Genomic DNA, 243,793 nt, shown 5'->3' on the forward strand with positions numbered 1-243,793 from the left:
TACCACTCTCTGGAGACTCTGCCGTTCTGCTTCAGTGCAGTGGGAAAACCACACTGTGATGCCATAGGACAGAATGCTCTCAATGGTTGAGCGGTAGAACGTTACCAGCAGCTCCTGGCTGACGTCGTTCCTCCTAAGTTTTCTCAGGAAGTGCAGGCGTTGCTGGGCCTTCCTGATGACAGTCATGGTGTTGTTAGACCATGTGAGGTCAGCAGAGATGGTGGTGCCCAGGAGGGTGAAGCTGTGGACCCTCTCCACACAGTTTCCATCGATGTAGAGTGGGGGTGGATCTGTTCTGTTTTTTCTGAAGTCCAGGATGATCTCCTTGGTCTTGGTGGTGTTCAGGATGAGGTTATTAGCCTGACACCACCTTGAGAGTTTCAGGACTTCGTCTCTGTAGGCCGTCTCGTCGTCCCCAGAGATCAGCCCCACCACAGTAGTGTCGTCTGCAAACTTCACCACGGTGTTGCTGGTGTGGGCTGGTCTGCAGTCTGCTGTGTACAGTGTATACAGCAGAGGACTCAGCACACATCCCTGTGTGGAGCCTGTGCTCAGCGTCCGGGTGGAGGAGAGGTGGGGGTCAAGTTTGACTGTCTGTGGTCTGTTTGTCAGGAAGTCCTTGATCCACGAGCAGGTGAGTGGGTGGAGTCCTAGTTCAGACAGTTTGTTGACCAGAATGTCAGGAATGATTGTGTTAAAGGCTGAGCTATAGTCCACAAAGAGCATCCTGGCGTAGGTGTCTCTGTGTTCCAGGTGGCTCAGCGCAGTGTGGAGGGTGATGGAAATGGCATCATCCGTTGATCTGTTTGCTTTGTAAGCAAACTGGTGGGGGACGAAGATTGGAGGGAGGGAGTCTTTGATGTGTCCCAGGAGCAGCCGCTCCAGACACTTTGTGATGACAGCAGTGAGTGCAACTGGGCGGAAGTCCGTGAGGAAGGCTGTGGATGAGGACTTTTTGGGTATCGGGATGATAGTGGATGACTTCAGGCAAGCAGGGATGAAAGCCTGAGCTAGCGACAGGTTGAAGATTTTTGTGAAGACCTGGGAGAGTTGATCGGCGCAGGCCCGCAGAACCTTTCCGGGAACTCCATCAGGTCCCGCCGCTTTCCTGGGGTTTACCCTGCTGAACATCCGTGCCATCCGTGCCACGTCCATAAAGGCATTGTTTTTATATTTAGAGCTCTAAGCAACCAAACAGTTGTCTATATAAAAGAGCTTTTACAATTGTGCACTTTTAGCAGGCTGAAAAAATTATCTTTTTAAAATTGCCATTTCAAATTTGGGTTTTAAATTTTGTGTTCCATTTTTCTGTGCTTGTATTGGAAGGATTTGTTATTATTTTGTTTAAAAGTGCTACATATTGTATATACACATAATTTATTTAGAGAAATTTGCTATACGTTGTGTTTTTTGGTTTTGTAGTTTAGTTTCATTGGATTTATATTAAGGAAAAGAAGTTGCAGCATTGATTAAAAAAGGATAAAAGAGACATTTACTGTCTAAGTCTTATGTTACATCTGTAGAACTGTACTGAGAGTTGGGTTTTGTTTTGGAGCACATTCATATGTTTTGTTTGTAAAAAAAAAAGATAAAATATTAGGTTAATTGCATTTTACATGACTAGAAAAGCAATGATTATTCATAAAAATCTATGAAAGACATACAAAACAAATGAAAAAGCAGTCTGCCCTCCCTCTTGTGTCTAAACTCTTGTCACCTCACTTCTGGGTTAGTTAGCATATGAACTGGCAGCTGGTGTGTGTGTGTGTGTGGGGGGGGGGGGGGGGGTGAAATTTGACTCCAGCAACAGGGATGATTGAGGAGCAGGCTGCAGCATGAGGAAAAGACTTAAGCATGTAAGAGGAAATGACATCCTACAGTTGACCAGTTCATTTTATATCTGTAAAGAATATTCAAGAAGCATTTAGACATGTTCAGCTATATGCGTGTGAAACTTGGTGTGGATATTTGAAGCATAAGTAATTTTAAAACACACTTGTTTGGAGTCCAGACGGAAAAAGCACAGGTTTTGGGATGAATCAGGATTTTTTTAAAATCATCTGTTTCACCTGGACTTCTGAAAAAAATATGGAAGGCAGCAAACACAGATCCCTACATTTAAAAAAATAAATGGTGTTGATATATGATGATTAAGTTATGAAAAAAAATAGGTGTTTGTAGTTTTGCCTAAAAAGACGTTTTCGGACCTTTTTGGATGTAATGCTCTCTAAGATGTCACCTGTAACTTCAATAATTCTGAATTTTTTTAGGAAGCAGTAGCACATAAATGCCTATGAAAGTTGAATTCTTGGTGCTGATAACCTAAACAGAATTTATGCTAAAAATCTTTGTTCAGTCCAAAATTTCATTAAAAAAATCAAGTGATGAAGTTTCTCGTAGACCCTATAGTGTTACATATCAAAGCTGGAGGTTATTAAAGGCATCTAATTCTGAAATCTCAGCTTCCTGAGACAAACGGCTGATTTATAATAAATTTCTATTATTTGGGTGCACATAATCGACCACTTCCTGTTACGCAGGCACCGTCAGGTGTACACCCATGAAACTTTACATGATGAGAGAGGACCCTTCTGAGTATCTCCAGTTTTAATTTCATGCACATCGGACAAAGCAAAGAGAAAATACAGGGCAGAATGTGCCCAATGCAATAACTAGGTGGCGCTATAGAGCTCGTCCAAGATTGTCATATCCATGGGTTCAGAATAGAAGCTTCATCATATCCATTGAATTTCAGTGAGATTGGACAAGGAATGTGCACGTGAGAGCAACTTTTGTGTGCATAGCGAGATGCCCAACTTTGCCGCTCTGTCACGACCACACCCCCGCATTGAAAGTTATGGTTTTTTGTCAGAGTAAACTTCAATGGCTTTTCAACAGGTGGACGTCATTTTCAGGTGTGTCGGCTCATCCTACTCGGAGTAGTGATGCTCCAAGTAAAACATGTCATTTCCTCTTGCCAGCAGGTGGCGCTACACTTTTTCCAGATTTTTTCACTGCAGATGTGTTCAGAGTCAGACTACAATCATGCACATCAATTTTGGATCAGATTGGATTATGCATGGCTGAGTAATGGCCATTTTTCTTTTCATGGCGTGTTTTCGAAACGACCTCCAATTTTGACGCGCCGCCATGGTCACAAACATCCATAAAAACTTAAAAGCTTTGCAATTTAACATCGGACATGTGTCTAGTTTACAAAACCAAAGTTTGGAGTCAGTACTCTCAAATCTCTAGGAGGAGTTCGTTCTAGAGCGAGGCCTGCAAATGACCAAAATACAGCAAAAATGACATATTGTCATCAAAATATCAGACTTCCTGTGCGACTGACAGCTTGGTCCCAAGAGACTTTTTTGTAGGTTTCTATCCGATGAACATGCCCTGTTAAAATCAGGTTTGTACTATAAAGCATATGGAGGTGCTCGCGAAAACAAATTTTGCAGGTGGCGCTATCGAGCCATTTTTGTTTACCTATGCCGTTCTCCTATAAAATATGAAATTTTTCGCGACTCCTGATTTGTATACAAAATTTGGTGAGTTTTGGGGTATGTTAAAGGCCTCAAAAAGGCGACGGAAAAGTCGGAAGAATAATAATAATAATAATTAAAGCTACAAGTAGCATTTAGCGGGCCCGAGCACGTGCGACCGCTTGGCACGAGCGACCGCCCCGTGAGCAACGCCCTGCTCGAGCCATTCTCGTCGTTTTTTCTTGTCCATTCTGGAGCTCCAAGCTATTGTTAATACGACAGCAGCCTGGGGGGGGGGGGGGGGGGGGGGGCTGTAATCTGTTGCCTTAAGGGACAAAGACTTTTGCATATAGCATGAAAAAAATTCAAGCAATGATGATAATTGCTATCACTGTCCCTAAGGATGAGAACAATAGAACTCATTCAATTTCCACTACAATGTCTAGATGAGTGTCAGCTATGTCTGATAACTTGGCCAATTAGCTGGACCGGGATCTTGCAAAGTGCAGGTGGTTAACGTCCAGTGTAATGAGTCTGTGGACGGCAACAGTACAGCATAGCTTTTGGTTTCCACAAGAGAAGAACTCCTGACACATCTGCCCTAACAGACAACTACAAGAGGAGTTGAAATGTATAACACGGTGAAGGAGTTTTTGTGCAGAAAAAGGTACAATTAGAAAAGCTGGTAGCAGTGACTGCAGATGGGACTCCTGCTATGATCAATAGACAAACAGGTTTCATCACTCACTGTAAAGCTGACCCAGACTTTCCAAAATGTCTGCATTACTGCTGCGTCATTCACCAGCAGGCCTTATGTGCAGAAGTGATTGGCTCTGGACATATAATGACTCTTATTCTGAAAATCGTAAACAACCTCAGCTGCAAAGCAAAACAGCACAGGATTTTTAAGGTGCTATTGGAGGAGATGTCTGTTGAATATGGTGAATATGAACATTGTGAATCTGAACTTGCATTCTTGACTGACATTACTGGAAAACTAAACCACTTGATCTGCGAGCTGCAAGACAATGGCAAAACTATTTTTTTTTGACCAGCCTGCCTGAGCCAGTGTTTTTCTTGTGGGGATCTTTTCTGCCAGGGCTTGTCAGCTTGGTCAGTGGATGTTGCTGCAGTTGTCTCCCTTGCTGGGACAGCTGGAGTTAAACACAGCAGCTCACGGCTCTGAAGTGGACCCCGTTGCTGTCCCAGTCTGGATGGGCACTGTGGCGATGTTCCAATGGCCAGGCTGGCTCCTGGTATAAAGAGATTCCCAAATACCATTTCCTAACCGCAGAGCCAAGGATGTGTTTACATGTTTAGGTCAAAAATGTGATGAACAGCTTCATGTTGTCTAAACATGCCACCCTGTTATTAATCCAGTTGATATGGTTCTCCATCTGTGTCTAGGTGATAGAAAAGCATTTTTTTTTATATTTACAGCTCTAAGCAAACAAACAGTTGTCTATATAAAAGAGCTTTTACAATTGTGCACTTTTAGCAGGTCTCTGAGTTCATGTGACCAATGTATGGTGGATTTTCACAGACCTTGTTTAAAACTGAAGGTGAGAGAGACTTAGAGAAATGGCTTCATTGTTCTGGAGTTCTTTGTTTCATCCACAGAAGAGTAGAATTGGTGATTGATTTTGAAAAGCTGCTGAAAAAAGTATCTTTTCAAATTGCAATTTCTAACTTGGGTTTTACATTTTGTTTTCCATTTTTTGTGCTTTATTTGGGAAGCATTTGTTATTTGTTTGGTGTTTTTAAGGTTCTGCAAATATACACATCATTTTTTAGAGACATTTGTTATCAGTTGTGTTTGTTGATTTGTAGTTTAATTTCATTGGATGTATAGATGTCGTGTGGGGGGGAGGCTCGACAGCAGGTAGGACCCAGGCGCAGAGACGGGAGGCAAACGGGTTCAGGGCAAGTGGGTTTATTTAACTAACAAAAAGCGCTGCAGAGCAGGATGACAAAACTAAAAACAAAAACTTACTGTGGCATGGCAAGGGACATGGACGCCAGACAAGAAGACGTGATCAACATGAGCAGAAGTTAATGGACCAGCACAGGAGGAAGGCAGAGACAAGACTTATATACAGACAGGGCAGACAAGACACAGGTGAACACGATTAGGGCAGATGGGGACCAAAGGAAGTAAAACTCAAAAACATGACAAGACAGGAAACCTTTCAAAATAAAACAGGAAACAGAACCAAACAAGACAGAACAAGAACTAAAGCGGAAAAAAAGACAACAAACTGAAACCATGACAATAGAAAGGAAAAGAAGTTCAAACATTGATTATAAAAAAGGATATAAGAGATAAAAAAAAAGAAAAAGGAAAAGAAAAAAGATAAAATATTGATTTAATTGCATTTTGAATGAATAAAAAACAATGATTAATAGAATCAGAAATCAGAAAAAGTTTTATTGCCAGGTTCAGTAGAGCGCACTTTACAAAACGAGGAATTTGACTTGGTGTATAGTGCAATTAAGAATAAGTTAAAAATTAAGTTAACAACAACAACACACTATATACAGTAGAGTAAGGTGAATTAAAGTGGGAGCACAGATGGGCTGGGATGGTGGGGCCTGTAAGTGGCACCGACAGTCCTTTGGTGGGCGGGGGGGGGGGGGGAGGGGGGGTCACCTGGGGGAGTTGGGGTACTGTTCAGCAGGCTGACTGCAGTGGGGAAGAAGCTGTTCTTGTGGCGCGAGGTCCTGGTCCTGATGGACCGGAGCCTCTTGCCAGAAGGGAGGGGCCGAAAGAGATTATGTCCTGGATGAGAGGGGTTGGCTACAATCCTGGCTGCCCGCCTCCAGGTCCTGGAGATTTGCAGCTCCTGGAGAGACGGGAGGTGGCAGCCGATCACCTTCTCTGCTGAGTGGATGACGCGTTGCAGCTTGGCCTTGTCTCTGGCCGTGGCCGCAGCGAACCAGACTGTGATGGAGGACGTGAGGGTGGATTCGATGATGGCGGTGTAAAAGTCTACCAGCATCTTTTCAGGGAGGTGAAACTTCTTCAGCTGCCTCAGGAAGTACATCCTCTGCTGGACCTTCTTAGTGATGGAGCTGATGTTCTGCTCCCACTTGAGGTCCTGGCTGATGATGGTTCCCAGGAAGCAGAAGGACTCCACAGAGGTCACCGGGGAGTCACAGAGGATGACAGGGGGGAGGGGGGCTGGGGCCTTCCTGAAGTCCACTGTCATCTCCACTGTCTTCAGAGCATTAAGCTCCAGGTTGTTAGCGCTGCACTATGACACCAGCCTGGCTATTTCACTCCTGTAGGCCGACTCATCTCCGTCAGAGATGAGGCCGATGAGTGTGGTGTCGTCAGCAAACTTCAGGAGTTTGACAGACAGGTGACCAGCTGTGCAGCTGTTTGTGTACAGGGAGAGTAACAGGGGTGAAAGGACACAGCCCTGGGGGGATCCGGTGCTTGTGGTCCGAGTATCTGAGACGAGCTTCCCCAGCCTCACATACTGCTGTCTGTCCGTCAGGAAGTCTGTGATCCACCTGCAGGTGGAGTCAGGCACATTCATCTTGGAGAGTTTTTAATACTAAGTCTAGACAGATTTAACACAGGTTTTTGGATGAAAAAGGATTTTTTATAAATCATCTGTTACACTTTTAAGTCTGAAAAAAATATGGAAGGCAGCAAACACAGATCTCTACCGTTTTTAATTTTTTTGTGCTGATATTTGAAAGATAAGTTATGCAAAAAAATAGGTGTTTGCAGTTTTGCCTAAAAAGACGTTTTCGGACCTTTTTGGATCAAATGTTGTCTAAAAGTTCACCTGTAACTTCAATCATTCTGAATTTTTTTAGGAAAACTAAACCACTTCAACTGTGATCTGCAAGGCAATGGTAAAACTATATTTTTTATGGAACAGCCTGCAGTGTTTCTTGTGGGGATCTTTTCTGCCAGGGCTTGCCGGCTTGGTCGGTGGTTGTTGCTGTTACCAATCCAGTTGATATGGTTCTCCATCTGTGTCTAAGTGATATAATCAGAATCAGAATCGTTTATTGTCATTGTACATGGGGATACAATGAAATTGCAGCAGCCTTGGAGTGAAGGAGTTACATAAAATAAAAATAAAAATAGAATAGAAAAAGAAATACTGTATTTACAACTCTTAACAAAAAATGAACAATATGGACAGAAACTGTTAAATATTAAATATTTGTGAATAAAATAGAAAGGAATTACATGAGTTGCTGTGAGCACAGCTTAATAAATATCAAGTTATTGCACAGTGACCTGGTTAGACAGTCAGGATATTGCACGCATTGTAGTAAAATTAGAGTGAGGTGTGGTTGGTGGACGTATGTGCATTCCGTATGATAATTGCCTATGGAAAAAAGCTGTTTCTTAGTCTGTTTGTCCTGGTTCTGATGGACCTGTACCTCCTTCCAGAGGGCAGCAGTTCAAACAGAGGGAAAGCAGAATGGGTGGAGTTAGTGGTGATGCTAGTCACTCTGCTGAGGCAGCGAGACTGGTAAATGTCCTTCAGTGAGGGGAGGGGGCAGCCGATGATCCTCTGCGCTGTCTTTACCACTCTCTGGAGACTCTGCCGTTCTGCTTCAGTGCAGTGGGAAAACCACACTGTGATGCCATAGGACAGAATGCTCTCAATGGTTGAGCGGTAGAACGTTACCAGCAGCTCCTGGCTGACGTCGTTCCTCCTAAGTTTTCTCAGGAAGTGCAGGCGTTGCTGGGCCTTCCTGATGACAGTCATGGTGTTGTTAGACCATGTGAGGTCAGCAGAGATGGTGGTGCCCAGGAGGGTGAAGCTGTGGACCCTCTCCACACAGTTTCCATCGATGTAGAGTGGGGGTGGATCTGTTCTGTTCTGCAAACTGGTGGGGGACGAAGATTGGAGGGAGGGAGTCTTTGATGTGTCCCAGGAGCAGCCGCTCCAGACACTTTGTGATTACAGCAGTGAGTGCAACTGGGCGGAAGTCCGTGAGGAAGGCTGTGGATGAGGACTTTTTGAGTATCGGGATGATAGTGGATGACTTCAGGCAAGCAGGGATGAAAGCCTGAGCTAGCGACAGGTTGAAGATTTTTGTGAAGACCTGGGAGAGTTGATCGGCGCAGGCCCGCAGAACCTTTCCGGGAACTCCATCAGGTCCCGCCGCTTTCCTGGGGTTTACCCTGCTGAACATCCGTGCCATCCGTGCCACGTCCATAAAGGCATTGTTTTTATATTTAGAGCTCTAAGCAACCAAACAGTTGTCTATATAAAAGAGCTTTTACAATTGTGCACTTTTAGCAGGCTGAAAAAATTATCTTTTTAAAATTGCCATTTCAAATTTGGGTTTTAAACTTTGTGTTCCATTTTTCTGTGCTTGTATTGGAAGGATTTGTTATTATTTTGTTTAAAAGTGCTACATATTGTATATACACATAATTTATTTAGAGAAATTTGCTATAGGTTGTGTTTTTTGGTTTTGTAGTTTAATTTCATTGGATTTATATTAAGGAAAAGAAGTTGCAGCATTGATTAAAAAAGGATAAAAGAGACATTTACTGTCTAAGTCTTATGTTACATCTGTAGAACTGTACTGAGAGTTGGGTTTTGTTTTGGAGCACATTCATATGTTTTGTTTGTAAAAAAAAAAAGATAAAATATTAAGTTAATTGCATTTTACATGACTAGAAAAGCAATGATTATTCATAAAAATCTATGAAAGACATACAAAACAAATGAAAAAGCAGTCTGCCCTCCCTCTTGTGTCTAAACTATTGTCACCTCACTTCTGGGTTAGTTAGCATATAAACAGGCAGCTGGTGTGTGTGTGTGTGTGTGGGGGGGGGGGGGGGGGGGGGGGGGTTGAAATTTGACTCCAGCAACAGGAAAGATTGAGGAGCAGGCTGCAGCATGAGGAAAAGACTGAACCATGTAAGAGGAAATGACATCCTACAGTTGACCAGTTCATTTTATATCTGTAAAGAATATTCAAGAAGCATTTAGACATGTTCAGCTATATGCGTGTTAAACTTGGTGTGGATATTTGAAGCATAAGTAATTTTAAAACACACTTGTTTGGAGTCCAGACGTAAAAAGCACATGTTTTGGGATGAAAAAGGATTTTTTTTAAATCATCTGTTTCACCTGGACTTCTGAAAAAAATATGGAAGGCAGCAAACACAGATCCCTACATTTAAAAAAATAAATGGTGTTGATATATGATGATTAAGTTATGAAAAAAAATAGGTGTTTGTAGTTTTGCCTAAAAAGACGTTTTCGGACCTTTTTGGATGAAATGTTCTCTAAAAGTTCACCTGTAACTTCAATCATTCTGAATTTTTTTAGGAAGCAGTAGCACATAAATGCCTATGAAAGTTGAATTCTTGGTGCTGATAACCTAAACAGAATTTATGCTAAAAATCTTTGTTCAGTCCAAAATTTCATTAAAAAAATCAAGTGATGAAGTTTCTCGTAGACCCTATAGTGTTACATATCAAAGCTGGAGGTTATTAAAGGCATCTAATTCTGAAATCTCAGCTTCCTGAGACAAACGGCTGATTTATAATAAATTTCTATTATTTGGGTGCACATAATCGACCACTTCCTGTTACGCAGGCACCGTCAGGTGTACACCCATGAAACTTTACATGATGAGAGAGGACCCTTCTGAGTATCTCCAGTTTTAATTTCATGCACATCGGACAAAGCAAAGAGAAAATACAGGGCAGAATGTGCCCAATGCAATAACTAGGTGGCGCTATAGAGCTCGTCCAAGATTGTCATATCCATGGGTTCAGAATAGAAGCTTCATCATATCCATTGAATTTCAGTGAGATTGGACAAGGAATGTGCACGTGAGAGCAACTTTTGTGTGCATAGCGAGATGCCCAACTTTGCCGCTCTGTCACGACCACACCCCCGCATTGAAAGTTATGGTTTTTTGTCAGAGTAAACTTCAATGGCTTTTCAACAGGTGGACGTCATTTTCAGGTGTGTCGGCTCATCCTACTCGGAGTAGTGATGCTCCAAGTAAAACATGTCATTTCCTCTTGCCAGCAGGTGGCGCTACACTTTTTCCAGATTCTTTCACTGCAGATGTGTTCAGAGTCAGACTACAATCATGCACATCAATTTTGGATCAGATTGGATTATGCATGGCTGAGTAATGGCCATTTTTCTTTTCATGGCGTGTTTTCGAAACGACCTCCAATTTTGACGCGCCGCCATGGTCACAAACATCCATAAAAACTTAAAAGCTTTGCAATTTAACATCGGACATGTGTATAGTTTACAAAACCAAAGTTTGGAGTCATTACTCTCAAATCTCTAGGAGGAGTTCGTTCTAGAGCGAGGCCTGCGAATGACCAAAATACAGCAAAAATGACATATTGTCATCAAAATATCAGACTTCCTGTGCGACTGACAGCTTGGTCCCAAGAGACTTTTTTGTAGGTTTCTATCCGATGAACATGCCCTGTTAAAATCAGGTTTGTACTATAAAGCATATGGAGGTGCTCGCGAAAACAAATTTTGCAGGTGGCGCTATCGAGCCATTTTTGTTTACCTATGCCGTTCTCCTATAAAATATGAAATTTTTCGCGACTCCTGATGTGTATACAAAATTTGGTGAGTTTTGGGGTATGTTAAAGGCCTCAAAAAGGCGACGGAAAAGTCGGAAGAATAATAATAATAATAATAATAATAATAATAAACCTAACAGATACAATAGGGTCCTTGCACTCCGTGCTCGGGCCCTAATAATAATAAACCTAACAGATACAATAGGGTCCTTGCACTCCGTGCTCGGGCCCTAATAATTAAAGCTACAAGTAGCATTTAGCGGGCCCGAGCACGTGCCACCGCCTGGCACGAGCGACCGCCCCGTGAGCAACGCCCTGCTCGAGCCATTCTCGTCGTTTTTTCTTGTCCATTCTGGAGCTCCAAGCTAATGTTAATATGACAGCAGCCTGTGGGGGGGGGGGGGGGGGGGACTATAATCTGTTGCCTTAAGGGACAAAGACTTATGCATATAGCATTAAAAAAAAATTCTTAAATCTAAGCCTCGTTTAGACCTGCTCATTTTCTCATCAAGTAGAAGAAGGTTTTTATCAGATTAAGAAACAAGCAATGATGATAATTGCTATCACTGTCCCTAAGGATGAGAACAATAGAACTCATTCAATTTTCACTACAATGTCTAGATGAGTGTCAGCTATGTCTGATAACTTGGCGAATTAGCTGGACCGGGATCTTACAAAGTGAAGGTGGTTTAACGTCCAGTGTGATGAGTCTGTGGACGGCAACAGTACAGCATAGCTTTTGGTTTCCACAAGAGAAGAATTCCTGACACATCTGCCCTAACAGACAACAACAAGAGGAGTTGAAATGTATAACACGGTGAAGGAGTTTTTGTGCAGAAAAAGGTACCATTAGAAAAGCTGGTAGCCATACCTGCAGACGGGGCTCCTGCTATGATTGACCGACAAACAGGTTTCATCACTCACTGTAAAGCTGACCAAAACTTTCCAAAATGTCTGCATTACTGCTGCTTCTTTCACCAGTAGGCCTTATGTGCAGAAGTGATTGGCTCTGGACATATAATGACTCCTATTGTGAAAATCATAAAAAACCTCAGCTGCAAAGCAAAACAGAACAGGATTTTTAAGGTGCTATTGGTGGAGATATCTGCTGAATATGGTGAATATGAACATTGTGAATCTGAACTTGTATTCTTGACTGACATTACTGGAAAACGAAACCACTTGATCTGCGAGCTGCAAGACATTGGCAAAACTATATTTTTTTATTGACCAGCCTGCCTGAGCCAGTGTTTTTCTTGTGGGGATCTTTTCTGCCAGGGCTTGCCAGCTTGGTCAGTGGATGTTGCTGCAGTTGTCTCCCTTGCTGGGACAGCTGGAGTTAAACACAGCAGCTCACGGCTGTGAAGTGGACCCCGTTGCTGTCCCAGTCTGGATGGGCACTGTGGTGATGTTCCAATGTTCAGGCTGGCTCCTGGTATGAAGAGATTCCCAAGTACCATTTCCTAACCGCAGAGCCAAGGATGTGTTTACATGTTTAGGTCAAAAATGTGATGAACAGCTTCATGTTGTCTATTGATGTAAGTTTAAACCTAAACATGTTACCCTGTTACTAATCCAGTTGATATGGTTCTCCATCTGTGTCTAGGTGATAGAAAAGCATTTTTTTATATTTAGAGCTCCAAGCAAACAAACAGTTGTCTATATAAGAGCTTTTACAATTGTGGACTTTTAGCAGGTCTCTGAATACATGTGACCAATGTATGGTGGATTTTCACAGACTTTGTTTAAAACTGAAGGTGACAGAGACTTTGGAGAAGTGGCTACATTGCTCTGGACTTCTTTGTTTCATCCACAGAAGAGTAAAATATGTGATTGATTTTGAAAAGCTGCTGAAAAATGTATCTTTTTAAAATTGCAATTTCTAATTTGGGTTTTACATTTTGTGTTCCATTTTTTGTGATTGTATTAGAAAGATTTGTTATTTATTTGGTGTTTAAAGGTGGTACATATTGTATATACACAATCTTCTTAGAGACATTTGCTATATGTTGTGTTTGTTGTCGTTGTAGTTTAATTTCTTTGGATGTATTGAAAGGAAATGAAAAGAAGTTGCAGCATTGATTAAAAAAGCATAAAAGAGACATTTACTGTCTGATGTTACATCTGTAGGAGTGTACTGAGGCTGGGTTTTGTTTTGGAGCACATTCATATATTTTGTTTGTAAAAAAAAAAAAGATAAAATATAAAGTTAATTGTATTTTGGATGAATAAAAAAGCAATGATTAGTGCTAAGGATGTATAAAAGACAAACAAAACAAAGGAAATTGCTGTAATTTAGTGTTGAACTAGGCTTTCTAACTGTTCTACTTTCTGTCTGCCACTCCTGGCTAATTTACATGTGAGCACACAGCCGGGAGTTGGGGGGGGGGGGGGGGGGGGGCTAACTCCACTACTGCAGCAGGGGAGACTGATGAAAAGCTTGAGGATGTAAGATTGAATAAATAAAATCCTAGAGTTGACCAGTTCATTTTATAAATGTAAATATTTTTTATTTTGGTGCTGATAAACTAAACAGGAGTTATGATAAAAATATTTGCTTGAGTCAAAATGTCCAAAAATTTGCTTTCAGCACAATAGGGTGATTAAGGTGGTTAAATGTTTCTCGTACGTATAGTGCTGCTTTTCAAACGTGGAGCTTTGTAAGACGCATCTAATTCTGAAATCTCAGCTTCCTGAGACAAACGGCTGATTTCCTATGAAGCTTGATTATATGATCATGCTTCATGATCATTTATGAACATATATAGCTCGTCCAAAATTGTCATATCCATGGGTTCAGAATGGAAGTTTCATCAAATCTATTTAATTTCAGTGAGATCAGACAAGGAATGTGAACGTGAGAGCAACATTTGTGCATGGCGAGATACCCAACTTCGCCGCTCTGTCACGACCACACCCCCGCGTTGAAAGATTTGTTTTTCATCAGAGTAAACTTCAATGGTTTTTCAACAGGTGGACGTCATTTTGAGGTGTGTTTGCTCATCCTACTTGGAGCAGTGATGCTCCAAGTAAAACATGTCATTTCCTGTTGCCAACAGGTGGCGCTACACCTGTTTCGGATTTTTCCACTGGAGATGTGTTCAAAGTCAGACTACAATCATGCACAACAAATTTGGATCAGATTAGATTATTTATGGCTGAGTAATGGCCATTTTTCTTTTCATGGCGTGATTTCGAAACGACCTCAAATTTTGACGCGCCGCCACGGTCACAAACATCCGTAAAAACTTAAAAGCTTCGCAATTTAAGATCGGACATGTGTTTAGTTTACAAAACCAAAGTTTGGAGTCATTGTTCAAAAATCTCTAGGAGGAGTTCGTTCTAGAACGAGGCCTGCAAATGACCAAAATACAGCAAAAATGACATATTGACACCAATATAGCAGACTTCCTGTGCGACTGACAGCTTGGTCCCAAGAGACTTTTTTGTAGGTTTCTATCTGATGAACATGTCCTGTAAAAATCAAGCTTGTATGTTAAAGAACATGCCGGGGCTCTCAAAAACAAACATGGTAGGTGGCGCTATTAAGCCGTTTTTTGTTCACCCTTGCAAGTGCTGTGTATCTAAGTTGGAGATATGTAAGAGGCCTCTCATCCTGAAATCTCAGCCTCGTGATACAAACGGCTGATTTTTTATGAATTTTTAATTATCTGACTGCAACGCAATCAACCACTTCCTGTTTGGCACTGGCTTGCGCAGGCACCGTCAGGTGTACACCCATGAAACTTTAGACGATGAGAGAAGACCCTTATGAGTATCTCCTGTTGTAATTTTATGAATGTCGGACAAAGCACAGAGAAAAGATAGGTCAGAATGTGACATAAAATGTATTTGTTAATATCTAGGTGGCGCTATGGAGCTCGTCCAAAATTGTCATATCCATTGGTTCAGAATGGAAGCCTCATCACCTCTATTGAATTTCAGTGAGATTGGACAAGGAATGTGCACGTGAGAGCAACTTTTGTGTGCATGGCGAGACGCCCAACTTCGCCGCTCTGTCACGACCACACCCCCGCATTGAAAGTTATGGCTTTTTATCAGAGTAAACATCAATGGCTTTTCAACAGGTGGACATCATTTTGAGGTGTGTCGGCTCATCCTACTTGGAGCAGTGATGCTCCAAGTAAAACATGTCATTTCCTTTTACCAGCAGGTGGCGCTACACCTGTTCTGGATTTTTCCACTTCTGATGTGGTCAGGGTCAGACTACAATCATGCATATCAATTTTGGATCAGATTAGATTTTGCATGGCTGAGTAATGGCCATTTTTCTTTTCATGGCGTGTTTTCAAAATGACTTCCATTTTCGACGCGCCGCCACGGTCACAAACATCCGTAAAAACTTAAAAGCTTCGCAATTTAACATCGGACATGTGTTTAGTTTACAAAACCAAAGTTTGGAGTCATTATTCACAAATCTCTAGGAGGAGTTCGTTCTAGAGCGAGGCCTGCAAATGTCCAAAATGGAGCAAAAATGACATATTGACCTCAATATATCAGACTTCCTGTGCGAGTGACAGGTGGGTCCTTTCAGACTTTTTTGTGGGTCTCCATCTGAAGAACATGCCCTGTAAAAATCAAGCTTGTACGTTAAAGCGTATGCGGGGCGTCGGGACAAAAGTCACTGTAGGTGGCGCTATCGAGCCATTTTTCTGCGCCCATGCCAATCTCCTATAAAATACGAAATTTTTCGCGACTCCTGATGTGTGTGCCAAATTTGGTGAGTTTTGGGGTATGTTAAAGGCCTCAAAAAGGCGACTCTTCCGGTAGAATAATAATAATAATAATAATAATTAAAGCTACAAGTAGCATTTAGCGGGTCCGAGCACGTGCGACCGCACGGCACGAGCGACCGCCCCGTGAGCAACGCCCTACTCGAGCCATTCTCGTCGTTTTTTCTTGTCCATTCTGGAGCTCCAAGCTATTGTTAATACGACAGCAGCCTGGGGGGGGGGGGGGGGCGGGGGCTGTAATCTGTTGCCTTAAGGGACAAAGACTTTTGCATATAGCATGAAAAAAATTCAAGCAATGATGATAATTGCTATCACTGTCCCTAAGGATGAGAACAATAGAACTCATTCAATTTCCACTACAATGTCTAGATGAGTGTCAGCTATGTCTGATAACTTGGCCAATTAGCTGGACCGGGATCTTGCAAAGTGCAGGTGGTTAACGTCCAGTGTGATGAGTCTGTGGACGGCAACAGTACAGCATAGCTTTTGGTTTCCACAAGAGAAGAACTCCTGACACATCTGCCCTAACAGACAACTACAAGAGGAGTTGAAATGTATAACACGGTGAAGGAGTTTTTGTGCAGAAAAAGGTACAATTAGAAAAGCTGGTAGCAGTGACTGCAGATGGGACTCCTGCTATGATCAATAGACAAACAGGTTTCATCACTCACTGTAAAGCTGACCCAGACTTTCCAAAATGTCTGCATTACTGCTGCGTCATTCACCAGCAGGCCTTATGTGCAGAAGTGATTGGCTCTGGACATATAATGACTCTTATTCTGAAAATCGTAAACAACCTCAGCTGCAAAGCAAAACAGCACAGGATTTTTAAGGTGCTATTGGAGGAGATGTCTGTTGAATATGGTGAATATGAACATTGTGAATCTGAACTTGCATTCTTGACTGACATTACTGGAAAACTAAACCACTTGATCTGCGAGCTGCAAGACAATGGCAAAACTATTTTTTTTTTGACCAGCCTGCCTTAGCCAGTGTTTTTCTTGTGGGGATCTTTTCTGCCAGGGCTTGTCAGCTTGGTCAGTGGATGTTGCTGCAGTTGTCTCCCTTGCTGGGACAGCTGGAGTTAAACACAGCAGCTCACGGCTCTGAAGTGGACCCCGTTGCTGTCCCAGTCTGGATGGGCACTGTGGCGATGTTCCAATGGCCAGGCTGGCTCCTGGTATAAAGAGATTCCCAAATACCATTTCCTAACCGCAGAGCCAAGGATGTGTTTACATGTTTAGGTCAAAAATGTGATGGACAGCTTCATGTTGTCTAAACATGCCACCCTGTTATTAATCCAGTTGATATGGTTCTCCATCTGTGTCTAGGTGATAGAAAAGCATTTTTTTTATATTTAGAGCTCTAAGCAAACAAACAGTTGTCTATATAAAAGAGCTTTTACAATTGTGCACTTTTAGCAGGTCTCTGAGTTCATGTGACCAATGTATGGTGGATTTTCACAGACCTTGTTTAAAACTGAAGGTGAGAGAGACTTAGAGAAATGGCTTCATTGTTCTGGAGTTCTTTGTTTCATCCACAGAAGAGTAGAATTGGTGATTGATTTTGAAAAGCTGCTGAAAAAAGTATCTTTTTCAAATTGCAATTTCTAACTTGGGTTTTACATTTTGTGTTCCATTTTTTGTGCTTTAATTGGGAAGCATTTGTTATTTGTTTGGTGTTTTTAAGGTTCTGCAAATATACACATCATTTTTTAGAGACATTTGTTATCAGTTGTGTTTGTTGATTTGTAGTTTAATTTCATTGGATGTATAGATGTCGTGTGGGGGGGAGGCTCGAGAGCAGGTAGGACCCAGGCGCAGAGACGGGAGGCAAACGGGTTCAGGGCAAGTGGGTTTATTTAACTAACAAAAAGTGCTGCAGAGCAGGATGACAAAACTAAAAACAAAAACTTACTGTGGCATGGCAAGGGACATGGACGCCAGACAAGAAGACGTGATCAACATGAGCAGAAGTTAATGGACCAGCACAGGAGGAAGGCAGAGACAAGACTTATATACAGACAGGGCAGACAAGACACAGGTGAACACGATTAGGGCAGATGGGGACCAAAGGAAGTAAAACTCAAGAAACATGACAAGACAGGAAACCTTTCAAAATAAAACAGGAAACAGAACCAAACAAGACAGAACAAGAACTAAAGCGAAAAAAAAAGACAACAAACTGAAACCATGACAATAGAAAGGAAAAGAAGTTCAAACATTGATTATAAAAAAGGATATAAGAGATAAAAAAAAAGAAAAAGGAAAAGAAAAAAGATAAAATATTGATTTAATTGCATTTTGAATGAATAAAAAACAATGATTAATAGAATCAGAAATCAGAAAAAGTTTTATTGCCAGGTTCAGTAGAGCGCACTTTACAAAACGAGGAATTTGACTTGGTGTATAGTGCAATTAAGAATAAGTTAAAAATTAAGTTAACAACAACACACTATATACAGTAGAGTAAGGTGAATTAAAGTGGGAGCACAGATGGGCTGGGATGGTGGGGCCTGTAAGTGGCACCGACAGTCCTTTGGTGGGCGGGGTGGGGTGGGGGAGGGGGGGGTCACCTGGGGGAGTTGGGGTACTGTTCAGCAGGCTGACTGCAGTGGGGAAGAAGCTGTTCTTGTGGCGCGAGGTCCTGGTCCTGATGGACCGGAGCCTCTTGCCAGGAGGGAGGGGCCGAAAGAGATTATGTCCTGGATGAGAGGGGTTGGCTACAATCCTGGCTGCCCGCCTCCAGGTCCTGGAGATGTGCAGCTCCTGGAGAGACGGGAGGTGGCAGCCGATCACCTTCTCTGCTGAGTGGATGACGCGTTGCAGCTTGGCCTTGTCTCTGGCCGTGGCCGCAGCGAACCAGACTGTGATGGAGGACGTGAGGGTGGATTCGATGATGGCGGTGTAAAAGTCTACCAACATCTTTTCAGGGAGGTGAAACTTCTTCAGCTGCCTCAGGAAGTACATCCTCTGCTGGACCTTCTTAGTGATGGAGCTGATGTTCTGCTCCCACTTGAGGTCCTGGCTGATGATGGTTCCCAGGAAGCAGAAGGACTCCACAGAGGTCACCGGGGAGTCACAGAGGATGACAGGGGGGAGGGGGGCTGGGGCCTTCCTGAAGTCCACTGTCATCTCCACTGTCTTCAGAGCATTAAGCTCCAGGTTGTTAGCGCTGCACTATGACACCAGCCTGGCTATTTCACTCCTGTAGGCCGACTCATCTCCGTCAGAGATGAGGCCGATGAGTGTGGTGTCGTCAGCAAACTTCAGGAGTTTGACAGACAGGTGACCAGCTGTGCAGCTGTTTGTGTACAGGGAGAGTAACAGGGGTGAAAGGACACAGCCCTGGGGGGATCCGGTGCTTGTGGTCCGAGTATCTGAGACGAGCTTCCCCAGCCTCACATACTGCTGTCTGTCCGTCAGGAAGTCTGTGATCCACCTGCAGGTGGAGTCAGGCACATTCATCTTGGAGAGTTTTTAATACTAAGTCTAGACAGATTTAACACAGGTTTTTGGATGAAAAAGGATTTTTTATAAATCATCTGTTACACTTTTAAGTCTGAAAAAAATATGGAAGGCAGCAAACACAGATCCCTACCGTTTTTAATTTTTTTGTGCTGATATTTGAAAGATAAGTTATGCAAAAAAATAGGTGTTTGCAGTTTTGCCTAAAAAGACGTTTTCGGACCTTTTTGGATCAAATGTTGTCTAAAAGTTCACCTGTAACTTCAATCATTCTGAATTTTTTTAGGAAAACTAAACCACTTCAACTGTGATCTGCAAGGCAATGGTAAAACTATATTTTTTATGGAACAGCCTGCAGTGTTTCTTGTGGGGATCTTTTCTGCCAGGGCTTGCCGGCTTGGTCGGTGGTTGTTGCTGTTACCAATCCAGTTGATATGGTTCTCCATCTGTGTCTAAGTGATATAATCAGAATCAGAATCGTTTATTGTCATTGTACATGGGGATACAATGAAATTGCAGCAGCCTTGGAGTGAAGGAGTTACATAAAATAAAAATAAAAATAGAATAGAAAAAGAAATACTGTATTTACAACTCTTAACAAAAAATGAACAATATGGACAGAAACTGTTAAATATTAAATATTTGTGAATAAAATAGAATGGAATTACATGAGTTGCTGTGAGCACAGCTTAATAAATATCAAGTTATTGCACAGTGACCCGGTTAGACAGTCAGGATATTGCACGCATTGTAGTAAAATTAGAGTGAGGTGTGGTTGGTGGACGTATGTGCATTCCGTATGATAATTGCCTGTGGAAAAAAGCTGTTTCTTAGTCTGTTTGTCCTGGTTCTGATGGACCTGTACCTCCTTCCAGAGGGCAGCAGTTCAAACAGAGGGAAAGCAGAATGGGTGGAGTTAGTGGTGATGCTAGTCACTCTGCTGAGGCAGCGAGACTGGTAAATGTCCTTCAGTGAGGGGAGGGGGCAGCCGATGATCCTCTGCGCTGTCTTTACCACTCTCTGGAGACTCTGCCGTTCTGCTTCAGTGCAGTGGGAAAACCACACTGTGATGCCATAGGACAGAATGCTCTCAATGGTTGAGCGGTAGAACGTTACCAGCAGCTCCTGGCTGACGTCGTTCCTCCTAAGTTTTCTCAGGAAGTGCAGGCGTTGCTGGGCCTTCCTGATGACAGTCATGGTGTTGTTAGACCATGTGAGGTCAGCAGAGATGGTGGTGCCCAGGAGGGTGAAGCTGTGGACCCTCTCCACACAGTTTCCATCGATGTAGAGTGGGGGTGGATCTGTTCTGTTTTTTCTGAAGTCCAGGATGATCTCCTTGGTCTTGGTGGTGTTCAGGATGAGGTTATTAGCCTGACACCACCTTGAGAGTTTCAGGACTTCGTCTCTGTAGGCCGTCTCGTCGTCCCCAGAGATCAGCCCCACCACAGTAGTGTCGTCTGCAAACTTCACCACGGTGTTGCTGGTGTGGGCTGGTCTGCAGTCTGCTGTGTACAGTGTATACAGCAGAGGACTCAGCACACATCCCTGTGTGGAGCCTGTGCTCAGCGTCCGGGTGGAGGAGAGGTGGGGGTCAAGTTTGACTGTCTGTGGTCTGTTTGTCAGGAAGTCCTTGATCCACGAGCAGGTGAGTGGGTGGAGTCCTAGTTCAGACAGTTTGTTGACCAGAATGTCAGGAATGATTGTGTTAAAGGCTGAGCTATAGTCCACAAAGAGCATCCTGGCGTAGGTGTCTCTGTGTTCCAGGTGGCTCAGCGCAGTGTGGAGGGTGATGGAAATGGCATCATCCGTTGATCTGTTTGCTTTGTAAGCAAACTGGTGGGGGACGAAGATTGGAGGGAGGGAGTCTTTGATGTGTCCCAGGAGCAGCCGCTCCAGACACTTTGTGATGACAGCAGTGAGTGCAACTGGGCGGAAGTCCGTGAGGAAGGCTGTGGATGAGGACTTTTTGGGTATCGGGATGATAGTGGATGACTTCAGGCAAGCAGGGATGAAAGCCTGAGCTAGCGACAGGTTGAAGATTTTTGTGAAGACCTGGGAGAGTTGATCGGCGCAGGCCCGCAGAACCTTTCCGGGAACTCCATCAGGTCCCGCCGCTTTCCTGGGGTTTACCCTGCTGAACATCCGTGCCATCCGTGCCACGTCCATAAAGGCATTGTTTTTATATTTAGAGCTCTAAGCAACCAAACAGTTGTCTATATAAAACAGCTTTTACAATTGTGCACTTTTAGCAGGCTGAAAAAATTATCTTTTTAAAATTGCCATTTCAAATTTGGGGTTTAAATTTTGTGTTCCATTTTTCTGTGCTTGTATTGGAAGGATTTGTTATTATTTTGTTTAAAAGTGCTACATATTGTATATACACATAATTTATTTAGAGAAATTTGCTATACGTTGTGTTTTTTGGTTTTGTAGTTTAATTTCATTGGATTTATATTAAGGAAAAGAAGTTGCAGCATTGATTAAAAAAGGATAAAAGAGACATTTACTGTCTAAGTCTTATGTTACATCTGTAGAACTGTACTGAGAGTTGGGTTTTGTTTTGGAGCACATTCATATGTTTTGTTTGTAAAAAAAAAAGATAAAATATTAGGTTAATTGCATTTTACATGACTAGAAAAGCAATGATTATTCATAAAAATCTATGAAAGACATACAAAACAAATGAAAAAGCAGTCTGCCCTCCCTCTTGTGTCTAAACTCTTGTCACCTCACTTCTGGGTTAGTTAGCATATGAACTGGCAGCTGGTGTGTGTGTGTGGGGGGGGGGGGGGGGGGGTGAAATTTGACTCCAGCAACAGGGATGATTGAGGAGCAGGCTGCAGCATGAGGAAAAGACTTAAGCATGTAAGAGGAAATGACATCCTACAGTTGACCAGTTCATTTTATATCTGTAAAGAATATTCAAGAAGCATTTAGACATGTTCAGCTATATGCGTGTGAAACTTGGTGTGGATATTTGAAGCATAAGTAATTTTAAAACACACTTGTTTGGAGTCCAGACGGAAAAAGCACAGGTTTTGGGATGAATCAGGATTTTTTTAAAATCATCTGTTTCACCTGGACTTCTGAAAAAAATATGGAAGGCAGCAAACACAGATCCCTACATTTAAAAAAATAAATGGTGTTGATATATGATGATTAAGTTATGAAAAAAAATAGGTGTTTGTAGTTTTGCCTAAAAAGACGTTTTCGGACCTTTTTGGATGTAATGCTCTCTAAGATGTCACCTGTAACTTCAATCATTCTGAATTTTTTTAGGAAGCAGTAGCACATAAATGCCTATGAAAGTTGAATTCTTGGTGCTGATAACCTAAACAGAATTTATGCTAAAAATCTTTGTTCAGTCCAAAATTTCATTAAAAAAATCAAGTGATGAAGTTTCTCGTAGACCCTATAGTGTTACATATCAAAGCTGGAGGTTATTAAAGGCATCTAATTCTGAAATCTCAGCTTCCTGAGACAAACGGCTGATTTATAATAAATTTCTATTATTTGGGTGCACATAATCGACCACTTCCTGTTACGCAGGCACCGTCAGGTGTACACCCATGAAACTTTACATGATGAGAGAGGACCCTTCTGAGTATCTCCAGTTTTAATTTCATGCACATCGGACAAAGCAAAGAGAAAATACAGGGCAGAATGTGCCCAATGCAATAACTAGGTGGCGCTATAGAGCTCGTCCAAGATTGTCATATCCATGGGTTCAGAATAGAAGCTTCATCATATCCATTGAATTTCAGTGAGATTGGACAAGGAATGTGCACGTGAGAGCAACTTTTGTGTGCATAGCGAGATGCCCAACTTTGCCGCTCTGTCACGACCACACCCCCGCATTGAAAGTTATGGTTTTTTGTCAGAGTAAACTTCAATGGCTTTTCAACAGGTGGACGTCATTTTCAGGTGTGTCGGCTCATCCTACTCGGAGTAGTGATGCTCCAAGTAAAACATGTCATTTCCTCTTGCCAGCAGGTGGCGCTACACTTTTTCCAGATTTTTTCACTGCAGATGTGTTCAGAGTCAGACTACAATCATGCACATCAATTTTGGATCAGATTGGATTATGCATGGCTGAGTAATGGCCATTTTTCTTTTCATGGCGTGTTTTCGAAACGACCTCCAATTTTGACGCGCCGCCATGGTCACAAACATCCATAAAAACTTAAAAGCTTTGCAATTTAACATCGGACATGTGTCTAGTTTACAAAACCAAAGTTTGGAGTCATTACTCTCAAATCTCTAGGAGGAGTTCGTTCTAGAGCGAGGCCTGCAAATGACCAAAATACAGCAAAAATGACATATTGTCATCAAAATATCAGACTTCCTGTGCGACTGACAGCTTGGTCCCAAGAGACTTTTTTGTAGGTTTCTATCCGATGAACATGCCCTGTTAAAATCAGGTTTGTACTATAAAGCATATGGAGGTGCTCGCGAAAACAAATTTTGCAGGTGGTGCTATCGAGCCATTTTTGTTTACCTATGCCGTTCTCCTATAAAATATGAAATTTTTCGCGACTCCTGATGTGTATACAAAATTTGGTGAGTTTTGGGGTATGTTAAAGGCCTCAAAAAGGCGACGGAAAAGTCGGAAGAATAATAATAATAATTAAAGCTACAAGTAGCATTTAGCGGGCCCGAGCACGTGCGACCGCTTGGCACGAGCGACCGCCCCGTGAGCAACGCCCTGCTCGAGCCATTCTCGTCGTTTTTTCTTGTCCATTCTGGAGCTCCAAGCTATTGTTAATACGACAGCAGCCTGGGGGGGGGGGGGGGGGGGGGGCTGTAATCTGTTGCCTTAAGGGACAAAGACTTTTGCATATAGCATGAAAAAAATTCAAGCAATGATGATAATTGCTATCACTGTCCCTAAGGATGAGAACAATAGAACTCATTCAATTTCCACTACAATGTCTAGATGAGTGTCAGCTATGTCTGATAACTTGGCCAATTAGCTGGACCGGGATCTTGCAAAGTGCAGGTGGTTAACGTCCAGTGTAATGAGTCTGTGGACGGCAACAGTACAGCATAGCTTTTGGTTTCCACAAGAGAAGAACTCCTGACACATCTGCCCTAACAGACAACTACAAGAGGAGTTGAAATGTATAACACGGTGAAGGAGTTTTTGTGCAGAAAAAGGTACAATTAGAAAAGCTGGTAGCAGTGACTGCAGATGGGACTCCTGCTATGATCAATAGACAAACAGGTTTCATCACTCACTGTAAAGCTGACCCAGACTTTCCAAAATGTCTGCATTACTGCTGCGTCATTCACCAGCAGGCCTTATGTGCAGAAGTGATTGGCTCTGGACATATAATGACTCTTATTCTGAAAATCGTAAACAACCTCAGCTGCAAAGCAAAACAGCACAGGATTTTTAAGGTGCTATTGGAGGAGATGTCTGTTGAATATGGTGAATATGAACATTGTGAATCTGAACTTGCATTCTTGACTGACATTACTGGAAAACTAAACCACTTGATCTGCGAGCTGCAAGACAATGGCAAAACTATTTTTTTTTGACCAGCCTGCCTGAGCCAGTGTTTTTCTTGTGGGGATCTTTTCTGCCAGGGCTTGTCAGCTTGGTCAGTGGATGTTGCTGCAGTTGTCTCCCTTGCTGGGACAGCTGGAGTTAAACACAGCAGCTCACGGCTCTGAAGTGGACCCCGTTGCTGTCCCAGTCTGGATGGGCACTGTGGCGATGTTCCAATGGCCAGGCTGGCTCCTGGTATAAAGAGATTCCCAAATACCATTTCCTAACCGCAGAGCCAAGGATGTGTTTACATGTTTAGGTCAAAAATGTGATGAACAGCTTCATGTTGTCTAAACATGCCACCCTGTTATTAATCCAGTTGATATGGTTCTCCATCTGTGTCTAGGTGATAGAAAAGCATTTTTTTTTATATTTACAGCTCTAAGCAAACAAACAGTTGTCTATATAAAAGAGCTTTTACAATTGTGCACTTTTAGCAGGTCTCTGAGTTCATGTGACCAATGTATGGTGGATTTTCACAGACCTTGTTTAAAACTGAAGGTGAGAGAGACTTAGAGAAATGGCTTCATTGTTCTGGAGTTCTTTGTTTCATCCACAGAAGAGTAGAATTGGTGATTGATTTTGAAAAGCTGCTGAAAAAAGTATCTTTTCAAATTGCAATTTCTAACTTGGGTTTTACATTTTGTTTTCCATTTTTTGTGCTTTATTTGGGAAGCATTTGTTATTTGTTTGGTGTTTTTAAGGTTCTGCAAATATACACATCATTTTTTAGAGACATTTGTTATCAGTTGTGTTTGTTGATTTGTAGTTTAATTTCATTGGATGTATAGATGTCGTGTGGGGGGGAGGCTCGACAGCAGGTAGGACCCAGGCGCAGAGACGGGAGGCAAACGGGTTCAGGGCAAGTGGGTTTATTTAACTAACAAAAAGCGCTGCAGAGCAGGATGACAAAACTAAAAACAAAAACTTACTGTGGCATGGCAAGGGACATGGACGCCAGACAAGAAGACGTGATCAACATGAGCAGAAGTTAATGGACCAGCACAGGAGGAAGGCAGAGACAAGACTTATATACAGACAGGGCAGACAAGACACAGGTGAACACGATTAGGGCAGATGGGGACCAAAGGAAGTAAAACTCAAAAACATGACAAGACAGGAAACCTTTCAAAATAAAACAGGAAACAGAACCAAACAAGACAGAACAAGAACTAAAGCGGAAAAAAAGACAACAAACTGAAACCATGACAATAGAAAGGAAAAGAAGTTCAAACATTGATTATAAAAAAGGATATAAGAGATAAAAAAAAAGAAAAAGGAAAAGAAAAAAGATAAAATATTGATTTAATTGCATTTTGAATGAATAAAAAACAATGATTAATAGAATCAGAAATCAGAAAAAGTTTTATTGCCAGGTTCAGTAGAGCGCACTTTACAAAACGAGGAATTTGACTTGGTGTATAGTGCAATTAAGAATAAGTTAAAAATTAAGTTAACAACAACAACACACTATATACAGTAGAGTAAGGTGAATTAAAGTGGGAGCACAGATGGGCTGGGATGGTGGGGCCTGTAAGTGGCACCGACAGTCCTTTGGTGGGCGGGGGGGGGGGGGAGGGGGGGTCACCTGGGGGAGTTGGGGTACTGTTCAGCAGGCTGACTGCAGTGGGGAAGAAGCTGTTCTTGTGGCGCGAGGTCCTGGTCCTGATGGACCGGAGCCTCTTGCCAGAAGGGAGGGGCCGAAAGAGATTATGTCCTGGATGAGAGGGGTTGGCTACAATCCTGGCTGCCCGCCTCCAGGTCCTGGAGATTTGCAGCTCCTGGAGAGACGGGAGGTGGCAGCCGATCACCTTCTCTGCTGAGTGGATGACGCGTTGCAGCTTGGCCTTGTCTCTGGCCGTGGCCGCAGCGAACCAGACTGTGATGGAGGACGTGAGGGTGGATTCGATGATGGCGGTGTAAAAGTCTACCAGCATCTTTTCAGGGAGGTGAAACTTCTTCAGCTGCCTCAGGAAGTACATCCTCTGCTGGACCTTCTTAGTGATGGAGCTGATGTTCTGCTCCCACTTGAGGTCCTGGCTGATGATGGTTCCCAGGAAGCAGAAGGACTCCACAGAGGTCACCGGGGAGTCACAGAGGATGACAGGGGGGAGGGGGGCTGGGGCCTTCCTGAAGTCCACTGTCATCTCCACTGTCTTCAGAGCATTAAGCTCCAGGTTGTTAGCGCTGCACTATGACACCAGCCTGGCTATTTCACTCCTGTAGGCCGACTCATCTCCGTCAGAGATGAGGCCGATGAGTGTGGTGTCGTCAGCAAACTTCAGGAGTTTGACAGACAGGTGACCAGCTGTGCAGCTGTTTGTGTACAGGGAGAGTAACAGGGGTGAAAGGACACAGCCCTGGGGGGATCCGGTGCTTGTGGTCCGAGTATCTGAGACGAGCTTCCCCAGCCTCACATACTGCTGTCTGTCCGTCAGGAAGTCTGTGATCCACCTGCAGGTGGAGTCAGGCACATTCATCTTGGAGAGTTTTTAATACTAAGTCTAGACAGATTTAACACAGGTTTTTGGATGAAAAAGGATTTTTTATAAATCATCTGTTACACTTTTAAGTCTGAAAAAAATATGGAAGGCAGCAAACACAGATCTCTACCGTTTTTAATTTTTTTGTGCTGATATTTGAAAGATAAGTTATGCAAAAAAATAGGTGTTTGCAGTTTTGCCTAAAAAGACGTTTTCGGACCTTTTTGGATCAAATGTTGTCTAAAAGTTCACCTGTAACTTCAATCATTCTGAATTTTTTTAGGAAAACTAAACCACTTCAACTGTGATCTGCAAGGCAATGGTAAAACTATATTTTTTATGGAACAGCCTGCAGTGTTTCTTGTGGGGATCTTTTCTGCCAGGGCTTGCCGGCTTGGTCGGTGGTTGTTGCTGTTACCAATCCAGTTGATATGGTTCTCCATCTGTGTCTAAGTGATATAATCAGAATCAGAATCGTTTATTGTCATTGTACATGGGGATACAATGAAATTGCAGCAGCCTTGGAGTGAAGGAGTTACATAAAATAAAAATAAAAATAGAATAGAAAAAGAAATACTGTATTTACAACTCTTAACAAAAAATGAACAATATGGACAGAAACTGTTAAATATTAAATATTTGTGAATAAAATAGAAAGGAATTACATGAGTTGCTGTGAGCACAGCTTAATAAATATCAAGTTATTGCACAGTGACCTGGTTAGACAGTCAGGATATTGCACGCATTGTAGTAAAATTAGAGTGAGGTGTGGTTGGTGGACGTATGTGCATTCCGTATGATAATTGCCTATGGAAAAAAGCTGTTTCTTAGTCTGTTTGTCCTGGTTCTGATGGACCTGTACCTCCTTCCAGAGGGCAGCAGTTCAAACAGAGGGAAAGCAGAATGGGTGGAGTTAGTGGTGATGCTAGTCACTCTGCTGAGGCAGCGAGACTGGTAAATGTCCTTCAGTGAGGGGAGGGGGCAGCCGATGATCCTCTGCGCTGTCTTTACCACTCTCTGGAGACTCTGCCGTTCTGCTTCAGTGCAGTGGGAAAACCACACTGTGATGCCATAGGACAGAATGCTCTCAATGGTTGAGCGGTAGAACGTTACCAGCAGCTCCTGGCTGACGTCGTTCCTCCTAAGTTTTCTCAGGAAGTGCAGGCGTTGCTGGGCCTTCCTGATGACAGTCATGGTGTTGTTAGACCATGTGAGGTCAGCAGAGATGGTGGTGCCCAGGAGGGTGAAGCTGTGGACCCTCTCCACACAGTTTCCATCGATGTAGAGTGGGGGTGGATCTGTTCTGTTCTGCAAACTGGTGGGGGACGAAGATTGGAGGGAGGGAGTCTTTGATGTGTCCCAGGAGCAGCCGCTCCAGACACTTTGTGATTACAGCAGTGAGTGCAACTGGGCGGAAGTCCGTGAGGAAGGCTGTGGATGAGGACTTTTTGAGTATCGGGATGATAGTGGATGACTTCAGGCAAGCAGGGATGAAAGCCTGAGCTAGCGACAGGTTGAAGATTTTTGTGAAGACCTGGGAGAGTTGATCGGCGCAGGCCCGCAGAACCTTTCCGGGAACTCCATCAGGTCCCGCCGCTTTCCTGGGGTTTACCCTGCTGAACATCCGTGCCATCCGTGCCACGTCCATAAAGGCATTGTTTTTATATTTAGAGCTCTAAGCAACCAAACAGTTGTCTATATAAAAGAGCTTTTACAATTGTGCACTTTTAGCAGGCTGAAAAAATTATCTTTTTAAAATTGCCATTTCAAATTTGGGTTTTAAATTTTGTGTTCCATTTTTCTGTGCTTGTATTGGAAGGATTTGTTATTATTTTGTTTAAAAGTGCTACATATTGTATATACACATAATTTATTTAGAGAAATTTGCTATAGGTTGTGTTTTTTGGTTTTGTAGTTTAATTTCATTGGATTTATATTAAGGAAAAGAAGTTGCAGCATTGATTAAAAAAGGATAAAAGAGACATTTACTGTCTAAGTCTTATGTTACATCTGTAGAACTGTACTGAGAGTTGGGTTTTGTTTTGGAGCACATTCATATGTTTTGTTTGTAAAAAAAAAAAGATAAAATATTAAGTTAATTGCATTTTACATGACTAGAAAAGCAATGATTATTCATAAAAATCTATGAAAGACATACAAAACAAATGAAAAAGCAGTCTGCCCTCCCTCTTGTGTCTAAACTATTGTCACCTCACTTCTGGGTTAGTTAGCATATAAACAGGCAGCTGGTGTGTGTGTGTGGGGGGGGGGGGGGGGGGGGGGTGAAATTTGACTCCAGCAACAGGAAAGATTGAGGAGCAGGCTGCAGCATGAGGAAAAGACTGAACCATGTAAGAGGAAATGACATCCTACAGTTGACCAGTTCATTTTATATCTGTAAAGAATATTCAAGAAGCATTTAGACATGTTCAGCTATATGCGTGTTAAACTTGGTGTGGATATTTGAAGCATAAGTAATTTTAAAACACACTTGTTTGGAGTCCAGACGTAAAAAGCACATGTTTTGGGATGAAAAAGGATTTTTTTTAAATCATCTGTTTCACCTGGACTTCTGAAAAAAATATGGAAGGCAGCAAACACAGATCCCTACATTTAAAAAAATAAATGGTGTTGATATATGATGATTAAGTTATGAAAAAAAATAGGTGTTTGTAGTTTTGCCTAAAAAGACGTTTTCGGACCTTTTTGGATGAAATGTTCTCTAAAAGTTCACCTGTAACTTCAATCATTCTGAATTTTTTTAGGAAGCAGTAGCACATAAATGCCTATGAAAGTTGAATTCTTGGTGCTGATAACCTAAACAGAATTTATGCTAAAAATCTTTGTTCAGTCCAAAATTTCATTAAAAAAATCAAGTGATGAAGTTTCTCGTAGACCCTATAGTGTTACATATCAAAGCTGGAGGTTATTAAAGGCATCTAATTCTGAAATCTCAGCTTCCTGAGACAAACGGCTGATTTATAATAAATTTCTATTATTTGGGTGCACATAATCGACCACTTCCTGTTACGCAGGCACCGTCAGGTGTACACCCATGAAACTTTACATGATGAGAGAGGACCCTTCTGAGTATCTCCAGTTTTAATTTCATGCACATCGGACAAAGCAAAGAGAAAATACAGGGCAGAATGTGCCCAATGCAATAACTAGGTGGCGCTATAGAGCTCGTCCAAGATTGTCATATCCATGGGTTCAGAATAGAAGCTTCATCATATCCATTGAATTTCAGTGAGATTGGACAAGGAATGTGCACGTGAGAGCAACTTTTGTGTGCATAGCGAGATGCCCAACTTTGCCGCTCTGTCACGACCACACCCCCGCATTGAAAGTTATGGTTTTTTGTCAGAGTAAACTTCAATGGCTTTTCAACAGGTGGACGTCATTTTCAGGTGTGTCGGCTCATCCTACTCGGAGTAGTGATGCTCCAAGTAAAACATGTCATTTCCTCTTGCCAGCAGGTGGCGCTACACTTTTTCCAGATTCTTTCACTGCAGATGTGTTCAGAGTCAGACTACAATCATGCACATCAATTTTGGATCAGATTGGATTATGCATGGCTGAGTAATGGCCATTTTTCTTTTCATGGCGTGTTTTCGAAACGACCTCCAATTTTGACGCGCCGCCATGGTCACAAACATCCATAAAAACTTAAAAGCTTTGCAATTTAACATCGGACATGTGTATAGTTTACAAAACCAAAGTTTGGAGTCATTACTCTCAAATCTCTAGGAGGAGTTCGTTCTAGAGCGAGGCCTGCGAATGACCAAAATACAGCAAAAATGACATATTGTCATCAAAATATCAGACTTCCTGTGCGACTGACAGCTTGGTCCCAAGAGACTTTTTTGTAGGTTTCTATCCGATGAACATGCCCTGTTAAAATCAGGTTTGTACTATAAAGCATATGGAGGTGCTCGCGAAAACAAATTTTGCAGGTGGCGCTATCGAGCCATTTTTGTTTACCTATGCCGTTCTCCTATAAAATATGAAATTTTTCGCGACTCCTGATGTGTATACAAAATTTGGTGAGTTTTGGGGTATGTTAAAGGCCTCAAAAAGGCGACGGAAAAGTCGGAAGAATAATAATAATAATAATAATAATAATAATAAACCTAACAGATACAATAGGGTCCTTGCACTCCGTGCTCGGGCCCTAATAATAATAAACCTAACAGATACAATAGGGTCCTTGCACTCCGTGCTCGGGCCCTAATTAAAGCTACAAGTAGCATTTAGCGGGCCCGAGCACGTGCGACCGCATGGCACGAGCGACCGCCCCGTGAGCAACGCCCTGCTCGAGCCATTCTCGTCGTTTTTTCTTGTCCATTCTGGAGCTCCAAGCTATTGTTAACACGACAGCAGCCTGGGGGGGGGGGGGGGGGGGGGGGGCTGTAATCTGTTGCCTTAAGGGACAAAGACTTTTGCATATAGCATGAAAAAAATTCAAGCAATGATGATAATTGCTATCACTGTCCCTAAGGATGAGAACAATAGAACTCATTCAATTTCCACTACAATGTCTAGATGAGTGTCAGCTATGTCTGATAACTTGACCAATTAGCTGGACCGGGATCTTGCAAAGTGCAGGTGGTTAACGTCCAGTGTGATGAGTCTGTGGACGGCAACAGTACAGCATAGCTTTTGGTTTCCACAAGAGAAGAACTCCTGACACATCTGCCCTAACAGACAACTACAAGAGGAGTTGAAATGTATAACACGGTGAAGGAGTTTTTGTGCAGAAAAAGGTACAATTAGAAAAGCTGGTAGCAGTGGCTGCAGATGGGACTCCTGCTATGATCAATAGACAAACAGGTTTCATCACTCACTGTAAAGCTGACCCAGACTTTCCAAAATGTCTGCATTACTGCTGCGTCATTCACCAGCAGGCCTTATGTGCAGAAGTGATTGGCTCTGGACATATAATGACTCTTATTCTGAAAATCGTAAACAACCTCAGCTGCAAAGCAAAACAGCACAGGATTTTTAAGGTGCTATTGGAGGAGATGTCTGTTGAATATGGTGAATATGAACATTGTGAATCTGAACTTGCATTCTTGACTGACATTACTGGAAAACTAAACCACTTGATCTGCGAGCTGCAACACAATGGCAAAACTATTTTTTTTTGACCAGCCTGCCTGAGCCAGTGTTTTTCTTGTGGGGATCTTTTCTGCCAGGGCTTGTCAGCTTGGTCAGTGGATGTTGCTGCAGTTGTCTCCCTTGCTGGGACAGCTGGAGTTAAACACAGCAGCTCACGGCTCTGAAGTGGACCCCGTTGCTGTCCCAGTCTGGATGGGCACTGTGGCGATGTTCCAATGGCCAGGCTGGCTCCTGGTATAAAGAGATTCCCAAATACCATTTCCTAACCGCAGAGCCAAGGATGTGTTTACATGTTTAGGTCAAAAATGTGATGGACAGCTTCATGTTGTCTAAACATGCCACCCTGTTATTAATCCAGTTGATATGGTTCTCCATCTGTGTCTAGGTGATAGAAAAGCATTTTTTTTATATTTAGAGCTCTAAGCAAACAAACAGTTGTCTATATAAAAGAGCTTTTACAATTGTGCACTTTTAGCAGGTCTCTGAGTTCATGTGACCAATGTATGGTGGATTTTCACAGACCTTGTTTAAAACTGAAGGTGAGAGAGACTTAGAGAAATGGCTTCATTGTTCTGGAGTTCTTTGTTTCATCCACAGAAGAGTAGAATTGGTGATTGATTTTGAAAAGCTGCTGAAAAAAGTATCTTTTTCAAATTGCAATTTCTAACTTGGGTTTTACATTTTGTGTTCCATTTTTTGTGCTTTAATTGGGAAGCATTTGTTATTTGTTTGGTGTTTTTAAGGTTCTGCAAATATACACATCATTTTTTAGAGACATTTGTTATCAGTTGTGTTTGTTGATTTGTAGTTTAATTTCATTGGATGTATAGATGTCGTGTGGGGGGGAGGCTCGAGAGCAGGTAGGACCCAGGCGCAGAGACGGGAGGCAAACGGGTTCAGGGCAAGTGGGTTTATTTAACTAACAAAAAGCGCTGCAGAGCAGGATGACAAAACTAAAAACAAAAACTTACTGTGGCATGGCAAGGGACATGGACGCCAGACAAGAAGACGTGATCAACATGAGCAGAAGTTAATGGACCAGCACAGGAGGAAGGCAGAGACAAGACTTATATACAGACAGGGCAGACAAGACACAGGTGAACACGATTAGGGCAGATGGGGACCAAAGGAAGTAAAACTCAAGAAACATGACAAGACAGGAAACCTTTCAAAATAAAACAGGAAACAGAACCAAACAAGACAGAACAAGAACTAAAGCGAAAAAAAAGACAACAAACTGAAACCATGACAATAGAAAGGAAAAGAAGTTCAAACATTGATTATAAAAAAGGATATAAGAGATAAAAAAAAAAGAAAAAGGAAAAGAAAAAAGATAAAATATTGATTTAATTGCATTTTGAATGAATAAAAAACAATGATTAATAGAATCAGAATCAGAATCAGGAATCAGAAAAAGTTTTATTGCCAGGTTCAGTAGAGCGCACTTTACAAAACGAGGAATTTGACTTGGTGTATAGTGCAATTAAGAATAAGTTAAAAATTAAGTTAACAACAACAACACACTATATACAGTAGAGTAAGGTGAATTAAAGTGGGAGCACAGATGGGCTGGGATGGTGGGGCCTGTAAGTGGCACCGACAGTCCTTTGGTGGGCGGGGGGGGGAGGGGGGGTCACCTGGGGGAGTTGGGGTTCTGTTCAGCAGGCTGGCTGCAGTGGGGAAGAAGCTGTTCTTGTGGCGCTAGGTCCTGGTCCTGATGGACCGGAGCCTCTTGCCAGAAGGGAGGGGCCGAAAGAGATTATGTCCTGGATGAGAGGGGTTGGCTACAATCCTGGCTGCCCGCCTCCAGGTCCTGGAGATGTGCAGCTCCTGGAGAGACGGGAGGTGGCAGCCGATCACCTTCTCTGCTGAGTGGATGACGCGTTGTAGCTTGGCCTTGTCTCTGGCCGTGGCCGCAGCGAACCAGACTGTGATGGAGGACGTGAGGGTGGATTCGATGATGGCGGTGTAAAAGTCTACCAGCATCTTTTCAGGGAGGTGAAACTTCTTCAGCTGCCTCAGGAAGTACATCCTCTGCTGGACCTTCTTAGTGATGGAGCTGATGTTCTGCTCCCACTTGAGGTCCTGGCTGATGATGGTTCCCAGGAAGCAGAAGGACTCCACAGAGGTCACCGGGGAGTCACAGAGGATGACAGGGGGGAGGGGGGCTGGGGCCTTCCTGAAGTCCACTGTCATCTCCACTGTCTTCAGAGCATTAAGCTCCAGGTTGTTAGCGCTGCACTATGACACCAGCCTGGCTATTTCACTCCTGTAGGCCGACTCATCTCCGTCAGAGATGAGGCCGATGAGTGTGGTGTCGTCAGCAAACTTCAGGAGTTTGACAGACAGGTGACCAGCTGTGCAGCTGTTTGTGTACAGGGAGAGTAACAGGGGTGAAAGGACACAGCCCTGGGGGGATCCGGTGCTTGTGGTCCGAGTATCTGAGACGAGCTTCCCCAGCCTCACATACTGCTGTCTGTCCGTCAGGAAGTCTGTGATCCACCTGCAGGTGGAGTCAGGCACATTCATCTTGGAGAGTTTTTAATACTAAAGATGTATGAAAGACATACCGAAAAAATATGTCTTTCAGTGTTTAACTGGCTGTCTTTGGATTATGCATGCCTGAATAATGGTCATTCTTACTCCTCATCTCTCTGTTCACTGCTTGCTAATTTACATATCAGGGGTCCCAGCAGGAGGGGGCGGGGTTGTAACACGACTCCTTCAGCAGAGCCAGGCTGAGAGAGGCTTTGACATGTAAGATGTTAGATGTTAGAATGCCAGATGTTAGAATGACCAGTTCATTTTATATCTATGAAAATATTCAGGTAGCTATGGGACATGTTCAGCTATAGGTGTGTGAAAATTGGTGTCGATTGTTGAAACATAAGTTACCATAAAAAAATGTTTGTTTGGAGTCTAGACAGATTTAAGACAGGTTTTTGGATGAAAAATGATTTTTTATAAATCATCTGTTACACTTTTAAGTCTGAAAAAAATATGGAAGGCAGCAAACACAGATCCCTACCGTTTTTAATTTTTTTGTGCTGATATTTGAAAGATAAGTTATGCAAAAAAATAGGTGTTTGCAGTTTTGCCTAAAAAGACGTTTTCGGACCTTTTTGGATCAAATGTTGTCTAAAAGTTCACCTGTAACTTCAATCATTCTGAATTTTTTTAGGAAAACTAAACCACTTCAACTGTGATCTGCAAGGCAATGGTAAAACTATATTTTTTATGGAACAGCCTGCAGGGTTTCTTGTGGGGATCTTTTCTGCCAGGGCTTGCCGGCTTGGTCGGTGGTTGTTGCTGTTACCAATCCAGTTGATATGGTTCTCCATCTGTGTCTAAGTGATATAATCAGAATCAGAATCGTTTATTGTCATTGTACATGGGGATACAATGAAATTGCAGCAGCCTTGGAGTGAAGGAGTTACATAAAATAAAAATAAAAATAGAATAGAAAAAGAAATACTGTATTTACAACTCTTAACAGAAAATGAACAATATGGACAGAAACTGTTAAATATTAAATATTTGTGAATAAAATAGAAAGGAATTACATGAGTTGCTGTGAGCACAGCTTAATAAATATCAAGTTATTGCACAGTGACCCGGTTAGACAGTCAGGATATTGCACGCATTGTAGTAAAATTAGAGTGAGGTGTGGTTGGTGGACGTATGTGCATTCCGTATGATAATTGCCTATGGAAAAAAGCTGTTTCTTAGTCTGTTTGTCCTGGTTCTGATGGACCTGTACCTCCTTCCAGAGGGCAGCAGTTCAAACAGAGGGAAAGCAGAATGGGTGGAGTTAGTGGTGATGCTAGTCACTCTGCTGAGGCAGCGAGACTGGTAAATGTCCTTCAGTGAGGGGAGGGGGCAGCCGATGATCCTCTGCGCTGTCTTTACCACTCTCTGGAGACTCTGCCGTTCTGCTTCAGTGCAGTGGGAAAACCACACTGTGATGCCATAGGACAGAATGCTCTCAATGGTTGAGCGGTAGAACGTTACGAGCAGCTCCTGGCTGACGTCGTTCCTCCTAAGTTTTCTCAGGAAGTGCAGGCGTTGCTGGGCCTTCCTGATGACAGTCATGGTGTTGTTAGACCATGTGAGGTCAGCAGAGATGGTGGTGCCCAGGAGGGTGAAGCTGTGGACCCTCTCCACACAGTTTCCATCGATGTAGAGTGGGGGTGGATCTGTTCTGTTTTTTCTGAAGTCCAGGATGATCTCCTTGGTCTTGGTGGTGTTCAGGATGAGGTTATTAGCCTGACACCACCTTGAGAGTTTCAGGACTTCGTCTCTGTAGGCCGTCTCGTCGTCCCCAGAGATCAGCCCCACCACAGTAGTGTCGTCTGCAAACTTCACCACGGTGTTGCTGGTGTGGGCTGGTCTGCAGTCTGCTGTGTACAGTGTGTACAGCAGAGGACTCAGCACACATCCCTGTGTGGAGCCTGTGCTCAGCGTCCGGGTGGAGGAGAGGTGGGGGTCAAGTTTGACTGTCTGTGGTCTGTTTGTCAGGAAGTCCTTGATCCACGAGCAGGTGAGTGGGTGGAGTCCTAGTTCAGACAGTTTGTTGACCAGAATGTCAGGAATGATTGTGTTAAAGGCTGAGCTATAGTCCACAAAGAGCATCCTGGCGTAGGTGTCTCTGTGTTCCAGGTGGCTCAGCGCAGTGTGGAGGGTGATGGAAATGGCATCATCCGTTGATCTGTTTGCTTTGTAAGCAAACTGGTGGGGGACGAAGATTGGAGGGAGGGAGTCTTTGATGTGTCCCAGGAGCAGCCGCTCCAGACACTTTGTGATGACAGCAGTGAGTGCAACTGGGCGGAAGTCCGTGAGGAAGGCTGTGGATGAGGACTTTTTGGGTATCGGGATGATAGTGGATGACTTCAGGCAAGCAGGGATGAAAGCCTGAGCTAGCGACAGGTTGAAGATTTTTGTGAAGACCTGGGAGAGTTGATCGGCGCAGGCCCGCAGAACCTTTCCGGGAACTCCATCAGGTCCCGCCGCTTTCCTGGGGTTTACCCTGCTGAACATCCGTGCCATCCGTGCCACGTCCATAAAGGCATTGTTTTTATATTTAGAGCTCTAAGCAACCAAACAGTTGTCTATATAAAAGAGCTTTTACAATTGTGCACTTTTAGCAGGCTGAAAAAATTATCTTTTTAAAATTGCCATTTCAAATTTGGGTTTTAAATTTTGTGTTCCATTTTTCTGTGCTTGTATTGGAAGGATTTGTTATTATTTTGTTTAAAAGTGCTACATATTGTATATACACATAATTTATTTAGAGAAATTTGCTATAGGTTGTGTTTTTTGGTTTTGTAGTTTAATTTCATTGGATTTATATTAAGGAAAAGAAGTTGCAGCATTGATTAAAAAAGGATAAAAGAGACATTTACTGTCTAAGTCTTATGTTACATCTGTAGAACTGTACTGAGAGTTGGGTTTTGTTTTGGAGCACATTCATATGTTTTGTTTGTAAAAAAAAAAAGATAAAATATTAAGTTAATTGCATTTTACATGACTAGAAAAGCAATGATTATTCATAAAAATCTATGAAAGACATACAAAACAAATGAAAAAGCAGTCTGCCCTCCCTCTTGTGTCTAAACTCTTGTCACCTCACTTCTGGGTTAGTTAGCATATAAACAGGCAGCTGGTGTGTGTGTGTGTGGGGGGGGGGGGGGGGGGGGTGAAATTTGACTCCAGCAACAGGGCGGATTGAGGAGCAGGCTGCAGCATGAGGAAAAGACTGAAACATGTAAGAGGAAATGACATCCTACAGTTGACCAGTTCATTTTATATCTGTAAAGAATATTCAAGAAGCATTTAGACATGTTCAGCTATATGCGTGTGAAACTTGGTGTGGATATTTGAAGCATAAGTAATTTTAAAACACACTTGTTTGGAGTCCAGACGGAAAAAGCACAGGTTTTGGGATGAATCAGGATTTTTTTAAAATCATCTGTTTCACCTGGACTTCTGAAAAAAATATGGAAGGCAGCAAACACAGATCCCTACATTTAAAAAAATAAATGGTGTTGATATATGATGATTAAGTTATGAAAAAAAATAGGTGTTTGTAGTTTTGCCTAAAAAGACGTTTTCAGACCTTTTTGGATGAAATGTTGAATAAAAGTTCACCTGTAACTTCAATCATTCTGAATTTTTTTAGGAAGCAGTAGCACATAAATGCCTATGAAAGTTGAATTCTTGGTGCTGATAACCTAAACAGAATTTATGCTAAAAATCTTTGTTCAGTCCAAAATTTCATTAAAAAAATCAAGTGATGAAGTTTCTCGTAGACCCTATAGTGTTACATATCAAAGCTGGAGGTTATTAAAGGCATCTAATTCTGAAATCTCAGCTTCCTGAGACAAACGGCTGATTTATAATAAATTTCTATTATTTGGGTGCACATAATCGACCACTTCCTGTTACGCAGGCACCGTCAGGTGTACACCCATGAAACTTTACATGATGAGAGAGGACCCTTCTGAGTATCTCCAGTTTTAATTTCATGCACATCGGACAAAGCAAAGAGAAAATACAGGGCAGAATGTGCCCAATGCAATAACTAGGTGGCGCTATAGAGCTCGTCCAAGATTGTCATATCCATGGGTTCAGAATAGAAGCTTCATCATATCCATTGAATTTCAGTGAGATTGGACAAGGAATGTGCACGTGAGAGCAACTTTTGTGTGCATAGCGAGATGCCCAACTTTGCCGCTCTGTCACGACCACACCCCCGCATTGAAAGTTATGGTTTTTTGTCAGAGTAAACTTCAATGGCTTTTCAACAGGTGGACGTCATTTTCAGGTGTGTCGGCTCATCCTACTCAGAGCAGTGATGCTCCAAGTAAAACATGTCATTTCATCTTGCCAGCAGGTGGCGCTACACTTTTTCCAGATTTTTTCACTGCAGATGTGTTCAGAGTCAGACTACAATCATGCACAACAATTTTGGATCAGATTGGATTATGCATGGCTGAGTAATGGCCATTTTTCTTTTCATGGCGTGTTTTCGAAACGACCTCCAATTTTGACGCGCCGCCATGGTCACAAACATCCATAAAAACTTAAAAGCTTTGCAATTTAACATCGGACATGTGTCTAGTTTACAAAATCAAAGTTTGGAGTCATTACTCTCAAATCTCTAGGAGGAGTTCGTTCTAGAGCGAGGCCTGCAAATGACCAAAATACAGCAAAAATGACATATTGTCATCAAAATATCAGACTTCCTGTGCGACTGACAGCTTGGTCCCAAGAGACTTTTTTGTAGGTTTCTATCCGATGAACATGCCCTGTTAAAATCAGGTTTGTACTATAAAGCATATGGAGGTGCTCGCGAAAACAAATTTTGCAGGTGGCGCTATCAAGCCATTTTTGTTTACCTATGCCGTTCTCCTATAAAATATGAAATTTTTCGCGACTCCTGATGTGTATACAAAATTTGGTGAGTTTTGGGGTATGTTAAAGGCCTCAAAAAGGCGACGGAAAAGTCGGAAGAATAATAATAATAATTAAAGCTACAAGTAGCATTTAGCGGGCCCGAGCACGTGCGACCGCATGGCACGAGCGACCGCCCCGTGAGCAACGCCCTGCTCGAGCCATTCTCGTCGTTTTTTCTTGTCCATTCTGGAGCTCCAAGTTATTGTTAATACGACAGCAGCCTGGGGGGGGGGGGGGGGGGGGGCTGTAATCTGCTGCCTTAAGGGACAAAGACTTTTGCATATAGCATGAAAAAAATTCAAGCAATGATGATAATTGCTATCACTGTCCCTAAGGATGAGAACAATAGAACTCATTCAATTTCCACTACAATGTCTAGATGAGTGTCAGCTATGTCTGATAACTTGGCCAATTAGCTGGACCGGGATCTTGCAAAGTGCAGGTGGTTAACGTCCAGTGTAACGAGTCTGTGGACGGCAACAGTACAGCATAGCTTTTGGTTTCCACAAGAGAAGAACTCCTGACACATCTGCCCTAACAGACAACTACAAGAGGAGTTGAAATGTATAACACGGTGAAGGAGTTTTTGTGCAGAAAAAGGTACAATTAGAAAAGCTGGTAGCAGTGACTGCAGATGGGACTCCTGCTATGATCAATAGACAAACAGGTTTCATCACTCACTGTAAAGCTGACCCAGACTTTCCAAAATGTCTGCATTACTGCTGCGTCATTCACCAGCAGGCCTTATGTGCAGAAGTGATTGGCTCTGGACATATAATGACTCTTATTCTGAAAATCGTAAACAACCTCAGCTGCAAAGCAAAACAGCACAGGATTTTTAAGGTGCTATTGGAGGAGATGTCTGTTGAATATGGTGAATATGAACATTGTGAATCTGAACTTGCATTCTTGACTGACATTACTGGAAAACTAAACCACTTGATCTGCGAGCTGCAAGACAATGGCAAAACTATTTTTTTTTGACCAGCCTGCCTGAGCCAGTGTTTTTCTTGTGGGGATCTTTTCTGCCAGGGCTTGTCAGCTTGGTCAGTGGATGTTGCTGCAGTTGTCTCCCTTGCTGGGACAGCTGGAGTTAAACACAGCAGCTCACGGCTCTGAAGTGGACCCCGTTGCTGTCCCAGTCTGGATGGGCACTGTGGCGATGTTCCAATGGCCAGGCTGGCTCCTGGTATAAAGAGATTCCCAAATACCATTTCCTAACCGCAGAGCCAAGGATGTGTTTACATGTTTAGGTCAAAAATGTGATGGACAGCTTCATGTTGTCTAAACATGCCACCCTGTTATTAATCCAGTTGATATGGTTCTCCATCTGTGTCTAGGTGATAGAAAAGCATTTTTTTTATATTTACAGCTCTAAGCAAACAAACAGTTGTCTATATAAAAGAGCTTTTACAATTGTGCACTTTTAGCAGGTCTCTGAGTTCATGTGACCAATGTATGGTGGATTTTCACAGACCTTGTTTAAAACTGAAGGTGAGAGAGACTTAGAGAAATGGCTTCATTGTTCTGGAGTTCTTTGTTTCATCCACAGAAGAGTAGAATTGGTGATTGATTTTGAAAAGCTGCTGAAAAAAGTATCTTTTCAAATTGCAATTTCTAACTTGGGTTTTACATTTTGTGTTCCATTTTTTGTGCTTTATTTGGGAAGCATTTGTTATTTGTTTGGTGTTTTTAAGGTTCTGCAAATATACACATCATTTTTTAGAGACATTTGTTATCAGTTGTGTTTGTTGATTTGTAGTTTAATTTCATTGGATGTATAGATGTCGTGTGGGGGGGGAGGCTCGAGAGCAGGTAGGACCCAGGCGCAGAGACGGGAGGCAAACGGGTTCAGGGCAAGTGGGTTTATTTAACTAACAAAAAGCGCTGCAGAGCAGGATGACAAAACTAAAAACAAAAACTTACTGTGGCATGGCAAGGGACATGGACGCCAGACAAGAAGACGTGATCAACATGAGCAGAAGTTAATGGACCAGCACAGGAGGAAGGCAGAGACAAGACTTATATACAGACAGGGCAGACAAGACACAGGTGAACACGATTAGGGCAGATGGGGACCAAAGGAAGTAAAACTCAAAAACATGACAAGACAGGAAACCTTTCAAAATAAAACAGGAAACAGAACCAAACAAGACAGAACAAGAACTAAAGCGAAAAAAAAGACAACAAACTGAAACCATGACAATAGAAAGGAAAAGAAGTTCAAACATTGATTATAAAAAAGGATATAAGAGATAAAAAAAAAGAAAAAGGAAAAGAAAAAAGATAAAATATTGATTTAATTGCATTTTGAATGAATAAAAAACAATGATTAATAGAATCAGAAATCAGAAAAAGTTTTATTGCCAGGTTCAGTAGAGCGCACTTTACAAAACGAGGAATTTGACTTGGTGTATAGTGCAATTAAGAATAAGTTAAAAATTAAGTTAACAACAACAACACACTATATACAGTAGAGTAATGTGAATTAAAGTGGGAGCACAGATGGGCTGGGATGGTGGGGCCTGTAAGTGGCACCGACAGTCCTTTGGTGGGCGGGGGGGGGGAGGGGGGGTCACCTGGGGGAGTTGGGGTACTGTTCAGCAGGTTGACTGCAGTGGGGAAGAAGCTGTTCTTGTGGCGCGAGGTCCTGGTCCTGATGGACCGGAGCCTCTTGCCAGAAGGGAGGGGCCGAAAGAGATTATGTCCTGGATGAGAGGGGTTGGCTACAATCCTGGCTGCCCGCCTCCAGGTCCTGGAGATGTGCAGCTCCTGGAGAGACGGGAGGTGGCAGCCGATCACCTTCTCTGCTGAGTGGATGACGCGTTGCAGCTTGGCCTTGTCTCTGGCCGTGGCCGCAGCGAACCAGACTGTGATGGAGGACGTGAGGGTGGATTCGATGATGGCGGTGTAAAAGTCTACCAGCATCTTTTCAGGGAGGTGAAACTTCTTCAGCTGCCTCAGGAAGTACATCCTCTGCTGGACCTTCTTAGTGATGGAGCTGATGTTCTGCTCCCACTTGAGGTCCTGGCTGATGATGGTTCCCAGGAAGCAGAAGGACTCCACAGAGGTCACCGGGGAGTCACAGAGGATGACAGGGGGGAGGGGGGCTGGGGCCTTCCTGAAGTCCACTGTCATCTCCACTGTCTTCAGAGCATTAAGCTCCAGGTTGTTAGCGCTGCACTATGACACCAGCCTGGCTATTTCACTCCTGTAGGCCGACTCATCTCCGTCAGAGATGAGGCCGATGAGTGTGGTGTCGTCAGCAAACTTCAGGAGTTTGACAGACAGGTGACCAGCTGTGCAGCTGTTTGTGTACAGGGAGAGTAACAGGGGTGAAAGGACACAGCCCTGGGGGGATCCGGTGCTTGTGGTCCGAGTATCTGAGACGAGCTTCCCCAGCCTCACATACTGCTGTCTGTCCGTCAGGAAGTCTGTGATCCACCTGCAGGTGGAGTCAGGCACATTCATCTTGGAGAGTTTTTAATACTAAGTCTAGACAGATTTAACACAGGTTTTTGGATGAAAAAGGATTTTTTATAAATCATCTGTTACACTTTTAAGTCTGAAAAAAATATGGAAGGCAGCAAACACAGATCCCTACCGTTTTTAATTTTTTTGTGCTGATATTTGAAAGATAAGTTATGCAAAAAAATAGGTGTTTGCAGTTTTGCCTAAAAAGACGTTTTCGGACCTTTTTGGATCAAATGTTGTCTAAAAGTTCACCTGTAACTTCAATCATTCTGAATTTTTTTAGGAAAACTAAACCACTTCAACTGTGATCTGCAAGGCAATGGTAAAACTATATTTTTTATGGAACAGCCTGCAGTGTTTCTTGTGGGGATCTTTTCTGCCAGGGCTTGCCGGCTTGGTCGGTGGTTGTTGCTGTTACCAATCCAGTTGATATGGTTCTCCATCTGTGTCTAAGTGATATAATCAGAATCAGAATCGTTTATTGTCATTGTACATGGGGATACAATGAAATTGCAGCAGCCTTGGAGTGAAGGAGTTACATAAAATAAAAATAAAAATAGAATAGAAAAAGAAATACTGTATTTACAACTCTTAACAAAAAATGAACAATATGGACAGAAACTGTTAAATATTAAATATTTGTGAATAAAATAGAATGGAATTACATGAGTTGCTGTGAGCACAGCTTAATAAATATCAAGTTATTGCACAGTGACCCGGTTAGACAGTCAGGATATTGCACGCATTGTAGTAAAATTAGAGTGAGGTGTGGTTGGTGGACGTATGTGCATTCCGTATGATAATTGCCTGTGGAAAAAAGCTGTTTCTTAGTCTGTTTGTCCTGGTTCAGATGGACCTGTACCTCCTTCCAGAGGGCAGCAGTTCAAACAGAGGGAAAGCAGAATGGGTGGAGTTAGTGGTGATGCTAGTCACTCTGCTGAGGCAGCGAGACTGGTAAATGTCCTTCAGTGAGGGGAGGGGGCAGCCGATGATCCTCTGCGCTGTCTTTACCACTCTCTGGAGACTCTGCCGTTCTGCTTCAGTGCAGTGGGAAAACCACACTGTGATGCCATAGGACAGAATGCTCTCAATGGTTGAGCGGTAGAACGTTACCAGCAGCTCCTGGCTGACGTCGTTCCTCCTAAGTTTTCTCAGGAAGTGCAGGCGTTGCTGGGCCTTCCTGATGACAGTCATGGTGTTGTTAGACCATGTGAGGTCAGCAGAGATGGTGGTGCCCAGGAGGGTGAAGCTGTGGACCCTCTCCACACAGTTTCCATCGATGTAGAGTGGGGGTGGATCTGTTCTGTTTTTTCTGAAGTCCAGGATGATCTCCTTGGTCTTGGTGGTGTTCAGGATGAGGTTATTAGCCTGACACCACCTTGAGAGTTTCAGGACTTCGTCTCTGTAGGCCGTCTCGTCGTCCCCAGAGATCAGCCCCACCACAGTAGTGTCGTCTGCAAACTTCACCACGGTGTTGCTGGTGTGGGCTGGTCTGCAGTCTGCTGTGTACAGTGTATACAGCAGAGGACTCAGCACACATCCCTGTGTGGAGCCTGTGCTCAGCGTCCGGGTGGAGGAGAGGTGGGGGTCAAGTTTGACTGTCTGTGGTCTGTTTGTCAGGAAGTCCTTGATCCACGAGCAGGTGAGTGGGTGGAGTCCTAGTTCAGACAGTTTGTTGACCAGAATGTCAGGAATGATTGTGTTAAAGGCTGAGCTATAGTCCACAAAGAGCATCCTGGCGTAGGTGTCTCTGTGTTCCAGGTGGCTCAGCGCAGTGTGGAGGGTGATGGAAATGGCATCATCCGTTGATCTGTTTGCTTTGTAAGCAAACTGGTGGGGGACGAAGATTGGAGGGAGGGAGTCTTTGATGTGTCCCAGGAGCAGCCGCTCCAGACACTTTGTGATGACAGCAGTGAGTGCAACTGGGCGGAAGTCCGTGAGGAAGGCTGTGGATGAGGACTTTTTGGGTATCGGGATGATAGTGGATGACTTCAGGCAAGCAGGGATGAAAGCCTGAGCTAGCGACAGGTTGAAGATTTTTGTGAAGACCTGGGAGAGTTGATCGGCGCAGGCCCGCAGAACCTTTCCGGGAACTCCATCAGGTCCCGCCGCTTTCCTGGGGTTTACCCTGCTGAACATCCGTGCCATCCGTGCCACGTCCATAAAGGCATTGTTTTTATATTTAGAGCTCTAAGCAACCAAACAGTTGTCTATATAAAAGAGCTTTTACAATTGTGCACTTTTAGCAGGCTGAAAAAATTATCTTTTTAAAATTGCCATTTCAAATTTGGGTTTTAAATTTTGTGTTCCATTTTTCTGTGCTTGTATTGGAAGGATTTGTTATTATTTTGTTTAAAAGTGCTACATATTGTATATACACATAATTTATTTAGAGAAATTTGCTATACGTTGTGTTTTTTGGTTTTGTAGTTTAGTTTCATTGGATTTATATTAAGGAAAAGAAGTTGCAGCATTGATTAAAAAAGGATAAAAGAGACATTTACTGTCTAAGTCTTATGTTACATCTGTAGAACTGTACTGAGAGTTGGGTTTTGTTTTGGAGCACATTCATATGTTTTGTTTGTAAAAAAAAAAGATAAAATATTAGGTTAATTGCATTTTACATGACTAGAAAAGCAATGATTATTCATAAAAATCTATGAAAGACATACAAAACAAATGAAAAAGCAGTCTGCCCTCCCTCTTGTGTCTAAACTCTTGTCACCTCACTTCTGGGTTAGTTAGCATATGAACTGGCAGCTGGTGTGTGTGTGTGTGGGGGGGGGGGGGGGAGGGGGGGAAATTTGACTCCAGCAACAGGGATGATTGAGGAGCAGGCTGCAGCATGAGGAAAAGACTTAAGCATGTAAGAGGAAATGACATCCTACAGTTGACCAGTTCATTTTATATCTGTAAAGAATATTCAAGAAGCATTTAGACATGTTCCGCTATATACGTGTGAAACTTGGTGTGGATATTTGAAGCATAAGTAATTTTAAAACACACTTGTTTGGAGTCCAGACGGAAAAAGCACAGGTTTTGGGATGAATCAGGATTTTTTTAAAATCATCTGTTTCACCTGGACTTCTGAAAAAAATATGGAAGGCAGCAAACACAGATCCCTACATTTAAAAAAATAAATGGTGTTGATATATGATGATTAAGTTATGAAAAAAAATAGGTGTTTGTAGTTTTGCCTAAAAAGACGTTTTCGGACCTTTTTGGATGTAATGCTCTCTAAGATGTCACCTGTAACTTCAATAATTCTGAATTTTTTTAGGAAGCAGTAGCACATAAATGCCTATGAAAGTTGAATTCTTGGTGCTGATAACCTAAACAGAATTTATGCTAAAAATCTTTGTTCAGTCCAAAATTTCATTAAAAAAATCAAGTGATGAAGTTTCTCGTAGACCCTATAGTGTTACATATCAAAGCTGGAGGTTATTAAAGGCATCTAATTCTGAAATCTCAGCTTCCTGAGACAAACGGCTGATTTATAATAAATTTCTATTATTTGGGTGCACATAATCGACCACTTCCTGTTACGCAGGCACCGTCAGGTGTACACCCATGAAACTTTACATGATGAGAGAGGACCCTTCTGAGTATCTCCAGTTTTAATTTCATGCACATCGGACAAAGCAAAGAGAAAATACAGGGCAGAATGTGCCCAATGCAATAACTAGGTGGCGCTATAGAGCTCGTCCAAGATTGTCATATCCATGGGTTCAGAATAGAAGCTTCATCATATCCATTGAATTTCAGTGAGATTGGACAAGGAATGTGCACGTGAGAGCAACTTTTGTGTGCATAGCGAGATGCCCAACTTTGCCGCTCTGTCACGACCACACCCCCGCATTGAAAGTTATGGTTTTTTGTCAGAGTAAACTTCAATGGCTTTTCAACAGGTGGACGTCATTTTCAGGTGTGTCGGCTCATCCTACTCGGAGTAGTGATGCTCCAAGTAAAACATGTCATTTCCTCTTGCCAGCAGGTGGCGCTACACTTTTTCCAGATTTTTTCACTGCAGATGTGTTCAGAGTCAGACTACAATCATGCACATCAATTTTGGATCAGATTGGATTATGCATGGCTGAGTAATGGCCATTTTTCTTTTCATGGCGTGTTTTCGAAACGACCTCCAATTTTGACGCGCCGCCATGGTCACAAACATCCATAAAAACTTAAAAGCTTTGCAATTTAACATCGGACATGTGTCTAGTTTACAAAACCAAAGTTTGGAGTCAGTACTCTCAAATCTCTAGGAGGAGTTCGTTCTAGAGCGAGGCCTGCAAATGACCAAAATACAGCAAAAATGACATATTGTCATCAAAATATCAGACTTCCTGTGCGACTGACAGCTTGGTCCCAAGAGACTTTTTTGTAGGTTTCTATCCGATGAACATGCCCTGTTAAAATCAGGTTTGTACTATAAAGCATATGGAGGTGCTCGCGAAAACAAATTTTGCAGGTGGCGCTATCGAGCCATTTTTGTTTACCTATGCCGTTCTCCTATAAAATATGAAATTTTTCGCGACTCCTGATTTGTATACAAAATTTGGTGAGTTTTGGGGTATGTTAAAGGCCTCAAAAAGGCGACGGAAAAGTCGGAAGAATAATAATAATAATAATTAAAGCTACAAGTAGCATTTAGCGGGCCCGAGCACGTGCGACCGCATGGCACGAGCGACCGCCCCGTGAGCAACGCCCTGCTCGAGCCATTCTCGTCGTTTTTTCTTGTCCATTCTGGAGCTCCAAGCTATTGTTAATACGACAGCAGCCTGGGGGGGGGGGGGGGGGGGCTGTAATCTGTTGCCTTAAGGGACAAAGACTTTTGCATATAGCATGAAAAAAATTCAAGCAATGATGATAATTGCTATCACTGTCCCTAAGGATGAGAACAATATAACTCATTCAATTTCCACTACAATGTCTAGATGAGTGTCAGCTATGTCTGATAACTTGGCCAATTAGCTGGACCGGGATCTTGCAAAGTGCAGGTGGTTAACGTCCAGTGTGATGAGTCTGTGGACGGCAACAGTACAGCATAGCTTTTGGTTTCCACAAGAGAAGAACTCCTGACACATCTGCCCTAACAGACAACTACAAGAGGAGTTGAAATGTATAACACGGTGAAGGAGTTTTTGTGCAGAAAAAGGTACAATTAGAAAAGCTGGTAGCAGTGACTGCAGATGGGACTCCTGCTATGATCAATAGACAAACAGGTTTCATCACTCACTGTAAAGCTGACCCAGACTTTCCAAAATGTCTGCATTACTGCTGCGTCATTCACCAGCAGGCCTTATGTGCAGAAGTGATTGGCTCTGGACATATAATGACTCTTATTCTGAAAATCGTAAAAGACCTCAGCTGCAAAGCAAAACAGCACAGGATTTTTAAGGTGCTATTGGAGGAGATGTCTGTTGAATATGGTGAATATGAACATTGTGAATCTGAACTTGCATTCTTGACTGACATTACTGGAAAACTAAACCACTTGATCTGCGAGCTGCAAGACAATGGCAAAACTATTTTTTTTTGACCAGCCTGCCTGAGCCAGTGTTTTTCTTGTGGGGATCTTTTCTGCCAGGGCTTGTCAGCTTGGTCAGTGGATGTTGCTGCAGTTGTCTCCCTTGCTGGGACAGCTGGAGTTAAACACAGCAGCTCACGGCTCTGAAGTGGACCCCGTTGCTGTCCCAGTCTGGATGGGCACTGTGGCGATGTTCCAATGGCCAGGCTGGCTCCTGGTATAAAGAGATTCCCAAATACCATTTCCTAACCGCAGAGCCAAGGATGTGTTTACATGTTTAGGTCAAAAATGTGATGGACAGCTTCATGTTGTCTAAACATGCCACCCTGTTATTAATCCAGTTGATATGGTTCTCCATCTGTGTCTAGGTGATAGAAAAGCATTTTTTTTTTATATTTAGAGCTCTAAGCAAACAAACAGTTGTCTATATAAAAGAGCTTTTACAATTGTGCACTTTTAGCAGGTCTCTGAGTTCATGTGACCAATGTATGGTGGATTTTCAAGGACCTTGTTTAAAACTGAAGGTGAGAGAGACTTAGAGAAATGGCTTCATTGTTCTGGAGTTCTTTGTTTCATCCACAGAAGAGTAGAATTGGTGATTGATTTTGAAAAGCTGCTGAAAAAAGTATCTTTTTCAAATTGCAATTTCTAACTTGGGTTTTACATTTTGTGTTCCATTTTTTGTGCTTTAATTGGGAAGCATTTATTTGTTTGGTGTTTTTAAGGTTCTGCAAATATACACATCATTTTTTAGAGACATTTGTTATCAGTTGTGTTTGTTGATTTGTAGTTTAATTTCATTGGATGTATAGATGTCGTGTGGGGGGGAGGCTCGAGAGCAGGTAGGACCCAGGCGCAGAGACGGGAGGCAAACGGGTTCAGGGCAAGTGGGTTTATTTAACTAACAAAAAGCGCTGCAGAGCAGGATGACAAAACTAAAAACAAAAACTTACTGTGGCATGGCAAGGGACATGGACGCTAGACAAGAAGACGTGATCAACATGAGCAGAAGTTAATGGACCAGCACAGGAGGAAGGCAGAGACAAGACTTATATACAGACAGGGCAGACAAGACACAGGTGAACACGATTAGGGCAGATGGGGACCAAAGGAAGTAAAACTCAAGAAACATGACAAGACAGGAAACCTTTCAAAATAAAACAGGAAACAGAACCAAACAAGACAGAACAAGAACTAAAGCGAAAAAAAAGACAACAAACTGAAACCATGACAATAGAAAGGAAAAGAAGTTCAAACATTGATTATAAAAAGGATATAAGAGATAAAAAAAAGAGAAAAAGGAAAAGAAAAAAGATAAAATATTGATTTAATTGCATTTTGAATGAATAAAAAACAATGATTAATAGAATCAGAATCAGAAATCAGAAAAAGTTTTATTGCCAGGTTCAGTAGAGCGCACTTTACAAAACGAGGAATTTGACTTGGTGTATAGTGCAATTAAGAATAAGTTAAAAATTAAGTTAACAACAACAACACACTATATACAGTAGAGTAAGGTGAATTAAAGTGGGAGCACAGATGGGCTGGGATGGTGGGGCCTGTAAGTGGCACCGACAGTCCTTTGGTGGGCGGGGGGGGGAGGGGGGGTCACCTGGGGGAGTTGGGGTACTGTTCAGCAGGCTGACTGCAGTGGGGAAGAAGCTGTTCTTGTGGCGCGAGGTCCTGGTCCTGATGGACCGGAGCCTCTTGCCAGAAGGGAGGGGCCGAAAGAGATTATGTCCTGGATGAGAGGGGTTGGCTACAATCCTGGCTGCCCACCTCCAGGTCCTGGAGATGTGCAGCTCCTGGAGAGACGGGAGGTGGCAGCCGATCACCTTCTCTGCTGAGTGGATGACGCGTTGCAGCTTGGCCTTGTCTCTGGCCGTAGCCGCAGCGAACCAGACTGTGATGGAGAACGTGAGGGTGGATTCGATGATGGCGGTGTAAAAGTCTACCAGCATCTTTTCAGGGAGGTGAAACTTCTTCAGCTGCCTCAGGAAGTACATCCTCTGCTGGACCTTCTTAGTGATGGAGTTGATGTTCTGCTCCCACTTGAGGTCCTGGCTGATGATGGTTCCCAGGAAGCAGAAGGACTCCACAGAGGTCACCGGGGAGTCACAGAGGATGACAGGGGGGAGGGGGGCTGGGGCCTTCCTGAAGTCCACTGTCATCTCCACTGCCTTCAGAGCATTAAGCTCCAGGTTGTTAGCGCTGCACTATGACACCAGCCTGGCTATTTCACTCCTGTAGGCCGACTCATCTCCGTCAGAGATGAGGCCGATGAGTGTGGTGTCGTCAGCAAACTTCAGGAGTTTGACAGACAGGTGACCAGCTGTGCAGCTGTTTGTGTACAGGGAGAGTAACAGGGGTGAAAGGACACAGCCCTGGGGGGATCCGGTGCTTGTGGTCCGAGTATCTGAGACGAGCTTCCCCAGCCTCACATACTGCTGTCTGTCCGTCAGGAAGTCTGTGATCCACCTGCAGGTGGAGTAAAATTAGAGTGAGGTGTGGTTGGTGGACGTATGTGCATTCCGTATGATAATTGCCTGTGGAAAAAAGCTGTTTCATAGTCTGTTTGTCCTGGTTCTGATGGACCTGTACCTCCTTCCAGAGGGCAGCAGTTCAAACAGATGGAAAGCAGAATGGGTGGAGTTAGTGGTGATGCTAGTCACTCTGCTGAGGCAGCGAGACTGGTAAATGTCCTTCAGTGAGGGGAGGGGGCAGCCGATGATCCTCTGCGCTGTCTTTACCACTCTCTGGAGACTCTGCCGTTCTGCTTCAGTGCAGTGGGAAAACCACACTGTGATGCCATAGGACAGAATGCTCTCAATGGTTGAGCGGTAGAACGTTACCAGCAGCTCCTGGCTGACGTCGTTCCTCCTAAGTTTTCTCAGGAAGTGCAGGCGTTGCTGGGCCTTCCTGATGACAGTCATGGTGTTGTTAGACCATGTGAGGTCAGCAGAGATGGTGGTGCCCAGGAGGGTGAAGCTGTGGACCCTCTCCACACAGTTTCCATCGATGTAGAGTGGGGGTGGATCTGTTCTGTTTTTTCTGAAGTCCAGGATGATCTCCTTGGTCTTGGTGGTGTTCAGGATGAGGTTTTTAGCCTGACACCACCTTGAGAGTTTCAGGACTTCGTCTCTGTAGGCCGTCTCGTCGTCCCCAGAGATCAGCCCCACCACAGTAGTGTCGTCTGCAAACTTCACCACGGTGTTGCTGGTGTGGGCTGGTCTGCAGTCTGCTGTGTACAGTGTGTACAGCAGAGGACTCAGCACACATCCCTGTGTGGAGCCTGTGCTCAGCGTCCGGGTGGAGGAGAGGTGGGGGTCAAGTTTGACTGTCTGTGGTCTGTTTGTCAGGAAGTCCTTGATCCACGAGCAGGTGAGTGGGTGGAGTCCTAGTTCAGACAGTTTGTTGACCAGAATGTCAGGAATGATTGTGTTAAAGGCTGAGCTATAGTCCACAAAGAGCATCCTGGCGTAGGTGTCTCTGTGTTCCAGGTGGCTCAGCGCAGTGTGGAGGGTGATGGAAATGGCATCATCCGTTGATCTGTTTGCTTTGTAAGCAAACTGGTGGGGGACGAAGATTGGAGGGAGGGAGTCTTTGATGTGTCCCAGGAGCAGCCGCTCCAGACACTTTGTGATGACAGCAGTGAGTGCAACTGGGCGGAAGTCCGTGAGGAAGGCTGTGGATGAGGACTTTTTGGGTATCGGGATGATAGTGGATGACTTCAGGCAAGCAGGGATGAAAGCCTGAGCTAGCGACAGGTTGAAGATTTTTGTGAAGACCTGGGAGAGTTGATCGGCGCAGGCCCGCAGAACCTTTCCGGGAACTCCATCAGGTCCCGCCGCTTTCCTGGGGTTTACCCTGCTGAACATCCGTGCCATCCGTGCCACGTCCATAAAGGCATTGTTTTTATATTTAGAGCTCTAAGCAACCAAACAGTTGTCTATATAAAAGAGCTTTTACAATTGTGCACTTTTAGCAGGCTGAAAAAATTATCTTTTTAAAATTGCCATTTCAAATTTGGGTTTTAAATTTTGTGTTCCATTTTTCTGTGCTTGTATTGGAAGGATTTGTTATTATTTTGTTTAAAAGTGCTACATATTGTATATACACATAATTTATTTAGAGAAATTTGCTATAGGTTGTGTTTTTTGGTTTTGTAGTTTAATTTCATTGGATTTATATTAAGGAAAAGAAGTTGCAGCATTGATTAAAAAAGGATAAAAGAGACATTTACTGTCTAAGTCTTATGTTACATCTGTAGAACTGTACTGAGAGTTGGGTTTTGTTTTGGAGCACATTCATATGTTTTGTTTGTAAAAAAAAAAGATAAAATATTAAGTCAATTGCATTTTACATGACTAGAAAAGCAATGATTATTCATAAAAATCTATGAAAGACATACAAAACAAATGAAAAAGCAGTCTGCCCTCCCTCTTGTGTCTAAACTATTGTCACCTCACTTCTGGGTTAGTTAGCATATGAATAGGCAGCTGGTGTGTGTGTGGGGGGGGGGGGGGGTGAAATTTGACTCCAGCAACAGGGCAGATTGAGGAGCAGGCTGCAGCATGAGGAAAAGACTAAAGCATGTAAGAGGAAATGACATCCTACAGTTGACCAGTTCATTTTATATCTGTAAAGAATATTCAAGAAGCATTTAAACATGTTCAGCTATATGCGTGTGAAACTTGGTGTGGATATTTGAAGCATAAGTAATTTTAAAACACACTTGTTTGGAGTCCAGACGGAAAAAGCACAGGTTTTGGGATGAATCAGGATTTTTTAAAAATCATCTGTTTCACCTGGACTTCTGAAAAAAATATCAAAAGGCAGCAAACACAGATCCCTACATTTAAAAAAATAAATGGTGTTGATATATGATGATTAAGTTATGAAAAATGATAGGTGTTTGTAGTTTTGCCTAAAAAGACGTTTTCGGACCTTTTTGGATGAAATGTTGAATAAAAGTTCACCTGTAACTTCAATCATTCTGAATTTTTTTAGGAAGCAGTAGCACATAAATGCCTATTAAAGTGTAGTCTTTGGTGCTGATAACCTAAACAGAATTTATGCTAAAAATCTTTGTTCAGTCCAAAATTGCATAGGAAAAAAAGAGGTATGAAGTTTCTCATAGACCCTATTGTGTTACATATCAAAGCTGGAGGTTATTAAAGGCATCTAATTCTGAAATCTCAGCTTCCTGAGACAAACGGCTGATTTATAATAAATTTTTATTATTTGGGTGCACATAATCGACCACTTCCTGTTACGCAGGCACCGTCAGGTGTACACCCATGAAACTTCAGATTATGAGAGAGGACCCTTCTGAGTATCTCCAGTTTTAATTTCATGCACATCGGACAAAGCAAAGAGAAAATACAGGGCAGAATGTGCCCAATGCAATAACTAGGTGGCGCTATAGAGCTCGTCCAAGATTGTCATATCCATGGGTTCAGAATAGAAGCTTCATCATATCCATTGAATTTCAGTGAGATTGGACAAGGAATGTGCACGTGAGAGCAACTTTTGTGTGCATGGCGAGATGCCCAACTTTGCCGCTCTGTTACGACCACACCCCCGCATTGAAAGTTATGGTTTTTTGTCAGAGTAAACTTCAATGGCTTTTCAACAGGTGGATGTCATTTTCAGGTGTGTCGGCTCATCCTACTCAGAGCAGTGATGCTCCAAGTAAAACATGTCATTTCATCTTGCCAGCAGGTGGCGCTACACTTTTTCCGGATTCTTTCACTGCAGATGTGTTCAGAGTCAGACTACAATCATGCATATCAATTTTGGATCAGATTGGAATATGCATGGCTGAGTTATGGCCATTTTGCTTTTCATGGCGTGTTTTCGAAACAACGTCAAATTTCTACGCGCCGCCACGGCCACAAACTTCTGTAAAAACTTAAAAGCTTTGCAATTTAACATCGGACATGTGTTTAGTTTACAAAACCAAAGTTTGGAGTCATTACTCTCAAATCTCTAGGAGGAGTTCGTTCTAGAAGGAGGCCTGCAAATGTCCAAAATAGAGCAAAAATGACATATTGACCTCAATATATCAGACTTCCTGTGCGAGTGACAGGTGGGTCCTTTCAGACTTTTTTGTAGGTCTCCATCTGAAGAACATGCCCTGTAAAAATCAAGCTTGTACGTTAAAGCGTATGCGGGGCGTCGGGACAAAAGTCACTGTAGGTGGCGCTGTCGAGCCATTTTTGCGCACCCATGCCAATTTCCCATAAAATACGAAATTTTTCGCGACTCCTGATGTGTGTGCCAAATTTGGTGAGTTTTGGGGTATGTTAAAGGCCTCAAAAATGCGATTCTTCCGGCAGAAGAAAAATAATAATAATTAAAGCTACAAGTAGCATTTAGCGGGCCCGAGCACGTGCCACCGCCTGGCACGAGCGACCGCCCCGTGAGCAACGCCCTGCTCGAGCCATTCTCGTCGTTTTTTCTTGTCCATTCTGGAGCTCCAAGCTAATGTTAATATGACAGCAGCCTGTGGGGGGGGGGGGGGGGGACTATAATCTGTTGCCTTAAGGGACAAAGACTTATGCATATAGCATTAAAAAAAAATTCTTAAATCTAAGCCTCGTTTAGACCTGCTCATTTTCTCATCAAGTAGAAGAAGGTTTTTATCAGATTAAGAAACAAGCAATGATGATAATTGCTATCACTGTCCCTAAGGATGAGAACAATAGAACTCATTCAATTTTCACTACAATGTCTAGATGAGTGTCAGCTATGTCTGATAACTTGGCCAATTAGCTGGACCGGGATCTTACAAAGTGCAGGTGGTTTAACGTCCAGTGTGATGAGTCTGTGGACGGCAACAGTACAGCATAGCCTTTGGTTTCCACAAGAGAAGAATTCCTGACACATCTGCCCTAACAGACAACAACAAGAGGAGTTGAAATGTATAACACGGTGAAGGAGTTTTTGTGCAGAAAAAGGTACCATTAGAAAAGCTGGTAGCCATACCTGCAGACGGGGCTCCTGCTATGATTGACCGACAAACAGGTTTCATCACTCACTGTAAAGCTGACCAAGACTTTCCAAAATGTCTGCATTACTGCTGCTTCTTTCACCAGTAGGCCTTATGTGCAGAAGTGATTGGCTCTGGACATATAATGACTCCTATTGTGAAAATCATAAAAAACCTCAGCTGCAAAGCAAAACAGAACAGGATTTTTAAGGTGCTATTGGTGGAGATATCTGCTGAATATGGTGAATATGAATATGGTGAATCTGAACTTGTATTCTTGACTGACATTACTGGAAAACTAAACCACTTGATCTGCGAGCTGCAAGACATTGGCAAAACTATATTTTTTTATTGACCAGCCTGCCTGAGCCAGTGTTTTTCTTGTGGGGATCTTTTCTGCCAGGGCTTGCCAGCTTGGTCAGTGGATGTTGCTGCAGTTGTCTCCCTTGCTGGGACAGCTGGAGTTAAACACAGCAGCCTCACGGCTGTGAAGTGGACCCCGTTGCTGTCCCAGTCTGGATGGGCACTGTGGTGATGTTCCAATGTTCAGGCTGGCTCCTGGTATGAAGAGATTCCCAAGTACCATTTCCTAACCGCAGAGCCAAGGATGTGTTTACATGTTTAGGTCAAAAATGTGATGAACAGCTTCATGTTGTCTATTGATGTAAGTTTAAACCTAAACATGTTTCCCTGTTACTAATCCAGTTGATATGGTTCTCCATCTGTGTCTAGGTGATAGAAAAGCATTTTTTTATATTTAGAGCTCCAAGCAAACAAACAGTTGTCTATATAAGAGCTTTTACAATTGTGGACTTTTAGCAGGTCTCTGAATACATGTGACCAATGTATGGTGGATTTTCACAGACTTTGTTTAAAACTGAAGGTGACAGAGACTTTGGAGAAGTGGCTACATTGCTCTGGACTTCTTTGTTTCATCCACAGAAGAGTAAAATATGTGATTGATTTTGAAAAGCTGCTGAAAAATGTATCTTTTTAAAATTGCAATTTCTAATTTGGGTTTTACATTTTGTGTTCCATTTTTTGTGATTGTATTAGAAAGATTTGTTATTTATTTGGTGTTTAAAGGTGGTACATATTGTATATACACAATCTTCTTAGAGACATTTGCTATATGTTGTGTTTGTTGTCGTTGTAGTTTAATTTTATTGGATGTATTGAAAGGAAATGAAAAGAAGTTGCAGCATTGATTAAAAAAGCATAAAAGAGACATTTACTGTCTGATGTTACATCTGTAGGAGTGTACTGAGGCTGGGTTTTGTTTTGGAGCACATTCATATATTTTGTTTGTAAAAAAAAAAAAGATAAAATATAAAGTTAATTGTATTTTGGATGAATAAAAAAGCAATGATTAGTGCTAAGGATGTATAAAAGACAAACAAAACAAAGGAAATTGCTGTAATTTAGTGTTGAACTAGGCTTTCTAACTGTTCTACTTTCTGTCTGCCACTCCTGGCTAATTTACATGTGAGCACACAGCCGGGGGTTGGGGGGGGGGGCTAACTCCACTCCTGCAGCAGGGGAGACTGATGAAAAGCTTGAGGATGTAAGATTGAATAAATAAAATCCTAGAGTTGACCAGTTCATTTTATAAATGTAAATATTTTTTATTTTGGTGCTGATAAACTAAACAGAAGTTATGATAAAAATATTTGCTTGAGTCAAAATGTCCAAAAATTTGCTTTCAGCACAATAGGGTGATTAAGGTGGTTAAATGTTTCTCGTACGTATAGTGCTGCTTTTCAAACATGGAGCTTTGTAGGACGCATCTAATTCTGAAATCTCAGCTTCCTGAGACAAACGGCTGATTTCCTATGAAGCTTGATTATATGATCATGCTTCATGATCATTTATGAACATATATAGCTCGTCCAAAATTGTCATATCCATGGGTTCAGAATGGAAGTTTCATCAAATCTATTTAATTTCAGTGAGATCAGACAAGGAATGTGAACGTGAGAGCAACATTTGTGCATGGCGAGATACCCAACTTCGCCGCTCTGTCACGACCACACCCCCGCGTTGAAAGATTTGTTTTTCATCAGAGTAAACTTCAATGGTTTTTCAACAGGTGGACGTCATTTTGAGGTGTGTCGGCTCATCCTACTTGGAGCAGTGATGCTCCAAGTAAAACATGTCATTTCCTGTTGCCAACAGGTGGCGCTACACCTGTTTCGGATTTTTCCACTGCAGATGTGTTCAAAGTCAGACTACAATCATGCACAACAAATTTGGATCAGATTAGATTATTTATGGCTGAGTAATGGCCATTTTTCTTTTCGTGGCGTGATTTCGAAACGACCTCAAATTTTGATGCGCCGCCACGGTCACAAACAACCGTAAAAACTTAAAAGCTTCGCAATTTAAGATCGGACATGTGTTTACTTTACAAAACCAAAGTTTGGAGTCATTGTTCAAAAATCTCTAGGAGGAGTTCGTTCTAGAACGAGGCCTGCAAAGGACCAAAATAGAGCAAAACTGACATATTGACACCAATATAGCAGACTTCCTGTGCGACTGACAGCTTGGTCCCAAGAGACTTTTTTGTAGGTTTCTATCTGATGAACATGTCCTGTAAAAATCAAGCTTGTATGTTAAAGAACATGGCGGGGCTCTCAAAAACAAACATGGTAGGTGGCGCTATTGAGCCGTTTTTTGTTCACCCATGCAAGTGCTGTGTATCTAAGTTGGAGATATGTAAGAGGCCTCTCATTCTGAAATCTCAGCCTCGTGATACAAACGGCTGATTTTTTATGAATTTTTAATTATCTGACTGCAACGCAATCAACCACTTCCTGTTTGGCACTGGCTTGCGCAGGCACCGTCAGGTGTACAACCATGAAACTTTAGACGATGAGAGAAGACCCTTATGAGTATCTCCTGTTGTAATTTTATGAATGTCGGACAAAGCACAGAGAAAAGATAGGTCAGAATGTGACATAAAATGTATTTGTCAATATCTAGGTGGCGCTATGGAGCTCGTCCAAGATTGTCATATCCATTGGTTCAGAATGGAAGCCTCATCACCTCTATTGAATTTCAGTGAGATTGGACAAGGAATGTGCACGTGAGAGCAACTTTTGTGTGCATGGCGAGACGCCCAACTTCGCCGCTCTGTCACGACCACACCCCCGCATTGAAAGTTATGGCTTTTTATCAGAGTAAACATCAATGGCTTTTCAACAGGTGGACATCATTTTGAGGTGTGTCGGCTCATCCTACTTGGAGCAGTGATGCTCCAAGTAAAACATGTCATTTCCTTTTACCAGCAGGTGGCGCTACACCTGTTCTGGATTTTTCCACTTCTGATGTGTTCAGAGTCAGACTACAATCATGCATATCAATTTTGGATCAGATTGGATTTTGCATGGCTGAGTAATGGCCATTTTTCTTTTCATGGCGTGTTTTCAAAATGACCTCCATTTTCGACGCGCCGCCACGGTCACAAACATCCGTAAAAACTTAAAAGCTTCGCAATTTAACATCGGACATGTGTTTAGTTTACAAAACCAAAGTTTGGAGTCATTATTCACAAATCTCTAGGAGGAGTTCGTTCTAGAGCGAGGCCTGCAAATGTCCAAAATGGAGCAAAAATGACATATTGACCTCAATATATCAGACTTCCTGTGCGAGTGACAGGTGGGTCCTTTCAGACTTTTTTGTAGGTCTCCATCTGAAGAACATGCCCTGTAAAAATCAAGCTTGTACGTTAAAGCGTATGCGGGGCGTCGGGACAAAAGTCACTGTAGGTGGCGCTATCGAGCCGTTTTTCTGCGCCCATGCCAATCTCCTATAAAATACGAAATTTTTCGCGACTCCTGATGTGTGTGCCAAATTTGGTGAGTTTTGGGGTATGTTAAAGGCCTCAAAAAGGCGACTCTTCCGGTAGAATAATAATAATAATAATAATTAAAGCTACAAGTAGCATTTATCGGGCCCGAGCACGTGCGACCGCATGGCACGAGCGACCGCCCCGTGAGCAACGCCCTGCTCGAGCCATTCTCGTCGTTTTTTCTTGTCCATTCTGGAGCTCCAAGCTATTGTTAATACGACAGCAGCCTGGGGGGGGGGGGCTGTAATCTGTTGCCTTAAGGGACAAAGACTTTTGCATATAGCATGAAAAAAATTCAAGCAATGATGATAATTGCTATCACTGTCCCTAAGGATGAGAACAATAGAACTCATTCAATTTCCACTACAATGTCTAGATGAGTGTCAGCTATGTCTGATAACTTGGCCAATTAGCTGGACCGGGATCTTGCAAAGTGCAGGTGGTTAACGTCCAGTGTGATGAGTCTGTGGACGGCAACAGTACAGCATAGCTTTTGGTTTCCACAAGAGAAGAACTCCTGACACATCTGCCCTAACAGACAACTACAAGAGGAGTTGAAATGTATAACACGGTGAAGGAGTTTTTGTGCAGAAAAAGGTACAATTAGAAAAGCTGGTAGCAGTGACTGCAGATGGGACTCCTGCTATGATCAATAGACAAACAGGTTTCATCACTCACTGTAAAGCTGACCCAGACTTTCCAAAATGTCTGCATTACTGCTGCGTCATTCACCAGCAGGCCTTATGTGCAGAAGTGATTGGCTCTGGACATATAATGACTCTTATTCTGAAAATCGTAAACAACCTCAGCTGCAAAGCAAAACAGCACAGGATTTTTAAGGTGCTATTGGAGGAGATGTCTGTTGAATATGGTGAATATGAACATTGTGAATCTGAACTTGCATTCTTGACTGACATTACTGGAAAACTAAACCACTTGATCTGCGAGCTGCAAGACAATGGCAAAACTATTTTTTTTTTGACCAGCCTGCCTGAGCCAGTGTTTTTCTTGTGGGGATCTTTTCTGCCAGGGCTTGTCAGCTTGGTCAGTGGATGTTGCTGCAGTTGTCTACCTTGCTGGGACAGCTGGAGTTAAACACAGCAGCTCACGGCTCTGAAGTGGACCCCGTTGCTGTCCCAGTCTGGATGGGCACTGTGGCGATGTTCCAATGGCCAGGCTGGCTCCTGGTATAAAGAGATTCCCAAATACCATTTCCTAACCGCAGAGCCAAGGATGTGTTTACATGTTTAGGTCAAAAATGTGATGGACAGCTTCATGTTGTCTAAACATGCCACCCTGTTATTAATCCAGTTGATATGGTTCTCCATCTGTGTCTAGGTGATAGAAAAGCATTTTTTTTATATTTAGAGCTCTAAGCAAACAAACAGTTGTCTATATAAAAGAGCTTTTACAATTGTGCACTTTTAGCAGGTCTCTGAGTTCATGTGACCAATGTATGGTGGATTTTCACAGACCTTGTTTAAAACTGAAGGTCAGAGAGACTTAGAGAAATGGCTTCAGTGTTCTGGAGTTCTTTGTTTCATCCACAGAAGAGTAGAATTGGTGATTGATTTTGAAAAGCTGCTGAAAAAAGTATCTTTTTCAAATTGCAATTTCTAACTTGGGTTTTACATTTTGTGTTCCATTTTTTGTGCTTTAATTGGGAAGCATTTGTTATTTGTTTGGTGTTTTTAAGGTTCTGCAAACATACACATCATTTTTTAGAGACATTTGTTATCAGTTGTGTTTGTTGATTTGTAGTTTAATTTCATTGGATGTATAGATGTCGTGTGGGGGGGAGGCTCGAGAGCAGGTAGGACCCAGGCGCAGAGACGGGAGGCAAACGGGTTCAGGGCAAGTGGGTTTATTTAACTAACAAAAAGCGCTGCAGAGCAGGATGACAAAACTAAAAACAAAAACTTACTGTGGCATGGCAAGGGACATGGACGCCAGACAAGAAGACGTGATCAACATGAGCAGAAGTTAATGGACCAGCACAGGAGGAAGGCAGAGACAAGACTTATATACAGACAGGGCAGACAAGACACAGGTGAACACGATTAGGGCAGATGGGGACCAAAGGAAGTAAAACTCAAGAAACATGACAAGACAGGAAACCTTTCAAAATAAAACAGGAAACAGAACCAAACAAGACAGAACAAGAACTAAAGCGAAAAAAAAGACAACAAACTGAAACCATGACAATAGAAAGGAAAAGAAGTTCAAACATTGATTATAAAAAAGGATATAAGAGATAAAAAAAAAAGAAAAAGGAAAAGAAAAAAGATAAAATATTGATTTAATTGCATTTTGAATGAATAAAAAACAATGATTAATAGAATCAGAATCAGGAATCAGAAAAAGTTTTATTGCCAGGTTCAGTAGAGCGCACTTTACAAAACCGGGAATTTGACTTGGTGTATAGTGCAATTAAGAATAAGTTAAAAATTAAGTTAACAACAACAACACACTATATACAGTAGAGTAAGGTGAATTAAAGTGGGAGCACAGATGGGCTGGAATGGTGGGGCCTGTAAGTGGCACCGACAGTCCTTTGGTGGGCGGGGGGGGGAGGGGGGGTCACCTGGGGGAGTTGGGGTTCTGTTCAGCAGGCTGGCTGCAGTGGGGAAGAAGCTGTTTTTGTGGCGCGAGGTCCTGGTCCTGATGGACCGGAGCCTCTTGCCAGAAGGGAGGGGCCGAAAGAGATTATGTCCTGGATGAGAGGGGTTGGCTACAATCCTGGCTGCCCGCCTCCAGGTCCTGGAGATGTGCAGCTCCTGGAGAGACGGGAGGTGGCAGCCGATCACCTTCTCTGCTGAGTGGATGACGCGTTGCAGCTTGGCCTTGTCTCTGGCCGTGGCCGCAGCGAACCAGACTGTGATGGAGGACGTGAGGGTGGATTCGATGATGGCAGTGTAAAAGTCTACCAGCATCTTTTCAGGGAGGTGAAACTTCTTCAGCTGCCTCAGGAAGTACATCCTCTGCTGGACCTTCTTAGTGATGGAGCTGATGTTCTGCTCCCACTTGAGGTCCTGGCTGATGATGGTTCCCAGGAAGCAGAAGGACTCCACAGAGGTCACCGGGGAGTCACAGAGGATGACAGGGGGGAGGGGGGCTGGGGCCTTCCTGAAGTCCACTGTCATCTCCACTGTCTTCAGAGCATTAAGCTCCAGGTTGTTAGCGCTGCACTATGACACCAGCCTGGCTATTTCACTCCTGTAGGCCGACTCATCTCCGTCAGAGATGAGGCCGATGAGTGTGGTGTCGTCAGCAAACTTCAGGAGTTTGACAGACAGGTGACCAGCTGTGCAGCTGTTTGTGTACAGGGAGAGTAACAGGGGTGAAAGGACACAGCCCTGGGGGGATCCGGTGCTTGTGGTCCGAGTATCTGAGACGAGCTTCCCCAGCCTCACATACTGCTGTCTGTCCGTCAGGAAGTCTGTGATCCACCTGCAGGTGGAGTCAGGCACATTCATCTTGGAGAGTTTTTAATACTAAAGATGTATGAAAGACATACCGAAAAAATATGTCTTTCAGTGTTTAACTGGCTGTCTTTGGATTATGCATGCCTGAATAATGGCCATTCTTACTCCTCATCTCTCTGTTCACTGCTTGCTAATTTACATAGCAGGGGTCCCAGCAGGAGGGGGCGGGGTTGTAACACGACTCCTTCAGCAGAGCCAGGCTGAGAGAGGCTTTGACATGTAAGATGTTAGATGTTAGAATGCCAGATGTTAGAATGACCAGTTCATTTTATATCTATGAAAATATTCAGGTAGCTATGGGACATGTTTAGCTATAGGTCTGTGAAAATTGGTGTCGATTGTTGAAACATAAGTTACCATAAAAAAATGTTTGTTTGGAGTCTAGACAGATTTAACACAGGTTTTTGGATGAAAAAGGATTTTTTATAAATCATCTGTTACACTTTTAAGTCTGAAAAAAATATGGAAGGCAGCTAACACAGATACCTACCGTTTTTAATTTTTTTGTGCTGATATTTGAAAGATAAGTTATGCAAAAAAATAGGTGTTTGCAGTTTTGCCTAAAAAGACGTTTTCGGACCTTTTTGGATGAAATGATGTCTAAAAGTTCACCTGTAACTTCAATAATTCTGAATTTTTTTAGGAAGCAGTAGCACATAAATGCCTATGAAAGTTGAATTCTTGGTGCTGATAACCTAAACAGAATTTATGCTAAAAATCTTTGTTCAGTCCAAAATTTCATTAAAAAAATCAAGTGATGAAGTTTCTCGTAGACCCTATAGTGTTACATATCAAAGCTGGAGGTTATTAAAGGCATCTAATTCTGAAATCTCAGCTTCCTGAGACAAACGGCTGATTTATAATAAATTTCTATTATTTGGGTGCACATAATCGACCACTTCCTGTTACGCAGGCACCGTCAGGTGTACACCCATGAAACTTTACATGATGAGAGAGGACCCTTCTGAGTATCTCCAGTTTTAATTTCATGCACATCGGACAAAGCAAAGAGAAAATACAGGGCAGAATGTGCCCAATGCAATAACTAGGTGGCGCTATAGAGCTCGTCCAAGATTGTCATATCCATGGGTTCAGAATAGAAGCTTCATCATATCCATTGAATTTCAGTGAGATTGGACAAGGAATGTGCACGTGAGAGCAACTTTTGTGTGCATAGCGAGATGCCCAACTTTGCCGCTCTGTCACGACCACACCCCCGCATTGAAAGTTATGTTTTTTTGTCAGAGTAAACTTCAATGGCTTTTCAACAGGTGGACGTCATTTTCAGGTGTGTCGGCTCATCCTACTTGGAGTAGTGATGCTCCAAGTAAGACATGTCATTTCCTCTTGCCAACAGGTGGCGCTACACTTATTCCATATTTTTCCACTGCAGATTTGTTCAGAGTCAGACTACAATCATGCACATAAATTTTGGATCAGATTAGATTATGCATGGCTGAGTTATGGCCATTCTTCTTTTCATGGCGTGTTTTCGAAACGACCTCCAATTTTGACGTGCCGCCACGGTCACAAACAACCGTAAAAACTTAAAAGCTTCGCAATTTAACATCGGACATTTGTTTAGTTTACAAAACCAAAGTTTGGAGTCATTATTCACAAATCTCTAGGAGGAGTTCGTTCTAGAAGGAGGCCTGCAAATGACCAAAATACACCAAAAATGACATATTGACACCAATATAGCAGACTTCCTGTGCAACTGACAGCTTGGTACCAAGAGACTTTTTTGTAGGTTTCCATCTGATGAACATGTCCTGAAAAAATCAAGCTTGTATGTTAAAGCATATGCGGGGGCTCGGGACAAATGTCACTGTAGGTGGCGCTGTCGAGCCGTTTTTGTGCGCCCATGCCAATCTCCTGTAAAATACGAAATTTTTCGCGACTCCTGATGTGTGTGCCAAATTTGGTGAGTTTTGGGGTATGTTAAAGGCCTCAAAAAGGCGACTCTTCCGTCGGAAGAAAAAGAATAATAATAATAATAATAATTAAAGCTACAAGTAGCATTTAGCGGGCCCGAGCACGTGCGACCGCCTGGCATGGGCGACCGCCCCAAGAACAACGCCCTGCTCGAACCGTTTGGCTTCAGTCTTCCTTCTGGTTTCTGGAGCTGCAAGCTACATTTAACATGATTGACACAACTGCCCTAACAGACAACTACAAGAGGAGTTTTAATGTATAACACGGTGAAGGAGTTTTTGTGCAGAAAAAGGTACCATTAGAAAAGTTGGTAGCCATACCTGCAGACGGGGCTCCTGCTATGATCAATAGACAAACAGGTTTCATCACTCACTGTAAAGCTGACCCAGACTTTCCAAAATGTCTGCATTACTGCTGCTTCATTCACCAGCAGGCCTTATGTGCAGAAGTGATTGGCTCTGGACACATAATGACTCCTATTGTGAAAATCATAAAAAACCTCAGCTGCAAAGCAAAACAGCACAGGATTTTCAAGGTGCTATTAGAGATGTCTGCTGAATATGGTGAGTATGAATAAGAATATGGTAAATTTGAACTTGCAGTTTTGACTGACATTACTGGAAAACTAAATCACTTTTACTGTGATCTGCAAGGCAATGGCAAAACTATATATTTTTTTGGAACAGACTGCAGTGTTTCTTGTGCGGATTTTTTCTGCCAGGGCTTGTCGGCTTGGTCTGTGGTTGTTGCCCTTTCTGGGGAAGCTGGAGTTTAACTTTGCAGCCTCACGGCTGTGAAGTGGACCCCGTTGATGTTCTAGTCTGGGTGGGTGCGGTGGGGATTCTCCTATGGCGAGATTTATAGAAATTTCTCTGATTAAAAAAGTTAATTCATGAAGACATATATTCACTGACATTAAAAAAATGTTTATGTGACCTCAGAACACGGACATTGTAGGGAATCGAACCCCATCCCAGTAACTGGGAGTACCATTACCAATGTCTTTTGCTTTTTTGAAGTCACATGGCAAGGAAAGCAAAACCTGCATCATGAATAACTAGGCCATAGGAATGCAATAGATACATAAATTTCAATTACTTTCTGAAGTACTTTTTGAGTACTTGTAATATGTTTGTAAATCAGATGGTTTGAAATTTAGAAATATGCAAAAAAAGGATTTTGATTCTTTACTCAATTGCTAACTACAGAAAAAAATGTAAATTTGTAATGCCTTATATGTATTCATGATGCAGGAAAAGAAACCATATTTCCATAAAGTCAGAGGATTGTGACTTAACAGAGATAAAGATGTCACCATCTCTCCCCGTCTCCTTCGCCACAACAACTGACACCAGCATGTATTTAGTTAAACATTTGACGTTTTAATTTAAGTCAGACGTTGTGACTCAACAGAGATAAAGATGTCACCATCTCTCCCCGTCTCCTTCGCCGCCACAACAACTGACACCAGCATGTATTTGGTTAAACATTTGACGTTTTATATCAAGTCAGACGTTTGTGACTTAAAAGAGATAAAGATGTCGCCATCTCTCCCCTTCTCCTTCGCCACAACAACTGACACCAGCATGTATTGAGTTCAACATTTGACGTTTTATATTAAGTCAGACGTTTGTGACTTAAAAGAGATAAAGATGTCGCCATCTCTCCCCGTCTCCTTCGCCACAACAACTGACACCAGCATGTATTTGGTTAAACATTTGACGTTTTAATTTAAGTCAGACGTTGTGACTTAACAGAGATAAAGATGTCACCATCTCTCCCCGTCTCCTTCGCCACAACAACTGACACCAGCATGTATTTGGTTAAACATTTGACGTTTTATATTAAGTCAGACGTTTGTGACTTAAAAGAGATAAAGATGTCGCCATCTCTCCCTTTCTCCTTCGCCACAACAACTGACACCAGCATGTATTGAGTTCAACATTTGACGTTTTATATTAAGTCAGACATTTGTGACTTAAAAGAGATAAAGATGTCGCCATCTCTCCCTTTCTCCTTTGCCACAATCATCAACAGTCACTTACATGTGTAAAACGACAAAGAACCCCATCATGATCACTAAAGTATGTTTGTACAACTGTACATTCGACTTTATAGTTTGTTGTTTTTAAGTACACATGATCGATTATCGTATTTTTTAACGTTGTGTTTTCAGAAACCAGTTGAATGAAACCTTTATGTGCCATGAAATCAGTTATTGTCTTAGAGTTTACTAAGTTTTCATTAAAATCACCCATTATAGCAATGGTATCACCCAGGGGCTCCAAAAGATCAACTAATTTCTTAAGGTTCTCTCTAAATAATGAAATGGCATATGATGGTGGACGATACAGAACTGCCACGACTATGTTTGATGTAATAAATCTGTGCACTAAACATTCAATATCTACATTTTGTATCTCTACATGTTCAAACAGGATATTTTCAACGGTGTACATTCCAACACCACCATGTTTTAAGCCTTTAATCACATTCAGTCTAGGATCTACTCCACTATAAGACAGTGAGCGTGGCATACTATAAAAATTATACCCACTGATGTTCAATGCATCAGTTAAAGGTGCATTTGGAAGCCATGTTTCAGTTACAGCTATGCAGTTAACATGTAACTGTTTTGTGCACAAAGCTAAGTCCTTTACATGCCACTGTAAATTTTGCACATTCATGAGGAAAATGCTGAATTCACATGAACTAGAAGTGAGATTTTCTTTATTTATCAGATATTGAGGCATGTTTGCCACATATTCAGAAACTGTTTTGTTACAGTAAATGGCCTGTTCCTTAAAATCTTGAATAATTAAACCAGACAAACTTGTTACGCGGCTTAATGCAACATAAGCCTGCCCAGGAGCAAAAGTTTTTTTCAAAGACACAACAACATTATCAATGGTAAGACCCTGAACTTTATGAACAGTACAAGCCCAAGCAAGTTTTAGAGGAAACTGACGTCTCAGACCACCTCTTCCTGTGACTCGTTCCTCTTCTGGAACAATGGCTACAGAACCTGAGACAAGCCCTGGATGATTTTCATACTGTTTCTTCCGTTGTCTTCCAATGTCTTTATTATCAAAATTCACAAAAACAATTTGTGGAAAGTCAGAGTTTCTATAGACAATATCAGTCACAATTCCACATGCACCATTGACAAGACCATCTGCCACATCAACATTTTTACAGAGCATGACACGTGCATTCTTCCCCAAAAGAAGTCTTTCTGCTAGACAAGTATTGTTAGCATTTGAATGATTACCACTTAGTAACACTTGTCTACCTGTTTCCTTACAATTTACATAATCTTGAGCTTTAATAGTTACATACTCTGGACAGGATGAGTGTAGATGGGTTAAATTATGTTGATTTACTTGACCATTAGTTGGGAAAATATGTAAAGCAGAGCTGCCTTCTCCCGTTTCACGTGACTTCAATTGTTGGATATCACTTTTTAACATTTCAGTACCTTTGCATCGTGTCCTAACTCTGCCGAGTAATTTGGCAAATTCCTGATCTTTTTGGCGTACAATGGTTTCTAGGCAAACAATTTCAAACACACCACACCAAAGATCCATACCCACATTTTCTACATACAATGGTTTTCCTCTCACTGGAGGTAATTGAAAGAAATCCCCAACTGCAATAATACAAACATTTCCAAACAATGCAGAGTTACCAGTTTGCTTTATTTGCCTCAGACGCCCATGAATATATGCTAATAAATTATGATCTACCATGGATATTTCATCAATTATCAAAATCTGTAAACTGCTGTAAATGGCACGTAAAGAATTTAATTTTTCCTCACCCAGTGGTGTGTAAGGTAAGCGGACATCTTTACCAATACAAAAAGTGTTGTGTATAGTACTTGCTTGTACATTAAACGCAGCAATTCCTGTGGGAGCCGTCAACAAAACACAGATGTCATCTACATGACGACAAAGAGGAGACAATAGTCTATTTGATTCATATTTTATTGCTTTAATTAGGTGAGTTTTACCAGTCCCTGCACCTCCTGTTATGAACAGGTGGAATGGTTCTGGCTTTTTTCCCAAAACCTTTTCCACACACCATTTTCTCACTTGGTAAAAAATATCCATCTGAATTTCATTTAAAGAGCGAATTAAAGCCAAGCCATCACTACGAGGCATTTTTGTGTTATTCAGTTGAAAGAAATGGCTATGTTGAGCAGAAACTCTTAAATCAGGAATATCAAATTCCTGTTCATCATCGACACTTTTTTGGTTCTGCAACAACTCTTGACACTCAAGTCTTTCCAATTCTTGCTCAGGGCATAATTCACACCAGGCATCTTCAACTACACCAGCATTATCTATCCCTTGCTGAGCATTAACCAATTTATCACCATCAATTTCAAATTTACTTCTGTTTAATGTTACCACGGACTTTACCAACTGCAGACCTGAATTACCAAGTCTTATCGTGCCCTTATGAAAAAAGTCTTGATACGTTTCAAAACCTTGAGGTTTCAGCTGGCTATCGCTGTAGTATGGCAAAAACAACTGCAGATTGCTTTGATAAAACAATTCAGGCTGTTTTGTTTCAGAGAACTTAACGTAACGTACAACAGCAGGTTGTGTGCGGGTTCTTTTTACAACATATCCAGTGTTGTTGTTCAACTTTATTCGCTTAGCAGCACTTTCATTTTTTGACAACACACGAAATTCGGAAGCAAATACTGCTAAACACATTGAAGGAAAATCATCACTCTTAGGTCTGTTCTTATATCTATCCACAATGCTTGTCATCCACATATCATCTGTGCTAACAGAATGCTTTGATGCTTTTTCTTTAAGTACTTTTAACGGTAAACTCATTTTAACAGTATTTTCACCAACAGGAAGAAACACAACTTTCCGAGAGCACTCTTTCAAATGTGCATTTGTCAGTCTATAAACACTTTCTTGAGCAGATACATCTCTGTTGTGCAAATATGTACTGCCTAATGTTTTTAGACTCTCTTTGGCAGAAGCATTTCCATCCCTGCATGCTTCCTTTTGTGCACACTGCAATAATAAACCCATTTCCTTCTCTGATTTAGAGATGTAAGAAATGATGTACACAACACATGCGTATGCGTCGACAACAAACTGTATATCCATATTAGCATTCCAGCATTTTAACAGTGGCTTGCTATATTGATTAATCCAAACTTCTTTAAGTTGACGTTTCAGCACAACATGGGTTTTCCGAGCACAACAGTTATATGCAGTTTCAAATGTGCTTTGGTTTAACCCAACAGATTCAAACAAATCCTCAACATTGTCATAAGTTGGCCCATCAGTTGAGAGAGCAGCTTTAATGTGTGCAATCAATGCAGAAGCCTCTTTTTTCTTCAATTGCGGTGTCTGTGCATTTTCTTTACAGTTGCAAGACTCTTTCTGTGATAACACACATTGACAAGACTGTGTCTCTTCAGCACTTGTGCTACGTGATATGAATGTACGCGCAGAAGGTGGTCTAGGAAAATTAAAACGACACACAGTTCCTTTTTTTTTACATGTTTTCGCATGTGTTTCAGAGTGTTTTTGCACAGATGTTACAATTTCCAGTAAGTCAATATTTGATGGTAACTCACAAGTCACATAACGATCAATAAATGCAATCACTTCAGCATCTGTATTTCTGTCAATTACAGGTGCATCCTCTATCCAAAACAGGCAATGAAGATGTGGTGAGCCTCGTTGCTGAAACTCCACCCTATAAAAATAATCCTTAATTTTTCCTATAGGACATGCAGGCGACATAAGAACCTCTTTCAGAAAACAATGCCAACGAAAATCAAACATCCGAGCAGCAGTGACAGGATTACGACGCAAAAGCTCACATCTGTCTGCCCATTCCAACTGCTCCACAGTTTCAGTTCTACCTTCGTGCTTCAGAATGCAGGAAAGTAAATTCTTCCAACGCATATCAGCTGAAGAAAATGAACAGAACCATGTGGGGATTCCAAGCTGCCTCACACAAGCCATGAGGTCTTTCTGGGCCGCCTGCCAAAAAGCTGGCGTACCTCTAATTGGTTTTAAAAATCGGTACCCATCATCAAATTCCAACATCCTTTTAATAGAATCATCACTTTTCAACAACTCTCCAGTAACTACTCGTTTATTTTTAAAATTATACTTACCTTTTCTTACTGCAATCGAAACATTTGAAACGACCTTTTCTAATTCTGTCATATATTGGGCAAAAAAAATATATTCCACATTTTGTGCAAAACGACAATCAGCATTAAGAATCCTGTTGTTAAAATATCGTGATAGAGTTAAAGGATGTTGTCTTCCATCATGATATGTTGGTCCACCCTTAGGAAACAACACAGGAAAACACTTAGCCTCATTTGTAATATCGGACAACAACTTCACCGGACTATTGCCTTCAGCGGGAGCTACATTCAAAATGTGATCAAAATATTGATCCAAAGCCTCTTGACCAATGTCTACTGGCATTAGACAAGTGTCCTGGAACATGCAATGCTGCTGTCTATCATGCAGAAGTTCATCTCCTAAAACATTTGAATCGTCAACATTTGCAGTGCATTCAACATCTTTTTCTACCACATCAGATGTTTCTTTACAAAAACCATTAATCCAATCATTATTAAATTTCACGTTGTTATAATAATAATTATGGGTTTGTAAAAACTGTAAAGCCTGCTTAACACGTTCCGTATCAACATACTGATATTCATAATGTCCTTTATAAGTAAGCTTCCGTTTTAATTTCACAGGCACAAGAGAACCCTCAATAGACATGCGTGGTAACAAATAAGTTGTTTGTTCAGTATTTGCAGGAACACAAGTAATAGGTCCATGCACGCCATTCTGTCCACCTTTGGGCAATGCTAACAGTTTCATAAATGGAATATGTAACGCTATTAGATGTTGTTCTAATTGATTTAAACATGCCAATTCCGCTGGTATAGGTTCAAGTTCTAAGTTATTTTTAACACTTTCAGCTGGTACTTTACCTTTCTTGATTTTAGCATGACACGTGTAACAAATCCACAATTTGCTTCTTGATGTTTTCATCCATTCACAATTTTTTGAGCAGTTTGCATTGCAGATATGCAAATAACCAGAAGTGATACATTGATCAGCGATAAGTCCAAGTCCTGCATTACTGTACAACTCTTTTTTACAATGTAATACTTGATGTTCAAATAACAACCTATGACATACACAACAAACAAACCCAGGTCCATCTTTAACTTTATCCAAAAATTGTTTCATAACAACATCAAACTCTTCCAACTGTTTTTTATTCAATTGTCGCTTCAATTTCATCCCATCCAACACACTTTTCCTAAAGTGAGGATCTTGACGATATTTTCTAGAACTCAGTGCTTTAACATTTTCTCTATGAGTAACATTACTCTGATATTTTCTAGAACTCAGTGCTTTAACATTTTCTCTATGAGTAACATTACTCTGATATTTTCTAGAACTCAGTGCTTTAACATTTTCTCTATGAGTAACATTACTCTGATATTTTCTAGAACTCAGTGCTTTAACATTTTCTCTATGAGTAACATTACTCTGATATTTTCTAGAACTCAGTGCTTTAACATTTTCTCTATGAGTAACATTACTCTGATATTTTCTAGAACTCAGTGCTTTAACATTTTCTCTATGAGTAACATTAATCTGATATTTTCTTTTACTCATTTCCTTAACATTATGTTTGTGTAACAAATCAAATTTATACTTGCTTTTACTCCCATTTTTAACACGATGTCTGTGTAAATCATCAGTTCTGTATTTTGCAGAACTACGTTCTTTAACCCACATTTTATGCATAGCATTTTCCCTATATTTATTTTTACTCAATTCTAATGCTCTGGATCTACGCAAAGAATCAGATGCATATTTCCTTTTACTCATATCTTTTTTCTTCTGTTTATGCAGTTCACTTGTTTGATATTGCATTTTGTGGTAAAAAGATCTCCTTTTTTTTAGATACTTTGAAAAGGAAGATTCACCAACTGAATCACAACTAACATTATGTGGTTGAAAAGAACGACATCTTAACAGTGGTTTCTCAGAACAAATACTATTGCTTTTACACCAATTGGCACACCCAATTTTACCACTACAATGAACACAAACAACAACCTCGTAATATTTCTCACCACATTCTCGCAAATAAATTGCTTGATTTCCAAGTATTTTATTTACAGGGTTATACTTTCTCCATATGCTACCATTGTGTACAAAAATTTCTACTCCCAAAACATTTGAAGTAGCTTGAATGTCAATCTCACATACAAAACTGCCAACATATTTCATACGTGACTTTTGAATGTACTCAGACACTGTGGCATATCCTTTCTCCAGCAACTTCATATGAATGTCACTGTTCTTTAGCATAAACTTAACAACAGCCAGTCGAACTCTTCTATGACAATTTTCAGATCCACTAATGACTCGAGAAATAGCACGAAAAAAACTATTGCCATCATTTAATGTGACCTCTGTCTTACAAATAGAACCAAGCGTTACATTATTAGTTGGAATGTCTTCATACTGCTTCACAAAATCTAAATCAATATGTTTTGACAACAAAACTGTACTCTCAAACGACAATGGATAAAAACTGAAAGCATTTTCAACTAAATTGTTACTTTGATAAATTTCACTGTTTTGGTGATCATTGTTAACCAATGCACTAAACAAAACTTCATTACAATCACCAACTTCAGACCTGCCATGTTTAACACTCTTGCAATCTCCTTCTGACAGCATTTCTGAGTCTCTTTTGCGTTGCCTCATATTATGACCCAAATTATTTTTTTCCATAGATTTACACAACCCAAAACAACGCTGCTGCTGAAACATTTCAACGCAAGTTACAACTTCATAATGACACTCATTTATATTTTGCAAATATATGCCTTGTTTAGATATGGCCTTACGTTGACAGGCATATTTCAACCAACGTTCATTGTGAAATGTATACACACTCACACCCAAGTAGTCAGCTGTAGCTTGAATTTCAACCTCTGTAGCCCAACTACCAGAAAATCTCATTCTAGAAACATTGAGATATTCATCCACAGACATATTTTCAGATCTCAAAAGAGAACTATAATTTCCAACATTCTTTTGTAAATGTGTGACAACTGCACGTCTTAACTTTATGTGATTTTTCTCTGTACCACTAATAACTTTGGACACAGCCCTAAAAAAACAATTGCCATCGGCTACTATATGATCAGTTTGACATGGAATTCCCAACATATCAACCTCTAGAGGGTTAGAACAAGCAGTGTTTTCACAATGCACATTCAGTTGTTTACACAATGCTTGTGTAACATCAAAATCAACAGGGTAAAACTCAAGTTTCTTTGATGAAACATCAAGAAACTCAACATCCAAACTAGCTTCATTAGCATCATACCATTTTGTCTTCTTTGATTCACGTTGCACAGTAGAAAGCTTACGCTTTCTGTTACTTTCATGCAACGGTAAGGGACCAGTTTGAACATCTAAACTGCACCCGAAACCAAACTGTGACCCAGTATTTAATCCAGTTTTACAATCCTTCTCAAGCACACTTTGTTTATTTTTCTCACTATGATCATTGTCAGTAACAGCAACGGATGCAATTTCAAAAGCCATTTCTTTCCCTGCAAGTGAAATACTCAGGCAACAAATATAATTGTATAAATCATTAAGACTAGGAAGGTACATGATAATACTTCTTCCATTTACATCTGCCATTCCAGTACCACTGCGTGCATGTGAATCCACCACAGCATAATGGCCGTTTTCTGAAATAACAGCACAAGTACTACTGCCTATGGTCAAAAAACATGTTTTATACTTGACAAGCATGTGCTCCAGTCCCTTTTTAAGAGTTATCACTTCACCACTGTCAACAAATTTACCATTACTCACATTAACAATCCCAGAAACGTATTCACCATACTCAAACTTAAATAATTTACCATCAATTTCAGAATCCATGGGCAAATCAGGTACTGACAAAAACTTCAAATTTCCAGGGATGATTTTGTTTTCACACACCGAGGAGTAAAGCTGATCACCAAGAAACACAACATGGTCCAAGTCTGTTGCCTCCCACTCAAAAACACTACGATGCGTGTGTTTAGCCATACTCACCAGGGCTATTGCCATGCACTGCACACCTCTGTTTTGAAGCTGCCGATCTCCTTGATGAAAAGATCCCCTTACACAACGTTCTGTGTCAAATCTGTTACAATTGTTTTCATTTAAAATCACTGAAGATGATTTTTTTTTTAAATTACTGCCCTTTTTTCCAATTTTCAATGTATTTTTGCATTCCATTAACACTTTACATTTATCGCCAACCACAATTTTGTCATTTAACTCCTGAACATGTTCTTTTATAAAACCAGTCTGTCTTTTGCCCAAAACTGACTGATTCACACGTGCATCCTCTGCTCCCAAACCAAATGTATTATTACACCCGTCCCAAGAAGCTTCTTTCACAAACATTGAACTAATGCCAAACCATTCTGCATTCAAAGACTTTTTCAAGTTCCAAATGTGCAACATCAAGTCATTAAAGCAACTGTTGAAGACAGCCACAGATGTTCCAATATTAGAAAACATTCCAGATGAATCTCGTGCACCACAATCAACCACAACAAAATACTCTTTGTGATGAATGACAGCACAAACGAAACCCTGCAAATCCAACAAACACAGATCTTCCTCCATCAGTCGCTCCTGCATCATTTCATACAACAGTGAAAAATCTTCACTCTTTGAATCACCAGAATACACAGGCTCATTGATAGCAACATCCCAAATTCTTCCAAACACACTGAGCTTTTCAGAAACCTTGAATAACTTTTCGGAATTGTTCACACATCCATCACTTCCATTAAATGAACAAACCAACTGCACACCTTCATTTCTAATATTATCAACATCAGCGTCCCTCCATGTACACACTGGAGCAACAACATGGTTGATTGCAGCCACAACACAACATGTAAGCGATGTTGTACTATCACTTGAATTTGTCAATCTTACTTTCATTCCAGAAATCAAAGGCCTCTGTATTTGCTCCAGACAAACACAACCAGAAGTTTTACCTTCTTCCTGAACCTTACACACTTTGGTGCGACGCATATTAAATCCCTTCTTTCGTGGCATCTAAAAAAAAAATAAAAAAATGAAACCACCATTAAAATAAAATTCTCATTTCTATTATGTATACATAAAGCAATACATTTATACCACACAGACAAATAATCAAAAACATAAAATTAAATATTCAGACTATTGGAAAATAGTTATACACAAATAAATGTAACATGTGTCCTATAATACAGTGGTCCCCAACCCCCGGGCCGCAAATAATAAATAACTTACTTTACTTCCGGTTTATTTATATCTGAATCTGAAAGATGTTTTATTTTGAAAAGATGCCCGATTCTCTGTGTGACTGTCACACCCGTCTATGTCACCAGTAATGTATGGAAGCGATTCAGTAGCATTAATAAAAAGCAAAGTTAAAACCAGAAATGCTTTTTCATTTTCAAAAAGAAGCTGCATTTTGTTGACTCAAAAATAAAATGAAAAAACAATCCCCCAAAATGCTTTCTTTTCCTTCCTCAAAGCTTATTCTGTCACTTAATTAAAATGAAAATGGTATTTGACATTTCATTTTCAAGTCGTTCTCTGGTAAATGTGTAGCATAATTCATTTAGAAATGTTTAATTTGACCTTTAAAATGGATTAATAGAAATGCTTTTCTGATTTTCAAAATGAAGCTGCATTTTTTGACTCAAAATTAAAAAGAAAAAGCAATACTTCAAAATGCTTTATTTCCTTCCTCAACACAGCTTATTCTGTCACTTAATCAAAATGATAAAGAAAATGGTGTTTGACATTTCATTTTAAAAAAGGTCCACGGTAAATGTCTAGCAAAATTCATTTAGAAATGTCTAATTTGACAATTAAAATGGATTAACAGAAATGCTTTTTAATTTTGAAAATGTAGCTCAAAATTCAAATATAAAAGCAATATTTCAAAATGCTTTTTCATTTTATACTTCAATCCGCCTATTCTGTGTCATAATTAAAACGAAAATGCAAAGAGGGGATTGCATTTTAACATCCACCCTGCAAAACTTGGAGCAATATTCATTTCTTAAACACATTAGCAGAGGGGGGGTGGGGCGATGACGTCACTGCTTTCTCCGTGTGTACGGCCGCTGTCGCTGAGAGACCTGGTGTGTCTGTGTTCGCATTAAGATCACCTAAAACTGGGTCCTGTTCACAAACCGCTGGACCTGGCCTGCTCAAACCTGGATTCCTGGATCTTAATGCGAGAAATGCAGCAGAATGTTCCTTTAGCTCCCTCTTGAATCAGAAGCTGTGAATCCCAACCCAACTTCTTCAGCGTCGTCTGACCGCACGGATTTACAAACATATGATCAAGCAGAGCAGGCCTTTAATAATAATCATAACAGTAATAAAAGCACATTATGAAGATAGTCTCCTGCAGCTTCACGCTGAGTGAGTGTTTTTGGTCCAACCAGCAACCGTTTAGCATGGAGAAATCTGTCTGTTGATGGAGCTCCAGCTGTCAAACAGCAAATTTAGCTGCAAATAAATTTGTAAATATGTGAGAATTACATCAGTTTTTATTTTGTTCTGGACACCACTGGAAACACAAATTCATATGATGGTTTCTCGGATCATCGTAGCAGCATTTCCGCCTTCAGCGATCGGAGCTTCGCGCTCCGCTATGAAAAGGCAGCTGGCGGTCCGAAGATAAAAAGCTTGTCTGCGTGCGTCAGGAGGAGGACCGCAGAAGACGGACATGCTGCTAGTTAGTCCTGAGAAGCTGTGCAAACTCATCAGAAGTTCACAACCATCACAAAACCCTCTTCTCTGCCACTAACAGTCTGCTCCTGGTGCGTGTGTCTTTCAGCAGGCGGACACACGGAGAAAGCAGTGACGTCATCGCCCCGCCTCCCCTCTGCTAATGCTTTTAAGAAATGAATATTGCTCCAAGTTTTGCAGGGTGGATGTTAAAATGCAAATGCAATCCCCTCTTTGCATTTTCATTTTAATTATGACACAGAATAAGCGGTTTGAAGTATAAAATGAAAAAGCATTTTGAAATATTGCTATTATATTTGAATTATATTTGAATTTTGAGCTATTTGATGCAGCTACATTTTGAAAATTAAAAAGCATTTCTGTTAAACCATTTTTATTGTCAAATTAGACATTTCTAAATGAATTATGCTACACATTTACCATGCACCTTTTTTTAAATGAAATGTCAAATACCATTTTCTTTATCATTTTAATTAAGTGACAAAAAAGCTGTGTTGCAGTATAAAATGATAAAGCATTTTGAAGTATTGCTTTTTCTTTTTAATTTTGAGTCAAAAAATGCAGCTTCACTTTGAAAATAAAAAGCATTTCTATTAATCCATTTTAAATGTCAAATTAGACATTTCTAAATGAATTATGCTACACATTTACCATGGAACGTCTTGAAAATGAAATGTCAAATACCATTTTCATTTTAATTTTAATTAAGTGACAGAATAATCAGTGTTGAAGAAGGAAATGAAAAAGCATTTTGGTGGATGGCTTTTTCATTTTATTTTTGAGTCAAAAAATGCAGCTTCATCTTGAAAATTAAAAGGCATTTCTGGTTTTGACTTTGCTTTTTATTAATGCTACAGAATCGCTTCCATAGTAACACAGACCAAGGTGCTCCTCTCAGTCACGTGATAAGTTATCGCTAAAATAAAACCCAGGAGCTAGCAAAATGAGTAAAAAACAAACGTCTTTGGAAAGTTTTTTTTGCATAGGTGAAAAGGCCCAGCCAGGAGACAGAAGAGGAGCCTTCTACTTCCAGAAAAAAATAGCTACATTTTTCTTTTTTGCACCATGAGTGGCAGAAGGGGGGAGGATGATGAGAGCCATGCAATGTTCTATCCATGGGTGTCTAAATTAAAGCTGGGATGTGTGATGTCACACATCTGTTCCTCCTTCTGCGTGGCGTTGCTACAGTAATCCTCCACCAACATCTCAAAGACCTGTCCGTTAACTTAAAAAATGTGCAATCAAGTTTATTGAAACAAGGTTGGGGATCACTGCTATAATAGATTATTAAACACTGCAAATTTAACTTACCTTTACCAAACTCTTTAATGGCTTACAAAACACAACGTTCTCTGGAAAAAACAGCAAACAGCTCCTCTCTCTGTTGTCCAGACAAAGGTTTAGTCACTGGTGTGGAAGATCCCTCAGAGGAAAACTCTGGAGTTACAAATAAAAATGTAAAAGGAAAAACATTTAATTCAAACAAAAATAAATACATAAACAAACTTTAATAGACATGAAATGGTAGATGCTCTCTGGGAGGCTAATCCATAGAGGAGGTCCATTAAAACTGAATGAGGCCTTGCCGTGTGTTTTAACTTTTGGGATAACCAAAAGGCCTGTATCAGAGGACCTCAGGGTCCACAGGGGATCATACATTAAAATCATATCAGACAAATATGAAGGCCCAAGACCATAAAAACATTTATAAACTAATAATAACGTTATCAATCCTAAAGCGAACAGGAGGCCAAGCAGCCATTTTAAAATCTGTGTGTGTTCCTGCAAATATATTCATACTGGCTGCCACACTTATAGATTATATGAAAACATTTATACACAAATAAATTTAACATGTGTCCTATGAAATTATTAAACACTGAAAATTTAACTTAAAACCTAAAAAGTACAAAATAGGTTGGAACTGATCTTCAGTGGAAATACTCACGGGTCGGCACGCGTTCAAAATGTATTATATGTGAACTGCTATGTATTTGATCAATTAGAAAGGAGTTTCACTGGTTAATGTGGTTTAAAAACCGTAAAAACTACATTCGAATATTTAATTGAGAACTACAAAGATGGTGGATAGACTACAAAAAAAAACGATCTCTGAAACTGATAGAAACTTGTTGTTTGTCGACCAGTATCGATTCTACATGTCATTTTGTACATTTGTGTCCGTTTAAAAAGAAAATTCGTCGGTTGGTTTGCTTTGAAAAGTCTTTTTAAAATTACGTTCGAAACAAAATGCCCGCCATCACTTCCGGTTCAACGAAGTAAAAGGTCAAATTATTTGCGTTCGTCTAATCAATTTTAAGCAACTTTTACGGTTTTTTATTCAATAAAATTGATAATCAGAAGGTGAGTAGTCGTTGTGGCGATGTAAAAAAGTGTCGATGGTCGATTAAAGTAATGGTTCGTTTACAAGTCGCGGGAAAATTCATAATGGTCGTGACAAACCTCGAGTCAAATTGAAGGCGTCCTCGGCGCAGTGCGTCTGGCAAGGTCGAGTTCTTCTCACTGGGGGTCCTGTAGTCTTCCTTGCTGGTCAGGAGCGTCGAAGATCGAAGTGCAGAGGAAATGAGAAAGTTCTGAAAAGAACTGATTTGCTCAAATTCGGCAAGCTTCAGCGAAATTCTCTGTGGGGTGTGATTCTCCAGTCGTCCAGCAGGGGTCGAGCAGAGGGAGTACTCAGACGAAAATGCCCTGCCTTCAATGGCTTGACCAGCTGCTTGACTTGTGGTTTTTCCCATCATGCATTTTATCGTTCGTATTTGATGAAGTAGATTGATTACATGTTATTGCTTTCATGAAATAATAGAAGTTCTACTTCGTTTAGTTCCGTATGTATGTGTAGAACATTTTATAGTAATTATTTTATTGATCATTAGTCCGTTAGGGAACATTGTAGCTGTTGGGTTTGTGCCCCATTGGCATGAGTTCTCCCATGGACCAATCAGACAGCTCCGTTTTTAGTTTGATCCCAAGGGTTAAAATCTAATAAAATTACATTCCAATCCCAAAGTGGTGGTGTGTTGTCTTCTTTGTGTTATGTCTGTGTTCAAAAAAATGTTTTGTGGGTGATTCTGTTAGATACATCTCACAAGAAACGTTTGCTATTCAGGGGTTGTGACGTCATACTTCCCATGATGCTTTGCTGGTGGGGGAAGCCTGCTGCATGTGAACTTTGTCAAAGAACAACAAAATCTTTTACAGCATAAATACTTAACGGTCACCTGCTACCTAGAGGCCGAATTGTAATCCCTTTGACTCTCTCTGGTGGACTTTTCTTAGAAGTTCAATCGGCTGCTTTATTTAAGTTGAGAAATCTTCATATCTATAAATATAAAGAAGTCTAAAAAATTTTTCAAAACACAACTGCCCTTACAGACAATTAAAAGAGGAGTTGAAATGTATAACACGGTGAAGGAGTTTTTGTGCAGAAAAAGTACCATTAGTAAAGCTGGTAGCAGTGACTGCAGACGGGGCTCCTGCTATGATCAATAGACAAACAGGTTTCATCACTCACTGTAAAGCTGACCCAGACTTTCCAAAATGTCTGCATTACTGCTGCTTCATTCACCAGCAGGCCTTATGTGCACAAGTGATTGGCTCTGGACACATGATGACTCCTATTGTGAAAATCAACACCTCAGCGGCAAAGCAAAACAACACAGGATTTTCAAGGTGCTATTGGAGGAGATGTCTGCTGAATATGGTGAATTTGAATTTGGTGAATCTGAACTTGCATTTTTGACTGAAATTACTGAAAAACTAAATCACTTGAACTTCGAGCTGCAAGGCAATGGCAAAACTATATTTTATTTATGGAACAGCCTGCAGTGTTTCTTGAGGGGATCTTTTCTGCCAGGAAACTTCAGGAGTTTGACAGAAAGGTGACCAGCTGTGCAGCTGTTTGTGTACAGGGAGAGTAACAGGGGTGAAAGGACACAGCCCTGGGGGGATCGGGTGCTTGTGGTCCGAGTATCTGAGACGAGCTTCCCCAGCCTCACATACTGCTGTCTGTCCGTCAGGAAGTCTGTGATCCACCTGGAGGTGGAGTCAGGCACATTCATCTTGGAGAGTTTTTAATACCAAAGATGTATGAAAGACATACCGAAAAAATATGTCTTTCAGTGTTTAACTGGCTGTCTTTGGATTATGCATGCCTGAGTAATGGCCATTCTTACTACTCATCTCTCTGTTCACTGCTTGCTAATTTACATAGCAGGGGTCCCAGCAGGAGGGGGCGGGGTTGTAACACGACTCCTTCAGCAGAGCCAGGCTGAGAGAGGCTTTGACATGTAAGATGTTAGATGTTAGAATGCCAGATGTTAGAATGACCAGTTCATTTTATATCTATGAAAATATTCAGGGAGCTATGGGACATGTTCAGCTTTAGGTCTGTGAAAATTGGTGTCGATTGTTGAAACATAAGTTACCATAAAAAAAATGTTTGTTTGGAGTCTAGACAGATTTAACACAGGTTTTTGGATGAAAAGGATTTTTTATAAATCATCTGTTACACTTTTAAGTCTGAAAAAAATATGGAAGGCAGCAAACACAGATCCCTACCGTTTTTAATTTTTTTGTGCTGATATTTGAAAGATAAGTTATGCAAAAAAATAGGTGTTTGCAGTTTTGCCTAAAAAGACGTTTTCGGACCTTTTTGGATGTAATGCTCTCTAAGATGTCACCTGTAACTTCAATCATTCTGAATTTTTTTAGGAAGCAGTAGCACATAAATGCCTATGAAAGTTGAATTCTTGGTGCTGATAACCTAAACAGAATTTATGCTAAAAATCTTTGTTCAGTCCAAAATTTCATTAAAAAAATCAAGTGATGAAGTTTCTCGTAGACCCTATAGTGTTACATATCAAAGCTGGAGGTTATTAAAGGCATCTAATTCTGAAATCTCAGCTTCCTGAGACAAACGGCTGATTTATAATAAATTTCTATTATTTGGGTGCACATAATCGACCACTTCCTGTTACGCAGGCACCGTCAGGTGTACACCCATGAAACTTTACATGATGAGAGAGGACCCTTCTGAGTATCTCCAGTTTTAATTTCATGCACATCGGACAAAGCAAAGAGAAAATACAGGGCAGAATGTGCCCAATGCAATAACTAGGTGGCGCTATAGAGCTCGTCCAAGATTGTCATATCCATGGGTTCAGAATAGAAGCTTCATCATATCCATTGAATTTCAGTGAGATTGGACAAGGAATGTGCACGTGAGAGCAACTTTTGTGTGCATAGCGAGATGCCCAACTTTGCCGCTCTGTCACGACCACACCCCCGCATTGAAAGTTATGGTTTTTTGTCAGAGTAAACTTCAATGGCTTTTCAACAGGTGGACGTCATTTTCAGGTGTGTCGGCTCATCCTACTCGGAGCAGTGATGCTCCAAGTAAAACATGTCATTTCCTCTTGCCAGCAGGTGGCGCTACACTTTTTCCAGATTTTTTCACTGCAGATGTGTTCAGAGTCAGACTACAATCATGCACATCAATTTTGGATCAGATTGGATTATGCATGGCTGAGTAATGGCCATTTTTCTTTTCATGGCGTGTTTTCGAAACGACCTCCAATTTTGACGCGCCGCCATGGTCACAAACATCCATAAAAACTTAAAAGCTTTGCAATTTAACATCGGACATGTGTCTAGTTTACAAAACCAAAGTTTGGAGTCATTACTCTCAAATCTCTAGGAGGAGTTCGTTCTAGAGCGAGGCCTGCAAATGACCAAAATACAGCAAAAATGACATATTGTCATCAAAATATCAGACTTCCTGTGCGACTGACAGCTTGGTCCCAAGAGACTTTTTTGTAGGTTTCTATCCGATGAACATGCCCTGTTAAAATCAGGTTTGTACTATAAAGCATATGGAGGTGCTCGCGAAAACAAATTTTGCAGGTGGCGCTATCGAGCCATTTTTGTTTACCTATGCCGTTCTCCTATAAAATATGAAATTTTTCGCGACTCCTGATGTGTATACAAAATTTGGTGAGTTTTGGGGTATGTTAAAGGCCTCAAAAAGGCGACGGAAAAGTCGGAAGAATAATAATAATAATAATAATAATAATAATAAACCTAACAGATACAATAGGGTCCTTGCACTCCGTGCTCGGGCCCTAATAATAATAATAACTCTAACAGATACAATAGGGTCCTTGCACTCCGTGCTCGGGCCCTAATAATAATAAACATTCGAATTACAATAGGGTCCTTGCACTCCGTGCTCGGGCCCTAATAATAAACCTAACAGATACAATAGGGTCCTTGCACTCCGTGCTCGGGCCCTAATAATAAACCTAACAGATACAATAGGGTCCTTGCACTCCGTGCTCGGGCCCTAATAAACCTAACAGATACAATAGGGTCCTTGCACTCCGTGCTCGGGCCCTAATAATAAACATTCGAATTACAATAGGGTCCTTGCACTCCGTGCTCGGGCCCTAATAAACCTAACAGATACAATAGGGTCCTTGCACTCCGTGCTCGGGCCCTAATAATAATAACTCTAACAGATACAATAGGGTCCTTGCACTCCGTGCTCGGGCCCTAATAATAAACCTAACAGATACAATAGGGTCCTTGCACTCCGTGCTCGGGCCCTAATAATAATAAACCTAACAGATACAATAGGGTCCTTGCACTCCGTGCTCGGGCCCTAATAATCCTTACAGATACAATAGGGTCCTTGCACTCCGTGCTCGGGCCCTAAATATTGTCCTAAATGGTTTTTAAGTTAAACTTCATTCAATGTTACTTGCTATCTTTTTTTCTTAGTCTACACCTTATAATGATTACTGTAAATTCCGGACTACAGAGCGCACCCGATTACAAGCCGCACCCACCCATATTCACGTGTTTGACTGCTTTTATACATACACAAGCCGCGTCAGAGTACAAGCCGCGCATGTGTTAGCCGATATTGTCATCCTGACAGATCACGCCCAGCATCCCAGAGTGAGTGCAATTTATTAGCACATTGTGGGTGGTGCCAGTTTTGCCTCTGGGTCACGTATTTGGGTGTATCGACATCTGTCAAACAGCATGGACCTATATTCTGTTCACAAGTCCCTCAGTTATGGTGTTTTTATTTCATTTTTTTTTTTACTTATTGACAATCTAGGTATCTAACATAAAATTACAAACAGTAACCATATAATCAATATTACATCCCTCAGTTATAATGAGGAAATTTACATCCGCGATTCCACATTTCCCATGAGTCTTAGGGGCTAAAGGCGGGGCCAACGCCCGGCTCGCCATTCTGTTGTACGTGTTTAAGAATTAGCAAGTAGCAGCAGTGCATGGAGGGGTGAACAGGAAAAGCTCTCCTTCCGCTTGTGTCGCGGCAGCGTTATGGGAGTAACAGGACTGGTTAGAAAACACAACGGTAAAATAAAGCAGCGGCGACTGAAAAGCGCGCGCCTCAGCGTGATACGCGCGCCTCAGTGCGGCGCGTGCGTCAGAATTCAGAAGCCTCTGCACTCCGCGGACGCCTCTGCGCTCCGCTCCCGCCCCGCGCGCTCCTTGTCTCCCCTTCCTATCTACTCCGACACCTCTGGCCAGGGCGGCTTCAAGGAGGAGCACTTCGTCCCCGTTGCGCCGGTGGATGGAACAAATCGTTTCTGTGCAAAGCAATCGGACTTAATACTGTACGTTTTGTGTATGAGGGGCGGATGCGTTGTTACGTGTGGGAGCCATCAGACTGCCATCGGCCCCGCAGCTCAATCAGCAGGAGAAGATGTCTCCAGCTCACACGGAGGCTGTGAGTTTTTCAAAGCAAAATTCCGCTTTTACGGTTTCCTTAGAAACCGTAAATGGAGTGTAAATTCACTCCATGCGCTGTTCTCTCCGTCACGCAGCAAACCGGCTTTTCCAAACCCGTTGGTGACGGTGGACTTTTTCACGCTGCTTTTAACGATTGCTTTTAACTTGAAAGCTTCATCATAATGTAGCGGCGATCACGTGCACGTTGGGTCTAACGGCCCCAAAGGATTCTGGGATGCGGCCGGGCATGCGTGTTTCATTTTGTTGAACCATGACTGAAGTGTCTAAGACCTGAAGTCAATTCCATGCTGTTTGGCTGCTAAGAGGTGTGTTGAATAAAAATGCCTCGTGCTTGGTGTGAGATAGAGAATTCAAACTATTCACTGAGTTTGAAAGTACTTACATGGCGGCCGCCAATTAAATCCATAAATTAGCCGCGTCACTGAATAAGCCGCAAGGCTGTAAGCGCAGGAAAAAAGTAGCGGCTTGTAGTCCGGAAATTACGGTACTTTTGATTCAATAATGTGACTTTAGATGATGTTGACTAAATTAAAAAAACCTGTGTTCCATGTATGATGTAATGCTAAACATTTTTTCATTTAATAATGTCTAAAAGTATTTTCTTGTCTTTCCTTTTTAAATATAGATGACCAATATATTTCATGTGGACAGACCTTTTGTCCTCCAGGCAAGGACTGTGTCATCATCAATGGAACAGCTCAGTGTGGTGAAGCCTGTCAACATTACACTGAACTGAATGATAACTGGCTTTCTCAATATAACATCAATGGAAATTCATACTGTAGTGGAAGCAACTACTCACCTGAAGGCTGGTACCGCATGTTTGTGGGACAAACCAGCGCTCAGATTCCTGAAACTTGTGTACAAGACAGCAGATGCAGCATTTATTATCATTTGCAGATGACACAACCTCATCCAACTCAATACAACCAAACTGTAACACGCTCTTTGTGTTATAGTTATGGCAGTTCCTGCTGCTCCTACACATACTCATACAGTATTAAGGTCAAACTCTGCTATGGAGACTACTATGTCTACAAACTTCAAAGACTCCCAGGATGCAACACTGCATATTGTGCAGGTACTGCTCTGTTACTAAGCTGTTTAGTATTTTATTTCTATGAATATTGTTTTACGTGTTCCATTAGTTTATCTTCATCTAAATATTATTATTTATTATGTTGTTTTTTATGTTCAAATAATCATATTGTTAGTTTGCCAAAAATATCTTAACTTTCCATTTCTTTAAGTGTAAATATTTATTTTTTCCTGTTTCAGTTCCAAAGCACAGCTTCAGAGCAGCTGGACAAAATGAAACCAGCATCACTCTACGGTGGAACAAAGTCAACAACAGTGTCAGCTTTGTTCTCCTGTTTAATGGCACAGAAACAAACATCAGTGCTCCAGCTGCAGATGACTCTGTAACTTACACAGTGTCATCTCTGACTGCTGCAACTAAATACACATTCACTCTCTTCTCTGTGTTTGACAATGTCAGAAGCAGTGGAATCAGCATTGATGCAGTCACTGGTATGTATTGTAATTTGAACTTACTTTACAAATAACAGAGTTATTAAATTTGCCCCAATGTTGTTGGCTTTTAACGACTTGTTGTCAATAATGTACTGTTCTCAGAATCTTATCTTTCACTCTCATCTTGTTTTTCTTCTTCAGCTCCTCCAAATGCAGAAATATTCAGTTTAATTGAAAAAAATGAAAGCAGTGTCACTCTGAAGTGGAGTAAGGCAAAATACAGTGGTTATTTTCTTGATGCTGATTATCAAGACAGGATCTTTGCTGCATCAGATCCTGATGGACCAACAGTCTTTACAGTCTCCTCTCTCACTCCTGCCATTAAATACACATTCACTCTTTTCTCTGTATTTGAGAACACCAGAAGCAGTGGAGTTCAACTGACCGTCATTACCGGTAAGAAAATCTACTTTACCTGTTTGGAAGGTGATCAAAAGATGTTTAAGAAATACTAAATATGTTTCTTGATTTATAGCATTACATAGTTAACCTATTCAAAAATAAATCACCAGTTACTATGATCTTTTCATATAAAGATCCCTGCTCAATACTAACACTAAATTTTAATAATGTTTTTCCACTTTCTGTATTCTTCCATAAAAACAACAAATGTCAGGGACTATTTCCTTTTGATGAACTAAGGCCACGTTTGTATATCTAACTCAACTTCATTTTATAAAAAAAGATGGAAAAAGTTGATAAATATAGGAATACATTTGAAAGTGAATGGGCAAACATTTAACTCATGTCATTTTTCATAACTATCCTATAAGTCAGATTTTGGCAAACTTTTGGACTCACGGGGCCAAAAGGAGCTCTAAATTTAACTTGAAAGCCGGACCAGGAGCAAAAGCACGGAGTGTTTTGGTTATCTACCTCTTAAGTGAAAGTAATGATATGGAATTTGGACAAATTGAGATATGTATTACAAAACAACACATTTAGGAGATTTTTTTTTTCTTATTTTAGTGCCAATTGCACCAATGGGTCGATATCCCTCAGGGAAAAGAGCGAACTTAGAGGAATGCTGAGTTTAAGTGGTGTTGGAATGATCGGAAAAAGGCCTGTCTGACTCGGAAAACTCATAAATGTCAAAAACGAAAAAAATCTTCAACCATCCTATAAATGCAGAATTACTTTCTTCACATTAACGGTTGTCAATTTATTTGTAGTGCAACATTTATGGAGACACCTAATTTACGGTGAAAATAAAACAATAAGGGTTACCATTATAAATTATTCCAGTTTGGCGGCCCAGATTAAATAGTTTAACGGCCCGCTTACCACACACCCACCCCCCACCCCCGCTCTAAGTTCTTCTAGGTACTAAGTAATTGCCACATATACTTTGTAATACCTTTTCAGTACTTTTCCCAGTCCTTTGCTTTTAGGAATTTAGTTCCACAGCTTCAATCACAACTTTCATGATGCCTCTGACCTTTTTCTATATTTGAGTTATATTCATTGTTTATCCGTCCTCGTAGGCAAGTTTTCATACATGTAATTACTTTGGAAGTTTTTTTCACCCATAATTCAAAGTAATTTGTAATTTTCAATTGACAATTTGATTTGCTATTTGACCATGCATTTGCAAAATGCACTTTGCAATTGATAATTCAACATGCAGGCTTGCAATTAAGAATTCAGCTTTAAATATGACAATTCAATATGACAATTTTAAAAATTAAACATAAAATAAAAACAAAATCAGTGGCATTTTAAATTGTCATAAGTTTTTTATGTGAATATTAAAATAACAATGCATTTTGCAATTTACAATTCAATATGAAATTTCACCATTTATTTTGAAAACATATAATGCAATTTACCATACATTATTTTTAAAAATGACATTTTAGAACATAGTTTGCTTCAAAGTCATTTTATTTTATTTAGGGAATATCAACTTTAAATCATGGTTACATTGTTTCCAAGTTACACATTATTTTACATCATGTAAGTGATGTAAAATCAGTCAGTAAATCAGAATGCGTGTTTTTGATCATTTCCCTTTCCCTCCCACTTCCCCTCTTTTTTATAAGAACTGAAGAAAACAGAACAGCTGTCAATCACACTCCTATCCAAAACAAGACAAATCAATAAAATAAACCTACGTTATCTGTTATCTTGTAATAGAGAAGTATTTTCTTGTTGAAATTAAAGAAGGTCTGATTGATCTAAGAGGTCCATATAGTTGATCTGTTTGCATCTTTATTGCAAAAGTTAGTCTTTCCATAACATAAATGTCATGGATTATTTTATACCAATCATCTACTGTTGGAGCATCTGGCTGTAACCACTTTTTTGTCAAGGCCTTCTTCCCTCTCACCAGCAATATTCTCATGAAATATTGGTCTGCTGCAGACTGCTTGTGTTGTGTTACTGTTCCCAAGAATAGAGCTGAGGCATTAAAGGGAAAGGTTTCTTGAAATGTCGTCTCCAAACATTTATGGATTTCTTGCCAAAAGGATGTGAGTACAGGACAATCCCAGAATATATGATAGTGGTTGGCTTCAGATGAGCCACATAAGCTCCAACAGTTTGTACCAACACCTTGATGTCTCTTTTGTGTGGGGATGATGAAGAATCTGATTATGCTTTTCCATCCAAATTCCCTCCAACTATGTGAATGTGTGGTTCTCCATTGGGATTTACAGATATTTTCTCATTCTTCCTTAGAGATGAGCAATCTTCCTTCTCGTTCCCATTTACTTTTAACATATTGAGTGTTTGTGTGTCTGGAGTCCTGTAGGCCCTTGTACAGTTTGGATATTATTCTTCGTCCGCTCCCAGATGTATTGGCTGTTATAAACACATTCAGTATGTCATTGTCTAATTTTCCTGATCCCTCAGCCAGGATCCCATTCAGTCTGTGGCGTATCTGTAAGTACACAAAAAAATCCCTCTTCTCCAAACTGTATTCTTTCTTACACATTTCAAAACTTTTTACTGCCACATTTTTTATTAGGTTGCAGTATGCTGTGACTCCTGTTGTCCTCCATATTTTAAATCTTGAGTCTGTCCTGTTTGGTATAAAATCTGTGTCGTATGCTCCCCATCGCAGCACCTTTTCTGCTCCCTCCAAATTACAGTTTTTTACTAATTTCCGCCATATCAATTTACTATCTGCTATCTTAGTTTGGATGGGAGGTTCTCCCTCTTCTATTTCCCTCCACCTTGCCCTAAATTGCGGATCGCAGAGACCTACAAGTGGTCTTAATTGAGCCGCATAATAATAATCTTTGAGGGTTGGTAGTGCCATACACCCTTTCTCTTTTGACAGTTGCATTACTTTGTTTCGTGTTCTGGGTCTCTTGCCCTTCCAAATATAACGGGAAATCATCTTGTCCCATTCAATGAATTGCTGATCTTTTATTTCAATTAGTAGCATCTGGAAAAGATACATTAGGCGAGGAAGGATAACCATTTTAATTGTGTCTATCCTTGAAGATAAGTTATGGAATGGTAGATGAGTCCATCTGGAAATGTCTGATTTTATTTTTAAGTTTAGAGGGGCATAATTTGCATCTAATAATTTAGTAATATCTTGGGTGAGGTTAATTCCTAGGTACTTCATTGTATTTGTAGTACATATCAGGTCATATTTATTCAGAAGCTGTTTTGGTGGATTAAAATTGAGAGTTAAGATCTGGGTTTTTTGGACATTTAATTTGTAGCCTGATTATTGTCCAAATTCTTCTAGGGATGACATTAATCTTGGTAAATACTTCAGGGGTTGTGTTAAATAGATTAACACATCATCTGCAAATAATGATAATTTGTTTTCTTGTCCTCCCATTTTCACTCCTGTAATATCTTTTGCTTGTCGAATTAATTGACTGAGGGGTTCAATAAATAAAGGAAATAAAAGTGGTGAGCATGGGCAGCCCTGTCTGCAGGAACGCTCCGGTGTAAAGGGTTTCGTAAGACTACCCTTAATTTTAATTCTTGCTGTGGGGTTATTATATACAGCTTGAAGTGCCTGAATAAGAGTTTTATTTAAGCCATATTTCTCTAGTACTTTAAACAGGAAGGTCCATCTAACTGTATCGAATGCCTTCTCTGCATCCAACCCCATAAGCATTGCTTGTGTCTTATTTTGTTGTATATTCAAATAATATGTAGTGTCCTTCTCAAACTATCATGGGTCTGTCTTTGATGAATAAATCCTGTCTGGTCAAGGTGAATAAGGAAAGATCTTCTCAATTCTTCTAGCCAATATTGACATAAATATTTTATAGTCTATGTTTAACACTGATATTGGCTGGTATTGCTTGCAATCTAATTGTTCTTTTCCTTCTTTTGGTATCACTGAAACTATAGCGTCCCTCCATGAGGAGGGAATTGTTCCCTTTTGTAATACTCAGTTACATATTTTGCAAAGTTTAGGAATTAGTTGAGCCCTAAAACATTTGTACCAGCCATCTAGACCTGGAGTCTTCTGTGGTTTAAGCCTGGATATTGCAGCTTTTACTTCATTTTCCGTTATTTCTGCCACCAAGGTTTTATTTTGTTCCTGTGTGACCTTAGGTAAATCTAGGGATTCAAGAAAAGTTCCAATTTAATTTATGTTATCTAGTCTTGGCTGTGCATATAAATTTTTGTAATATTCTTCAAAAAAATTTTGGGTATCTTCTCGTTTATATTGTATTTCCTCTGTTCGGGAGAGTCTTATTTTAGTGATTGTGTTATCTTTTTGTTGTTTTTCTCAATTTGTATGCTGATAGTTTCCTTGCTTTACTTCCTGCTTCGTAATATCCCTCTTTTAAAAATAACAATTTTTTTTTTACTTACTCTGAGTATACAGCGGGGAAAATAAGTATTGAACACGTCAACATTTCTCTCAAAAAACATATTTCTAATCGAGCTATTGACACGAAATTTTGATTAGATGTCGGCATCAACCCAAGTAATGCACACATAGAAAGAAATCCAAACAATTATGTTCATAAATGAAGTTATGTGTAATAAGGTGAAATGGCACTGGGAATAAGTATTGAACACATGAACAAAAGGAGGGGTAAAAAGGTCTGGCAAGCCAAGAAAGCAGCTGGAGTTTGTCAGTATTCAGAAGGTTAACATGCCCCTATTAGTGCAAAGTAATATCAGCTGGTATAGTCCTGATTGATGCCTTTGAAAAAGTTTTCTCACCAGCAAGGTGTTAGACAAGAAGCATTGCATAATGGGTAAAAGCAAGAGCTGTCCAAAGACTTACGCCACATTATTGTTGCAAAACACACTGAAGGCATTGGTTACAGGCGCATTTCTAAACTTCTGAAAGTTCCAGTGAGTACCATTGGGGCCATCATCCGGAAGTGGAAAGAACACGGTATTACCATAAACCTGCCACGGCCAGGTGCTCCTCGCAAGATTTCAGACAGAGGAGTCAGAACAATCATCAGAAGGGTTCTCCAACAGCCCAGGACCACTCGTGGAGAGCTTCAGAAAGACCTGGAATCAGCAGCTACCGTTGTTTCAAAGAAAACAATAAGTAATGCACTCAACCGCCATGGCCTCCATGCACGCACACTCCGCAAGACTCCATTTTTGAAGAAGAAGCATGTTGAAGCTCGTTTGGAGTTTGCGACACAACATTTGGATAAACCCATGACATTCTGGGAGAAGATACTCTGGTCAGATGAGACCAAAATTGAACTCTTCGGGTGTCATAAGACACAACATGTTTGGAGGAAAAATGGCACCGCACATCACCCCCAAAACACCATACCAACAGTCAAGTTTGGAGGTGGGAGCATCATGGCGTGGGGCTGTTTTTCAGCACGTGGTACTGGTAGACTTCATATCATTGAAGGAATAATGACTGGAGAAAAGTATGGAGACATTCTTGATCAGAATCTGCTGTCATCTGCCAGGCTGCTGAAGATGAAATGACGGTGGATCTTTCAGCAAGACAACGATCCCAAGCACACAGCCAAGGTAACACTCAACTGGTTGAAGAAAAAGAAAATAAAGCTGCTAGAATGGCCCAGTCAATCACCAGACTTGAATCCAATTGAAAATCTTTGGAAAGAACTGAAGATCCGGGTTCACTGTCATGGCAGGCTAAGTTTAGGCAGACCCAGATGCTGGAACCCAGAAGGATGACAGGGGGTGAGTTATGGTAAGAATAGGATTTATTGATACGGCTGGTGACGGAGTCTTGGTATGGCAGGGAGGCGACGTGGCTGGAGGGAGAGCGTGGATCCGAGACCGGACGAGGGCAGGAGGCAACCGCTTGAGGAACCAGACCGAGACTTGAGAGGAGCCGGGAAATTCCAACAGCGTTCCACTGCAGACGGTGAGTGTGGTTGGGAGTTTGCTTGACTCGTCCGCTTGACCGCTCACTCGTGGATGTGGGTATTCCTGGAACAGGACAGAAAACATGAGACGAGGGGCCGAGGCTAGTTTAAACAAGTTTTCACTTGAGGCTTGAACATGCACCATTAGGGGCAACGAACTCGCGTCGAATGATGGTCCTGGAGCTCCTTATGAAGGTCAGGCAGTCTGATGAGATGAGTGGCGGCAGCTGCGGAGAATTAGGCCAAGCAGAGAGGGGAGGGGGGAGGAACCTGACAGAGGCACCGTGACAGTACCCCCCCCTCAACGACCGCCTCCAGGCGGTCCAGGACGGCGATCAGGATGGAGCCGGAAGAAATCCTCGATGAGGGACGGGTCCAGGATGAGAGAGCGCGAGATCCAAGACCGCTCCTCAGGACCGTAACCCTCCCAGTCAACCAGGAACTGGTGCCCGCGACCCCGACGACGGACGTCCAGAATCCGGCTCACAGTATAGGCGGGGCCGCCGTCGATGACCCGGGTGGGTGGTGGGGAAGCGGACGGTGGGCACAGAGGACTGTCCTGAACGGGTTTAATCTTCGAGATGTGGAATGAGGGGTGTACCTTGAGAGCTCGAGGGAGGCGTAGACGGACACAGGTAGGATTGATGACTTTCTCAATGGTATAAGGTCCAATGAACCGGGGAGCCAACTTGCGGGAGTGAGCTTGAATAGGAATATTGCGGGCGGAGAGCCAAACCTTCTGCCCAGGCTGGTACTCGGGACCCACCACCCTGTGGCGATTGGCGATGCGACAGTTGCTCTCCTTGGTGCGGAGGAGAGCTTCTGTGGTCTGGCGCCAGACGCGCTGACAACGCTGGAGATGTTCCTGGACCGACGGCACCGCCAAATCTAGTTCCTGGGACGGAAACAGAGGTGGTGAGTACCCGAGGGCGGCTTCAAAAGGTGACACCCCAGTGGCAGAGGATATATGAGTATTGTGGGCATACTCTATCCAAACGATATACTGGGACCAGTCCTTATCGTTCTGTGCCGCCAGACAGCGTAGAGCTGCCTCCAGTTCCTGGTTGGCCCTCTCTGCTTGACCGTTGGACTGGGGGTGATATCCAGAGGAGAGGCTGACCGTGGCCCCCAAGGCGGAACAGAACGCCTTCCACACTTGGGAGATGAACTGAGGGCCACGGTCAGATACAATGTCCGAGGGAATGCCATGATGTCGGAACACCTGATTGACTAGGACTTGGGCAGTTTCGGTGGCTGAGGGTAACTGGGTGAGCGGGATAAAGTGAGCCATTTTGGTGAATCGATCTATGACGGTGAGTATTACAGTGTTACCCTGAGAAGGAGGTAGTCCGGTGATGAAGTCCAAGGCTATATGTGACCAGGGACGGCTGGGAGTGGGTAGTGGATGAAGGAGTCCAGCGGACGGAGAGTTCGCCGATTTGGAACGGGCGCAGGTGGAACAGGCGGCCACATATTCCCGAACATCCTTCTCCATGGACGGCCAAAAAAATCGGCGTTTGATTAAATTAAGAGTGCGTTGAACCCCTCCATGACATGACACCTTGGAAGCATGCCCCCATGACAGTACGTCAGACCTGAGAGAGTTGGGGACAAACAGGGTTCCGTTAGGGCAAGGGGCGTGACCGGGTTCCTCACCTTGGGCCTGGATGACACGGTTCTCGATATCCCAGGTGAGGGCTCCCACGATGCAGGTGGGAGGAATGATGTTGGCAGTGGTTAAATCTGAAGAACTGAACTTGCGGGACAGAGCATCGGGTTTGACATTACGGCTGCCAGGTCTATAAGTTATTGTGAATCGGAACCGGTCAAAAAATAAACACCATCTTGCCTGCCCGGAGTTCAGTCTCTTGGCCGTCCTCAGGTATTCCAAATTTTTATGGTCCGTCCAAACCACGAAAGGGTGTCCCGCTCCCTCCAGCCAGTGCCTCCACTCTTCCAGGGCCAGCTTGATGGCCAGCAGTTCCCGGTTGCCCACGTCGTAGTTTTGCTCTGCGGGAGAAAGTTTTTTAGAAAAAAAAGCACACGGCTTGAGCTTACCGGAGTGGAGTTCTTTCTGGGAGAGAACGGCTCCGACCCCCGAATCAGAGGCATCCACTTCTACCACAAACTGACAGGATGGGTCCGGTTGGATCAGAATGGGAGCAGAGACGAACAGACCCTTTAGCCGGTCAAAAGCTTCTTGAGCCTCTTGGGTCCAGGAAAAATTTCGGGATGTGGACGTGAGACGTGTCAGTGGGGCGGCGATGCTACTGTAGTTCCTGATGAACCGCCGATAGAAGTTTGCAAAGCCGAGGAACTGCTGAAGCTTTTTTCGGCTGCTAGGAGGCTCCCAATTGGTTACGTACTCGATCTTTGCCGGATCGGGTCTAATGAGACCCGGCTCGATTATGTATCCCAGGAATTGAACTTGGTCGACGTGAAATTCGCATTTCTCCAATTTGACGAATAATTGATTTTCCAGAAGACGAGAGAGGACTTGACGGACGTGCAGTTCATGTTGGGTGAGGTTCTTGGAGTAAATCAGGATATCGTCTAGGTAGACGAAAACAAACCGGTTCAAAAAGTCCCGAAGGACATCATTTACTAGTCTCTGGAAGACGGCGGGGGCGTTGGTAAGCCCAAAAGGCATTACCAAATACTCGTAATGTCCAAGAGGAGTATGAAACGCCGTCTTCCATTCGTCCCCTTCCTTCATCCTGACGAGGTGATAGGCGTTTCGGAGATCCAGCTTCATGAAGATGCGAGCTTCCTGCACGGAGTCAAAAACAGTGGAAATTAGAGGTAGTGCGTACTTATCCTTGATCGTGATTTGGTTGAGTTCTCTGTAGTCGACGCAGGGGCGTAGAGTCTTGTCTTTCTTTTCTACGAAGAAAAATCCGGCGCCGACGGGTGATGATGAGGGTCGTATATGTCCAAGAGAAAGCGCCTCCTGAACGTAGCTTTCCATTGCGAGTCTTTCAGGTCTGGAAAGATTGAACAGCCTTCCCTTAGGGAGGGTGGAACCAGGTTGTAAATTGATTTCACAGTCGTACGGACGATGAGGTGGCAGAGCACAGGCCTTGGTTTTGCTGAAGACCTCATGAAGGTCATGGTAACAGGCAGGGATGTTGTCCAGATTTAAGTTAGATGAGAGTTCAGAGGACGGACGAGAAGTGGAGGGAATGGCAGAGGCAAGACAGTTGGCCAGGCAGTAAGGACTCCAATTGGTAACATGACCGAGACACCAGTTAAATTGAGGATTGTGGAGTTTTAGCCAGGAATACCCCAGGATGATGGGGGTGTGTTTAGAGCGAGTGATGAAGAACTGAATGTTTTCACGATGATTTCCAGAGATTAGAATTTGGACGGGTTTAGTACGATGAGTAATGCGTGAAAGGGGTTGACCCCCTAAACCAGAAGCTTCAACAGGGTGTTCGAGAGATTCTGTGGGTAGACAAAGACTAGTGACGAGATCTGAATCAATAAGGCTCTGTTCAGCTCCTGAATCTATGAGAGCCTTGGTACTATGAATGTAAGTTTTAGTGCAGATTTTGACAGGTAAATAAAGGAAAGTAGTAGGAGTCCGGGCTGAAACATACTCCCCCCGTGGCCTGTCACTCAACGGGGGGTCTGGGAGTTTAAACGCCGTTTACACTGAGAAACTAAATGGCCCTGAACGCCGCAGTAAAAGCATGAACCCTCCATGCGACGTCTCTGTCGCTCCTCGGCGGATAATTTAGAGTGCCCCACCTGCATAGGTTCTTCCAGAGGGTTGGGGCAAGGAACCGGATCTATTGTTGGCTGTGTTTGAGCGGGGGTGATCGATACCGGGTGATTATTTAAGGTTTTGCGATGGTTGACTGGGCGGTCATGATGTCTTTCCCGTAGACGGATGTCTGATCGGAGAGCAGCAGTGACTAGGTCCTCAAATGTGTTAGCCTCCGGCTGTGTGCATAAATGATCCTTAATGGATTCATTCAGAGACTGGTAAAAAATGCCCTTCAGAGCAATGTCTGGCCACCCCGCTTCAACTGCCAAAATATGGAAATCGATCAGATGATCGCTTACTGACCGACCCCGCTGTCTTAAATTTAAAAGGCGCCTGGTGGCTTCATCTTGCCGGCGTGGCTGATCAAAGATGAGCCGAAATTCATTGATGAAATGTTCATATAGAAGATGGGTAATAGGATTTGCAGAAATAAAGGCTTGAGCCCACTGGAGAGCTTTATCGCGTAAGGAATTAACAATGAGCGTGATTTTGCTATGATCGGACTGGTAGTACCTTGGGGCTTGACGGAAAATGAGCTGGCACTGTAATAGGAAGCCGCTGCAGGCCTCTACGTCACCAAAAAAGGGCTCCGGCTGCAACCGGAAATTCTCCGCCGGCTGGAAGGATCCGGAAGAGGAAGTGGGAGCAGTGTTGTTGTCGGAAGTAGCAATAGCTGGTCCTGTAGCAGGGTTAGCAAATTTTCCGGTTAGATCAACGAGGGTTTGAGACATACCGTCTATTCGGCGGAATAACTCCTGTTGTGCCGAGGCCATTTGGGCGAGAGCATCTGCCTGACGTCCGAGCATGATGCCCTGTTGGGTTACGGCAAGACGGAGGCCCTCTGGGTCAGCTGGGTCGGGGCTTAGGCGAGTTCGTTCTGTCATGGCAGGCTAAGTTTAGGCAGACCCAGATGCTGGAACCCAGAAGGATGACAGGGGGTGAGTTATGGTAAGAATAGGATTTATTGATACGGCTGGTGACGAAGTCTTGGTATGGCAGGGAGGCGACGTGGCTGGAGGGAGAGCGTGGATCCGAGACCGGACGAGGGCAGGAGGCAACCGCTTGAGGAACCAGACCGAGACTTGAGAGGAGCCGGGAAATTCCAACAGCGTTCCACTGCAGACGGTGAGTGTGGTTGGGAGTTTGCTTGACTCGTCCGCTTGACCGCTCACTCGTGGATGTGGGTATTCCTGGAACAGGACAGAAAACATGAGACGAGGGGCCGAGGCTAGTTTAAACAAGTTTTCACTTGAGGCTTGAACATGCACCATTAGGGGCAACGAACTCGTGTTGAATGATGGTCCTGGAGCTCCTTATGAAGGTCAGGCAGTCTGATGAGATGAGTGGCGGCAGCTGCGGAGAATTAGGCCAAGCAGAGAGGGGAGGGGGGAGGAACCTGACAGAGGCACCGTGACATTCACAGAAGAGACCCCCGGAACCTTGAACATTTGAAGGCAGTTTGTGTGGATGAATGGGCCAAAATCACACCTGAGCAATGTATTCAACTGGTTTCTCCATACAGGAGGTGTCTTGAGGCTGTAATCACCAACAAAGGTTTTTGCACTAAGTATTAAATAAATTTCAGTAAGCGTGTTCAAAACTTATTCCCTGTGCCATTTCACTTTATTACACATAACTTCGTTTATGGACATAAATGTTTGGATTTCTTTCTATGTGTGCATTACTTGGGTTGATTCTAATCGAGCTATTGACATCTGGTGAAAATTTCATGTCAATAGCTCGATTAGAAATATGTATATTTTTATTGAGCCTCTAGCTGCAGCAATAAGACAGAATAAGAGCATTAAAGGAATTAAAACCAAACACAGCCATCATGAAATTAGTCTCTATGCAGATGACATATTACTGTTTTTAAGTAATTTACATTCTGTAAATGAAACGGCAACAATCATTAATGAATTCTCCTCTATATCAGACTATTCCATTAACTGGAATAAGTCTGTTTTATTACCACTGAACAGTAATGCGGAGCAAAGACTCACAATACCAGTTAAATCAGGAAATATCAAATATCTAGGTATCAATTTTCCCCCCAAACTATCAGAACTGGTGCAGCTAAACTACACCCCATTACTGAAAAACATACAGGACGATCTAACACGCTGGACCAACCTGCCTCTGTCCCTTATGGGCAAGGTAGCCACGGTAAAAATGAAAATTTTACCCAAAGTTAATTATCTCTTCTCAATGATTCCCACACAACCGCCATTAAAATGGTTCAAAACATTAGACTCATCCATATCAAAGTTTTTATGGAACAATAAACCTACAAGAATCAGTCTAAAAACTTTAAAATCTGCAAAAAGCTGTGCAAATAGATTACAATACATCTTAAAATGGTTAAAAAATAATCCAGAAACCAACTCATGGTTAGACTTGGAACAGGCATTGTGTGGAAAAATCAACCTGTCAGATCTTCCATTTATTAGCCAAACAGTTAAAAAACAGGATTGTTTCAAAAGTATTAATATAAATGCCACTTTAACAGCCTGGTGGGAATTTCTCAAAATATCAAAATCATCAATTCAACTGTGCAAAATGACACCCATCTGGAACAACCCAGACATCCTTATAAACAAAAAATGATCCACTTCCCAGCTTGGCAAGCAGGGGGCATAAAACAACTAGAGCACATAATTATTGATAGAAGATTCATAACTCCCCAGGAACTTCAAGACAAACATGGAATAAATAACTTCTTGGAATATCAGCAACTTAAATCAATTATTACTAAAAAGTTTAAATACAGAGACAACGATTTAAAGCTACCAGATGTAGTTACCACTCTGATTAATTTGTCAATGAATAAAACTCTCTCCAAAATATACAAACTTTTATGTAATTTAGATAATAATATTTCACTTCCGGCAACAAAATGGGATGCGGATTTGAGCATCAGCACAGATGAAAGCTTCTGGTCAGAACATTGTCTAAACACCTTTAAACTGACAAAAAGTCCAAATCTGCAGCTAATCCATTTCAAAACTCTTCACCGAATTTACTTCACTGGACAGAGGATGTTCAAGATGGGTCTCAGCAACTCAGACATTTGTCAGCACTGTGACAGTAATCTACCCGACAATTACATGCATGCACTATGGTTCTGCACGCCTGTCCAGGCTCTCTGGCAGCAGGTATGTGCCGATCTATCAGTCTGGCTTAAGGTTTCAATCACGGCTTCACCGTCACTTTGTGTGCTTGGTGACATGAGTGCCATCGATGTAAAAGGAGGATTAGGCTCTATCATTTTCATAACTCTTTGTATTGCTAAAAAAACTATTTTAATAAATTGGAAAAAAAGGAAAATATAAATATAAGTCAACACAGAAATCTGCTGCTTGATCATATCAGCTTGGAAAAAATGTCAGCCCAAAGTTCAAGTAACTTTGAAAGAATTCGGTCTCTCTGGTCTCCTATAGCTAACTCCATGACTTAGGGGTGGGGGGGCCTGGTCGTCACTGCTCCTTGCCCTTCTGGCGTGGGTCGGGGCCTCTGCTGCCTGGTGGAGGGTGGTGGGGGCTCTGTTGGTTGAGGGTCGGGTCCGGCGCGTGGGTGGGGCGGGCTAGGGCGCTGCGTGGTCCTCTGGGCTTGGGTGTGGGGGTGCGTGGTGGGGGAGTGGTCTGGCTTGGCTTGGGGGAGTGGTCCCTTTGCCTGTGCTGGGGGGGGTTGGAGGGGGGCCCTGCTCGGAGGGGGGGGGGGGGGGCAGCGGCGCTGGATGGGCTGCCCATCCACACCTGGGGCTGGGATCGACCCTTCCCTGGCTCTGGGACGGGACGGGACAACCCTCTTGGGGCCCCCGGTCGCTCTGGGTGTCATCCGCTTCGGCTGCGGGGTTTGGGGTGGGGGGTCTTGTCGGCCCTGTCCATTGGGGGGGCGTTCTGGGGGGGAGGGGAACCCACTTTTGGTACAGGGGGGGGGGGGGGTTGACGGGTCGGGGTCTCCGCTGGGGCAATCGGCGGTTGCCCCGGCCGGTTGGCTGCCACGGTCCCGTCGAGGCCTGACCAGAGCTCTTTTAGGGCCAGCGTTTGGGGATGGGGGCCTGGGCTTGCTCCGGGGGGGGGGCGACGCTTTCTGGCTCCTCTCTCTCTGTGTTGGGTGGGTGGTGCTGGGCCTGGGGTGTCGGCGCCTCGGGGGGTGGGGCCCCTGGGCTGGGTGGGCCTGGCCCCTTTGCTGGGGGGGGGGGGGGGCTGGGGGACAGCTTTTTCACCACCAGGGGACAGTCTACCAGCTGTCCCCAACTTACCCCCTTCCTCATATAACCTCATATTAGGGTGAGGGGGTGGGGGGTTTAGCCTGCGATGCGCCTTGGGGGGGGCTACTTGGCAGTGGCCCCCCTTCTATGGTTGCCGTATGGAGTGGGCCCCCCCTCTTTCGGTTTTATTTGCACCTTAGACATGTAGGGCCCTTGGTGGGGAGGGTGAGGGGACATCACTGTGAGTAATCAGGAGATGTCCCCTTAGGGCCCTACCCGCCAATTTTAACTGCACCCCCCTTAGTACAAACACCCCTGCCCCCTTAATATATACATTCCAACATAAACACACACACATGCACACCCTCTCAAACACACATACACGCACACACATTTTCCAAGGAAGGTGGGAACTAGGACCATCTGTCCCCTACCCCTTCCCTGGTGGGGGGTACGGGCCCCTTGGCAACGGCGGCCGTGTCCCCTGGGTGCCGGCTTCCTGGGCCCGGCGGTGCTCTTTCCGCGTGGTGGGGGGGTTCACATTACACCTGAGCCGGGGGTGTTCGTGTCCCTGGGGGGTGGGTTCTAGTCCTTGCCCCTGAGCGCTGGGCCACGCCAAATTTCCAACTGTGGCCAAGCCTGGTCGGGCCATATTTACAACACCCCTTGTGGGCCCTCTTTTTTCCCCGGGGTTCCCCACTCCTGGGCGGGGGCGGCGGGCCCCTGCCTTGCTCCTCCCTGGACCAACCGTGGGCCGGGTGGGTGGCTGCCTGGAATGCGGAGCGGGTCTCCCTTGGGGGGTCCTGGCTCGTACCTGGGGTTGGGGCGGGGGGATGCCCGGAACTCCTAGGTGGTGGTGGGGTGCCCCTCTGGGGATGTGGGCGTCTTTCTCTGGTGGGGCCCTGCGTTGGGCTCTCCCGGCACGGCGGGGGGGCTGCTCTCCTGGTTGGGCTGGGGTGGCACTCTCTTTCCCTCCGTGCCTCCCTGCTCTCTGGCTGTGGGGGCCTCACGGCGGCCCTGCAGGGCTGGCCTGGGTGGTGGGCTTGGTCGCCCAGGGGGCGGTTGTTCCCTGCCTGTACCCGTGTAGCGTTGGGGGGAATCCGGCTGCCGCCGCTGCTGCTGCGGCGGTGGGGGTCTTGGGGTGGGGATGGATGGGCACTCTCCCTCCTTCTTTTCACGTTTCACCATCCATTTTAGAATAACATAAACACTCACCTGAGCACAGGTTTTAGCTCAACTTTGCACTAACAGTTTGCATGATGAATGACTGAAATATTTCACACTAGTTGGTTTAATGGAATAAGTATGCCTGTGAACACTATCTGTTTTGTGTGCATGTCGACATGTGGACGTTTCTGCAGCTAGCAGATGCGTTGATAACATTTGAGTGTGTGTGTGGAAAGGCCCCGCCCTTTTTTTACTACATTTGAACCTTACCGTAATGATAAACAACCAGTAAACTTGTTGCTTTATGCTGCTTCATGGTCTTATCCCCCCTCCCCTCCTATTATCACCCTCCTACCCCCCCCCCCCCCCCCTCTCTCTAACGTCCCTCTCTCTTCTTCCCTTTTCCGTCCGGTCCAACACCAAAGATTTTCAAACATGGTTGAAATTAATAAAGTTTGGCCTCAATTACAATAGGGGTTTATTCAGACATACCTCTGGTTTGTATGAAGATTAATAACCCTTATTGTTAAAGTAAAATATGTCCAACACAAGAGGCCCTCAGCTCTCATCTGCCTGCCCAGCTGTTGGACAGGACAAGTAGAAGAAAAGAAAAAAAAGAAATATGTTTTTTGAGAGAAATGTTGACATGTTCAATACTTATTTTCCCTGCTGTATCTCATCTATCTCATTTTGCAGTTTTTTTTATCTTTGTTCCATTATCATTTTTCGCTCCAATTTTATGTTGTTTTTGCAAGTTGACATGTTAATTGATTAAGCTTTTTTTGTTTATGCTTCTTTAACGATGAGGAGAGCGAAATTGTGTTTCCTCTCAGTACTGCTTTATACGCATCCCACACTAGGGGGAACTTCTCCATTATCATTATCTTCAGTGATCTATCTCAGGTTCAATTTCCATGTTGGAGATGTGGGCTTGTCATTGATATTTATTAGCATTTTTACTGGTGCATGGTCAGATATATCTATTGTTCCTATGTCGCATGACTGGATTCGGTGCCGATCTTTCTGAACATGAAGGAATAATCTATTCTGGAGTAAGTTGATTGTGGTGCTGAGTGATCAGTGTAGTCCCGGCTAGTTAGGTTCAGTTCCCTCCAAACATATATTATATCAATTTCTTTGATATAACCGAGGCAATTTGTTAAATATAGGTTTTTTGTGGCCTAAACTAGAACCAGACGAGTCCATCTTTTTTAATCTTATATTCATATCTCCTCCACTTATAAGTATCCTGTGAGATTCTGTGGACATAATATTGAATACTTTTTTTATAAAATTGCCAATCACTTCCTGGAGGGGCATATATACTGAGTAATGTTACCAAAAACCCTTCAAACCTTCCTATGATCATTACATATCAACCCTCCTTATCTTTGGTCTCTGAAATGTGTTCATATTGGATCTGATTTGATATTAGAATAGCTGGTCCTCTTCTGTGTCCTGACTTACAGGATGTGTAAAAAATGTGTTTAAAGCCCCGTCTCCTCAGTTTTACATGTTCAGCCTCTGTTAGGTGTGTTTCCTGTAGGAAGACCACTTGTCTCCGTTGTCTTTTTAGCTTTGAAAATATTTTCATTCATTCATTCATTCATTCATTTTCCATACCGTTTATTCCCTTTTGGGGTCACGGGGCTGCCGGAGCCTATCCCGGCCAAATATTTTACTTCTCTTAATAGGATTCAGCATACCATTTACATTTATTTATTATTCTTATAGTTTTATCCACCATCATATTCGTGATGTGTCTGGATTTTAGTGGATGAGGGAAAGACAGCTTTCAGGCTGTTCTGAACTGCAGCAAACAAACTATAAACAAGATAACTAGTTAGAAAAATGCCCTTATTCAAGTAACACCAATATTCCTTAGAACTTCCAAAGGTGGGGTTCCTCTGAGAACCCTGTTGTTGTTGTAAAGCAGCCATCCTGAGGGAAAATCTCTCTTTTAAGAAAGGGCCCTCTGACAAAGTTACTTGTCTTTGATGGTGAGTATACAGCTCAAAGTTCAGCCCCCCGACTAATTGTTACCTTCATTTCGGCTTTTTATAATAATGAAAATAAACATTCAAATAAAAATCATTACTCAGAAGTAAACCAAAGAGTTTCTGTCTCACTTTAAGTCAATAGAATTCAAGAAAGGATGCATTTGCCCAGAGATAAAAATTTAATAAAAATAAAAAATATCAGCATGTATTTACCCATCATGCTCAAATCTGCAGCATGTGTGCACTCATCTGGGCTGCTGTAGTAACTGTTTTTTAGTTGTTATTCATGTCTACCTGCGGCGGGCCCCGTCTGAACTTTTGAAGCTTGTCCTTGTACGATGATCCTCCTTGTCGCCGTCTCTGTCCTCGTCCTCCGCTGACAGTCCAGGTCAGCCTCCTGATCTGCTCCAACAGCGTCTCTGCTGGTGTCAGCACGGTCACCGGTAATACTTTTTCTGCCATCTCTTTCGTCGCTTCTTCAGCTGAGTTGTATACACGAGTTCCGTCCGGGTAGAAAACTCTAAGTTTGGCGGGGAAGGGGGTCTGAAATCGGATCCCTTTTTCTTTCCGAACCTGTTTCTGTCTTCCTCTAGTGACAGATTTTGTTTAAGCAGCTCTTCGATAAAGTGTATCATTGATGGGGATTTATTTTCAGAGCCCTCCGCCACAGAGTAGATCCTGATGTTGTTTCGTCTGGCCCTTCCTTCCTGGTCCGATTGTTGAGTTTCTAGCTGTGATTGAAGTTTCACCAGCTCCTCCATGACTTCTTCCATTGTTTGCAGCCTCTCCTCGGCGCTCATAATCCGCTCTTCCGCCTCGTCAAGCCTTATCTTTGCCTTGCTAATCTCTTCCTTAATTTCTCTCAATTGCTGTTTGTTGTCTTGGCGGAAACTCTTCATTTCTGTCAGTATTGTTGTTAGGCTGATTTCTTCATCTGCCTCGTCTTCGTTAGCATTAGCCGATGATGTGCTGCTAACACCAGCACGTGGGCATTCTGGGCTGTTGCTTCCATGAGAATCAGCAGTTTGCTTGGTTTCTTTGGTTTAGTTTAGCCTGCTTTCTCCTGTCCACATCTTGCCCTTTTCCATCTCTTAAAATCACTTTGGATATCGTTTGTCCAGTTTGAAGGGCAATTTAATTCCTAATGTCGGAGGAGAAAAGACTCTAAGCTGCCATCTTTGCGGCTGCACACTAGAAGCCTCGTTGTGAGGTTTTTATGGAAGCATTTGTGTTGCATGATAAAAAATAAAAGTCAATACCAGAAATACTTTTTTAATTTCACATTGAAACCACATCAATTGACTCAAATAAATCAATTTCATTTTTCAAATTAGATATTTCTCATATAATTTAAACACACATTTCCTAGAGAACTTTTAGAAAATGAAGTGTCAAATACAATTTTTTTTATGATTTAAACCAAGAGACAGCACGAGCGATGTTTATGAACAAAAAGAAAAGGCATTTTGGAAGATTGCTTATCAATTTTATTTTTGAGTCAATTGATGCAGTTACATTGTGAAAATGAAAAAGCATTTCTGCTATTGACTTTTATTTTTTAATATGCAACACAAATGCTTCCATAGTTTTTGTGTCAAAATTTAAATATTATTGCAAAACAGAGCCCCCCCCCCCCCCCCCCCCCGGTGTAATGCATTTTCATCTGCATAAGCATGGCACTTTATCAGTCTCAAAATTCAAATTGAAAAGCAAACTGTCTGAAGCTCATCAGGGTGGGGCCCACCACCTTCCAATATTGAATTGCTAATTGCAAAATGCATTTTATAATTGCATGATTAAATTGCAAATTGAATTGTCAACTGAGAATTGCATTTTACTTTGGATTATGGGTGGAAAAAACACTTCCATAAATTAAATTAATTTCATTGAGCAATATCAAAACTCCATTTACCTTTCTCTGACTTGTAAACCAGTGTCAGATCTTGTGGTGAAGCATAAGATAACTTCTGTGTTAATTAATTTGTGCCCTTGTTTGCATCTATTTTCTTTCCTCTCCACAATCTACTTCCTGCATTGAAGTTATACTTTATTCTGTTCTCTGATTTGTTGTATTTGCCTCTTCCTTACTAGATACCCTGCATATGAACCACTGTTAATGATCTCTACAGTTGTATCCTAATCTCAGTTTTTATGTTAATAGTTCCAAAGACCTGATGGACTCTTTACCTTTACTTTGGTGTTTTGCTAGTGTTGAATTTAGGCCACTACTAAGTACAACAACTAACTTCTTTAAATGTACTAATTTCATGTATTTTTATTTCTTGCATGCAAACAAAAAAGACCATCGACATCTTCCTTGTGGAGAGACATTTTGTGCTCCTGACCTGAACTGCTTCATTAATAATGGAAGTGCTCAGTGTGTCGACCCCTGTGAGCATTATACTGCAGTGAGTGACTGGAGCCCCATAAACGGATGTGGTGGAAGAATTGTCCAAGGAGGCTGGTACAGTTTTTTTTTGGGCCAAACCAGAGCTCAGATCACTGAAACATGTGAAGACACATGTGGGACGTCTCCTTACTTAAAACTGGCAGAACCTCATCCCACTGAGTACAATCAATCTGTAACACTTCCTCTGTGTCATACTTACATTGATAACTGCTGCTACTATAGTCCATATTTCATGAAGGCCAAACTCTGTTACGGAGACTTCTACGTCTACAAACTTTTTGATCAATCTTCATGCTATTATCCATATTGTACAGGTAATGTTTTTTTTCTAATTCATCATCAAACTTGTTTACTTCCTGCTACTCTCAATACTGCTGTAATGACATTTAAATGAAAGACTGTATTCTTACAAAGTAGATGAAAAAGCTACACAACCTGGTCATTGGATTTGTTCTTAACCTTTTTACTGGCTGTTCAACCAAATGCCAGAGCAAACAAATTTTTAAAAACATTGTTTGTGTGTATCATTCACCCAAGGCTACAGATAATGTATGATTTTTAATCATAGATTTTTAAACTTGATTTGGTTTTTAAAGGGTTAAAATTTACTACAAATCATTAAAAAAAACGTCAAACTTACAGTTGTTTTTAACACACTATGTTCTAATGTGTGCCTGTTGTTTTTCAGTTCCTTATCAGAGTTTTCAGGTATCAGGACAAACTGAGACCAGCATCACTCTTCGGTGGGATAATGTAAATACCAAAATTGTCAGCTTCATCTTAGAGTTTAATGGAAAAGATACAAACATCAGTGCACCAAATGGAGATGGACCCATTTTTTACACAATCACATCCCTGACTGCTGGAACTAAATATACATTCACTATCTTCTCTGTGTTTGAGAACGTCAGAGGCAAAGCAACCAATATTACTGCAGTTACTGGTGAGAAGAAATAAATCAAGAAAATAATCTGTAGTTATAAGATTTTTCCATAACAGAAAAATAGGGTGACGTTGAACATTAGAGAGAAAAAAGGATTAGATCTTGTAAAAGCATTGATGTCTTAAGATGACTAGAGGATTAGACCTATAAAGATATTATACTACCTAAATATTTATTTTAAAACAACTTAATTAAAAAAAATATTAAAACAAAAACATTTAAAAATAAGTCTTGACTAGGCCTGCACAATATGCTGAAAATTTATCGTTATCGCAATATGCATATTGCAGAGGACAGAAAATCGCAATAAATCACAAACCTTAAATGTGCTAATCTTATGGCAAATTGAAGCATTTAACGAATCAAATAAATCTTTTTGTGCATTTGACCAATTTTTAAATGAAACGGGAACAATGTTTTTGGTTTATTTGCTGTTTCTTTATATACCGCAAATTATATCGTTATTCCAATATTAATCTCTAATATCGCATATCGCGTGTTTTCCTCATATCATGCAACCCTAGTGATGACTTAAACTTTGTTTTTTTCTATATACAGCTCCTCAGAATCCCCAAAATCTCAGGCAATCAACACAGAATGAGAGCAGCATCACTCTGCAGTGGAACAAAGTGAACAACATCAGCTTTGTTCTTCAGCTTGATGGCACAGAAACCAGCATCACTGCCACAGATGGAGATGGACCAGTAACTTACACATTCTCATCCCTGATGGCTCAGACTAAATACACGGTTATTCTCTTCTCTGTGTTGGAGAACGTCAGAAGCAGCGGACAAAAACTCACAGTGGTCACTGGTAAGAATATAAAGAATTAAAAAAAAAATGTTAAAAAAAGGAATATAAAGCTTCACATTACAACTGTTTCATCTTTGTATCCTTTTGAAATGTCAATGTGATTTGTCAGTTAAAAAAAAGATATGAATAGAATGAACTTCCGTAATTTGCCGTAGGAGTCTTAGATACGGGTAGTGCGGGCGGTTGCTCAGGGCGCCAATTCAAAGGGGGGTCGGCTCAGCACTTGGAAGATAAAAAAAAAAAACGCCACTATTTGTTTTTCTATTATCTCTTATATCATGGTGTTTGGAACGGCCTGAAACCAGCGAATCGGCGCCCCCTGTAGCTGCCCGCAATTCTGTCGTGCCCACTGGGACACGCCACAATCAGCCAACAGCGACGCAGCGCACAATACTTTCTGTTGGTTGACAAGGCATCGGGAAAGTGTGTAAAGAAAAAGGGGAGGGGTGGAGGGAATCTGTTCAACTGCGTGTCTCTCCCAAATTAGGTGGAAGGAATGGGAGAGGAAGGTGGGGGGTGTGAATTTTAAAATATTTTAAAATTCAGTCATACCGTGACAATCTATAACCTACATTATAATACAGATATATAAAGTTCTGGATTTTTTTCTTTTGTTTTTTTGTGAACTGGCCAAATAAAAAAAGGGAACACATAAAAATAAAAGTTACCAAAGTGAAAATTGGTTTAGTCCAGTTCATTGTCAAGCGCCAAAAAATCAGAGATGGACAAAAAAAAGGTCAAAGTCATCTCTAAAGAAGAGGAGGAGCGAAATAAAGAACAGGGTTTGCCCTCGTATGTGGCTAGGGATGCACATTTCTGCTAACCGCCACAACGTCAATGAGCAAACTTTTTTTTTGTGGTCCACGACTAAAACTGAAGTAGGCCTAAATGTTTCAACTGACATAATTTTTTATTTTTTACGCTATTATTTTCTTCAAATACTTTACTTAGTTGTAACCCATAGCAAGTCATGACTTGTGTGTCTGCTTTAACACTAAGGTTTTATTGTACCATTTTTTCATAAATGTTGAACGAGCTGTGATAGTTATACAGCATGTTGCTGCCACTGCCATAAGATGCTCATAGGGCAAATACCTTCAGATTAGTCAGTACTTTAATAATCATTTGTGGAAGACTAAACATTTTCAACATTTTCTTTAACCAGTTTACTGATATGTAGGTTAGTTTTGAGCTTACATGTTTGAAGGTTTTTTTTCATTTCTTTCCATCACGTTGGGTTCTATAATAAGTCAATGGAATTTTCACAAATCTGTAGGTAGTTTTAAAGATGAGTGTTAACCATTATCTACAACTCCATGGGGATAAAACCTTATTTAACCAATCATAACTAGAAATATGTCAATCATAGTATTGAAAACAGCAACCATGAGCAGATTTTTCTTCTCTGAAGTAAAGATCGATATATTATATATTAAGCATAGTTAGAGATCTTATGTATCAAGTTGACACAGACAAAATTGTGTTGTGACTCTGTTGGGGTGCGCCTGAGGAGGGTCTTGTCTGGGGAGTAATTTAGTATAGAACCGTCACTGGTAATTTGTTTGAGACATTACCATATTCCTTTTTGTTTCAGCTCCTCCAAATGCCAAAAACTGTAAAGCATCAGGACAAAATGAGACGAGCATCACTCTGCAGTGGGATAAAGTGAACACCAATGTCAGCTTTGTTCTTCAGTTTAACGGCACAGAGACAAACATCAGTGCTCCAGCTGGAGATGCAGTGATCCACCACACCGTCTCATCTCTCACTGCTGGAACTAAGTACACATTCACTCTGTTCTCTGTGTTTGAGAACGTCAGAAGTACTGGAGTGAACATCACAGCAGCAACTGGTATGATTTTTAACTTTTTTAATCTGTAAATTATACACGTTTACTTTATCGAATTCTTTAAATCAGGGATCGTCCATATGTCAGTGTCTGTTACGTGACCGTGTTTTTGAGTGGGAAAAGTACAAAGCTGATCCACTAGCTGTTGCACATGTTTATGACTGCATAGGTGGGTTTTTTTGGTCATGTTTTTGGGGTCACAGTGGCTGACATTTCTGTAGTTATAAATTCAGTTTGTTGAATAATAACCAATCAAGGTGAGATTAAACCCTGACTTTCTTTCAGTTCTACCAAATGTCAAAATGAAATGTGAACAAGTTTTAACATGAATACAACAGCTGATCGCCACTCCAATAACTGGGGATGAAAAAAATGAATAATGAAGCCGTATAATTACGGAAAAATTATGTTACCATAATAGCAAACTAATGACAAAGTAAAAACATGTAAATTTAAATTCAATAAAAGTACCATCACAGAATAAACTTACATAAAGTTACTCAGGTACTCCTGATTCATGATGTCAAACAAGATGAATAAACAAAAATATGCTAATTTTTTCATGTTTATGGTTCAACTTTGATAAATTTTCTTTGAGCAATAATGTTATGAAAGCACCTTTTTGAGTTAATGCAAAAGTTTGTTTAAAAAAATATGTTTGACCTGTTTATGGTATTTGACAGTTCACATTGGAAATATGTTTGCATTTCTTTGTATTAAAGTTCGTATTATAGTTGTTGATGGCACAGTAGTTAAGGAGAACTTTTTTGAATTGGAACTTCATGTCATAAACTCTGCTGACTCCTGCTTTAAATGACTGGCAGCCATTTTCCTAATCCCAAAAGACCGAACAATATTTTGTTTTGTGAAATCCTGTCCCCCAGTTGTTCATACACAGAACATCAAAAAATAGTATTATGTGTGACATCTGTAAAGTTTTAACATTTTTTCCTTTTTTTGATTTCAACACTCAACTCTACAAAAACATCCTCAACAACCAAAGGGCCTAGTAAGTAAATCCTTTTTCTGAATGTTTCTTTTTTATTGTGTCTTGTCATACATGTCTCCCTTGTTCAATAAAACGTTTGACCTAAAAAGATCTTTTATGTGTGTTGATCAGACTATGTCGTTGGACTGGACATGGGATTTAGGTCTTTTGGAGGGATGACTGAAACTGAAGTGCAGAGAGCCATTGAAGAGGTAACAGTTCTATTTATATTTCTGAAAACTGCCAACAACAGATAGTAATTCATATATTAATGTCTCATATTTGATATTATTCACTATAGGTATTCAAATTGTGTGTTTCTGTGTTTTTTATGTTGTTTTTTCTGTGTGTGTGTAGTTTCTGCAGACATATGGACTTTCACCAAACGTGTTGTCTATAAAAGTTAAACCTGTGCAACCGTAAGACAAAAGGAGGAGGATTTTCCTTTAAGACAACAAAACTGGAAAGTGAATGGAACAAAAATTCAAGGAGTTAGGGATTAAAAACTTTTTGACTTTATTTCTGCACATTGAGACACCTTATATAATAAGACTCAATAAATAGATTGTGTAAATAATGTTAAGTGCTGCAGAAATAAAGCTGATTGAAGCTCTTAATGGCAAACTTATAAATCCTTTTTATGATAAATACTCATACTTTTCTTTTTAAAGTCTAAAGCCTCCTTATACTAAAGTTATAGCTTCTTTGTGACTTTAATGTGTTCTTGTTTTTTTTTAATAGTTTCATATTTTGTTAAAAAAAACCTTCAATGAAAATTCAGCCATAAACACACAGGGGAATGACTTTGCCACTATAAGGGTTTTTTTTCTAAGGACAGCATTTTAATCCTATCCAGATTTTCCAGTTGATCAAAAATATACTAATATTCTTTATAAAAGGTTCATGATTTTGGTTAATAATGATTTTTTTCCCTTCAAATGCAATTATTCTTGTGTTTTTTGTTTTTATATACAGCGGTGAAAATAAGTATTGAACACATCAACTTTTCTCTCAAAAAACATATTTCTTATCGAGCTATTGACACGAAATTTTCAGCAGATGTCGGCATCAACCCAAGTAATGCACACATAGAAAGAAATCCAAACATTTATGTCCATAAATGAATTTATGTGTAATAAGGTGAAATGGCACTGGGAATAAGTATTGAACACATGAACAAAAGGAGGGGTAAAAAGGTCTGGCAAGCCAAGAAAGCAGCTGGAGTTTGTCAGTATTCAGAAGGTTAACCTGCCCCCTATTAGTGCAAAGTAATATCAGCTGGTATAGTCCTGATTGATGCCTTTTAAAAACGTTTCTCACCAGCAAGGTGTTAGACAAAAAGCATTGCATGATGGGTAAAAGCAAAGAGCTGTCCAAAGACCTACGCAACCTTATTGTTGCAAAAAACACTGAAGGCATTGGTTACAGGCGCATTTCTAAACTTCTGAAAGTTCCAGTGAGTACCATTGGGGCCATCATCCGGAAGTGGAAAGAACACGGCATTACCATAAACCTGCCACGGCCAGGTTCTCCTCGCAAGATTTCAGACAGAGGAGTCAGAACAATCATTGGAAGGGTTCTCCAACAGCCCAGCACCACTCGTGGAGAGCTTCAGAAAGACCAGGAATCAGCAGGTACCGTTGTTTCAAAGAAAACAATAAGTAATGCACTCAACCGCCATGGCCTCCATGCACGCACACCACACAAGACTCCATGTTTGAAGAAGAAGCATGTTGAAGCTCGTTTGGAGTTTGCGACACAACATTTGGATAAACCCATGACATTCTGGGAGAAGATACTCTGGTCAGATGAGACCAAAATTGAACTCTTTGGATGTCATAAGACACAACATGTTTGGAGGAAAAATGGCACCGCACATCACCCCCAAAACACCACACCAACAGTCAAGTTTGGAGGTGGGAGCATCATGGCATGGGGCTGCTTTTCAGCATGTGGTACTGGTAGACTTCATTTCCTTGAAGGAATAATGACTGGAGAAAAGTATGGAGACATTCTTGATCAGAATCTGCTGTCATCTGCCAGGCTGCTGAAGATGAAAAGAGGGTGGATCTTTCAGCAAGACAACGATCCCAAGCACACAGCCAAGGTAACACTCAACTGGTTGAAGAAAAAGAAAATAAAGCTGCTAGAATGGCCCAGTCAATCACCAGACTTGAATCCAATTGAAAATCTTTGGAAAGAACTGAAGATCCGGGTTCACAGAAGAGACCCCCGGAACCTTGAAGATTTGAAGGCAGTTTGTGTGGATGAATGGGCCAAAATCACACCTGAGCAATGTATTCGACTGGTTTCTCCATACAGGAGGCGTCTTGAGGCTGTAATCACCAACAAAGGTTTTTGCACTAAGTACATCGTGTTAAATACTTATTCCCTGTGCCATTTCACTTTATTACACATAAATTCATTTATGGACATAAATGTTTGGATTTCTTTCTATGTGTGCATTACTTGGGTTGATGCCGACATCTGCTGAAAATTTCATGTCAATTGCTCGATTAGAAATATGTTTTTTGAGAGAAATGTTGACGTGTTCAATACCTATTCTCCCCACTGTAAATTTCCATCTGCAGAATTATGGTGTAAAATATTAATAAAATTACCCAATAAAAGGTTTTAGCAAACCAAATCAACGTTTTGCTTCTTCATTTTAGCTCATTACACAAAGTTTGGTGAGATGAAACTTTAATTCATGTATCTAAACAAGGATTAAATTTATTTTTAATTTAAATAATTGTTTGTAGTTCAAATCAACTTTTAGCTTGACCTCAAGAACAACATAACACTTTTATTTGAATTTTATATGGGTCGGGATAATGAAATGTTTTTCTTTTAGCTGTTAAAAATAATATCAGTGAATTCTTTTTCTTTATCCAGGATGTTTCAGTAGCAGTAAAAGATTTGTCGTTTTATTAAGAAAGCCCAATGGATAAGATGCAGAAGGTCTTCAATAAAAGAAAGAAAAAGCCAAAACTCTGTCTAGAATAACATTTTTGAAACATTTTTGGCTACATAAAGTGAGGGTGAAGCCGTTCTTAAACTTTACTTGAATCGGAACTGCAAACATCATAAAGAAGGTTATAGCTAATGTCAGAGTACTAAAAGATTACTGTAGAGTTTATTTGAAAACCCATGTTGAGTGGAGTTTACTTGTTTGGAACGCAGTATAATCTTCTAATGCAATGCAAAGTAAAACAGGTAAAATCTGGGGGCAAGATTACACCCCTGCCTCCTGAAACCCGCTCCTCCATAACTATAAAGGTCAAATACACCAAATAAGAAGAGGGATAAACACAAAATTTTGTTTCAATGCCTGACAAAAATAAATAATATTAACAAAAAAAAACAGAATATTTGTAAATTTAGTAAAATTTGTTTGTGGCATTTTAACACATTGTTCTGTTGTTGTAGCTTCAATAGATACTCAATTTCGTTCAAAGAAAAAAAAAGTTTAAAACAGAAAACTAAGAACAACTTCTTAAAATTTCTCTTAAGCATTTAGGGTTAAAGCAGCGTTTCTGGTTGCTGGTTGGGCCATGGTCTCTGCCTGCCGTTGTGGGTCAGATGGACCTGTAGTATTTAAATAACTTTGATGTAAATGTTTTAAATAGACATGTTACTCTTGTGGTTATCGTTGTCATTTCATAATCTGTACCCGGTACTAAGGAATTACACATAGGTACAAAATTACTGAGATCAAGTTCTCTGATTGGACTCCACTGTTCTTTAGATAGTCTGCCTCTTGATTCTTAGAATCTAATTCAAAAAGCCAAAAAGCCATGAACGCAAGACACCTCTTGACGGATGAGCAGCGCCACCTGGCTAAAGCGCGCCTTTGAGTCTGTAGTGTAGTAAATAGTGAGATGTTGAAGGTGAACTTGGAGGGCCTCTATGGCCGCATTTACACTGCACGGTTCAAGTGACCCAATTCCAATTTTTTCCTCTCATGTGACAAAGATCGGATATGACCGGTGAACGTGTAAGCAGGAAAAAAGCGCATGGGTTCCGATTTTCTGAGATCGGAATCAGGCCTCACTCATATGTGGAAATAAATCGGATACGAATCGGATACGTGCATTTGCGTGTGCCATGTAAGAAGACAAATCGGATGTTCCCCAGTAAATGTGAGTCGTACGTCAGTGACGTCAACTTAGGACACCACCAACTGAGATCACATGACCTATTAAGGTGCTTTAGTGCGCTGGTTTACAGATCTGCTGGTAAAAAGAAGTAAACGTGATTTAAGAACAGCATTAGAAAGAAATATGGGTTCAGTACGTCTGGTAGATTTTTGCTAAATGCAACTTTAACAGTGTTAAAACTTTTTCAACAGAGTGTTAGCTCCACTGTTGACATTTGTGAGTGCAAGTTACATCATTTCAGCAAATTCTAAAATCGACTTGATTGTTATGGAGTGATATTTCTGCCACCACGTTGCACACAAAACTTTCTAGGTTGAACATAAAACTTTCTAAGTTTTTTGCTCAAAAATTGCTTTTTTTGCTTTCAAAAACTTTTTTTTTGCTTTCAAAAACGTTTTTTGCTTTTGCAAAACACATTTTTTTTGCGTGCGTTGTGTCAAATCTCGCTTTTGTCCTATCTTTGATTTTGCTGACTATTTTGGAGTAAGCCCTGGCTGCAGCCTGCAGAATTGGTCAACATAGTGGAATACTGGAACGCAGAGGAATGTGAACACACCGTGGAATGTTAACCCCGCCCACGCTGAGCCCGTGCATTTGATTCACCTTTGTCACAGCAGTTGTAATTGCAGGAAAGGGGAAGAATCAGTGGAGCACATTTTGTGTCATTGTGAATTGTATAAGGAAGAAAGAGCTGTTGAATGCTGTTTTCCTGTTTCTCTTTATGCTTTTTGCCGTCTCACGGCTACAATTTTTGACCTATTTTAACCATTGAACTATTAAAACGTTCAACTCCTTCGTCTAATGTAATGCCTGATATGACTATTAGTCCTTCAAATTCTTCGACTTTTCAAAAGTGAAAACTTTAGTTCGTTTTTTCCACGTAAAAAAACGAAACTGTGGCATGAAATCGTTTCAACTCGGCTTCTCCCAATAAGACGATACACGAAGAGCCTCGTTTATAGAAATAAGGAATCTATTTAGTAATACCGGCGGCCTCCTTTCATCACCGGAGTGATAGCTCAGCGGATTAGTTAGTGGGTTTTATAATACAGAGGTTCTGAGTTCAAATCTGGCTTTAGACTTCTGTTGCATGATCTTTTTCATTTGCCTTTCCCTTGATAAAATTGAGTTCGACTAAGTCGATTATATTTCGTTACATGGAAGAATTTTCTTTGAGGTGGGGTTACTCATATTTATTGGATGGAAATCCTGCCCACAATTAAATTGAGTTCATCCAATGAGTTATTTTTTTGAGTCTGTGAGGCCAGACAGAATTTATTAACTCCCTAATACATGTACATGGAAACTTGTAAAAGGCATAAGAAGACAGCAATCACTGTATAAATTCTCTAATTCAATTAAATATTTTTTTTTATTTAGCGCAATAAAAAACAATAAAAAGGGGATCATGAATACAAAGAATGCATTAGGAAAATACTAAACTTTAACAAAACAGACTAAACTAAACTGATATTCCTGCCCTTAGACCCCCCCCCCCCCCTTCACTGTAAGGAAAAACTCCTTAAAAACCGGTAGGTGGCAATATTGCACATGGAAACTTGTAAAACCAAAGAAGAAGACAGGCTCTATGTGGGCGGGGTTAACATCCCACAGCGTGTACATATTCCTCAGCGTTCTATGTTGTGCAGTTCTGCAGGCTGCAGCCAGGGGTAGTTGCTATTTTGAGCGAGACTTAGCGTGATATGACTGCCCCTGGCATCGCCAACAAGCGTTGTGTGTCATCTCACTTTTTTCCTATCTTTGCTGAGTTAAGTTTCGGTTTGACGTGACCAAGCTGCCATCAAACAGCTGCTGATTGGGCCGTATTCTAACCAATCACATTGCCATATGAATCTAACATGTTTTTTTTTTATAACTTTATTGAACAAATGCAAGTATACAACATGAAGAACAATCAATGCAGTATACAACATACAATCAATATACAACAAAAATAATGTTAAACAGCCAGGGGAGTCGATTCATTAAATATTTGCAGAGAGTTACAAATTTCAGTAGTTCTGAGAGCCTTTTTGTTGGAGGAAAAGGATATTGATTTTATGTAAAAAGTTACATCTTTAATGAATTGTGGGAAGTATGGTATTTTATTAGTAAATTTACATTTATGTATGTAGAATTTTGCCAGAAGAATTAATTATTTAATTATTTAAAAAAAACTTTGGTTTTTTGGGGGTCCTGAAAAAACAAAGTAATACATTTTCCCATTTCCGGGAGAAATCTTTGAAGACATGAATAATGATGAATCTACCGAACTCCTTCCAAAATCTCCGTGTGGACAAACAGTGCCAAAAAAGATGAGTTACTGTTTCTGGGTGATCTCCACAGAAACTACAATCAGTATTAATATCTTTTTTAAATTTTATCATGTAATGTTTGGCAGGGTAAATTTTATGGAGAATTTTAAAGGATACTTCTTTTACCTTATTTATTATTAAATACTTATGAGGGATCGTCCAGACTGCTTTCCAGTTGATATCTGGAACAAATTGATTCCAATAATTTAAAATATACGGGGGAGAGGTATAAATCTTTTGAAATAATCTGCGTATTTTTATATTAGTAGTACAGTGATCCCTTGCTATATCACGGTTTACTTTTCACGGTTTCGCTACTTCACGAATTTGGATTGTGCATTGTGTTCTGCATTCTGATTGGCTAAAAAGTCACTCAGCGAGTAGCTCAAGAATGGGACCCTTTGATGAGCCGTTCATTACAGTTCTCCAAGATAATCGATGGGGGCATGTCGGTGTATAAGGATCTTTAGCAAAGAAGAAAAAAGAGCGACAACAATTGCCTATCAATATGTTCCTCTCCCAGACAAACACACCTGCAGCTGCACCGCGGGCTTCAGAAGGAAAAAACGCTGCAGAGGATGCAGCGGCTCAGTATGAAGAGCAGTGAAAAAGAAGACCGGAGTCACTATCTGTCCCACTGTACTTTTTTATTTTTTTCATAATCATTTTAAATTTTACTCCGTTTAATCCACTCGGGTCGCGGTGGGCGGGGCTAATCTCCGCAATTTAAAGCCTTCTGTTCTTATCGATGATTGAAATTATTATTTGACAGCACAGTCACTACAGAAGTTATTTGTTGAAAAAACGTTTCTAAAGTACTTTTATTTGTTAAAAAAACAATTGATTCAGCCTGTTAAATGGTTTGTTCTTTCTTTTCAATGTATAATAGTGAATTTCATTGTATAATAATTGTAAAAAAAATAAAGGTTTCCACTTCACGGGTTTTGCTTATCACGGGTTCTATTTGGAACGTAACCCCCGCAATAATCAAGGATTCACTGTACGCCCATAAGAGAAGCATATTTTTCCTACCGGTGACTCATCCGCGTTGGATATTGTATTTTGATTAGGTATCAAATTATCAGTGTTCTTAAATAACATTACTATTCCTGAGGGGATAGCCTTCTGCACCATTGAAAACTCTTGTAAAGTAATAGGTAAATTATAGGAATTTGTTATAGTTTAACAGCTGCCCCTTCTTATTAAATAGTTGAGCCACCAGTAGGATCCCATTCTGGATCCAGGTCTCTAAATAGAGCGATGTATTTTTGTATAAAATATCGCTGTTGTTCCAGATGATGTACTTGTGTGGAGAAAAATTATGTTTGTAAATAAGGTTCCATGCTAAGAGAAACTGCTTATGGAAGGATGAGAGTTTTGTGGGGAGTTTCTCAACATTATGGTGACAATTTAAAATAAATTTAAAGCCTCCAAAACGGGAGAAGATCTGAAATGGTATGATGTTCCAGATAGAGGTGGGGGTTCTTCAAAAAATGTTTGGCCCAATTAATTTTAAAAGTATTATTGAGAAAGTTAAAGTCTAGAAAGTTAAGTCCACCCGATTCATAGTCATTCATAAAGACAGATTTTCTTATGTAATGTGTTCGATTTTTCCAGATAAAGTTCAGAAGTGTGCGATCAATTTCTTTACAAATGTTGTTGTCAAGGCGTAAGCAAATGGCAACATAAGTTAGACGGAAGATTCCTTCTGCTTTGGTTAGCAGTACTCTACCTCTTAAGGATAAGTCTGTCATGACTGAGAACGAAAATAGACCAAGATGCTGAAACCCGAAAAGATCACGCTCGAAGTCTGTTGGCAATGACGGATTTTATTTGCCAAGGAGGAATGGATATCCGTGGAGCGGGAGTCCTGTGGCGAGGAGCAGACTGGCGGTGAGTAACCCTCTAGCGGGGTCTTGTTCAGGAGGTGGTCCCGGAGAACTGCTGGTGGAGCGGCAGTTGAGTGTGGCGTGTGGCACGGCGAGGCTGGAGGGCTTGGTGTGATGATGGCTTGGAACGAACGAGGTGGAAACTGGACCCAGGCGGCAGGAGATTGGTTGCAGAGATTTGTCCTAAAGACAGGATGATAGGTTGAGTTGAACGTTTCAGGAGTAATCAGAAGTTCGCTAGAACACGAGGAGCATGAGACCAGGTACTTCACCATAGTTGGCAACGATCAGGCGATGAATACTGGAAACTGGCCCTCTGATATACTGTGGGGTTGATGATGGAAGTGGCTGCAGCTGGGTCCAATCAGTGGAAGCTCCCGGGGAAACCATGACAAAGTCCCTTTGTAGCCATTGATTAAGCTTCTTTTTGGTTTTCTGTATGATTGGAGTAAAGTTAGATGAACATCTTTGTTTTTGATTTTTATTAATTAAAATACCCAAGTACTTAATTTCTTGTTTAACAGGGATCGTGCAGATAACATCAACTGAGCAGTCTTTAATAGCTAGTAATTCACATTTGTTTACGTTTAATGTTAAACCAGAAGTTTGAGAAAAAATATTAATTACGTCTAAGATTAGAGGAATCTGGCTTGAGTTTTTTTAAAAAGAGTGTAGTGTCATCAGCCAATTGGCTAATGATAAGCTCTTTGCCAGCTATGGTAATGCCCTGCACATTACTAGAACAAATGTGGTTTGTTAGGATTTGAGTGCAGAGAAGAAACAGATATGGTGAGATTGGGCAACCTTGGCGAATGCCTCGTTTTAGGTCAAATCTAGGGGTGGAGCCATGTCTCATTTTTATAGAGCTGTTACCATTCGAATATAAAGTTCTGACAGCATTACAGAAAAAATCTCCAAAGCCGAATAATTTTAATGAGTTGAAAATAAATTGGTGTTCGATTGTGTCGAATGCTTTATAAAAGTCTAGGAAAAGAATAAAGCTGTCATCAGGCACCAAATCAGAGTAATCAAGTAGATCTAGCACCAATCTGATATTATTAGAGATATGCCTATTTTTCATGAAACCTGACTGCGTTTCATCGATGATTAACTCTAAAACTTTTTTGATTCTATTAGCAAATATTAAAGCCATAATTTTATAATCACAATTAAGCAAGCAAATGGGTCTCCAGTTTTCAATTAAGAGTATGAGAGTTAGAGGGCTGTCGCACTGACTCCTGTCCTCCTCGTCAATAGTTCGGAGGTTTTGAATATTGTTAAAAAATAAGGAGGAAATGTCCTCATTGTATCTTGAGCTGTATAGATTAGAATAGAAATTAGCACAAAATTATGAAAGATGTATCGGATTTTTGGAAATAGTGCCATAGATACTGAAGCGGTTAATAAAGTTGTTTGTTGATCTATTTTTTTCCAGTCTAAAGAAGTAGGCAGAGTTTTGCTCTCCCTCCTCCAGCCATTTTTTCCTGGATCTAACAAAGGCACCTTCAGCTTTGTGTTGATATATTTGGTCTAATTTGTTTTGAAGGTCAATTAAAGTTAATTTATCCTCCTCCTCAACCTCTTCTGGTCTTTTTTGATAATAAGACATAATTTTTCTTACCACTTCTTCCTCTTCAGCTTTTCTTAATTTGGCATTTTGACTTCCATATTTTCTTAAGAATTTACAAGTTTCAAATTTAAAAAGTTCCCAATTGGTGCAAAAAGATTTTTCTTTATTGGCCTTATTCCAATAAAAATTAATCAATTTTGTAATTTCAATTTTGACTGCTTCATGCCTCAGTAAAGAATTATTTAGCTTGCAGTAATTGAATTTCCGAGTAGTACTGTCAGGAGTAATAATTTGAATATTAATATAAATAGCTCTATGATCCGTCAGAGGGGTTGGCAAAATATTCACAGTGATGTTATCTTTATTTATACAGCTTGAAACAAGCCAGAAATCAATGCGAGATTGTTTGGAACTGGTTTTATTACTCCAGGTGAAGTGTTTGTCATTGGGAAATTTCTCTCTCCAAACATCCACAATATCGAACTTATTCATAAATCTTTTGAGATTGGTGCTATATGAAGTTTCCCGTCTTGGAGGCCATCTATCAAGTGTATTATTGATAGCAATATTAAAGTCCCCCCCAACAAAAAGTATGGAGTCTGGGTATCTGGATAACCATAAGCTTATTTTTTCTTCTAAGGAGTCCAGTAGTTTGTCGTTGTCACTTTTATTGTTGTAACCATATATATTAACAATGATAAAATTGTAAATATCATTTTTAACTGCCATACAGATGTAGTGGCCAAGAGTGTCACATTCAGAGTCTAATATGTAACCAGAAAAGTTGTTCTTAAGTGTGGTGACACCAGAAGAACGTTCAGAACCATGAGATAACCAAATATCGTTGCCCCATTGTGATTTCCAAAAATTTGCATCAGTAGATGTGGAATGACTCTCTTGCAAAAAACAGAAATTTGTTTTAAATTGTTTAAGAAATAAAAATAGAGCTTTGCGCTTGCATGTTTGCCTTAGTCCCCTGGCATTGAGAGAAACGAGTGAAAAAGACACGTTTAATGAACTGATCTAACAAAGAAAGAATAGATTTACAGAAGAGAAGGGGACCGAGCACTGCAGGATTCAAACAAAAATAATGTAATAATCCTGACTAACTAAATAAAGATAGAATAACATCCAACCCGTTTTGGTTTAGAAAATAAAATTAAAAAAATGTGCAGCCAAAATAAGAAGAGGGCTATAAGTTTTTTTTTTTCTCTTCTTCTTCTAAGAAATTAAGGTTTAAAATAAGGTTATAGCCCTAATCAGAAAATGATGTATGGACAGTAAACATCAACCAAATTTGTAATTAAGAAATAGTGTTAATAGTCTCACCAAAGCAGTCAGCTTTTAAATGTAGGATGAGCGTTTCTATGAAGGAGGGAGCACTTCTGTTCCATTGATGAAGCCACAGGCTCCAACAAAGTATGCCGACTTCCCCTCCTTGCGTGCTTTGTCTATTAATGGCCACAATTTGGCACAACGACTTCTGTCTTCCTGGGATAAATCTTCAGCGAATTTCAAGTGATTCTCTCACAGGTAAGAGGATGTTTTGGCTGCTTTCCAGACAGCATCCCTGGAGACACGTGAGGTGAACTGTATGATGATGCCTCTCGGATTGGCGTTGCCTTGCTTCCTGGGTCCCAGTCGATGCACGGTGTCGATGACGTCAGGTAGCTTCTGTTTCTGTTCAGGTAAAACCGATTGGCAAATTTCTATCACCTTTCTTCGTGTGTCTTCTTTCTCAGTTTGCATGGCACCGTGTAGTTTGAGGTTCCATCTTCTGGAGTATCTTTCCAGATCAGACAGTCTCAGCTGGTGGTTATCCAGTTGGTCTTCGCCTCTTTTTACTTTTCTTTCAAGGTCATTCACTTCTTTCTTTACATCTTTCATTTCAGCATGCATAAAGTCAATCGATTTTTTGAGACCTTCAATCTTCAGAGCATTTTCTTTCACCATACTTGAATTCTCTTTCACCATGATTTCCAGACTGTCCGATCTTCTTTTTATCAATGCTGAGAGATGGGATATGAGCTCGTTTGAAGTGGGTGGATCGTTGCTGCCGGAGTCGTACATCACTTTTTTTGACGCTGGAGATTTGAGAGGTGTAGCAGGGAGGGATGGAAAGTCATCCATATCTTCAACATTTGGAGCAACCAAATGGAGGAGGTTAAACCTAGAAGTGGGAGATCTCAGGAGAGAGATGCTGTAGTATCGCGAGACTCAACGAGACCGGTGTGGCAACTCAGCTTGACGGTGCGTAAGTAGCAGAACAAACATTTCATTATTATATCATTTTACCGCCATATCAATTAAGCTGGTAAACTAACATCTGTAAAAGTTGAATAAGCCTTTTGACAGCCTGGAGGACCTGGAGAATTATATAGACGGCTGCTACAATACCGTCGTTATGGGGAAGACCAACACCACCACTCCTTCCTCCAAACGCGTCCGAACAGAAAGTTCTCCCGGAGCTGCCTCCTCTCCAGGCAGTGGAATCAGTGACGCTTTAGATTCCATTGATAAAAAGCTCTCCAGCCTTGACGGCCGCTTGAATCTGTTGGAGATCCTCCACAGAGAGTTCCAAGGCCTGCGAGAGTCTCTGGAGTTCAGCCAGCAGCAGGTGCGGGAGCTCTCAGCGGAGAATCAGGCCCTCAGAGAAAGTGTCAAGACCTTGAGCAGCGACACCGCTCGCCTTTCTGAGGAGAACCGTTCGATCAAGGAAACCCTCCTGGATCTTCAGTCGAGGAGCATGAGGGACAATCTGGTGATCGCGGGGGTTCCAGAGGAGGCAGGAGAAGACCCGGAGGCGACGGTGAAACGCTTCATGGAAGCCCACCTGAAACTCCCCAAGGAGGAGGTGCAGAAGATCGCGTTCCAGAGGGTGCACCGGCTCGGAGGAAGAAGGTCCGACAACCAGCGTCCGCGACCGATTGTAGCCAAGTTTGACAACTACAAGCAAAAGGAGATGGTGAAGGGTCGCGGCCGGGAACTGAGGGGGACACATTTTAGTGTCAATGACCAGTTTCCGGTTGAGATCCTGCGGCGCCGAAAGATCCTTTTTCCTCTGAGGAAAAAACACCTTGCCAACGGGTCTAGAGCCGTGGTTTCTGTGGATAAACTCTTTGTAGATGGAAGGCTCTTCCGAGACCCGGAGATCACCCCCTGGCTTTGCTGAAGATCTGACATCCGAAAAAACAGCGGCTAAACGTGTTGAATGAATGAAACCGGCTCATCAATCATCCACACCTCCATCTCGCTGAAGCAGTTTAATTTTTCTCCCCTCTCATGTTTCTGTTGTTTTTCTTGTTATGTTTGTTTCTTTCTGTTTTTCTTTACCTCTTTCTTCTTTTTAGTTTCCCCTCTCTCCCCCCCCTCCTCATATGTAAATTATCCAAAGGCAACACGTCCCCCGGTAAGTTGGTTTCTATTTATGCACGGAACGGGCACGCGCGCGCAGACAAGCGCGCACACAGGCAAGCACACGCGAACCAGCACACACTCGTGGACATCCCGCAAACACCTCACATAAGCCCACATAGGACACATGCAACATGCAGCTCACACAGTCAGGAAACGCGCACGCACACAAACGCACAGTGTTTCTTCATCGATCAGTGGGCACGCGCACATGGACCGGCACACACTCTATTTAGCCTTACATTCTCTTGGTCAGAGCAGTTATGAACAGTCTTAACATTGTTAGCTGGAATGTGCGTGGGCTTGACTCTGGGCCAAAGAGATTGAAAGTGTTATCTCACCTGGATGATCTTAAAGCAGATATAGCTCTACTGCAGGAGACCCATTTATGTACACAATCTCAGGACCTCCTGTGCAGCTCAAAATTTCCAGTCATATATTCCTCTAGTTATAACTCCAAGCAAAGAGGAGTTGCTGTTTTGATTAATAAAAATGTTACATTTACTCATAAGGATACAGTTACTGACCCAGAAGGTAGATTTGTAATTATTAATATATCCATTCAGAATAAGGACTATTGCATAGCCAGCATCTATGGTCCGAATGTTGACGACTCTTCCTTCTTTCACAGATTCTTCACCTCACTCTCAGTTCACTCTGACTCCACAATCATTATAGGAGGAGACGTCAATCTGGTTCTGGACCCTGAACTTGACAGACTCAGCACAGCAGCAACCCAGCGCACATGGAGGTCTGCAAGTATTCTAAAGCAGTACATGAATGATCTGGGTCTCTGCGACACGTGGCGCTCATGTCATCCAAGCACTAAAGGGTTCACCTTTTTTTCTCCAGTTCACCGCTCACACTCCCGTTTAGACTATTTATTAATCAGTAACTCTCTTTTAAAAGAAATTAAAAGTTCCAACATTCATCCGATTATTATCAGTGATCATGCACCAGTCTCTGTAAATATTTCTAGGGAAATATCGACACCCTCAGGTACAACCTGGAGGTTTAATACGTCTCTGTTAAAAGACCAGGAATTTCTTGAATTCTTTAAAAAAGAATGGGCAACCTTCCTAGAATTCAACAATACACCAGACATCTCACCGTGCATTCTGTGGGAAACAGCAAAGGCAGTCATGAGAGGGAAAATCATTTCTTATTCAACGCACAAAAAACGCAAAGAGAAAGCAGATTTATTAGAATTAGAAAATAAAATCAAAACCCTGGAGACTGCTTATGCTGCCTCTGCACAGGAACACATTCTGGGAGATCTGAAAAATTGAAAGCTGCAGTTAAATGACATCATTAATAAACAAACACAATTTCAAATACAAAGGCTACGACTTGAAAGATTTGAAAACTCTAATAAATCTGGCAAATTTCTGGCTAATCAGCTTAAAATTAATAGAGAAAAATCATCAATCACCTCTATTACGGACCAAACAGGAAATATCACTCATGACCCGGTCAAAATTAATAACCCATTTGAAAACTTTTATAAAAACTTGTACACACCACAGATCAATCCGTCAGAGCAAAGTATTGACTCATTTCTTAATAATGTAAACCTACCCAGGTTAAATGAGGATCAAATAACAAACTTAGACTCTCCGTTCTCGTTGTCTGAACTTCATGAAGCTCTGTTACTTATGCCTAATGGTAAAGCACCAGGGCCTGACGGCTTTCCTGCTGAGTTTTATAAAGAATTCTGGGAACAGCTGGCACCAACGTTTTATGAAACGGTCACATCTATCAATGAAAGCCAATCAATGCCACCTAACATGAACTCAGCCAACATAATTCTTCTTCTAAAACCAGACAAAGATCCCAATAGTCCTTCAAGCTATCGCCCTATTTCTCTAATCAATGCAGACGTAAAAATTATCTGCAAAGCACTAGCACAGAGAATAGAAAAAATCACTCCTCACATAATTGACTTCGACCAAACTGGATTTATCAAAGGCAGACACTCGGATGACAATCTCCGAAAAGACTTGTTAATATAATAGACTTTGCCACCATTAACAACCAGGAAATGACCATACTATCACTGGATGCTGAAAAAGCTTTTGACAGAGTAAACTGGAAGTTCCTTATTGCCACCCTCCATAAGTTTGGTTTTGGAGAAGCATTCATCAAATGGATCAAAATATTATATCACAACCCCAATGCATCAGTTAGAACTAATAAACAGACTTCCAACAGGTTTTTTCTTGGAAGAGGAACCAGGCAGGGTTGCCCACTCTCTCCTTCTCTTTTTGCTATATTTATTGAGCCTCTAGCTGCAGCAATAAGACAGAATGAGAGCATTAAAGGAATTAAAACCAAACACAGCCATCATAAAATTAGTCTCTATGCAGATGACATATTACTGTTTTTAAGTAATATACATTCTGTAAATGAAACGGCAACAATCATTAATGAATTCTCCTCTATATCAGACTATTCCATTAATTGGAATAAGTCTGTTTTATTACCACTGAACAATAATGCGGAGCAAAGACTCACAATACCAGTTAAATCAGGAAATATCAAATATCTAGGTATCAATTTTTCCCCCAAACTATCAGAACTGGTGCAGCTAAACTACACCCCATTACTGAAAAACATACAGGACGATCTAACACGCTGGACCAACCTGCCTCTGTCCCTTATGGGCAAGGTAGCCACGGTAAAAATGAAAATCTTACCCAAAGTTAATTATCTCTTTTCAATGATTCCCACACAACCGCCACTAAAATGGTTCAAAACATTAGACTCATCCATATCAAGCTTTTTATGGAACAATAAACCTGCAAGAATTAGTCTAAAAACTTTAAAATCTGCAAAAAGCTGTGAAGGATTAGAATTACCTAATTTCCACAAATACTTTCTTGCAAATAGATTACAATACATCTTAAAATGGTTAAAAAATAATCCAGAAACCAACTCATGGTTAGACTTGGAACAGGCGTTATGTGGAAAGATCAACCTGTCAGATCTTCCATTTATTAGCCAAACAGTTAAAAAACAGGATTGTTTCAAAAGTATTAATATAAACGCCACTTTAACAGCCTGGTGGGAATTTCTCAAAATATCAAAATCATCAATTCAACCGTGCAAAATGACACCCATCTGGAACAACCCAGACATCCTCATAAACAAAAAATTATCCACTTCCCAGCTTGGCAAGCAGGGGGCATAAAACATCTAGAGCATATAATTATTGATAGAAGATTCATAACTCCCCAGGAACTTCAAGACAAACATGGAATAAATAACTTCTTGGAATATCAGCAACTTAAATCAAGTATTACTAAAAAATTTAAATACAGAGACAACGATTTAAAGCTACCAGATGTAGTTACCACTCTGATCAATTTCTCAATGAATAAAACTCTCTCCAAAATATACAAACTTTTATGTAATTTAGATAATAACATTTCACTTCCGACAACAAAATGGGATGCGGATTTGAGCATCAGCACAGATGAAAGCTTTTGGTCAGAACTTTGTCTAAACACCTTTAAACTGACAAAAAGTCCAAATCTGCAGCTAATCCATTTTAAAACCCTTCACAGAATTTACTACACTGGACAGAGGATGTTCAAGATAGGTCTCAGCAACTCAGACATTTGTCAGCACTGTGACAGTAATCTACCCGACAATTACATGCATGCACTGTGGTTCTGCACGCCTGTCCAGGCTCTCTGGCAGCAGGTATGTGCCGATTTATCAGTCTGGCTTAAGGTTTCAATCACAGCTTCACCGTCACTTTGTGTGCTTGGTGACATGAGTGCCATCGATGTAGAAGGAGGATTAGGCTCTATCATTTTCATAACTCTTTGCATTGCTAAAAAAACTATTTTAATAAATTGGAAAAGCAAGAAAAATATAAATATAAGTCAACACAGAAATCTGCTGCTTGATCAGATCAGCTTGGAAAAAATGTCAGCCCAAGGTTCAAGTAACTTTGAAAGAATTCGGTCTCTCTGGTCTCCCGTAGCTGACTCCATGACTTAGGGGATGGGGGGGCCTGGTCGTCGCTGCTCCTTGCCCTTCTGCCGTGGGCCGGGGTGGGGGCCGGGGCCTCCGGTGCCTGGCGGGGGGTGGTGGGGGCTCCGTTGGTCGGGGGGTCGGGTCCGGCGCCGGGGTGGGGCGGGCTGGGGCGCTGCGTGGTCCTCTGGGCTTGGGTGGGGGGGTGGGGTGGTGTTCTGGCTTGGCTTGGGGGGGTGGTCCCTTTGCCTGTGCTGGGGGGGGTCGGCGGGGGGCGCTGCTCGGGGGGGGGGGGGGGCCCAGCGGCGCTGGATGGGCTTCCCATCTACGCCTGGGGCTGTGATCAGCCCTTCCCTGGCTCTGGGGCGGGACAGGACAACCCTCTTGGGGCCCCCGGGCGCTCTGGGTGTCATCCGCTTCGGCTGCGGGGTCTGGGGTGGGGTGGGGTGGGGAGTCTTGTCGGCCCTGTCCTGTGGGGGGGCATTCTGGGGGAGGGGGGGGGGGCACTATTGGTACGGGGCAGGGGGGGTTGATGGGTCGGGGTCTCCGCTGAGGCCATCGGCGGTTTCCCCGGCCGGTTGGCTGCCTCGGCCCCGTCGAGGCCTGACCAGAGCTCTTCTAGGGCCGGCGTTTGGGGGTGGGGGCCTGGGCTTGCTCCGGGGGGGGCCGGCGCTTTCTGGCTCCTCTCCCTCTGTGTGGGGTGGGTGGTGCTGGGCCTGGGGTGTCGGCGCCTCCGGGGGTGGGGCCCCTGGGCTGGGTGGGCCTGGCCCCCTTGCTGCGGGGGGGGGGGGGGGCGGGGGACAGCTGTTTGACCACCGGGGGACAGTCTACCAGCTGTCCCCAACTTACCCCCTTCCTCATATAACCTCATAATAGGGTGAGGGGGTGGGGGACTTAGCCTGCGATGAGCCTTGGGGGGGGGTTTACTAGGCAGTGGCCCCCCCTCCTATGGTTGCCGTATGGAGTGGGCCCCCCCTCTTTCGGTTTTATTTGCACCTTAGACATGTAGGGCCCTTGGTAGGGGGGGTGCTTGGACATCACTGCCAGCAAGCAGCAGATGTCCTCCTAGCACCCTACCCGCCAATTTTAACCGCACCTTAGACATTTAGGGCCCCTTGGTGGGGGGGGGGGGGTGAGGGGACATCACTGTGAGTAATCAGGAGATGTCCCCTTAGTGCCCTACCCGCCAATTTTAACTGCACCCCCCTTAGTACACACACCCCTACCCCCTCAATATATACATCCCAACATAAACACACACACATGCACACACACACCCTCTTAAACACACATACACGCACACACATTTTGCAAGGAAGGTGGGACCTAGGACCATCTGTCCCCTGCCTCTTCCCTGGTGGGGGGTACGGGCCCCTTTGCAACGGCGGCCGTGTCCCCGGGGTGCCGGCTTCCTGGGCCCGGCGGTGCTCTCTCCGCGCGGTGGGGGGGTTTACATTACATCTGAGCCGGGGGTGTTGGTGTCCCTGGGGGGTGGGTTCTGGTCCTTGCTCCTGAGCGCTGGGCCCCGCCAAATTTCCAACTGTGGCCGAGCCTGGTCGGGCCATATTTACAACACCCCTTGTGGGCCCTCTTTTTTCCCCGGGGTTCCCCCCTCCTGGGCGGGGGCGGCGGGCCCCTGCCTTGCTCCTCCCTGGACCAACCGTGGGCCGGGCGGATGGCTGCCTGAAGTGCGGAGCGGGTCTCCCTTGGGGGGTCCTGGCTCGTACCTGGGGTTGGGGCGGGGGGATGCCCAGAACTCCTGGGTGGTGGTGGGGTGCTCGTCTGGGGCTGTGGGCGTCCCTCTCCGGTGGGGCCCTGCGTTGGGTTCTCCCGGCGCGGCGGGGGGGCTGTTCTCCTGGTTGGGCTGGGGCGGCCCTCTCTTTCCCTCCGTGCCTCCCTGCTCTCTGGCTCTGGGGGCCTTGCGGCGGTCCTGCTGGCCCTGGCCTGGGTGGCGGGCTTGGTCGCCCGGGCGGCGGTTGTTCCCTGCCGGTTTCCGTGTGGCGTGGGGGGGATTCCGGCTGCCGCTGCTGCTGCGGTGGGGGTCTTGGGGTGGGGATGGCTGGGCTCTCTCCCTCCTTCTTTACACATTCCACCATCCATTTTAGAAGAACATGAGCACTCACCTGAGCACGGGTGTTGGCTCACCTTTGCACGGGCGGTTTGCGTGACTGAAATGTTTCACACTAGTTGGTTTTAAGGCATAAGTATGCGTGTGAGCACTATCTGTTTTGTGTACATGTCGACAGATGGACATTTTTGCAGCTAGCAGGTGTGTTTGACACTTGGGCGTGTGTGTGGACAGGCTCCGCCCTTTTTGTACTGCATTTGAGCCTTACCATGGTGATTAACAACCAGTAAACTTGTTGCTTTATGCTGCTTCATGGTCTTATCCCCCTTCCACTCCTACTATCACCCTCCTTCCCCCCCTCTCTCTAACGTCCCTCTCTCTTCTTCCCCTCTTTCCTTTTCCGTCCGGTCCAACACCAAAGATCTTCAAACATGTTTGAAATTAATAAAGTTTGGCCTCAATTACAAAAGGGGTTTATTCAGACATACCTTTGGTTTGTCTGAAGATTAATAACCCCTCTTGTTAAAGTAAAATATGTCCAACACAAGAGGCCCTCAGCTCTCATCTGTTTGCCCAGCTGTTGGACAGGACAAGGTAAAAAAAAAAAAAAAACAACATTTGGAGCAACCGTTGACTGGGATGCAGCGTAGTTGTGGCAGTTGTCCACAAGTATGTTGCCTGACGTAGCGATAGCTTCAACAGCCTCTCCAGATGCTAGCTTGGATTTTGATATATCTAATCCTCTCTTTGCACCTTTTGAAGTCGGTATTCTGCTTCTTATCTCTTAGAGGTCAATATATTCTTGTTTATAAAGAGATTTGTTGGTGTTTTAAAGAATGAAGTCAGGGTTTTACCGTATTTCAAGAACTTTTTGTGCAGAACTCGGTAAAGAGCATCTACTCACTCCGCCATCTTGGTCGCCCCCCCATGAATCTAACATGGTGTCTGCTGCCGAGGCTCAGAGGCTGAACCAGCTCTTTTTACCCTCATTTTTGTATTTTTGGATGAAGACGTTTTCATTTTTTTTTAAATATAATTTAACAATAATTCATACTTTTTTTAACATTCCTTCATTTTTATTAAGTCAGATATTGTGAATTTATGGCTGAGGATCTCCTGAAACTGTCATGTTTATCTGCTGACATTAAATAAACAGGCCTGTGTGTGATCTGTGAATCCTGCAGAGCAAATTATTAGTGAAGAGTGTGATTTTCTTTAAGGTCTGTTTGTTAAAACAAAACAATAAAAGATTCAAAGCACATATTATTTAATGCTGCACACGTTTTTGGGATCAGATGAACAGCAATAATAAGCAGAAGAATGATGGCTCACCACAGTAAACTCAATGTATATAACACAGAAGAGGCATTTTTTGACTTTTATTATCATTTATGTTTTAGAACTTGTAAGCTTGTCCAAAGTTAAAAAATATTAGTCATAAAAGAATGCTATTTTCTCTTAATATTTCAACAATTTTTGACTAAAATAAAATAGTTCAGATACAAATCTTAAAAAGTTTTGCTTCCCTGCTGGACGGAGTCGGAGTTTGGACATGTTTTTTTCTGCTGCTGACATTTTAAACACGTTCATCACTACACTGACATGAATAAATACTAAACTATGTTTGATTTTAGCTGCTTTGCTGCTCCTTCTGGGTTTTACTCTGAGAGAAACTGGTCAGAATGGTTGCAAACGGCAGAACCCTGTACGAACAGAACCGATACAAAGTCCATGTCTGCCTCGGAGTACCATCAATATGAGACAGAGACACTTGATTGGTTAGAATACGGCCCAATCAGCAGCTGTTTGATGGCAGCTTGGTCACGTCAAACCGAAACTTAACTCAGCAAAGATAGGACAAGGTGAGATGACACACAACGCTTGCGGATTTATTTTTGCCGATGCCAGTGGCAGTCATAACACGCTAAGTCGCGCTCAAAGTTGTCAGCAAAATCAAAGATAGAACAAAAGCGAGATTTGACACAACGCACGCAAAAAAATTTGTTTTGCAAAAGCAAAAAACGTTTTTGAAAGCAAAAAAAAGTTTTTGAAAGCAAAAAAAGCTATTTTTGAGCAAAAAACTTAGAAAGTTTTATGTTCAACTTAGAAAGTTTTGTGTGCAACGTGGAGGCAGAAATATCACTCCATAGATTGTGCTGATTTGCAACAATTCACAGTGTGGAAGTATTCACCTAACCAACACGAATCGCTTTTTTCCACATAAGAATCAGCTGATTAACAGTTTATCTATTCTAATTTCCCTAAAATTATTAAATTCTAAATAAAATAAAAAAAAGAAGTTGACATGCAGCCTGTTAGAAATGAGTAATTTAGACAACCAGAGTATAGTCTGTGTTGGCATCCTATGGACATCTTACGGGTATCATTTGCGTGCGGTTAGTAAGATGCAGGGTTCTGACTAGGGGTGTCACGATTCTCCAAATCCTCGATTCGATTTCATTTTCGATTCTAAGGTCACTGTTCGATTTGATTCTCGATTTTTACATTCATTCTTTTTAAAGCACAGATTATCATTTTTTAAACTAGACTTTAATGCAATAGAATATCTGACCTTTGTTAGCAGTGTACCACACTACATTGTCAAATTTAAAACTTTTATTAACAACATATTACAATAACATGTCTTTAGTCAATTAAAATATAATATAATAAATAAACTGACAAAAAAAAAAAATAGACTGACATCTAGTTTCTCTTTTGTAAGTGCAGTCTTCTTCACAAAGATGACATTCAAGTTCACAACAAAACAAACTAAAACAATAAAAAAGACATGTCCATAGTCTCTGAACAATTACCGTAAATTCCGGGTTATAAAGCGCACGCGATTACAAGCCGCACCCACATGTTTTCACATGCTTAACTATTTTTGTACATACACAAGTCGCATCAGAATACAAGCCGCTGTCTCGACAAAGCACGTCCTATAACTCCCAGGGTGAGCGTGGCTCATTACCACACTGTGGGCGGGTACTGTCTTGACTCAAGCTCATGTATCCAAGTGCACCCACATATGAAACAGCATGGACCTCTATTCTGTTCACAAGTTCCTCAGTTATGTTTTTTTTTTTTTTTTTACTTATTGACAATCTAGTTATCATACATAAAATTACTAACAGTAACCATATAATCAACATTACATCCCTCAGTTATGATGAGGAAATTTACATCCGCGATCCCCCATTTCCCATGAGTCTTAGGGGCTGAAAGCGGGGCCAACGACCGGCTCGCCACACTGTTGTACGTGTTTAAGAATGAGCGAGGAGCAGCAGTGCATGGAGGGGTGAAAAGGAACAGCTCTCCTTCCACTTGTGTCACGGCAGCATTATGGTACTAACGGGGCTGGTTAAAAAAACACCATTAAAATAAAGCAGCGGCGACTGAAAAGCGCGCGCCTCAGCGCGATACGCGCGCCTCAGCGCGGCGCGTTCGTCAGAAGTTTCCTTTCACAACAAACACTTGTTGCTCCGCGGACGCCTCTGCGCTCCGCGCTCGCCAAGCGGGCTCCTTTTCTCCCCTTCCTATCTGAAAAGCTCACACGGCGGCTGTGAGCTTTTCAATGCAAAATTCCGCACATGATTTGTGTTTCCAGTCGTGTCCCGACAAAATAAAGGCTGATGTTATTCACACATATTTACGTGCAGCCAGCCGAGTCACTATGACTCAGAGGTAAATACACTTCTGAGCATGCGCTGTTCTCTCCGTCACGCAGCTGACCGGCATTTCCATTTACTGATGGGGGATTTTTTTCACGCTGCTTTTAACGATTGCTTTTAACTTGAAAGCTTCATCATATTGTAGCGGCAATCACGTGCACGTTGGGTCTAATGGCACCAAAGGATTCTGGGATGCTGCCGGGCATGCATGTTTCTTTTTGTTGAACCATGACTGAAGTGTCTAAGACCTGAAGTGAGGTCCATGCTGTTTGGCTGTCTAGAGGTGTGATACAAAACAAATGACAGGTGTTTGGTGTTAGATGGAGAATTCAAACCATTCGCCCAGCCCGAAAGTACGTACATGGCGGCCGCCAATTAAATCCATAAAATAGCCGCGTCACTGAATAAACCGCAGGGCTGTAAGTGCAGGAAAAAAGTATCGGCTTATAGTCTGGAAAATACAGTAAGTGCCTCAAACTATATCTGAACAGATGAACATAAACCACACTGTTGTATTTTGTAATGTATTTTTTAAATATTTTTTCAAGGTCTGCTCATACCTTCAATAACTTTCTCTTTTACATTATTGTACATGGAGGGAATCACCATAGCTGTGGGATGTGTTCTACTTGGGATTTCGTAGCGAGGCTCTAGAATGCAAATTAAATTCCTAAAACCGGAGTTTTCCACCACCGAATAAGGTCACATGTTGGAGTCTATGAATACTCCAACCGCACGCGGAATCGCATTTGCACGAGTTGAGTTGCTGGGAAGTTTAATTCCAAACGAAGACGGAAGAGTAGTTTGTGTAGTTGTTGGCTGCATGTTAGTCGTGCTGCCCGCGAGAGAATACGGCACACGCACATACATAGCGCAGCTTGCAAACCGTTGTTCTTTTTGTCAACAACGCGAACGTTGTCAACATAACTCACTGGAAATCCAAAATACTTCCACACCAGCGACTTCAGTGAAAGAGGAGGGGATTGGAGTTCTGGGGATGGGTCTCCTGCATCTGCCATGCTATCTTTTGGGTGACTGTTAGAGGAGGTTGACTCGCAGCACTTCTTTTTTTTAAAGCTTTATTAACAATTAGACTCGCAGCACTTCGACACGTGTTTTTTCCGCTTGGCAGACCAGACGCTACATGGGGGCGTGGCAGCATTGACGATTCCATTTTTTCATTCGAAGTTCGAGACTGTGACTTAATTTTGGTCGATTTTGATTTAAAGTCGAAATCGTGACACCCCTAGTTCTGACCTGTGTGATGACTAGGGTGCAGAATAAGGGCACCATATGACAACATGCTCCACACATCATAGTTGCACGCAGCATACATTAGCCTTACAAGGACTTCACAGTGCACTTACCACAGCGATTGAAGTTCTATTTTCACGACGTCCCTTGAGGTGGCCGTACAACCTCAAGCTTATTATGAGACACATCTGTGCTCCCTTTAAGATCTGGTCTCTCCTGTCTACGACCCTCCACAGGCCCAAAACATGCAGCATCTATTTAGGGGCAGAATTCACCTTCTCTAAGCTCTGACTTGCTAATGCTTGGGGTCTCTTTTGTACCTGGAAATAGCACACCCAGATGTCAGGGACAATTAGAGTAATATTTAAAGTATACTGTCATATTTTGCATTATTCCTGAGAATTAAAAACGTTTTTATATTTAAAAAAAGCATTTAATTATTGGCTGTGTTCAATAATAATATCAGCAATAGTAATGTGAACAGATATTAGTAATGAATAGTAATGTGGAGCAGAAACAACTGGCTGAACTTACTTTTTACAGCTGATGATGATGATGTTGGACATTCAGATGTTTGCAGATGTTTTCACAGAGAACAAGGACGGATAAAACATCCATAAAGAAATATTTAAATACATATAGGAAGTGACTATTAACACGTAATTAGGGTGGGGTTCCGGTTACAGTTCCATCCGTTTTTCTGCTTGGTCGCATGTAAATACATGCCGAAAACGTCGACCATAAATATGACATAGTTTTCAACATGAGGAAACAATTATGTTGTTTTAGGAAACAGTATTAAATGTTTAACCCTTCAGACCAACGGCTAGTGCTTGCTTCAGAAGATAAATAAAAAAACCTAACTTAGCACATACTTATACCTAGCAAAATATGATTCATCCAGATGTTACACAGTGTTTTTGTCACTTGGATAAATTACACAGATTGTTTGTGTAAACTGTGACCTATATTTACAGAATTTTTGGAAAATTTTTACTGTAATAATCTGCATTATTCATATAAATTAGAATTTAAAAGCATTCAATTATTTGCTGTCCTTACTAATAATATTAACAATATTAATATTAACATATTTACCAGAAGAAACTAGGTGAACTTACTTTTTACAGCATGATGTTGGACGTCCCGGCCTTTGCAAATATTTTCACAGAGAATATAGACTGAGTATATAGACTGCTTCACAAAACAGAAAAATGCATTAAAATCACAATACATCATAGATAGTAGTACATATTGTCAATATTCAGTATAACATTGTGATTGTCACCAACATAAGCAGTAGTCAGTATTTCATATTTTAACCTTTAAAATCCACTGCTAGTCCTGCTTCAGAAGAAAAATAGTTAGTTTAGCCAACCCTAAGGTAAACCTAGCATAATTTAAATTAAAACATGATAATATAACATCATACCTTTTTATTGAAACGTAGGTCAGCTTTCATCTTTCTCTTTTTACAATCCGTGCTTGAGGGCTCAGCATGATTTCCAAAGTGGTTAAATTATAGTTTGTTTGTTTGTTTATAGCCAAAACTCCTGCCGCCCTCTGAAACGCGTCGAACCGTTAGCTTGTTCCCGCGCCTTTTTCTTCATAGTTATGATGCGGGGGGGGGGGGGGGGTCTGTAAAGGTATGCACAAACGTACACAGATGTTCTTTTTAAGTTTTGCAGCTTTATCAGAGAGACGCTGGGAGGAACATTAAAGAATCGGGAAAAAAATTCTTCTTACCATCTTCAGTAAAACAAAAAAGTCACTTGGCTGACCTAAGTCGCTAAACAACGTCACCAACTCATTAGCATATTCTTTGAACAGTCTTTAGAGAAAATAACAGTAAATCATTTTAAAAAAAGCATTCTTGCCATATGTAGCATAGTATTTCTTTTTCTAGCTTGTCCTCATCGTTTACAGGTAAAGAGGGCTATCCTACTTCTGTTTGTGTGTTAAATTCAGTCATTTATTCAGGCGGAATGTGAAGAGAACAGGAACAGTCTCTCAAAATCCCGTCACCGAAGGACCCCGAACGGATGTTCCAGGCCAAACGGTTATTGTACCTACACCGCAATATCAAACTGGGCGGGATTAGCTGCAGTATCGCGCATGGGTGATTCATTTACACCTTTATCATGGCGGGGCGCGGATCTCTCTCCGCTCTGCTGCAGCTGCTGAAGGAAAACACCGTTGAAAGTGCTTGGGAGTGGGCGGGGCCTCACGGCACAGCAGTACCTGCTCCTGCTCGGTGAGAACAGAAATGGCTCAACGATTTGTGCTTTTAAATTTGTCTCTGTGGCATTGACTGTAGAAAATTAAATAAAGAAGTTGCCTTGTGGGCCTGGAATGTAAAAGTTTCTCTCACGCACAGTGAACGGAATGACACAACAAACGTCTTGAACCATTAATATGCGCCTCATAGTGGTGAAAGAGAGGTAGTACATCACAGTACATCATGATACACGAATCACATTTCCAGAATTCCAGAATATTTCCAAGTGCAGAATATAAAAAATATTTTACGTTTTTTCCCCCTGCTATCTTACTAAAATAAGATAAATATAATAACTTGCTGAGATCATCATAACTGCAAACCACATTTTTCAAACTGGCAAACTTAGAGGCTGTTTTTAGGTCTCATGAATTACCAAGACGTTTAATATCCACATTTTGGATGTTTTTATCACGTTCTTGTAGCATTTTTCTGATGGAGGACATATATTAAAATTTGCATTTTTTTCCATTTAACCTGCCACAAGCTCCCTGCTCCACTCCATTCTGATGCATCCACATGAGATGACTACATCCATGTACATCCAAGCTGGCATCTGGTTCAAAACTCTACAGCTGGATAGCATCAATATTGCTCGCCATTTTTGTCGTAGAGAGGAGCGGCTACACCTCAAGGGGAGGGCAGAGGTATGTCTTGCACTCTCCTTGAGGGTCTATCGTTCTTGAAACAATAGCTTTGTGTGGATGTCCTCAGTTTACCTTTCCATCGTGCCTTTTTTAGATAACTTTGTGATGAGATTGAGAGATGTCAGTGAAGACTGTTGGAAACATAGAAGGCAGGTCATCTGGAGATTAAAAATAAAACAAGACTTTATCACAGTTGAGACTAAACGTGTTTTTTAATCTGCTAAATTCCTCTTTTCAGAGGGTAAAAACTTTCATGCCATTTATCCATAAAGGTGTTTTTCCGCTTTGATGAATACGTTGTTGAGTTGCAGTAATAGAATATTTGAAAACAGTGTTTGAGAGTACTTCTTTCAAAGCGATCCAGTTTCACACCTGATCCAGATTTCCCTCCTCCCACTCCGCAGTCCCTGAGGGAGTGGTAACAGCTAAATGGGGAGGACTTTGGATTCCCAAACACAATGCCAGCCTTCTCTTCCTTGGAGGTCGTCTTTCACATTCGGGATAAAAAGCAGACCTGAGACTGAACGAGAGCTGGGTATGTTTCAGGATTTAGTTTGTACAGTGTTTGCTTTGTATTTTATTGCACGGAGACTAAAGCCAATCTGAGTGCACTGACCTCTGAAGCCAGCGGTTGGTTCTCACAGGTGGAGTTGTGCGGGGAGTTAACTGGTTTGAGGGACACCTTTGAGTTTCTATTTACAAAGAGAGGCTGGGTCACGTGAGTTGGACTTTGGCCAGTAAGCAGGAAAAGCTGTAATTTATTATGTGAGGATACCAGAAGCTCCTGTGAGTACTTTTCCCTGTGAAGGTTTAAGGCCCGGTTTATACTTCATATCGCTTGGGTCACATTGGTCGCCAGGCCATCGGAAAGGAATCGCTGCAAAATGGTACACAAGATGATGACATCATCTGCAATTGGAATTTGAAGTACAACTGCTTGCATATCTCGCCATTTAACCTGCCTTGTATCTTCCGATAGTGGCCGGTCTCTGATTGACGCCGATCTCAACCAGTGTAGCAATCAGGTTTGGTCAAGAAACGTTCATTCGCTTTAAACTTCGTGTGGTGGCATAAGCCAAAGAAAATTCTGGTGAGGAATGTGCACGACATTTAAGGATAGATTCTAAACGGATCCAACAATGGTGCAAGCAGATGGGTGATATTGAGAAGACGGTTGCAGAAAAAGGAGCAACAAGCAAACATTTCCTGGTGGAGATGACAAGAGCAACAAATTAGAAAAAAGTGGTTTTAACGTGGATTATTGAGTAATGGCCGCATGTCTCCAGGGAAAGTGATCTGCATGACAACCGGCAAGAATTTTTGGTACGAATGCTTTGATGCTTTGAAGAGGAAAGAAACATTCGCTTATCATAAGATAATAGGTACAATTTTGTCATCACTTCAATAAATCCTGAAATGTTCATCTGGTGTTGTTGTCTACATGTTGTGACACACAAAATAAACCCATTAGCCATCACCATTCTGTCTTTGATGGAATAAACGTCGGAGTCCAATAGACGCCTATCTCTAATAAACACCATAAATTTGGGATATTTGAAGATATACGATATACCTATGTCAAGCGATTAGAAGACGTGATGGTGTAGCAGATATTGTCATTATTTCCATTGTAAATACAAGAGGGATAAGAGAGTATTTCATTTTCACTTCATGTTTACTTTTTAATGCAGCTATAAGTTCAGCTAAACTGGATTAAGATGTAAAGCAGCTGGCAAATCATTTCAAATGTAACTGTTTTGTAAGTATAGTTTTTTGGTGTTTAGGGCGATTGATCCAATGGACGATGACTATGAAGTTTGAACCGGGCATTAGACAACAATTGAACATTTTCTGTTCCTGCCACAGAGGTCATGTCTGCCCCCGGCGGCCTTCTGTCAGAGGTTCAGTTCCAGTGCTGCATCTGTCAGGATGTTTTCTCTGAGCCTGTCTCCATCCCCTGTGGCCACAGCTTCTGCCTTACCTGCATCACATCCCACTGGGATGACAGCGCCGTCATTAGCTGTCCCAAATGTCAAACGGCGTTCCACGGCCGCCCTGAGTTTTGCGAAAACTCTTTTGCCAAAGAAATGTCGGAGCAAATCCGATCCAGAAGGCAGAGCGGCGTGACCCCGCTGACGGCGAAAACCACACCGTGTGACGTGTGTGTAACACAGCAGGCCAAGGCGTTGAAGTCTTGTCTGGTGTGCTTGACTTCATACTGTGAGCGCCACCTACAGCCTCACCTGAAGGTCACCAGCTTAAAGAAGCACAAACTGACTGATCCCGTGGCGATGCTGCAGAACAGAGTGTGCAAACGACACCAGAGGCTTTTGGAGCTGTTCTGCAGAAATGACCAGAGGTGTGTTTGTGTGCTCTGCAATGAAACTGACCACAAAGGTCATGACACTGTGCCTTTGGAGCAAGAGAGCAGTGAGAAGAAGGTAAGATCCCATAATGGTGAAGGTTTTATGCAACTTAGCACTAAAGCTAATGATGCCTTTTTGTTTTATTTCTGCTTTAAGGCTCACATTACAAGGATTGAGGCTGATGTGCAGCAGATGATCCAGAGGAGAGTCCAACAAGTCCAGGAGATCAAACGCAACATTGAACAAAGCAAAGTGAGCTGGTTATGCCTCCAAGATCAGCTACGCTGAGATTACCCTGAAGCATTTTTCTATGTTTTTGAGCTATTTAACTCAATTGTTGGCATTTGCTAAAACACCGGACTTTTCCTCTAAATGACAGGAAAACACAAACAGAGACATAGAGGAGAGCTCAGCGGTTTTTGCCGCTCTGCTTCGTGCTGTCGAGAGGAGTCGAGCTGAGCTGGAGGAGGTGATGGAGAGGAGGCAGGCGCAGGCAGAGGAGAGGGCGCAGAGGTTTATCACAGAGCTGGAGGAGGAGATCCACCAGCTGCAGAAGAAAAGACAGGAGATGCAGCTCATTTTGCAGTCAGAGGACCACATCCACATCCTGCAGGTGACAGCTTAAGAAACCATCATGAGTATCGCGAAAAATAGAGCTTTAAGTGTCGATATTTTCTTTTTTTGATGACAATTTCCAAAAAAATGCAAAATATTGTTGGAAAGATTGGCATATTTGGCAGCTTGGATATTTTAAAACTACTTTTATCTGCTTAACAAATAAATTGGCAACGTCTATGAAGCCTTTTCAATTACTTTAAAGCAGAAGTTCTAGAAAAGTGTTTAAGTTATTGTGTTTTTGAAGTGACTCATATTCTTAAAAACCTCAAAAATGAAAATGTGTCATTAGAAGTTTGGTTTTGAAAAATGCTGGGGCATCGTAAACCCATATTAAAGAACCAGGTTCAGTCTTTTTATCTTTTTTACTTGTTTTCATGTTGAATTTGCTTGATAATGTGTAAAGGTGTGTCAAAGCTGCGCTTCTACTTAATAAAGAGGCACATGCCTAAGTAAAACAGCAGGAGAGGCTAACTCCTCCCATAAGAGTTTTTAAATTCACCAAGGCAAGGTATTGACGTTTCGTAAACACTTCAAGAAGCTCTGTCAATACTTGAAAAGGTGGGAAAATATGAGGCCACGCCCCTGAAAGTTGGTTTGTTTGTTTCATCAGAGGTTTCCAGCTTTGAGTTCCCCTCCTTCTGTCAAGCCCTGCTCTGACCTCCTGGTCCACTCGGACACATGTTTGGGAGCTGTGAGGAGGGCGCTGGCCACCGTCCAGCAGCAGCTCCAAGAGGAAATGGAAAAACTGTCGATGCAAGGTCAGTTCCTGGATCCACCTCAAAGCAAACAGCAAAGCAGATGAAATGCATGATGGTCTGATCAGACGTCTTTGTGATTTGCAGACCACGAGAGGATCCAGAAGTATGCAGGTACATTCCAATCATGATTTTTCCTGTTCTAATGATGAAACTATATCAGCGAATAGCTTTATGCAAAATCAATTGACTTTACATGAGAACTGGACTGAGTGTGTGACGTCACCCATAGAAAATGGGTGACATCAGGTGCCAATGAAATAAAGTTTGAGACACACTGAACCAAAGCCATGACTATCAGCAAATGACTGCTCTTCCTCTGAGTAACATCTTCCACGCCCACCGTTTAAGTGACTTCTGATGCTAAGGGTCAGTTAGAAACCAAATGTGGGCGTGGTAAGTGAAACAGAGCTTATTTTGTAGTAAATGAGAGTTTGTTCATGTTATTAACAAGGTATCTTTTTCTTAATGTCACCCAATAAGGATAAAATTCAAAGATAACAGTTAATATAATCTAATATTATGTACAGTAATATAATATAATATAACATAACATAACATAATATATTTGTAGCTTGGAAATAGGAAAAGAACACTAACCTTAAGAAAAAATTTACTTAAAATTTTCTGTCCATTTAATAAGTCATTTTTATATAAAAATAAACTTTAAAATAAGAAACAAACATTTAGAAGCAAGTATTAAAAATATATAAACGTTAAAATTACTCAAAATTGAATGTTATAAAGCTGATTTTCTATTTGCTAGATCTAAGCAAATGGTTTGTATTTTTTTTAGCTTTTATGAACGTAATTGTAGATCATTTTGATTATAGGCACAAAAACTAAAGTAATAAGTGGATATAACTCATTTTAGAACAAAATGAGCCTATGATCTTAGTTAAAACAACTTAAAAGCTTGGAGTGCTCTAAAATGGGATAAAGCTCTATAAACATTGAACTTTTGTCTGCAAGTTGATGTCTACCTGGACCCCAAAACAGCCAACCCTTGGCTGGCGGTGTCCCATGATGGAAGGCGAGTGCAGGACGGAGAGATGGAACAGGACCTGCCTGATGCGTCCGAGCGTTTTGATACCGCCCCCTGCGCCCTCGCCCTCAGGGTAACCACGTCAGCATTTGTGTTAAGTGTGATTCCTGTTGTAGCATAAAATCGTCTTCTTTTACAGGGTTTCACAACCGGCCGGCACTACTGGGAAGTAGAGGTGGGAGATAAGACGGCGTGGGATTTGGGCGTAGCTCAAGAGTCCGTCAGCAGGAAGGGTGTTGTGACGCTGAGCCCGCAGGACGGATTCTGGGCCGTTTGTTTGAGAAACGGCTGGGAGTACCGGGCCTGTGCCAGCCAGGCGGAGCTGCTGAGCCTCTCCAAGCGGCTGCAGGTCGTTGGCGTGTTTCTGGATTACGAGGGCGGGACGGTGTCTTTTTACAACGCCGATACCAAAACACACATCTACTCGTTTGCAGAGACCCCGTTCACCCAGGCCATGTATCCCTTTTTTAACCCAGAAATGAGTTACAACGGCACCAATAAGTCACCGCTCATCATCCGCCCTGCCAGTGTGGTCTACAGCAGCAGGGATTTGGAGGATATTACCATATGATCATATTATAGAAGCCAAAGGGCTAAAACATGTAAATCATATCTAGATGTAAGTGTTTAATGTGTGGTTTATTATTTATTCAGACTAACCCAGCCTTTGTTTTTAAAGCACATGTTACAGTGAAACTGTCGAACTGCACTTTGTTATTAAAAACGAATACAACAATAATGGGAAATGGTCGTTGTTGTTCACCTCTTAGCGTATCCCGTCAGGGGTCGCCACAGCAAACAAACTGTACAGCTCTTTAGGCCTTAAAGCAAACTACTGCCTTACTAAGTAGCCATGTGTGGGGACAAGTCTGGGTCTCCCTGTGCTGGTCCCCAGCCTGGATAAAATACAAGTTTGTGCCAAAAAGGGCATTGGGTGCAAAAAAAATCTGCCAAACCACCTGTCACAGTCCCATGAACACACACATTCATACACACACTAACGCCAAACACTGGCGTCAACCTATAACCACCAGGAACAAAGTGGGGTTCAGTGTCTCGCCCAAGGGACACTTCAAACCTGCGATCAGAGATTGACCGGTCTGTGCACCACAGCCACTCCACCAACGTTATATCTGAAGTTGTTTTGACTTTTCATTTCTTGCATTCAATATTATACATCCATCCACCCATTTTCTGAACTCGGTCAATCCCTTCTGGGGTCCCAATGTTGCTGGAGCCTATCTCAGTCATTGTTGGGCAAAGGGCGGGGTACACCCTGGATGAATCGGGAGTCCATCCCCTCTAAACTCTTTTAGCTGAGTGCTCTAAGAAAAAACGTACACACATTTAAAACCTTTTTGTTTCTCTGGTAACTGAGCCCGCCCACAAAACTCACTGCAGCCCACAGTGGATCTGCTAATCAGATTATCGTGGTAATAGGATTAGGTCCGGGGCAGATGGAGTGAGAGACGGACTTCAGCATTTATTCTTGAGAAATACACTCATTTACCGCACTCCTATAGGTTATAGTTTTAACTTTATGGACAGATACAGATAGATCTTTCACATTTTGATGGCCAGGATGTAATTTCTGTTGTCAAATGTGTCGCTTAAGTGAAGAAAAGAGGATGTAAGTCGTGTTGTAAATGCAGGAAATCACTTGTAAACTTTCAGAGGGATCCTGTAGTTTTAACACATCTTTACTATAGAAATACCTCATTTGGATGGAGTTCAGACTAAAGGTGAGTTTGATTTCTTTGTTGAAGGAATTGTATTGGATTGGATTTGCCCCTAGGGGTGAGTGTGTCACCCTTTGATTGACTGGCAGGTTTACCTCGTCTTCACCCAACAGGGTGGATGGATGGATGGATGGATGTTTCTCAAAATAATATTACTTAAGTAGAAATAAAAAGGGGTCATAAATACTTAAGATTAAAGAAAAACAAACTGGTGGAGGATACTTTAAGAACTGAGTAACAATTAGATATTATTTTGTCAAAAGTCTTGACTTAAGGGAATCATATTTAAAAAGGAAAATTCTGGTATGTGCAATGTTAGATATTTAAGCACATTGGGCCATGAGGATTTAGGATGTCTAACACTACATTACTTGTTTTCCTTTATCATTGACAGTGAACAGGTTTCCCCTCACTGCTGCTTTTCTAGCATTGTCATAATATTACAATATTGTTTCCAGCAAAACTGAGAATATGACCAGTGCAAACGAGAAAAGCAAATAAAGAAATAGATAGATGGTTTTATGTTATTAAAGTTTTGTAAAACTAATCATTCATATTAGTTCGTTAAATAAATGGAACTGAGTAAAATCGGCCTTTAGTTCCCACCGCTGCTTTGCACTGAGTCTATTTAGTCCCACCTTGTCGCCGGCAGGAAAAAGGTAGATATGAAAAATGTTTCAGATGACCAAAGTTTTTTTTCCACTCAAGTTTACGACTGGCAGTCTGTGATTGGCCGTAGCAAGGAGGCGTGATGTCGCCAGTGGTGGACGAGACGGCGGGAGACCTCCCAGTGAGAGACATGGGGCTGATGAGGGGGGGGCTGATGGCAGCTCAAACAGGTTTGTCTGCATTTTTTAACATGAACCTATTTCATTTCTGAACTGACTCACGTCATCGAGCTCATTATTGGTAACCATGGCAACGTGAGCAACATTAAAAACAAGACTAGAGATACAATTATTAGACATACACTAATTAATCATTTAATTATTAATTGGGAAACTATGGTTTGAACCAATTACAAATTACTACGTTGAATTTTTACTGAAAGCCAGTCTTCCCAGAATGCTAGCACTTGAAATTACTAATCTAACGATGCATTAGTTTAATTTTAATGGTGCTTTGGATGTAATTTGGATTAGTTTGGTATGTTTTTCTTACAAAACATTGAACGGAAGAATTTAGAAGAAGGGTTTTTTTGGAAAGTTGCCCTGATGGTCTGAAAAATGAGGAGAATGTGAGAACCATTTTTGTTCATTAAAGTCTCACTCCGATCATACTTCTATCTTTTTAAAGTCTTTTTGCCAAAAAAAAAAAAAACATGTCATTTCCTAGGCCATAGCTTCTGCAAAGCAGCTTAGTTCATTAGAAAGTCGTGTCTGATTTGTGGGGGGGACTGTTGCTGTGGAGCAACCCCGCCCCCCTTCCCCTCCCTACAGCTGAGAGCTCCAAGGATGAAGCTTGTTGCCCGGCCAGTGAATTTTCTCCATCACCACCAACCTCTTTTTTAAACCGCGTTTTTTTCGTCTGCTCCTGATTCACAGCAAGACTTAGAAATGTGCTTTTGAGCTTAATTTTTTTATATATCATCAAATAAAATGCCACAAGACCATCATTTTTAATGGAATGGGTCTTGAAGTTCTTTCTTTTAAAGCCAAAAATGCCAACTGTTTATTCTGATTTCATCCATATTCTGGTCATGTTTGACCTCACATGCTTTAATTATTTACATTAAAGGTTTTAGGAAGCTTCATGTTCTAAAACAAGAAGGTATCAAACAGATTTGTGAGCTGCTCTGTATTCCTGTTTCCACCAGACTCCATGAGGGAAGTCAAGTCATGGAAGAAGCAGCACATCATGAAGATGAAAAGTAAAATAAAAAGCTTCTCTCTTCAATGCAGTTGGTTTCACCGAGGTCAAAACCTCTCAGAGGGTCTTGATTTGGATCATTCTGTTTTTTTTCAGCAGACCCACAGCGGCTGTTTCGATTTCCCAGGGAGCACCTGGAGGACTTGTGTCTGCGCCTGCAGGAGGAGAACAGCGTGCTCAAGCAGCACACGCGCACACAGGAGCAGAGACTGAGGAGGTGATGCACGCTGAGCAACAGCAGGAAAGCTGAAGACATGCTGACAAACCAAAGCCTCTGCTCCGCTGCTCCAGGATGTCCACCAGACTCACGCGTCTCCGTCAGGCCAGCCCTGGTTCTGGTGGTGGGAAAGACAGGGACATGGAGGACACCATACAGGAGCTGGAGGCCCGGGTGGTAATGCTGGAGAGCCAGAAGGGAGTTCTGCAGAACAAACTGAGCCTGGCCAAGCAGCACATCATGGACATGGGGGCTCACCGCCCCTACAAGTTCAGCAGATGTGAGTTATGAGAGCTGATAGAAACACAGAGATGCAGCTGTGCATGAATTCCTTTCATATTAGGTAAAAATCTAGACGGGGAGGGCGGAGTCCGGAGGGCGGCCCAGACTGCTCCACCTCGATACGGCCTCACGCTGGAGGACACCAGGACAGAGGTGGAGAGACTGTGAGTGAATGATGATGATCCAGCACCCCAAACTCGGTGGTCCTCCTCCCCTGATCTCTGCCCCCCCCCCCCCCCCCCCCCCCTCCAGTAGGACCAGCATGGCGGAGCAGGTGAGGGCGGCGGAGCTGGAGATGACCGCTCAGGCGCTCCGAGATTCTCTGAGGGACCGTGAGAAGGAGATGGAGGGAACCATGAGGGAGCTGAGGAAGCAGCAGGCTGACAGGCACAGGTGGTGACACGTTCAATGCATGTTTCATGTGTCATGAAGGTGTGTGCGTCTTTTGAATCTATCATTTGAATGGATAGGATCACCATCAGGGAGAATGTGGATCTAATCCGGCTACAAAAGCAGCTCTCAGAAAAGAGTGTGGCCCTCAGAGTCATGGAGGAGAAGTTCACCTCCCTGCAGCAGGTGGGGCGTCCTTCATTTCACCACAGAACCTGCCAAATTAGACTGTTTTCCATAACTTTTTGGTTTTCTTTTCTGTCTTTCTTCTTGCATTTAGGCATTTGAGAATCAGCTGGAGGAGGTAATGGTCTCTGCGCATCGAGTCCCGTGAACGTTTTCTGAGTTGTGTCAGTCATCGGAGATGACTGTGTCTCCTCCAGAGTCAGAGATCCATGAAGGAATGCCAGGTCTCTCTGCTGGAGAAAGTGGAGGATTTGAACGGACAGCTGAAGCAGGAAAGGCAAAGATCCCTGGATCTGGAGGGTCAGCTGACATCCACATCTCTGTCTGTGCAGAACCAGGACAAGGTAAGAAATCTGCCCGAGACTCCACAATAATGAACAGGGACTCGGGAAGAATGAGATCCTTTACAAAATGAGTTACAGAGACGATTTTCCCCTTTTCAGCTCCAGGAAAGGATCACAGATCTGGAAGGAGAAAGGGATCTGATAAAAGAAAACTATGACTCTCTGATAAAGAGGTAATGAAAAAAACACATAAATCCTGGTAAATTATTATAAATTGTTGTTTAAAAAAAAATTCTTTGTCAGTACTTTGTCTCCCCAAATCAAGCACGAAGACCAGGTTGGACAGCAGAGGCATGTGGAGCAGAAGAGGGAGAACGTTGGAGAAAACATTGACAGAGATGAGCTTCAAAGACTGGAGGAACTGTTACAGGCGGAGAGAGGAGAGAGAAGGAGGCTGGAGGAGGAGCTGAGGAAACTGAAAGAGAAGAAGGAGATGTTGGAGGAGCAGAGGGAGGAAGAAGAAGGTCTTTGGTTAAAAAAAAACAGTTTTATAAACATAAAACAGTCACTTTCAAAGAAATTCCTTAATGTAAAATTAACAGCAAAGACCTTTTTCATCCAGAGATGTCTGCGCTGATGAGGAGGAGGCAGGAGGATCTGGAGCGGGAGGTCGTTCATTACAAAGAGCAAGTCTCTGTTCTGCAGGACAGACTGGACTCAGTCACTAAAGTAAGAAAAATGAAAATGCTGAATGGTGTTTATGTCAAAGAAGATTTCTATCAGTTCTTCTGGTTTGCTGAGCTGGCATCCATCAGTGAGTTCTTCATCATTCAGCGCAAACGGAAACTCTCTGTAAACAGCTCTTGATGCCAGTTTTCTGTGTAGCTCCCCTCTTATGGCTCTGATCTGAACTATCAGCAGATCCCAGATCCCGGACAAGCCCCCACTTATGTCACATCCCTGATTCAGAGAGAAGGGACAAATAGGTCAAATAAAAAGAATTTGACACCTGAAGATTTTGGAAGGGAGAGTGAGAACAGCAGAGTGGACGGCCATTACGAATGAAGGGTTCAGAAATAAATATTTTAACCAATTTTATTATTGTTATTTTAGATAACATGAAAATATATGAAAACAGCAGTTCTTTCAGCTGAAGTGCTGTTATTAATGCTTGAAAAACTGGTTTTTATGGTTTTTTTATGTTTGGCAATAATAAAAATTTTAATTAAAAAAATGGGGGGGGACTGACTCCCCTGTAGCTCCGCCCCTGCACCTCAGCTGAAATAATAATCATAATAATAACAACGCATTGGATTTCTCTGCGCTTTTCCAGACGCTCAAAGCGCTTACAGTGTGCATCATCCTCATTTATACTTGGTGACGGTAAGCCACTGTTGTAGCCACAGCTCTACAACAGTGGCTTACCGTCAAATAAATAGTTGATGTGTCAAAAATGACTCTGCTAAAGTAATTTGAACACAGTTAATGTTTGTTTTTCCTTTGTTAAAAACAAAAACGACAACATCTTTTCCAGGAGTTTGACATGAGCGCTGAGGATCTCAGTGAAACCCTTCTGCAGATCAAGGTTTGTTCAGCTGCATCTCTTTCACTGAAATAAAACATAAAAAAAAGCCAAACTGTTTAGTTTTCATTTTCCTTTTTCTCCTTAAACTGCAGGCCTTCAGGATGCAACAGGAGAGCAGGGTAGGCCTGAACTTCCTCACGCCTGATGGGAAGCTGGAAGATCCCGGCAGAGACTTTGCAAATGTTCAGGCACAGCATGCAGAGACTGTGCTTGAGCTTCAAAAAACCCGAAACCTGTTGCTGCTGGAGCACCAAATCGCTAAAGACCTGCAGGTATGCACACACAAAATGTGACAGACTCACGGTGAAGAAAAACAATTCCACAAAGCCTCAGTTGTCATTTCTATCCCAAGGAAGAGTTGAAAACCATCAACCAGAGGCTGCAACAAGAACGTGAGGAGAGCCGGAGGAGGACGGAAGAGAAAGAAAAACTTCTATCAAAAAGAGCTGCGCAGATCAACACTTTACAAGGTGAGACAGCAACAAAAACCAGCCCCAATCATACTACCCCCACTGCTGTGCTTGACAGTGAATAGTAATAAAGGTAAACTTCCCCTTAAGACTTGGATCTCTCTGTGTCTGAAGCCCAGCTGAAAGAACTGGCTTACAGCCCCAGGAACTACAAAAGAACCATACCCATCCAGTACACCTGGCCAGCTGGGGATCAGGAGGTGGTACAGCCCATCGAGGATGACTTGTATTTCTCCCAGTTAAAGGCTGGAGAATCACTCTTGGAGATCCACCTTAAGGTCAAACCCCAGCATCCAAACACACGCCCAAAAAAGCCAGAGTAGTTTTCCCTGAACTCTGGTTGACCAGCGGGTTTAATGTTCTTCCAGGCGGCCGCTTTCACTCCAGCAGGTCTCCGTGTCATGAGCAAAGCCCATCCAGGAGCAGAGAAGAGCGAAGACATCGTGACCTTCTGCACCTTTTGCCTGTTGGACTTTGAGATGAACTCCACCCCGCTGGTGTCGGGGAGCCAACCCAACTATGGCTTCACAACCCGCTACGGTCTGACGGCACGAGACCTGGGGAGACTGGAGGGTCAAGGGTCGAGGGTCCAAGTGGAGCTCCATCAGGCGTTGGCAGGGGTCACGTTTGCCACTTTTGGAAGAGGAAACATGTCACTCACTGGTGCCATGGAAAGGAGAGGAGAAAAAATCAGCGGGCGGTTCAGTGTCACAGGTGGGTGAAGGTGTTCACCAAATGAACTACAAGTAATGAAACATCCATCAGTTTATGTGTGTGTGTTATCTTAGGAGGTGGGGGTGAAATGGTTGGTGTCGTGGATTTCTGGGTGCGCCTCTTTCCTCCTGCAGAGCCCGTCGGCTTTGTGAAAGAGGGCGGAGCTGAGAGAAGACCAGGAACACAGAGGAGACCTGGACAGGTGTCGTTAGGATGGCAGGACGACAGTCAGGAGGTACAACAAAGAAAACAAAACAAAGTATTTGCTCAGCCCTGACTTTTACGGTGTGCAATTCAGTTCAATTCAATTCAGTTCAATTTTATTTGTATAACCCAAATTCACAACAACAGTCGTCTCGATGAGCTTCGTGTCGGTAATTGAAAAAGTAAAACATAAAATCAAAAGGATCATGAATACACAGAATTCAATAGGAAAATACTAAATAGAACTAACAAACTAAGCTAAACGGGACATCCTTCGCAGTAAGGAAAAACTGCTAAATCAAGCAATCTGCTATCATGGGCTCACTACTCAAAGACTATACATTGTGGAACTTTCTCAGTTCCTCAGATTTTGATGCAATTTGGACACATGCTCACTGTTTTCCTTTTTTTTTAATGCCATGTCACACATTGGTTAATGTAAAAACCTAATACGCATGAACAGTTTTACAAAGACTGTTTATGAATCCACTGTGTTCTGAGGATGAAAACCTCACTTATTTGAAAAAAAACTAGATTTAAGTAATCTTTTTAGAATCAATCATTCAAATGCAGTGCATAATGGTCTATATTTGCCCGTTTAGTGAGCTTTGATGCACGCTAACTTTTTGTCGAGACTACTGGAAAATTTCCAGGACAGTGGATTTCAGATTCAGACTAACTTTTATATTGTGTAGTGAGTGATTCGTTCATTCATCTTCTAAACGTTTTGTCCCTTTCGGGGTCACGGGGCTGCCGGATCCTATCCCAGGTTCTCGTGGGCAAAGGCAGGGGACACCCTGGACAGTCTGTCGCAGGGCCACATGTAGTGAGTGATTTAGGACGCAATCCTGGTCTTTCCTGCTTTCTGCTGATAAGCTGACTCAGGTGTGTCCTCGTTCTGATTAGCTTGAACACACCTGATCCAGGTAATAGCTAAAAGTAGAGCAGGGAAAACTGGAAAACGAGCAGGAAGGTAGAGCCTTAGGACCGTGCTTGGGCAGCCGTGGTATAAGTGGTAGAATTTTCATCTCTTTTTTTTTTATTTAATTATGTGGATTCTCAGGAACCATAAAAATCCTCAGGAGCTCTGAACAAAGTTAAAAAGATGGCAAACTTTCCACTCCGATCATGTTTTGATCTATTGTAAAAGATTTTTAATTATTTAATACCAAAATAATCTAGGACATAGATTCTGCAGAGTGGCAGTAGTTCATCAGAATTTTTTTTTGCTTCAAGAAACAAAGAACAGCAGCTGATTTTCACTGAAATAATGCCAAAATATAAATCAATGTTATATAAATATAATATTATTTAAATATGAATAATATAATATAAATATTTGGAAATAAAATTAGGCCAAAACATTGATTTATTGTTTTGTTGAAATCATCAAAAATACCAACAAAACTCTTAATTAGTTTTTATTGTTTTGTTAACAAATGAATAGTAATATGGAACTCCAAAATCGAATATGTAGCCATTGCATTTGATTTCATTTTTTATGTACAACTGCATAAAGCAATGCTTCTAAACCGTGACAGGAGCTGCATGACCATGGCGGAGGGATCCCAAATGAACTGGTGGTGATGCTGGAGCGCTGTGTGGGCCTCAGCGCTCGTTGGCCGGGTCTACTTCCTGACGCCTACCTGACGTACAGACTCTACGACCTGCCGCCTCACGTCTCCCAAACAGTCCAGTGCTCGGCTGATCCGGTGCTCAATGACGTCACCAGCTACCCTCTGGCAGTTACCAACGACGTGTTGCAGTACCTCAGGTCGTACAGCTGTTCAAAACTTCAAGTAAAGTGTTTTTTTACAGATGACACTGTAATATCTCATGGCTGCACTCTTTCAGATCCAGCAGTCTTTGGGTTTATGTGTTCGATGACAGCGATGACCAGATCCCGCCAGCCTACCTGGCCAAAACCCCCGTCCCCCTGCGAGCCTTGGCTTCAGGCAGAGAGATCAGAGGTGCGACGAGGAAGAGGATGGACTGTTGACTGTAGTTGAGAGCTGGAGCGAGCAGAGGAGTGTGATGTCGCCCGTTGAAAATGGTTTACTTCTGTCTCCAACAAAGTGAAGTCCATTCAGTCGCCATTCTTTCACGATACGGACGTCGCCATGTTGGAGGCAGACGTAGTCAGTAAGTGGTGACTGCTCTGAGTCATCGTTTCTGTGGAAACCATTTTCGCCAATCAGTATTGAGCTTTGTTGGAAGGCCACACCCTTACCAAAGCGGGCTACACAAAATGTCAATGTTTTACATAAGACCACCTACTTTTATTGAGGCATCTGATTGGCCAATTTATCCCTTGAATAACTACAGAAAACCAAATGCTGTGTTTTCCTGTCAGGTGATTATGTTCTGAGGGATCCAGCGGGCGGACCTCGAGGCGTGGTCAGAGTCATGGTAAAGTGGAAGTACCCCTTTCAGCCTTTGATGGAGAGCCTGGAGGACAAACCGGTGAAGCAAGTGGACGAGCAAAGGAGAGAAAGCACAGAGAAGAAGGAGAGACAAAGGGAGGACGCGTCCCAGAAACCCATAGCTAAACCTAGAGTGAAAGTACGATTGTTTTAGCATTTGCTAGATATAACACCACAAGCAGTGATTTGAAGAGTCAGAATGCTCACAATTGCTTCCTGCTTTGAACCTTAACCACGGCTCATCTGTATTTCACCTACAGCCTCAAAAACAGGAGCATGAGACACCAACAGCTGTGCAAAAAGAGACTGAAGCCCGGGTAAGATTTCTATTGAAGGATTACCAGCACCAAATGTCTGTGCGCCTGAATATTTATGCGTCCTTACAGCCCCGGCCACCGGCGGTCAGGCAGAAAAGCTCCCAGGATGTCAGGGTCAGGGTAACGTCTGCAAAAAGCCTGGATGCTCGTTCATCAACATCCAGAAAGAGATCCAACAAGATGTCACCAGAACGCTACCAGAGGAGTCCCCATCTGACGCCAGAGCCCAGGCTGAGCTCCACCACCGACAGGCCTCCACCCAGGTAAGCCGCAGTTATGCTCCAGTAAACACGGAAATTTGTCATTTCACAGATATTATATACAGGAAGATGAGACTTTGAATCAAGTTCTTGCCTAAAATCAACTAAATCATTTTTTACATCAAATTAAACCAATTGTCTTTGATCATCCCCATCGTTCCCCTTGTTTTTTTATATTGTTTCCATGCCACACCCCCCACTGAACAGGCTGTTTGCTGATTGGTTGAAGATCTTTTGATTGATTGTCAAAGTGTCCCCAGTGGTCTTTTCATTACAGTTATGCCTTTTTAAGCCAAAAGAAAAAAACTGTCGTTTTTTAGAACATAGTCTCTGCAGAGCGGCAGGAGTTTATTAGAAATTTGCCTTTGAGTTGTGGGCGAAGGAACCCCACAGGGAGCATTTGGCCATCACCCCACGTATTTTCTACATCACAAATACAATCATTTTGAAACCGCATTTGTTTATCTGTTCCTGATTCACAACAATTTGACGAAAGAAATACACAGCAATGCTTTTTTTGAGTTTAACTTTCTTAATGCATGTTCTCCAGTGAGAGAAAAATTCTGCAGGAACATGTGGAAAACACCATTTATATATTTTCATTACAGTTACTTTAAGCTTCACCTTCTTTTAGTAAACCCTAAGAGCACATTGAGAGTTTAGAATTATTGGGAGTCAAAAGGGAGAAACTAGAAGTCACACAGAAACATAACGATTTTGCCTTTTAAATCATATTTATTGCTCATGAATGCAAATATTGATCTTCAGTTCAAATAAAATCTCATTTAAAATTTAAAATTTTTTTCAAGAATTCTGAAGAGAGACGTTTGTTTCAGATCTTCTGTTGGAGCATCTTCGAGACGATCGGCGACGGCGTCAAGAGGAAGTTCAGTCAGCGATGCCAGGACTCAGGTCAGTTCACTTCCTTCCTGTGTGGTATTCTCCCCTTTAAGCACCACCTATTGCTAAATTGCTCCAATAATGAACTTAATAATATATATTTTTTCAGAATCTGCTCTCCGTGGATCAGGTGTCAGCAGCCGGAGATGAAGAGGAGAGGAGTGAGAGCGGTAGAATGACACGTTTTGGTTTATTATTTTTAACTAAATATTCATTTTGAGTCTGAAGCATGAAGTCAGAGCGCTGAAGGTTCTGACAGTTCTGACATTCTCCTGCTGCAGGAGAAAGCGAATCCTCAGAGTCCAGCTCGTCTGACATGATCGTCATTCCACCAAAACGGAAACCAAGAGCGGTATGAACTCTTCCCAAATGAACTTAAAGTCCAACTCCGATTATCTTTTGATCTATCGTCTAAGCGTTCCCTTTGATCTTTTAATTCTGATTATGCTGTTTTCAGCCAAAATCAAAGAACCTGCCTTTTTCCAGGACATAGCTTCTGCAGAGCAGCAGGAGTTCGTTAGAAAACCACCTCTGAGTTTCCACACTCTCCAGCTAGATTACAGCCCCTCTCAAACCCAACCTTACATTAGCGGAGCAACAAAAATGGAGAGCAATATTGGAGTTACCCAATCATACTCCAGCTCAGACGAGGAAAACGAAGTCGCACATGGATCTAATTTATCTACAAGTGGATGCACAGGAGTTAAGTGGAGCAGGGAGCTTGTGGCTTGCCGTAGTATAGATTCTACATTACGCACAAGCTTTTACCAAATTCTTTTTTCTGTTTGCTCCTGATTAACACGATATGAACAAAGGAATATTCAGAAATGCAATTTTAAGCTCAATTTTCTTCCTATTTGTCCTCCATCATCAGAAAAAGGCCACCAGAACATGTTAACAACACCAAAACAAAATTTTTATGGGAGTGGGTCTTTAAAGAGCAAAAGACACAGAAAAACAGGATTTTCATGAAAAGTTCTGTTTTCGCTGTTTTTATCGTGTTTTTGTGGAATTTTTTCTGATGATCTGGGAATTTGTATTTATTCAAATCTTTGTGAATCAGGAGCAGACCAAAAAAAAGGCAATTCAAGAAAGATCCTATTTGTGATGTAGAAAATATGATGGGCGGGGTCTACTCCACCCAGCTACGGGGAGGGGGAGTGTGTGTGTGTGTGTGTGGGGGGGGGGGGGGGGGTGCTCTGCGCCAGCAGTCCTGCCCACAACCCAGAGGCAAATTTCTGATTTCTATCTTCCTCAAAACAATTCAGGTTTTTTGATTTTGGTTAAGACGGCATAATAATGACGCTTTTAAATAGATTAAAAGATGGCTGGAGTTTGGACTTTAAAGAGCAGAAGGAGAAACTACAATAAACCATAAGACTTTTTTCTTTCTTTTTTTAGGGAAACAAACTAAGAGTTGAGATTCTGTCCCTCACATTTGAACCGTCCTCCCGTGTGGCATTGGACGAGTCGGTGCAACGCGTTTACGTGGAGTATCGGCTGCTGGGCGTTCCCATGGAGACCACAGAAACACCCATGTCCCTCCGGAAGCCCAGGGAGGGGGAGGAGATTCATTATAATTTCACACGGGGTGAGTTCTGATTAGTTTTCAAGCTAACAATGAATATTGAAATAAAATGTCTTTATTCGGTTCTTTCAGTGATTTATGTGGACGGCTCTCAGTCAGCTCCACTTAGACAGTATCTCTACACAATGCTGGAGGCCACGGACCCCAACCAGGGAAGGTAGCGTCGTCTCTTTAAATAATTCTGAAAACACTTTAAAAGGATCCAACTATGTACTTTCCTTTGACAAGCTACAAACTTGTGTTTCTGTGAAATGACAGGCTAAAGTTCAGTGTGGTGAGTGAGCCCATGGACGATAGCGAGGAGTGTGTGGACGTCGGACACGCTTTCTTGGACTTACAGGAACTGTTGCTAACAGGAAATGATGTCATCGAACAGCAGATAGACAGTAGGTGTTGAGTTGCTAATCATAGTAAAAGAAAAAAACGCTGAGGGATTCTGACTGAATATTAGCAGTATATACATTTTATGCAATGAACTTTTATAAACACACTAACAATCTGATTTTTTTTAAATAACTGTAAAAATTGAATAGTGCTGTTTAACATTTTGACCACCAAGCAGGCAATTTCAGATATTTTTAATTTAATTTTTATGACATGTCCTCGTCATCATTGTTTTAAACTGCAAGTCATTTTTTGTAAACAAATAAATGGCAGAGATTCATATTTAATATATTTAGATGTCAAAAATTTAATAGAGGAAACTATTGCTTCAAATATCAAATAAGCGTAGATCTGAAATCTTATGTTGAAACCATGGAAAATGAATTTGCTGCAAAAAATAATTTTCTTTTTCTTTCGAAAAATGAATATTCATTTATTTTACCACAAATTGGACCATTTTTAATTGCTTAAGTACATTTTAACTGGAAGGTTATTACGTAGGATCACCAAACAGATCATTGAGAACAGTTTAGACCAAAACAAAGTCTTCTTAAATGTAGAAGATAACAGAAAAGTATCGGTTGTCTAATCTTATTTTAGAAATAACAAAACATATACAATACAACTTTCTGAGCATCAGTGGGACAAAACTGTAGACTTTTTGATCTTTTTATAGAGTTAAATTTAATTTTCAGTACCATTCGCGGGTGTTTTGTTGCTTGAAATATCTTTACACAATGGCATTACACGAAGTATAAATACGATAAAATCAATAAATACCAAGAAAAGGTCCTATCTCATTTCATTGTGACCAAAGTCTAATGTTATATCCCATTTCCTGTTATCTAATTCTATCTATCTTATCTAGCTTTTTTCCTATTATCCCATTTCATTTTAAATGTCTTAAATGATGAAAGGAACTCTTGCTATGTACCAATGGTAAAATGAAAGCATAAACGTTTAAAACTTTCCACCAACATTGAGCAGAACGTCACGGTAAAATGTTATTCCTCCCCAGTTGTGAGTGTGGATGAGGAGCAAGAGGTGATGGGACATCTGAAGGTGTCCTTGGAGGCTGCAAAAGCTCTGACGGGAATTTATCAGGAGTTCCAGAACCAAGATGACAGCAGGGTAGAAGATAAGACTGAAGAAGACAAAGAGGAGGAGGAAGAAGAAGAAGAAAAGAAGAATAAAGATGAGATACAAGTGCTGGATTATGAGGATGAAAGTGTTTTTTACTAAGTGGAGCAACAACTCATAACTCATGTCGTTAATTTTTCTTATGCTAAATAGTTCATTGTCACCATCAAGTAAAATAAAACAAGAAGAAAAATACAGTCATAGCATAACTTAAAGCTTAACTTAACTTAAAAATGACTTTTCAGTTCAATTATTTGTTCAAATGGATATTTAGATTGTTATTAATGTGTGCTATCATTAATTTCAGGGGAAAAAAGAATAAAAATGCTTGACATGTTAAATTGTGACATTTTTGATCCTCTCTTTAAAGTTTGGGTTAAATTATTTGATAAAAAACACTTTTTTTGTTTCTTTGTTGCTTTTCAGGTTTGTTGTGAAGTAAAATTGCATTAATTTAATTATGAGTAATTAAATTAATGCAATTTTACTTGGGTTAAATTATTTGATAAAAAACACTTTTTTGTTTCTTTGTTGCTTTTCAGGTTTGTTGTGAAGTAAAATTGCATTAATGTAATTATGAGTAATTATAATAAAAATATAAAGTGTTCTCCATTGTTCTTAAAATAATTATCTACACAGACTGGTATGTTGTATATGCATAGTGATGAAAATTCGCATTTGTAGTGCATTGGCATGGTTACTTCAAGGTCTATTGTTGAGAAAATAGTGATCTTTTAAATAAAGTTAGGATGCCTTTATTTGATGCCGATTTTGTTTATCAAATTCTTGTTTTTTTATTCTATTGTGTGTGTGTGTTTTTTAACAAATCGAACAATGTAAATGAAATCAAAGCGGATGTTTTAGTTTTTCAAAAAAATGTATGTAGAATATTGTAAATAAAAATGGAAAATTCTGACATTCTCTAAACGCACCATCGAATCTAACGCACCTGCTGGTTTGAACCAACGGCAGCGGATTTAAATTTAAACTTACCGCTAAAAGTGTAACGTAACCGCTCTTATTTGTTGTTCTAAACTTCTGAGAACGGTAACAAAACTGGAGTTCGTTTTTTAAAGGATACAAGATTTTTTTCTGCGCTTCAGAGTTAAAAATCCCCGCTTTTAATGGTCAGTCAGCAAGTCGCATTAGCTAAATAGTTAGCATAACAACGTCGGGTTTGATTTAAAAAAAAAAAAAAAGACGAGGCTTTTTTTATGCTTTGCTTTTTCTCCCTCTAAAGACAAATACGGGTACGTATTTCAAACAAAGTTATATTGATCTGAAGCTACAAAACTTTTAATTTTCCTGTACTTCCGTTCATCCGTAAAGTAATGAGGGAGTAAATCGTCCAAAATGTATTTTTTACAGACAATGAAGACCGTTCGACACCAGCAGGCCTGCCAGCTGCTCCACAATAAATTTGTAGTGGTTCTGGGAGACTCCAGTGAGTAACTTCAGCTCCAATAAACTCTAATTTTCCAACCAAGTGTCCTGATTATCGTTATGTGTTTGTGCTCCAGTTCAGCGAGGTGTCTACAAAGACCTCGTTTTAATACTACAGAGCGACAGATATCTCACCCAACGGCAACTGAAGAGCAAGGCAAGTGCTTATGGATTCTTTACACCTCAAATTGTCACTTTTTATTTTTTATTTTGTCCACATCATGGTTCAGCTGTAGAGACCTAAACCAGCAGGGACCAGACGCTCCAGAGCGTCACGTGACTTGTTTTCCCTCCATTCTAGCTCATTGGCTTTGAAGGAAGGAAAAATGCCAACGATTTTTTTTTTAAAATAAAGTTTCATGTTTTAATTATGACATTATTATTATTATTACATTTTTAATCTGTCCCAGTGGGACGAACTTATTTGACACAGGTTGTATTTTATTTTGAAAGGAATTTGTATGTGCCGGTATCAAAAGAAAACAAAATTGAGAATTCTTGTATATGTATAAAATATATAACACCATTATAATTCAATTATTGTAAATATTTAAAACTACAATTTGTAAATTTAGGCCCACAAAAACATAAAGTGTATTTTTTACAATTTCTAGTTGGGACTTTGCAGCTCTTGCTGGGGTTTTGGTTTATAAGAATCTGAACCAAATGGTTGTAATCTATAAAGTCTGTAGGTAAAAGATCTTGGTTAGAAGTAATTTAAATTCTGATCATTTTTATTCTTATATTTATGTATAAATGTATTTTATCAAACTAAATAGGTTTTTCAAGGGAATACATGAGAAACATTCATGTTTAATGAAGTGGCGGTGACTCAGTCATTCTCAGCTCTTGTCTACCCGCCCTAAAGATTGCAGAACAGTCACATTCTCTCCACTTTCTTTGACAAATATACTTTATTTGCTGTGAAAGTCATGCTTGTGTACACAGTGTTTAAGCGTGACTCCTATATACTCATGATCACATATTTAAAGACTCACTCCAATGAAAATCCTGCTGTTTTCTTGTGTTTTTACAATGTCTTATAGCATTTCTTCACCAATGAAGGCCTTATAATGAATAATTTAATAAAATCTTTTTTTCAAATCGTGATGGATCCCGCCAAAGTCTTCCTCTCTGCTACCATTCTGAAGCATTCACTTGCAGACAAATATTCATTAACGCCTTTATTTTCCTCATCTGAGCTGCCGTCGGACTCAAAACTCTGGCAGAATATTGAATATTACTTGCAATTTTTTATCTATTTTTACTGGCTGTGCCAATGTTGGCTTGTGAGATGTTTTAAGCGAGCATGAGATGGTGTAAACAGAAGGCTGATGGTAAATTACCCAAAGGTTATCTTTCCACTACTCAACTTGGTGAAAAAACTTCTGCTGAGCTTTTGCTGATTTGCAGAAAACGTGTCTTAAAAAACGACCCAGGACTTTTTATTTTGGCTAAAAACTGCATAAACATGATTAAAAGACCCCTGGGAACAATTTTCCAATACAGTTGTAGCGGCTGCGAGCTTATGAGCCGCTAGAGAGGCTGCGACAGGTCCTGTTTGCGACGCGCTCCACAAAAAACTATGACCATGAAATCCACTTTTCTTGTGTGTCGTGATTTATTCCACTTCATTATTGCCTCAGATGACACATGTGGTACGATCCATTTGAAAAGTATTGTACATAATCAAGTGTAAAAGCGGTCAACAAAAAATACTGGGCCCTGTGCACCCTCTCTGTATCAAACCAACAAACCAAACTAACACAGGTGACACGTGCGCCTAAATGAGATCTTAACTAATCACGTGACCAAAAAAGGGAATTATATACAAGCATGATAATGGCGACATTACAGTAAACACTTGTTTTGCGCGGGGGTTACGTTCCAAAAAGAACCCGTGATAGGCAAAATCCTTGAAGTAGAAACCTCTATTTTTTTAACAAGTATTATACAAATAAATACTCTATTATACATTGAAAAGAAAGAACAAACCATTTTACAGGCTCAAGCATTTGTTTCACAAATCAAAGTACTTAAGAAAAGTTTTTTCAACAAATAACTTCTGTTCTGTACTGTCAAATAATAATTTTAATCATCAATGTGAACAGAAGGCTTCAAATTGCGGAGATTAGCCCCGCCCACCGCGACCGAGTAATTGGATTAAACGGGAGAAAATTAGAAATGATTATGAAAAATATACAAAGTACAGTGGGACAAATAGTGACTCAGGTGTATTTCACTGATCTTTAGACTGAGCCGCTGCATCCTGACTCCAATCTGCAGTGTTTTCTTCTGTTGAAGCCCGCGGTGCAGCTGTGTTTGTTCAGGAGAAGAACATAGTGATTGACAGTTGTTGTCGCTCTTTTTTCTATGGGTTTTAGAGAAACTCCAAATTGCAAGATGATTTGCACGTACGTGTTGTAAATTTGGCGAGCTGTTTTACTTATGTGTACATATTAAACTGCAACGTTATTGACGCACAGGTAGAGAAGAAGCAGAGTGACTTCTTAGCCAATCAGAATGCAGAACACAATACACGATGCAAATCCGTGAAGTAGCGAAACCGTGAAAAGTAAACCATGTTATAGTGAGGGATCACTGTAGAAGAAAATATAGTTGGAGTGGGACTTTACTGTGTATCAGGTCACTAACACAAGAATTTGATGACCATAGGGTAAAAATAACCATCCGTCTTCTGCTTGAACTCAAACGTCTGTCTCCTCAGGGGGAGATGAGCTTCGAGCAGGACTGCCTGGTGGAGGGGGGCTGTCTGAACCACATGAACAATGGGACGGAGTACCGGGAGGTCCGGCAGTTCCAGTCGGACCACCACCTGGTCCGCTTCTACTTTGTGACCCGGGTCTTCTCTCAGTACATGGAGAGCATCATGGAGGACTTCCAGCAGGGCCTGAAACCAGACGTGGTCATCATCAACTCCTGCGTGTGGGACATTTCCAGGTGAGCGTGTTCAGCAGAGGTTAATGGGTAACCCAGTTCAGGAAAACATGCTTTGGTTGGGAGTTTACTTTTCCTTCAGCGTTGTGCAAGTTTGTCCAGTCAAAGGAATTTAAATACAACACATCTTTGTAAACTCCATGTTTGAAGTTCTCTTTTTATTTTTAAAGGGAGCAGTTGGTTTTTTTCTAACACAAACTGTTTAGGGATTTTAGGACTGAATAAGAATGTGAACGTTCATAGTTTTCTCTCCATTGACTGTAGAATAGTCTCTTTGATATTGCGGTTTACCTTACATCAGGGCTCCCCAAATCCAGGCCTGGGGGGCCGGTGTAGATACAACAACCGTTTGTGGTCCTTTGAGTAGTGCTGACATCACATTATTGGAGTGGCTGTCCGTTAGTCCGATGACGTATCAGATAGTGATTGGTCTGGACAAATTACGTCACTACCATAGAAAAAAATATTATGAAGTCCGTTGTTTCTATTAAAAAAAAGGCCGTTATTTCTTTTCTTTTTTTCTTCTTTTTTTCATTGAACTTATGAAGTCAGTTGTAAACGAGCAGAGCTCCGACACAGAGCAAGATTATCTTCTAAACATGCTTTTATTATTGTTATGATTATAATTAGGTCTATTGCAGCTGAACGGACTGCCGTCCGAACCCTTCTCCGGACCAAACACCGTAACAAACACACACCTGCCTGCAAACACGAAGTTACGAGACTCCAGCTGCTCATCAGAGACACGGTTCACTTGTGTGGAGCAGCAGGTTCATTCTAACAGTCACAGATCTTTTTACAAAGTGAGTTGTGGCAAAAATTCTCTATGAACATTACAAAGAATAATGTCAGACACAACTTATGAGGGAAAAGAACTTTATATTACAAAAGGTAACGTGAAATGAAAATATGTAGAGCCCAAGCAGATCTCCACACTACATAGTTTGTCCAAGTGGGGCCACCAAAGTGTGACTCGAAGGACCCCGAACGGTAGTTGTAGGCCGACCGGTTATTGTACCTATACTGGGGGGTATTCCAGGAAGCAGGTTATGCTAGCTCCCACGATAAGTTTGAGGCTAAGGAAGTTGATAACCTCAGCTTTCGGTTCCAGAAATGGAGGTATGATTCAGGGTAGGTCAAGTTACCATGGCAACTCATGCTCTGAACATAACCTGGTCCGGAGCAGGTTTAGTTGAAGCTTAGTTTGTTTACAGAGAGGTGAAGCAGTATGGCGTTTCCATTTGAAGATTATTTAGTCGATGAAGAAGCTCAGATAATACTTTTTCCCCCGTGAGAGGGTGATAAGACCACATATGGATGTTGGAAAGAGAAACGTTTTACTTTGATCTAACTTAATTATTTGTTTCAGGTAAGATAAATCATTTTTTTGTTAGGTCATCTTAAAAATAACACGTAGTTTTCAGACAATTATTTTCCTTTCGTTCAAATTAATTCAATTAAGTAGGTGTAACTTTGATGCTGCTGTTAGATCGGCACTGCAAGGGATTCTGGGATATCATTCCCTTTGCCTGTCTGGACGGATTTGGGTTTAAGTGTGGGTTTTTTACAAAATGTGTTAAGTTGTATAGCTGTTTTACTGTGTTTCACCGTGTTTTGCCGAGCTATTTTGTCCTACTATGCTTAAGTCTCTGCACCATGAGTGAGAGTGAAGGAGAGGATGATGAGTTTATATAGCACCCCTAGCACCCAAACCTGTTATGACAGTAATGGAATGTTCTGTGATTAATTTTCGCACTCCGTGCATTTTTTTCCGTTCTTTTTATTGTTATAAAAATGAGCATATCTGCCGGCTCAAACTTGGACATATGAAAGTTCAAGAAATATAAGTAATTAAGGTGGAAAAAAGATTAATGAAGTAGTATGACATTTAGTTAGATAAATACGTAAATTTGAGTTGTATAAACAATTATTGAGTTTGAATAAATTTAACTAAATTATTTTTCAGCCGTGTTATTTTTTTGATGGACTTATAATTTCTATCCGCCGTCATTAAAATCTCAGACTCCGTCTGACTTCCGTCTCAAGTGTCGCGCTTTCTTTTTTTTTCTTCTCCACGCGTTTCCATGGTGACTCCAGAAATCGGCGATCTATTGAGAATGTCTTTATGTACCGTGCGTTAACCCAGGGTTACCAAGTCGAGCGTAATTACGCCAACTCATATCCGGTCTTTTGGAACCGACATACCCAGAGTACGCAAGTTCAGGCGGATTTCAGCCAGAGTTCAGGGTTAAAGTCAGGCTAGTTTTAACATGCTTCCTGGAATACCCCCCTGGTGTCCTACATGTTTTCCAACTAACCTGCCATTGAAGCTCCTTATTGGCTAAACACACCTGATCAAGGTAATCAGCATCACATAAGGCAGGGACACCGGCCCTGGAGGCCTGGATTTAAGGCCCCCTGCCTTACATGAACCCTGTTTCACTGTTTTTGTTTTTTCTTTTTTTTTCCAGCGCATTTTTGCATGCTTATGCTTTTTTTTTTCCTTATTAAACAGTGCGTCTGCATCTTGATTGGCTGTTGGCCACTATGAATACATTTCTATGGGTGATGTCACACTCATGTCCCGTTTTTTTCATACTGTTGATGGTTCTCCCTCAACAGACTTCCTGTTTGAAAACAAAAGAAATCTACTGACTGAAACATTTATAGAGCCACTCTGATGAAGATGGTGTTTTTAACCTCTTGCTGCATTAATCTGATGATGAGGAGATTCATAAGGAAAATTCAGCTGGAATTGCTTTTCTAAGCATTTCTTTATTCAAATTGTGAATCGGGAGGGGTTAAAAAAATCCAATTAGAAAAAGCTTGAAGCTGTGATGTAGAAGCTACAATCAGCCACAAGCTTCCTGCTCCATTCTGATGCATCCATTTCCTAACAAATAGATCCACGTACATCTCTGTTTTCCTCGTCTGAGCTGGAAGTGATGGGAAGTGGGGGTGGGGTTACTCTGCACCAACAGTCCCGCCCACAACTTGGAGGGTAAATTTCAGATAAACTATTGCCGCTCTATAGAAACTGTCCTAGAAACGACACATATTTTTTTAATTTAGGCTAAAAAAGGCATAAAAGTCCACTGGGAACACTTTGAAAATGGATCAAAAGATGATCAGAGTGGAACCTAAAAGAATTGGTCAAACAATGTTGGTACTATGATTAAGAGTGAATAACAATGTTATCTACATTATAATGAAGTCATTGAAGTCAGCGGAAGTCATTATTTTGTCCCTTATCGAGGATTTTCACTGCAAACTCTTATTTTTTATATATATATATATATATATATATATATATATATATATATATATATATATATATATATATATATATATATATATATATATATATATATATATATATATATATATATATATATATTATTAATTATTATTATTTTTTTTTCATTTTTGTGTGCGTTTTTGTGTGTGTGTTTGGTTGTGCAGATACAACTCCAACTGGTTGGAGGACTATCAGGAAAACCTGCACCGGTTCTTCGGGGAGCTGAGCTGCGTTCTGCCTGAGGAGACGCTGGTCATCTGGAACCTCACCATGCCTCTGGGGAAGAGCATCAGAGGCGGCTTCCTGGTTTCTGAGGTAAAGTAGCACCAGCAACAGAAAATGACACGCTTTTCAAACTTCAACCATTTACTAGTGACGGCAAACGGAGCCCGTGTTGCTCTTCCTGAAGCGGTGTGTAAGGCAAGGCAAGGCAAGTTTATTTGTATAGCACAATTCGTACACAAAGTAATTCAAGGTGCTTCACAAAACAGAAAAATGCATCAAAATCACAATACATCATAGAAATTATCAACGTAAAATTTACTTTAAAAGAAAAGAAAAGAAAAGATTTAAAAAGAAAGGAAGGAAAGAAAAGTGCAGATAGGACCTTTCAGTCATATACACGGCTAAACAGAAATGTTTTAAGTCTAGATTTGAACATGAACACAGAAGAGGCCTGTCTTACGACTTCAGGGAGGCTGAATATTGAAACGCTGATTCCCCTTGTTTAGTTCTGACTCTGGGAATCAACAGGAGTCCGGTCCCTGAGGTCCTCAGAGTACGAGATGGTTCATATGGCACTAACATGTCAGAGATGTACTTTGGTGCGTGGCCATGGAGAGACTTGTATACAAGCAAAGCTGCTTTGAAGTCTATTCTTTGAGGTACAGGGAGCCAGTGCAGAGACCTGAGCACAGGACTAATGTGATCATACTTCCTGGTTCTGGTCAGGAGGTGTAGCAAAAGACGGGTGTCACATGGTCAGCGATGTTTGAACATCCTTGCAGTTTTCGCATTTCATTTCATTTCATTTGAGGATGTTTGTCTCCTTGTCTGTGGGTGTTGGTCATCGGCTCATTAAGTTTCAGTGCATTCTGAATCAATAGCCGCAGTTACATGTGCAAAATATCTTGATCGGATCAATGGTCGGGTTAAAATTCACCCGTGCACATGGGCACAGAGAACCTTTTTCCGATTAGAGCTCTGCTCGGACACACGGTTCTCCTGAAGCCGGCAGCCGCTAACCCAGAGCGTCGGGACGGATCACAGTCCATCCAAGTCTCCCACACTTAACAAACAGCAAAACGCACACGTAACAAAGCATCCTCCCCTCAAACACATTAATAAATCCGGCTGCTATGCTCAGACTCTGAGACACGGTTCAACGTTCTTTCCGATTACTTTTGCCCATGTAAACGCAGCTACTGACAGCTTGACAGATTTGAGGGGTTTGATCCCACACCAGCTACCAGAATGCATCACAGCACAGATTTGGACAGTGAGAGTTAAAAAAAATAGAAGAAAAGAACTTGTCATCCAAAATCAATCACAACTGCAGAAGCAACGCTTCAGGCTTCCACGGCATGCGTTAATTTCTGATAATGCTCACTCTGTTGGCCATTAACCCTAACAAAATATGCTGCTTTTCTCTGTGACGGAATCCCCTGATTTACATAGATTGCGTAAACACTTCACTACTGCAACATGTGGCAAAGCTGCTCCCCTCTCTGCTTCAGAATCCTCTGGAATTATTAAACGCGTCAATATTTTAAGGCTTGCGGTCGTTGAAAGAATGTCAAGGCTGGAGTTAAACTGTGGTGAGTTAATGATTCATAGGAATGTGTTTCCTAGTATGGGAGAGAGTCTTTATCTTGTTGAAACGGTTATTTGCCATGAATGAACAAAACGCTTGAATGACCACAAAGACGTTTCTGGTCTCTCTTTGTGGTCTTGGGATTGAGTGTTTCAGGTGTGCTCCTTGGTTGCTGGGACTTGAGTTGTCCACCAGATGTCACCGTCATTGACGTCTTGAAGCTTTGCATCCTTTTCAACAGCATGGTTTGGAGAACCTCAGTGATTCGTGAGGCTTCACTTGCCCACCACCACTGATTACGTTATTAATGTAATTCCAACGGATTCTGATGTTGAGAAAAGCGGCGCCAGAATCAGTTGGAATTGCGTTATTTGTGTAAATGGTCAAACAGTTGCGGTGATTCAAAGAAGTTCGACCCAGAGTTCAAGGTTCAATGATCATGTGGTGGTGCAGTTCAGGGAGATCATGTGATTCCTGATTGGTTGAATGATGTGGAAACATCGTAACCAATCCTTCTTGATTAAAAAGCTTCGTGGTTTGATCTGAGTATCGTTGGCGTTTCACTACATTGCTTCAAATTCATGATGTAAATTCCAATTTTTTTCATGTTATGATGTCATTATTGAAAGTCTGTCATACGACCAACAGAGTTAAAAAAAATTCTTAACTTGACTTGATTAAAACAAATTTTCTTCACAGATTTTGTTTAGAAAACTCTTAATTCCGCATTTCTCTTGTCTACTCCAGCTTTTTATGTTGTGTTTTTGTTCAGATTGAGCACAAAGCCCCACAGCTCCGTTACGATGTGATCGAGGCAAACTTCTACAGCGGGACTCTGGCCGACGCCTACCAACGGGACGTTCTGGACCTCCACTTCCACTTCCGCTTCTCCCTGCAGCACCGCACCAACGACGGTGTCCACTGGAACGCCGTGGCCCATCGCAGCATCACCTGTCTGCTGTTGGAGCACATCGCCCAGGCCTGGGGGGTGCTGCTGCCCGACCCGCTGAGGACCGTGGGTGAGGAGAGAAGCTGTTTGTTCCCAAACTTCCACCATTCCATTTCCATTTGGTTGTAAAAAAAAAAACGTTTTGGAGCCACAAATGAACACGTATGAATCCTTTGAAGGTTTTTTTGTTCTTCCATTGAATCAGAGTCATTAATGGAGAAGTTTTAAATCCTGTCACACATGATTGATTAGTCGACCATGAAGGAGGCGTGGCTAGATCACAGGCCATGAAAATAAACAAAAAAATTGAAGAAATATTTAAAACCCATCATCCTTGCCGTGAAGAACGTCACTTGTTCTACCACGGTCCTGGTGAATACTCCATTCTGATTGGCTGCTGGGTGTGCATTAAGAATTGATAACCGCACGGCTAAAAATCGAAGTTTCGGTCACCTAGCTTAAATCTTCTGTATCACTCTGCCGGCTTCTTTGAAACAACCTTTTGCTTCATCATCTGGACAAAAACGAGCGGTTAGAGGTGAACTTTCTCTCTGAACTGATGCTTTATTTAAACCATCGGAAAGATCGGCATATAATAGTCCGCTTTTTGTGAAAACGGGGATCCAAATTGGAAAAATAACAAGAATTAAGGACAAGAAACTGGTTGAATATTTATCATTTTTTTGTAAGTGACCATGGTATAAGCGGATTAATTGCAGATGAAGTGTGCATTATCAGAAATAAACACACTTCGTGGAAGCAACCGTCCGTCGGCTATTAACCGTTACATAAACGTGTGGTGGATATATAGATGGCTCTTTTGGAGCTGGTCATTTAAAAAACGTGGGAACCCCTGGTTTAGATCAATGTTTCTGATCAAAGTCTTGGTTTTGGCAAGGACCTTTTTAGGAGTTAAAACCGCAGACTGGACAGAACCCTTGTTACTAAACCAGAGACATTACGGAACAAAAGTGAAAATTCTACCAATAAAAAAACATTAGCATGAAAAACTGACAGAAATGGGTTTGACCTGGAAATTACTTTAAAGGAAAAACAATTCATGGATTTGATTAATCAAAATGGGATTTTTGAAAACCGTGGTATTCATTCATATTTGTGATTTTTTTTTTTTTCTTCTTTTTTTCTTTTTTCAGACATTGGTGACCGGCAGCCTCTTTCCATCACTGCTCCAAAAACTGCAGGTGAGTTTGAGTGGAGCTGAACTAATGCAGATACGCCCAAAGGAAGTTAGAGATGGTTTCTACCTGAACAATCCATCATTTCAGATTCTATACATTTTATCCCTTGTGCTATCCTATGGGGTCCAGATGACCCCACCCTTACTTTGACGCGTTCTCCCTACCATGACAAAGGTGGATAAAGGTGGAAAGATTTCATGTAATCCATGGACACCAGTGAAGATCACAAATCATTGAAGAAAAAAGGTTCAGAGCACTGTCTAGTGGGTCTAGATGACCCAACTCCCAATGTTAAAGTGCCTAGGATAGCACAAGGGATAAAGGAATGGTAGCAGGTTAGCTTACCGCTGACTTTCATTTCATGGTATTAATATTTCACTCCGCCAGTTATCTGAGACGTCCCGATCCGATCATGTGATCGTAAATCAGACTGGGTCCAGTAGTTTCAGGCTCATTTATTTATGAATGTATTTATTTATGATCAGCGCTACATATTTCAAGCTTATTACAGATAAATACTCTGCTAGAAGTCTGCATCTTATAGGAGAAAACAAACACATTGCAACATTTTCTTGGCACCAATCGCACAGGAATACGGCGCCAGTTTGAGCTGGAGGCGAGATGGTTCCAGATTCAGACTTCTGGAATCCAAAACTCTTTAAATAAAAAATTTAAATAAATACAATTTTTAAATTGTCTGTTGGTTTGACTCGCCAAATGACCTAAAAGGGCACCTCTAAAAATTTTTAAAAAAAATCAGGTTTTAGTTTCTTTTAATGGGAAATAATACGACACGGCTGCCAAGGGGGCGTCTACAAAGCTCCAGAAAGACCTAAAAAAACTTTTTTGTTTGTAGTTGCACTATTTTTACTTAATTAAGCTTCTTCCTAAGTGTTTTTAAAGATACGATTAATATTAAAAAAAAAGTGCCTGGATCTGTTGTTTAATATCGCATTAGGACTCTATCTGCAGATATTCAAAATCAAATGGCTCTGTAGTTGAAGAATAAAACACAGGAAGACTTTATTTTTTGTTTCACCGTTTATTCTCCTTTTTTCCGTTTCCAGCACCGCTGAACTATAAGCGCTACACGGAGGAGTTGTACAGCGATTCTCTTCCCAGCAGCTTCCTGTACTTCGAAAGAGGAGACCCACAACTTCGGGAGACTACAGTAGGCGGAGCTGGCGCCGCGCCCAAGCCGCTGTTCCCCAGGCAGACTCCAGCCCGCTGGGCCAAAAGAGGTGAGCAGACGTTTCACGCCTCCATCCAGACAAATGGTGTTAAAGAGGATATGAAAACCTTCTTCAACCTGTCGCTCAGGCTCCAACTCCAGGCCTCCCTACTGCTTTGAGCCTTACGGAGATCAAAACCCTCCCCGTGTGGTGAGGAGCCGAAACGAGAGACTTCACTACGCCCCCTACGCCCAGCACAGACCCAGGCGCTGGACTCCCCACGCCTACTACTGAAGTACCACACAACCCGTCTTGTAAACTAGTAGTATTTTTGGTCAATGGACTTCCATTGATCGTTTTAGTTCTTCTTCCCCATTTAGTCATTTCAAAGTTTGTGTATTTAGATGACAAATAAAAACTGTTTTGCTGATGCAGAGTTTCTTTCAGAACGTTTTTAATGAAGTTCCAACAAAACGACAGCGAGGTGATTTTATTTATTTTAGAATTTCTACAAAAACAAAAAGATACAAGAAGACAAACCAGGATGTGGACTCTGTGGAGGCTGCTGTTAGTGTCAGAAGGGTTACAGGAGATGAGAAGATGGAGCCTGAGGGCTCTAGATGGCGAGGAGCCGGTGGACCTGCTGGAGCTGCTGCTGAGACAGGACCAGGCGGTGGACGTGCTCCTGTCCACGTGCGCATGGGATCCCCACGCGGCCCACAAACACCGTTCCTCCCTGCTTCTCCTTGGCCTAAAACCCGGCAAACGCGTGAGAAAACGGCGTTCAGGAAACCCGAACAGGCAGAGGTGACGCGGCTGTACCTTGACGAAGGAGGACATGGGGAAGGTGGCAAAGTCTGAGGAGGCTCTGGCTCCTGGCTGGTGTGAAACCACGTGCTCTGCAACTTCCCCCTGAAACAGAACATTGCTTCAGGTCGACCTCCTCCACAGATCCTGACAGTTTTCTACGACTCTTCTCACCTTCAGTTTGTCCAGAGCGTCGCTGAGATTCTTCAGTCGAGCGGTCTGCTCCAGCAGCTGGGCACTGGCACTGACTAAGAACCCAAGAGCAAAAATCAAGACGTTCAACCCCCCCCCCCTTCCATCTAAACCTGTTTTCAGAGCGGGTTGTGTGCAAGCAAACCTGTGGTCTTCCCGGTGATGTCCACCACTTTGACCTCGGCGCTCAGCCTGAGCAGAGTGGTCAGCAGCTGGTCCGTCCTGCGGTAGGTGACGGTGTTCAGCCCCACTGGGGGCACGGCGCTGTCCCTGGGCGCTAGCGGGAGTTTTGGGGGGCAGAGGGGAGGCAGGGAGGCGAGCTGAGCCCTCATCTTCTCTGCCTTCACGTCAAAACGTTCAAAGCGTTACTTCAACTGAGACGCATTTCAGGCTCCTGCAGATGTTGCAGTCTACTGCACCTTCAGCCTGTTGTTCTCATTCTTCAGGAACTTGATGCCCATTCTCTGAGCCTCCACCTGCTGCCTGAGGAGAGGCGAGTCCACCACCTGCATGGCGCCCGGCATGGGCGGAGCCAGACCTGCTGGAGTCAGGAGACCGTTAGCATCTGTAGAAGGAAAACTATGGGGTCAGATCAGGATCGGCTTTAAAGGAAGGAAAAACTAGACTGGAAATTTGAGAACAGTTTTAGACTGAACGTGTAGCGTTCCGCTGTTTATCACAGAAGCTAAGTTCTAAAAAAACGTTTTAAGGTCCAGTATTATAGAATGAAAAGAGTTCAGATCGCGATCCAAGATTTATGCAGATTCAGGAAACTGAGCCTATGGATGAGATTGACCGTCTACAGCACAAACAATGCAAAACTCCACAAAAAAAGTAAGAGACAACACCTGTAAATTTGAAAAAACAAATCTTTAAAAAAAAAAAAAGTGAAATCTTGAATTTAAAAAAACCTAAAACTTTTATCAAATAAATTTTTATTAGTAATGGCTGCCTTTTGTATTTAACTTGAGTTTTAATTTCTCTCAATTTACAGTTTCAATTTTCGGTGTTGAGCCTAATGTCGCGTGGGGGCGGGGCTCTGAGCCCGTTGGCTACCAGGACATGATTGACATCGGGTTATGTTGACCTCACGTCTGTTGTTGTTGGCGTACTGTAGTGAAGACGCTCTCCCAAAATGACATCATAAACTCGGTTCCCCAATGTCAATCCTGTCTTGGCAGCCAGTGGAGCTCAAAGCCCCGCCCCCTCGTTAAATTAGCGTCTAGTGCAAATTGAGGACTAAAGGAAAATAGGAAAAAGCTTGAAAATACCAAATAACAGCTGCTACTAATAAACCTTTTTCTTTTGGTAAAAGTTCTGTTTGCTCTGTCCTCATGGAGACACGCCTGTAGATTTGTTTTGGGGGCCAACTAAAATCACCTCCTGCAGATCCCTGAACAATGGAGGCGATTCCGGAGGTGGGCGGGGCTCTCAGGCCTTCGATGGTCATCTTCGACTGATTAGTGATGCGCAGTTTCAGCTCGGCCTTCTCCGCCTCCAGCTGGTCGATGTCAGCCTGCAAGGCGTCCATGGTCTCCTCAAACTCCCTGTACGTGCAGAGAGGATTTAAGACTTCCTGGATTCAAAGAACCTAAAGAGAAAGGATGGGGGTTCCCTCACTTCTCCTTCTTCTTGAGCAAGGCGAGGTTCTCGTCCAGCTTGGTCTGAATCTTCTCCACCCGATCATCTGCGTCTTTGGTGGAAGTGTCCAGCTTCTTCTCCAGGAGGCTCAGGCGGACGTTGGCTTCACTCAGCTCTTCACCCTGCAAATATGCTCTTCCTTAGCATCATCAGTCTTCTTGATAGCAGTTGGGGGCGGAGCTTAGCCGTTTACCTTAATCTTCAGGGACTTCTTGAGCTCCTTGATGACCGTTTCTCTGTCCTCCAGTTTGACTCCTAGACCCTCTGCGTCGGTCATTTCCGCCCTGACGGTGGAAGCTCTCACCTCTACCGGAGGGGCCTACAGCAGAGAGGACATATCGTTAAGATCAAAGGCCATGAAGAATATAAGCCCTTGGAGGTGATGTAGGCACTACAGGTCAAAGGTCAACAACTTTGACTGTAGAGGATTTTGTGGAAAATCGCTCCAACAAAAGTTTTCCCAGACTGTGGAAAAACGGGAAAAATCACCAAATTTCACACTTTGCCACAGGTCCAGTGGCCATCCCATAATAATTGTAAAACTTCCTTTGGATATGTAGGACATGGGTGTTTTCGTTGCTGGATTTTGACATCTTTTTGAGCCCCATTGGATATTCTGGCCCCATACATTTTTTGGAGTGTTTCTCCCGCTGTGATGTCATCATTCTTGGAGGGGGGTCGTTCACTGCGTGCACAAATTTGGGGGAGTTTTTGTGTTTGTGGCAGGAGTCGAACGTTTGACGTACCTGTCCCTGAGGCTTCTCAGCGTCATACTCCCCTTCCTGCATGGCGGTGGACATCTTGTTCATGGTCGCGATGACGGCGCTGCAGGACTGACGCAGAAACTCGGGACCTTTCACGCTTTGGGAGCTGCCGACCTTCAGGAGGAAAACGGCATCAAAGGGTTTGATAGCTGCTAAGTGTAGGACGTTTCCCCCAAAATTCCATGGTTTAACCTGCCACCATCCATTCTTACTGATGGGGGAGGGGCTAAAACATAAACCTGAGTTGGAGAACTTTGCACAGACTACCTTCTCCACAGCTTTGCATACGATGTCCTCCAGCTTGAGGGCGTTCAGGCCTTCCTGTTCTCCCAGAGAAGCAACCAGCTGAGCTCCAGTTGCAGCAACTTCCTGCAGGACTGCAACCGCACATGTCAGCTGCCGCCTGCACTCAGTCAGCGTCTCCGAAACCTGCCGAGTGGAACGCCGGTCAAACCACCGCAGTGAGTTGTTGCACTATGCCACAGCAGCTTTTGTACCTGCGCGCCATAGCTGAGGGCAGCAGGGACTCCCGCCACGTCGGTTCCGGGCATGCGGCGCCGGATCTTCTTGCAGAACTGCCGGATGTCGGAGCAGGAGGTGTCCAGGTCCTTCAGGAGGACCGCCAAACCAGAACTCTCCTGACCCGCCGCCAGGAACGCCCGCAGACGAGCAACTTCCACGCCCATGCAGTCCAGGGCGCTCTGCAGGAACTGATGGGAGACGAGGAGAAGGGCTGATCAGGTTCACAGACTCATTCTGCTCCCCGTGAATCGAAAGATTCCTGAAAAACTTTCAGGTACGAGAAGATAGAAAAAATGATTGAAGTCTGCAAAACCTTGATGTGGTCAGCCAGCTGGACTGTGCAATCCTCGCTTTGATCCGCCAAATGAACACTGTACAGTTGCTGCAACAAACAAAAGAAAATGTGAGTGGATGAGTCTCCTTAAAGCTTTCATTGGTTTTCCCACTCGTTTTATCCTTACAGACATTTGGAAATTTTAGAAAACAAAACTTTGGGAGTCTGATAATCCTCTATATTACTGTTCTCAGCTGGATCCTTTCCTAAACGTTCTGGAGCCTCTGGCTGATCCCTTTTATAAGCCCTAGGATACAGATCCCATTGGAAAACAGATCCTTGAAGGTTGTTTTTGTCCCTTAGAGTCGTGATTCCCGACCTTTTTCACTTGCGTCGTGAATTTGTTAATTCTTGGTATTTTTTCCCCCTAAACCTTTGAGGTTAAGTTTATCATCATCCTCTATAAAATAGCTGCAGATGCTTTCAACCTTTTTCTTCTACTCTAGATTTTCTGTAGGGTATAAAATCGGACGTCGTCCGACTTTTAAAAGAGCAACAAATAAAAAAATAAATGTCAGAAATTGGTCACTAAAACAGTTTATTTTGAAATAGAATTATAAAAGTGACTCTTTGAGCAACTTCATTAGCAGTGTCTTTGTCACATTAGACAGCAGAATATAATGCATCATAATTATGGTTTGTGGAACAACGGCCACAATAAATCCATTTTTGGGGTAAAGATTCCATTAGTGGCTGGATGATAACATTGGAAATCAGGGTTCAATTCCCAGGAGGTGCGATGAGCTCCTTGGGCAAGACCCTTCACGCTACTGGATTTTATCTGGGCTGGGGACTTGGAGAAAAGGGAACCTAGACTTGGGTCTCCCTGTCTCCAAGTCCCCAGGGCTGTCAGGAAAACTCTGCCAAACCACCTGTGTGAATCGGTGAAAGCTGATTCGCTGTGGCGACCCCTGAAGGGATGTGCCAAAAAGTAAAGAAAGGAGTCCAGACTCCTGGTTTTTGTTTGTTAAATGCAGATTTTTTTTGTTGAAAGCTTTTCTGTTTCCTCGCTGGCTTTTTTTCTGAGTTCTTGTCAACACTGCTAGCTTTGGGGCTTGAATGAAGCGATCGGCGCATCCGCTAAAAAAAAGTAGCGGATGTATTTTCGCCACATGACCCGTTGAGAATGAGTCGTATGTGGTGGGGAGATTCCAGCAGTTTTTCAAAATAAAACTTCCTTCAGAATCAGATTAGACGTAGGTTGTGTGTGTGTTTTTTTTTTTTACTAACTGTCGGAGGTAGAGGACCACTGCTTTAGAACAGTCCTATTAAAGGGTTTTTGGAGCAAATCCTCCAGGTGTTTCAACAGAAATCCATTACCTGATAGTACTTGATGGCTTTGGTCAGCGGTTCTCCTTGAACCGTCTCGTCTAATTGGTCTTTGTGCAGCAGGTCGATGAAATAATCCAGAGCGCGCTCGTGGAAGCTCATCTCGGAGTAGAGCGTCCCCATGCGCTTGAAGACGTCCACGCTGCACGTGTTCAGAGCCCTGAAACCCAGACAGAGAAGAACCTGGTCTGCACGGCTTCAGCGTCAGACAGACCCGGGGGGGACGCAGCGGCGGCGGCTCTTACTGCTCGTATCGGTGCAGGGTGGCCTGCAGGAGGCTGAGGGAGTACACCAGTCCAGAGGCAAAGCTGCGCTGCTCTCCTGGAGGCCCCCTGAGCCCCGAGCCCTGCACCGGGGTCCCGTTCAGGTCAAACTTCTCCTGCGCCTGTTTGCTGATCAGGTCGGCCTACAAACAAGTAGAGGTGTAGAGTTAGTTCTATTGGGATCATTTATTTGCCATTTCTGGGGTTTCAAATGGGGCTGCACAGTCAGAAAGCTCTGGTTGAAATCCCTTCAGGGTCCTTTAAGGAGTTAGCATAGTCTTTTAGTACACGTGTGGCTTGTCTTTTCACCGAAAACTATCTTGCAGTAGATGTTCACTTATAAACCTTGCCGTTGCTGTTCCAAAGCTCAAGGAAAATTTGGAGATTGTTCATTCTTTCTTTGGTTGTTTAATCCAGCAGCTATTTGCGACCTCAAAGTTCATTAAAACCGTGTTGGAAATACAGAGCACTGCATTTTCTTAATCACACTTAACCCTTTAACACGGGAGATGCAGCTGGCGACACCTGAATAATCAGAATATGAAATACTTTATTGATCCCACACGTGGGAAACTTGTTACCGTAGCAGTAAAAGTATAGTAGACATAAGAGAAAATAGAATATTAAAAACAAAAGAATGTAAACAAAAAAGGTCGTATAATTTAAATAGCTATTTACAGACAGTACTGGCAAAGATAAGTACAACAGAATAATAGAATAAAGCGCCTTCATTGACATACCAAATACCGTTCACCTGATCAACGTCAATCAGCTGATTCTGACGCGGAGAAAAGCAGCTTTTCATATCAGCTTTGTACAGACATGCAACACGTTATGAACGGAGCAAAGCGGCTTTTCTGCGCTTTGTATCAGGATTCTTATCACATTGGGTATTGTGATATGTACTGCATCACTTATCGATGCATTTAATATCGTGAAACATATTGTGACACTCACCAACACATGTCGATACTGTCATGTTAAACATCGTAGCTATTGGGAATGTCTCCACCCGGGCCAAACCTACAGTCTCCACCCGGGCCAGATATGCCCATGTCAACATAAAACAAACACCTCACTCATCATTCATCACTGAAAAAAACTTACACCTGCATCTTTGTTTGGTCTGATTCCACTCCAGCTCCAGAAACCAAGCCAAAGACACAACTGGTATGGACTGTTATTGAATTAGGAATCTATTTTATGTTGAATGCTGGTTATTGGTTATAATTTGGATGTCATGAGCATTTTGATGTGTTGACATGTTAAGTTTTGCAATGTTAAATGGAAATTCTGATTTATGTCTTTTAAGGTTTTCAACCTATCACCTTCATCTAAAATCAGAGAGCCACCTGCCAAAATAAATACAAAGGCAAAGCAAAAGTAGATGTGTGATTGAGTTGTTTCCATGTCCTTTGGAAAACATAGTCTATCGAGTCAGACAGGAGCTGGGGGAGACCAAAAGACTCTACAGATACGTGAAACTATCACGATACTAGGGGTTTAACCAAAACGCTAAATATTTCAATTCGGTTCGATGGGGAGTGGGAGTCCTTGCGTCTGCATTAGCCATACATTCGTCATTAGTTCCGCCTCAGCGCATAGTTAATACTGTGGCGACCTGGGGGTTAGCCCCGCCTATAGCCACTCCCTCTCTGAGACTGTTTGAGGGTGAGTGGAGTATGGGGTAAGGACAGTCAACACAGCTAGTTAATTAGCAGCTCAGCTGTCGTTTCCCCGCTACGAGTGACAAAGCAGCTGAGTTGTTACAATGCACGTGCAGGGAAATAAAAAGAAAAGAAACGTACCAAAACCGTACAGAAGTACGTGCACCCCTACACGATACTTTCGAGACACATTGTATCGTGATAGACTCTTGCCAATTCACAGAGGTGAACCGACCCCAGACAAAAACGCCAGCTGGCCAGCGCCGTTACCTTGCAGATGAGCCTGGGAATGAGCAGCAGCACCAGGATGCAGTCGTGGTCTCCGCCGTGCCGCAGGAAGGAGTCCGGCATGAAGGAGGTGAGCAGGGAGACGTGTCTGTTGGCTTGAGCCACTTCCATCTTCCTCAGCTCCATCTCTATGGCCTATAGGTGGAGCAAATACGCAGGTAAAAAAAAAAAAGAGGGGAAGAGCGCCGTTGGCGAGCGCTGATCCTGCAAGGCTACCTTGGCGTAGGCCTTGGTCTCTGCAAACTTGATCTTGAAGTCGAACAGCTCAGCGGTTGGCTGCTGAAACTGCTCTGCGTTTGCGCTCTGCTGGCTGACCAGCTCTCGGTTGGCCCCCTGTAGCGAGGCGGTGAGCTCTCTGTATTTGTTGATGGTGTGCTGGTAGTCGGCGACGGTCTCCTGAGCGGCTTCCACCTTCTTCTCGGCCTCCCGGACCTTCGCTCCACTCAGGTCCACCTGCTCCCTCAGCTCCATCTCCGTCTCTCGGGCGTTCTCCTGCAGCTCATCGTTCATCTCGTTGATGGCTTCCTGAAGTGACGGAGAAACCGGAGTCCGTCAGCGTCAAACGCCCCGTTTTCCGATGCCGCCCATCGTTGGTGGACTGACCAGATCGGTGACGGTTTCTCTCAGCTCTCGGACTTTCTCCTCTAAGTCGAGGTTCCTTTCCGTCAGCGTCTCCACCATCTCCTCGGACCCCAGCGCAGCATCCACCTGGAGCACAAACACAAACCGGTTCACGTCTCCACGTGGACATCAGCTCCAGCCAACAGGAAGCCCCGGCTCCACCTGCTCCTTCAGCTCGTCAATGGTGGCCTCCGCTTGCTTGAGCTCCTCCTGAAGTTTCTCCTTTTGAGTCCTCAGCGTCTCCAGTTCGGCGTTCTTCTTCTCCATCTGCTTCTGCAGCTTCACGTGTTCCTGTTTCTCTGAGGCGGACAGATCCCGCATCCTGCAGGGAAGCAGATTGTTTTTGTCTAGAGGAAATGTCCCGCTAAGTAATTTAAAGCAACTTCCAGCAGATCCTGACCTGACCAAAGCCTCCTTCAGTCTGCCGTTCTGCTCCTCCAGCTGCTTCACCTGATAGCTGGAGGCGGCTCCGTCTGAACCTTCACGAAAGACCAGAAGCAGATGTTTAAAGGGAGAAAGCTCTGATCTTCATCTCTCTCTCTTTTTTTAATCAAACCTTTCTCTGAAATTTCATGTCTGAGCAGCTCCAGATCCATGGAGAGCTCCTCCACCTTCTCCTTCAGCGTATCCACCTCCACCTGCAGCGACTCCGCTCGCTCCTCGGCCATCTCCTTGTCCAGCGTGGCCATCTCTATCGCGTCTGCAGTGTCCGCCATCTCCTCCATGTAGCGATCCTTGGCCTCCTGCGCCTCCCGAGCATCCTGTCGAGGAGAACATCCCAGAGGAACTTCTTGTTCATTTCTGCCATCTTTTAAAAAAATAAAAAAAATTCTTTCTGCTGAGGACCTTCTTGGCCTCTTTGAGTTGTTTCTGCAGCTCTGCTTGCTGCTCCTGCATCTTGGTCTTCCACTCCTGCAGCTGCTCCAGCTGGATCTTGTGCTTCTCCAGCTCCTTCAGCTTGGCCTTGTCCTCCGTCCTCTTCATCTTCAACGTTTCCAGCTTCTCCTCCAGGTCTTTGACCTGAGCTCGAAGCGATTCTTCCTCCTGAGGAGCAAGAAACATTTAAGATAATAAATCGACCTTAAATTTGATTAAAAAAAATAAATGAAGAGCTGGGTGTCAAAATAAAAGCTTGACCACCATGGTCCTGACAGGGAGGATCTGTCATGTTCTCTAAACTCTACCTGCTTGGACATGGCAGGCTCCACCTGGTCACACAGCGACACGGATGAAATGAGACAGTGATGAACACGGGGGAACCATGGAAACGGGAGGCGGTAACAAACAAGGCTTACTTTGCTCGGTGTAGCTGGAGCTGCGGCAGCCGGCGACCCACTGGGCTGCGGCACGACCGGAGCGCCCAGCGCCCCCTGCTGGGAGTGGAGGCTGGCCTCGCTGAGGTCTCCAGAGTGAGAGGATGAGAGGCTCTCGCGGGACGCCTGCAGGTGGAGAGACGAGGGTTTCAGAGAGGCGGGAAACAACCCGGTGGGTAGACCCCCCGCAGTGAGCGTGCTCCGAGTGACCCCCGTAGTTGATTGGTTTCTGATCTGTGACAAGTCACTAACACCACGTGTCAGACGTTGGGACCCACTCCCCTGATTTTTCCTTGTGAAGTGACCCAGAAACCGGCCTGACGGGACAAAAGCGTACCGTCAACATGGAGCTGGAGCGCCGACCCAATAGAGAGGGCAGGGAGGAGGCTGGAGCCAGGCGTGGCAAGCTCCACTGCCACCAGGGGAGCACAGTTAGTGACATCACTGCATTCATTCTAAGTGTTGCTAAGTCTTTTCATTAACTTTCAGCTCAAGATGTTTAAAGTCACACGCCGATCATCTTTTGATCCATTGTAAAAGCGTTCCCAGTGGTCTTCTAACTACGATTATGCTGCTTTTGGCCAAAAAAACCCTGCTTTTTTAAGTAGTTCTTGAGAAATTCAACTCTGGGCTATTGGTGCAATGCAACCCCACTTCCTCTTCCCGTCACCAATAAGGGAGAGCTTTATTTACACGCTAGCTTACAGCCCCTCACAATCCCAACCTTAACATTAGCTATGCAAAAAAACAACGGCGAGCATTATCTAGGTCATCGAGTTGTCCAGTTTAGATCCACAACTCTGAGGAACACAAAGACGTTGACAGATCTAGTAGTCTCCAAGTGGGGGGCATTGAGCTTCAGCCCCGCCCAGTGTATTGTCAGAATCACAAAGACAATATTAAAAAATGCTGTTGTAAGCATAATTTTCTTGTCCTCAATCATTAGAAAAAGGCCTCAACAAAATGTTAAACTATTTTCATCGGAGTGGGTCTTTAAGCAAAATCACATTCAATGGGTTCTTAAAGATTCATCCCCTTCAAAATAAGACTGAAGGAGATTATACTGTTAAATCCCCTGCAATCAATTAAATGAAGGTGGCTGAAATTTTCTGCTTCTCTTATGTTCGTTTCATCGCCTTCTGATAAAAATCCTCAAAACCAAAGGCCATCGCTGCTCTGATTGTGGACAGTTTTTAAAACGTGTCACAAAAAAGAATGAAAACAATAAAGGAGCAAACAATTAAACTACATTTACTGTTTGGCCATAAACGGATTAAAAGAGCAGCTCCACGCATAAGATTCATGCATGTTTGACTTTTCTTTTTAGGCACAGAAAAGCATAAACAGAATAATCAAGGGTGTAAATAATTATTTTAAATATGTATATTAAATACAGTCCAGCGTTAATAACAAGCTAAAAGGCTGCTTTCACTCTGCAGGTGGAATAAATGAAACTTTTGAACCCAAATCCTTTCTTTTTTTGGTATTGAAGTTTTAGAAGAAGAAACCAGATTTTTCCTACCAAACAGGACATTTCCATCCGACGTTTGTGGAGTTCAGTCTTAGCGACAGGATTTCAGGTGATGAAGAGGTATCTGTTCAAATCATTGGCCTCCTCTTCTGGCGTTCCAAACAGGAAGTACCCGCTGGTCCCATGGAGAGGTCATTTAATTTGTCAGAACAACCTTCTTGCTCTCAAACCATTTTAACGTGTTCTTGCTAATCCTCATCAATCCTTGTGTTTATTAAAGTCATAAACTGACCAATCAGATGCCTCAGTAAGAGTAGGCGGTGCCTTCTGCCCGCTACATCCAATGTTCAAAACGGGGTGTGGCCTTCCAACAAGCTCACTCCTGAATGGCGAGACTGGTTGCCATAGAAACGGCAACTCAGACTAACCACTGCTTACTGACGTCGTCTGGCTCCAATTGACATCTGTGTCACGACAAAAACGACGGCTCTATCGACTTCCTTTGGTCAGAGCCGGACATAAACCATTTTCTTTGGATGACATCGCATTCGCTCGGTCGCATCCGGTCAATGGTCTCCACGCAGGTCTGCGTGTGAAAAAAGACCACGCAGAAACACGATAACCTGACGCCAGTTTCCAACCTGCAGCGTGACAAGCAGCCGGACGTCAGAACCACTGTCGACCATTTTTTTAGGCCTGAATCGAAACCGATAAACTAAGAACCAAAGCAAGCTGTTGGATTCAAGCTCTGCTCACCTTTGCAGAGCGGCGGGTAGAGGACTGGAGGGAGAGGAGGAGGAGGAGACGAAGACACACAAGCAAAGGTAGAGGCGCACACACATCCAACAGTCAGGTTCAAGAAGAGATTAGCAGCAAATTAGAGGCATATTATTCACTGTTAATTGATGCTGAATGATATCTTGTTGGTGGCTTCAAGATTCAATAATCACACTTTGAAAGTGCAGAAATAAAGTCAAAATCATGCAAAAGAAAACTAAATTTGTGATTATTTAGTTTGGCCTTGGTGTGTTGTTTTATAGTAAACATGCGATGGAAAAAAGCTGAGTAAATAAGGTAGAAAACTAAAAATGTTAACGTCTCGAGCAGTTAAAAAAAACAGGCGCAAGCATGACTGAAAGGCAAAAAGTGAAGCGAGATAGAGATGGAAGCCACTCGGGTGGAGCGGAGCAGCTAAAAACAAAAGGTTTCTACCTTCTTAAGGTTTGCTGGCGTCTGCAAAAAGGCAGAGACAAAAATGATCAGACATTTTTGGGTTTACTATATTTCAGAGATCTCAAAACAAAAGTGTTGGAAAAGTAACTAAGCTGCATTCCCAGGTTCTCTCTCGGTAAACGTACTCTGAACCGTCACAAGACAAACAATAAAAACTTATGCTTTCAAACTATACAGAAAATAAAAGTTACCTGCTTTGTTGTTTTGGGAGTTTCTGCCATTTCTGTAAATAAAAGACGAGTATGATTTACTCTTAAGATGATGATTTCTCTGCCTGACTTGGTAAACGTGGGATGTGACTCACCTTTCTGCTTCAGGATCTTTGCCAAAGTGGACTCTGGAGTTTCTGGTGAGGTGGAGCCGGAGCCCTCGTCCACCACTTGGATCTACACAAAAGAAAAACCTGATAGTCAACAACCAGTATACCCCTTGTGCTTTCTTGTGGGGTCCAGATGACCCCACTCCCAACGTTAACGTGCCTCAATTCAATGAATTTTTACATGAAATCCTCTCCACCTTTATCCACCGTTGTCATGGTAGGGAGAACACGTCTATGTAAGGGTGGGGTCATCTGGACCCAATGAGATAGCGCAAGGGATACAATCGAAACAAATCTTTTTTTACGTACCTGAGACTGCCTGACGAAGATGCCATGATTCTCCTCGCAGGTGAAGTAGCGCTTCCCCTGCACCGTTCCGTCGTTCTTGCCTTTCGGCTCGTCCAAGATGACCCCCACCCATTTGCCCGAGGCAAAGAGGGTGGTGCCAATGTAGGCTACAGTGCCTCGCTGTCCCTTACCGGTCACCTCCACTACGGAGCCGATCTTGGAAACGAAAGAGAAACAAAAATAAGAGGAGGAGAAAGAGTCACAAAGCTTCATATGGGATAAGATAAATGTCCAAATGAAATGGGCATACTTTAAAAAAGGAAATAATAATTTGGTTTTACCTTTGACGTGTCTGTTCTAAACACGACTTTTCTTTGTTTGGAATTCAAAAAAACTATATTGAGTCAAGTGCACATGTTTATCGATTACCACGAAATAGAACGTCAGGGATTAAAGACAGCAAAGACAATCACTGAGGAACAGTTTACATCTTTTAGAAACAACTTTAGTATTTGCATGTCTTCACATTCCTTTGATAAGCTTTTGTTAACGTGGACCGTTGGTCACAATCAGAACAATCCAGAACAGGAGGGACCCGGTCCGGGTGGTGAGGAAGGCACAGGGGAAAGAAAGATGGCTCCTCCCCAGACAATGCACTCTTTATCCCACCAGGAAGGACAAGCAGACTGAGGAACAGCTGTTGAAGCCATAGCGCCCCCTGCAGTGCAATGACAATCCCCTAACATGTCAACTGTCCACAACTTTGTCCCCACTTGTTAGTTTTTATTATGCCAAAGATCTTCGGAAAGAAGGTCATGATGTCTCAATGATAAACATTTCGACTCTTGAACAAACCTTCCTGTTGCAGCAGTGATGTCATAAAGGAGAGTCGGTGGAGTTTAATGAATAGTGATACAACTCTACTACATTTAAGGCTCTTTAGATAAAGCACAAACAAAACAACTGGTGCCATCTGCCACTAAAAATAAGAAATCATTATTTTTTTAATTATAGTGCAGTTTTTGTTTATTTTTTTACAACAGTAGAGTCCAGCTATTTCAGCTGTGAGTTAGCTCACTTCTTTCCGTTTCGTTCTTCTCTTATTGTTAACATTTTTTGATGGACATGGGCTTTTCTTTGACAGCTAATAAATGAAGTGACATACCAGCTACTCCTTTTTTGACCACTTCTGGGTCTGAATCGGTCTGCGGGTGCAATGTAATATTTACAACCTCAGACGTCAAAATAACAAGTTAGTCTGCCCGTTGTGGGATTAATGACGTTCTAAACTAGTTTCATGAAGCCACAGAACTCACACGCACTTTGTTGAATCGACGTTTCGTGACTCGATATAAATGCCTCCAACCCTGTGACGTCATTTTGATGGTAGTTTAATAAGGGAAATTTAAGGGAAATTAAATGTTATATTCTTGTTTTTCCTAAAGTTGTGTATCTGCACACGTTTCATTTGGACAGTTTTCTTTACCGCATATTGTTTTGGTGTCTGTGGAGGTGACTCACCTTTGGAGGTTTACCACTCTCCACTGATCCCGCGCTGCTCATTTTGCTGATCAGTGGGCTCGTCAGCTTAAATAAAAACAGAGAGAGTGTAAATATAGACGGGAAGGTGCATGATGGGAGAACAGATGGCAAGGTTCCCTTTTCACGTCAAACACCGCTTGAGCGTTGGAGGCTAAACAACACCTTTCATACATCTTCATCACTAAAACGTCACGACGGCAGCAATGCGAGGGGTGCAGAGACGCCACGCTCAGCAGCCGGTCATGTGTCCTGGAATACAACGAACCGGCAACGTCTCAGACAAAGACTCTGATTCAACACCCAACAGATCTGCAGGGCAATAGCTGTTCCTCATTTGGAGCGGTGGGGCATGTGAAGTCACGCTGCTTTGACCTTTCATCAAACACCAACGGAACGTTTTACCGGATTTCTTCAAATGAAGCTGCAGCAGAATTCTTGCTCGGTTTCTCTAACGGAGACCAAGACTTACCAACAAGAATGACCCAAAAAACAAAAAGTCTGGTTATTGCTAATAGAAATGCTTTTATTTGGACTTTTTGAAGAATGATATGGAAAGAATCATAAACCTGCGTCATGGTGAGTACCACGATTTCCTTATTTTACTTTAAACGACAATTTATTAATTTAAGTTCATTTAAATTTAAGCAAGACTTTAAATCCATTATTTTTTAATCTAGCGGATGCATGATACTCACCCTGGGAGTGTAAGAATGCCGTCGATTTAGAGCCATGATTGAAATTTAAATAAATCGACAGCCGTTTTCTCTACTTTCTCTTCGTTCACACCGACTCAAAGGAAGACGCGATGGAAGGTTGGACATTCAGGCGGGGCTGAATCCAAACGTCACTGCTGGCTTCAGCTGAGACACTCATTTAAAGCAGCAGCAGTCCTCTACAGGAACACGTGATGTCAACTCTGAACGAGGAAGATGACCGGTCTGTGTTTAAAGCATCATACAGCTTTAAGCGCACGGAGAGTTTTATTTTAAAAAAACAACAACATTAAGTTACTTCAAAACTGACAGATCTTATAGTTTCACGGCACAAATACCTTTTAAAACCCCAAATAGTTAATTATTAGAGAGGGGAGGGTAAACCTAAAAGCAGAAGTAGAATTTCCTCATATTTAAAGCACAGACAGAAAAACGATTCTGTTTCTAAAGGCTGAGCAAAACTGTGGAACTGCATGGAAGAATTAAAGCCATGTCCAAATGTAAATGTTTAAACGGTAATTTAGGATTAAATTAAAAACAATCATCGAACTCTAAATTAGTCGTTAAATTAAATTAGTGGTCAGTGATCTTGCCTCCCTGCGAGAAGGTCCTGGTCCAAATTCCAGCATTTCTGTGTGGATTTAGCATCTTTGCGCGCTCTGGTTTCCTCCCACAGTCTAAAAACACTCTTCATAGATTAAATGGTGCCCCTAGAGGTGGTGACCTGTTCAGGGTGTACCCCACCTTCACCCAACAGTTGCTGGGATAGGCTCCAGCAGCCCTGTCACCTCAAAATGGATTTAGTGGGTTCAGAGGATGAATGGGAATTTCCTTTTATGGATGTTTTTGTTTTTTATGCAGTATTTTCATGTGATGTCACCGATCCAGAAGTCAGCCTTGTTGGCGATATCCAAACATAAACGAATGCTGAATAACTGCTCCAGATCCCAGCATAAAAGCAACTATTGCCGTTCACTCAGCTGTCACAAGTCAGAGAAACTCAGCTGCAGTTTTACTGTTAGCCAAAAATAGTGAAGTACCAGATTGAGCCGACAGAGAATTTAAAGACACAAAAACATGCCTCTGTGGATTGCCACCGTCCAACAAAATGTTGATGGATGGAATCTGGAAACAGAAAGCTGTAGCGTAGTGGTTAGCATTCTCGCCTCACAGCAAGATGGTCCTGGTTCAAATCCCGGCTGGGACTTTTCTGTATGGAGTTTTGTTAAGTTCTCCTTGTGCGTGTGTGGGTTTTTCTCTGGGCTCTCCAAAAACACGATTCTAAATTGTCCCTGGATGTGGGTGTGTGGCCCCGTGACAGTCCCCCAACAGAAGCGGGGTAAGTTCCAGCAACCCTATGACTCCTAAAAGGGGTTTAACGGTTTCTATAGATGGAGGGATCTTCATCAGATCAGCTCATGAGTACATTAGACTCAAGTGTCATGCTGGATAATAGATTTAGAGTAAAATTATAAATGTATTACAAAAAATGTTGGTTTGTGCAGTTAGAACTTTAATATTTAAACAAATATATTTTGAAAGACTTGATGCCTAGTAACAAAAAAAAAACACTAATGAAATTACTAGTACTCCATTGTCAGACCCAGTAGATTAGTGTAACCGCCATAGTCGTCACACTCTTGATACTAGTGCTGATGATTGAACATGATTTATGTCATTATTATTGATCTGACAGGCAAGAAGTAGAAAACAAATAAGTACAACAAATGTGGACGCAGCAAATAGAATTGAATTGACAAATTAATTAATTAAATTTTATTGAAATGATTTTGTTTTTCTGCTAGTTCAAGTCCATCTCTATAAAAGTCATGTTTTTGTTCGGTTCTGTCCACAGTTTTGTCTACAAAGCTAAAATCACGTGAAGGTAATGTTTACAAGTGGACTTCTCCAACAAACTGAGTTTTTGACGTAACACCATACATAGCTTTGTCAGCATGATTGATTTGATTCTGAACACCTTTACTGTTAGCTGATTCACTTCACGTGACAGTTAATTGGTCCCTTCAATTAACACCTGACAAATGTCAATTCATGATTCTTCACTCTATTAAATAAAGTATGAAGTTACTTAAAAAAATAGTATCGTACAGTGTAAAATAAAATGTAAATATCACTTCTAAAAGACAACAATTGTACGTAAACACAAAAAAGCTTTCTTCTTCTTCTGGTGGTTCTGCTAGCTAACATAACCCCCAGCGCTAAGTCGTGTTGTAAAATACAACAAATACTTACACAAATACTTTGTTATAATGTGTTGTTTAAAATAAATATAAGGAAAACTAAACTTGGATGCGTTTTGTTTTTTTCATTTGTACAATTTAATGCCCGACGTTTTAGCTAGTATTGTTGAGACTAGCGAGTAATGAAGCGGTTAAAAGACACAAACGTGCTTCGAATAAGATGATTTGAAATGTATGAATTCGGAACTTGCGTTACCTGCCGCACAAAGAAATCCTTTTCTTAGCTACGAGTCTTCACACAAACATGAACCCTTTGTTAATAGTTTTTTGAGACCCTGCCCTGCTAATCCCGGCAGTCGTTTTTGACAGGTCACTTCCGTTAGCCGGACCGACAAACGACACGAAGAAGAACGGTGAGCACCAGCGCCCCCTGTGGTTGAAAGTGTTGACTGCTACTGTCAGCGAGTGAACGTCTGGATCATTTTGTGGGGAGGAAAAATGTCTTCAACAGCACCACAATAATTCGTGTGGATTTAAAAAAAAAAATTAAAATCTGTAAACAGCTGTTTTTATTATTATGGGTACCAAAAAACTTCAGAGAATTTTATTTTTAGTGTGACAGGTGGTTAAAATAAAATGCTATTCTGTTATTCTTTATGGAGCCCTTTTAAGAGGTAAAAAAAATCTGTGTAAATTTGATATTGTTCGCTAATATCTTAGTATATTAGTGTTTTCTATTAATTCAATGCAATTTGATTTATATAGCCCAATATTACAACAGAGTTGCCTCAAAGGGATTCACTATTTGTACGAAACTTATGATCAGTCATAAAATACAATAGGTATTGCTTACCTAAACTAAACAGACTAAACTAAATTAGGCATCCATGACCTTAGACCCACCTCTGAAAGGAAAAACAGATTGGAAATACAGATTCCAGGGGGGATAAAAGAAGAAACCTCAGGGATGTCCTCATGAAGGAGGGATCCTCTCCCAGGACGTACAGGCGATGTACCAGGACGGTTAGAGAAGAACTAGCTTATCTAGCGAAACAACTACATGTTTAAATAGTCCAGCTGGTGGCGTTCATCCAGATGGAACCGGGGGACGGCTGGGGAGACCAACTCCCGGCTGCAGAGGATGTGAAAAGGTATGATTCTAAACCCCACAACAAACTAACTGCAGATTCGTAATAAATAAACACATAAATAAATAATTTTCATTCATTAAATTAATAAACTTCATTGGGTTCACTGGATTTTTTTAAAAAGTGAAAGAAAAAAAATAGAAACTAGTCTGCATCAAGGTAACTTTGTTTCCATCATCTCACTCATTTCGACTCTGAGTGAGTGTTTGGCAGACAGAAAAGTCTCTTTAAGGTTGTGGAAAATGGAAAAAGGAAACATCAGGTGCCCAGTTTAGAAACAAAAGTGTAAGGATTCAGTGGTTTGGTTTTGTTCTTGGTCATGTTTTTGGTTTATCAGTCACTCCAGTTTCAGGTTCATGATCCACAGCTGTCTTCAGTTCAGTTAATTGCCCTCAGCCTATTTAAGTGTCTTGGTTTCTGTTCAACCTTGTGAGGTCATCTGCTCTGTTGTGTCACAGTTTTGTTTCTCCTCAGTTTTCTCATGTTTCAGTTTGCTAATTAAATGTTTTATTTGTCACCAATCCTGGTCTACTGCATTTTGGGTCCTCCACCACAAGTTCCTGACAAAAAGAAGAGAAGAGGAAGAAAAACACCTCAATGATGGTGGAATACGGGCGACGTCCAAAATGAACACTCGCCAGGCACCAAATACGATCAAATTTACTGTTTGAGTACAATTTTGAGTAACATTTGACTAATGAAGGTTTGCCCTTAATTTGACTAGTTTTATTAATTAGTTTATTGGTGGATTTCATTGAATCTATTCTAGGGTTCTCATATTTGGTCAATGCTTCAGATGCAATGTACACAATCGTTATTCTTTTTTTGTTCAGTTGTACGTGACGCTTGAGCACAAAAAACAGAATACTATGTTCTTTAGTTTCCATTGATGTTCATTTATGAAGCCAACTGAACTGACTGGAATTTATTGGTTCATAATTCATGTCAGTGTTATATCCAGATCAATAAAAATAAAAACAGAAAAATGTGGCAATTTTTTACCAGAAGCCAGCAATCCTTCAAAAAGAAAACGCAAACTGATGCGTGTTAAGTGTGAACTAACTGACATACTATATGTTCATTGTGGATTCAACTATATTACTTTACTTATATGATTAATAAATTAAAATAAATTGTTCACTTTGTTCTTGTGTTTGTATGTATGCAAGCTTTTAGTTATTCAGGGTGGGGGTGGAAGGGGAGGTGAGGGTGGAGTGAGGGTTGGTGTCCGGGGTGGTGTCCAGTGTTTCGCCCAGGGCGTCAAACTAGCCGTGACCGCCTCTGGACAGACTGACAGATGAGGTTAGACAGGAATCTCTGTGGATCATCATGTTTGCAGATGATATTGTTATTTATAATAAGAGCAAAATGCAGGTGGAGGAACATTTAAGGAGGTGGAGGTTTGTTCTGGAAAGGAGAGGAATGAAGGTCAGCTGGAGCAATAGAGTGTTTTTGAAAAAAAAAAACTTTATTGACAAACATTGCGTATACAGAACACCATATCTACTTCATATCTAGAACAAAGTTGAGTAAAATAACAACTGATTATTGAATGAGAGGAACTCATGGGCGTGAAGACCAAATAAGAACCTCATGGAGGATGATAAATGAGGAGCAGCAAATTTTTTGTACTAGTATGTGTATTTATTTATTTGTTTGTCTGTTGTGATGGATAAAAGTAACCAGTACAATAAACTTTTTTTCTCAAAGTAATAGGCTTTTGCAGAACAGAATTCAGTGGAATCCATGAAGGTGTGATCGGGCAGCAGCCTGTCCAATCAGGAGGCGGAGGAGAGGCTGCGCCGCGACACGGGGACAGAGCTCCGGCCAGCACAGCTCAGGCGGCGACAGCCCTGTTGGCGTCTGGACCGGGTCCCGGCTACACCGTCACCCTCTATCTGCAACACGGTACAGTGTCTTTGTTGAGCTGGATCCTTTTTCTTATCAAATTTTACAACTTTTATGTTTAAAAAAAAAGTTTTGCCGGGTCGAATTTCTGCCGGTTTGTGCCATCTGCGAAAACATTCAAGTTAACGTGGACACAAAAATGTACTTCCGGTTAGGACTTTCAAAATACACATTTAAGCTTTTTCTCTCTAAGCGCTCTTTGCCACAATAATTCTTTGGTGGTTTTATTATGAAAGGGAACCCATTTCCGTTTTTTTATTGTACAGAGTTTGACCGTCTACGAGATTGGCGAAAGGATTTAAGTCGATGTCGATTTCCCCTCCGAACATTTGACCGGTTCTGGTACGCTCTGCAGGTGTCACTTTATCTGTTCAGGTGTGTTAAAGATTGATTCATTTTTAGAGAAAAATTATAACTCAAAGTCGAAACGAAATAGTTTCAGTCTACATTTAGGGCGTGGAGCCTGAGTGACACGTTACGTCATTAAGGGGCGTCTTCTGTCGCCGCAATTCAGCAAGTAACGAGTAACGTCTGCGGAGATCAAACAGTTCTGTTATCAAATACTGATATATTAGCAAAAATTATAATTGATTTGACTTTCCAAAAACTGTTTTGCATACTTAATCATATTTCTAGATGATCAATTTGGCTATTTAGCTGCGCCTGCGCTTTTAGGATCTGTATCCTCCACCCGAACTACTTTTGACTTATTATGTATTTGTTAAACTCTTTGCTAATTTGATTATTTCCATTTTTTCATATTTATATTTTGTCAAAAATACTTTTGTTATAGTAACAAAAATTAAAGGTTACTAATAAAAAAATTAAAAATTCAGTTAAAAAGTTGTAAAAATCGGTTAAATGTTTATATTAACTTGTTTGTCACATACAAAGCGTTGTTTTGTTATCAAAGGTGCTGCAGTACTTAATACAAAACATGTGCATTTATTATATTTGAGGACTGGCTCAAAAACGTTGATATCATTCTTTTATTAATAGAAAGATAGTACCTGGAATAAAATATTTCAAAATAAAATATCATCAATAGTTAAAAAAAAAATGACATCACAGTCATCGATTTCACCAAAAGTGCTATAAGTACTTCTGTAACTATCAGGTTAATGTCAAAAATACAGGTTTGAAATGAAAGATGTACACGAAAAGCTAGATTGTTTATTTTATTTTGCTTGTTTACCCCTTCAACACTGGAATTTTAGCTCCACCCTTAGGAAAAAGTAGTTTATTTAAGTGTACTGCAAGTATACCAAAAGTGAGGCTGTATACTTTAAGTTTACTTTTTCTATGTTTAAAGATGTTAAACTTAAATTGCCCTAATTTAGTAAGAAGTATTCAGTTATTATACTTACACTACATGTACATTGTCTCTAGCAGTGTTGCTATACCTTTACTCAAGTATATTTAAAATAAACTTCATGGAGACTACTTTTGCTCAGGATAGTGTTGACATTCTTTTAACTACCGTAACTCTTTAACCATTTAGGCAGTTAACGTAGTTCCAACTGATTTGAAAATGGAGAAAAGCGTCAAAGCCGATATGAAAAGCCGCTTTTCTCTACGACAGAATCGTACGATTCAGGTTGATCGTGTGAACAGCTAAAGACTTACGGTGCATCAAAAAGTGTGGGTTATTAAGGTGTCGCCGCCAACATCTTCAGTATTAAAGGGTCAAAAATCTCGTATTCCAGATGGCTGACGTGGAGCTTGTGAAGAAGATGCTGCAGGGCATCCTACACTCCAATAAAGCCGGGGTGTCCCTGTCCCGTCTGCAGTCGGAGTACAAGGAGGCGACCGGCGAGCAGATACCCCATAAGCAGATGGGACACAACCACCTGGACACGCTGCTTGTCAGCATGCCGTCTGTTGTGCGAGTGGAGCGCGGTCGCTCTGGAGAGGTAAGCCACGAGGACAAGACGCTACCCTCATAGCATCCATGTCAGAAAAGTAGATTGGGTTGATATCATTGACTGTTGATGAGAACTGGACTGAGTGAGTGTGACGTCACCCGTAGTAATTGGATGATTCCGGGTCCAACCAAATGAAATCAATTACGTCGCCACTATTTTGGAGTACAGGCACCGCCATGTTGGAGGCAGACGACATCAGTAGGCAGTGATTGGTCTGATGCTATGTACACACCGGACTGATGCTACCTGATACTCGCAGTTGGAAGAAAGAGCCTTGGCGCCAATTGTTGAAAGTTGTGGAAATCTGGTGAATCTTGCTCCAGGATTTTTCTTTCAGAGCTCTGTTCTGATATGTATGAAAGACTTGGTGTTCTATAATTCTGATTGGCCAATAATCAATTTCTACTTCAACTAGTTGGTACTTACGTGTTTTAAAAAGGACACTACCCACGCATCTCTACCAAGTCCGATTCCCTGATTGTTCAAAGTTCAACTGGTTTAACTGTTGACGTTCAATGACCATTTTGTACGTAGAGCCCGAAAACGGACAAAAAGAAATCTGTGGACTTTTGAACGTGGAAGCCTGAATCACTCATATACTGGCGTTTACGTAGACCTTTCATTGGAAGTGGATGTTTGAACGCGCATTTCAGAGCCAGGTGCGAGCATAGCATGAGTCATTGTTTCTATGGCTACCAAGTCGTTGTTTCTATGGCAACCACTCTTGCCAATTAGAAGTGAGCTTGTGGGAGGTCAACAGCCCTAGTGGGTTACACAAAATCTGTCAAACGTTTTGAATGTCAGACGTGAGGGCCAGCAGGCACCACCTGCTTTTTTTGAGGCATCTGATTGGTCAGTTTAACTTGCTCTACAGAAAACACATCTTGGGGGAAAAAAAATTAAGATTAGCAAGACCTTAAAAAAAAAAGGTAGCAGAGCAAGAATGGTTATTCTGACAAATATAATGACTGAGTAATAGGTGTTTATTTCTCAATAGAAATCTATGGACTTTTTGGTTTCAAGGACAGGTTGGGGGGGGGGGGGGGGGGGGGTCACTCAGTTCACTTCTCATATACAGTCTTTGAGCTGGCCACATTGTTCCCATCACTCCACTGTAACCCTGTGGGTTCTAACCTGGAGGTCCATATTCCTGACTCTTTTTCCAGGCATGCTATTTTGCATCAGGAGCCAGTGAAACGACCCATACAGCCAAAGTGATGGCCCGAGAGCGTGGCTCCAGGAGGACCAGCCGACCTCACCTGGTCAACACCCAGATGAGGGCGAAGCCTGCCCCTCCGCTCATCCTTAACGGTAGGTCCAGTTTTATGTCAGGTGTGAATGAGTTAGTTGGAAGGTGGATAAATGTTCCTGGGGGGTGGATGTAGATTCTAATCTGCTGTGTGGTTACAAATGTGCGACAACCCCAAAAAAATTGCTACATTTATTGGAACTGCTGGGTTTATTTGTAAATGTCTGCCGGTCCATGAGATGTAAGTTGGCACAGACAAGCAAAAGAAAAAGGTTTGTTCGTTTGTTTGTTTTTCGGCCTTTAACTCTCTAAAGAACCCCTTCGATCGTCTTTTAATCCATTGTAAAAGCGTTCCCAGTGGTCTTTTGATTATGGTTATGCCATTCTTAGACTAAAAGTAGACATCTTTTGTTGTTTTCTAGTGCATAGTTTCTGCAGAGTGCATTAGTTCATTTGAAATGTGCCTCAAAGTTGTGGGCAGGACTGTTGGTGTGAAAGTAAGGCTGCTCCCATTCCCCGTGATCCCTTTGTCTTCACGCTCTCCCACTAGCTTACAGCCCCACACAACCCCAACCGAACATTACCGGTCTGAGCCAGATGCCAGCTCAGTCGAGGAAAACCAAGACGTACATGAATTTATTCGCCTACTTGTGGATGGATCAGAACCGAGGGCAGCAACTGTAGCTTCTACAAACAGCATTTTATCGTCTGCTACTGAAGTACAACAATTTCAATAATGAAATACTCAGACACGCAGTTTTAATCTTACATTTCTAAATATATGTCCTCCCTCATCAGAAAAATGCTACTAGATCTTTAATTCTAGTAACTAGGTCTTTAATTGTGGTGCTGTCTGTGATGACAGGAAAATAACAGACGCTCTTTGAACTATCGTAACTTTATGCAATTGGCGGATAGTTCAAGCACTTAACTACTGTAAACTGTTGGGTATTGGTGTAAAGCTGCTTTTGTCTGCGTCAGAATCCGCTGGAGTTACGTTAATTGCGTAAACGTTGAAGAGTTACGATAATTTGTAGATCATTCAGTGGAATGATCTACAAATTACAATCAATCTCTGCATTCCAGTCAATGGCCGATTTATTTATTTTTATTTTGAAATGCACTACATGGATCTCTTTCACTTCATAACATTTTGGAAAAAATAATCAATATAGTCCTAAATTTATTTTTTCAACTTTCATATAAAGTAATTTATCAATATAAATCTTTATGAATCATTGAAGGGAATTGGAACGACTGGAGTTTTCAGTGTAAATCTTCAAAAATCTTAATTTTTTAATCAGTTTGTTCACCTATTGGTCTCTTTTCAGTTCCTCTAGAAAGAACCTGTAGCGTTCTGCAGTAAAAAATAAATTTTCTTCACAAGTATCAATATCAAACTTTATTTATAAAATAGCGCTTATCATGCATTTCGTGCAGCTCGAAGCGCTTTAACATTAAAAACAAAAAACACACAACATTACAGTAAAAACCCAACCCACCCTACACCCTTCCCACTCCTCTCCATTAAAGCACATGACCCACGACAATGAATGTTGACTACCAATACAAGTTAAAATAAATAAATAAATAAATGAATAAATAAATAAATGAATAAATAAATAAAAAAGCAAGCAAACAAACAAACAAACAAACAAGGCTTGGCTCTGCTGTGAGGAAACGGCATTTGGGAATCTCTTCATACCAGGAGCCAGCCCGCCCACGGGAGCATGGCCACAGCGCCAACCCAGACCGGGACAACACCAGGGTCCACTTCACAGCCGTGAGGCTGCAAAATTAAACCCCAGCCGCCCCAGCAAGGGCAAGAACTGCAACAACAGCCACCGGGCAAGCCGGCAACCCTGGCAGAAAAGACTCCCACAAGAAACACTGGGGCTAAAATCACAATAAGATACTAAAATTATAAGATTTATTAAAAAAAAAAAATAAATAAATAAATAAATAAATAAATAAATAAAATAAAAAACTGAGAATAAGATGCATAAAATGAAATGAAGTATAGTATAGAATATAGCCTATATTAAAACTAATAGAATAATTTAGCAGTTAAAATCAACTGAAAGCTAAATTATAAAGGTGGGTCTTGAGCCTCTTCTTAAAGTACAAACATAGATTAATGCTGTGTCTGAACTTCCTCCCCACTCCCTTACCTCTATATATAATGCAGGACTATTTATCTGTTTAATGCAAATTGGACTCCTGCTTTAAATGGCAAATATGACATCACCCATTTTCTGAAGTAAAACCTACAAATATGAAAATTTGCCAAAAACTACTCAGTTCAGACGATGAAAACTTGGATGGTTTGTAAAAAATAAATGTTCTTCAAATGAGAAGTCCTTGAAACACAATGCATTGTGGTCTATGTTCGCCTAAGTGAGCATTTTAAACAACTAAAGCAACTGTGTGTCATTTTTTGGAGATGCATATGCAAATTTGTGTCTTTCCTCGACCGTCCCACACATGTCCAACAGACTTTTCACGCATGTCCCACCAATGTATTACTTTTATATCTTGTATATATACATATCAGGTCAAAATTAGGTAATTGATGCACGAATCACTAATAAATTGCATATAAATAGCCTAATAATCAGGCTCTACCTTAATTTGTCTTCTTTGCATGGTTATTCTTACTACTTTTGTGGTTTTAACGTGATTCATTTGTTATACATTTGTGAAAATTTCATGTACCGTAAACACTAGGGTTGGGCGATGTCCCTTAAATTGGCAGTTGATGATGTTTGCTGTCAACCATCGGGATGGACGATGATATCGTGGGGGGGGGGGGTCTATTTTTAATTTTTCGTTCTTATATAATTGCTATTCGTTATTTAACTTTATTACTTTATTTATTTTATTTCCCAAATAATGACTCATCCGCGATGATCCAATATAAACTGAGGGAAGTGACTTTAACAAAAAAAGTAACAGACAAAATAGAAAAGAAGTGTAGTCCGCTCCCGCACTTAATTAGTCAAGTGGACCGGCGGAGCGCGGACTTACAGCTTTGTGTTTGAGGGGAGGGGGGGGGGTGCTTTGTTACATGAGCGGTATGTGTGGGAGATTTAGGACTGCGACCCGTCCCGCAGCTCTAGGGGAACGAGCTACCGAACTCAGAACCGGGTCTAGAAGTGTGTGTCTGAGCACAGCTCGGATCGTCAGCACTCACAGCGGCGGTGTGAGCTTCAAAGCAGAAATGTCGCTCAGTCCTTAGAAACCGTTCAAACAATCACGTGGATTTGTGTTTCCAGTCGTGTCCAGACTAAATAAAGGCTGATGTTATTCCTACATGTTTAAGTGCAGCCAAGATGCAGATTGCAGAATTTCCGGATGGATTTTATGTCCATCCAAAGCTAATGTTGTTAGCCCGTGTTAGCATACTGCTAACCCTGGCTTCTTTCCGGCTCCGTTCTTCAACAGAAAAAGCACTGACCACACGGATTAAGATAAAAATGATGAGCGAACAGGCGCTTCGTAATAACCGTAACACAATTAAAAGCACGTTTAGAAGATCGTCTCGTATATTACCAAGCTGACAAGTCTATGTATGTAGCCGCTCGGCGGAACTCATATCCTCTTCCGGTTTTTCAAACGACTCGCAGCGTGGCGGGGGCGTGACATCACGATGGTGTCTCTCCATCGTGATGTCACTCACCCATCACGATGGACGATGGTATCGTACCTAGTAAACACCTGTATTTTCTCTCTTTTCTTTTTTAAACACATTTTCAGAAATGACCAATTTTCGTGCATACAAAATCGACGTAAATAGAGTTGTATTTTTAGTTCTTTTTGTTCTCCAGCTGAACATTTAGGTACAGTAAACCTCCGTTCCCCACCTCCTCTCCAGCGTGGAAACACGGTACACCTCCCCCCGCCTCCAGTCGTGCTTTTAATCGTCTCCATTCCAGCTTTTGTGAAATGTCAAGCAGGAACAAGGAGGTGTTTCTCCAGAGCTTTCGTTAAATCCTTTTTCAGAATCTGCCAAAAATCTGGATTCAACAAATAAGGAGTGACTGAATGTACCTTTTTTTTTCATCTGTAATCTCTATTTAAGCTTCCTGTATTTTAATTAATTCAAGTTCGACTTTTTTTTAAACAACGAAAGCCAATTGAATGAGACAAAGTAACAGCAGACTCCGCCCACATCCCCTCACCGTGGACCGCAGCTGCAGGTTGTGTCGAGACGACCTGCTTTTCTGTGTATAAGACCCTCACAGATGCCACACGTAAACATGCACACGCTTTGGTGTGTTAAAGTCTTTATTTGTGCGTTCGTGGAACGTCCTCAAGCTAAACGTGTGCACGCCTCTGTTTCTGCTGCGCAGTCAGATGCTGCAGAACGTTCGTGCCGAGGGTCGGAGCTGGAGGTGGGGGCTTTGAGAAGGGGTGAAAGCAAAAAGAGGAGGGGATGCAAAGGAAGAAAGATGGCAAAGGAAGGAAGGAAGGAAGAAAGGGGGTGAAGATGCAGGAGAGAGTTAACAAGAGAGAGGGAGAGGATAGCATAGACTCTGCAGCGACTGAGGCTGTACTGCATGCAAACAGAACCCCCCCACCCCCCCACCCCCACCGCCGGGGTTATTGATATTCAGGATGAGACACACAGCAGTGACTGTGTGTCCATGCTGCTGAGGTAACGTAGCATCTGATCTTGTGTGTTTGCATGTGATCGGTGTTTTTCTGCTCCAGAACTAGCTGTCGGGGAGCAAGCAACCAGCCCGGTCGTTAGATTAGGGACGGGATGAGCTGTGTGAGCCGACGTGAAAGCATGAGAAAGTTCCAGAAGAAATGAAACTGACGTTATATGGCTGAGTGTGGGCGTGGAAATGAATGACAGCCATGCAACACATATGTGACGGGATGCTCAGATGGTGAAGAGAGGCCTGGTCGCGTGTGAGGAGAAACTGCTTTGGGCTTTTTCAGCTTCAACTGTGATTGACATGGGTTATACTTTGCAGTATTCCCTCCAATATTGCAGAAGTTATGTTCTAAAAACACAACCTGTGATAAGTCCATACCACAAAGTTGTCAACTTTATGTTTTTACAACTGATGATGTTTTGACCCTTGTGCTATCCTAGGCACATTAACATTGGGAGTTGGGTCATCTAGACCCACTAGACAGTGCGCTGAACCTTTTTTCTTCAATGATTTGTGATCTTCACTGGTGTCCATGGATTACATGAAATCTTTCCACCTTTATCCACCTTTGTCATGGTAGGGAGAACACGTCAATGTAAGGATCGGGTCATCTGGACCCCATAGGATAGCACAAGGGTTAAGGCTGTAAAACCCCTCACTACACACGGTATTAACTTTTTTATCAGACCAACATCAACATTTTCACACTTTTATTTCATGTAAGCGCTCAAAGTTCAAACCTTTGTAGAAAAATACGCCAATTATTATAGAATCAAAACAAAGATCTGATCGCGATCAAAGATTTATGTGCATTTGGCATGAAAAATTGCACACAAAAAAATCCACAATAAAGTGACCGCAAAAGTTTGCAATATTGCGAGGACCTCGAGAAGCGGCCTCCTTCTGGTTTTCTTCTGTTGATTCAATTCTATTCAATTCAATTTTATATATATAGTCCAGTATTGCAACACAGTTGTCTCAACAGGCTTCACTAATTGTACAAAACTTATAATCAGTTATAAAATACAATAGCTGATTGCTAAACTAGGACTGGGAAAACCTGACCTTAGACCCTCCTTCTTGGTAAGGAAGAACTCCAAAAAAAATGTCAGGTTCCATGGGGGGAAAAAAGAAGAAACCTCAGGGATGTCCTCATGAAGGAGGGATCCTCTCCCAGGACAGACGGGCGATGTACCAGAAGACTTGGCTTATCAATTCTAGAACTATGTGTTTAAATAGTCCAGCAGATGGGCCTAAAAGTAGATGAGAATAGAGGACAGAACCCCAGTGCTTGTCCAAAGAGGAATGTTTTAAGCCTACCTTTGAATGTAGAAACTGTGTCGGCCTCTCTTACATGAGCTGGGGGTTTGTTCCATAAAACAGGGGCTTGGTGGCTAAACGCTCTACCTCCAACTGTACTTTTACTAATTCTAGGAACCACAAGCAGTCCTGCATTTTTTTGGGAGCGACATGTTCTGTTTGGGTGGTAAGGGACTATGAGGTCTTTGATAAAGTACAGGGCCATACCATGTAAGGCCTTTTAGGTGAGCAGGAGGATTTTAAACTTAACTCTAGAATCAACTGGGAGCCAGTGAAGTGAAGCGAACACAGGAGTGATGTGATCTCTTCTGCTAGTTCCTGTTAATAATCTAGCTGTTGAATTCTGAACAAGCTGGAGACTTTTAAAGAACTTTTAGGGCACCCTGCTAGGTATCTATTACTTTTAGGTTTCTGTGTGTCTTTTGTTCACTTGCCTTTCAGCACATAAGCTACAGCTAGGAACTGCTGGACTACATCTCTATTGGGTTCTCACCAGCGCTAAAGGAAGCTCAGAGGAGAGTTGTAAACTGTTGTTCTTTGCCCGGCTCTAGTCTTTGGGTTGTCAGTTTGGAATTGGACACCCCTAAAAGAGGGCAACAAGCAGCCAAAACCAACGGGGGTTGGACTCCATTCTGTTTGAATCTACTCTAGTGGTGCAGAGGTAGAGTGGCCGACCTCGGAATAGGAAATTGCAGGTTCCCAGCTCACCTTTGCACAAATGGTATGCGTGACACGCTGAAATGCTTTACACGTGTTTGTTTGTGTGCATATGTATGTGCGTGTGAGCTGTAACTGTATTGTGTACGTATTGGCATATATGTGTGTGAAAGTTTTTAAAGCCAACAGAGATGTTATTTAAAAAGGCAGGGCCTGTCCACTGACAAACTCCAATATAACAACCATACTATGTGTAATATTCCTGTCTATTTACTTGATCTGGGTACAAATCCAAAGGCGATACTGTCTCGGCGCCTGTCACCACCTTTGCAGGATTGTGTTGCAGCTGTTTGCTGAGTTCAGAGTCTGAACCATCAACAACAGCACTTTTGCTGCTCTGCAGCGTCTCTGCGTCCGTCTGTTCCTGACGGAACCGACTTGCCTTCTCACTCACCCTTTGCTCGCCGTGTCTCCCTGCAGCCAAACCTCATACCTCCCTGAGGCAGCCAAAGATCAGGGGCCGAGGCGCGGCTAGAGGCGGAGGCGCCGGGCGATATGCTGGACATGGAGACCACAGACAGGCAAGGGACGTAAGGGATGGGCACTCTGACGGCGAGCCCGGTGGGCATCCCAACAAACTGTCCAATCAGAACTCACCCAACAGAAAAGCCAACGTACAAGACAAGTAAGTGAAGGGATGTGAACACACAAATAATAATGTTGACCCCAATTTATTTCTCTAAAGATTTACCCTCGTTTTTGCTCTTCCTGTAAGTTCTGCTGATGGTTGGATGGTGTTTAATTTTTACTAAATACCTCTGACCGGGTTTAGCTGGAGATGAATGACACTTTGATTTCCCCAGCCTTTGGTTGTGTCCGAATTCCTTCACTACTCACTATATAGTGCACCATGTAGTGAGTTCGCCATTTTGTGTCTACAAATTTAAATCCAAAATCGAGAGTCGTAGAAATTTTCCAGAAGTCTCTGCGAAAACCAGTGTGCATCGATGCTCACTAAATTGGCAAATACGGACCACAAGTCATTGCGTCGGAACAAATTTAGCCAAAAATATGTATTTAAATATATTTTTTTTGATAAACCATCAACGTTTTTATCTTCGGAAGACAGTGGACTCGTAAATAGTCAATGGAAAACGCTCATATTAATTCGATTTTATCTTTGTGAAATCGATGACATCTTATCCGCGGTTTATAAAAGAAAAGAAAAAAGGCATCCAGTATTGACTAATCAATACCCTGCAGTCTGCGTTGTTTTGGCAGAAATATTTTTCAGGACTTTTATTTCTGTTCTTGCAGAGCGCCATGTTCTTGACTGCATCTCTAAATAAAATCATCATTGATGTTTTTATTTCTCAAATCCGTCCGTCTTCTGTAAAATATTAATTGAACTTCTATTCCTCTGCCTGTTTCAGCAAACTCTTTCACAGGGACTTCATTCCATTCTCATTGTTTGCAAACCCATCTAGTATTTTTTTTCCCCTTTCCTTGTTCAGAATGGTTTAAATTAATTCTGACCAAAGTTTAATCTGGAATTTGCGTATTTGAGGCGATGAGGAGATGCTTACCTCTTGGCGAACACTGCTGAATTTCAGGAGTTGGATGTTGTAATGTGCAGGTGGAACGTTCCCTGCAGTAAACTAACGTTACATGAACACTGTAGCATCATTGAAGAGTGTGCACCTCACAACTGATCCACTTCTCACCTTGAATTTGTCTGAAGCTTCAATCACAACTGCCATTAAAGCCCCACTCCAATAAGATTTCTTTCTACTGTAAAATCTCACCCAGTGGTCTTTTAAAAACCAAAAAGCCACAGTCTCCTTTTTAAGACATATTGTCTGCAGAGCGGCAGAAACTCATTAGAAATTGACTTTGGGTTGTGGGCGGGACTGAGGGGGACTTTCACTGGTCTGGTCTATCGAAAAGCTGCGGAAAATTAGATTTCGCTGAAGAACGTGACACATAATGAACATGGCAGACCTCTGTCATCTTTTGAGGTGAGACGAGTCGGAGAATCTGCGGTTACATCAAAATGTTACCAGTTAAATGATTGTTTTATGTCAGCAGTAAAAGATTGATTTACAAAGAAATCAGAGAAAGGGATTTTTGTTCGTTTTAGTGTAATAAAATAGCATCGTAACAATATAAAAAGTAAAAAATAACTGCATAAATTAAGCTTTTTGATTGTCTTTAACCTTAGTATTTATACCAATAGTATTTTTGGGATCTGACATTGAGGGTTAAAACGTGTTTCACACGTGAGATCTGATCTCCATTACTAACCTCTGGCCTGCTTTACCTCTGGTCGCTTTTTGTCCTCACATCATCACCCCGCCAGCCTGTTCTTGCTTATTCAACACAATGTTGACGACTCTGGATTGTTCTGGTTCTCCAGCTCTGTGTGTCCCCGTCCTTTGTTGTCCACACTGCTGTTGTAAATGGAACAAGTATTTGAACACTTAAAAAAAAAAATGCGTTCAGTGAAAGGTCTCGTATTTGGAAACGCAAGCACAGAAGGAATACACAACGGAAGTCCACAACAGATGGAAGAGCTGAATACCCCTGTAGTATTTGTTGTACAGTAGAGTCAGGAAGTTCTTCTAACTTTGAACGTTCTCCTGAATGTGCAGCACCTTTACGGTCTTCACTCTTCCCTGCAGTTCAGTTGAATGGTATTCAGGCAGCAGACTGTGTTTGCTGGGTGAGGTAGACCCAACAGAACCATGATGCTCCCTCCTCTGTGCTTGTTAGTTGATACTTTACAGCTTTTGTTTCCTGACAGATTTTTTCCATCAATGTGAAATTTAAATTACATTCTAGCCCCGCACAATAAACCTTACATTTTCATCATTTGCAATACGCTTATCACAAAAGAAAACGGAAATTGCTATTTATTGCTATAATTGGTGAACTTAAATGTTTACATGCATCCTTAAACAATCCTGTGGGAGCTTAACATTGGAACAAATTAAATAGGCGATTACGTATGATTAAAGCATTTGACCAATCGGATGGTCGCTCCTGTGTAGACTTTGGATCACGTGGAGTGTAATTTAAGACTTTTATTTATTTAAATAAAACTGTTGCTGTTAAATGGAAGTTATGTATTTCGTTGTTTTGGTTCATGTGTTGTCATATTGTCATCCTAAATATTGATCTCTAATTTTGCACAGTATTCCTCATATCGTGCAGTCCGGTTTTGCTCGTGCTGGTTTGCGGCGCCTTCCGTCCGTGAAACCAGGGTTCGACTCCGGGCTGCTCCCTGTTCCCTTCTCTACCTCTGTGCCGGTTCCAAGCCCGGTTTGAGAAGGTTGCGTCAGGAAGGGCATCCGGCGTAAAACATTGCCAAATTTACCATGCGACTTGTTCGCTGTGGCGACCCCTGATGGGAGAAGCCGAAAGTGGAAGATTCCTCATATCGTGCAGCCTTATTCTAGTTATGGGAACTCTATGCATATTTTTTGTATTCCTGAGATTTTAACACTTTAGACCATTTAAAACTTTTTATTCGATGGAAATGGATCAGTTTGCCTAACAAATAAACGTATAAACTCATAATATTATATATTATATACCCATAATAGCATTTTAGACATATTAACTGACTGTAGTTAAAGCCTTAGTCACATGCAGGTTTTTGGACCTGTCTGAGTCTGTGGAGGGTCCTAGAGAGGAGTGGCCACATTTTAAGGTGAGGGCGGGTGTGTTTGGGGGGACGTGGAAATGGAACGTACAATTGTTGTGCGTGCGGTAAGTGAAGGATTTGTAAGAATAATGTAAGTTACACCCACTTATGATGTACGGATGAACCTCCAGTACTGGCTCTGTACTTACCGCGTGCAAATGCCGAACTGGGTGTGTAGATAATGCACATTTTTTGTCTAACTTTCTAATTTCTAAAAGTGTCTACAGCGCAAGGAGTCCACACAGAATCCTTGTATTGAGCCCTGCGTCTCACGCTGGCTTCAAATCTATTACATCCTTACTTACCCTTGCCTGTCGTATAGGTGTTCACTGCGACCATGCCTGCTGCATGCCTGTAGCCAAAATGTGCATCAACGTTTTCACTCTACGTGTTCACCAAGCGGTCTATGACTTAGATATTTGGTGCGGACCACCCGTATCTATTCGTAGGGTCAGCAGTGACCAAGTTTCATTTATTTGCTGCTTCACATGTTTCCATCCTTCAAAATAAAAGCCTGTAACGCAGACGGAGAGCAGGTTTGCTGGTGCTGCTGTGTGCGAGTCCATCCCGCAGCACAATGGCCCCACAGAATGAGAATCCAGGCCCATTGGAAGGGACACCAGCCATTTTTAATCCCTCCCCTATTGTCTGTTAGATTAACTCGTCTAAACCGACACACAGTGAATCAGCACATCTCTCTGTATCCCCTTAGATCTTCCACAGGCTGCTATCGTCCTCATGTGTTGACCTGCATATGTTTGTGTGCAGCTTTCTGCATCCTTATCGACCCACGTTAAAGGACATGATTAAAAAAAAAAACTCTACACAGACTTGTAATGACCTGTTAAAATCCTTGTTAATAACGTGTTATTAACCCTTCCCTCAACTGAAGGGAAGACCTCATCCACTATTTGTCTTCTGTTTACCATGCTGCCCTTTCATTAGTTCCAAAGAAGACCAAAACTACATGCAACCACATCCAATGACCCTTTGCTGGGGCTAGGGGGATTACACACTGACTTTATGAGAGAGAACTGGACAGTGCCTGTGACATCACTGATGGAAGAAAAAAAGCCTTGCTTCCAGCTCCAGCGAGATGAAGCCAATTCAGATTCCATTCAAACCACGATACGGACGTTGCCATGTTGGAGCCAGACGACAGCGATTGGTCCAAGGGCTCTGAGTCAATGTTTTCCTGGCAACTACTGTCGCCAATCAGGACTGAGCATGTTTGAAGTGACTGGAGAATCTGTCAATCAAACGTTGGATGTGGGGGCCAGCGAGCACCACATGCTTTTGCATGCCAAGGCATGTGATTGGTCAGATTAAAAGTTAAATAAGAGCTGTTTTTATCTCAATGGAAGTCTATGGGATTTTGGTTTCTTGGAGCCAGCAGGTACTTCCCCTTTGGAACACGAGTTAGGAAGGATCACTTCGTCCGGTTCTCGTTTACAGGCTTATATTCCCTCTTCTCTTCCTTGTTCCCCTAGTGAGCCATTCTGTTTCAGAAATGTGGCTGAATCTTGCATCACTCAGACTGTTGAAGACGCTTGGATGAGCAACAAAATGTTTCAAGGAAAAAGAATTAAGAGTCCAGTTGCTGCGACTTAACTTCAAGACTCTACACACAACTTTTAAGCGCAAAAGTTGTGTGTAGAGTCTCCGCACCTAAAATTTCTGGTGCGGAGAAGACTGTAAGGAATTTAAGGCCGGAAGCTTCTTTAGATTAAATCTCAGCTGCTATGAAAACGTATGCTGCTCAGCGACAGCATGCGAAAACAAAAGGAGTGCATGTTACCAGCCCACAAGCTTTTAAGTTTCACAGCTGTATAAGCTAAGCAGAAGACTTTTCTGCTGCAGCGGCAGGCCTCACACCACTCAAGTCCATACTGTGTCACATCACACCAGTCTTAATATTCCTTGTCACTGAGGAGGAACCGCTCCACTTCATGTTCCATGCCGCTGGGGATGGTGGCGTGGACCGCTCCTCTTCATTTTTCCTGTCACTAAGGAGGATCAACAGGACCACTCCTCTTACTGTTTCCTGTCACTAAGGAGGATCAACAGGACCGCTCCTCTTCATGTTTCCTGTCTCTAAGGAGGATCAACAGGACCGCTCCTCTTACTGTTTCCTGTCTCTAAGGAGGATCAACAGGACCGCTCCTCTTCATGTTTCCTGTCTCTAAGGAGGATCAACAGGACCGCTCCTCTTACTGTTTCCTGTCTCTAAGGAGGATCAACAGGACCGCTCCTCTTCATGTTTCCTGTCTCTAAGGAGGATCAACAGGACCGCTCCTCTTCATGTTTCCTGTCCCTGAGGATCAACAGGACCACTCCTCTTCATGTTTCCTGTCACTAAGGAGGATCAACAGGACCGCTCCTCTTCATGTTTTGTGTCCCTAAGGAGGATCAACAGGACCGCTCCTCTTCATGTTTCCTGTCTCTAAGGAGGATCAACAGGACCGCTCCTCTTCATGTTCTATCTTGCTGAGTAGGGTCACGAAGACTGCTCCTCTTCATGTTTCATGTCTCTGAGGATGGTTACCCCCAATTTAGGTTTTCCATCTTCATGGAGGGTTGCTAGGATTGCTCTGCTCCTCTTCATGTTCTCTTTCTTAGGAGGGAGTTCACCCCTTTCTGGCTTTAAAGACCTGGCAACTCATTGGTTTGTCTTTGTTCCGACTGTCTCACAGGTCCCCTCCTCCCAAATGTTGTAATGCTTGGTCTCCTGCATTTTGGGTTCCTGACAGACTTAAACTGTGCAAATGTGGACTTTTAATTTTTAAATGATGAACTCTTTCTGTAAATGAAATTTATTTTTTCCTGGAAATCATACTGGGAGTTACTTAAAGAAATCGACATAGAATGTTTTAAGTTAACAGGGATTCAGTATCTGTTCTTTTTTTCTTTTTTTAACCCACTCCCATTACTTTTATGTCCAGGCCCGACAAGAGGATGGCTCTTCCATCGCGGTATCAGAAGGAGGTGAACGCCCACCTGTCCAGAAACGTCCAGCAGACCAGTCGTAAGTGGTTCAGTGTTCCTCCTAAGTTTGGAACCAAAATACATTTCTGCAAGTTTGGATTTCTAATAAAGGAAAAACCACTTTGTATAAACCAGATTTCGATTTAGGTTTAGTGCTTTTCAAACAATGAATAAATCTTTGAAAAGAGCCTTTAAACCGGATCATATAACCTTACAAAGATGTCAATATGTGAGTGAAGTCCTTGACTTGAAGACTAATTAGAATAAACTTAAAGGTGATAGAGGACTCTTTTAATCTTCTCTTGTTAAAAGAAGACTTTTGTACACAAACAACAGAGTGAAGAGGAAACCTGTTTTTACAAGAAGCTCCTAATAGAAAACACACAAGACCTTTTGACACAACTTTTTCTATACAAATCAAATGTGCTGATTGGCATTGACTTTAAACAAATGAAAAGAAAGTAAGCCAATGCGGTAAATTTCCAGTCCATTTAAATCAAAGCATTTCAGCAATAGATGAAACGGAGTATAGTGTTCCCTCACTGTATCTATCGCTGGTCAGCTGTTGTGGTCTCGCTGTTTTACACATTTTTTTCCTGTGAAATCTTGCACAAACAAACAGCAAATTGTGTTCTGCATAGGGGTGTGACGATAACCACAACCGGTGATCACCGCGGTGATCATCTCATCATCGCACATTCCTCTTTTTGTTGTTGTTGAAAGTTCTGCATATGGTGCGTGATTTGAACTATAATAAACACAATCATCTTTGCTAATAGTTAACGTTTTCTGCGAGTCCTCTGTTCAAACTTCAAGGGCTTCTGGGGGAATTTCCATGCATTCATCTCCATTACAAGCTGCATGCGTTCTTGAGTGCGTGACACGGCCTCCCGCTGGAGGATTTTGTTTTTTGGGGGGGGGGTCGCAAGAGTCCCGACACCGCGACTCCTGCTGCTTCATCGCCGCGGTGATCAAAAATCCCACACCGTCACAGCTCTAGTTCTGCATCTTGATTGGTTGTAATCCGTTGTCATTCAATCTGCTCCTCGTTGTGTCTCCATTACAGAATGCGTTCAGTTTGCTAAATTTACACCAATCTTCAAGCAGATCTTTGTTTTCATTCTATATAATACTGGACTTATTTTTCTGTGACCTTTGAGAGTCTAAACAAGAGAGAAAAGTATGAAAATGTTCATGTCTGTCAGAGAAAAGTGTAGAAAGTTTGCAGTGAGGAGTTTTACAGTCGAAAAACATCCATCATCTTACTTTGCTGATCACAGCCGTCGTTGGTTATTTTTACAGTGCAATTCTAGAGATAAACTAGGGAACACTTAATGATTATTTGTACATCATTTAATAATTAAATGAGGAAAGACCAATAAAATCAGTTATCAATATTTGTACTTTATAAAAAAAATAAGAATTATTGAACTTCTTCTTAGCATGAAGCTGAACTAAATTGATCTTATGCAGAAAAATGATTGGAAGTTTTTAATAAACCCATTTTCACGTTATCTCCAATCAAACAAAAGTCTTGGACCAAAACTTTTCTAAGAGATAGTTTTAAAGTTGTCACAAGCACACAGTACAGATTCATTTCAAAGATCTAAGGAATCATATAAAAGAGCTGCAGGCCTCTGTCATATTATTGAAGGTCTGCCCAAATCAAAGGCTAAAACTGGCATTTGGTACAGACACAAAACAGCCAGTCTGACTATCTCAGGTTGTATCAAAAATGATCAAACATAGGTTTCATTATTATGACTGATTTAGTCCAATTCATTCAGATTTTAATAATACCTTTGTCTCTACTTTGAACAAAAAATCTGTCAAATGAAATGTAACTCCAAATTTGTAAGTCAAAAGGAGAGGACTATTCTTTTTTAAAGTTTGTTTTTTTATTTGCCTTCCAGCCCCCATGAATCTGAACGACAGCTTCGGATCAGGGAGGGGAAAGTCGTACAACCGTCAGCAGGTTCAGAGCCGCATCCGGGAGATCCTGGGCAAGTACAGCAACGGGTTCTGGGTGTCCAAGCTGCCGCAGATCTACAGAGAGCTGTACAAACAGGATCTGCCCAGCGAGGCCATCGGAGACCTGGAGAGCTGGACCCACATCTGCACCGTACGTCCTCCTCACACTGCACCTTCAGGTCCAGCAGGGCCAGAGTCACAGTGAGAACAGAAACACTGCTTCCTGTTTGTTTAGGTCTTCTAAATAAATCCATAAAGCTGACATTGATCAAAAAATCCAGAATCAGATAAAGATTTTGAATTAAATTTACACAGCTGTTTGTCTTTACGGTGACTACATAATAAAAAAAAAAATTAATTTGTAATATTTTAATTATTTTTTTGCATTTTTTTAAATGCCATTTACAGCCAAAATTTTTAAATAAAACAGTTTTGTTTTCTAGGATGTAGTTTCCGCAGAGCAGCAGTGGTTATTAAAAATTTGCCACCAAGTTGTGGGCAGGACTTTTGACGGAGAGCCCCCTTCCCTTCCCATCACCATAACAACTCTGTGCACAAACTCTCCAACTATTTTACAGGCAATCACAACCCTAAAATGAAATTACCGGTGAAACAAATCTATTGAAGCTATCCACCCATACAGGTTTGATCCAGATTCCAAAACAAAAACATACATGGATCTATTCTGCAGGTGGATGCATCGGAATGGAGCAGAGCAGGGAGCTTGTGGCCAGCGTATCATCTACGTCACAAATACGGTCTTTTTCAAACTGCATTTTTTGAAATGCAGACTGCAATTCAAACTGCAAGATTCTTTTTGATAGAAATGCATTTTTAGGCTTCATTTTCTTAAAATATCTCTTTTACCACAAACAAAACATGTTAAAAAACCCAAAAACACATTTGTTGGGGGAAGTGGGTCTTTAAAAACGTAGTAATTTCGTGCTGGATCTGAAAATTAACATAATGTTTCTGTTCATAAATTTTTTTTCAATAAAGTTTTTATTTTATTTTCTTGAAGGTGGAGAAAACCTGCAGCAGCAACCCCAACGAGCTGCTCCTCTATCCTGGAAAGGACCAGAGCGCCCCCTGCTCCCCTCCACCCCTCTCCAACTCCACCTGCAGCCCGGCCCCCCCGACGACCTCCTCACACACGCCTCCGGATCAACCGCCGCAGCCTCTTGCACAACCCAGACCTCCCAGCACCCCTCTGTCTCGCTCTGGCTCAGGGTCTCCCCAGTCTCCGCCCTCATCCCCCTGCTCCTCATCCTCCTCCTCTCCTCCGGCGCTCAGCCAAGACCTGAGACAGAAACTGGAGGAGCTGCTGGTGAAATACTCCAGCGGTCTGTGGGCTCATGCTCTGCCCAAGCTCTTCCAGGACGCCTACAAAGTCAGTAAGACTCTGACGGATTCTCTCGCCAAGTTCACGCCACAAAGGTTCTTTTTGTTCTGTCTTACTCCCACATCAGACAAAACTGCCCGCCTTCGTCCTGGAAAACCTCCACCTGCTCGACGACATCTGCACAGTCGACTACCCGATGGCCGACAACCCCAAGAGGGCCATCCTGTACAGGCGGAGCAGCGTGGGGGGAGCGGAGGACGAGAACTGCAACAGGAGAGGCAGCTCCATCAGCGAGGAGGAGCTGAGAATGAGGAGGGATGCCGGGAGGAGGCTCAGCAACCAGGCAGTGCCTCCTCTGCAGATCCCAAAGGAGGAATACCCCTCTGTGCTGGTGATCGAAGCCACCAACACCAACGGAGTGGTACTCCGGTGAGCAGAACCGCGGAGTCACTCCGACTTGACGCTCAGACGCTGACGTTTCCTCATCCTCCCCCGCAGGTACGTTGGTGAGGGTTACTCCCAGGCGCAGGAGGCCATGGAGGACAGAATGAAAGAGTTCTACGGTGTGAAAGGAAGCAACAGAACTCCTTTGTCAGCGCCGACGTCAGGCCAACTCGTGGCGGTCCGAGCCGAAGAAGAGGAGGAGATTCTGAGAGGGCAGATCTGCGAGGTCCTGGAGGACAAAATCAAGGTAAGACCTTTAGAAAAAATGGAGTCGGCTAGGAGGAGCGACAAGGAAAATGCAATCACTGTGATCCCTGCAGGTTTTTTATGTGGACCACGGCTTTTTCGAGACGGTCAGCAGAACCAAAGTGTTTGACCTGGATGAGAGGTTTTTCAAACTGCCTTTCCAGGCCACCAAGTGCAAACTGGCCGGTGAGTTATTATTGCAGGTCAGAAGTGATCAAAAGACGACTGCCAACCGACTGTCGTCTGTCCGTCGTCTCCTCAGGTTTGGAGCCTTTCTGTCAAGAGGCCGCGGTCCTGAAGAAGTTTGAGACCATGGCCAGCGGACGGATCCTCCTGGCTGAGATCTTAGTGAGGGCACAGACCCCCCTGGTTGTCCTGTACGACACGTCTCAGGACGACGACGTGAACATCAACGCCGCCTGCAGGAGAGCCCTGCACGACAAGGCGTTGGCGAGTCCTCTGCAGGTGAACGGCGCTTACATGAACGTGACGGTCAGCAGCATCTGCTCAGACGGGACCTTCTACTGTCAGCTGCCCTCCAGAGGCCTCCACAAGATGAAGCAGCTCCTGGAGAGCATTGAGACTCACTTCCACTCACAGGTGAATTTACAGCATTCTTTTTGATCAAACAACCACTCCCATGAAAATGGTGGTTTTTGCTGTTGTTAACCTTTTCTTGTGGCATTTTTCTGATGATGGAAGACGCAGATGAAAACGGTGTAAAATTGCACTTCTGAGTATTTCTTCATTCAAATCATTGTGAATCAGGAGCAGATGAAAAAATGCAGTCTGAAAAAGCTAATCATCCAGCTAATTAGCTCATGCTAATCGGTGCGGGAAAATGAGAGAGTGGAGTGTGTGGACAGGCCCCGCCCCTTTTAAATGTATTATACTAGGCCTGCGCAATATACCGCAAATTTATCGTTATCGCAATATCAGGCTCTGCAATATGCATATCGCAAAAGACGGCGAAAAGCGCAATAAACCGTAAACCTTAAATGTGTTAAAACAATCTTATGGCAGCTTGAAGCATTTAACGAATCAAATAAATCCCTTAATGCATTTGACCAATCGGATAGACGCCTTCAAGTTGGTGACTAATCGGAGGGAGGCCTTTTAATGTTAGATGTTTGTCACCTATGTCGACGAGGGTCATTTGGAGTATAACTTTTAACTGTTGCAATGAAATGGTAATGATGTTTTTGGTTATTTTGCTATTTGTTTATATACCGCAAATCACATCGTTATCGCAATATTAATGTCTAACATCGCATATCGCAAGTTTTCCTCATATCATGCAGCCCTATATTATACATTTACACCAGACAGTAATGATTATAAACTTGTTGCTTTATGACGCCTTATGATTTTACCCCCCCCCCAACATCCCTCTCTCCTCCTCCCTCCTCTTCTTTTCTGTCCGGTCCAACAAAAAGCAAATATAATAAATATAAATAAAGTTTAGTCTAAATTGCAAAAGGGGGTTTATTCAAATATGCAGCTCGTGTGTCGGAAGATTCGTAACTAATATTAAAACAAAGATATTCAAATACTTTACGCTTGTTTTGTTTTGTTTTTCTTTTAAGACTAGTTGATACATGCTATGACGTGTTGTCATGGTAACCTGCGGTTTGCTTTGCTGCAGCCGGTGTTTGAGGACTTAACCAGCCGAGTAAAAGTTGTATAGAAGCCAAACGTCATGAGTGATACAAAACCTGCTTTCAAAAGGAAACAAAAGTCCACGAGGAGTTTCCTAGATGGCTGTGATAGGAGGAATATCCACCAATAACTTTGACCATTAAACGTTCCAATTAAAACATTCAATGGTTTCAACAAAACGTGGACCTTTAGGGTTACAACAAATAAAAGACTGACTTAAAAACATTATTTTTAAAGAACAGACATGAAAAGAGTCTGTGTCGCCAAGTCAGAGGAACAAACACAAAGAAAATCAAAGGTTTTCTTTAAGTATTGTACGTTTACCTTTTAAAGTACTAAAAAGTTTTAGGTTAAGGTTGTAAAATGTCAAATATTTTAACAGTTTTGTAAGTACAAAGAAAGCAAGAAAACATCCAAATGTAAAAAGCATTACGTTTTATAATTAGGTTTATTTCTAATTATAGAAAAAAAACGTATGTTATGTTAATAATGGCTTTAAAAAGTGACGATAAAACATTAAATAATTATTTTTTGCGTCATTTTTGATGACTCAGCAAGATGACTACCTGCTGCTGCTATTTTTTCTGGGGTTCAATCTCTTGAAAATCTCTCCTAAGGTTATTTTATTTCATGTAATTTTCTAAATCCAAAGACAGAAGGTTTCTTGATTAAAACAGGAAGAGTTTTAACAAACATTAGTTAACAAAAATACTTTTTTCAATCCTAAAAGGAACAAAACATTGGAAGAAATGTTTGGGTTTCTTCTACAAAATCTCAGTGTGAGTTTGAAACTGAACGTTTAGTTAGTTGGAGCTGGCAGACACCACTGCTGTTGAAACCTTTGTGCTGTTGTGCACAGATTAAGATTAGCTCCATAATCTGCCGTTAAGACACTGCAGGAGATCCTAATCTGTTAGCAGTGCGGTGGACCGGATGTAGTAACACCTCCACTTTCAGAGTCGTCTTTAAGTAAACGCAAAGCTACACCTGCAAACATTTCACAGCATCAACCTGGATTATACCAATAAAATCCAGATTCTGGAGACTAACCACCTGCTCCACTCTGATATGGTGTCAGAAATTAGGAATTGAACGTTCCTATTGCACTTGCTTGAAACTTGTTTGGGCTTTTGATGGACAGAAGATGGAAAAATTCCAGCAACTGTTGATGCAAACAGCTGGAATGGCTGGGACTTCATTTGTACTCATGAAGCTCCAGCTGCTGCACATGCTCAGTAAGTAAGCTGCTACTAAAGCCATGTTTTCTCCAGGTGACCTCAGAGTTCCTGGTGTCCAGACCCTTTTGTGGGAAGTTATGCTTGGCTCGCTACAAAGGGAAATGGTCTCGCGTGGAGGTGAGAGGCAAAGAGATGCTAACCTGACACCAAAAAAATGCTCAAAAACGATGATCGCTTTTCTTTCTCCAGATCACCAACCTTCATGGCAGCAGAGTGTTGGACATCCTGTTCGTGGATGTTGGCGTTCAGGCGTCTGTGGAGGTTTTTGAGCTGAGAGAGATCCCGCCGATGTTCCTCCGTGACTTTGTGGCCGTCCCACCACAGGTCAGCCTTGGGGGGCAATTTAGAGACACCAGTTAACCTATAATGCATGTTTTTGTGTGAACATTCAAACTACACAGAAAGAACTTAGCTTGGATTTGAACCACGGTCTTCTCTCTGTAAGACGAGAGGGCCAACCGCTGCACCACCGTGCAACGCAAAGGCATTAGAAGACAACTTGGGTTCAAAGTTGCGTGTTTAGTTCAGGGGTTTTCTTGGTGCTGGCCACTAAGAAGACGCTCTGGTTTCTAACTAAACTCCTGTCCTCACTTTTGACTTTACTAGCAAGTGAACTCTGGTGTGATTCACTGCAGCCTGAACTCACATGCACTCTAGCTAACCGAAGATCGGAACCAAACCAAAGAGAGTAAATGATGTAAATGCTGTGAGTGTGGAGCAGTGCTGGTCTGAAGAAGAGCCACTCTCCTCTGAGAAAATTGGAACGTTGCTTAGTATTTTTCACTTCCCAGTCGGTATTGAGTCAGTTTATCCCGCGACCTTCAGCGTGTTGTGGATTTGGCCCCCTGAGCAATCGCTGGCAACATCTCTGGTGTTAAAGGGTTAAGTAAGAAATACGATTAATATTTCAATGTAAATCAAGCATAACTTGCCATTTTTCTTTCCATTTTTGTTTTTTTTCTTTACCTGTGTGCTTGTTTTGCTGAGTACTGCCCACAAATGAGCAGCCATTGTTATTGCACGTCTGTAGATTTGTAGATTTACTCTCAACAGTGCAGTGTGAAAGTAAACCCCGTCTAATGAAAGGAGAGAGACAATTTTGGTCTGTCCCTTTAAATAGAACCAGTCCTCCCGATTGGTGCTAGTTTGTCACCATCACTCATGCGATGAAAGGCGCCCTCTTGTGTTCAGGCTGTGAAGTGCTGCCTCGCAGACCTGGCCGTCAGCGTCGGGTCCTGGACTCCAGAGGCCGTCCAGTGGCTCCGAAAGAAAGTGCTGAATGTGTCAGACTGCAGCATGAAGGTAAACGTCTTCATCTTCAGGACTTTCCAACCATGAAATGCTATTTAGGGTAGGATTGTCACTAAAGGAGGTGTAAGGTCTGTGGCAGAAACATTTTTAAAAAAAACCTTAAGGCCTATAAAAACCAAAACCTTTGACTTAAACAAGTCATTTAAACTGCAAACTGGTGAGAGATGAACAGAACTGGACACAAAACACCATTAATGATAAAACAGAAAAAACAGCATAAATCTTTGAAAAACACATATCTAAAATCTCTGTTGTTTCTTCTCTTTATCCCACGAGACCAATCTTTAAAGATGGTTATCTCACAAAAAAATACTGAAGCTAACGTTATGTACTTTATTTTCTACCCAAGATCTATCAAATCTGCCTCAATATTATCACCTTCTGTTCATATAAAGAACATTGTTGAGTCATAAAAACATTGTGTTTCCCTAAGATTCATTGATTTGACCGCCCACTTCCAGCATACTAGATTATTTGCCATTTTGGATTTTAAAAAAACAAACAGTTTTAGTTCCTATTTGGCAGGCTTTAACCAATATTTACAAGACAAGTTTGGGGATTTACTGTATATAGACTTTCACAACTTCGTTGGTCACACTCAGTTTGGCGAGGATGTGGTTGTTGATGCTACAACTCATCAACAGATCAACCTAACCTTACAAAAGTTTACACAATACTTCCTTAATGAGCGATCAATAGGCTCAACAAGTTTGGTCTTAACTGGCCACTAGGTGGCCCTGCAAAAGTCGCCATTGCTTAAACCCTATGTATCAAACTCAAGGCCCGCGGGCCAAATGTGGCCCGCCATGTCATCTTATGTGGCCCGCGAGAGCATTAAGGTTTTTAATTTCTTAAAATAAAAATTGGTGTGTATTTATTCATATCTAGGGGGAATGGGACTTGAAATCTGGGATTGGGCAACTATACATTAGGACTTAAACACTGTCCATATAACCTAACCTGACAATCAAATGTAAAAGGATTTATGCTAAAGTAACAAGCAAACATATATTTTCTATGCAACTGTAATTGTCACTTTAAAAAGTTATAATGAATAAATAATGAGTTATTTAACGTTAAGGAGTAGTTACATTTATTTTATATTCCATTTAGTTACATGTATAAGTTATATCTGGCCCTTTGAGGACAGCCGACTGATGTGGCCCTCAGTGAAAATCAGTTTGACACCCCTGGCCTACAGCCTAATATTTCTAAAACTACTGTAGCTACAAAGCCTAAATTTAATGTATATGTTGATTTAGTGGATAAAAACCTAATATATACAAACATTTTACAAAGACGTTTAATGAGTCCACTGAGTCCAGATGATGGAAACTTGGATGATTTATAAAAAAATGATTTAATCGTATTATTTTTCCTAATGGCAAATCGTTCAAACACAATGCATTATGGTCTGTATTTGCTTGTCAAGTTAAATGTAAAGTAGTTTTTTTGCACAGTTCCAGGATACTTCCAGGGCACTGGATGTTTGAGTTGTAGATTCAGACACCCCGAAAAAATGGAGGGAATTCAGGCACAACCTTAGAGATGTTTTTTTTTCTTTATCTCATGCTTATTGGAACTTCCTGAGTCATGTAGAAACAAGTCCACCCGCTTCTCTGTGACGTCATCTGCCAATTTGCGTATTTAGTAAAATGCTCTTTTTTCTCCTCATGCAGCACTGCAGTGGCAGCAGCTTCTAAATGATTAATAAAAGTATAACTTTTTTTATCAGTCAGAGGCTTTTTCTTTAAAGAAATTCTAATGTGTCTTTGTTTATCTCATTTCTGGGTTACTCAAGGTTGCCAAAACAGATGAGACCAAGTGCTGCACCTTGGTTTACTTGTTCTCCGACAAGAACTGCCATGAGCCGACGCGAAGCCTCAACCATCAGATGGTCCGGTCCGACCTGTTCAAGCAGAAGCCAGACGTCTTCCTGACCAGCCACAGGTCTGACGGCTCTTTCTGACGCCTCCTCTCTGCCGGGTCATCTTATTTTAGGCATGTTGTCTCATTTCACAGCCCGAAGAAGATTCCTACAAACATCTCATCTTCTGAGACCTCCAGCAACAAAGATTCTGCCAACGGCAACCCAACCTCTGTGGCGGCTGGTCTTCATCCCAAGAGGGCTCCGTCGGCGCCCAGAGGGGGATCGGGGTCACCAGACAAATCACCTCCTTCTTCACTGGCCCAGCTGCCCCCACTGCTGGAGCTGCCCCCTGCTGGTAGTCTTCTAGAGAACCATTACCTGTTTTCTTACTGGAAGAACTGTGCCAGAACAGAAGAAACCTTTTTCTTCCAGGAAGTAACCTGGACGTGTACGTGTCAGTGGCGTGTCATCCAGGCCACTTTGTGCTGCAGCCGTGGAGGGATATGTATAAGCTGGTGGTGCTGATGGGAGAGATGATCCTGTACTACAATAAAACCGAGGAGAAACCACTCCGCATCGAAAAGAATCAGATTTATGTGGCTAAAGTGGAGAACAAGTGAGTTTAAGAAAGCCTCTAGAGGGAGGTTCTTGATCTGATGTCTCACGTCTGCTTTTGCTTCTCAGTTGGTATCGCGTTCTGGTGAAAGGAGTTCTCACCAACGGCATGGTGTCCGTGTATGAACTGGACTACGGCAAGCATGAGCTGGTCAGCTGCAGCAACCTCCGACCTCTGATCAAAGAGTTCAAGCAGTTTCCCTTCCAGGCCATCACTGCCCAGCTGGCCGGTGAGTCTGACCTCATCCCCACAGACGGACACAGAGGTCAAACCTAAATCTGACGCGATTGTTGTGACAGTTTGGTGACATTTTAGTGAAAATCTGGGAGACACTTTTGCAACAGTTTGGAGACATTTTAGTGACACTTTAAAGACAATTTAGTGACAGTTTGGAGAAAATTTGGAGACATTTTAATGAAAATTTTGGAGACACTTTTGCAACCGTTTGGAGACATTTTTTGGATACATTTTAGGATTCAAGGAGCAGTTTCACAGAATTGGAGCTAATGTGCGACATAAAACACTTAAGAATAGAAAAAATGAACGACAGTAAGCAAAATTAAAAAATGACGCATTGGTCAGAACAATAAATAGAATAAGTAGTCTAAACAGTGCAAACTAAGGATGATCAAGTTGCAGGTAGTGGACTGGTGACTGACTGGACATGTAAGTGAAGTTTAAGGGGGGAGGAGTTAAAAGGCGTTCTTATGTGTCAAGGTTCTGGTCCTGATGGACCTTAACCTCCTGCCCGAAGGGAGTGGCTCTAGTAGACCATGTCCAGGGTGAGAAAGGTCGGCTGCTATCTGACCTGCACGTCCCCGGGTTCTGGAGACGTATAGGTCCTGGACAGATGAAAGGCTGCAGCCAATCAGCTTCTCAGCTGAGTGCACAATACGCTGCAGTCAGTTTATGTCCCTGGTTGTGGCTCCAGCGTACCACACGGTGATGGAGGAGGTGAGGATGGACTCAATAATGGTCGTATAGAACTGCACCATCATCTGGGCCAGCAGCAATTTTAGTGACGCTTTGGAGACAATTTAGTGACGGTTTGGATAGAGGTAGATTTATTTTTAGATAGAGGTAGAGACAGTTTGGAGATTTAAGATAAACTGTTGTTTTTAATTAAAAACCAATGACGTGTCCCCTAACCAATAATCACAGGGCAATGGTACAAAAGCATGCTAATTGTCCATAGCCCAGCCTCTCTCACCTCACTGCATGTAATAATATTTAAATGATTCTTTTCCATGCTGCCTCTATAGTTAGTGTACCATCAACCCTACAATTCACCCTTATCACAGGCTTTTTGCAAAATGCCACACACTTCAAATTCACACCAACTAATAATTTTGTGTCCACTAGAGCAAATGAAGCTTTTCGCTGCAGTATATCTGTTGGAATAAAGGCTTCATTGCTTCATGAAGCATCACTCGTTTGATCTGTAAACTTGTAAAAAGAGGTGCAGGTGTATTAATAACTTGTTCATTGGAGGATATGCAGAACGAGCAGGTTTTCTTCAGGTTTTGTTAGATCTTGTTTGGGGTCATTCTGACTCCTACTGGGCAACTCTTGCAACAGAGGAGAGTTTTCTGGTTTTGCCAGCGTGAAAGTGTCCTTTTCCACTCACCTCACAGTATTGAAGCAGCTGAAGTGACTGTGCTCCTGACTGCTCTCCCACAGGGGTGAAGCCCAGGCAGTGGTCCGAGGAGGCCTCCATCGTCTTCAGGAACCACGTGGAGAAGAAGCCGCTGGTGGCCCAGCTGGAGTCGCTGCAGGATTCCAAAAACCCCTGGGACAGGAAGCTGACGGTCTTCCTGGTGGACACGTCGCAGGAAGAGCGCGACGTGTGGATGCACGACCTCATGGCGGAATTTGCCGACGAACGGAGCAACGAGCTCTAGACCACTAAGGGTGACCCAGCAGGTTTCCTGCTGACGAACAGCTTTTGATTTAAAAGAAAAAATAAATAGAGATATCTATTTGAATCTAATCATTAGTGGAAGGAGTGAAGAAACGTTAGGTGGAGAAGTGGAAGTTTGAAGCGTAGAAACCAGCAGCTGCAGTTTGTTACTGAAGAAAGTTGATCAGATGGAGTTCCTGCTGTGACCGTTAGACAACGTTGTGTTGTGGTGAAACGTTTCCTACCAACATGAAAGCACGAAGAGCCTTCGCCCTGCTAATGTGAGCATCTTCAGACGGAAAACGCTTTTCTTCTTCCAAATGAAAAAGAAAATGGCTTCCTTTAGTGTCACAAAGTTTACAAAAGCGTTCTAGCAAACATTCCCCTGAGAGGAGATGAAGGTGCAGCTCAGCATCTAGAACTTCCGTTCCTTCTGGTTTGGTTTGGGTTCAGCAGACGTGCAGTGACCGTCGCTTTTTAGTTTTTTTTTTCCCCCCACTACGAAGCTGCAAACGGGAAAACCCGGATCCTTCCTCAGTCTGAAAGACCGGCTTGAGTCTTCCTCCTCAGAGAAACTGCAGCAGATGATTGCCGCTCCGTGTTTCCATGGAAACCTCTAAAAAAAGCCTGATTTCACCGGCCCAAATGTGAGGAAAGAAGATTTTCTACGCTGCAAATGTTGCTGAATTTCCTTTGATATTTATTAAGCTGAGGCATCTAAACCCGACGACGCTGGATGCTGCATAGTTACCGGCATTTATTTGGTTTTGTTTTTTTCTGGATGCCAAAAGATTTCTGTTGTTTTTTAATGTTCAAGAAAAACTTGTGGGTGACGTTTCTGGAATAAAGTCTGTTTGGAGGGAGGACGTCTGTGTCGTTCTGTTACACAACAACATCAAGGATTTTTCTTTTCTTTATTTCAATAAAAATATATGTAGTTATTTAAATGATACAACAGTAAAAAGGCATACATCTACACAAAACAAAACCCACATAATTTCTGCTTTTTTGTTCATATCACAGACTATAAGTTAGAATATTTAATTAATTTAAACTACTTGGATGTTAAATATAATGCAGTCCACAGCAATAGTTTTATCTTCTATCTGCTTTTCAGGTGTTAAATTATATTTTCTGAAGTGAAGCGATGGAAAAATCTAAAGCGGGATTTGTACTGAGGTAAAAATAGGAAAGTTCTATGAAAATGTTTTGAAAGTTCAGGTTTCTATGGTGGCCCTGAAGGACAAATCACTCAAGGCGAAAATATATTAAAGTGACCCAAAACAAGTATTAAACCAAACAAAAAATGTAGAAATCAAAACACAATTCCAAAATGATAACCAAAACTTACAGGAAATGTTTTGGATATCGTATTTTCCCAAATCAAAATGAAAGAATAAAAAAAAAAAGAAACTGTAAAAGGTAAGTACTTTTGGACATCACTGATTAGATGATGTCTGTCCACCTTTTCAACAGGAAGGTTTTCGCTGTGAAGTGGGATCTTCCGACCAGTGACGTGCGGTGAGGTTGATGGCTGGTGAGGCACCGAGTCAGATTTACAATGAAAGAAGTGAATATTTCAGCATTCAGCTTAGAAGATACAAGACCATATTTGTCCCACAGAGAATATTTCTTTTATAGACATGGATAGAACACTCTTCTAGTGTGTAAATTATTCATATAGACTGTAAACAAATTAAAGTATACAGATGTGTTCAGCGCACACTTCATTCTGACCCTCTGTAACTATTTCTAGTATTTTTCCATTTTCAAATGCTGGTGCTTTAATCCATTATCACATGTCTGTGAAAATGATCATAAGAATAATTCTTGTAGGCCTAAAATTTACTTACATTTTGTCCACTTACTCCCATGTAAAAAACAAAATTTGAAAACCATGTTTGGCCTTACCTTTTGAGTCCATGCGCCGATCCTTCTCCACAAAAAGCTCCATGATCTGTTGGAAAAGTCTTCCTCATTTTCCTTTAGTTTAACCCTTGTGCTATCTTAGATGACCCCATCCTTACATTGACGTGTTCTCCCTACCATGACAAAGGTGGATAAAGGTGGAAAGATTTCATGTAATCATGGACACCAGTGAAGATCACATATCATTGAAGAAAAAAGGTTCAGAGCACTGTCTAGTGGGTCTAGATGACCCAACTCCCAATGTTAAAGTGCCTAGGATAGCACAAGGGTTACCAGTGATCAGTGGAAAATAATATTTACTTATGGAACGATTTTCTGTTTTGGTGCCGAGCCTCACTTTCCTCACTCATTCCGACTGAAGATTTGACTTAATTTCTCTGGCCACACCCACTGGGAAAGCTCGGTTTAGGGAGAAACATCCTTCTGCTTTATCTCTTCTTCAAAACTCTGTTTAGCTTTTTTTTTTTTTTTTTTTTAAATTTCATTTTGAATTTGGGAAATTCAATCCAAATTAGTTTTAATTGATATATTCTTTTAATGTTTCGGTTTGTGGAATCTTTTTTATCTCTAAAATGATTTTATTTCTTTCATATTACTTGTTTTGCCTTTTTAAATTGTTGTGATCTTTTTTTTTTTACTTTTGCTTAACCTATTGAGACCCGAGCTATAGTTTGATATGCTTTTTTTTTCTTCGTCACAGGTCATCAGAATGAACTACAGTGAGTCTCAAGAGTTTAAGTGATTTGTTATTGTGATTTGCACTTCAGGGCCACCGTAGGTTTCCGTCAACTCTCCAAACTCTGATCTTTTAGACTTCTAAAGATAAGACACTCATTTCTTTGCATATGTCACACCAATCTGCTTTGAGATAAAAAGAAAAAACATTTTAAAAGCTCCTCACTGCTGCAGCCTGACCAAGAGTTGTAGACTTTTTAAAAACAGCTGTTGTGTTTTTACACATTTTTGGACAGTAAGAAACATAGTCAGGTTTCATCCTGTGTCCAGTCTGTAGTCATCCATCCGTGTTCTAGTGGTTTGCAGCGATCACTGAATCGACAGCATCATTACAAACTCTGTAAAAACAGAAAAAAACCGTTGAGTTTCACTGAGGAATGAATGACGTTTCCTGAGCTTCTGAAGTCTCGCCTTCAAAGTCGATGTTTCCGTCGGCGTTGACGTCCAGCTCCTTCAGGATCTCCTCCTGTTCTCCCTTCTTCAGCTTCTCCCCCAGCAGAGTCTTCAGAGCTTCCTTCATTTCGTCTTGGTTGATCTTTCCGTCCCCGTCCTGGTCGAACTACGACCAACAGACAGAGGAACTGAGCTTGATACAAGGAAGAGCTTTGACACAATCAATGATTACCCATGAGACATTTTCTATTCGTCTCCTTATTTAGGTTTCCTCTGATTTTTTAACCTTTTCTTGATTTTTTTTAAATTTATAAAACATAAGACAGAGTTAACCTGTCTAGTGTGTTCTCCACCTTCACCCAACAGTAGATGGGATAGGCTCCAACAACCCCAGAAGAGATTGACCCCCTTAACACCGCAGACGTCGCAGACGACCCACCGTAAATCTCTGTGTAACCCTTGTCTATCCTAGGCACTTTAACATTGGGAGTTGGGTCATCTAGACCCACTAGACAGTACACTGAACCTTTTTTCTTCAATGATTTGTGATCTTCACTGGTGTCCATGGATTACATGAAATCTTTCCACCTTTATCCACCTTTGTCATGGTAGGGAGAACACGTCAATGTAAGGGTGGGGTCATCGTATAAGCACAAGGGTAAAGCTGTCGATGTGGATCAGCTGATTCTGGAGAAAGGGGTTTTTCATATCAGCTTGGCATCCGTATCTTAACAGAAAGTGTTGCGTATCAGCACAAAAACTGCTTTTCGTCATTTTAGAATACGTTGGATTTTTTGCGTTAATTGAAAAAAAACGGTCAAACGGTTGCAGTACCCAAAATAATGTTAAGTAAGGGTTAATGGCCGGCCAAGTGTGCATTATCACTTTTTAACGCACGCCGTGGAAGTGCGACCGCGAAGTGCAGCGCCTTGTCCCGCTCACGTGACATGTCATGGAAACGTGACAAGGCGCCGCACCACCGCTGCAGTCAAGATTCAGCGATATGAAGCGATAATTATATGCTGATCGTCCTGATGGATTACATAAAGCATCAGTTCAGAGAGAAAGGTCACCTCTAACCGCTTGTTTTTGGTCCAGATGATGAAGCTAAAGGTTGTTTTAAAGAAGCCAGCGCAGTGATACAGATATGTGACCGGAACTTCTTTTTAAAAACTTCTTTTTAATGCACACCCAGCAGCCAATCAGAATCGAGTATTCACCTGGACCATGGTATAACACAAGCTAAAGGCTTAAAAAGGGTTTGAAAAATAAATAGATGGATAAAAAGTAGGAAGTTTACATAATTTACTCCTGTTGATTGACTTTATTGCTCTTTAATGGGCTGACTAGTCCACTTGTTCTCACACTGTAGTGAACCATACCAGCATTTACTTGCAAGTGAATTTTCAGGTTTCACAAGATTCACTCAAAGAAGTCGTGACATTCTGTTTCCTAATGACAAGCAAACATACACTCTTTGTTTGTGGCTTCATTGTATATTTATTTATACCTATAGTATATTTTTTTCTAGTAAAATCACTTGATTTTTTTAGTTTTTAGAGCTCAAAATTGTGTTTAAACAAATGTGTTCCATGATTGACAGGTGAACTCAACAACACTCCTATTTTGTCCTGCAAATAGCCGGTTTTCTGAATGCTGATCAACTGGGCGGAGTAGCCCTTAGCAAAAAAGTAGTACATTAAATATACCTGAGCATAAGTCTTGCATAAGTATACTAAACAAGTATACTATAAACCATGTACACATAGTGTAGGAAAGAAATTACCTAAATACTTCTTGAGACTAAATTGGAACATTTCAAGTTTACATTATATAGATAGTATGTAAAAAGTAAACTTCAACTATACTGCCTCACTTTTAGCATAGATGAAGTACACTTGTAGTACACTTAAATAGACTACTTGTTGCTAAAGGAGGCTTAGAAACCGACCATTTTCATTTTCAAATGTGTTCTTTACGATCCAGTTTAGCTCGTGCTGGTTTGCGGCGCCTTCCGTCCGTGAAATCCGGGTTCGACTCCAGGCTGCTCCCTGTTCCCTTCTCTACCTCTGCCGGTTCCAAGCCCGGTTAGAGAAGGTTGCGTCAGGAAGGGCATCCGGCGTAAAACATTGCCAAATTTACCATGCGACTTGTTCGCTGTGGCGACCCCTGATGGGAGAAGCCGAAAGTGGAAGAAGTTCTTTACGATACAAAACGAGGTTCTAGTGTGTTTAATTTGAGCTGGCAGAAACACAAAAGCCCGGACTGTGACTCCTTAGTCGTCTTTACTGTGATGTCATCATTTAGGCGGGAAGTACCTGTGAGAAGGCCGACTGGACCTCCTTTAGTCCCAGCATGTCTGTGGTCTCTCCCATCATCCTGGGAGCCATCAGTTCAATAAAATCATCAAAGTCCATTAATCCTCCCACTGTGGAGAAAAGGTTTGGAAAAAGAAGCGAAATTAAAACATGTTTTCTATAGTTTTGATGGATTTTTCAGCTAAATCTGATGATTGAGGACATATAGAAAGAAAATTAGGCTCAAAGATGCATTTCTGAATATATTTCTTTATTCAAATCCTTGTGAATCAGGAGCAGATTAAAAAAATTACGCTTGAAAAGATCAAATTTGTTATGCAGCAACTGTCCCACCCACAACTCAGAGGTGAATTTCTAATGAACTCTTGCTGCTCTGCAGAAACTATGCCCTAAAACATATTTTTGGCTAAAAACAGTATAATCAGAATTAAAAGAACGCTTTTAAAATCCTCCTGGGAAGCAAACTCTAATCTTATCTGATTTGATTAGACCCCGCCCACAAATTCTAATTGGCTGCATTATAATCCATATTTTGGTGTTTTCTCTCTATGAAAAAAAACAACTTTAGGACAAACTCATGAGTGGATTTTTTTCAATGTCATTATTTTTTGACAATGTTTCTAAAACCTGGTGACAATCAATCATTCTAGGGGGAAAAGGGTTAAGGGAAAAGTTTTTTTTTTTTTAAGATTAAAACATAAAAATCTCACTTCTCATCTTGATCTGTTGAACAATTTCCAGCAGCTCCATTTCAGTGGGCATGTATCCCATAGTCCTCATGCATTCAGCCACATCCTTGTAGTTCAGGTATCCGTCCTGGTCGTAGTCAAACTCCTTGAAGGCCTCCTGAAGTTCTTAGAATGCAGGAAAAGAGTCTAAATTAAAGTTCTGCATGTCCCTGTTTCTCCTAATCTAGACGTTTTTAGAATTGGTTTCAAGAACTCAAACACTTTGACCCCTAATGTTTCCCTTTTAACCCTTTTGCTATCCAAGAGAAGTCAACATTGGGAGGTGGGTCATCTGGACCCCACAAGAACCTTTTCTCTTCAATGATTTGTGATCTTCACTGGTTTCCATGGATTACATGAAATCCTCTCCACCTTTGTCGTGGTAGGGATAACACGTCAATGTAAGGGTGGGGTCATTTTGACCCGACAAGATAGCACAAGCCCCAGATTCCAGGTTTTAGGGATGCAGTTTAAACCACTATTGATGTGAAAAACGTACCATCGATTTCAGCCTGGGCCAGTTCTCGCTCCTGAAGACACAAATCCAACATACGTTAAGTTTCAGAACGTTCACATCCGCTTCCTGCAACGTCCTGAGAAGATAAAAGTCGTTGTTTTCCTTTGGAAAACCTTAACAAGTTGTGATGTTAAGCCTTTGACCTTTGAGGCTCTAAGCCTGCAGGGACACCGGCTTACAGCGGGACGCTTCAGGAGGATCCAGAGCGAGCTCGGAGACACGCCTACTTGCATCATATGAAGCAGTCCACTCCTGACAATAGACATGTGACGTGGCAGGATCCAGATCAAGCACGCAAAACAAGAAAAACGAATACTTACCGCCCCAAACAAACTTTTGAGCACGGAGTTGTAGACTTTGTTCATGCTGTCGGCGCTTTTCTTGATCTTCTTGGAGGATTTTTTTGGACTCTCAGACACCGAACCAGACGGGGAGTCTGTGGCATTGCTAAAACACATGAGAACAAGCCCCGAAATGAAGTTTCTTTTAGCGCAAATTCAGAAAAGGTATAACTCCGAGTTTAAAAGGAAAAATTAGTGTTTTTTTACAGCTTTGATTTGGGGAAAAAGAATGAACTCTTTAAACAAAAATGACACTTCAGGACAAATGTTTCTCTACGACCATTTGAATGAATGGAAATGGTGGTTAAAGCACAACTAAACATTGATAAAAATCCTGTTTCTGTTAAATCAATTTATCATGTAAAAACCTACAGACATAATATGTAATTCTGATGAGTTAACAACAGTTTAACACACAACCTGTGAGGAAAGACCAAACAGTCGCAGTTGAGAGTAAAAAAATGAGTTTAATTGGTTCAAACTTTTGTAAACTGCATTTCCTTGGAAGATGACTTTTGCAGGACGGACCTCAGAAGAGGCAGATCCCACAAGGATATAAGGTCATGGAGGAAAGGGGAGTTTTCCTGAGAACTTTACCACAACTCAAAAAGAAAGGAGTTTAATCTGTGACGTCTGGTTTTACCTGTTTGTTGACTCCACAGAGGCTGTGGATGAAGTTCTCGCCGCGGCTTTGGACATTCTGTGGATGAACACACACTGGCTCAGTTTCTCCTTCACATTCTCAGATTTCCTTGCCGTTGTCAGTAGTCGAAGCGGTTTGCTTACCTTGATCAAATTTGTCGGCGCTCTGCTGCTTCTGCTGGGAGAAGCTTCCTGTCCCCACCGCTCTGCCTCCACCTTCTGACCTCTGCAGAGCGGCTTAAAGCAGCGATTAGCTGGCCAAACGTCCAGCAACAGTCAGCCAGCAGCAAGGTGGAGGAGCGACCCGACCTTTAGAGAGGACTTCCTGTTTGTCCAGATGACGTTTTAGACTGTGATGAACTTTGCACAAGTGTCATTTTTGACATATGTATAAAAACATACACATTCATCCCTTGTGCTATCCTAGGCACTTTAACATTGGGAGTTGGGTCATCTAGACCCACTAGACAGTGCTCTAAACTTTTTTTCTTCAATGATTTGTGATCTTCACTGGTGTCCATGAATTACATGAAATCTTTCCACCTTTATCCACCTTTGTCATGGTAGGGAGAACACGTCAATGTAAGGATGGGGTCATAGGATAGCACAAGGAATAAAGTCTTAGATGTAATATTATTGACATAATCTTAATTGTAGAATTTATATATCGATATATATATATATATATATACATCTAGATAAAGATGTATATAGATATATTTATATATATAAAGTTTTATTCAGGAATTTTATTGCTTAAGAACAACCCAACCGTAACAGGTTGTATTTTCTAATAAATACATAAATATTTTATTAAAGCAAAATAAAATTTATTTATATTAAAGCTCTGTGCTGACAAAGGCGCTTTTCCTATTTAGTAAAAAGCAAAACGTGCATTTTTTTTGACTAGACATTTACACCAGTTAACCACCAGAGGGCGCTGTGGCTCAATTTCAGGTGAAGAAACTGTACTGTTTTCTGAATGTTGTATTTTTGATTTCTTATCCGCCTTGCAGACCCATGGGTCGAAGTGTCCTTGGGCAAGACACTGAACCCCATCTTGCCTCTGAATGTGTGCGTGAATGTGTGTGTGCATGGGTGAATGGGACTGTGACTGTAAAGCGCTTTGGGCCTTCGTAAGAAGGTACAAGCTCAGCAAGACAGTTTTGTGTTTGAGCGCCCCCAAGTTGTGTTTTACTGTAACTTCAGAAGCTCCAGACACGTTTGCAAAAGCGCCATTCTCATTGGTCGAATAGATTTCGGCGCGACACGTCAAAAAAAAAAAAAAAACGAACCCGAGGCGTTTTTTTTTTGACGCTTTAACGCGTGGTTAGACTGTCAATGCTGGACGGCGCTGCCTCCTGGCCGTCCTCCGGACCCGCCTCGCCGGACAAAGCGGCCTCCCGGTCGTCCTCCGGAGCCGTCTCACTGGACTGCTGTTGGCCCTTGGATTGGCCTTTCGGGCCCCCTCCTCCTGGACTCTAGGAGGAACCTCGATGCGGTTCCTTGAGGGGGTTTTAGTTTACGGTTTCTGTTTCTTTGCCCTTGTGGTTTGTTTCCTTTTTGTTCTGTGATGTTTTCAGTTCACTTCCTGTTTTATTTTGTAGGGTTTCCTGTGTCGTTTTTGTTGTGAGTATTACTTTGGTTCCCCATCCTGCCTGATTGTGTTCACCTGTGTCTCCTTTGTCTGTATGTATTTAAGTCTTGTCATTCCCTTCCTCCTGGGCTGGTCCATAGTTTGTAACTGTGCTGTTCCTCGGTTTTACGCATTTGTATAGCGAGTATTCTAGCCTGCTGAAGCAGTGGTTTTGGTTTTTGTTATTAAACCCTCATTCCCTGCATCCTCCTGCCTCCTCTCCTCTCTGCGCCTGGGTACTTCCCTTCTCCCCCGTTACAAAATGACCCAACGCCCAACGGTAAAGTGCCTAGGATAGCACAAGGGTTATGCAAAGATTCCGTATTTGCAGTGTTGGCGCTTCTTTTTCAGCACTCTGCAATTCAACTGGACATGTTGTCAATCAACTTCTGGGACAAATCCGGACTGATAGCAACCCGTTCTTTCATAATCTCTTATTGGAGTTTATCGGAATTATTGAGGATTAACTACAAGTTCTCAATTAGATTAAGATCTGGGGAGTTTCCAGGCCATGGACCCTAAAATTTCAACATTTTGGTCCCCGAGCCACTTAGTTATCACTTTTGCCTTATGGCACGGTGCTCCATCCTGCTGGAAAATGCATTGTTGGTCACCAAACTGTTGTTGGATTGTTGGAAGAAGTTGCTGTTGGAGGGTGTTTTGGTGCCGTTCTTTCTTCATGGCTGTGTTTCTAGGCTGAATTGTTCTTCTACTGTTTACAAGCTCATGTCCACCACCTACACTTGAAGGAGTCTTGGTGCAAAATGTCGCAGTGGTTCAGGTTTTTTTCCTTCCCAGCTCTATTCCGATAAATGAAAGACTTGATGTCATAGAATTCTGGCTGGACACAAACCACTATTATTCATTTCTCCTCCATGATCGATTTTCAAACGTCCGTGACATAAAGAGAATGCCATTGTCATTACCAAATCGGAGCTCGTGATTGATGGATGTTCAACTGTGCCGTGTTGCCATAGCTACGCATGAGCGTGGGTTTTCCACGTGAATGCACAAAATGTGCCTTTACTTTTCATTGAAAGTGGTCGACTGGACGCCTGACTAACGGGTCTCTTTTGCTGCACATAGCATTTGGGGAAACCGAAAAAGTGAAAATTCTGTACGACACCTCACCTTGCAGATTGTGTTAGTGTTCACTATAAAGCACACCTAAGCACACACAAAAAAAAAACATGAACATTTCGGCTTACCGATTCATCTGCAATCTTAAAATTTCGTGTGGACCACAGGTTTGTTCATTTCTCCCTTAGCGACGGCTCGTATCCACCCTTAACGACCGTTGTGGCTAATGCTTTAACCCTTGTGCTATCTTAGATGACCCCACCCTTACATTGACGTGTTCTCCCTACCATGACAAAGGTGGATAAAGGTGGAAAGGTTTCATGTAATCCATGGACACCAGTGAAGATCACAAATAATTGAAGAAAAAAGGTTCAGAGCACTAGTGGGTCTAGATGACCCAACTCCCAATGTTAAAGTGCCTAGGATAACACACCCGAGGCAGAGCTGCAAATTCAATTTTTATTAGAAAAAAGGAAATAACACAATCTTAGAAGTGACATAAACAGTCCTGTGATTCTTTACGAGAAGTACTTTTACAAATTTTTTGGATTACATTGATTTAAGCATCTGCGTTTCCTATTCCGATGAATACTTCATGGTGTTGATGTAAAGTTACTAACAGCCAATAAGAATCTCGTCCTCTTCCCTTTATAATTACCCTCCCCCTGTCTTCTTGCTCTCACACCCAGACCTTTCCTTTCCCGCCGCTGTCGGCTGCATCTCCGCCTCCGCAGCACCCTGTGCCCAGGCCGCGGTGCTGGGAGGCCGGCAGGTTCTTGTACACGGCCCGGCTGTACGGGATGAAGCACAGGCCCAGTTGGAGGTGGCGAGCCAGGCGGCAGTACGCAGCCAGCGCCAGGACCAGCAGGGGGGTGACCAACAGGAATCCCACCACCAGCAGAGCCACGCAGCCGCCGTCCGTCAGCAGGTCCGAGCAGTAGGGGTTCTTCCCGTGGGGCTTAACCTGCAGAAGCAACAGAGATTAATCCAGCTTGATTCTGTGCAGAAGAAGAGCAGATAAGAGCAGGACGTGACATAGTCCGTGTGGTATGTGTGTTTGAGGTGAGCACAGCTGGGAGAATCTTCCACTAAAGGAAACTGTCAGAGTCCAGTATGACTCACCTCTGCAGAAATGACGTAATTTGAATCGAACCATGGTTAAAAAAAAATCAGTTTGAGTGAAGCGGTTAAACACATGCGGAGCATCAAAACATTTATAGCTGAGGAATCAGGGAGGGGGCTGGAGATGAGGTGAAAAGGTCCGGCTCTGAATGTGGGAGAGGAGGACGGCATCCCTCCTTATCACCAGAAGTAGTGAAAGCGAGGACGAAGGTTTACACAAACCCAGGAGGAGAAAAACACAAGTAACGGTCACAAGAAAAGCCTCAAATTTGGGTTTGGTTTTAAAAAAGAGCCCATGTCATGCTTTTCTTAAACACTTGTGCTATCCTATGGGGTCCAGATGACCCCACCCTTACATTGATGTGTTCTCCCTACCATGACAAAGGTGGATAAAGGTGGAAAGATTTCATGTTATCCATGGACACCAGTGAAGATCCCAAATCATTGAAGAAAAAAGGTTCAGCGCACTGTCTAGTGGGTCAAGATGACCCAACTCCCAATGGTAAAGTGCCTAGGATAGCACAAGGGTTACACTTTTCAGACTAAACTATATCCATAAGTATGATAATATTGCTTTGCCACATTAAAGAACGATTTATTCAATTAAATTTCAGTTATTTTCGCAGCTCATTTTCCAATTCGGAAGTAAGACGACTCGTTCTCTGAGGCTCCGCCTTTTGCTCCTTGAGGGTGTCGCCCATTTCATGACCTCAACCGCAGCAGCGTGTCTGCGTTTCGCCCACGAAATCAAACAACATCCGAACTTCTGCAAAGATGGATGTGCAAATTCATGCATGTAAAATTAAAGCGGTGTAGCTGCTGAGAAAGTGGGTGTGTGTTGGCCAGGGGGCGGGGCTGACAGCGCAGACTCTTCCTGGAAGGGGCGGTTCCACACTTTGTGATGTCACAATGTGAGAACCCTTTTGTTTTGGTGGACTGGAAGGGACTGATGCTCAGAGCGCAGGTTTTAGGGGAATACTCAGAAATAATAATCAAAGCTTTGGGGTTTGTTTGTTTTTAGTGAGCAATGAACGCTATAACCCTTGTGCTATCCTAGGCACTTTAACATTGGGAGTTGGGTCATCTAGACCCACTAGACAGTGCTCTGAACCTTTTTTCTTCAATGATTTGTGATCTTCACTGGTGTCCATGGATTACATGAAATCCTCTTCACCTTTATCCACCTTTGACATGGTAGGGAGAACACCTCAATGCAAGGATCGGGTCATCTGGACCCCACAGGATAGCACAAGGGTTAAGGCAGCAAAACTCACTGTTCCCGCTATGCACTTATCAGTTTTAATTTGAAACTTTTTGCCTCAAAATTGACCTATCGGCAGACTGGAAGCAGGACTCCTGCGTGAAGCTTGTGTTGCTGAAGGACGGACGTGGAACGCAGACGTGACGGAGGGAATGTAAACATTCGGATTGATTAATGAACATTCTAGTTTCTGTGGCAACAGAGACGCAACGCAACGCACACGGACCAGTGGAAATACAATTTTAAAAGTCACTCAACTCTGATATTTGTTAAGGATGCTGGGCCAAATGTGAGGACGGCCGCATTCATGTAGTTTAGGGACCACTGGTTTACGTGAAAGTGAGACGAAGGTGGCGTGGTGCCCCGCCTTCCCCCTACAGTAGCTGGGATAGGCTCCAGCAACTCCCACGGTTGGATAAAAGTGATAAGACTGTGAGACAACTCTGTGGAAACTGCTAAACTAAACTCTGATTGATAAATTTGATGCCATTTTGTCAGGAATTCGTGTAATTTTCATTCAATGACATTTCAGCACTAATAAAGTAAAAATGTTTGGGTTTTTTTTTTAACCTGTAACTAGAGATGCTGCTTCAAAGCTGACGTGATTATCTGAAAGAAACAATCTGCATCTCCTAAATGCTTTTATGCTTAAAAAATAACGTTTTTGTTGTTTTCCACATATGAGGCAGAAAAACTGTCTTTCCAGCTTTCCAGCAGCTGTCTTGAATGTTTAACACAGTTTGGGCTCCATCTGGAATTTGCTGTTTAGGAAGTTTGGAGAGCCTCAAACCCGAACTGCGTCTTTGTTCTTAGGTTGTCTGGCTCTTCCTTTGTCCTGCAGAACCTGGCTAATCCTCCACTAAGCTGGCGTCACATGAGGTCTGCTTGTGGGGGAACATGAGAAAAAAGGAATTTCTGCCTCGCCAGTCTCTGCAGAAATGTCCTGCTTTGTTTTAACCCTTGTGCTATCTTAGATGACCCCACCCTTACATTGACGTGTTCTCCCTACCATGACAAAGGTGGATAAAGGGGGAAAGATTTCATGTAATCCATGGACACCAGTGAAGATCACAAATCATTGAAGAAAAAAGGTTCAGAGCACTGTCTAGTGGGTCTAGATGACCCAACTCCCAATGGTGAAGTGCCTAGGATAGCACAAGGGTTAAAGTCTCTGACCGGATCGATTTTTGGGGCGTTTTGGTTCTGGATGGTGCTAACTGAAACTAACTAAAAAATCTTTTAATCTTAAAGCTGCAGCAGAAAAAACAAAAAAAGTGTTGTCCCTGAATGCCAAGCTCCTCCTGTTTCCTCCAGATCTCTGGTCCTTCAACATCTGACGGAGCTTCAGATTCATCAGATTGTAGGATTGCTGAGGCAAACCCCACCCAAAGACCACAGTGACCCCCACCTTATCAAAGCCATCAGATCAGGACTTTAAGAAAAAAAAAGTAATCTTCCTGCTGTGCTTATCTTCTGTTTGTTGGACTGGGACACGTAAGAGACCTGGCGTTTGAGAAGACTTAGTCGCTCTGAGAACCAAACAGTTTTCTAACCGAGGAGTGGCACAGGAAGCCGAACAGGACCATGACGATGGCCGGGGTCAGAATGGTGCCGAACACCAGTCCGGCGAGGCAGGCGTTGATGGCAGCAATCACCAGGTTCTGGGCCGTCACCAGAACCGAGCAGGCCCAGCAGTCGAGTGAACCCCGCAGCTCCAGGGGAGCCTCGCTCCCCCCGCCCCCGCTCTCGGCCGCAGAGTACGGGGGAGGTATGACAACCCGCGAGGGAGTTTCTCTGCCCCCGCCTACGGCGGAGGTGGAGGCCATGGAGTTGGAGTGGTGGAGGTGAAGGTGGTGGTTGGAGTGGTGGTGGTGCAGAGGAGGCGGCAGTTCTTCTGACAGGTCCAGAGCTTGGTGGTGGGCGCCCTTCTCCAGAGTCCCAGACATACTCATGGTGAACTGTCAGGGTGAAACAGACCAGCAGACGTCACGCCAACCATTGGAATGTTTACAAATACAGTTTTAGGGACTACATTGTGATGCAGTGGTTAGCACTCTTGCCTCACAGTAAGAAGGTCCTGGTGTGAATCCTTACTGTTTGGTGTTTGCATATTCTCCCCACACATGAAAGTTTTTAGGGGGGGGGGCACACCAAAACCATGCTTCATACATGGATTGGTGTCTCTGACTAAGTATGTGTGGTTGTGTAGCCCTGCAACAGACTGGTAACCGGTTCAACGATAGCTGGGATAGGCTCCAGCAACCCTGTGACCCCGAAAGGGGTTCAGTGGGTTCCATTAACTGTATACGAGAACTGGAGGGAGTGACTCCTTCCTTGTCGGTTTCCAAACAGGAAGTACCCACTGGTTCCAAGAAGTCCCGTAGACTTCTATAACCCTTGTGCTATCTTAGATGACCCCACCCTTGCACTGACGTGTTCCAACAAGCTCACTCCTAATTGGTAAGAGTGGTTGCCATAGAAATGACGACTCAGACCGACTCAGACTAATGTCGTCTGGCTCCAAATCATGAAAAATGACGAGTGATTTGATTTCATTACATTGGAACCAGTAGTGAACCATTTTCTATGGGTGATGTCACTCTCACTCGATCCAGTTCCCTTATACAGTCAATGGTAGGTTCTATGGACGGACGGGTGGATGGATGTTTGATGATTCTAAACCACGTTTATTTTGCTTTCACGCAAATATTGCCCCACAAACACAGTTTGAAATAAAGAGGAATCTGTTAAATTTTACAGTCATTTGTACCGTTTTAGGAGAAAACCCAAAACTAAAGAGGACCAAACCATTCTGATAAAACATTGTTCTCCAACAGCTGCTAACCAAAGGGATGATATTTCACAAAGCTAGGAAAGAAAAAAATGATTTTGAATCTATAAACCTGTTTACTACAAATGTAGTTTGATCTTCACTAATATAGCATACAGTGCATACCACTCCTCAAAACATCAGGTTTACCCACAAGACATTTTCCACCCTTTATCCCTTGAGCTATCTTAGATGACCCCACCCTTCCATTGACGTGTTCTTCCTACCATGACAAAGGTGGATAAAGGTGGAAAGATTTCATGTAATCCATGGACACCAGTGAAGATCACAAATCATTGAAGAAAAAAGGTTCAGAGCACTGTTTAGTGGGTCTAGATGACCCCACTCCCAATGTTAAAGTGCCTAGGATAGCACAATCCACCATCGAGCTCTTGTTTGATCTTGGTGTTTATGCACACCAGCCAAACGAAGTAAACTACCCAAGGGCCGTTGGCGTAAACCAAACCTGCCAGTGCTTTGAAGGATCTATGAGTTTATCTGGAGGGTAGGTGGTTTATCGTTAGTTCTCTTGTGATCAAAAATCTTGCTTTACGACATTTTTGCCCAACTTCTGTTATTACATCAAAGTTATTTTTAAAGGAAACTTTGACAAAGTTCAGGTTTCAGGATCGGCCTTCGTATAAACTGCGTGGTTGGCTTTCTTTCATCCTGTCTTTTCCCAGATTGGATGAGCACAGCAGCTGCATCTGCTGCAGGATATCCTCCCCTCTTGGAGGTCAGCAGACAGCAATGCCCTTTGCCAAGCAGAGGATAGAAGAGATAGAAGCGTTACCGGGGCAAAAACATCAATATTTGGATTAGCAAGAATTTGAAAAGTGAAGTGAAAAACTTTTTTTGTAATCGGTTGCATCACTGCAGGTCACGTGCCAGACATCCATGTACGGCGTTGGTCAGAATTTTCATAAAACAACAGTTTAGACTTTGCAAAAAAGGGGTGTTTGTGAAGATGTCGCCCCAATGTCACCCCCTGATCCAAAGATCATGATCAGTCGACCCAACACTGTTTTTAAATAAATAATTATATCCTTTAACGTTTGGTTTTCCAATCAATCTACCTTCCAATGAGCAACCAGACTCAACCTCACTTAGCAACCAAGATGCATCATGGTCATACCTGGTCAGGTAGGCAGGACCATAATGAATTTATTATGGCCGTAAAAAGCAGACAAAAGAGTAGAAGTTCATAGATATCAGGGTTGTGACTAAAATCTCTCAACCTTTTTGTACAACATTTACAGTCTTACTTTCAATTCGTGAGAAAGGGTTAAGTTTCTGTAACAAGGTAGTTGAGACAGCTATGAAATGAAACCACTGAAGAACTGATCCACTTTAAGCTCTAATCTTCGGACACTCTTTTGCTACGTTCACACCGGGCATGTGTTGCGCAATACACAGTTACACGAACGCACATTCAGCCTGGGGTGTTCACACCAGACAAGGAGGAGGCTGCAGGGACAGGCTCTTCTTGTTTGTTTTTCTACTGTTTACTAGTACATGTCTGCACTACAGCTGGTGCAAATTTCACGAATCTTGCTCCTTTGTCTTTCTCAGCTCTTTTGTGATGTATGAAAGACTTTGGTGGGCAGAAGTAGCTATTATTTATCCTCCAGAATCATGTTTACAATGGTTGGCACTTCCGTGTTTTAAAAAAGGACGCCATCCACACATAACTATCAAATCCGAGTCCTTGATGGGTCAAGTTCAGCTGTTTGATGTTCCAGCTGTCGAAAGTTCAGCTTGGTTCAATGACCGCCGGTGTGTCCGTACAGCCCGAGAACAGACTTAAAAAGGTGTGCAGCGTTGCAAGAACACACAAGATTTGAAGGCGGAAGTCCAAAATGCGGGTTTATGGGCGTTTACATAGTCTTTTCATTGAAAGTGACCACTTGAACACGAGTTGCCGTGGCCGCTTTACACCCTTCAGGCAGACTTGCACGTCACATGACTGCAAACTAGAAAACATTAGCAATAAACTTGAATTGAACTTTTAAAACTAGACAGCCTGCATTTTAATTCTTTATAGTAAAGTCTTCTTTTTTCTAGTTACAGACAGGAGTCAGTGGGGAATTGGCTCAAAGTGACACCAGCCTCCAGTGGTCATTTGAAGAACTGCAACATTTTAAACTTCAGAGTTTGGGTTTTTCAAAATAAAACTTGTGTGACATGTTGCTGTAAACTGACAGACAGGCAGACAAGACTGCAACGTTAGTTAAGCAGATGTTTCTTTATGTATATTTCTATATTATTAGGGACAAAAACATACATACATCATGCTAGATTTATCTGTTGTGCTAAAAGGTTGGAGCATTTAACCCTAAACCTGGTCTCATTAATTAGGACGTTTTAAAACCTTTTAAAGAAACCTACAACAAGAATTTCACAATGTCATTTTTTGTGAGATATAAATAGTGACAATTATAATACTTTGGGTAATTTGGTAAATTTTTGCTCACAACAATGTTAGTTTACGAGGCAAAAAATGTGTATTCAGGAAAAAAACACCTTACTTACCCAGTGTCTCAAATTTGATCCCCACAATTTCAACATTGGGTGACTGTTTATAAAGAATTAATTATTAACAAATTAAACATTTTTTCAGTACAGCAATTAGTCATTAAAAAAAATAAAAACAACAGTTACTCTCACCACAGAGTTTTGAGAATTCGCTAAACTTTTTCCACCAACAGTGTTTGTGAGATTTCACGGAAGCAGCCATTTTGAAATGAGCAGGAAAAGCTCCTCTACTGCCCCGAGTGGAATGTTGATGAACTACAGGGCAGAAAACATGGACCAAATTATAAATGATGGGTTTTTAACCCTTGTGCTATCCTAGGTACTTTAACGTTGGGAGTTGGGTCATCTAGACCCCACAAGACTTTTATTCTTCAATGATTTGTGATCTTCACTGGTGTCCATGGATTACATGAAATCTTTCCACCTTTATCCACCTTTGTCATGGTAGGGAGAACACGTCAATGTGAGGGTGGGGTCATCTAAGACAGCACAAGGGATAATGAAAGTTCTGATCATTCCTAATGAAATATGGGTCTCAAAAATGCATGGATCAAATATGATACCAATGGTTAAATTGGGTTATTTTAGGAAGTAAGTTGTGATGGATTGAAAGAAATCTTTAGAATATGGTTATCTTTTGCACAACTGATTTATTTTCCTTAATTTGAAGCTGATAATGACCTCGCCTCCCTCAGCGTATTAATTTCCTGCAGTTGTTGTGCAGTCTGAGGTCACAGAGGAAGGTCGGGCAGGAAGGTGTGCTGCGAGGTAATTCATTGTGCAGATTACCAAAAATACTTTTTTGCTGCCTTGCCCCATTTCAATTTATGCTTATAACCTTTACGGGTTCTCAGCATCATGTGATGGTTTTGTTGGGTTCTCACATCATGGTTGGCATGTAGTTCTAACTTTCACTGTGGGAGTTACGTACTAAAAATAACTAAAAAATAACCTGCGATAGTTGAAATCCACGAAGTATGACTCTAGATGTTTTTAGGCTGTAAACCTCCTCTCTACACACTTTATACACGTTTCCCGAGACAGACTTCACATTTTTCTTTCTTGTTTAACCCTTGTGCTGTCCTAGGCACTTTATCATTGGGAGTTGGGTCATCTAGACCCACTAGACCAGGGGTCGGGAACCTTTTTGACCAAGAGAGCCATAAACGCCACATATTTTTAAATGTAATTTTGAAAGAGCCATACAATAATGTAGCGTCCCTTTCCCACACTGAGGCACGGAGACTTAACCTCTTTTAAGGTTCTTTGTTCTGGTTACTGCAGACCGCAACAAACGCCGTACAATTAATTCAGCAACTCCTGAATCTCTCCCGCCAAGACGAGAGCGCTTCTCTCAACTTTTTATTCCCCTGCTCCCGCTCCAGTCCTCCCATTTCCCTTATTCGGCCCATAGCTGAACCCCATTGGTCCAAACTCCCTAACAACAGGCTGAGCGACAGAACAAAGGGCCAATCAGATCTCCGCTTGATCGATGCGTTCCATGAACTCCAGAACTTTTAACGCGGCCCAACAGCCAAGTTAAACTCAGTCCGCGACAATATTTTTAAAACTAAAAATACAAATGAATGTGTGCATTTGATGTAATTTTAACACTTTTAAAGTACAATAAGTCATCGTTATGCTGTTGCTAATAAATGATTCGTGGTAGTTTTGCTGATGGTCTTGTCCGGTTGATACGTGGTGAGTTTCTGCTTCATGCAGGCGTTGAGACTTTAAACGTGATCGTAGGTCTGAATGTTCTGTAGATGTGAGAAAGACTGATCACATGCAGACCTGGAGCCAAACACACACTCACACGCTGCAGTGAGTGACGGGCAGCGGGGTTTACGTTTTTGCCATCCCTGCGCGATTCACCTGCTGCCCCCCCCCCCCCCCCCCTGCTTTCTCCCTCACACATCCCGTCCCCGCAACTGCGCGCTCTTTCTCAGAGACGGGAGCGCGCCGTTTTAGGCACGGCAATTCACAGGTTTCCAGGTGGTACAAACTCTGTGAAATAATAGATAATAGTAAACTGATAGTTTTTTCTCCAAGCAACGCTACTACTGCGCGCCTCTGGCATCGCATCGCGCCCGAGAAGGACTGGTCTAATGAAAAAAAAAGTATAATTAAAGATTTGTCTGCGAGCCACATGTGACCATCAAAAGAGCCATATATGGCTCGCGAGCCATAGGTTCCTGACCCCTGCACTAGACAGTGCTCTGAACCTTTTTTCTTCAATGATTTGTGATCTTTACTGGTGTCCATAGATTACATGAAATCTTTCCACCTTTATCCACCTTTGTCATGGTAGGGAGAACACGTCAACGTAAGGGTGGGGTCATCTAAGATAGCACAAGGGTTTTGTCCTCAAAATAAAAGTCCAGTAATAGATTAGTAGATCATACATATATATATTTACATGCAAAATACTGAAAAATGTTGCAAACAGGAAGACCAAAAAAGGTAAACAGAAATAAAGGCGAAGGACCACTGTACCTTTTTTTTGGCGTATAAGTCACATTTTTTTTTGCATAGTTTAGCCTGGGGTGCGACTTATACTCAGGTGCGACTTATATGTTTGTTTGTTTTTTTAAACAAATAGCAACAACCACCAGAGGGCGCTGTAGGTGTGTTTATCAGTATTTGCTACTGACAGTAACAGAGAAGACATTCAATTATTCCAACGGATTTAATGATTTAACCCTTGTGTTATCTTAGATGACTCCACCCTTGCTTTGAAGTGTTCTTCCTACCATGACAAAGGTGGATAAAGGTGGAAAGATTTCATGTAATCCATGGACACCAGTGAAGATCACAAATCATTGAAGAAAAAAGGTTCAGAGCACTGTCTAGTGGGTCTAGATGACCCAACTCCCAATGGTAAAGTGCCTAGGATAGCACAAGGGTTACAGTGATGTAAAGAGTTTGGTTGACTTGTTGGCGTGTTCTTTATACCACGATTATTGGAGTAATTGTTCACTTGACACTTATTCTCCTATGTCTCCTGAGGCTAAACATGGTTACAGTAGTGAAGCATGTATAGATTCATTCTATTATGGTGTTCTGTTGTTATGATTTGCCTTTCAAGATGAAATATACGTTCTTATTACTGTATTTTGTTAAATCAATTTCTCCCAAAAGTGCGACTTATATACGTTTTTCTTTATCATGCAATACCTTTTTTGGTTGCTGAGACTATTCTAGAGCTTCTTATAGTCAAAAAATAAATCCAACATTCTATAAAACAGCTTTAGAAAGTCTCAGAAGTTGTACCTTACACCCAGCATCTTCTGGCTCTCATGATGCAACGATTCACTTTGCCTACGGTTCAAACCTCCATTTTTGGGTCATTTCTTTTTTGTTTCGGTTCAATATAAAACACTTGTGTTACAAAACAACGACAAAAACCTAAAAAATCAGAAATCCTTTTTTTTAGGTAACAAATCACATTGACGAAAACCTTTTTCAGTTGACGCATGGATCAAACAGGTGTTTTACACTTTCAACGTAAACATATGCAGCAGTTCCCCACGGTTCGGTTCAATGGTTCGGTTTTAACCGAGAGCTGTTGCCCCTGAGAAACCTGAAGGGTGCTGGTACTCACATGGTTCTGTGGGGCCCGCTGGACCTCTTGCTGTGCCTCCTCCAGGTTGCTCTTCTTCTGCAGGAGACGCTTTAGATCCTCCAGTTTTCTTCCCCTGTAACGTTTGGTTCCTCCTCTTATCAGGGGTTCTGCTCTCCTGCTGTTTCTCCTCTCCGCTATCACAGCTGTCAGTGCTGTTTTCTTTTCCACGGGCAGCTTCAGCTCCGCGGGGGAAAATAAAGAAACTGCTTCTGTCTTTGTCTTAAGTATGTCAAACTTTTTTTTAAACCCTCCTCTTTTTTTTGGCCCCCCTCCCAGCCCATACCAATGCTTCCTCCTCTACCTCCTCCTCCTCCTCCGCCTCCTGCACTCTCTCCATCCATCCAATGTTCCCTCCACCCTCCTAACTTATCAGCCCCCTCCCATTTCTGCTTTCCTCCAGCATTCCATCTCTCCCTTATCCAGGACATACACCCCCCCAGCCTTTAGCTGCTGCAGTGGGGGCTGGGTGTTGGGGTCACAGCGAGTCGTTGGCCTGATAAGTTGAGGTTCAGGGGGGGGGACACACAAAGGAGGGGGCAGTCTTTGGTGGGATTTCATATTTATGAAGAAAATGCTGAAATACTGATTTGTTTGGTTGTAGAACATTAATGAAGGGGGAGGAGTTTTAAGAGGGACTGAGGAGGACAGGCGTTTATTTTACACCTCCCCCCCCAAAGAAAACACAAGGCCTTTAAAAAAAAAAAAGGTCAAATGACACGAAAAAACAAAAAAAGAAAACACACAAACAGTGCAAAAGATTTCAACTCCAACTGACAACCCGACCATTGACCGTGTGGCTCCGGCTA

At 41.9% G+C, this 243,793-nt stretch overlaps 8 protein-coding genes and 2 long non-coding RNA genes across 48 annotated transcripts; 5 read left to right on the forward strand and 5 right to left on the reverse strand.

Moving 5' to 3' along the window:
- Positions 1-72,843: 72,843 nt before the first annotated feature.
- Positions 72,844-80,717, reverse strand: LOC144987180 (uncharacterized). The gene is made up of 3 exons (XR_013651051.1): positions 80,481-80,717; positions 79,329-79,454; positions 72,844-76,319 (listed from the first exon to the last, which is right to left on the reverse strand). It is a non-coding gene; the product is annotated as an uncharacterized LOC144987180 (long non-coding RNA).
- Positions 80,718-87,462: 6,745 nt separating this feature from the next.
- LOC105354826 (fibronectin-like) lies at positions 87,463-114,461 on the forward strand. Its single transcript, XM_078936260.1, has 7 exons — positions 87,463-87,755; positions 107,109-107,531; positions 107,906-108,160; positions 108,719-108,973; positions 110,568-111,831; positions 111,943-112,022; positions 112,168-114,461. The coding sequence occupies exons 2-5, from the start codon at positions 107,450-107,452 to the stop codon at positions 110,852-110,854; spliced, it is 879 nt and encodes a 292-aa protein (XP_078792386.1). The 5' UTR covers positions 87,463-87,755; positions 107,109-107,449; the 3' UTR covers positions 110,855-111,831; positions 111,943-112,022; positions 112,168-114,461.
- A 4,489-nt stretch (positions 114,462-118,950) lies between these two features.
- Positions 118,951-137,769, reverse strand: LOC144987190 (uncharacterized). The gene is made up of 3 exons (XR_013651064.1): positions 136,249-137,769; positions 120,447-120,609; positions 118,951-120,357 (listed from the first exon to the last, which is right to left on the reverse strand). It is a non-coding gene; the product is annotated as an uncharacterized LOC144987190 (long non-coding RNA).
- Positions 137,770-139,436: 1,667 nt separating this feature from the next.
- On the forward strand, positions 139,437-144,583 carry LOC101163112 (E3 ubiquitin-protein ligase TRIM39). Of its 6 annotated transcripts, XM_078936263.1 has the most exons (10): positions 139,479-139,947; positions 140,040-140,085; positions 140,347-140,442; positions 140,927-141,501; positions 141,583-141,678; positions 141,806-142,039; positions 142,655-142,802; positions 142,887-142,913; positions 143,772-143,917; positions 143,984-144,583. In XM_078936263.1, exons 3-10 carry the CDS (start codon positions 140,361-140,363, stop codon positions 144,413-144,415), a joined length of 1,740 nt encoding a protein of 579 aa, XP_078792389.1. In that variant the 5' UTR covers positions 139,479-139,947; positions 140,040-140,085; positions 140,347-140,360; the 3' UTR covers positions 144,416-144,583. The 6 variants fall into 6 exon arrangements, with proteins under 6 accessions (XP_020567272.1, XP_078792388.1, XP_078792389.1 ...); XM_078936262.1 differs by having other exon boundaries at positions 139,464-139,595; positions 139,705-140,442; XM_078936261.1 differs by having other exon boundaries at positions 140,040-140,442.
- A 944-nt stretch (positions 144,584-145,527) lies between these two features.
- On the forward strand, positions 145,528-159,018 carry rpgrip1 (RPGR interacting protein 1). Its single transcript, XM_020711672.3, has 31 exons — positions 145,528-145,586; positions 146,292-146,422; positions 147,400-147,453; positions 147,549-147,669; positions 147,744-147,949; positions 148,013-148,115; positions 148,207-148,344; positions 148,422-148,527; positions 148,622-148,645; positions 148,725-148,871; positions 148,971-149,044; positions 149,115-149,335; positions 149,434-149,540; positions 150,346-150,396; positions 150,489-150,668; positions 150,749-150,866; positions 150,981-151,144; positions 151,235-151,580; positions 151,655-151,815; positions 153,326-153,558; positions 153,639-153,754; positions 154,138-154,346; positions 154,468-154,524; positions 154,594-154,787; positions 155,621-155,696; positions 155,794-155,854; positions 155,966-156,036; positions 157,086-157,275; positions 157,345-157,429; positions 157,531-157,658; positions 158,675-159,018. The coding sequence occupies exons 2-31, from the start codon at positions 146,335-146,337 to the stop codon at positions 158,896-158,898; spliced, it is 4,053 nt and encodes a 1,350-aa protein (XP_020567331.2). The 5' UTR covers positions 145,528-145,586; positions 146,292-146,334; the 3' UTR covers positions 158,899-159,018.
- Positions 159,019-159,717: 699 nt separating this feature from the next.
- fam113 (family with sequence similarity 113) lies at positions 159,718-172,062 on the forward strand. The gene is made up of 9 exons (XM_023966047.2): positions 159,718-160,046; positions 160,165-160,240; positions 160,317-160,396; positions 162,968-163,200; positions 166,660-166,810; positions 169,081-169,327; positions 170,412-170,459; positions 171,524-171,697; positions 171,777-172,062. Exons 2-9 carry the CDS (start codon positions 160,168-160,170, stop codon positions 171,920-171,922), a joined length of 1,152 nt encoding a protein of 383 aa, XP_023821815.1. The 5' UTR covers positions 159,718-160,046; positions 160,165-160,167; the 3' UTR covers positions 171,923-172,062.
- Positions 172,063-172,065: 3 nt separating this feature from the next.
- Positions 172,066-189,592, reverse strand: LOC101162870 (dynactin subunit 1). 31 transcript variants are annotated; one of them, XM_078936277.1, is made up of 31 exons: positions 189,393-189,592; positions 186,202-186,267; positions 184,702-184,896; positions 184,378-184,459; positions 184,265-184,296; positions 184,053-184,073; positions 183,597-183,620; positions 181,707-181,781; positions 181,352-181,495; positions 181,241-181,264; positions 180,903-181,100; positions 180,613-180,817; positions 180,457-180,535; positions 180,219-180,378; positions 180,039-180,143; positions 179,652-179,960; positions 179,418-179,570; positions 177,463-177,623; positions 177,209-177,377; positions 175,868-175,936; positions 175,530-175,742; positions 175,300-175,461; positions 175,015-175,146; positions 174,462-174,587; positions 174,248-174,390; positions 174,008-174,174; positions 173,047-173,168; positions 172,773-172,968; positions 172,610-172,683; positions 172,451-172,540; positions 172,066-172,379 (listed from the first exon to the last, which is right to left on the reverse strand). In XM_078936277.1, exons 2-31 carry the CDS (start codon positions 186,241-186,243, stop codon positions 172,245-172,247), a joined length of 3,807 nt encoding a protein of 1,268 aa, XP_078792403.1. In that variant the 5' UTR covers positions 186,244-186,267; positions 189,393-189,592; the 3' UTR covers positions 172,066-172,244. The 31 variants fall into 31 exon arrangements, with proteins under 31 accessions (XP_078792403.1, XP_011485622.1, XP_011485621.1 ...); XM_011487320.4 differs by having other exon boundaries at positions 173,047-173,192; XM_011487319.4 differs by lacking the exon at positions 189,393-189,592 and adding an exon at positions 186,918-187,066 and having other exon boundaries at positions 173,047-173,165.
- Positions 189,593-190,111: 519 nt separating this feature from the next.
- tdrd7b (tudor domain containing 7 b) lies at positions 190,112-222,158 on the forward strand. Of its 4 annotated transcripts, none has more exons than XM_004079730.5 (20): positions 190,112-190,287; positions 191,995-192,192; positions 193,899-194,105; positions 195,284-195,428; positions 202,488-202,692; positions 208,656-208,738; positions 210,612-210,820; positions 211,691-212,059; positions 212,139-212,440; positions 212,510-212,702; positions 212,776-212,887; positions 212,964-213,301; positions 215,632-215,715; positions 215,788-215,922; positions 216,790-216,900; positions 218,711-218,859; positions 218,932-219,134; positions 219,212-219,395; positions 219,464-219,624; positions 221,076-222,158. In XM_004079730.5, exons 3-20 carry the CDS (start codon positions 193,899-193,901, stop codon positions 221,294-221,296), a joined length of 3,411 nt encoding a protein of 1,136 aa, XP_004079778.1. In that variant the 5' UTR covers positions 190,112-190,287; positions 191,995-192,192; the 3' UTR covers positions 221,297-222,158. The 4 variants fall into 4 exon arrangements, with proteins under 4 accessions (XP_004079778.1, XP_020567194.1, XP_011485619.1 ...); XM_020711535.3 differs by lacking the exon at positions 190,112-190,287 and adding an exon at positions 192,459-192,534 and having other exon boundaries at positions 192,074-192,192; XM_011487317.4 differs by lacking the exon at positions 190,112-190,287 and adding an exon at positions 192,459-192,567 and having other exon boundaries at positions 192,075-192,192.
- Positions 222,159-222,195: 37 nt separating this feature from the next.
- Positions 222,196-229,224, reverse strand: LOC101162482 (calcium-binding protein 2). The gene is made up of 8 exons (XM_004079655.5): positions 229,043-229,224; positions 228,900-228,956; positions 228,236-228,362; positions 227,898-227,928; positions 227,381-227,524; positions 226,671-226,780; positions 224,371-224,518; positions 222,196-224,297 (listed from the first exon to the last, which is right to left on the reverse strand). Exons 2-8 carry the CDS (start codon positions 228,953-228,955, stop codon positions 224,269-224,271), a joined length of 645 nt encoding a protein of 214 aa, XP_004079703.1. The 5' UTR covers position 228,956; positions 229,043-229,224; the 3' UTR covers positions 222,196-224,268.
- Positions 229,225-232,059: 2,835 nt separating this feature from the next.
- tmem88b (transmembrane protein 88 b) lies at positions 232,060-243,184 on the reverse strand. The gene is made up of 3 exons (XM_004079654.5): positions 242,967-243,184; positions 235,551-235,955; positions 232,060-232,578 (listed from the first exon to the last, which is right to left on the reverse strand). Exons 2-3 carry the CDS (start codon positions 235,947-235,949, stop codon positions 232,294-232,296), a joined length of 684 nt encoding a protein of 227 aa, XP_004079702.2. The 5' UTR covers positions 235,950-235,955; positions 242,967-243,184; the 3' UTR covers positions 232,060-232,293.
- Positions 243,185-243,793: the final 609 nt, after the last annotated feature.

This window comes from Oryzias latipes, chromosome 18, assembly GCF_053564925.1.
Source record: "Oryzias latipes strain Hd-rR chromosome 18, Olatipes_Hd-rR_3.1".
NCBI lineage: Eukaryota > Metazoa > Chordata > Actinopteri > Beloniformes > Adrianichthyidae > Oryzias > Oryzias latipes.

Bases quoted from the DNA above. Each gene is read 5' to 3' on its own strand.
- LOC101162870 (XM_011487318.4), bottom strand. From the start codon at position 186,953: ATGGCTCTAAATCGACGGCATTCTTACACTCCCAGG. The intron at 184,297-184,377 runs GTGAGTCACATC...TTTTATTTACAG, and splicing joins AAAGATCCTGAAGCAGAAAG to AAATGGCAGAAACTCCCAAA. The intron at 172,969-173,046 runs GTGCAGTAGACT...TTTGACGTGAAG, and splicing joins ATGAGAACAACAGGCTGAAG to GCAGAGAAGATGAGGGCTCA.
- fam113 (XM_023966047.2), top strand. From the start codon at position 160,168: ATGAAGACCGTTCGACACCAGCAGGCCTGCCAGCTGCTCCACAATAAA. The intron at 163,201-166,659 runs GTGAGCGTGTTC...TTGGTTGTGCAG, and splicing joins TGCGTGTGGGACATTTCCAG to ATACAACTCCAACTGGTTGG. The intron at 166,811-169,080 runs GTAAAGTAGCAC...GTTTTTGTTCAG, and splicing joins GCGGCTTCCTGGTTTCTGAG to ATTGAGCACAAAGCCCCACA.
- tdrd7b (XM_004079730.5), top strand. From the start codon at position 193,899: ATGGCTGACGTGGAGCTTGTGAAGAAGATGCTGCAGGGCATCCTACAC. The intron at 213,302-215,631 runs GTGAATTTACAG...TGTTTTCTCCAG, and splicing joins AGACTCACTTCCACTCACAG to GTGACCTCAGAGTTCCTGGT. The intron at 219,625-221,075 runs GTGAGTCTGACC...GCTCTCCCACAG, and splicing joins CATCACTGCCCAGCTGGCCG to GGGTGAAGCCCAGGCAGTGG.
- tmem88b (XM_004079654.5), bottom strand. From the start codon at position 235,949: ATGAGTATGTCTGGGACTCTGGAGAAGGGCGCCCACCACCAAGCTCTG. The intron at 232,579-235,550 runs GTTAGAAAACTG...TTGCTTCTGCAG, and splicing joins GCTTCCTGTGCCACTCCTCG to GTTAAGCCCCACGGGAAGAA.
- LOC101163112 (XM_020711613.3), top strand. From the start codon at position 139,490: ATGGGGAGGACTTTGGATTCCCAAACACAATGCCAGCCTTCTCTTCCT. The intron at 141,502-141,582 runs GTAAGATCCCAT...TTCTGCTTTAAG, and splicing joins AAGAGAGCAGTGAGAAGAAG to GCTCACATTACAAGGATTGA. The intron at 142,803-142,886 runs GTCAGTTCCTGG...TGTGATTTGCAG, and splicing joins GGAAAAACTGTCGATGCAAG to ACCACGAGAGGATCCAGAAG.
- LOC105354826 (XM_078936260.1), top strand. From the start codon at position 107,450: ATGAAGGCCAAACTCTGTTACGGAGACTTCTACGTCTACAAACTTTTT. The intron at 108,161-108,718 runs GTGAGAAGAAAT...TTCTATATACAG, and splicing joins CAATATTACTGCAGTTACTG to CTCCTCAGAATCCCCAAAAT. The intron at 108,974-110,567 runs GTAAGAATATAA...TTTTTGTTTCAG, and splicing joins AAAACTCACAGTGGTCACTG to CTCCTCCAAATGCCAAAAAC.
- LOC101162482 (XM_004079655.5), bottom strand. From the start codon at position 228,955: ATGTCCAAAGCCGCGGCGAGAACTTCATCCACAGCCTCTGTGGAGTCA. The intron at 227,929-228,235 runs GTAAGTATTCGT...TTGTGTCTTCAG, and splicing joins TCAAAAGTTTGTTTGGGGCG to GAGCGAGAACTGGCCCAGGC. The intron at 227,525-227,897 runs GTACGTTTTTCA...CTGCATTCTAAG, and splicing joins GGCCCAGGCTGAAATCGATG to AACTTCAGGAGGCCTTCAAG.
- rpgrip1 (XM_020711672.3), top strand. From the start codon at position 146,335: ATGTCGCCAGTGGTGGACGAGACGGCGGGAGACCTCCCAGTGAGAGAC. The intron at 147,950-148,012 runs GTGAGTTATGAG...CTTTCATATTAG, and splicing joins CCCCTACAAGTTCAGCAGAT to GTAAAAATCTAGACGGGGAG. The intron at 157,659-158,674 runs GTAGGTGTTGAG...ATTCCTCCCCAG, and splicing joins CATCGAACAGCAGATAGACA to TTGTGAGTGTGGATGAGGAG.